General features: G+C 42.5%; 1 protein-coding gene and 1 long non-coding RNA gene across 2 annotated transcripts; both read right to left on the bottom strand.

Moving 5' to 3' along the window:
* Positions 1–27,230: 27,230 nt before the first annotated feature.
* Positions 27,231–32,159, bottom strand: LOC132081662 (uncharacterized). Its single transcript, XR_009419706.1, has 3 exons — positions 32,109–32,159; positions 29,773–29,876; positions 27,231–27,347 (listed from the first exon to the last, which is right to left on the bottom strand). It is a non-coding gene; the product is annotated as an uncharacterized LOC132081662 (long non-coding RNA).
* Positions 32,160–93,314: 61,155 nt separating this feature from the next.
* MED13L (mediator complex subunit 13L) lies at positions 93,315–259,765 on the bottom strand. Its single transcript, XM_059485067.1, has 31 exons — positions 259,465–259,765; positions 240,444–240,681; positions 179,532–179,616; positions 175,169–175,252; positions 138,548–138,693; positions 137,187–137,381; positions 136,616–136,807; positions 132,580–132,742; positions 131,648–131,752; positions 128,673–129,401; positions 127,790–128,012; positions 127,263–127,368; positions 126,632–126,756; positions 125,373–125,472; positions 121,601–121,821; positions 118,335–118,540; positions 115,131–116,077; positions 114,299–114,478; positions 112,447–112,670; positions 111,689–111,881; positions 110,833–111,280; positions 109,339–109,558; positions 106,840–107,028; positions 105,233–105,456; positions 104,644–104,786; positions 103,313–103,471; positions 101,914–102,090; positions 99,657–99,811; positions 97,597–97,758; positions 97,181–97,293; positions 93,315–96,162 (listed from the first exon to the last, which is right to left on the bottom strand). Exons 1-31 carry the CDS (start codon positions 259,534–259,536, stop codon positions 96,030–96,032), a joined length of 6,657 nt encoding a protein of 2,218 aa, XP_059341050.1. The 5' UTR covers positions 259,537–259,765; the 3' UTR covers positions 93,315–96,029.
* Positions 259,766–288,358: the final 28,593 nt, after the last annotated feature.

The raw sequence follows: 288,358 nt of genomic DNA, 5'->3' as shown, positions 1-288,358 counted from the left end.
TGAGAAGGGACTTGAAAGGAAAAGAATGTACCCAGTGGCTGCTGGCATGAGGAGCAAGCCCTGGGGGTGGTTTTCTAGCTGAGGATATGGGAAAGGGACACACACCGACACAAAGGAGTTGTTTTCCTTCCCTCTGAAGACCCTGCAGCCAACATGAATGGCAGCTGTCATTCAGCCCCTGTCTGCTGTGCTCTCTTTCACTCAGACGATCTGGCTGGCATGGAAAAGAGCAGGATGTGTAGGGAAGCCACTGCAGGCAGCTGCCTCGGCCGCTCAGCTCTCAGCCCCCAAGCAGGCGGGACACGCCCGCAGCACCCCGAGCTGTCGGGGTCGCTGTGCTGTCACCGGACAGTCACGGCTCCGCACGGGGCTGTCACATCACCATGGCCCCAGAGGGGCAGCAAGGACGTGCCTTCCCTCCTCCCTGCCCTGTCTGCTTCTGACTGTGCTGTAGGCCAAGGGAGCTTTGGGGCTTCTCTGCCCACACTGTTCCCCCTCACAGACACTCCTTAGGGGAGGAGACCAACCTAAATCTTACCCACATTCATTCCTGTTTAAAGCAAGCTCTTGTCACCTCTTCCCCGCACGATGGAATATTCTGTGCAACATGATCGTGGATCATTGTCATGTTTTAATTCCTCAGCAGCCCTATCAGGAGAAAGGATTTTCCAGACTAGGCAAGGATCTGTTGCAACAGTTCTCTAGCAATCAGATCTAAGATAGCCATGCCACAGGGGTAGGACAAAGAATGGAATTTTTACAACTGAACATGAAGAATATGTGTCAAAAATCTTGCTTTCTTCCCCCCTTTTGCCAGGCAGAAGAGCAAATGCATTCTCTTGTTAACATCCTTTCAGAACGGCAGAAAAGCCTTCAGGGCCAGCAGTGACTGTGATGGCAACAACAATGAGGGAAAAGAAATTCAGTGGTTTGGCTGCTTGCATGACCTGCAGTGGTGGTGCTGGTGCTTTCCCTGCTGCACAGTGAATCCAACCATCATCTGATGGTATAAAAAGATCCTCAGTAGCACAGACCTGGAGCTTCTTACAGAGCTTTAAAGGCATGAGGCACATTCTCCCTTATCCTCAGAGCCTTCAATTACAAGTAAAAACAAGGAGTATCTTGCACAAATTACTTCAGCTACTCTGGCACAGAAGTCCATTTGGGCCAGATGTTTACCCATTTTTCCTTTCCCTTACTCCATTAACTGATGCTCCCTTTTCTCTTTCACCCCAAACACCATGTTTGTATTGCTTTTCCTCATTTTTCTATGTTGAACATCTTGTCCTCACTGCTAAATACCCCACACTCCAAAGGATAATGCTGGAATCTCATTTTCCTCTGCCACATTTGGTTTTGTTATTGCATGACAAAAGCTAAGCATACCTAGAGCACAGTGGATGTCAAGCTGGGCAATAGTTTCACTGCAGCAACCCCTTCTGTTTACTTAATTTTGGCAGGGCAGCGTTTTCAGAAATACCCACAACACCTCTGACCTTCAATGAGACTGAGCTGGGCTTCAAGGTAAGATGTGCTCTCCTAAATCATCTCCACAAAGCCATACAGGCAGCTTGAGACTCAGATCTTGGACCAACCTTCTTATCTCTACCAGTCTGTCACTTTGAAGTCAAGAGGAGACAGGTCTAACTCATTTGGTGCTTTTGTAAAGATCACCAGGCATTTCAGATATCCACACAGCTCTGTAAATCTGGCCCCGAGGCTCAGACCCTCCAAAAAGGCATTTAAAGCTTCCAGCCTTCACTGCCTTCAGTGGAAGATCGGCACCTTAATACGTTTGTAAATCCAGTGCTCACGCCTAAATCACCTTTAAAAATGGTACACGGTGAAAGTCAATACCGCAGCGTGGCTCCCAGGGCAGAGGTTCCTAAGCTGCCAAATCCCACCCAACCTGGCCCTGCCTGCGTGCGGGGATCCCGTAGAGCCCGGCCACATTAGCATTCCCCCTAAGAAGCCCCACCTGCTGAAGACTTGCCCTGAGGCTACAGCGTCACTTAGGTGCTTTTAAAATGTTGCCCTTCAACTAAATCCAGCTCCCAAATCAGTCTAATGACAATTCTGCCCCCTTGGCTTTACTTCTCAAGCATTTGTGTGGCTGGAATTCACTCGCACAAACATTGGACTTGTTTTTCTCCTGCATGTCCATGCATAAATCAAGGCATTTGCCCATGAAACTCTTCCTCAAGCAACTTGTTTGTAAAATCACAATTACTTGGGGGAGTCCCAACAAGCAAAAAATTCAATGCAAGCTTGCTAGAAGGCTAATAAATTTGACTCATTTCAGTCTTTCTCCCTCAGCCAGGAAGGAACCCAGCTATTTTTAAATCTGGATTCGTGTATGTAGCCAAATATAATGTTCTTTCTTCTGTGAGAGAGAACAGGAAAAGATTTTAAATGTCCTAACATTTCCTAGGCCGGCTTATCTCTCTGTCACTCTCCTCAAGAAAAACCCACTGTCTGCCTTGTCTGTTTAGACTGTAATTTTTTCTTTTTAGGCCAGAGTTGTCTTTTATTATGTGTTTGCACAAAGCCTGGTACAATGAGACCAGCCCCCTCTGGATACTGCTGTTGTTCAAATAATAAGCCTATGCTGGGGATGTATATAGCAACAAGATCCCTGTTTCCCAAAGGAATGAGCATGCACATCTAGGTCCAGAAAGTAAATTAAAATATCAAAAATAAAAAAAAACAAAATTGAGAAGAAGGTTTTTCAGAGATGGAGAGGTTAGGTGCCCACACATCTGATTTCCTTGGCTCCCAGCATAGTAGCTGTCTTTACTCTGTGGCCTTGTTCCCATTCTTAGGGGTAAACAAGTAGTTTTGTACTTTTTTGGATTGTGGCCCACAGTCTGGCAGAGTGATAACCACCAAAGCTGATGCATGAAGAGCAAATGCCGAGACATTAAGGCAGCCAGACACAAGCTTTTCAAAACACATCATTATTAAACAGAGGTGTGGGTGGGAGGAGATTTCAGATCAGAAAGACACACCCAAGGTTACCACATTGTTTTCTAATTTTAACACTTCTTATGACCCAGCAGCAGTACCTCTCTGGCTTCAGCTCATAATATCTCCAAATCCAGGAAGCCATTATGATTCTCCAGGGTCAAAGGTTGCTTGCATTGTAATTCGCTTCCTCCTTTGGAGGTTTAATTTTGGAAATATTTCTAATTGCCATTGTATGTGACATCGTCTTTCAGATAACCATGGAATGAGTTTTCTATTTGTTGGCTATGACTCAAGTATCCAAAACAAAAAGAAAAAGCAACCCTGTACTTTCTTTGGAACAATGATTTAAGAGTGATACAGACTTCACAGAGACTGTTCCACAGTCCCAGTTCTCAGCTCTAGGACTGGGAGGGTGGTGCCTCCCATACCCAGGGAGCGATGACTACACAATGGACACACTGTCAGTGTGTTGGAACAGCCTTCCCAGGCTTCCAAGACCTCTGGTGTAATTAGTGAATGTTCCCTTCTCAGCAGCTCTGAGAGGCACTCATGGCTGTCTGCTTAGTTCTCCTTCTGGCCCTTAATGACTGTATGTACATAATGACTGTATCTGCCACATCTACCTAGGTTCCTCTCGCCAAACAAATCCCCTGATTTTGCTTTGGCACTACCTCCTCCCCATCTTACTTTCCATGGCCTCCTTCTCTGAACTCTTACCTCTTCTCAATATCAGTCTGATCGCAAATCCCCCTTCCATTTCATTCCTACCTGTAAAGACCTCCAGCAGCACCTGCTCACACTGTCACAATCCCTAGAGGTGATTGATGCTGCTCAAGTGGAAAATGGAAGAGAGAGTATATGTTATCCAAGCAAAATGCACCAGAAATTTAACAGGTTTTGTCTAAGCCCACACTGGTGTTTAATTTCTTATTTCCCTCTGATTTCCTGCACCAGCAACTTGACAGTTTTGCTACTGGTCTTTATTGTTCAGTGGCAGCACAAAAGTTTGAGCGCACCATACAGTGAGCACTGTGCAAACACCTACAACACACTGGGACCAGTGGGTGCTATTACAATTGTTACATGTAAAGACAAGTCAGGATATAATAGATTTGAGCAAGAGTAAGGAAATAAAAAGTGGATTATTACAAGGTAATTTTTTGTTCCACCCCTAGTCAAAAATTAATGGTTTGGTCAGAGAAAATGCTTCAGGATCTGCAAGTGTTCAAGTGCAATGGACTAAATCCTTCCAGACAAAAAAAAGTAAATCGCCTTTTTGGATTAACAGCTCCCAGCATGCCAACCCCAGCAGTCCATCCAGTCATGCAGTTGGTGTGGAGGAGGACTGTCTGTAAAGGAATTAAAACACTTCCAGCCCTGTTGACACCGTGAACCAAAGGCTGGGGGTGGGGTGTGGAGGAAGTGTTAGAAGTCAGAGTCTGCTGGACAAAGTGTGAACAAGCCAATTAAACCCCAACACTTCTGGACAAAGAGGTCTCTTAGGAAAAAGGAGATTAGCACCTCCTATTCATCAAGAGCAGCAGCTTTCTGCGGGCTGTAGAACTGCCTGGCCGATCTCAAGGAGCCACCAGGGGACCAAGAGCCCTGCTGTCATCTGGGGTGGGTGTGCTCACCCTCTCGCAGCAGAACAGGGCCCTCTCATATACGTTGCCTTTTGCTTGAGAGTGTATAAAGAAACACGGCTATTAAAATCACTGCCACACTGTCACTGTGGCTTTGTCAGGTACCCCCAAGTTTGGATTAACAATGCCTGGTACCTTCACCAACAGTGCAGCCACCTTCATCCACCTTTCTTCAAGCCTAGGACCAATACAATAAAACAGACAGCCACAAGCACCTCCAGTATTCAAACTAACATGGACCTGGGCATCGGTCCTGGCCCATTGTGGATCCAGAGAAAGTTTGAAGCTTGGTCAAAAATCACTATGATTTGTGCATTAAGACTCTGCTGGATCTAAAACTCCAGAAAGATCCTGTGGACCTGCAAGTTGGGCATTTAAAGGTTCCAGTTTAAAAACAAAATCATGGGTCATGGCACTGGGTGTAGTATTCCTGGACAACAAATCTTGCAAACGAAACCATGTAAAATTCCTCTGTTGGGGCATTGTAAATGAGGCACCCAAAGCACTGGGAACTGCTGAGCTCTTGTACATACTTCACTTCCAGTTACACTTTATTCCAAGAGGTCAATTCCCAGTATTATACACCTGACTGAACCCTGTTGTTCACCAGTCTTATAAGTTGGCACTTTCCACTTGTTTACATAATGGCGCTTGCAAATGTAGCCACAGGTTTGAAGAGGTTCAGTAAAACCAGAGCTCTAAGAGGAACAATTCCATGTTTACCCAACCAAAGAAAGCCAACAGAACATGAAGACATGATGGTGTTATAACAAAAGAAAATACATAATTTTTGTAACTAGAGAGTGGGGTGAAAAACATGGCCTTTTGAAACTTCCTACTCCTCCCTTCTTTGCCTTTTGATTTCACAGCAGTCTTGGGCTGCCTAATGCCACCAATATGGAAAACATTTTTAAGGACTTTTTCCTTTCATTCACTATTTGCCACTGAGTGTACATATGCCCTAAACAGTCATTACCCAGATGAGATTGTATAAATGAGAATCCAAAATTCACACATAGGTAAACTGATGCACTTTAAAAACAAGTGGACTTTTATTTGGCTCAGCTCAACAACCAGAAACTGTAAATTATCTCCAAGTGCTTCAGATCAGATGCTATATAGTCCTTGTTGTGACAGGAGAAGTGAGTTCATTTTTTGATTTAGATCTCAAGGGAATTTTCTACACCTTGAATTAAAAGGCATGTACCATTTGACTGTTTCCTTAAACCCCTCCACACCTCATTCCCCTGCTCTTGACATAATGCCAGAGAAAGCACAAGAATGGAGAGCTGGGTTATTAATTTGAGTAGTCAGGAGGAAGCAAGAAGCCCGAGCTAATGAGAGCTGAGTGAATGCTCGACATTCTCTCTGGCTCTCCAACCCATGAACTCATTTTGCCTGTGCTCATGGTTCCTTTGGGGTTCACTTTCCATGAGCACTCCAGCCGACCAGTTTCTTGGCAGGAAAAATCTCAGAAGCAGCCAAGTTCTAAAGAAACATTTAGAGAATACTCGTGGAAAAGGAATTTTCACGTTGTCAAACTCCACTTTCATCCCAGCAAACAGGTCCTCGGTGCTGCTGTGTTCATCTGATCAGGGTGCAGAGAAGATCCCAAACAATCAACCTGCCCAACAAAGCTTAGACCAACTCGTTCACTTCTGAACATTGAGAATTCACACCTAGATGCTCATAAACTGCCAACATATTCCAGCCAATAGTTTAAAATACCACATTCTGGAGGACCTGAAGCTATTTACAAAGACGAGACCTTTTTATTAGAAAAAATCTCATCATTAACCAGAGCTCCATTCACAAATACAAAATCCTTTCACTTCCTTCCTGACTGTGATGTTTTCCACCTGGAATCATACATTGCTCAGTGGTAACCTAGACCTAAAATACTGACATTTTTTGGTCTGTAATGTAGGCTCAGACCTAGTTTTCACTTTTAATCTGCTGTGTAATCTCTAAATTCTATGTATTTGGTGACAAAGAACAGAAGATCTTTTCTCTAGAACCACAGAGACTTTCTGAAGTAGTTGGGATGATGTTGAAGGAACTTAGAGTAAGAGCAATCTTGCTTCCCAATAAAGCTGTTATTTGGTTCACTATGAGACGTACCTCAACTGTAGACAACTTCAGTGACTTTAAGCAATGAAGCAAATACATTTTTCACAGCCAAGCTGAGAAGTTCTTTCAACACCTATTTGGAAGTTCTCTGAAGTTAAAAAATATTCTTCCATTAAATCCATAGACAGTGGATTAGTTGAAAGCAAAGAAAGGGAGGAAGGTGTCCTTCAGTATGTACACAACTCCCATGAAGTCACTCCTTGTCTTTCAGTTGAACCAATGGCCTCGGATCAGAGATCATTAAGGAAAAATGGGTCAGTTTAGTTCAGTATTTTGATTTAAAACCTTCAAAGTCTTTCTCTTTAGGGCGTGTGTTCACTGGTCAAATAGTATTTAGGTCCTTTCCCTTCTCTTCCCACATTTAATCACAATATTACTAATGAAAACAAAAAAAGAAACTCTAGCTGGGCCTTACATGATTTAGGTACCAAGTAAACAGTACTTAACAGTTCTAATTGAAGGTCAGTAAATCCCCAAGAGATTAAATGAATCCTGCAGTGAGATGTGTAAATCTCACTGCCTTTTACGGCGTCCCAGCCAAGACCCTGTGCTGGGTTGTGCAAGACTTAATAAATGTGGTATGCACTTAATCAAAACCATTTTGCCACCAAAGGGGCAGCGGGTGTAAATCACAATTACTCTTGGCACTAAACCACTGGCACAAAGAGGCCCAGCAATGCCAAACATCACCGGGCTGACTCCCCGCGCCTTCTCAGCTGTCTGGCACCGCGTGCGCATCTGAGCGCCCGCTTGCTGCTCAGCAGGGGAAATCCAGATGGGGAAAATAAAACACAGCAAAGGATACTGAATGCATAAGGGTTGTGCTTCTCTCAAGCTCACTCTCAACTTGCCCTCTGCCAGCTCTCACCCCAATTTAGTAACTATTAATAAGCTAAAGCATAGAGCTTTGGCAACAGCCTGGCTCTTTGCAGCTAAACCTTGTAGATTTAATAATCCCATCATAGTTTATGTTCCAAATTGTATTTCAAGGTTTAATAACTGGTGCACCAAGATACTTTGGAAAGTTTTTAAGAAGTTAGTTTCTTTTAGCCAGTCAGGAATTTGGAATGGGCAAAGAAAGGGTGAACCAGTGATACTGATGATCTTAAAAGTTTTTCCAATCTAAACAATTCCATTATTCTATTGCTCATGATGGTCATCATCCAGGAACTTTTACCCATTCCTAGATGACTAGATGAGCTACCAAAGTAGGATTATGGGACAAGGACACTGAATTCCTCAAGGGAGTAATAATGTATTTAAAAATAGGTGAAGATAAAAAATCAATGCTCAGCTCCTATTATTTCAAAACAGATACAAAATAGAAGATCTCAGATAATAAGAGTTACTAGAAAAGAGAAAGTCACGATGATGCCAAGCAGCAGGGAACAAGCAAGGGAACCTGAAAGTCAGAGACTGAACAGCTGGAAGAGATGGAAACCTCTTTGTATTCAAACAATAAAATTGAAAAGATAGAAAAGATCCAGTAATTTTATTATGAAAACATTTGGGGTTCATAAAGAACAGTCAGCTCCTAATTCAGCTGTAATCTCGAAATCTTTCAGTACTTTCATTTCCCAAGGGGCTGATCCTTGTATCTCTTCCAGTAACAGACCATTTTCATGGCACAGAAGGTGAGATACAAATTGCTTAGCTTGCTGTTTCAATTTTAAGCATTAATTCTGAGCACTGTCAAATTGGAGTTTTGGATGCATCTGATGAGTTGTTTTCAAAAGTAATTCAGTGGTTCTCCCCACTGACAGACAACTGTAAAACAGCAGCTGATTTACACTGGTAGCTCACTGTAAGTCAGTAATAAAGGGATTCTCCTGCACCACAGCTGGTGGACTGGGACAATGGGCTTCTTTGCCATCAGCAGCAAGTAGCTAAAAGCACTCAAGTTGCCCTCATCTCCCCACTTTCATGGTTTTCCTTGCCACTTGTCTCGTTCTGCCACTTCCTCTTTCTTTCACCTCGCAAAGCCACATGTTCACTCCTTTATTTCCTTCCTGTTCCCCCTCTCTTTATTATTCCCTCTTCTAAGATATTTCCATATTTTGTTCCTCATATTTTGTCCCGTGCTGCTCTTATTTCCCATTCTTCCACACTGAAGTTTTCCTTTCTTACCCCTCTAGAGAAGTAAAGACTTCTCTTCCCACTTTCCCCACTATCTTACTTTTCCCTTTTATCTTCTTTTCCTCTTGTCTCCTCCCCCAGTGTGCCTGGAGCTTGAGCAGAGAGTCGGCTGGAGCCTTAATTGCTGCGCCTCTGCCTGACATCCATCGGAGATGACATCTCCTGAGCACAGAGCTGCAGCCGTCCTTTTGCATATTCCCTCTGTCTGAGCACATCAGGAGAGATGTCACAAGCAGAAAGCTGGAAGCCTTCGCAGAAGCAGGGAGCCACGGAGAGCCATGCAGATCACTGAAGCCAGCATGAAACATTGGAGAGGTCGGTAAACCTCGCTTCCACAACGGGTTCTTCCAACGCTTTCTGCACTGTTGGTCTCAGGCTCAGAGCATTTACAGGAACTGACATATTCAAAATTGCACAGCAATGTTACACCAGGGTTTTTAAACAAAACAAATGTTTGTGTTCAACTCCACTACAGCTTCATGGCTCCCTGTGGGGAGGGTGACTTTCCAGTAATTGAGCAAAGATGGTGTTTCATAGCATAAGGGACACAAAATACTTGCATCATTTTAGACCTGGTCTTTGACTGAAAGAAAGAGCTGCTCACAACACAGGGAAAGAAACAGCACAGGCAGCTGTGTCCATGCACTCAATCCCAAAACCTGACACTGGAACTTCCATACATTCCTTCCCCAGAAGATGCAGGCATGTGCACTTCAGCTCCTGTTTCCACATGGCCTTTCCCCAATTATTTAACTAAAATAGCAATTACAGTATCAGCCCCTTCCCCATCAATTGATTCCCCTCTAGTCTCTCAGCTATTTAGCTGAATTAGCTATTCAACTCCTTAACCCCACTTGAATTTTGCAAATACACTTCTCCCCAGATCTGCAGATGAAATCCATGAACTACAGAAATGCCATCATGTTGGTTTGGTTCAGATCAGCAGAGAGGGAAGTTCCAGCAGTGGCTGGAAGGACTGAAACTCACCCTGTAGTTCATGCAAAATGGCTTGAACTTTGATCCTAGGAAAATTTGGTTTAGCACTCTAAATTGTGGAGGAGAGTACAAGAAATAACGATACTCTGTTGTCCAAGTCCTGTGCAGTATTTCTTTAATATCATCCTTGCCTCACATACATAATCAGGCACAGCAGTAATTGCTTTTGGTTTGCTAAAGTAGCACCTTAAAATGCTTGCAGAAAACAGCATTTTCACCAAACAAGCAAATACTCTGCAGCAATTACAGGTTCTATATTCTGTTTCATGATTTTATCTTAATTCAAAATGTCTTCATTTGAATCTTCCTTCAGTTTAAGGAGTTGCTCTCCTAGAAGATCACTCATCCACCAAAATGGGTGAGTTGAAAAGCAGGAAACTGTGGTTCAAATCTTCAATCTTGCCTGCATGGCTTACTTCAGAACATGAGTTCAATGCCATAAAAGCCCATCCTTTTCACATAAGCTCAGCATTCTTCATGTGTAATTTTAAAATACACCACCTCAAAACTCATACAGGAGAACACAATGTGAACTCACATACACATCAGCAACTGCAAGTGGTTCACATTATATGAGAATCAAGAGTGGAGTTTAGAGCAAGAAAATTTGGTGCCTCTGAGGCATTTATTTTAAGATTTTAGCTGAAATGGATCACAATTGTCACACTTTCATAAAACAAAACAGTAAGAAATGGATAGTTTCAGTGTCTTGTTAAAACTATCAAGTGCCAAAATGTCTATGTTTCAGTTAACCACCACACAGCAAGACTTTATTTCAGGATTTTCAATGTCTTCACATTTCAAACCTTTTACTCTTGTTTTCTGTGTTACCACACAGAGACAATGCAGTTAAGAACAGATCATGCTGTGCAGGTGTAACACTGCTAAACATGTACAGATCAGGAAGGGCTTCCCAGAGCAAGTTAAGTGTCCTCAGCACCATATTCCATATGAAACCACTGAGACACCAAGAAGGGAAATCAATGTGCTGTATGACCACAGGCAAGCTAAGAACTCATGTTTCCTGGCTGACAAGTCACTCTTAGTTCTCATCACACAGGCACTGAAACTGCTCCGTCACACAGAGAGTTGGGACTGGTGCTGCTGTTCTGAACACTAAGTTTTTAGTGTCTGCCCACCACTACAGTTCCCTTGATATTAAAAATTACCCAAATGCAGTTAAAATACCTGCAAAGTACTTGAAGTGTATTTACCTTACCTAGCTACCAACCACCTATTGAATACCTATTCATCTCTACTCCTCTGATCAGTTTCTGATGGATTTCACTAACCACAATAAAAATCGGCACCAGATTTACACAGTTCCATTACTAACAGACTTAGATGCTGTAAATTCTCCAAATAAAGAACAATGAACAATGAAACTCACCACCTGGAACCCCGAAATCTCAGCCAAGCAGGAACCTATCAGAGGCAGTCAGTGAAGTTTTCTACTACATGTAGGCTCCACAGAGCTCCTCAAGGCTCTCCAAGTCAAAGTACAATGTGTTGGTAACACATTCAGTGTGAGTCCTACAGAGAGTTAAGTTCCACATCTACTTCTGTGTATTCTGTGATTCTGTGATACTTGGGGTAGAGATGGTGGGAGTCACTTGGCAGCCTCAATCACTGCCTGAGAACTGCCTGTGAGTGAACCAGAGCTGAAGCCACCTAAAGACTCTTCCACATTCTCTTCATACTAACCTGTTCTGGGAAATTACACCGAGCAGTGCTAGGTGTAATACCACCACAATATTCACTGCCTCTTACAGGGGAACTGCTGCTCTGAAAAATAGGTCCTCAGACACTGCAGGCTCAAATCACAGATTTACATTGTGCTAAAGAAAAATGCTATGACTGGTACATAACCCTTACTCTTTGGTCAATAAAAACTTGACCTTGCAAGATGCAGCCACTGTTTCAGGCTCCCTAAATCCTCCACTGATCTCACTGGCTCCCAGAGTTCCAGATCTGTAGTGCAATTTAAAATGGCACATGGATAAGAAATACAAACCTGCTTTCCCCATTTAAAACTGTTACATGGGACAAGGGACTTTGATTTCAGCAAAAGTGCTTGTTAACAACCTATCAGACAGAGAAGGAGTTCTGTAACTTGCTTAAATCACTGGAATAAAAGCAGACAGGATAACCAGGAAAAGGGCTCCTGAATGAATTACTGTGAATTACCAGGTTGGCCCAGGAAAAGCAGTTCCAGGTTTTAGAGATAAGGCAGCTGTGTACAAATAAAATGGGGGAAAAATGTTAATAAAGAAAAGAAACCAGGGAATTATGGAGTTGCTATGCCAAATTCGAAGGACAGCCATACTGGATGGGCACAAGTGAGCACAGAGAGTGGTTTCAAAGTAAAACTCAAAGTTGTGTATGTGCTTGTATGTTGTGCATTACTACACAGAGATCAGAGCACACCATCCCAACTCAGTATTTGCCCTCCCTTCTGTGATGCTGTGACACATTACCTGAGCACACTCACAGCCTTTTCAGGGTATATGAACCCAAACAGACAGCTAAGGAAGCTCTGATTTGACTTACTGAGGGTAACAAAAGAGAGGACAGTAAACTGTTTGTCCTACTGGGAATAATTGGCAGGGGTTTTATTCCACCCATCTTAATGAAAAAGTCACTTGGTGCTAAAGGAAGGGCCAAGCAAGCACCAAAACATGGGTTTGCTGATCAGCTAAAGCTAAGTACAAGATCACAGACAAAGAATGAGTTTTAACAATTTTCCCTTCTTTAAAACTTCTTCCCTTCAATCAGAAGACTTGCAATTTTTCAACAAGGATTGTTTCATTAGAAATATTGCAATCACCTTTCATGGCTTTGCTTTATTAAGTTCTACGATCAGAAGTCATAAGGAAATTTGATTTTTCCATCTTCTCTAAGATCTGTATTAAAATGAGTAATTCATTCCCTGTAAGTTCCCTCTAAAGTAGCCAAGGTAGGAAGCTTGCCTAGCTGCACACAGAATGGGATGAAACCCCTGTTATTTATCTGGAAGTTAGCACAGATCCTTCCTGTCACAATTTGTTGTTCCTAATCACAACACCACATTTTAAACACTGCATGCAATCATCTGTTTGAAATCTCAACCATGCAAAACTGGTGCTGTATTTCTGACAGGGAAGAATCATCCTCATTTACCTCTATTGTTTTTAATCCTGGAGCCCCAAAAGGACAATTTAAATGCCAGTTATTGAATTGTTTCACTGCTAATTATTATTCAAGTATTTTTACTGAAATTTGTGTCCCACAGCAGGAGTGTCTACAGGCTGGTATGGAAATTATATGCAAATTCCAAAAAGGAATGGCTCCACCCTTCCTTCCTTCCGCCCCTCCCTCCCTCCCTCCCTCCCTCCCTCCCTCCCTCCCTCCCTCCCTTCCTTTCCCTTTCCCTTTCCCTTTCCCTTTCCCTTTCCCTTTCCCTTTCCCTTTCCCTTTCCCTTTCCCTTTCCCTTTCCCTTTCCTTCTAGCTGTAGTCTGTATCAATCCTTCCATCTAAATCAATACAGATCTTCACAAACAGGAGAGCCAAGATGATGAGAAAGGAGGGATCTTTCCCTGGCACTGTTGGCTCAAGAGGCTCAACTCCTGGGAGGGGAGTGTGTGCATACACACACACTCCCCACACACTGTCTCAGCTGCAGAGCTCCCACAGCTCCAGCTGAAGCTTCTCAACAGAAACTTCTGTTTTCATACTCATGATGTAGATTTTTGTTTTGACAGCAGTAACCAAAAAAGGAAAGTGTGAAGACAGCTCAAGAGAAAGAATATTCAGTTTCACAATCAGTAAGAAGGGACAGACTGTGTGGTGTATTTTTACATTGCCCCCATAAAATTCTCTAATTTCAGTAGAAGGGCTACAGAACTCCCCACCTTCTATTCCACAACAGGATTTCCTTTCCCGTGGTTTGATCTGCAGGTCAGGAAGGACAGACATGAACATGAGGTACTGAAGAACTTGGCTGCCTGCAGCTTGTGCTGATGCAGGCCAGAACCTGGGTGGAAGGTGCCATTGCCAGTACCAATCCCTCAGCCTTTTTCTTCACCAGTATCAGTTTGCCTATGGAAACTGAACACCAGTGATAGCAATAAGTCAGAGACACTCCAAGCATCTTGAAATCTCCTTATTGTCTTAATCATGTGCAGAATCCAACTGCCTTTCCCTCTTACACCCATTCTAAACCTTAAATACTTGCTAATCTAGTGCATGAGAAAAAAACCCCAAACACTGATCACTCTTGCTGGCCATATTTTCTATGGTTTAGGATTTGAGCAGTCAGTAATCCTCAACTTCAGCTGTGTGCGAGTATCTAACAGGATCCAGGTTGCTCCAACAACCAGGCACACTGATTTGTGGAGACTCAATTGAAAACTGATCACCAGAGATGCTCATGAACATCGTCTTCTACAGGGAAAATGAGCTACAGCAATGACACCCGATTTTTTTCTGGGGGGAAGTATTTTTTGTTGTTGCTTCTTGGTTGTTAATTTTAAAATCGTAACCTATTCACAGACAAAAAGGGTAGCTTTGGTCCCATGCAAATGCAGTATTACAGAACCACTATTATGGAGTACAAATATCCTCAGGTGGCATAAGGAAAGGAAGGGATTCTTGAAATAAGCCATTTCCACAGCACTGACAATACACTTGAAAGGCTTTGAAGACCTTTGTATTCAGGAAAGGGCTGTAGGCAGATACACACAATAAAACCTAAGAATTTCTCAGAAATACATTGAGGTGATTAGTTCAGTCAACTCAGTCAAACTGGACCACACAGGGTTGTTTGTCTGGGACTCAAGCTTCAAAATCCCTGCTTAGAGTAATGACAAAAGACAATATGTTAGTTTAAGGAGGATCCTCATTCTCCACTGCAGTGAAACTCTCCAATCAGCACTGACATCATAGCACAGGTAGCACTTGCATCCTGAAGGCAGGCAAAAGTTGTTTCTCAAACTCTAAAAAGGACGAAGAGAAAATTAAAGAATCATCCAGAAAGAGAAAACATATCTGAAAGCCATATTCAAGTTAGCCTAATTTTACTTTGTATTTTACTGATCTTTTACAGGGCATTAGGGGGAATCCTGTGCAAACACTAAACAGTGTTTCTTCAACAACAAGAAAAGGCCCATTACAGTGGACTGCCTCATTTGCTGTACTAGCTCCAACCTATACCCTGCCTTCAGCAGCACCAAAGACCTAAGTGAAACAGAGAAAAGCAAAACTAATTAAGTAAAATTTCCAGGCTTAAAATTATTCAGAAATGCAAATGCTAAGGTAGTGCTAATCCATTCCTACAGTAAAGCTCCATCTTATAGTATGGGGATCTTCACTACTACTGCACAGAATGCTCTCAGCTCTGGAGGAACAGGGATGTATCAGCAGTTACAAGGGCCACTAAATATCCAGTCCTTGTGGAATTAAGACAGGTTGTGCCATTATAAATTTTAGCACATGGTTAAACTCATGATTCTTCCCTTCAGCTTCTGTGTTTTTATTACACTAGAAAACTTCAACCAATCATTGGCATGCACCATGCTTGTCTCAAGTTTCTATTCCTGCTCTCAAGCTCCTCATACATCTCTGAACACAGGCAGATACAGTTCTGCTAGAGGACAGGACTGCAACCCAGACACCAAGGCTGTCCTTGCCCCTTAGAACATGTTTCCCAAAGAAGCACAGCAACCTCGTCTCCCTTTGTGCCAGGCAGCTATCTGCACCTGACTCAGACAGAAACTAAAAATATGTTTCAGAGCAGTGTGCTAGGATAAGCAAAGATGCACATCCATGAATTCATGGCTGATAGAAATTTATGAGATAGCATTTTATGTATAGACTCATGCATGCCTACATGCAAACTATCCTTAGCTTATTCTCTGGAATAGATCTCTAAAATCCCATTGATCTCCAGCAAAAGCAACACTTCATACACAAAATATTCTTGCACTCCTATCTTCTTGAGTAGATAAAAGGAAATTTTCACTAAATTTATAATCTCATTGCAAAATACTGACTTGTTAAAAAAATTCAGCTGATGTGAAATAAAGGTTTATTAAGTCACCATCCATGGGGATGATATGAAATGTCAACCTCCCATCCATCCCTCTCTTCTTGCTCTCCCTGCCCCCCTCCTTTTCTTTCACTCCCTTCTTAACCCCTCCCTGGCTCCTCTGAGCTCCCCCTGTCCCAGCCAGAGCAGCTAAAGACATTACTGACAGACACAAAAGGCGGCAGAAATCAAATAAAAGGCAAACGCAGCAGCCGCAGGTCAGCCTTGTATAAATATTTATGCTGGAGGAAGGCTCAGTGCCTGAGTAATGACCTTGTGGCTGGTATTAATAGAGATAATGTGAGTCTGTAAAGACATGCTGCCAGAGTGAGGGAGAATTTGGAGGGTTATAAATCTCTGTGTCGGGCTGCAGTGCTGGCTGACCTTTACACTGCTCTCTCTCCTGCCTTCCATCTTTCTTCTTCTTTCTTTGAATAAGAGAGAGATTGGTAGAGCACATTAGCAAGGGGAGGAGTCCCCAAATCCAAACCATTTGCTCAAGAGGATTTTATGCAAGTCAGAATTCCTACAGCAACAAAAATCAGAGGGAGGAATCCGAAATAAGCAGTGTTTACTTCCACGACACAGGCAGAGCTCCACAAACTCCCCTGTGCACACACCTCTGTGCTGATCAAAAACCATGGATAGAAACATGCACTTATACTTTCCATGACTTGTCTGAATGCATGTAAATGCATATATGCATCTATATATATGTACATCTATGTAAATATACATATATACAGAAACTCTCTGTATCACATATATGGATGCTCCCAAAAGTAATCTGCACTCTCTAGTACCTATATAACAATCATGGCAGAAGGAGAGCTGCAAAGAGTGGTTTTAATGAAAATTTAAGGCCTCACTGATAGGGATTGAAGTATCTTCTGAATTTCTGCCACATACAGCCCTGCAACAAGAGGTTTCAGTAGCAGATGAAGGAGACGTAGGAGCAAGGTTTTGATCCAAGGTACAAGGCATCAACCTCAAGCACTGCTGTCTCTTATTAAAAGCTGCTCCTACTGCCACCTAAGTTCCAGTGGAAATCTCCAAATTATTATAAAGTGACTAAGACTGAGATATGAAACAGCCACAACAATTCCCTCTTGGGTGAGCATTACTGGGCCATTAGTCTTGAGTCCCTAGAAGATTAACCCTTTGGCTTTCATCATGTATCATGTCATCTCTGCATCAGGCAGACTCTCAGAAATGCATGCTAGAGAAAACAGCAGCATTCAAATTACAATTTTGTGTCTAAAAGATGGAAGAGAGAAAATAACAATTTTGTGGGGTTTGCTGACTTTCCTCTGTTACACTTGAGTAAAAAGAAAGTGAGAAACCACAGCAAATGTGCATAAAGTTCCATTTGAGAGGAACTTAGGCTTTAATATAGATTTATGTCTCTTGGATTTTTCTTCTGAAAGAAACCCCCAACCAGCCAAGCTTATTAATATTTGATAGGAAAGTAATTTAGTAGAAACAGGCTCCACAATCTTTTTAATTCAAATATCTAAATAACAACTTTGTTATTTTACTGTACAGTGACTCACAGTTGGAGCTGGGTTTTGCTGGGTCATGTACAAAGACACAGAAAGTCCATAGTGAGACAGACCATACAACACTGTTGGTGGAGAGCTGGACAGTAGAAACCTTAGAGCCTCAGGAGCACTACTGGACCTACAGACAGGGTTTTATAATGCTATTTTGAGGCCCATCAAGTATCAGCTGAGAACATGTTTCAGGAGGGGAGCAGACAGAAGAGGTGCTGCTGAGCTCTTGGAGAGACAGCACAAGGCAGACAGAACCAGCCAGGCTCACTATGGCCAGGCAACAGCACCTCAATTAGTCTGACACACCGCTCACTTAAGAACACCAGAGAATGACTGTTGATGCTACTGAACACTTCTGGCATCAGCATCACCTACTCCTGGTTCTGTGGTATTTGCCTCAATCTCTATGTTGACCACCTCCAGGACTCCTTGAGTTTCTGTTCATTTCTCCTCTGCACTGATGATTTTCATCATCACTGCACTAACAGAAATTTTAACCTACCGTGGCAGAATAATATCAACAGGTACCCAGAATATAAAGAACACAAGCTGTTACAAAGTGTCTCTGTCTCTGTTCTAATAAAGTATAGAATATATTTACAGTATTAGAACTCACAAAATAATCTCACAGGACATGGATAGTTTTTCTATTTCCATTTCATTCTACGTGAGCTTCATTCAAAGTGTTCATACATGTAAACTAAAAATCAGTTCCAATAATATTGTCTTCTCAGAAAGGATAAGTTGTTATCAAATTCCTGATCCATATTTCACCATTTGAGATCCTGACCTTTTTTCCTACAAGGCACTTGTTCCATGTATGACTTGTTCTGATTTTGAGCTATGTTGTAACTACCCTGTAGGCCAGGATTTGCAAGCACTTCCCTAATACATGCAGACATCCCTAGCCCAGGAATATTCTAAGTTACTAAGTACATAGATGTCTGTGAAAGTTCCGATTCTTTGGGTGGTGCATAATATATGGTTAATGCCTAATTAGCCCATTCATGGGTAATTCATGGTTAGATATTAACAAATGTAAGAACAAACAAGAGCTATATGTTGAAGCTTTTAAATAATGGAGCTAAACATGTCATACAAAAAGGAGAATGCATGATTTATTCAGGAAGACAAACATGAAGCCAGGTGACCACTGGGCAGCACAGAGCATCCTCACTCCAAGAAACTAAGCTTCTTAATCACCTGAGAGAAGAACCAAATGCTTGATTGCCAGGCTAGAAGACACAGCAATGTAAGAAGATAAAGGTTTGTGGCTTAATTCTGTCTCTTTTGAATAGGTTCTTCACAGAAGAGAACAGGGCTATGTAACAAAAAGACAGACTGGTCCTCAAGACATTTTGACTTGAGAGTCCAACACACCAGAACATCTCACTGGATAGAGGACTGGACACTCCCAAGTACCCCCATTTTTTTTGGTCTGTGAGGGAGCTGGATGTCACCAATAGAGCCTGTGACACACTAGTACGTGCACAGCCAGATGGAGACAAACACACCACGCAAGGACGAGGAGCATCTGAGAGTGCACAAAGTCATTTCCAAACATTAGACCCCTCTCAGCAACATTGTTTCCCTGTATAAATCCAAATGAATGATAGCATACAGGAAAGATGTCCCACAACAGAGGATCATCCCTTTTATTATACAAGTACTTTATGCAAACTGGAAGAGCACCAAGAGGGATTTTATGAGCTCAACCCCACACCACCTCAATGCCTTAAATAAAACTGTCACTCAACAAATGTTTGAATTATTCTACACTTAAGTCAAGATCTAAGCAGTGGAATGAAGCTTTCCTGATCATGCTTCATTATTTCTGAACCACATTTTCATTTGGACACACAAATTTTATTCATTTTAGGGGATGGATGTTTGAGCAAGTCTTGCCCTACTGCTGAGCTATTTACAGAAGGACTGTTCATCAAGCAAAAAACCCATCTCTGAAGATCAAAAAGGGTTTGCCTTCAAATTTAGGTAATTGCTACATATCCCAGTACAATTAACGTGTTTTTCTATAAGATTCCAGGAAGTAGAAACACCATAGAATTTCACTGAGCCACTGCAGAGCACAAATATATACACAAAGCCCCCCAAGCAAAGAGAAACCAGATGCAAACTGTATAAGCCTACTCATATTGGCAGAAATCTCTCCATATAAAGTGGTTGCTGAGCAATTGAAAACAATGAATACATTCCTAAAATATGCCTACTTGTGCATAATTCATGAACAGAAACAAGCACTAAATCCATTGGATAAATTGTGGACTATGAATCGTTTGCCCTGCTCTAATTATAATTCCATTTCAGTCTACTAATGGCACCATAAACCATTTGAGTTTCACCCTTGTGGTTTATTGCCTCATTAGCTCTCCTTTGAAGTAATTAATGCTTTGTCAATTTACCTGACTAGAGCTCCCATGGTGGCTATGGGTGAGATCCAATGAACTCCATGCACCCAGCAGACCTGGAACTTCTGCTTCAGTGGGAGACTTCAAGCTCTTTGGGACTGAGGCTTTCTGTGCTCTTGTCTATACAACACCTCCCATAACAGCCCACACCTACACACATACCTGACTACCATTTTTGAAGGCTACTATAAAATGGACTTAAATCTAGGTATGGATTACTGCATTTCCAGGACAATGGCATCAGGTAGAATTGTTGAAGGGAGGTGTGTATTATCTGAGCCAGCACTTTGCAGTGATATTGTTTTCTCTCATAAACCCTCTCATGTAAATAATCAGTAGATCTTGGGTTGATTTGTCTAATGTTAATACCTTGAGCCCAGCTTCACTGAAAAAACCGCTTGTTTTCACACATTCCTCTCTTTTCCTCAGCTAGCCAGAGATCTCCTTAGTCCAACAGAGGGCAATCCCAAGCTTGGGCACAAAATATACTTTAAAAAACATAGCAAGCCCCACTGTTGGATTCAAACTGGACCACACGTGAGAAATTCAATAAACATCATTTGTCAGAAGCCTTTGTTGGCTCACAGCTGTATTTATTTATAGGCTCCCTTGTTATTTATTGGTCCTTACGCACAATATAAAAGCTGTGCAAAGGAACAGTGGTCCTGATGCAGGGGGAAGGGAAGGCCAAGTGTTCTGCTGATTATACCAACACCAGTGTCTTTCCTAAGAACAAACAGGTGAGCATCTACTTCATCTCCTATCCCCTTCCCATGGTCATTGAAACCAGTAACTGTCAAAGCCTAATTCAAGTTTCTTTCAACTTAGTTACAAATATCATTTGAAGAACTCCACCAAGGAGGTCTCCAAACTTGGAGTGCTGTTGACTCTTCCTAAATGTAGATACCCTGTGTAGATGCTAAAAACTACAGGATCTTGTCCTCCAACATACAGAAACTTCTATACCACAACCTTCTCCTGCCATTCAGTTTATCACATCTTCCACTGGGCAATATAAAAGATGCAAAGCTCAGCCAAGGTCACTGTACTGAAAAGAATAAAGTAGCACAGTTCTGTGCCCTCTGCTTCTCTGCTTATTACCTGTTTTGTATTAGATCCTTGAATTCAAGTTTTCAAACTGTAGATGCAGACTGCTTAACATTACTCTGAAGCCCAGGAACATTATGGCCAAGGGGGCTGAACATCTTTGTTACTAAATCTGCCTGTTCTCTCTGATGGTTGAAATAAAACCTTGACAATGAGAAACCTAAAGTGATATTTTTTGAACCATTTGGGGGGCGGGGGGGGGGGGGGGGGAAGAAAAGGAAAAAAATAAAGACACAAACCTGGTCAGTTTGTTCCCAGCACAATATAATATAAACCTCAGAAAGAAGTGCTGAGTATTTTAGAGGTGGGGTAAGAAGGGAATCTCCCAGACCTTTTCTTTATAACATATCAAAAAGAAAGTTAGGGCCCAAAAACATAAATTCTAACATATGCATGAACACACACCCTATGGACAATATTTAATTCTGCACACCCACAGAGAATACTCAGTACTTCATAGTTCTTTGCTTCAAAGAGTTGGATCCACGGTACAAATCAACATAGCCTTATTAGAGCTCCATTAACAGTAAGTCATACCTGCTAAGGAAGCAACCCATTAATTAATCAAACAAATTTATTTGGCGTTTCCACTAAGGATTATGTAGTAGTTTGAAAAATGAGTAGGACACAATAAAACAACCACATAGTTATCATTCCCTCACCAAGTGTTTTAAATCTTGGGTGTTCTTCTCCTTGTGCCCATTTACTCAATATAGAAGCTGTAACAGAAACAATATTCATAAACTGAAAAAAGCTCAAGCTCAAGAGACATTCCACAATCTATACTCTGCGGGAACAAAGAGAAAGTAACAATTATATTGGATGTTATTTCTACCCAGAGAATCCTGAGCAGTGAAGAAATTCCCAAGTCACAGAACAAGAAAATCTTTTAAACTCTTCAACAGATGTTCATTTCTTATAAGATATTGTTGCCTTGCCAGTGGACTGTTCACATTTGAAGAGTCATTAAATACCCTTAAAGCAGATGCTGATTGCCTTCAAAACAGAGAGTTTGGAAAAGACACTGTGGTTGGAAATATGCTATCTGAAAATCTAGACATGCTCCCAATGATGTACACAGCAACCTCAGCTACCAGTGGATCAGGTCAGATGAGCTGCTCCCGTGGGCCAGATGCTGGTGTGTCTCATGAAAACCCACTGCAACTCCACTGCAGAAATGGACAACATTCCAGAGGTATCCTAATGGGACTAAGATCATATACCTGCCGTCTGCTAAGAAACTGTTTTGGCTTACTTTATATACATCCCATTGAATATGAATTACATCTCACTGCCATTCCATTCCCATTAAACTGATGTCCATGAAATGCAATCCTTGTTTCTTAAGGATTATGGATTTCTTTTTGGCCAAAATATACCAAGTCCTGTTTTTCTGGAGACTTAGTGACAGTTCCTGCATTCCCCACTGCTTGTATCCAGTGGCAGAAATTGGCAGCAACACACAAGTATTCTTTGGCTAGGGTGGAAGGGCAAGAGCACTGTTTGAAGAAACACTGGCTGGTAAAGCTTCATGTTGTCCTTGGCAGGTGTGCATTTTGCTGAAACAAAAGGCTTAGGCAGGCTCTGCCAGAGCAGTGTGGCCTGTGATGTTACTTGGAAAGGGAGACAGCAGAAGGCCCTGGTGTGTTTGCTCAACAGGAGAAAGGATTCATTTTACAAAGCTTGATTCTGGGCTTGTAAACACTGTAGCACAGACAGCAATGACAGGCTTTTCTTCCATGAATTACCAAATCCAAGGCATTCCCAGTGTTGCCTAGCAGAAAGGGAACACCTGCAGTGATGCAATCTTACAGGCATGGCTATCCTGGTTCACACACACTACCTCAAATGCCAAGTAATGTCTACATTCTCCATAGCACAAATCTGCTTCCAGAATGAACCTCTGAGTCAATGTGGCACTTCCCATCACTCAGTCAGGAGCTCCCCAGCATGAATCCACTACAAAGAATTTAGAACTGCCCCTTCCCATATCTGCAAAACTGATGTGTAAATTCACAATTGCATGATTTTGAAAGACAGTCACAGGATTTTAAAAACAAAGAGAAAAATAAATTAAGAGCAAGCAGTACTTTTGGATTCCAAAAGAACAAAGTGGGAACTATTTTCACCAACTTTCTCTTTTTTTCAACCATTACCATACTTAGGGAACACACTTTCAGGCTATTCTCTACCATGATCAAGACCAGCAATATGACCCTTTAGTTAATGATAAGGTTTTAATGAAATCCCAAAGTATGACACACCCAAAGTACTGAAAGATTTAATAACACTAAGGCAGATGCAAAACTAACATCACCTTTTCTTGTCAAGCCAAAAGAGATGACAGTAGCTCACGTGGACTTAATTTTATTCGGTTTGCATACCCTGCAGGGCAATTAAATCATTCAGTTTGCAGGCTGAACACTGCATGAAACTATACACAAGACAGATTCTTGACTGAAATTACATTGAAGTTATACACTGAAAGATCTGAGCTTGGGGCTTCAGGTGCAATCTTGTAACCTAACTTTGTCTTCTTCTAGTAGTAGGAAAAGATTTCAGAAAACAGCGCAAGAGGAGCTGGCAATAAATGCATTAAGGTGGATAATATCACTGTACTACTTTTTCCACCAGGAGCTGTTGTCTGTGCTTTACCCACCAGGGAATTAAACGTCTTAGATTAGACAGTGAATAATTCTCCACTGGAAATTACAAGGGCAAAAGATTGCAGAATACAAGAGCAAAAGCTCAAGCTGTCAATTTAATCTGCATGCAGTTGCCAGTAGATTTTTAATGATCTTGCAAAGAAGTGGCCACTGTTTGAAGTCTTTTTTTAATAACAGCAATTGCCAGTCATCAGTGTGTTTACTTGTCAAATAAACAACATTGTTTGGTTTAGGGTTTTTTGGTACAGAGGGAGGGATGGAGACCTGGAGACTACTATCATCCCTGTTATTAAGAATATCAGGTGCTGTCACAAAGTATGCAGACATTAACATTGGTTTTCTGGACCTCTTGTAGCGAACAGCACAAAGGATTCTAATATATTTTAGTGCCAGCCACTACCAGTAATGCTATTAAAAATAAGTGTACTAACATAGCACTTATTTTTTCCTTTTCAGCACCCTCCTTTTAAGCTATCACTTGTTGCTGGAAGAAAGCAGATGAAAGAGTTCATTACCACCACGTTAAGCCAGCCTCAAATACAATTTTTGGCAAAGGTTTCTTAACAAGATGTTTAAGGAAGCAGATCCAGCAGCAGAATGAACTTGCAAGCAGTTAGTGTCATAATGCCTTGAGTGAGTCAGAGATCTCTTTGTCTGAAGGCTTAAGTTCCCTTTGTCTGAAGGAAAGACTTACGCACACATTTCAAAAGCAGCAAAGTAATTAAAAGACAAATTCCTTTTGAATTCATCAGCCCACACCACACAAGCCACTTCTTACCTATCTCCTCCCTGCAGTTACTTACATTATTGATTACCATTAGCTAAATGAAGTCTTTTTGGATATAGGTTTGCAAACAACCCACCTCTCCCCATGCCTGTATCTTGACTTTACTGCTTACAAGCAGCTGAGAGAAGATAGTAAACAAACATATGTTTCCTGGGGTAAGAAGAGAGCAGAGTGGGATGATCCCAAGGTTAATGCTTTCCCAGGAAAATGTTAACCAAACCCTGTAAACAGAAGTTCCACGGTGCATTTCAGTCTCCGTAAGAGAAGAGCTGGTGGCCAAGATAAGAGACATAGAGTGCAAATAGCAAGGAAAATTTGGTCTGAGGGAATGATTAAAACCTCACTAACTATTAATTCAGACATGCCATAGTCCAATATATTAAACATATTTATACATCCATCTCTACTGAAATCAGTAAGAGGTACCTGATTATATTCAAAGAACTGGGCTTCTATCTACTGATTTCTAGTAAGACTCAAACTCATATGTGTTGCTCAAGGGAACCTGGAGCCTGGGGAAAATTACCTGGGTGCCCTTGAAAAGGTAGCTCTGCTCAGTCTTTAGCAAAAAAAGGGTCAGTTTCCAGATGAGAGGTAGCAAGGAACCATGGTGTTCAACAGGAGCTGTGTAGAACAAAGCCTACAGGTGAATGCACTGGAAGCTGTTTTTTATTCAGAGGATCCAACTTAAGGCATTCTTTTGGTATGAGAATACTGCTACTGAGAATACACCTCCTCACTGGGCAGCATGTGGAGAGAGAACCAGTCCTTGCCTGGAACACCTAGCCTTGCAACGCTTTCCTTCACTCACAGAGATTGGATCCCTCAGAAACTGAAGCTGAGTGCTACAAAACTCCCAGGCACCATGTCAGCTCCTATGGGGATGCTGAGCTCCTAGCAGCCAGTGTGAGGAACAAGGAAGTTTGCATGACACAGGTCCCACAAAAAAATTCCCCACTTTTCTTTGTCTCAGTCACAGCTTCTGCTGACTCTGCATCCAGGTGCCCCTCCTGCAGCACAGAGAAATTCTAACATTCCTTAAGCCTTCTTCCAAATGATTTTGTAAGGCATGGAGTCTGCTATTAATTGCACATTTTGAAATTCTACAAAGTACAGGAATTGCCCTTCACGTCTAACAAATGCCTGAGTAAAACAAACCTTTTGTAGTCAGCTGTGAAATATCTCAACCATCACAAAATATTAATAATAATCCTTTATTGTCCCAAACAGAACAGCACATCTGTTGATAAGGATCAGGTGTGTGGAATGGTGCAGAGAAAGTACATCTCTTGGGGCACTAAGAGGTAGTTCTGCAACTGTGAAGAGAAATGAGAAAGGAAAAACACAGCCAGCAGTTCTCTTGGCAAACCTTAACTTTTAACTAGAGTGTTTGCTGTGCCAGAGGCAAGGTGGCAATCACACCATTTCCTTACCTCGCAGGGGTGTGAGGTGAGGTAGTTAATGTCTGCAGAGTACAAAGTCAAAGCTGACTATTATTGCTGGGGTATTATGTCCCACCAAGTTTCTCTGCGCAGTAGGACAGGGAACACTGAGTGGAAAATTGCAAATGTAATAGCTGAAGTTATTCATTTTACAAGTTACCTCAATGTTTTTCTTTTCAGCTGTCAAAGTGCTTTATAAAAAGCAGCTCAGCTAAGCAACTCTCACCCTCTACAATTTGGTTTTGTTTGCTTCCTAACCTGGAAATGGGCATCTCTTGTCTTTATTTCATTTCCAAGTCAAGCCTGAAAAGAAAAATGCTTGTAGAAAAATCCTGTGATTATGGATATGATTTTCATTTGAACTTTTGCTTCATTTGTATGGTACCAACAACTTCTGAAATTCAATGAAACCAATGTAATTACAATTTATATGGAAGAATGACTGGGAAAGTCCTAAAGTGGGCACATATATGATAGACTGTATGTCCATAAGAGAAAAGAAGTACTTACAGGATTAATACAGAGTCATAGGAACAGTAATATATGAACCGGCTTTCCTGAAGAATCCAGCCTCCATTTGGGCATTAAAATAAGTGGCTAGATTTTCAAAACTCCCTAGCTTCCACCATGCTGAGCAATTTTGATTATCTGGCCATAAAAATGTCTCAGTGAGAACTGCTGGGTGCCAAGCACTTTTGGAAATCTGGGCTCAATTGTGGGCTCTAAGCATTTGAGAAACCACTAGCTCCAAATGTAAATAGTGGTTGTATGAAGCAATGGGTGAAAGTCATGTAAGAAGCATATATGTGTCTGGAAGTATGTGCATTTTCTTAGCTTCCCTTAAACATCTAACCTGCATACTACTCCGGCATGTTACCATGCAAAAAGACACAATCATGTAGCAAGTCTTTCTTCTGAAATGAAAACAAACCTCAGAATTCAACTGTGTCCTAAATAAGTTCTGCTTCAAAGCATAATCTCACAGGAAAACTGAGGATGCTCCTTAATTTTGTGTATTCATCCAAATGATGCAGGATGGTGCCAGTAGAGGATAAACTTACTTACCATTGCAGGAGGAGTCATAAATACATTAAGAGCTAGACTATGATGGACAAGTTCATCACACATCTGAAAGACACTTTCTTTCCAGTCCTACCAGAAAAAAAACAAATACACAAAAGAAATAATATGATTGGAAACAACAAACACTGAAGTCTATCACACCAGTGAGTGCATGTTTATGAGCCAAGCAAGGCCTGCACCAGTGCTCTTTTTAGCCACCATGAGCCTGTGTGGATTTGCTTTGCAGTTACCTGGTTGCCTCAGACACCAGCTCATCACAGCCCAACTTCTCTGGACAGGTCTGGTAAAGCCAACTCTTTCAGCAGTGACACTTAAAACTTGCCAGTCATCCTGCCTTTGTTCTGAGCTATTTAACAAAAATGGAACAGAAAGAGTATCATGTGATCTAGATAGCCAGTGGGATAAAAATTTTAAATACATAAGGAAAAAAGTCTCTGAAAACTATTTGTAAACAACTTACAGCTTGAAGCATATTCATCTGCAATATTTGTTAGTGTTTTCCAGTGATAGGTATAATTATGTAAATAGTTATGGAATATTGATAGATGAGATTTGACAAAATTTTCATTATTTTTCTTAAAAATAGTTTTCCCAGCTCAATTTGCAGCTGTATTACAATAATGTTGTACTTAACTCCATCAGCTTTAATAATCTACAAGAAAGTGAGTAAATATCAGCTGATGCAGAAAGCTGCAAAGCATTTGCAGTCACTTTATGAAGAGATACTTTCTACTAACCCTACATGCCAGTCACTTTGATTTTGTGAAAAAAAAGTGTTGCTCAGTGCCCCAAGAGACTCTGCAGCTTTGTACAGATGCTGCTAATCTCAATGGTCAGGCCAGAATCACAAAAAGAAATCAAACTCCCCACACAGACAGAGCATCATTAGACATTAAATTAAGCTGGCATTAATTAGCAAAGCATTGGTTAGTAATTTAATGAGAAAGATGGAAAAAGAGAAAAGGAGGTAAAACAGGAAAACAAAAGTTGAGTGATAAAAGAAAGAGCGGCATGAAACATTTTCTTCAATTGCTTTTGATGCTTTTAGAAGAGAATACACAATTCAATGAAGTAACGTGAACAAAGAGTATATTTTTGTTCCAATAAATGCTTCATTTCCCTCAAATCTGGATAGCAATGCTTCCTCTTTCAAAAGTGCTTCTTATTGACTGGTAATAGTTAATCCCCTCATTTTTAGGTGACTTTGCTGAAGGGGGTGGAGGGGAATCAAGGAAAAGTGTTTTGTTACTTATTTTACTTCCCTCGCTGTTCTCCAAGAGCTTATGAGAAGTGTATTTTTACCTGTACCAAGCTTTCCAACAACTGTGATTTAAATGTGCTAATGGAAACGCTGGGGAAAAAATTGGCAACTTTTAAGTGTGTGACTATTTCTAAATTAAAACAATGAAACTTCTGTGGTGAAAGCTTTGGCCAGGGTTTGTTTGCTCCCCTCTCCTCCACTCTCCAGCCCTTGCCTCTCCTCCTCTTCAGGTGCTTAAGAAATCAAGTGGCTGTTTTGTGCTTCAATGTAGCAGCTCATAAGGCAAATGGATCAGATAGTGCAGATTATACCCTTTAGCCCTTTACAACCCTAACCAATTTTTCTTTTTTAACTGTATAAGGCAAACATTTTTTCAAAGTACGACTGTTAAGCTACACCAAACCCCTCTCATCTGTATCAGTCAGAGAGTCAGAATCATATGCCAGAAGAGGATTGGTGCACTTCCAGTCACCAGCTTTAATGAGGATGAGAAACTGTCTGAAGTTCAAGTGTGCAAAGCATTTGGAAATTTTCTCTTACTACTGCTGTAAACCATTCTGAGTATGGACTGTTGGACAGAAAGGGCTTCTAGACAGCAGCAAGACCTCATGTGTGGAGTGACTCAGCAAGCAATCCAAGTGTTCTCCACAATCCAAGACAAGCTGGGCTCATGGTGCCTGCTCAGATCTCTGTGCAGTGTGAGACAACCTACATGGATGTTCACAGCAGCTGCTTCTCCCATATCAGTGAATATTCAGCAACTGCAGCAAAACTACAATTCCAGAAAGGCTGTTGAATGTCAGGAAATCCTGGGTAAACAGGCAGAGCACAAAGTTCCTTTTCATTTATAAACAACATTTCAAGACAATTCAGATATATGGTAGCCCACACTGACAGTTATAGGGCACAGATTACAAATGATCACCACTTGAAAAAAGGAGCCCTTGGCAGTCCAGCATGGACGGTCCTCATGTGCATTTTTGGCACAAATAAACACACTCACGCTGTGCTCCATTCTGCACAAATGGCCAGATTATCAGAACAGCTAAGCTGCCTTTTAGGGTGACTAGACATATTATTGGAATGAGTTAAACCCATGTGATGTGCCCTGGATGGAGAAGATATTTTGAACCCTTATTTATTTGCCCAGGTGAGAAGTGAAGCCTTCAGAAAATGTGCTCCCCCCTAACACCAGATCACAGTCAGAAACATACTTTGTTTTTGGCATCAGACAAGCCAAAACTTAAAATCAGGCCTTGCTAGTACAGTTTAGTTTTCAACTTCTACTGGACCAGAATGTTAAAGGTAAACCATCAGGTTTTTTTTTGCACTTCATTGCTACTTTTTGCACTGAATTGCCTTGCAAGTGCCATAGAAGAGAAAGGGTCAAGATGCAGGTTATTCTTGCGGTTCAGAGCTAGTCTGGCTGTTTTATTTTAGAAGGAGCCGTGTTTTAGTAGTGACTGATAGAATGTATCGTATCTAATTCTATTCACAGTGGCTACAGTACCTTCTCAGCAGGGAACTCTGAGGAAGCAGCGACTCCCACGATGGCTGAGCAGAAGCTGTGGGCAGAAGCTGCAGAGTTTCACACCCCTTTCATTCGGTGAAGACCTACAGAGACACAAAAATTCAGACAGTTGCTCCCAGCATTGCACACCACAGACTTCCAGCAAGGAAAAGAGAACAGATCTCTTCCCTCTTCCCTGTCTGTGCTTTTATCATGAACTTTTCCCACACAGACCTCACCAGATTCCGTGGGGTTAAACTTGCAAGTACTTTCTATCTAAAGTATCTGTGAATATATGCAGATATCCATTTTTCTTAAAACCTGGTCACATACTCACAAAAGTGAGCAAATTTACTGGCAAGTATTTTTTACATGTCAGGATAATCATGCCTATGTCACTAAACAAAAAATCACATGCACAGAAAAGTGATCTGCCTATTACAGCAGCCTGGTGACAATTTGTTTCATTTCATTTAGCTTTGTTTCGTCTTTATCTCAAGAAAACAAAAAATGCATTTATCATCTCTGTACATTCTTTCATCCCAGACATGCTAGGTCAGAGTCATAATGCTGAGAATGGCTCTATTTTTTAAAATTGTTTTAATACTTATTAATAATTAATGCTATGGAATTATATGTAGAATTAATTAGAGGCTCATTGTGGGTGCAAAAGAAATTTTATGAGATGTGCTATATTTATGTGTGGATGCTGCTGACAAGCAACGATAAAGGCAAAGCTATTTTCAGTGTTTGCAGAAGATAAAATTTGTCTTTGTACATAAATAGATGTGCCTGTAAACATTATGCAGAGGGAATTGGTGCCTTTGGTTGCTCATCAGCATGAGCACCAAGAGACCTTTCAGAACATGTCTGGACTCCTTTAGAGCATCTGAGTTCCACCATCCAAAAGTAAAAATTACATCAAACTACTAACTGCCTTCCAAAATTTAATCAGCTATGCATTCATCCAATTTCAGTGTACAAGACTCTATTTTATTCTGAATTTCAATTCTGTATCTCAGAGTCCACTACTCTTCCCATTTTTCATAAAGTACACAACTATTAAAAGTCTATTTTTGAAAATTCTCCATCCAAATGGCTTACAAAAATATGAAAATATAAGTAAAATCACCAAGATTTCAATTTCAGCAAAAATAAAAAAAAACATAAGGAAAAATATTTCTTAAACTCTTCCATCTTTTACTGTAATTGTTCTCCCAAACTATACTGATTTCTTTGTTGTTCATTATCACACAATGTTCCTAAGCAGGGTTTGTAAAGCTCTGCATAAGATTTGAAAGGAAAAAGAGAATGTGAAGTGTGGATTTAAGTCAGCCAAAAGAGATATCTAAATAAATGCCTGCAAATTTTGTTCAGAAAATAAAAAATATCTCAAACCTGCCCCAAATATCTATGCATTTTACACAACATTTATGCACATAGGATCCTATTTCAATGGTTTTCAGAGGCAGCAACATCATCTACATTTAGCAGTTAGCTGCCAGCAAAGAGCCATGATGGATTTGCAGTGTATATTTCTTTCCTATCTATTTCTGAACACTGCAAACATTGACGGTACCTTTGAATTTGATTTCCTCTGTCACTGGCTTTTAACCTGAGAGAAAAAGGAATATGAGCCCTTCTCTCTTGTGTACTTTCATGATTTGAGATATATGGAGGCAGAGGGTCTGTTTAATGGGAAATTATTTCCTAGTATTTTCTGCCTTGCTTGGATTTCCTTTCTTTCTAGTATTTTTAGATCCCAAGATAAAAAACCCCTTGGTTTATTTGTGTTGTAAGACAATCCACCAAATAAAGCACGGATCACTGGGAGACTTTCTTCAATGAAAGGTCCAGTTTAACTGGTTCACTTTTAATTTAATGAATGGCTCTTTCCCTCAGACAAGGAGAAACCGCCACAGACATTTACAAAGACACAAAGCCAACACTGGGCTGTTTTATGTTAGTGTCTTTTCTTAAAACATTTGTTTTTAACTTGAAATGTTCAAGGCAGAACTCGCAGATACAAATCCTTCCTCTAATAGAAACAAAAGTGTTTATATAGCCCACAGTAAATAAACCCTAATTAAATATATGCGTCAAGTAAATTCTTTTATATAATTTATTATTTGTTTCCAGAATGTAAGATAATGTTTGATGGAGACCTATAATGAAATCTTTATCATATAGCAAGTGCCATTTTTCTTTTGAATATTACATAGGCTTTTCTTCTTTAGAAGGCTATCATGTCTGATAGATGCAGCTTCTTAACACCAAATCCAGTACTTTTTGTCCTGTTTGGATGAATTTTGACATAAAATATAACCATTTCATACCATCAGTTGCTGTCTCTTGTAGTCCAATTGGTATTTACTGCGTATTTCTACAAAACATTATTTCCTCTTTTCCTCCTCCTGCAAAGTTAAAATGCAAACAGTTCAGTGAGTATAACAGAAAGCGAGAAGGAAACGGGGGGAAAAAAAAAGAGAAAAATAAAAAAATAAAAAGAAGAAACAAGAAACAGGCCATCTAATATAGTCCAGAATTTTTTTCATTGTTTTTACAGAGGTTTACAGTGAAAAAGGAAGGAAAAATTCATATTTTGTTTTCTGCCTTTCTAGTGGTTTGTGCTTGTTGTAGAAATAAAGTATTACAAATAGAAACCAGAGAGAGAGAAAGGGGGGGGCGGGGGAAAGCTCGTTTAGTTTCCCTTTTTCATTTCCTTTGCTGGAATCCTGGTCTGGAACATCTGAAGACAAAAAAGATTTCAAAGTTGGATGTTTTGTTGTTGTTTAAAGAAGCCCTCAAAGCAGCCACGGTCCGGGGTTCGTGGTGTCACAGCGGCCCCTGGAGGCCGCGGGCCCGGGCACGGCGGTGTCTCGGCCCGGAGCTCCCAAATGATCGCAAATCGCTCACAAACGCTCTTCCCCTTTTCCCCTTCAGCCTCCTTTAGCTGGGTCTGACCTCGGCCGCTTCCCAAAGATTTTAATCTGCTACCTGTGGAACTAGCGAAGGTGGGAGCATGTATGGAGAACTGCCCGGAGTGAGTTAAAGTCTTCATGACCAAACTGCTTTGGCTCTGTCCTTCTAGCTTAACCCCTACCTATAATTATAGACTTCACATATGTTTTTTTAAACTCTTAACAGCGCCATACTAAAGCAGAAAAAGTGCTCGCCATATACAGCAAAGTCCATCATATTTGTATATGACCAGTTTTTAAAATACACTGAATACAAACCTGGGAATCATAGACAGATCTAAATCCCTGTATTACATGATTTCCAATTCCAGTTTGGGTTCGAAGTTGTGAAATTGAGTTACTTTTCTGAGAAATAAATATATCTAAAGTGGGGTAGACTATCAGAATCCAGTTTATTGCTTCATCAAGACACAATTCACTATGCAAAATATCTTGGAGGGTGCAGACCAGAAAATGAATCATTCTGGTTTTGAGACAAGAGGATCCATTGATCCCAAGGCATTTGTTTATCTGATAAAAATTGCTATAGAGGCAGAGAGACTTCATTATAATGTTTTAACATTTAAACATGTGTAATCAATCACAAAATTGGGCCAATATATGCAAAATTTTTATTGGTATAAAATTTCAGTTATTACCATCACTGTTCTTCTTAATATTGTACAAACACTTCCTCCCCAAACCATTCTTTCAGGAAAAATGGATAGAAGCTCACTGCAGCAGGAAATCTGACTGTTTAAGTTTTAGATTACTAGCACACATATTTGTTTTCAATGGTAAAAAAAATATTGAGCTCAAGAATTCTTAATTGGACATTTCATGTTCATATTCATAATTTAGATATTTAATGTGATTTTGATATTTCTGATAACTTTTTTCCTCCTCTGTATACATTTAAAGAAAATTTAAATACATATTAAATAAATCTAATCTTTTAGTATTTCAAAATATTTACTTAAAGTGAATAATAATAATAATGATGATGTCTCCCAGTGGGAACCTGTACAAATATTGTACATCCTCGATATGATCCTGTTATATAGGACTACTAAGTGTAAAGACATCTAGTTGTGCTTACAGTGATGCTTTTAAAGAACCTGTAGAATTTAAACAAGGTTTAATATCGAATCAGTGGAGGTGGTCTGCCTCATATATTGTCCAAGGAGTTACAAATGTAACAAGATGTGCACATGTAAGTATTTAAAACTCTGTTAACAAAATCATGAAGTAGAAAAAATTCCAGCTATGTCAGATAAAAATGACCATAACTTGTCACTCATGCAGTTATGAATATACACCACCTCCATTTTCCTTTCACACCACAGAACAAGAATCTCATACTTCAGTTCTGACACAACCAAGAGCTGCATTTCTTACTGCAGCAGCTCCTGGATCCAACCTAAGCGTTGTTCTGGGAAGGACACAACAGATCTCACTCCTTCCATCTGACCTCCCAGCTCCAAGCAAGTTCTGTACTTCCTAAACCGCCAGGAGAAAAGAAACTGACTCAGTGGCTCTAAATCAAATAAAAGCAGACCACCACTGAACTTTAGAAATCATTTGTAAAAACACCTTTAGTAGGTGTTTAATGAAAGGTACTGCTCCACTGGGAGGAGGAATTTTTTGGTCTCCAACAGCCATTTGAATATCAGATGGAAATCACAAACGAAAGTAACTGTACTTAAACACAGCTAGAAAATACAGGAGAGATTTTACTGAGAAAATCGTGGCAAATTCTGATTCTACTCCCCCAACAGCCAATGTTCTGCCTGGACAGATAAATTACATTTGTATATAATACACCACTCTGGAAAATATATTTGCCCCCTTTTTGAGGAAATTAAAGACAATTTTTTAGGGCTGTGACACAAATAAACAAAAGCCAGGAAATGCAGTGTTAGGACTGACGTTGTGTTCTTACCTCTCTCATCATTGTGTTTTTTCCTCACAATAGCATGAGGCAAGTGGGGAATATCAGTCTTAACTTACATTTCCTGGCTTCTTCCAGCTGCTGTCCAAAACTTTACAGTTGTTTAGACAGAACTGAGTTCTTTTGTATTTCAAGTTTGTGTTGTGCATGCAGGAACACAAAATTCATCCAATTATGAAGTCAGCTAAGACTGAATACACAACTTTTTGCTGTGCTAAGAAAAAAAGATAAATCACAGTTCTATTTCTATGTCAGAAATTGGAAATAACTAATAGAAATAGCTACCAATGAGAAACAAACCCTTTTCTGTCATTAATGCCACAACGCTGTACTATTTAACATCACAGAGCATTTTAAACTACATTATTTACCAAGGACACCAATGTGATATGAAAAGAAGGCCTCAACCTCTAAAGATTTTTGTTTAAGAGTACAGTCGGTGAAACATCCAGGTATATTTGAAGCAAGTTGTCCGAAGGAAGATAAGCTACAAAGGAGGAAAAAGCAAGAAAAAAAAAAAGAGAAAGACGGTTTGAATGCTAACACTATTACTTAGTGCTTAATACTTCAATAATACTGAGTGATGAAAGACTGAACATACAGGTTTTCTCCATGTTGATTCTCTGCAAGTTCTTTTGCATATCTTCTTCTGCAAAATGTTTAAACTTTAACTACATTTAAGCATTTGAAGCATGATATATGTGCATGTAAAACTTCCAGTGTGTACACAGTTATTCATTAAAACAAGCTTTATGACACTCTCAGTTAATTTTTGCATTTTTAAGGTGCATGCAGAAAGTTGTGGAGCTTTTTTTAACGCATTTCGGTTGGATTTCATTGAATGCGTTGTACACCTTGACATTTTAGGTACTTTAATGGGGGTTTTCTTAGCTACAAAAACGAAGTTCTTGAAAGAGAGGTTGAGAAGGGGGGAAATCCTTTTGGGAAAAAAGAGGGGGGCAGTATGGGTAAAAGGACTTTATTTTCTAAAGCTCAAATTCCAAAGGAGGAAGACAGGGAGAAATAGGAACTGAAACTAATTTACCTGCATTCCTTTGTCACTGCTTGGCCCTTGACTAGTAAATGATTCCTTTCACTAGCCAATAAAACCAAATCAAAAGCAGGCTTAGGGAGCAGAGGGGGAAGGGGGGCAAGAGAGTAGATGAGAGAATCAACTTAAACTTTGACAAAAAAAAAAAGAAAAAAGGAAAGAAAGCAAACTCACTCCTCTTGCTTTCCAGAAGCTCTCAGGAGCTGTATACCTGATTTCTTGTGCTGACTTCCCAGCATTAGCATAGCACAAAGACATTCCCTATCTGCTTTCTTGCAGCACTAGCTAAGGTTGTTCCATTGTTCCCCAGGACAGCTAGAGCTGCTTTTGTCTCCGTGCCATGCTGGTCCCAGCCCAGCCAATTTAAGTACAGTGGGAGGCCTCTACAGCGGCTCCAGAGGTGAGTGGTATCCCAGAACGGGTTTGCTCAGCGCTAACCTGATGCCTCGGCAGCGGATCTGCAAGACCTGGGAAATGTTCACTTCAAAGGAGACACGTTGAGTAACATGACAGCAGCACTAAGAGCTCTGAGGATGAGAGCCTGGGATCACGGATGCTGTGCAAACATGTACCCTGGTACCTTCTCCCCTAGAGCACTTCACATTCTAGAGAAGCAAGACAGGGGTTCAGAGAAGGACACAGACTGTACTGACAGGGTCAAATTTTCCAAAGTGCCCACATGCTTAAGGTATATTGAAGTCAGCTGAAGGATACTTTGAATTCTGATTTTAATTTTTACCCTATTAATTATTTTAAAAAAATGATTGGTGGGAAAATAGGCAAGATAAGCTCCTCAAAACCAGACAACAGAAGGTACGATAGGGACATTCTTTGTTCTTGAAACCATTACATCACATTTTTAGCATCAAAGGGGTTTCCTCAGAGCTCAGTATATAGCTTTTTTCAGAACTGGATTTTGTTTTCTTCTTTCATGCCTCTCTTGACTAAAAAGAAGAGTTGATTAGAATGACAAGGAGGCAGTAAAGAGCATAATGAACAGAAAAGCCAAATAGATCTCTCAGTAACACGCACATATTCAAGTGGTTGTAGTGCTGCCAAATACAAGTCAGGACGTACAAGCAAAGTGGAAATAACTGCTTTAGGTCCTGTCAAGGTCAGGACCATTTAAAACTTTGTATTTTAATATTAAGGCATTATATTTTAATTTTAAGGTGTTACAAGTCTGTGGAGAGAGGGTGCAGGGACTGGATCAGACAGAAGCAGAGCCTACCAGCTGCTCCAGCACTCTACATGTGTTTCTTCACCAACACTCACAAGAAGTCTTAAGGAGTGCAAACCCCACAAAGACGTGGATCAGCAGCAGAGCAGAAATTGGACCAGATCTTACCAGGACATCAGCCCTAAACATTGTCCATGACCCTGGGGTGCCTCTACAGTAGAGGTTAAAGATACAGTCACAGACAAACACTTACCTCTTTTCTTGCTGCCTAAATTAGTGGGTTGTGCCCAAATGATCTGTATTCATCTCCATGGCAGAGGAAAACATCATCAGGGTATGCACAGCCATGCAGTATTATTGTCTATATCTGTAAAAGATATAGGCTTACCTTGGGGAACTTGGATGAACTTCCTTCCCAGGGGAGAGGGAGAGCTGCCTCAGGAGACCATGACAGTTCTAGCTGGGGTCAATCAGCAAAATTTTTTTAAACTTTCCACTTTAGGGAAAAGCTTCCTCAATAAATTCAGTCAGCATTGAAATAGCAGGTGAAGCAAGCATACTTTCCCTTTCAACTTTCAGGGGTAGGGAACAGTCAAGATTCCCATTGAGCAGTGTTTGGAATTTCATGCAGAGTGCAAGGTATTTATTCTAATTAGCAGTAAATATAACACACACAATAAAGAATTCTAAGAATTCAAAATTTCCCTTTCTATAGTACATATATATATACACACACCAGGTTTTACAGTCCTGCTTTCCCAGATACTCAAGCAATCACAAATAGAGGTGTAGCCTTGAGGAACTTGTTAAGATGTTTAATATGGGAAAAAGAGTACAGTAAGTGTCAGTGTAACAGAAAATTTCAGGAGCTCTGGGTAAGATAAAATGAGAGCACTGTACCTGCAAAGGACCAGTGCTCTGTAATAAAGAGTTCCATTTATAGTGATGAAGAAATAGAAAACTAAAATTCCTTGGTGTAGCTTGAAGCTGCACCTAGGCAGATGTACACACTTTGTGGTGTGAATAATGAATGAGCTGCAGCAACAAAGCACCCAAATATCAGACAGGATAAAGGTTAGTGATATGAGTCACAATTACCAGAGGGTGTAAGATCTAACAGAGGCATAAAGCCCCAGAACCAGTACAGTGACACCTATGTGCAGATTTATTCTGGAAATGACAGAGACATGTGCCAGCTCATACATCTGAATTCACTGGGTTTTCAAATGTGGACAGCAGAAACTGTGGACTGGTGACTACCTCAGTGAAATCCCATGGAAAAAGAAGGCTGCAAAAGAAAGTTATCACAGAAGAAAACCCATAGAACATGGGGTCACACTTCTTGCTGGTATCTCAGAAAAATACATCACAGAAGTTTCATCTTTTCAGTGCAGATGTTAATAAATAATTTTTCCTTCTGTCAGAAGACCTTGACCAGATTTATGCATATGTCAGATATTCAGACTCATACGGAAGAATGGTAATGGGCAACAAAAATTACTATTAAAAGCAAATTAAATCAGTAGGAATCTGTGATGTCTGTAGCCTACCTGAGAGAAGGTGTTAGGAGCTTGGTTCAAATGAAAGTCACTAAGCCCATGGCAGAGCTGTCTAATATAAATATGAACAGCTGAAGGAACTGCAGTCATGAAAATCCAATTGGAATGCTGGGAAAATCTTAGACATTTGCTCTAACAAAAAAATTGTGAAAAGATGGCGTACATAAGAAACAGGTAAAAAAAAAAAATCTCTTTTGAAAATAAATTACTATACACAGGAAAAGCATTGCCTAGACAACCAAATTCACTCCAGACTGAGACACTGTTCTATTAAAGCATGGTAGGAACATATAAGAAATCCTGGCCCCGTCTTGAAGTATTTGCATTTAAGATGATGAAAGGAATTCATAAATGCTGAATAGTTGGGATGTTCTATGGTCTGTTTGCAGACAAACCATGAACAAAAACAGGGATGGAAAAAATTAAATTAATCAGGAGAAAATATGCACTATTACTTATCCTAGCAGACCTCAACAAAGCCAAGGATTCAGTTTTTTTTCAAAACACACAACTGATCAATGACAAATATTTTTAACATTATCAGTGTACAAACATGTATTTCTTTGTGCCTTCTTGGACACTAACTTGCAAGGTGGAGTGAGTCAGTCATCCAGTGTAGCTGTAGGAACTTCAGCATATTTAAGGCCTCTAATTTTTCCCACTGAATTCTGCTAAGTTTTTAAGACCAGCAAATTACAATAATATTATGCTTTGTGAAATAATCTTCCTTGGTCTCCCTAATCTCTTTGTCTCCACAAAGTCTATAATTTAATGGAGCAGGATGCTTCAAAATATTGCCAAGGCCATTATCTCCAGTGGTATTAATAAACTTGCCTCCAAGACACGCCCATACTCACATTCCCACATGCACCCACTTCACATGGAAGGCACAGAGAATGCCTCAGCCCCTGCGGGCAATATTTCCAAGTACTGTGAAAGAAACAGTGCTAAAGCAAAAATAGGTAGGGCATGGCAAACACATGAAAAGCCACTCTCATATCCACGAGAAATCAGGCTGAGCAGCCCATTTGCCAAGCTCTAAGTTTCCTGGAGCAAACAAGTTGCAGGAAACTCCTCAAACAAGCCAGAGCTGGCCAAACAAAAAGTGTAACCCCTCCCTTTGGTTGTTATGTTGATAATGGGGCAATCCCCGGCCAGAAGGCTTGAGGAATAGGAAGGCAGGAATAGGAAATTTCAAGATCCAGTTCATGGAATACCATAGTGAAGCACTGGCTACCAGAGCACAGAAAAATACATATCCCCACCAACTTCCCCTGATCTAAAAGCATAAAATAAATGGTTCAGGGAGATAAAGTCTTCTCAAAAATGTATAGAACTGCTTTGTCAGTCACCCATAATTTGTTTAATAAATACATCAATGCACAGCAGGCTAATACAGGCACAGACACAGGGAGGCAAGCGGTGAGCACCTCCATCTACACAGATAGCCAGTTGGCTTTCTTGGTTCCACAGAAACAGATGATGAGGCTGGTCAGCTACAATCATACCTGCAGGAGGAAAACACCACTGATTTCTGCCACACAGTTCTGCTCCAAGCTGCAGTGCAAGTTCTTTTTCACTGAAAACAATACAGACACAACACATCTCTTAGAACCAATCTAGTACCTGTCATACCCTACTCTCTTCTAGATGCTTTAGGACAGCTTCGGCTTTAGCTAAGAGAAGGATGATTTACAAACACTCAAGATCTTGCAGCTTTTTCCTCCTCTTTCTGCTGATCAGGATTGTTCCCTTTGCTGGCTCTTAAAATATCTGCTATCTCACATCAGGACACCACCTCCTCTCCACACTTTCTACAGTGTCTGGTCTCCTGGAACAATGCAAGAAGTGTTAATCTTTATCCCCAGCTTCTCCATGCTCCCCTCACAGACCCTCTTTGCCACTGGGCAGAGCCCTGTGATACAGTGCAACACACACAGAGCACTGAATTTATTGGTGACAATGACCTCTCTGCCATTTCACACCTCTCTGTTTCCTACCTTCTTCCCCTGCATCCTTTAACACCCCTATACCCATTCCACCTTTGGCTTCCCCACAAACAATATCCAAGATGGTACAATCAGTCCTTAAACCACCTGCCTGCTAAAAACTACAGAAGAGTTGCAGATACTTTATTTTCTCTCAGGAGAAAATCTCTCTGCACAGGCACTAGAGAGCTGGGCCAAAACACCATGTTAAAAGAACCAAGCTTTGGCTTTTAGTTTTCACCAAGAGAAGGAAGTACGTACCATGCTTTGCCATTTCCAGGCCTTTCTTTGAAAATGCTTTCTTTTCTTTAAATAACAAGGGGTAGCAGTCAAGTGAAAGCAAGGGCTACTTGATCCATTGTTTGGCCCCCAGCCAGGTTCTGCTGGACCCGCTTTCCCTCTCAACCACCCGTTTTTCTATCGGTCCTGTAATTTGGGGAGATTAAGATGTATAGCCTGTAAATTGGCTAAACTTTTCCAGGCTGCTTTAATGAGACTTCATATAATAGGGTTGGCTTTTTTTTTTTTTAATATTTTCCTTAACGTGACCCATATGGAAATAAAAAGATATATTTTTTAATGTATGCTAGATTACGGCCGACATTTTCCTCAAATTAAAATCCATGCTTCAGCAGCAGCATACATTTTCAATGATGTCAAATATATTTTTTCAGCCAACTGGCTGGGGTCACCCTTATAACTCAAAGTTTAAGTGTGCTGGATAATCAGTAGAACATGTGAGACTCTGTAGGGCACTGTGGCTGCCTCGGTGCCTGCTCGGGAGCACACAGGGCCTATTCTCCTCCAAGGCACTCGAGGCAGGAGATATGGAATAAGACAGGGATAAAGCTCTGCCTCAGAATGGGCTGACAGCACATGGCTCACAGCAGGAACCATGTGGCTCCAGCCCAGGCTGGCATCAAGCTGTCCCAGCAGAGATCCCCAGGACACGATCACCACACTCAGCTATAGGCTAGGACTAAATGTACAGGCTGAGCTAAAACCACCAGCACTTCTCCACTGACAGATGGGGTGTCCTTTGTTCAGAGATGCCATTCCAGCCTTGTCAACCATTCCTGTTATCATTTTGTTGGGAATGACGCCCAGTGGGAGCAGCCACAACCTAAACAAGGGCTGCTCATAGCTTTGTTCATAACATTTACATTACAGAAGTACTTATTTACCTGATCTTCCCACCTTAAGAATAAACAAATTATTAAACAGAATATTACCTATAGCATAGCAAGTGTTTGGGCCCATTGACACTATGTTTTTAAACTTTGTTTTAAAGCAACTTGCACAGATTCCAACTAAGGCTGAAACAGAATTTAAATAAATTTCACATCTGTAGAGGCTAAATTCAAACAACTTGGAGAAACATTTTCCAAATGCTAAAGCAAAAGAGAGAACTCTAACAATTTCCATGCAGAAGTTCAGTTTTCTAACAACTCTTTTAACTCACAAGTAGATGATGATGAATCCACAATTGTGTGGAGAACCACAAGAAACACTGGGTTTTCAGCTTTAAATGGGTTTTCCTTTTTTTTTTTTTTTTTTTTTTTTTACAGTTTGTGGTTAGAAATTGCATTGTCATACAATTCAGTCCAAAATTCCCATTTCCATCAAAAGGATGTCCATTCACCTTTACAGAAAAATGTGCTTTAAGTCATTTCACAGCTAGCACAGGTAGCAATAGCTTAGAATGGAAAACTGAAACCTGGCCTATACTTTAAAGTTGCATAAGAATACTGGTATTGACTGGGTGTAGAGAATTACTCCTGTAACCCTAATATGAATTAATTCAAAAATGGGCAAAAAACCCAAAAGCAAACAACTAAAGTCAATTTTCTTCCAGGGCTTGCCTCGGGCATGAGGAAATCCTTGTAAACTATGTAGATAAATGGTTCTTTTAAAGCCGTGGCTCCACTCAGAAGATTCAGTGATACAATTGTATCAGGGAATTTATGGCAGCAAATACTTTGTAGTTAATACATAAAAACCCACCAAAACCTCATTTACAGTGGAAATGACAGGGTAATTAAGATACAAGGGATTATGTTACTTCAAATAAGATTCAAAAAGGTTTTGGGATAGAAGTATCAGGCTTCCCCCATAAATAAATTTGTTCAGTCACACCTGGGTTGCCCAACCCCTCCGTCTTCCCATCACTACTCTACTTCTTTTCTGTTTAAAGATTCATCCTGTGAAATATTCATTTTTAGCCCAGGGCTCACAGATATTAAGTGCCCTGAGGCCTTGCTCTATCACTGTACAATTCTAATGGGGTTTTACTAAACAACAACAAAGTTATTTAGAAATAACTGTACTAAGAACATATTTGTGACTGCTTATATTCAGATTTCCTGCAGAAACCAGTCCTGCCTTACTGAATGGAGCCCAGATGAGCCACCAAAGGCTCTGCAGCAATTTTATCCCAGGATGCAGAGGACACAATGGGAACTAAGGAGAAAATCATGTGACCCTAAAAGTATGGATCTGCTGAACAAGAACAAAAGAGTTTTGATATAAACTCTCTATAGTCATAAGCAGAAACAAGCATGATATTGGAAATACAAACTAGGACACAAGCAAACCTGCAGGGAGGTTGTCATTGAAATTAACGTGAAATTGACTATTGATACTGAAACAGACAACCAAGAGCTTCAAAGTCATTTGTAGCATTTCACAAACAATACCTACACGAAATGCCGTAAACTACAACACAAAAAGTTCTACCTCAGCATGAGGAAGAACTTCTTTCCGTGGCGGGTGGCAGAGCTGGAACACCTGACGTCTCCCTCTCTGAGGACATTCCAAACCCACTAGGACATGTTCCTTTGTCACTTGCAGCAGGTGACCCTACCTTGCAGGGGAGTGTGACTGGGTGATCTCCAGAGAAAGCCGCGTTCACTGTACTTGAGGTCACTTTCCTTATCCTCAACCTCCTCCCGCTGCCAGCGCTCCCTCAGGGCCGCATCACCATCACCACGCGCTTCGTGTCCCTCCGCGCCTCACGGCGTCGCGCGCTCGAGACTCAACGCTCCATCTCCGCGCCTCGTGTCCCTCCGCGCCTCCGAGCGCGAGCGCATCTCTGCGTTGCTCGCGTACCCCTCCGCGCCTCATGCTGTGGGCGCTCGAGCCGCAGGGTCGCGTCAGCGCGCCCCGTGTCCCTCCGCGGCTCGGGCCGCCCTCGCTCTGCCCTCCCTGTCCCGCCGCCACCGCAGCAGGTGGCTCGTCACCCGTGTCCTGCCCGGAGCACATTCCAGCACCAGGGACATCCCAGGTAGGCTTGAGGAAGAGATCCTTTCGGGGATTAGAGAGTCACAGAATGGTTTGGGTTGGAAGGGATTTGTAAATTTCATCTCGTCCCAAGCCCTGCCATGGGCAGAGACACCTTTCACCATCTCAGGTTGCTCCAAGCCCCTTCCAGCCTGACTTTGGGCACTTCCATGGATGAGGGAGCCACAGCTTCTCTGGGCATCCTGTGCCAGGGCTTCACCTCACAGAATATTGGGACAGTGTAAAAGGAGAATGTGGGCTACCTTCAGGTAGGAGATGAGGGTGACAATTATTTTCCAAACTCAGCTTTGTGGCATTCTGTTAAACTCACTCATGGCATTGAGTCAAATAAAATAAATTTAATTAATTAAATAAATTTGTCACCAGAAAATAGATAGAAAAGGCCTTGGTTTCTTCTCTCATTGTGAGAGCTTGAGTGGCCTTTCCCCGTCTCCTGGTCCACATTGGCACTAGCAAGGTTTTAGCATTCAGATAATACTGAAGGCTAAAACTGAGGCAAGTAACAAGAATCTAGGTGATTCCCAATAAAATTAGTTAACTCTTTCCCAATAAAATTAGTTAACTCTTGGTTACAGCTTGGTGCTAGTAAGATCAAGGCTGTAGGTTCTAGTTCTGTACGGGCCATATATATTTAAGAGTTGCACTTAATGATCCGTGTGGGTACCTTCCAACTCAAAATATTCTATGACTCAAAATCAGTGTTTACTCTGTACTGTCATGTTAGTTGAAATGAAGCAAAAATACAGAAGGTAATTGAGGCAGGTTCCTGAAAATCAGAAAATTCTCCCTGGGGTCCTCATTGTTCTGAAGTTTGTTCTCCTGTGTTTCTTTCTAAACTCTGGAGTTAATCAACTTATTGTCATTGATCAGCCATACTAAAGCAAGACTGCAGTTCTGATTGGATATTGCTGCATTTAGCTGAGCACCAGAAACGTTTCTTGGTGATAAGACCTGTTTTAGACAGCTGAACTCTCTTTCAATGAAACTCACAGAGGCCCTGTTATTACAGCCAGTGGTAATTTCATTGTACAAAATACTCAGTAGGCAGCAGTTTCAGGACAAAACTAAACTGATATTCTCTCTTCATGATTTTGGGGAGTTGCTCTATGAACCATGGGAGCTGTGAAAAAGCTGGGGTTTCCCAGCTGCCTTGCCTAGATTGCTTACACCTGTGAATAGTTAAGAGTTCAGTTCTATAAGCTCTTCTTTCTGGAAGGTCATAAGTAGTATTGACTCACCAGATCACTGAAACTGTTCAGTTTTCAGTTGCAGAGAAGAGTTATATCAGCAGAATCAGGTCCCTAATAAAATTCAGGAATGGGCAAGAGCAGCCTTGATTCAAAATTTGAATATAGCATTGATAAATTTATTTCTTTTGATCGTGAACATTTTCACACTCTAGAGTAGTAACAAAAGCATTAAATTTGCATTTAAATCTACTTATTCCATAGTTAACACACTGAACTGTTAAAAATATTCCAGACTATTTTTCTCAGATCATTTCTAGGTGTCCTGTATCTGCTGGTTTCATTTAGGAACTGAAGGATGAAATGGAACTAAAAACTAAAAGCCAGAGTGGTATCTTGAAGTTAAAGTATTATGTATTAGGGTTCCATAAAATTTTCTCAATCAAACAGGTCTATGGAAATATATCTATCAAAGTAGTGTACAGAAAAGGTTAAAGAGAAGGAAGGATGTAGATTTTTAGAGAACTTTGGGAATGCTGAACAGAATAAATCTCCAGCAGGAAACAGGGGGAAGAAATCAAGTAATTGTTTTTGCCTCAGCACTGAGTATTACAGAAATACCTACTTTGGCTGATGAGAGGAGAAGAGGGAAACAGAAGATGTTTTGAATGTTCAGTGCCCACGCAGTGGAGTGGTTTGAAATGTGCTCTGGTACAGCTGTGTTCTGTCACTCAGCCATGTGCAGGCAGCCTTTGGTCCACCTGCCAGGACACTCAGGTAAGAGTGAGCAGTGTCAGCTCCTGCCACCTCCCAGCCCTGGCTGTGCACAGCAGGTGCTGCAGGCTCGCTGCCAGCTGAAAGCCACCTTGTTTTCCCAGTTAGGCATTCCACAGGGTTACTGGAAACCTGCTTCAAGTGGCCATCCAGTACTAGGGAGTGTTTTTCACAACATGAACTGATTCTAATGGACCCTAGAGGGCAACTGGTATTTTCTAGTATTTGCTATGGCACTTCAGGAATGAAAATAACTCTTGCCAGACTAAACAAGGCTAAATTAAATGAAAAAAGATCCTGTCTCTAGGACAAGTGCAATAACTTGTAGTTACAGGGCAGTGGAGGAACTGACAGAATAGTTTCTTTTGGGTATGATGATGTCACAGTGCACAGCTTTGGTCTATTGACTGAGGTGGATTTTGTATTCCCATGTATCTTATCATCAACACTCTCAAATCAGTTTTACCCTTTTGAGGAAGGGAAGTGAGAGTTGGAGGTTGGATTTTTATTAGGCACAGCTGGTCCAAGGGACGTCATTTATTCCTAGAGCCAGGGCTGTCTTTCATATGAAACCGTGGGGTGGATGGTGGGCAGGGGGAATCACTCGAAGTAGTTTCAACAGCTGGGGGTCAAATTATAGGGAAAAGTGGAGAGAAGTGAAATTTATAATCTATAATTTGAAACCAAAATAAGAATGAGACAAGCTTATTTGAAGGACTGGAAGGAAAAGGATGTGATATATGGCCTGATACAGCCAAGCAAAATGAACACTGCCACTGCACTATTACTTTGCAGACAATCCAAAAAAACCAAAAAGGCCGATTAAGGCTGTCTCTGTGGAGATCTAATTAGGTCATACAAACAATCTCTTGTTAATAGGACCCTTTAACTGTACATAGACACCTTAAGAAGTCTGTAGCAGATATAGGAAACATTCTGATCCATGATGGGAATAAGAAGTGAACAAAAGCAAAGAAATAACAGATGAGAAATTGGCATAGGAATAAAAAAAGGTCTATAAATAGAATTATTGAAGTAGGAGAGGAACATGAGAGCCTTATTCTTCCCTAGAGGTGACATTGTCCTATTCTGTGAGACACAATCTGCTTTGCTTGAAGTTAAGGGAATGGAGAAGAGGAATTGTTAGGAAACAATGCATTTTGAAGGGGAAGAAAAAGCTTCCATGGGAGAAAGATCATGTTAAAAGAATGTGTTTGCTTAGAGTGACTGATAGCAGTGACCCCGTGCCTCCTCCTAGTGAAAGAGACCTAGAGGTGTTGGGTGTAAATTACAAACAAGTGCAGTGGGACCACTCCTGGCTTCAGGACATGATGCAAGAAAGGTGTCCAAGGTGTGTGGGTCCTCACTTAGTGTAGACTGGACTTCTTGAGACAGCAACAGCGCCAAGTGACCCACTCACACTAGAGGTGTGGTCCTTCTTTACACTTATCTTCTGTCCTTCCCAAGTTTCCAGGTAGAAAATAACAGTTTCACACCTGTTACTCCCATTATGTCCCAGTAACACTCTGACCACTTCTCTAGCACAGAACCCCACCCCTGTACTTGTTATAGCTAAGGGGTGAGTAATGTTTTTATGAACTTATCTTATAATCTTCAAAGAGTTATGGACTTAATCATAGCAGGGTATTTTGTGGGCCAGCAAATGTTCATTGTATATAGAAGTGTACTTAGTTAAGGGAGAATTTAACATCTGAATATCTGCAGAAAGCACACACTGAATGAGCAGTTGTTCATGGCATACTTGGAATGTGCTGTTCAGTCACCAGTGGGTGTACAGTATTTCTGTCACCTGAGCCCTGTAACTGGCTCACTTGGGGTGAATTTGCAGGTGGGATATTCACAGTGGCCTGGTTCTGAGCTATTTGCAACAAGCAATATTGTACACTAACACTTACAGGTAGTAAAGCATCTGAAATTTCAGAATGTCACAATCCACTTACCAGTGGCTCAGTACTATAAAGAGCCTAATTCAGTACTCAGAATCTTCCCTTAAGTCCCACTGAATCAGATGCTAAGAGAGTCAAAACCATGACAAAAAACCACTTTGGACACCTTTATATGCATTTCAATCCAGCAGTGCATGGCCCTTTAGCATTTTATCAGCAGTATTTAAGCTCAATACCCATATGAAAACCAGAGAGGTCATATGGCTTTGCTTATGCTGTGCTGAATCATTTCCTAAAGATTGTGTAGGTTAACTGTACCTCAGCTGGTAAAAAGCATCCCATCCCATCCCATCCCCATCCTTCACTCCTCACTGAGGAAGACTGCAAGTATAGCTGTCCCAGGGAAGGGATTGCTTAGGAGATTTGTTAGGCTTCCTTTCTGGCCTGTTTTCTATAAATCTCAGCTGTGTTCTATAAAGTAAGTCTGACACTCCACTGCTTGGATTTTGGAGCACCCAAGTTATAACTAGTTGAAAAACCCCAGTGAAGGGACTGTGTCTACTCATCACCCTGGACAGTTTTTACCAGTATGTGTTATCTAGAACCAAGGGCAAAGTGGGAATACTGCTAGTCTCAGGAGGAGGCCAGGAATTTTAGAAGCAGCACTGAAAATAAGATGAGCTACCTGTAGCAGAATTTCTGCAAACTCAACTACATCTGCATAGTAGTCTACAGAAAAGTATCCTCATTGTAGATGACTTTATTCACAAATCTGTCATCTCTTGTTGTAGATGCAAAGGAAGCAGTCAAAGAGCTGCCTGGGAATTCACCCTGCCATGACTGAGCTGCATTGCACTTTAGATTGGGATGGAACTTCTTTACAATGGATTTTTTTCTACTGCAAAAACTTGCGATCGGGGGTTTCAAGAAGGCAAAAAATAAGAGTCCAAAAGCTAATTTTAAGTATTTATAACAAAATAAGTAATCTATATGCCAGTTATATACAGGCACCCCGTATATCAGCAGGTGCCACCATGTATAAGAAACTCAAGGCAGTGATTTGGTAGCAAACCAACTGAGCTGATACCATGTTTTGTTGGTGACATCATCACTGCTGGATGGCTCTTTGGAATAAATAACCTCTTCCACATGTCCCTAAGCACACAGCTCCCAAAATAAATTTCAATTGCTGTAAGGCTCAAGGACGTCCTAAATCACCTTGGGTTAATAAGCAGCAGAAATGGAGAAGGAAGGAGTCCAGGATTTGTTTTTATTTCACTAGAAATACTTCAGATGAAGCAATTGTTAAATGCATTAAATACTATGCAGGGCAAGCAGGAAATAAAAGCATGAAGGTGGGAGAGATGTTTATATCAGATTAACATACTGAAAACCTGGCAGGAAATACTGCTCTAACTTGTGTATTGCCAGACTGGAAACCATTCAAGATAAGTTGAGGTTCTGTAACTGTTTATATGAGCACTAGTTTTTTTAGGAGTCTTTGCAAAGGTTTATGTTAAATCTTTCAGAATATAGACAAAATTTTATGTGAAACTTCCCTGTGGAAAGAAAACCCCACAAGAATACTTGCATTCTCACAAACACCAAAATTAATTCCCAAATAGATGATCACTGAAGGGTGAGCAAATATAACTTCCACTTAGACCTAATCTGTAATTCTGGAGTGTAAATGGTACCTTTATCTCTTGCTCTGTACAGGAAGAACTTAAGGAAGTAAGAATAGATATGTTATGGGTGAGTAATGCCAGTTTATTTAGAAGTGTCCAGAGCAGTTGATCTTCCAGGAACTAACAGGTGAAAATGAGTCCTTAGCCAGTTTATGCTGGTTCTCTTTTTAAAGAAGTTGGATTTAATTTTTCTGATGTGGTCTTTGCTTATCAGTCTGTAATACTGTCTAGAAACACTTTTGCATTTAACATGCCCTGTCATTGCAGCAAAAGGTAAACCCTGTTTTAATACTCAGCTTGTGTTTCTCTGAGTTTCTGAGAATTTTGGCTGCTGCTTCAAGCCTTGCACATCTGTGTGATGCACCACAGAGAATAGCACATTTGCATTCCTTGAGACTTTGTGAAGCTGGAATTTTATTTGAATAATAATTGGAATGTCATTATTATTAATATTGATTACGTTCCAGTTTCTAAAAATATACAAAGCATAAGGAATAGAGATGTAAATAAATTATGACTGCACAATATACAAAAGATTTTGTCTCTACAGCTAGAGAAGAGATGAGGGATTTCTCTCTGAATGTAGTGGATGCCTTCTAAGCATCAGGTTTGCCTTCTCCCTCTGCCCTGTTAGGGGTTTTTTCTTCTTACAACAGGAAATAACAAAGCATGAAAACACAAGAACCTGCCCTGAGTAGTGCTTTACCCTCAAGACCTGTAGGGAAACCATTTACAGGAGTTGCTACCTCTGTACAAAACTAAGAAGGAAATAAAAAGCTCATGAAGTTGGAACCATCTTTCTGCTTTTTGTGAGAAAAACCAGGTTTAGCTTACAAGTGCAATGGGAGAAATGACCAGTGCCCAACACAGATTCCCTTTTTCTTTTTTACATGTTGCACTATGGAGCACAACACCACTTTGGTTCATGACAGAAAAATAAAAAGGAAAGACAACAAGTGTAAAAAAGCCACTTGCTAGCCTAAATGATAGATGGTTTTTTGGTTGGTATCATTTGGATTGTCCAGTGGTGTGAGCAGCTGTGACAGGCAGGCTTTCAGAGAAGTGGTACATTCAGAAGTCCCATTACACCACTCATCTCTGCTGATTTTTTCCTCACAATGCAGTATTTTCTCTTGTTCTTTGTTCAGTGCTGTCTTAAAACAATTTGAACATCATAGTTTAACAAGACCCTTGCAGACTGCACTTACCATTCTGCATTTCATCCCATCCTACTTGTTCTACTCCCCAGAGAAGCTGAGGCAATCCCTTCCACTGCCTGGTGTGTTCCCCTTGCCCACCACGGCTGGGGCAGCTGCCAGAGGTGGAGGTGAGCAGGAAGCAGGGATGGAGAGAGCAGAAGGGAGCATCTGGCACTGTGAGATCACACTAGTAAGAGCTGGTTTAAAATTTCTGTCGATGACAGCCAGTTCAGAGACACTTGGCAGTTTTATCACAGCAGAGCACACTGTAATTTCACTGTTTACATGGTGCATGTGCTTGCATTTTACTGGTGTTTGTCCACCTCCCCACCACAGTTACCTGAATGCAGTGACTTGAGTCACAAAGTTACTTTGCTCTCATCCTCTCTGTCCTATACCACATTGCACTGAAAATCCAGCAGGGAAGAATGCCATCTATTTATCCCATCTCCCAGGAAATACTGGCAAAGATTGGATGTTTTAAAAACTCTGAATAGCACAGGAGTTTGAGTGTTCCACTAGGTGGAATTTTCATGACAGTTGAATTTTTTTTAGAGACTTGTGCCTTTATTTGCGTTTCACCACGTATTTGCTGTGTAGAAATGGTTCTCCCTGTCCCAAATCTATCTCCATATCCTCTGTCCCACCTCTCATGTTTACAGAGAATGCCATAATCATATAGTGCTATTATTGTGCCTGTCACAAAATAGATATGTCTAAATGGCAGCATTTCTGGATTTTAGCTCCCTCTTCCAGAAAACTGCAGTTGCAATTGTTTTCAGCTGCATATCCTCAGCTCAAATCAACTGAGATAGAGACCTTGGCAATCATTTCTCAGAAGCAGAAGTGCCAAAGATGCCTGTATTGAGGCAGATTTTTGTAAGCCTTTAGCTGTTCCACAATCCTTCCACAGACAGTGAGAGACTTTTGTGGCAAACTGTAAGTGTGAGTAAAGATTATTAGCATATGACTCCAGCACCGTGCTTTTCCATGGCAGCAGGGCACAGTGCCTGGGACACTGAGGGAGCAGAGCTGGGGGTGACCGGGGTGTGCTCCCTGACCTCCCAAGAAGAGAACCCAAGTAGTCTCTGACAAGCCTCGTCCTTCACACCCCGAGACCTTGCTGTAAGCACTGCTCCTCCAGACCAGTCAGGGCAGCAAGAGGAGGGCTGGGACAGAGGACAGCAAGCCCAGGGAAGTTTAGTTTAGCAGGCTATAAATCCCCCTTCCCCTCCTCCCTTCTTTATTGCCTGTCTTTGGAAAACACAATCCGATATAAACCAGAGAGAGTGGAAGCAGGGCAATAAAACTGTACGGCAGGAGCACGAGTGTCACAGGGGTGTTATATTACTGGCATTCCAAGTGGCTGATGTCAGGCAGTGAGCCGCAGGGCCCACAAACCCACCAGGGCAAAGAAATGTCCCAACTGTCCTTTTTGGCCCTGTGACATCCCTTTCTTTCTGATCCATTCTCAACTCTTCTACTATTCATCTCTTCTGCCCTTTGCTACTCCCGAGTCCTTGTGTTATGATTTCAGGGGTTCTGGATTCCAGGCCGTTCAAGTTGAGCACTCAGGCCTTTTGACCACTAGTCTTGAAACACATGATGTGTTGTCTGATCCTCGTGTAACAGGATCAGCAGTGCTGCACATACAAAAATTATTTCTTGATGTGCACATGGTTGGATTAAAATATATATGTATGGATTTATTTTAAAGCTAATTTATGCAAACTCAGCTCTTTTTAGATAGGGCCAAGAGCCTCAAAACTGGTTAGCAGTTCTGAATGCCCTACATGAGTGATGGTTTTCACAGGACTGGCTCCCAGCATTTTCTGAAAACCAGGCCCCTTTGAGGTACTATTAATTCTGCACTTAAAAGAGTTTTCAACTGTCCTTTCAATATTTGCTGTGAAAAATTGAAGGAAAGACACTTAACCACAAGTTCCAAGGTATAAATATTGCTCAGAAACTCAGATGTACTTCCATTCATAGGAGTTGGCACAAGTACGATTTCTTGGGGCTAAGTTTCTTTCTCCTCAGTTGTCTTTGGTTAGGTGTTTGCTATAAATTAACTTGCAAAGCTCATATAATTGGTAGACTGAAAGAAATATCTCTGGAAAATAATTCGTCTTGCTTTTTTCGGATACGGTCGCACAATCAAAATTAAGCCAGCTTAAGTCAAGATGCATAACTCATGTTTCTCTCTCTCTTCTCGTTGTTGGTATTGTTCAGAGTTGGTTTGGGTTGGATCAGTTTCCTGACTTGATTTGTTCCGCGGCTGTATGAATGCTTGCTGGCACATGAAACGTGGGGAAACATGCAGCTAAGGACAAGGGAATATGAGGTGAACTTTTGGGGACAACCTCCCCTTATGTGGATCCACAGCAACCGTGTAACAGCAGCCTCAGAGATGCCTACCACAATGACTTTGTCATCCTCTAGGTTTGCACATGTCTCTGTGGAGTTAGGACACGTAACAAACCTAGAGACCTCACTTTGGACAACCAAAGTTTGGTAAGGTGAATCTCACCATTTATCATTTAAGTATATTCCAGTTCTGAGGGCTACTCTGCAGTGCCAATATGCTTATTGAAATGGTAAATTCTGAATGTAGATTCACAGAGCCCTGTGCTTGAATTTCTCTGCCATTTTATAAATATGACACATGTACTCTGGGGTAGCTTTGGAGCATGTTGGGAAAAAATACCCAAATTAACTTTTGAAGTGGACCAATTAAAGCATAGTAAATCCCTGTGTAGACACTCTTCCTGAGTATCAAAGAGGCCTTAATTCAGGTCAACCTAATTTATTTTGTATTGAAGTAAAACAAATCAAATAAAGGTCCCTTTAATCCTAAATGAGAGTGCCTGTGCAGGCGGGTGGAGGGGGCTTAAAGCTATTCAGAATTTAATGGCATTTGATAGCAATTACTTAGAATAATCTCCTTTATGAGGGTTTTTGGATACTCCTCTCAAATTCAGTGGCACTGTTTGTTTAATTATATGGAATAAAGTTGACATTGAAGAGTCAACATTAGAAATTAAATTCCAAAGGGTTTTCTGTATGTGAAATGTTGAGATTTTTGAATGACCAAGGAAGCACGAGAAGGACATATGATTATCTCACAATAATAGATATGCATTGCTCTCCATCTCATTTATTTCTACACATTTTCTCAAGTCTGCATAGCACTGATTTTTAGATCTGAGTTAACTTTTTAGTTCAACACAGCACTCTGAAGAGAAAACTTAGATTAATGATTGAGTTTCCTGGTCAACATATGAAGAGAGGTTCTCTTCATTGTCTTCTCCATCCAGATGGAAATTTAATGTACAGAGTACCATACTATTTTGCATGAAAATATCATATAACACCTTTAATCCTGTGATCCTAAAGGGCCTTCCAAATTTCAGTGAAAAAAACCTGCCCCTGAGAAAATCAGAGAAGTTCCATTATCCCAGATTTACAGATAGGAAAGACACGATCCTAAGAAGTGAATTGTCTTGCCTAAGGTCACACACAAGGAGAGAATGACTGCACGGAATAAAACCAATTCTTTTAAATCCCTGTCTTGTGACTCAGTCACAAGACTCCCTTCTCTATTGTTTTATAACAATAAACACAAGCCTTATTTCCACTATCTCCCTTTCCAGAAATTCTGCTGTCAATACAGTCCTTTCTGTGGTAGCCACATTGTCTGGCAGTATCTATTAGGAAAGATGGAGAAGTTACTGGTGGTATGCTTTAGGGCTGCCATGGCACTTGAGTGTGGTGGGGTCTTTCTGCTCCTAATCCATTGTATCAGCTCCTGGCAATTCAAGCCCTGTCTACTGAATTGCTGGGGGTGAAAGGTCAATGCATTAAGCATAGCAGATTAATACACTGCAGTAAATCCCAGAACCAGCACTTTAAGGAGCCAGTAATATTTCACACGTGATTGTTCTACCAATTGATTGCACCATCTTGTGAGTGCGTTGTGTGTGTGTATTTCTTTGACTCCATTTACGAGCTTTCCCAAGCTCCCCTGTTTAGTGGAGATTGCTGTGTCCCACACTGGTTGCACTTTGATCAGAGAAATTCAATACCTGAGGTCTGGGCTTTATAGGAAAGCAAGGTCCAGATTAAGGGAATTAGCCACAGTATATCACAACTAATAAAAGAGTGATTGAGCCCCACCACAGTGCTGCCCCAGGGGACGGGAGGAAAAAGGAGGGGGGCAGTTAGTGGAGGGGGAGGAAGACTTGCAGATAAAGCCATGTCCATAATTAAAAATGAATAAACCTGCTATCACATCATGCCTCTTACTGTGCTAGCAACCAAAGCAACATCTTTGCACAAAATGCTGCAGCTATAGCCTTTTCTTTACTTTTTTCCTTTCCCATTTCTTCCTGTTAACCTTGTCCATTCCCACATTTTCAGTGCAACTAAATTACAAGTCTTTTTAGGAATTTTGTGGAGAAATTATTTGCATATTTGACTGATTCTTATGTCTATTTCATGGCAGTGATTAAATGATTCAGGTCAGTAGGGGCTAAAATTTCAGACACTTGACAAAAGCAGGAGTAGGAGCACCAACTATTGTGTGGATGCTGGGATTTCTCTCAAGATAAGCCTTGAGAGTTTTGTAAAGGGCGAGCTGTTGTTATTATGAAGCCAATCAGAATCATTAATCTTTCTTTGTACATACTGCTTTAAAGGAAAGAATTAAAAAATCAAACCAGATCTGAGCATGTAGTTTGCTCTTGGACTAAGGAAATTCCTGCAATAATTTTCTTGGAAGGTTTTCCTAGTAATAGGCCAAGACACAGTGTAACATCTGAATATCTAAATCAAGAGAAAGTAGGTTTTATTATTTTACAGACAGCAACTGAGGAAAGATTACTGATCATTCTATCAGAGGGAATCAGACTGCTGCAAAATCCAAATCATTCAGTTACAAAAAGATTTTGCATCAACTGTCTTCACTAAGGTTATGAGGCTCACTTTGTTCTAATTTCCTTGCCTATTTTTTTTCTGAGTTCTTAATCCAGACCAAACTTCCCTTGAGTTTTTCTTATTCTTTTTAAATATATTTGCTTGAACTAGGAGTGGCAGAAAGACTAGAAAAAGACCCAGCACATAATGCCCGTGTCTGGCATCTCCTTTGTCGTGCACACAGCTGGGGCTGGGTACGCTGTTAGAGGTGCAGTTGTACACAAACAGCCTTGATTTGTTTCCCTAACTGAGTATTTGATTTTTCCTGTTCTTTGTCCATGATATTTGTTTGGAAAACAAATATAGAAAAAGACCTAATTTAATAGTATCTCTTTGCATTTAGAAGTCTGATCATGTAATGAATTTGGAGCTTTCTAATTTGAATCTCCAAAAGCATTTTAGCATATACCTAATCTGGCCTGTTGGTTTTTTTTAGGAGTTTTCCTACAGTCAAACACAGGGCTAAGTGCTTCAGTGAGTCAGAGCCACAGCAATTTAAACTAGACACATCCATGAAAGGAAGAGTGCATTGACCATACTTAGTGCCTTGCAGAGTTTTAGGATTTCTGTGTGTTGGATAAATGTCAACATCCTCTCCAATGACAAATTCCTATCCTTTTTACTAAATCTTTTTGTTTCAGTACTCTTCAGCATTCCAGTATGAACAATGGTCCAAGCCAATGAAGCCAATGGAAAGAGCATGTTCAGCTAAATGCATATTTGGTCAGGTTCTTAGAATCCATTTTCACCTATTATTTATTATTACTGTTTATTATTATGGTATAAAGTAGATGGCTACATAAATACATATCCTGTCTAATTAGGCTGCTCTGCCTGAAATCATCATTCATTTGCCAAATAATGCATTTTCATGCAGGTGGCACAATATTATTGATTAATCACAGTAACTCTTGACAGTGTTTTTAGAACACCTGACCATGCACCGTACTTTGAAAGCATACGCAATTTTTTTGTCTCCTTGTGCCAGCTAAATAAATTTGCCCCAAGTTTTCAGAAGTACATAAAGTAGTTTTCTTCCAGGATCAAGATTTCCTGCTTTCTAACACTTCTGTTTTCCTTAAGACCAGGAATCTTTGTGCCAAAGCACACATTTGTTCTTGTCACATTCTCTCTAAGCAAGCCAGGTTTCCAGCCTCCTCAGTTTTATCATTACAAAAGGAGATACAAAAAGTGAACAGAAAAGAATATTCAATTCAAGTTTGCTATGTTGTGAAAAGCTATCAATAATTCAAGACAAATGGTTGGTTGACTTAAGCAGAAAATTTTGGTTAAGTATCAGATCCTAGAAAGATTTTTTTTCCTGACACAATTGAGCCATCTCTTTGAATTGTCTGTCAAAAGTGGGCTAAACTCAAAAGCAAAATTATATGTATTAGTTGAGACAGTGACAGTGCTGAAATGTATTAAACTTGTTCAAGTACAAGCAAACCCATTTTACTGTGGTACAGAAGTTAAGCACTCAGGAACATACTATTTTATTTGAAAGTAAAATGGAAATAAGGTGGAGAATTTCAGTTTTGAAGTCACTTGCTGTTGAAAACTTAAACCTAAACTTTATGTCCTATAAAATCTTATTAGATCATGTGCTCTTATGCAGTCTGTTACCTCACAGGAATTAAAGATCAGCTCAATCAACTTTGTGATGGCACAGCAACTCTTACTGAGGATGGTCAGTGCTGAGCAGTTTTTCTCTCTCTAATCCCCCACTGTTGTCTGTAATTCTGCTGGTTTAGGTTATCTGCTTTCATTCTTCACCTGCCAAATAACAGAGAAAAAAAACATAAACCCCACTTTGTCTAAAAAACCCTCTAGCTGTCACACCAGAAGATGCCTTTAATCCAGTGTCCTGTGCATGAATGGGTTGTGGATCTGGATATCAGTGAGACAAAGTTGCTTAGGGAAATCATGTCAATAAACAAACAGTGAAGCTTGTTTGATAAACCCGTTTTGAATTAAATGAGCAATCAATGTACCTAATGCAGTTCAGCTTTCCGTAGCATCCCCAGTCCAGTCCCTGATACCTCTCCAACCTACAACTAGTATAAGTTTACTTCACAGTCCTGAAAATTTAACGTTTTAATGAGGAAAAGTTTTGTCCCATAGAAGCTAAACTCTACCAGAAATGCCTAAGTAAGAGCCAAATACTGAATTTTTTTTATGTACACAGTAATCCTTTTTCATACAATACTGCCATACAGCTAAGAAATTTATTTCTTTCAGAAGAAAACAAGAGAGCAGCACCCATTAGTTCTTAGTTAAATATTAGATGAAATTACTTAAATGCAAAATTTATGGCATTCATTCAGTACAGGATTCAGACTAGTGTTTTAACTGCTTTGTTACTTTTTCCAATCCATGAACAATTTACATGGTGAGGGATTAGCTACCACTTATTTAGGCATTTATTCCTGCTTCTATTCAAGTGAATGGTAAAATTTTGATGGGTTTGAACAGTGAAGAGTCAAGGCTGATATGAAGATTCCCATCAATCCCCATAGTCTTTGCAGCAGGATCCCACATGAGTGTCAACTTGAAGCAGCTCAGTGGAGTTATTTAGAATAACCCAAAACAAGTCTGTTACTGTAACTTGAGCCTGTTTTATGAAGTGGCAGGAAATGAAGACACTGTTGATGGGCAGAACTCAGGAAATTGATTAAACCCCTCAAAACCTCTCTTTTGAGATCCATCTCCACAAGCAGCGGATGAATGCTACAAGCGATGATGAAATGCCAGAGAGCAGGGCCAGCCCACATCAACTGTTTCATGACTGCTTGCCAGACAAACAGATTGGTTGTCAGAGCAGCAGGAGAAATAACTTGGACTGCCAATAACCAGAAGTTGAAAATCTGGCAAGGTCAGTCTCTCCCTCTGATCCCAACACTGAGATACTGACTTCTGATCCTCCCTGACAATGTGATAAAATTCGTATAAACTGAAACTGCTTTTAAAGTAATTAGATAGGTAGCAGCTAGGCATTAAAATATTTGTATGAAGATATCCTAAGCTCTGCCAAACAGGATGCACATTGCTGTATAAAAGCCATCCAGACAGGACATTAAAGTTATGATGTTGTCATCTCCACATAGTCACAAAAGATACTTTTATGAGACTTCCACATCCAGCTCAGAATATCCCCAGTTCCAACTAGACTGTACCTTCCAGTAATGCTCTAAGTCCAGTCTCAGCTATCCAATAACATTTATCTTTCATTTGAACACTTTTTATCCATTTATGTCAATATATGTCTTATAAAGAAAGCCCATTTGTCCTTATCATTTCATAGGTAGGGACAAAATTATTCACTCAAAGCACTCCAGTGAGTGGCAGAGCCAGCAGTTAATGCAGTTTCCTGACTCAGTGCCCTTTTGCTGAACCACACTGTGCAAGTCTAACATTCCCTAATATCTGCAATCACATACAGTAGCTTGGTTATCAACCCCCATTATCTGTAACAACATGTACTGTAGTGTTTGTCTCTTCTAAAAAATGAGAGACTAGCAAATATTAGGTACAATTTTCTGATTTTGATTACTATTGCCCTAAATGGGTAGTATCATAGTTACCACCTTCCCATCCCTCTGTTCCTACTCAATCATATATTTTGAAACATTTTGCTAAATAAAACTTCACTCTACCAAGGGGTCTGGAGAGATTTTGACCTATACAGTGCTACTATTCTTTTGTTGTTGTTGTTTAAAATGGACCCTTATTAAAATGGGAACATCTTCTTCAGTCTAGATTATCAGTATGGTTTCTGTGTTCCTTTTACCTGCACTCCAGGTATCTCTTCTCTGTATTTACAGAAAACTGTAAGCAGTTGTCACTGGGACTGCTCAATGCAGACCTTCTGTCCATACAACAGGTGGATTTGTTCATCCTTTACTTGAGCTGGTACCACTTATCCTCCCACTGTCACCATCTACCACAGCACAGGAGGTACTAATGTTCTATAGGAACAGGTTCTGACTAAGCCCTCAGGCCTCCAGTTTTTCCTAGGGGACAAAGAACAAAACTTTCAGGTCTGTGGTTAGTAGAAGGTGAGCAAAATGCTTCTCCTTTGCAGCTTGAAATCAAATGTATTGAGGAATATTTTCTTTGAATGTGTTCACACAAGATACTCAGAATATTTTCAGTGCTTCCTTACATAATGATGGCAGTGTGCAAGGAGCTTCCTTGGCAAACACAGAATAGAAATCTTTGGTTTGGGAAGCTGACAGATCTTAAACCTTAGAGATGACTATCATTTTACCCTGGCAGCTTGTAGTTCTAGGCTGCCACACTTGGCATGCTTTCTCATCAGCATTATACTCTGGTAGACAAAATACATAACATTTTTTAGTCAGGCTGCTGTGATGAAAAACCTTTTCTACACAGTGATTCTGGCTGATCTCCTCTTGCCTGCGGTAATCCTAACAAGTGCTGCAGTCAGGAGTGAATGTCAGTATACACATGTTCAGAAAGGGCAGGTTTATTGCTAAAGATAGCATGGAATTAGCACAGTGAAGTCAGTATCTAAGTGTGGTGATGCCCCCAGTATGGACTCCTGTAACTGCAGGCTCAGGCACACAGAGCCTGCTAGAACTTTCTATTAATTTGTTTTCATCTGGTTTTGCAGCCATTTGGCCCATGAGAACACATGTATAGCCACAGATAGGTATAAGATCTGATTTTCCTATGATTCTGATGACGTGGAGGGTTGTGGAGTTCAGAAGATCACAGAAGAACCATCACAAAGGGGTGAAGGTTGTTTGACCTGAGCATCTTTGATCTTCTGGATAAGAGGCTAGTTTGAACTGGAAACAGAAGTATAGGTGACTGTAAAAGGCAGTGGTAGAGAGAGAAAAAAAATCTGCTGTTAGGGATTAATGTACTTGGATTTGCCATGGTGCTGTGTAAACAACTAGAGAAATCCAGACTTCCACTGTATGAAGATAGCTTTTCCTGGGAAATCTGGCCTGGCCTTCCATAGGCATGGAATGCCTTCAAGCAGCAATAGGAAGATGATAGAAAAGTCCAGTGAATACAAAATTTAGATAGATACTTAGCACCCCGAGAATTTCTGTGAATGCACATGGGACATCAGAGGATCTGGGCAAGCTCCAAAACTGGGAAACCATGGGACAGCTTATAAATTGCCCTTTTGTCCTCCCAAGTGGCACTGCATCCTCTGTCCCTACTCTGCTGTTTACTGATGGCATTTCCACACAGTTTCCACAGAAGTTGGTTGCCCAAGGAAGACTCTCACAGAAGTGAGTCCTCAAGGCCATACTGAGATAAACTGAATACTTCATTGTGATTCTGTGAAATTTTCCAACAGGTACTGAGAAAAATATTTCACTGCCCTAAAGGCAGGTTCTTAATTTACTTCCTGCCCTGCACGGTATCTCACTCTTGCTTGTGTTTTTATTTTGAGAGTAGGGGACTGGGGTTTTATGGTGGCCATGTTAATCGTATCCCTGGTGGTCACAAAGGAGTTTAATAAAAGGGGTGGGTGGCTGGGTTAATTATTTTTTCCATCTGTCTTAGGAGAAGAGTGTTTTAAATAAATACAGCTCTGTTGGAGCAGAGGGGTTGCAAGGGTAACGTTTTTGTTTCCCTTCCTTTGTCACCCCACCACCCTCCTTCCCACCCCCCACTTTATTTCCTGCTGTGGAGACAAGTGACTTAATAAACTATTATTTATTTGTTAAAGATGTCTCTTTGCAGCACTAGCTTTCCTGCTGGGGAGATGAGTGTCTATAAAATATTTCCAAAGGTGTACCTCCTTTAAAGATTTAGTGGGTTTCCCAATAGCTCTGCTGCTGTAAAAGTTGCTGGCTGTTTATTTTTCAAATGTTTAAGAGCCCAAGTGATGGAACAAGAGGAAAGTTTTGTTCTTCCACCATTTTTTAAATCTGCTTCTACTTTGAGTCTCAGTTCTGTACAGCATGAGCAAACTGCCAAGCCACCACTGAGCCCTATTTTGTTTAACAAGGCTCTGGTTTAGCTCAACTTTATACCATGCAGATTTGCTAAGCAGGATTGAGACCTTCATTTTAAACAACTTTGTGAACAGTTGCTGAGCAGGGAGGCTTGAAGTTAAACTCTGGGCTGGAAGGCTCTGGGCCACAGATCTCAGTATCACAGTGGCCAACTCAGTTTCTTCAATGTTTCAAGACAAGTTATATTTTTCCTATACCAGCATCTATGGAGGAGACTAAATACAATACATTCCTGCTGGGAAAAAAGTCAGCATGGGCTTTTTTTTTGTCACTGACACATCGATTCATTTTTTAAAAACAGAGTTTAATTTCTAGATTTTGCTCAAAAATTCAGTCTGTCGTGCTTAGTGCTCTGTCCAGCACCTTTCCGCTTTCCTCAGAAAGAAAGAAAGTAGAATATACTAGAATATACTACATAAATATTGCATCATAAGAGTACATATCCTCACAAATGGTATACAGTTTCTTCTACAGTTCTATAGAATTAGGAATTACTACTGTAGGAATCATGCAATGTGCGTAACACATAGAGCATTACAGTCTGGTGGCCCAGACAAGCTTAACCTGCCAACTTCAGGAGCTATGATTCTGTACAATATCATGTCATTTGCTGTTTATAGCCTCCCTGTATTGCATCAGTCCCAAAGCTACAGGTGAAACCTCACATTTGGGTCCAATTTTTCCTTGGGAGAAACCCTCAAACTGATAGATTGGAGGTATGAGGATGCCGACCAACCCAGTGTTTCTTTTGAGTGAAAGCTCCTTCCCATGTGTGGTTTTGGTCCAAGTTCTGGTTGTTTAGTGCTGGTGTTGGACCTGGCACAAATTTTAAGCCTGATGTTTGGCATATTTAGGAACTACCTGAAGCAGGAGAGTACTTGTGCACCTTCCAAAAGTAAGGAGCTCAGTGTGGTTCTCTGCTTCCCCCAGGTGGAGGTATCTGTGCTGGCATGGTTCTGAGATGGGCACAGCCTCTGCTGAGAGCTTTCGTCAGAGAGGGGAGAATAAATCACATGGGGATCCCTGAGACAAACTGGGTGGGAGGAGGAGGCTGCTGAACAGAAGTCTACTGGAGACATGAAGAAGGATGAATTCCCAGCTTGGGAAGTAGGTAGAACTGATGCCCAAGGTATTACTGCTCACTCTCTGTCCACTGGTCTGGGTGAGTTTTTCTGCCTGACATCTTCATTGAGCAAAAATGCCATCTTGCCATCATAGGATGGGCTCAGCATTCTCTGTTTGTGCATTACTGCTGAAGATGTTCCAAAAATATTTGTGTTCACCACGTAGATGAGCTAAGAGGGAGAGAGCTATGCAGGGAGAAGATAGGGGGAGCACTAAGAAGATTTAAGAGAAGAGTGGAAACATCACTAGAAAGAGGCAGACACTGACTTTAGTTCTCTTAAGCCTGCCCTTACATTGTTTGAGATAACACATAGGACTCCTGCATCATCTCACATTGTAAGACAGGCCAACTGGATTGCCTTGAGCCACAGGTTCACACCAGGCGGGTCACTCTGAATGTAGCTCCTTGGGACATTAATTCCTTTCAGTATGTGAAAAGTTGCAGAGAGGTTGCTTCTCCACTAGGTACAAGGAGAAGGAAGGAGCCTCAGAGGGAGCAGAAGATAGTTCAGGAGTGTAACTACTGAAAAGATGCAGTGGAATTTGCTAGGGGAGTGCAGGGCTCAGTCCCCTGTGTAGATGACCTTGTGTTGAACAGAAAGAATGCAGGAAAAGTAGAGAAGTCTTGGAAAATGGTTCTTTTTTGACAACTCGATTGTCTAATCTCAGGAGGGCCCTGAAGAGAGATGAACCAGTGCTTGATAAGAAACCAAGAGAGTGGGTGTTGGAAGCAGACTGTTAGCCAGCAACGACTGACAGCTGTATAAAATTCTGGAGACAGATAATTGTAATCAAGATTCAGTCCCACAGAGACAATTAGTTATGTGAATACAAACCAGAGCACAGATCACTGAATGGAAAAGAAATATTTCATTCCTGTATAAGACTGAAAAAAAGCTAGGAAAAATACGTGAAGAGACGCCCTATGTACCATGAGTGAAATTATTATATTATTTGAAACTTCTAAATGTCAGGCATTATTCAACACCCTAACTATGTATACATCTACTCAGAATGGCCTTATCTGCAAGGGCCACTTAGAGTTTATGGTTTTACCCTTGTTCCAGATTTGGGGTTTTTTGCTTACACAAAACACCAATGTGAAATTGGAGAATTCTGAAACATCCCTGGATTTAAAGCAGTGGAATCTGAAGTCAGGACCTTCCCTTAGCTTTGGCATCACCTTTCTCATTTTGTCCTCATTGATTTCAACAGTATTGCATGTGTAATAAAGTAAACACGTCAAGATTTGGCCCATAGCAGGAGTCATAAATTCTTTGTTCTTGAAGGCCTGATCCTTCATCCACTGATGTTAATAGAGGAATTCTTATTTGACATCATTTGGGAGGAACAGATCCCAAGGCATTTGTTCTCAGGCATATCAAAGCAACTATTTTGTATTGAAAGTAAATTAAAATGCAATATTCCTACATTTGCCAGGAGTGTAAATCTGAGCACCACAAATCAAATTAATTGTATATCTATGTCCAATATTTCAAATGAAACCTGTGACAGTCAGACAAGTTGTTCGATAACTGATCTTTTAAAAACATCAGAGCAAGATTATTCAAAGGATTACTTCAAACCACTTTTTAGTGGCTGAAGCACAAAACAGTCTCAATTTAAAGTTTAAGTATAGCAATTTAATTTGAAGTTTCTCTGTATTTTCTCAAGGATGCTTGAGGACAGAATGTCACCTGAATGAGCTACTCCCTACACTAACCAGAAGGTGACTGGACAGTTTACAGCTGTGTACTTATTGAAAAGAAGGCTGAAGAATCATTTTAGTTTGATGAGTCTTGCAACAATGTTATTATGTGGGAAAACAAGCTCTTAAGAGAAAACGAGGAAAACAAAATTCTAAATGGTCTCTGATCATATCCAGCTTCAGAACAATACAAGGATATCCAGGGTAATTCTTGATGAATCATTTTTAAATCATGCCCTATTTAGTTTAGCAACACACCCCTACCTCACTTTTGTTAATTTTTTTACAGAACATTTCTGACACTATGAATTCACTATGTAGGGTTACATCCTTACTTTAGGAAGGAATAATTCCTTTGCTTGTCTTGCTAATACTTGGCTGTTTTACATGATTTATGGGTTTTACTTGTGGAAGTCTTAGTGTATTTGTGTGTATACACATACTACATATATATATATATATATATACAAGTAAATGAGTTTCTTTTCTGTTTTTCTGTAAAGTTTCTTTCTAGGGAAGGCTACTCTTTCTAGGTTTTTATAAGCTGATGGAACAGGCTTGTCAAATAGTCTTTATGAGAGAAGAAACAGGAAGATGGCTTGGTTTGCAGACAGAGGGTTATTGGGCAATTATGTTTTTTATAGAGCTGTTGTAGGACAAATCACGGGCCTGCTTTTGCCTTTGATGCTACGAGGCAGACGGCCCAATAAAGATCAGAACAAGGGAGGGCAAAGGGGGTCAGGGACAGAGCCTTCCCTTGGGGTCCCGCTTCTGCCGCTCGCCTCAGAAACCAGACATCCCTTCCAGATGCACCATAGCTCCACTGTGACCCTCCTGATGGGCTGTGCTGGGAAACTGGGAGTGCTCCAGGAAGTGTTCACCCTGCACAACCAGCTCCAGGGATACATGGATGCTGGGGAGAAAGCTGCCCTGTGTGGTGTCCTGGCACAACCACAGAGATTGTTCACTCCCATGATTATAAAAAACCAACATGCAAGAAACTTTGTGTGGAAAAAAACAGCTTAGCTTATGCAAGGTTGTATAACTGGCAAGACTCTCCCTGCATTTGTCCCTTTCTTGATGTCTATTTCCTTTTGTACTTCTGAACTCAACTTTCAGCCATTCTCTAACTTCTCACAATTAAGAAGAATTCTCCTTGGGGTGAGTTGTCCTATCAATTTTTATTTTGTTCCACCTTCAGCAGTAGCAGTTGGGCCTGTAAGAGAATCTTGGCTTACATAAACTACAAGTTATTTGTCTATGCCAATTATTTTATATATAAACAGTTTTTAGTAGAAAGGAGTGTTTATTTTGATAATGGAGAGTCATCATATGCCCATGTAGGGACACTGGGGAAATCTCATCTCTGGAGTGTTCCTAATCTCCAAACATTTCTGCTGCCATTTAGAGATATTTCAGTTGGGTAGTTCATTCCAAATACAAAATAAATAAATAAATTTGGGGAAAAAAAAGTGGTTGCACATTTTACGTCATCTTTTCCTCATTATTCAGAGCAGCACATTATATGAACCTGAGCTATTTCTGTTCTGCTTTATTCTCCTTTGAGATACTTTGATGGCATTAGTTAGGTAAAGACCATATCCACATAAATGCTGTTAGTGGTGTACTGGAGGGACCTTTGGGAAAACCCTGCTCAGCTCTCAGGAAGTTGGTGACTGGGATAAGTGTCAGAGCCCAGAACTGCATGGAAAGGAGCCCTGTACCTCCAGTGCTTGACTGGCCAAAGCTATAAAATAAATACATACACAACCTAGGAAAGCTTGGGGCAGTAGATCTGTTAGAACCAAATTATTTCATAGGATTGAAGTTGTGGCTCAGTTACTTGAGACAGTTCCTGCAGTGACACCTGCCACAGGCTTCCAAATGATCTATTTTGATCACTTTCACTACTTTTTTCCTCACAAGGAAAGTGTGTTGTGTCATGGATATTGGAGAGACCAGAAAGAGGAGACTAAGGGTGCTGGAATCACACAAGTAGATTCAGTGTACATTATGTCAGGAAAGATGGAAGTATTTAGTGTGCACATATCAGATTTTGACCCCTGACTTTCCCTGCAAAAAGTATTGACCCCCCTGCATCCTCAGGCTATCACAAAATTAGCTGTTTGGAATGAACTGAACTTAGGAAAAGGTAGGATTTATTAAATACAAAATGGACTGTCAGAGTGGAAGCTCTCTCGCCTTCCAGCATGGCGCTGATCAACTTGAATACCAATGGGAAAGGGAAGAAAATTTATTGTTTAATGAAACTCACCAGTGTGGGCTTTTTATTTGCTAAATGCTTGACCAGTTCCAGAGAAAGTAGAGCATTGTCAAATTCTTATTGGAATACCAGCAAGATTAGCTAGGAATACCTAAGAGAGATAAAGATGGATCAGTTCTGCCTGCTACACTTCCTTTTACTGTGACCAGTTTTCCTGTTTGATAAACCTGTAAGCTTTCCCTTTCCTCCACTACCAGTCACAGTTAGGCTTTTCCAAAGACATCTGCTCCTTGTTTTTTGAGGAGTTCTTCAAATGATTGTTGGTCTGTGGCTGTTTTCAAGTGTCTGCTATAAAACCACAACATGACTAGCTGATGTTCATTGTTGTTATTCACAACTCAACATCAAAAATTAAGTCTCATTCTGCACTCTGACAGAGAGAGAGCTTTGAGCCACAGCATTGGAATTGCCACCAGATTCAGAGCCCTATATCAGGACTTTCTGCAGGATATACAGGATTCTAATTTCCGTGTTTATAAGAAACCTAACTGCTTTAAAATGTAAGACTTTATGGATGACCAATTAACATGTAGTGTATAAGAAAATAAAAGTTTAGGGCTCAGAAGGGCCTCCTTAATGTGAACATTAGAAGTCTGTAAGTCTAGAATATGGCTCGGTACAGGGCTTACATCTTTCCCTCCTAGAGCTGAGGAATCCATATGTAGCCCATTGGCTGAGCAGCTGGTCCCTGACAATCAGGAGAATTCCAAGAACAGTCCCTTAGGCCTCTTCCAGTAGAATCACAGGCAAGAGCCAGGCAGAAGCACCAAGCTCTGTGCCCGAGACATCTTGAAGACTTAAATAACTGCAGATTCCGTGGCCTCCTATCTGCCTCTGCCCCCCAGTCATATTTCACCTACCTTGGGAAATCTGCAAAATTTCACCTGTGACAGCTCTGCTGACAAACAGGGGAGATCAGAGCTTTCATCTGGGTGATGAACTGCCAGGCTGTCAGAAGAGCAGAGTATCTGTGCCGTGGTGAGACAGGTCAGGGCTGCCGCAGGGGCTCTGCATCCTGACCTTGGCAAGGCTCAGGGAGGACTGGGCTCTACCTGCTCCTGCCTCTCAGGGTCTGCAGGAGAGTCGTGGCATGTGTTCCCTTACAAGGACACAGAGACAAACCAGAGGCATCCCTGAGCACACACATGGCTTTGGGAATTGTCTAGGATTACACTCCATTCCTCAAATGAGGGCCTCCCACACTGGGGAATTAATTGGCAGGGAGGTTATAGAAACTGATAGTGAGGTAATTCTATGTAAAATCAGGTATTTTCATTTGAATACCTGACTGTGAAGCCATAACATTATATTTCCCCAGCTGTTATACAGCCCTATTTAATCCACCTGAATTCTGTACATTTATAAAGCACAGAGTGTAGCAACTTGTTTCTCTGCATGACACCATATACAGAAGAGGACTGTGTGAGTATTTAAGGAATTTCTCAATATGTCCTCTTCCAGCTTCACTGGATCTGGTTTTTGAAAAGAGAAGGATTTTGTCTGGACATTTTGCTGTCTACTCACATACATGTGATCTGGGTTGGGAAAACTCTGCATGGTTGTAACTTCCTGGATCAGCCCAGAAAATTGGAACAGAATAAGAATTTAGAAACCACAATTTCATGCCCCCTTTCTGTTTGAAGTAAGATGAACCCACATCTAATTCTCTGACTGGCCTGAACAGTATACTTAAATCTTTCTTGTGCCTAGGCTAAATATTTTATTTTAAAAAATGGAATAGAACTAAACCTGAGCATCAAGAATATTTTTATGTTCTCAAATATCCATCAGCCTTGTGTCAGTGCTTTAAGGAACATGCAAGATCCAGGGTTTAGTCAAAAATCAAATGAGGGCTTTTAAGCCAGCTTATTAGTTCCAAGGATGAAGATTTTGTCAAGCCCTCAACTTTGTTTTAACTCCTCCCTACAGGTGAAGTCTTCTGTCATCTCAACATTAATTTCTGTCAACACTTGGGGAATTTTGCTGAGAAATTTTCCAATCTTAACATATTACATATGCATTTTTCTGCAAACATCTTGACTGCAGGGTGGCAGTTTCAAAGCAGAGACAAGAAGGTAGGAGAGGTGGGTCTCACTGCAGTGAAAGCCTGTTATGAGAACATTAGTCACCTAATCCCTAATTCCTGGGGGGACTGGGTTGGTACAAGATCACTTTATACTTGCCTTGTTTCTTACAAGCTTTCCATTTGCATCTGCTAATGGCCATTGTAACAGACAGGATGCTGGGATAGATTTAGCTGTGATCTAATCCGATCTGACTCCTCTTGTGTGATTTGATAGTGGCTCCAAGACACTGTCTCTCCAGTGAGAAGAATTTACAAGGTTTACCCAATTAGAGTAGCCCCCATCAGTGGAGTTCGGGAGCTGTGGTGCCTCTAAGTGCTTGACAGAAGGACAGTGACTTTGTTCATCTGAAGTGGGACTGAGAGGCCTCTCGAGGCAAGTGCCTTAGCGGAGAGCAAGTGCTATCATCGTTCCCTTCTTGCTCCCTAAATTTAAGACACTGAACTGTTAAGATCAGTTGCCTGAGGTGAGAATGTTTCTCGGTGCTATAACAGGATTCTCTTCTCCTGGGGAAAGTACCGTGTCAGACTAGTTAGTACCTCCTTGCTGCTGGCAATTTATTTCTAATGGCAGGAGCCGGAATTCCCCTTTTTCCACAGGAGACAAGGAAGACAGGAGGCTCTGGCTGTTTGTTCGGTCTTCTTGCCTTTTCAAAATTTCTTTCAAAATTTTTCAAAATTTCAATTCATTTAATACTTTCTAGATGTAGTTTTGCTCGTTCATAGCACAGTGTAGTGCTTCTACGCCTATGTATGTTTTCTCCCCCCCATTCCCTCAACTGTATCAAGAAAGTTCACAAGTGAATTGCAGTTAGAGTGTGAATGCCAGGTTAGCTGTACCAGTAGTAAAATACAAAAAAAAAAAAAAGGAAAGATGCAGCAAGCTGTTGACTGCAGAGAGAATCTATGGCCAGTAGAAAGTAAATAGAGAGGGGAGGAAACCACAGCATTGCTGATTTGTGTCTTTAGATATCACAGAATAGCCTCATTGAACTCTTAACTGCTTAAAATTTTAGAAATAGATTCTTCAATGTGTTTGAACCTCTCTGCTTCTCTGTTGGCACATAATACCCTTGCAGGACTGGCATTAAGGGCTCAGGGGCAGATTACTGCATGGGGAGCTCTCTCTCAACACCCAGTCTTGTGTGGAGCTCTCTGAAACTTAAGAGCAATGGTAACACAAGAGGAACACTGGAACATAAGAGTAATACAAGTGTTTGTATGGTTCTACACTAATGCTGTGGAGCAGTCCCTGGAAAGGTGGTATAGTTAAAATGGGATAATGTGCAGGTCAGTGTCAAGGGCAAAGTGTAGTCTTCTGCATCTGTCCTTGCATTGGCAAAGGAACAAGAAAATCTGCTGAACATAATTAAACCTTTGGTTTTTTATTTTCTTTTCTAGTCACTTCTTGAATTTAGATCTTTCAGATTTCAAATATGTCCCAGAAGTACTGCAGAATAGTGAAAAATCATACTTAGAGTGTTTGAGGAATCAAGAGGAAAGTGCTTAAACTCTTCAATTATCTGTTTTTTCTCTAATCTCCCTCCTTCTTTGTCAATGTAAATTACAACATATTAAACTCCCTCTTGCTGTGGGGACAAAACTAAGTGCACAAGGGGAAGAGTGGGAGGGGAAAAGGAAGGGAAAGAACGTGATATTCGTGCACTACAAAGTAAACAGGTCCAAAACAGTCTTAAGTTTTACAGGAAATGCACAGCATGCCAAGTCACCCATCCCCTGCCACCTGCCTGCCCAGAGCACAAAGGGGAGTCTCTGGACACACTCAGTTTCATTTTCAGTTTTGTCACTAGACCCAGGAACTGATGAGAAGAAGACAGGTAAAAGAACCTTATTCTTAAGGCAGCCCTCTTTATTCCCATCTAAAAGCATCAGAGAGGGGCTTTCCTCTCCTCTTTGTAGAAAGAGCAGAAATCCCATTTCACCCTCCTGTTCAGAACTGCCTGCCTGTACCTGCTCCTCCTGCCTCTGCTGGTCTGGTGTGTGTGTGTTTGGAATGAAAGATTTTCCCTGCAAGCCCTGAACCTCTTCCCTGGCCTGTCGGGCTCTTATCAGCACAGGTTCCTCAGTGGGCCATAATGATTTACTGTCCAAATAGTGCTGTTCTTTGTCAGAGATTGTGATCGAAAAGCCTTACTTTGCAGCTAATAAGCAACTCTTCCCTTTCCCTCATGTTTTTTTTTACCTTTCTTCAAATATTGTTTTACGAGCCCATTGCTTGCTATTTGCCTGACACAGAAGCTGTGCCTCAGGGCATCATTTTCTCACCTCTAAGCCAGAGGGTTGTTGCTTTGATGCTGGGTTTGAAGAGCTTGGAACAGCTCCATGAAGGGTATCTACCCTGTCTCCCCAGGGCAATCTGCTCAGGTGAGGAAAGTTCCCTTCGTGGTTCACACTGGCATTCTGCACATTGCTGGTTTGTTTTGTTTTTCCCTGATACAAAAGTAAAACGTTTTATAAAGGGAGAGGGCTTGACATTTATCAGATGTTTGAAAATGGCAACATGAACAGGAAAATGCTTGTTGTTCACTGCATGTTTCTAAGGCTAAACTTCAAATGCTTGAGCACTTTGTCCTTAAGAGGTCAAAGTAGCAGTCAGGGAAGGGGATTCTGGGCTGCAGTATACTTCCAAAAAAATAGGAAAGGACAATTATCCTTTCACTAGTCCGCAACTTTAGTTGCTACTTGTCAACTTTCTTCCCATATAAGAAAGGTGATGCTTTCTTGTTGATATCAAGCAAACCAGACATTCTACTTCTTCATTTTCATTCGAAGCTTCCTATTAATCATACTATTTTCCAAAAAGATCCCATTTCTATTTCTGCCTAGAAATTCACATACTGAAAGTATGCCCATAACTTTTAAACTAAGTCCTGTCCTGAGATGCCTTCAACCATGCAGGAAGATTTGATAGCATGGACACTGCAAATGCTTTTTATCTGTAACTCAAGCACAAATACAAGAAGACACACTCAGTTGAGATGATATTTCAAGCACAAGGCAATAGAGATGTCCAGACTACTCACAATTCCACTCTGAATTGATTTTTTTCTTTTTTTCTCCTTACTTTACATAGAGGCATGCAAGTGTGTATTTCACTATTTATCTTCATACTGTAGAAATGTGTATTTTACCTTATCATTTTTCTCAAATGCATGTTATTATCTCGGTGTACACCTGAATGGTGACTTGACAGCCTATCATTTTCACATGTTAGAACACATTTTAAAGTGTCTATCAAAGGAGCCTGTTCTTAGCACCAGCTCTGTCACCCTTCAGCAGGGCTGCTTATTAATCATCATTCACATAAAAAGCTGTTTCCTTTGTGCAACAAACATGAGAAAAATAAAAGTGCAAAAAGGTAAAGATGCATAGATTCTTTGAGATTTGGTGAAGTGCAGATGAAGCTTGCGTGCCACCTCAAGATATCTTGTCAGATTCCATGCATTTTAAAAAGAATTCCAGAGCAAAAAACAATAAGAGCTCCCAAGTTAATGCAGCACTGCAGGTAGTGATGTAGATGAGCAGGGTTTCTAAACATGCTGCAGCAGTCTTTGCAAGTACAGAGGTGCTAAACCTGACAACCCCTCCAAAATCCAGCTGTAATTGTTTTCTCTCCATTAATGTCTCATTGCATTTTCAATGGAGACATCATTCCTTTCTTTGTCCTGAGCTCATGTGTAACATTCCTCCATCACATTAAACTGCTGCCAATTTCTGCCCTGAAGGGGGCTGCAATTAAGTGGAGGATTAATGCTACTCCTTCTTTGACCCAAAACAAGCTTGGGTCCTTGCTGAAGCAGAAACTTGCTCCAACTATTCTATTGGATTTCTTGTTTCTTGAAAGAAAAAGCAAACATGGACTTCACACCTGGCTCGGAGCGTGCTGATACAAGAAAGTCAAGGGTAGCTGTGAGTACTCTTTGCTGTTTAACTGGAGGCACAGAGCCTTCCTATGGTCCAAAATGGGCAAATTACCGATACAGTGTCAAACTTAACAAAACAGATTAGATTAATACCTTGCCATTTAGTTTCTTCTTCAAAGGGGTACTAAAACAGTATCTAGTGCAAGAAGAGCTCCTTCTTATACTTTTCATATAGCTGTTAAGTTGAATTAAGAGCTTTTGGTGGTGGTGGAGTTTTGTTCCTTCGAGTCAGATTTGAATTTGGTTTGTGTATGCCAAGGGTTTGTGTGATCTACCTGGAAGTGCTCAGCATCAGTGATTTTGGTTGAGAGACAGTTCTGGTTTTGTGGCTCTCAGAGGTGGTATTTCTCACCCTTTTCTGAATCTGAGCAGCACTTGAGAACCAAGACTTTAATTAATGATGGCATCTCAGGCAGCTGCTGGTGGCTGCCCTCTTAGAGCTGAGTACATCTCAGGTCACACTGACAGCAGAGGGGGCAGGGGAAGAGAAAACGAGGAGACCCATGTGCACAGAATTGGAAACCTATCTTCTGCTTGATTGTGTTTTAGCAGTTAGAACTAAACTGTTTAGGACTGCTTAATTTTTTTTAGTTTCTTAATTGTTGAACAAGCAGTTCAGCATTTCAGTCTCCTCTGCAGTTTTCACGTTGCTTGTGTCAGAAGGGATGTCTCTCATCAGCCAAGTGCCCACTGGCACAGGCACTGAGAGTGTCCAAAATGCCAGCTGCAATTAAGCATTTCTGTTGTGAAGCCCCACAGTTTGTGCATGGTGAGAACAACTTCCCTCCCTGAGCATGAACTGGAGCTACCAACCTCAGCAGCAAGGAAACCACGGGTCCTTTCTCAGGTACTCACAGGCACACAATACAGAGGCTCACATGTAAATTGAGCAATGTATGGCCATTCTGTGCATCCATCCACTGCTTACAGAGAGCAGAGGTAGAATTAACCTCAGTGCTGTCCTTAGATTTCTCCCTAAAATAATGGTCTGCTATGTGACTGCTTACTTGGCAGCCAGTCATATTCAAATTCAGGGACAGATTTTTTTTTTTTTTTTTGTTAATTTTAAACACCCCTGTTACCCCTGAAGAACAAGTATAGTCAAGGAAATAGTGCATTTTTATCACTGAATCTTTTGCTGATAATAGTGCATTTTTATCACTGAATCTTTTGCTGAGGTCACAGACCTGACACAGGTTTAACTTTTGTCCATAACTATGTACACAGACAATATGTGATGGTGTAGTTTAGCACCAGGCTTGGCCTATAAAGCTGAGCTGAGGGAGGCTGAGGCAGCTCCCCCTCCCATTTCAGTGTGAAGTCCTGCTCATCTGCATTTAGCCTGGGTTTGCAGAGCCAGCAGTTCAAGTTGCCATCACTTCACTTGCAGAGACAGCACATTTGAACTGAGGTCTATGGAATGCAATACAGAACAATGCTCCCTTCTCACTGGGGAATGGCCCAAAAGGCTCTTGCTCAATCCTCAGGGTGGCTTGACCCACCTGGGTGTGACCTCCAGCTAACACAGTTCTTCATCCTACGCAAACAGAGGGTTTTTCTCCTTGCTACAGAGCAAACAGTTTTAAATAGTGCAGATTTGCTTCCTTCAGGGCTGAAGGAGACAGAAGGCTGGAGCAATAAAATCCATTATATATATAATTTTGTATCTCCTTATCATGAACTCCTAAGAAAGGGAACTAAGAGGATCACTACTGAGAAAAGCACCATAATTGTAGCTCCTGAGCACCACATGGAGAAAATTGCCAAGGCAACCAATCATTCCACAGCAAGGGCAGAGGTAGTTGAGTTAAGATGAGGTTGTTACAAACCCCTGCTGTGCATAATCATATAGTAAGCAACATTTTTAAAAGGCTCTTGTAAAAAATAGGACAGAGTGGAAAGGAACGAGAGAAATTAATTTAGTCCTATTTTTCTGCTTGTTCACTGATTGAGGTATAAGAGCAAATTATATGTGTGTCCTGCACCTGAGGACACTGGGGGCTGGCAGGGAACAGCTGCTTCCTTCAAAACAATGCAGAGTGTCAGACACATAGGGCACTGGGCTAGTTTTACCTGAAAAAAACATACTTTTGTTTCTAATGTATTTTTAAATATGAAGTCGGAACAAAAGTGCTCTTCTGATGCAAAGTCTTGGCTCTTTGTTACAAATTGTGTTCTTGGGGGATTGATTGAAGCCAACAAGACTTTGTGAATTGGATTTATTCCTGAAGTATGAGATTTGCAGATCAAATCTTTGAAAATTAAAAGGGAATATCCACAGCATCCTTCCACCATCAGCAAACTCTTCTGAAGCAGATCTTTCCCTGGATTCCTCCATTTCATTACTCCAAGCTATTTATCTGAGCTGCTAGAAATCAGCTGTATAGCAGTACAAGCAGTACAGCAATTCACATGGCTGGATCATCAGCTGAAGCAGGTAATTTTAATTTTTGTTCAAATTGACCTTTCCAGGTAGCTGTATCAGTGATTCAGCCTGTACTGCTGCCCCACAGACAGTTAACCAGCAGAACAAAACCATGGCCAAAGCTAGGTACCCCAAGTACAAACAGCTGCCAAAAAATTCTGCCACAATACTTCAGTGAACAGCACTTGTCACTTTTCCAATTCTAGACACTGCTTTCCTCCAGTGACCTTCTACTTAAACAAGGAATAATTACTGCTTCACAAATGCCTGTTTCTGTTAGGTTTGCTTCTTTTTTGTTTTGACCCATACTGGCTCCTGATAAATAGTTTGCAGACCAGACTGGAAGCATTCTAGACCCACTTGTGCAGATTCCAATTTCCCCAAGTTGAACTGACCCCTAGTTTCTGTAGCTAGAACTGTCTCCATCATACATGTGAGCACTAGAAGTGGGATTCACCTGGGATTGTCCCACAGTGATGCTCTTGTTGCATAGCTCAGCAGTAACCATATAGCAGGGAACAAACCAAAAACATAACCTACAAAACAAAACCCCTGCTAATCTGTCTTTATTTATATGACCCGAAACCAGACAAGTACAATTAGTACACTCTGAAAAACTGAGCATAAAACCTTTTGGAAGAGCAGATGCCAGCTGAAAAGACGAAGCACCGCAGTAGACTGTGCTTTTGTGTGAAATTTTGCCTTAGAAAAGTCACATGTAATAAATATGATACCGATCTTTGCTTTATTGGCAATTAGCAGAGGTGATTTTTATTCAGACTGGTATCTTGGCAGACTAACTACAGAGCTCTCCTGCAGTGTGGTCTGATTTAGTGATGTTACAGCTAAAAACCAAATAACACTTGCCCAGACCTTTCTTTTACTAAAATTAAACTCCAGCTCATTCCTAAACAAGTCTGAGCTCTGTATGTTTGCCCTTCAGTTCCCTCCAAATGGAAACTGATATTCAAGGAACTGAAAATCAAATTATTTTGTTAGCACAGGACCCTTGAAGAAAGTGGTTTTTCCATACACATGAGGTGACCAGAGAGGTGGATGACTCTCTTCTGTAATATTCTGAACCTATGGAAAGATGTTTGCTTGTCCTGCCATTCAGGATTCACTTCAATATTGATGTTTCAAGCCTCCACCCTTTAAGGGTCCTCAAAGTCATCTGCATATCTTTTTATTGACAGATTCAGCTCTTTCCTAACCTTCATTTTAGTAGATGAGTCCCAAATTCACTGTTTCACTCTTGCTTTTAAAATATCTTTCCTGTTTTATACATCACCTTCAGCCTGCAATACCACATCTTTCCATAAAGAATTTAGGTGTGGGGTTTGTTTGGTTTGCTGAGGAAGGATGCTTTTATGTCAAGGCAGACAACTGCAGTTGAGGGTATTTAGGTTGTGCCCACGGGGCTTCTCATAGAGTGAGCAGTGTGTAGCAAGTTATTACTTGACTTCTGTAGCATTGCTAAAAAAGATGGGGATAACACTTCACTATTTCAAGGTGATACAAAACTAGAATAGTGCTTGAAATCATGCTGAAACAGCCTCTTTTCCCTCAAATAGAAGCTGTAATGGAGGCAGCAGTTTGTTATTATTATGTATTTACCCAATCTCATCTAGATTTTACATGTTTTTGCCCTGTGGTTATGTCAAATAGGGAAGAATATGGGAAATATGATTATAGGCTGTGAAGTAAATTGCTCTTATTTGCTGTTTTGTCCATAAAAGCTTCTTGGGGGAGCTAGGAGCTCAAGGTAATTTTAGCTATGTCAGAGTGGGGTTTATGTACCAGTGAAAGCATTATCCTCTTCCCTGTCCTCTTAGCAACCAGAAAGTGATTTGGGCTCCCCCTCTCCTTCTCCACCAGGTTAGGAAGGAGCCCATCTGGGGTGGCAGGGCTAACTGAGCTACTCAGAGCTAATTTCATTACAAGCTGCACTTGCAAATTCATCTGTGGAAACACAAGCTCAGAGCTTGGCATGGCCCATCTTTGAGACACAATGGCCCTCCCTTCACTCAAAGCTGACCACAGCCAAGTTCCCTTCTGGTATCACTTTGAATTACTGTGTTTGACAGAAATTATATAAACAGTATTTGTACAAAACAGCTCTGTGCCCACCTGGTCTTTTCTGCAGCCTTAGGAAAAGAATTGGAGAGCACTACAGTCATTGAGCTGGTGCTGCTTGGGCTCTTCTGGAACTGAGCCATGGATCAGTGGGCTCCTTTCTGGCAGCCTTTTGCCACCCCTGCTTAGTTACTATGCTTTGCTTTACTTCAATTTCCACACAAATTGTGCCCAAGTGTGCAGGAGAAGTCTTAAACAAAGCTGGAGAAGTCTTGCCTGGTTTTCCTGGCTTTACAGTCCAAGTCCTACACTTGTGCTCCTGGAAGCCTGTACATCCCAGTGGCTTGGACTGAGAGCAAGACTCTCCTGGAGGCCTGGTGTTACAGCTTTGGCTTGGCTCAGAGAAGTCAGGAGCTTGTCAGTGCTCCTCTTGAGGCTGAAAACAGCATTTCCAGTCCAGGGAGCAAAGAGCGAGAGACAAACCAAGGTGTTCTACACATCAACACAAGGCACTTTGTCCAGATAGTTCCAGACAAAGAGCCTTCTGTTTATGCCTGTGAAGTTTTGCCATGAAATGAGAACCTCTTTCACTTCCCTTAGATTTGAAACAATGCAGATGCAGCTCCAGGTCATGAGGCCTGAGATGTGCAAACCTGTCTTTTTTATCAGTTCAAAGTACATTCTGATGTCTCTCAGGTCAACCTTTATCTCCTGAAATATATTGTTGGACCAAAAGAAGTTATTAAACTCTGGAGAGAAACTGGTTCCTTTCCTGTGAGACTTTGCTCACTCTCCCATTCCCTCTGAATGTCATTGTATCTGCTGTTTGCTGAGCAGGAAATGCATTATTAAAGCGGTTTCTCCTCCATAAACTGCTTTGCATCTGACTGTTCCATTGTAAATCCATAGCCACAAAGTCAGGCCACCTTGGAATAACCCAACGTGAAATCTGACCTGATGAAAATGGTTCATGCCTCCCAGCCTGCATTGCAACCTGTGAGAAGGGCTTTTATTATTTATTCAAAACCTGTTTAAATCCCCCTCTTTCTGAAACAACCATTTTAAAAATATTAAAACACCACCGCTAAGCTGGGAGATTAAACAAGTTTAAACCTTATCATCGCAGGTGGGATATTAGTCCAATAAAATGAGGAGGGATGGCAGGCTGCATGGTAACTGGAGCCCCTTCTACTCAGTAACTAATCACTGAGAAAGCATTTGGGGAAGGAGGGGGAGAGGGGATGAGGGACTGACACAAACAATGCATCCAGGCTCCTGGCAACCCTCTCTGTTTACCATGGTGATGCACAAAAGGAAGAATGCCACGCAGAGTAGCAGACCTGGATCTGTCCCCATAACACTTGCCCTAGATTCAAGTGCTCTGGGAGGCTGATAATGTGACCTTCAGATATTTTTTCTGATGGGTGATGCGGTAGCTGGACAACACTGTTCCAAAGCTGTCAAAAGTCTGCACAGTATTTGCCTACATTTTTTCTATTACACATATTTCTTTTACATCTTTAGCTATCAATGCCTCTCTTCCACATTTCTGCTCTTGTACTGAGGCTTTTTAAAGAGAGCCACAGTCTTTCTATGGGCCTTCTTCACTCAGAAGTGTAACTTCATTTAAAGTATTTGAATTAAAACTCATCATAGTCTGAAGTTTTCAGGTGAGGGATGACTATTTAAAATAATACTCTCCTCTCTTGTAAGTAGTGTTTTCTAATAGGCCATTCATGTTCTAAGGTACTCTAACTTCTGTTTTCCAGCAGGAGTATTTATGGGAACAACTTCAATGTCCTACAGCTGGATCAGCCCTTCCCTTCTGTCCCCAGACTTCAGTCCAGGAGGACCACAAGTGCAGGTACAGCCTGGGGAGCCCCAGCAAGAGATGAGGCACTTCTAACCCTGAGGCAGATGTGCCAAACAGGAGAGCCCTGCACTGCCCAACAGCATGGTAAGGAAGGGGTTTATCAGTACAGGTACTTGGCCATCTAAGTGGTGAGACAATCATTTCATGCTAAGAGAAATTACATTGGTTGCTTACAAGTTTAAGCTCTTTTGTCACCAGCATTGAGACCTATGAAGCTGGTCCCTTTCTGGGGTATCTTTACACAGACACAGACTTACAGACACAGACTTACAGTGGAGAGGACCAATGTAAAAAAAAACAAACAAAACAAGCAGTGCAAGCAAGATTTTCAGGGCTACATAATTGTCCTGCGTAAGGGGCAGTAATCACTCAGTGATATTTCAGTAATTCAGGTTCTCCAGCCTTGAGAAGTTTTAGGAGGTAAATTCAACATGTACAAAAATCCACTATGATCTTAAGTAGATGAAGACAAAAGGGCTAGAAATCAGACCACTACTCCTGTCCCTCACTGTTGATTCTGATAAAACTTTTAACCAGAAACTAACACTCCACACTCTCTACAAAGGAGAAGGAAAGTTTTGAGAGCTGGAAGCTGCCTTATTTGAGCTGGACAGGTTTCATCTGGCTGTTGTTGAGGGAAACTTTGAGTTCACATTCGTTTCTTTTAAACACAAACCTGTTTCTAACAGAAGTATTTGTGCTTTTACCATGTATCACAGGTACTTAGGCAGGCAGTGTGCAGTGTATAAACCCAAATCATTAAATAGCTCTTGGCCACTGCTTAAAGTGAGACAAGTATCTGCCTGAGCTATATACTTCAATGCTTAAGAGAGGAAAAAAGGGGGGACAGAGTTAATAGAAATCTCAGACCACAAATAATGCAAGTGTAACTCCTAGAAGGAGAACTACTGAATGGTGCATCCAGAAATACTTAGGAGGAATCTGAAAATAGTAAATGAGGTGCTTTGAAGGGGTCACCAGTGGGTGTGAAGGACAAACACAGTGTTACAGACTGATGGGGGAAACCCTCTAACCTCGCTGGGTTGCCTGAGAGCAGAGCCAGGGGGAGAATAGATCCAGAGCAGGTGTGAGATGGTCCCGATTTCAGGTATTTTTGAACACACATGTAAGCCTGCTGCCCATGCTCCCAGCCCTTGATGATTGCATCTGCCTCTCCTTGTCACTAACACACCTTTTTTGGTGGGAACTGTAAAGAAACATTTAGTTGTGACTGAAGGAACACTGCACCAGGCAGTGTGAGAAGGCTGATTTCGTTGAATTGGAGATTTCCATGAGATTCTAAGGAGTAGCACAGAAATGAATATACAGGGAGGATCCATGTGAGCCACAGAACATCTGATTACTTTTGGAGGGTAAACTTTCTATTCATGACATAGTTCAGGTATGTTTCCAGCTCTCAACTCCAAAGGATTAGAGTGATTCCCCAGAGGCTTGCGGTTGTGTTAGCATTCTTGGATTCTTAGCGGTTTATTTAACCTCTCTTCCACTAAGTATGGCCTCTGCAGTCCAAGATGTTTCCTTTTTCTGAGAGTGACACAGGCAGTTCATCCCCATTCAGTATTCCTATCTCCAGTTAAATTTTATGTCAGGGATAATCATCATTATAATAATAATATATAATAATAATCATCTTCCTATCTCAGCTACATTAGCCTCTTCCTGTATACCAATTTATAATCAATGTGAGTTTGGGATATAATACAATTTTAAAGCTTGCTGCTAAAATATTCTTGCATCAGAGGTGTACAGAAAACATCTCAGTGTGATGTATGTGGCTACATGTCCCCACACTACATTGTCCATTGGTGCCCAGTTTGTACTTTGCAAACAGCACCAGACCAGCCAGTGCTGAGCTTCTGTTCCACTGGCTGCTGTATTTTCAAGTACAACAAAGGGGTACCTTTGATGACCACAAACACAAGTGCTTGCAGTCATGTCTCATTCAAGTCTAATGGCACTCAAGATGCCCAAAAATCAAGTTAATTATATGGTGCACAAGATGCTCAATACTGCCTTCCACTCTCAGGACACAGTCCCAGTATTCTACACTAACCATGTCTTCAGTGAAAGCCTCTTTAAATATGTCTTCTTTAATACAAGTAAAGCAGCTCTTTATCACATCTATCCATATGCATAATCTCAATTTTTTTTTTTTTTTTTTTTTTTTTTTTTTTTTTTTTTTTTTTTTTTTTTGTCAGACCAAATCCAAAATCCCTCTGGTTTTGAACATTTATGAAGCTTTAGCACAAAGGTCACCCACAGAACACAACCAGCCAGCAGCAGGGAGAGCCGGCAGGGAGAGCCCCTTGCCCTCAGCCCTGCTGCAGGTGAAGCCCCAGGTGTGCACAGGGAGCGCTGACAACGGGGGATGTGGGAATGAGATCGGCAAGGGGAGCCTCAGCTTGCTGCTGCCCCAGCATCACACAGGAGGTGCCGCTGGAGTGTGGTTCTGCCACCTGAGGCTGAGGTGTCCCCCAGCCGGTGTCCCGGTGCAGTGCGGACGCAGCATGTGAGGATGCAGCCAGTGTGTCCTGGCGGCTCGAGCCTTGGGCTGCGGCGACACCTCCCGGGAGCTGGAGGCACAGGAGCAGCCCCCACTCCCCTTCTCCACTGCCCCGGCTCTTGTCCGAGCCACCATTTAGAGACAGACTTTTGATTGTTAACATGGGGTCCAGAAACTTTCCCTATTTGATATTTGTTATGTTCATTCCTCAGAGAAGTAGCCCTTTGTTTTTCTACCAGGAAAACTTCTGATCTTGCACACAAAGCCAGTATTAAGCTTGTAGGAGACAGGATTCTAAGCTCTTTTCTATAGAAGGTACTTGGAATTTAACTGCTAACTGGGTGAAAAATGCTTGAACAGTGGTAGCTAAGAGCCCTTTTTGCTTCTTAACCCAGTCGAAGGCCCAAAACATTTGCCTGTATGGACAAACGCTGGTGCTGGAATTGGATCATAGGGATCAATAAGTACCTGCACACAGCAGGAAAGTTTCTATGCCCCAGTTCAGCCCAAAGACTCCCAAATTATACAAAGCCTTTGTTCTGTTTATGACCTTTGAAAGGTGATGTGTGAGAATGGAGGACTCTGTTGGGGAATCCTTTGGTAAGTCAGCTGTGGTGTGACTGGGTAGGTCATTCCCACATCAGCCCCTGTGCAGGTTCCTGTCAGTGGTGTCTGTCACACTCCAGAGAGTACTGAGAATGTAAAACCCCTGTCAAAGGCAGAAGCTTCCAAAATCTGAGCAGCAAGGAAGAACACAAAATATCCTTTTCTGTTTCCTGCTGATGACTTGGGCTCACTTAGTAAAACCAAATGCCCTCTGTAGTTCCTCACCCCAATAGGATGCCAGTCCTTTATCAGGAGAGCAGCCTGGTCACTCCAGGACAGAAGCCTCACAGTCCTAGCTGGCTCTTTGTGGGAATTCCAGTGTTTGTACACTAACATAGATCTAAGGATGCACAAGTATCCTGCTAAGCTCCTTTTGTAAGCAAAACCTGGGATTTCACACACTCTCCAGTTGTGGGGAAACTGGCTACTGAGAACAAGAAACGGGACCGACTTCATGTCATTGCAGTGACCCCTCCTGTCAGCACAGCCACATCCTGTCTCCTGAGTACATTTCATTCAGAAAAGAATGGTTCTTGCTACACTTCAGAAACAAATACGTAGCAGTATCATTACATTCAGACATTAAAAAGCAGACTAAATCATCTGAGTTCAAGTTGAAGTGGGTACTTTAAAGTGTTCTGCCAACTTGGACCCTTGTTGTCAGTTGCTGTGCAGTGGGCAGTGGGACAGGACAGTATCTAAGCACTCTCACTACCTTTCCCCCAGAAATGAGTGCTAGAGTTGTAACAGCAAGAGTGTTCCTAGATGCTTGTTTTTCAGTCTCAGCTCTTGGCCATAAGGGTTTTTTTTCCCCTCCTTAACAGAATGGCACAGTCTTCAGCCTCCTCCCCTGGTTCCCATCTTCTTTGGAAAATAAACAGCTCTGATTGTTGTGCACTTGAGATTATGAAAACATCAAGTCCATTAGTATTTGGCAAAGTGCTCTCTCATTTCCTTCTGATGTAATAATTGAGAGAGAGGGAGCGGAGACGGCAAAGATAGCACAAGGCACAAGTTAATGACCTTCTCGCATGTATGTGTGGGCTCTTTGAGAGGGAGCCTTTTCCAAGCCCCATCTCGCCTCCACTCATACTGTTTCAGCTGAAACACTGCTTCAATGTGGCTTTTATTATTTGATCTGATGTCCCTTGGCCAGCCTTCAGAGGCAGCTAAATGGCAGGCAGGTGTGGGGGGCTAAGAGACAAAAAGCAAATGGAGCTAATGCTTCAGCAGGCCTGCTGCACACAGGCCCTCGGCTCCAGCTCTGCAGGAAAATGCCACTGGTGCCCAATTCCTCTTGCCTGCTTTGGTTTCACTCACACATTTAAGTCTGGGGGGGAATGCATGCTGCTTCACTCTCTGAGGGAGATTCTTTGGAAGACTGAAGGTCTGATAAAAATCAGGACGTGGGTGGAATGACTGAGTATAGAAAGGGATCAGCTGTAGAAAGAAAATTAACTGAGGTCAGTGGTTGCTACTCTATAAGTGTTGGACTGGCCACCCACTTATTTGATTGCCAAATTTGTGGCTTCACTTTGGGTGCCTAGAGCCAAATTAAAGTGGGATAGATTCCACAGAAGTGTAGTGGAATTTATCCATGTCCATAGTGTTTCCTGCTGGCTTTCTCAAGACTTTACTTTAGTCTTTTGAAGTGCTTCTAGAAGCCTCCAGAGATGTGTAGCTTTCCACATTAGCTTAACTGGAAACTAAGCCAAAAATCTCATCTCATTTAAAAAAATAATCCAAATTTGACAGCTGAAGTTTTAGATTAATACAAGAAAATAAAGATTAGCCTTTGCCAAGTGGTCCCCTTTGAGGGCTCCACCTTGAAGTGACAAGTCCCTGGGCTACCTGAGCCAAAGGGTGATAAAATGGATACTCTTTGAAGCTCAATTCTTTCCTGTACCAGGTGTCCCTGCTCCCACTGGGTTCACACACTCAGCACCCTGGAAAGAGAGGAAGCATGTGAAGGATCACAAGTGGATTTCAGTGGGGTACTCCCTCCTGCAGCCAAGGGTTTCTGTCAAGGAATGAGTGGAGCTCTGAACAACCTGGTCTAATGGAAGGTTCCCTGCCCATGGCAGGGGGATCGAACTGGAGGATCTTTAAGGTCCCTTCCAGCCTGGGCCGTTCTGTGGTAAAGGATTACTGATTTCTGTGAAGGATTGACAGCAGTGCCAGAAGGCAGCTCCACACTTCCTGGTGCCTAGAGAAGGAGCCCTTCCCTTTTTCCCCCAAGTAAGGGTATCCACCTCTTCCTTCTGTACCTGGAAGTGTTGCAGTGGGAGAGTTAAGCAAGTTAGTTTGATGTAATCCAAGTCTCAGCAGGTTTGAGCTGGCCCTTGTTTGCCACCACAGCACCCTGGACTTACATGTTCAAAACCAAGCTATGTTCTTTGTGCAGCAGCATTGGAAGACTGCTGGGGGGGGGGGTATAAGTTTTACCATCTTTTCACCTCCCATTCAAAAAGGACAAATGGATTATAGGATTGATCTGTACCAGAAGACACATTATTTTTAAAAGCCCCTTTAGAAGGTCCCCCAGTTGGTTTCAGGGTTGTGTAACAGTCCTTTGCCAATATAATGTACCTTTATATTTGATCATGAAAAATTTCATATCAGAAAAATGCTCTTTTCCAGACCTAGCTGCAAGGATATCTATTTCCTTCCTCCCTGTACATTTCCTCCCCTCATATTTTATACATGCAAAGGCATATACATTCTTACTCCTTTCTGCCATCCTTACATGGCTGCAGTTCTGATTTCATTGATTGCACACACCAGTGTCTGCAGAGCTACCTTAAGTAAGTCGAAGCCGTTGGGAATTCAAGGTGAATATATTTTTCTCCTTCAGATACGTTGTTTTAGTTAAAAGCCATTGCGGCTGCTCCATAACAAAACCAGACACAGTGGGCCCCCTTTGTCCGGCTCTTGTCCAAGGTAGCATATATGGATTAAGTGATGAATTGCAAAAAGGGCCTAAAAGCCAAGCTGTAACTTCACAAAAAGGCCATTAAAGGTGAGCACTGTCAGTGAAGTGCCCATTCAGAAGGGCTTTTATGACCCTCGGTGTTCCAAAGACAGGAGCTACAAATGGTTCAGGCTCCCAGACTTGCTGCCCAAGTGACACATCCTCAGCTGAACCTGGCTGGGAGAGCTGCTCCTTGCAGGGATGGGAGTGGGACACTGGCACTATCTACACCCAGCAGGTGAGGAAAAGCAACACCTTAGTCCTGCTCAGACATAAGAAGTCATGAATTTAACCTCAAGGTGAAAAAAACTGGGGAGAAAAAAAATGAACATAATATGAAAGCACACACTTTTTGGGCTACTTTTACCTCCTAAAATTCATCCTCATCAATTCTGCATAAAATGTAATTTTGTCTCTTCTTATATATTCCTTCATATGGGTTTCAGTGCATCTATAAAGCATCATAATTTCAATTACTGACACTTCTTTAGGCATGTCTTAGAATTTTGTACAGAGTGGAGGGATTTACATAGCTTAGGTGACAGAAAATAACTCACCTGTGACTGTGATGTGCACATCCTTTAGTGGCATAAAGCTGCTAGAGGTAAATTGTGCCTGAGTTCCCTTACACTCCATATTAATCTCTAAAATATGAAGGAGAATGAATTAAACCTGAGCCTGATTGTTTCTATCAAGCTTTAAAAACACAGTTCATAGAGCAATAGATTCATTACAAATATTTTGATTGCTCCCTGAAAGAAAAACACGCAACTTTCTTCTTCGTAGGGGAACTGAAAGGAGTGGTTTGTTGACTTCTTCGTGATGCTTTGAAATCTGTAATTCAGTGCACTTGTGAAATGTTGGATGATGGTTTGAAATAATTTCAACTCAAAGCAAGTAAATCTACCCAGGCTGGAGCATTTGCTACCCCATACAGCCGAAGTGAGCAGTCATTTCTCACCTGGAATCCACAGCTGAGAGGTGTTTTGGGGCAACTGCAGTTTAGCTTGAACTGTGTTCAGCTCTTGGCTGAGTTTTGTGTTTCAGACAAGACATGTTGAGGGCATTTCTTTCTCCACAGCAGCAGCTGCTTTTCTAGTACTGCTTTTCTGAGATCTGAGCTGTCTTTGCTGAGATCCCCTCACTTGGACCTGCACTGGCCCTTCAACCCCAAGTTCCTGCTTTGGTCCAGTTGTAATGCTGAGCTGAGATCAGCCCTTTCTCTCTTTCTTTGGCTGGAAGCAGCTGGGTGAACTTTTACCAGTTTGGTTACAGTTGTTTGCTGTGATGCTGCTGCTCCTCCATCAGCAGCTCCCTCCCCAGCACCCAGCCAGACACAGGCTCTGCTCAGCCCTGAGGAAACAGCTCCCCTGGCAGCGTGCCTGTGTTTGGGGCTTCACTCTGACATGTCATAGCCTCACACATTGCTGGGGAGGTGTTGGAAAGGCACCGCAGCCTCTCTCTGAGCGGTGCTCTTTAAACTTTCTACTGATTAGGGGCCTTTTAGCACTCAGCTGGCTTTTCCTAATGGATTTTGCCTTTTCATTGAGACTATTTTTTTTGCAGGCGTTTCCAAAGTAAACAGTCACGGATGGCTATTTGGAAAGCAGGGGAGAGAAGAAAGGGACAGAGAGTCAGGACTGGTCCAAATGTGTCCAGACAAGCACTATACATCAGCTGATATGTGTTGGGGGCCAAGTGCTGCCAGAGTTAAAATTTCTGGGAAAAGGAGTCCATTTGTTGAGAGACAGGCACAACAGATACAATTGCAATGTCTTCTCTTGGATCAAAGATGCTATGCCTGAATTCTTGAGCCTTTAGGGGGAGCAGGGTGTGAGCTTGGCATTAATCAGCCCCCTTCTGATTTATTTCCAAAGTTTTGAAGTCAGAGGAGGTGTTTGAGTAATTCCAAGCTTGCAGAGTTCAAGCATATCAATCCTTCACTGCTCTGAAGCAGATAATTTAGCCTTCAGCCAGATCACTGTGTGGGAACCTATCAGGCGCTGTCCTAAATGAAACTCCCTTCCTCTGCACTGTTCTGGTCAGTGGATATCACACTTCTCTGCAGAAGTTCAGAATTTGGTCCAGGCCAACAAAGAAAACTGGGTACAGTGGCTCTGTCCCCAGCTGGATCAGTGTGCTGGTAACTTTTGTGTAGGCCCTGGAGGCACTGCAGAAGTGTTTTAGGGATGTAATATATTTATGGCTTGCATTTTTTATCAGGCTCTGAAAAGAGTTCTAGATTTTACAGTTCCTTCTCTGCTGCCTTGACACAAAGGACAAGAGGAACAAAGCAGACCTTTTGTGTAGGAATATCTTCTTTCCCTGTCCCATCTCCACACTGATTTGCTCCTTAGTTCAGCTGGCTGCTGAATGTCTGCTCTTCTTCCTCCTCAGATTAACTACAAGAGTTCAGACTTCTCGCCTTCAGCTGGGAGTTGTTCCTTGCTGGAAGCTTCAGCATTGTTTCATCTTACAAAGCAGTGAGGGTTCACCTGGCTCCTTCTGGTCAGATGAGCATAATTCATGGACGGAGCTTGGGCTAGTGACAGCTAGACCCGATCAGTTGTCTCAAATGCTTAGGACTCCTGCAGCCTGCTCTCCCCACAGCAGAGTCACCAAAATGTCCAGGGGCAGGCTCTCATGTGACTTTGATCCATGCCAGGGATGGATTCCAGATGGATACTTCCCCAGAGTTGGCCTACAGGCATGTTTCACACAGCATTGATGGGGTGTTAACGATGCTAAAATTTCAGCCAAGCTCCTCAGACATGCTGGGTTGGGAATGAGGAGAGGAGTTCTTTAATAGAAACCTGATGTAGACCGGGCACTTCTACCTGTAGCACAGCCAGAGGAGCCATCAGAGCACCTGGAAGAGGGAAGTGAAGGTGCAGCCCCTGGCTGTTACCAACCTACTGAAGCACCAGTGGATCTTGGCATTTCCCAAGCCTCTGGGCCTGGGATGAAGCCATTTTATGGAAGGTGCAGGGTAGTGTGCAAGTGGTGGCTTGATCCTGTGGGGTCTGGAGGGGATTTGTCACCAGGGGCTGTGAGGTGGCCCAGGGCAAAGGGAGCTGAGGGAAGGATCAGGCACATCTCCACGGAGCTGTGGCTGCAGTCCTGCCTCCAGCTCCCTGCAGTGCTCTGGGACACACACAGAACTCAGGACAGTCCTGGGAAGGGGCTCAGGGTCTTCTCCCTTGCCCTCAAGTCCTGCCTGATTCCTGGGGTGGGGACATGACACAGGCAGAATAGAGCTGAGCTATTGGGCTGGGCTTGGGCTGCCTGAGTGGCATTACCACACACCTGCTGGGGTCATTTTTGGCTCAGACATCCCACTTCTTTTTTCCTGAAGTGAATTATCCTCATCTGTATCCTAGTTTAGAGGCCATTCCACATCTGTGTGTTTTGTGTATGTGTGTCTTACTATTAATTACTTCCAGTTCCTCCACATTCTGGGATCTTTCTGTAAGTCTTTGCAGAAGGCTGTAGTTTTTGTTGTCCTAATTAATTTTATGTGATCTTGACTAGAGTTTGCAAACTAATGCTCTGCACTCTGCTGCCTGAGAGCTCAAATGAGCCAGTGGCATTGATTGTTACACAGGCAAGGAGTAGCAAAGCCAACAGTTTGCCCAAAATCCCACATTGGTTTGGGCAGCTTTAGAGTTTTGATCTTTCCTCTCAATCCCTTTAGCATGCCTTCCTTACTTGCTTATTAAATCTGGAGCTGTTCTTCTGATTAACTGCACCCTTAATAGCTGCAAAGCCATTGCTCAGGAGGCTGAAGGGGTGGGCAGTAGTTGCACAGAAACCTGGAACAGCAGTTCCATTCCATGAGTGCTGGCCTCAGGCACTCTGGGGTTATGCATTAACACTGAGTGCCAGTGCCCCTCACCTGCACAGGCACCTTGGGCTGCCATCTCCAAGTCTCCAAAGGAACAGGGAACTGGAGTGGAGGAGCCCACACCAGGGTGCTGCACATGGAACAGAGGTCACCCCAAATACTCCTCCCTGATTAGGAATCTGTAAACTATAGCAAAGGATTTGTGCTTCCTGAATGGACAGGGGACTCATCCAAGTCACCTAAATAACAGAAGCAGAGAGATTCTGGGAAAATGAGAAAAACATTCTTTCAACTTCTGACTGAATTTGTTTAGGGAGGGAAGGTTATGTTTTGTGGAAAGGGATGTGGGATAAAATAAAAGTAACATTTCACTAGTGAAAGTGCCCAACATCAAAAAAAAAAAAAAAAAAGGCAACATAAAGTGCAAAGAGAAGGGCAAACCAGTGATGATGAGGGCAATGTCCAAGCCAAGGAGGGGTGTCCTCTATCCCTGTTGCCATAAAAGCAACAGAGCCCTTGGTGGTACAAGTTGTTTTCCACTTGGACTCTCCCTGTTGTTTACAGCTCAAGTCACCCTGAGACCAGGCTTGGGCTCATGCAGGTCCCTTTTCTGTCCCCTGCCTGTCCCTGGACACTGAGGCGGTGCAGCAGTGTGTGCCATTGCAGCATGGGGCACTGCAGTGTGTGCCATTGCTGCAGAACCTTCCCCACACACCACAGCCTAACAGGGAGAAAGAAATCCAAGGGCAATTACTTGGAACTGAAACGTTGCTGAAGCCAGGAGCCCAGAGAGCTGCTCACAGCACCGTTCTTTTAGCACTTCCATGGGCCATTACCCTGCTGGGATTAAGAACCCCCTGCCCTGCCATGCGCACCCTGCCCCATCACCTGCCTCTCCTGGCCTGGCTTTTCCCCAGGCACTAATGAAATTACCACCGAGACTGATTACAAGTGGGGTGGAGCACTTTGACCAATGAACCCACACCTGCTCGCGTGGTTGACCTTTAATGATCCAGCTCTGTAGCTCTGCAGTTTAATTTGGTTTTTTAAAGCCTGGTTTAGGGAGAAGCTGGAGTTTCATTTGCCATCAAAACATGACCCCTGCTGGAGGACCAAGGATGTGACTTTCAGTTATTCCTATGGACAACCCCACACAGAGAACGGCACAAATGTGATTAATGTGATATGATACAGCTGTCACTGGCTGCAGGAAATCACAGTCAACTAAAAAAACGTTGGCTAAAGAAGACTTCTTATTCACCCAACTCTAAAGGTAAAAAAGTTTTTCTGGATATTGTTTTTTGGTAGGTTGATTGTGATTTGGGTTTTATTTTTGGGGTTTTTTTCCACGCATGTGATTGTGTTTTACAGAATTGCAGGAACCAGTGAGCTCTGTGTGTGTGTGTAATTTTTTTTTTTAATGGGGGTTCTGGATATCAAATATTCTGGCAGAAAGTTCTCCAAACACTCATAGTAGCAGCAGTGCATTTGAGGATGTAGTTTGTTCCTAGATTTATACCAGCCTGACATTTTCCCAATGGCAAAATATTTAAATAAAAACAAAGAGAGTGTCAGGCTGGTAGGAGTTTTTTAAACATATGTCTAATTTAGTGTGTAAGGAAAATAAATTCCACTTGTGAGGGCCCTAGGCCTGCCCTGGTTGCCACGTGGGCTGCAGCAGTTTCCTGCTGGCCTGGCTGTGTCTTTTAAAAGGGCCCAGCTGGAGTGAGCATCGCTGCCTGGGGAGCAGTTGGTGTTGCTGGGTGGATGACAGAGGTCCTGCAGGGGCAGGTATTGCTGAAATGAAACATCTGTCCAACAGGAAAAGGTGTGTGTGCTGTGGGAAGGAACCCACATTCCTGCAATGTGAAGGTGGAGGAGGTGGCTGGGTACCCGGGGCTGGTTAAGAGCTGAAAACTTTGGGGAACAGAGGAGGTGTCAACAGCAGAGGCTGCTGTAGTATCCTCAGAGCCACATCAGGGTGGCTGTGGAATGGGACCAGACCCTGTGGGGAGCCACATCAGAGTGGCTGTGGAATGAGACCAGACCCTGTGGGGACACCAGAGGGAGCAGTGAATTCCAGTGGGTGTTGCAGGACCACAAAACCTGTTCCTGTAGAGAGAGTCCCCAGCAGTGCCATGTCCTGCTGGTTTGCTGCAAAGGGTCCCTTGTGCTAAGCTGGTTTTTAACCATGATTCTGAGAGGTTACAATAAGCTCTTCCAGGGAAAAGCTGATGTTTATCAGATAAAGGAGCATGTGCTGTATGGTTTTGGCTTCTATCAGCTGTACTGGAGATGTGTGTCCATGGCTGCAGGGACTGACAGGGCCTGGCCTGTAGCAGAGGAGGAGCTGCTCATACAGAATGCCTCAGACTGGAGCCTGCCCTGCCTGGAGATCCCAGCACTGACAGCTCAGGGCAGCCTGAATTCCCAGCTGGCCTCACACAGACACTGGGGCCATCTTCTTCCAGGCCTCTGCAGAGTATTTCAGGCTGCAGACAGCCCTGAGGTTTCCATAGCCCTTGGGATGTGCTGTGGGATTGCTCCTTTGATACCTGGTAGGGGAACAGCCAGTGAAGCACAAACCAGCAGTGCCACATCAACTTTTGTCCAAGGGTTAAGGTTCAGGGTCAAATAGGGAAGTAGAAGCTGCATAATTTTATAAATCCTGTTTTGTTGTCGAAGACTAAAGCCTTCCTGTTTGGGGATGCAGGGCTGTTCCATTTCCACTCTAAATGGTGACACTGCCCATAAACCTCATGTTTACTTCACTATTTCTGATGCTTTCTACATGTGCTGAAACAGCTTTCAAGTGGCCATGACATTTTGTCAAAAATAGAGATGGCAGTTGGGAAAGGAAAAGTAGTTTAATATCAGCCTAATCTTAAAAAGCATTTTCTTTACTCGAGTTAAAGAGCTGAGTCCATCACCACAGTGTTGCACACACTTGTAGATATTCCATTATTGTTACAAATCAACTGAGATTTCAGTTTTTCATTCAGGTCTTCCTTACAGTCCTCATGGAATGGAATATTTAATTGGTAATTTTGTCTGTGAAGCCAGTGAATTAGACACAAAGTAATCTCCATGCAACAAATACTGCTCTGCAGTAATTCCAGGTACTTGCAGCTCTCACAGTAAAAGACCAAAATGTAACTGTTCTGTACAACCTTGGATAGGGTAATTGAGAGTGTCATTTAGTACCATAATTTACAGTAGTGCAGTGAACTAAAAGATACAAGCTTGAAAGTTAAAAAAAAAAAAGTAAAATCTTAGGGACTATTTTTGTAAGTATTTGAATTCAGAAGTAAGAAGCACCAAAATTCAAGTGGACAAGAAATAACATCTACTGAGGAAATCCCAAATGGCCATTGAAGAGCCATGGAAAGGAGTGGCAGCTCCTCCATCCAGTCACTGGAGATGGCATGGGATGCTATGTGGGCTCCAGCTATTATGGAAAATGAGTTCTTTCAGGATAATTTTTAAGGGAGTGAGCCACAAAGATCACCTGTGAGACACTTGGAGTCTGCAGAAACTCCCCCATTCCCTTTTGCCAGCCAGCACTGCTGTAACAGGGGCTGTCCCTGCAGCTGGCTCCAGCCACCCCACACATCCCAGGATGGTACAGCTGGATCCCTCCCCCTTGTCCCAGGATGGCACAGCTGGCTCCAATCCCCACCCCCCACACCCTGGGATGTCACAGCTGTTCATTAAATGTCATTTTTGGCACTTCTATATTTGGGAATGACTGCTAATCCCTGAGTGTCTCGCTCTGAAGAGACTCCTGGGGTGCAACAGTCCCTGCACCCAGCAGTTACACCTAGCACAGAATCCACAATTAGCACAGAATCTCAGAGTATCCTGAGCTGGGAGGGACCCACAAGGATCATGAAGTCCATCCAGCTCCTGTGGGCTGGGGATTCTGCAGCTGCTCTGGGAAGCCTGAGGCTGTGGCTCTGGTCCCTCATCCAGGGCTGCCCTGCAGCCACCATGGCCCTGTCCCCATCCCTGTGCAGGGAGAGGGGCCAGGCCTGACCTGCCCCTGACAGCTCCTGTTGGAGACTCACCTGCTGCGCATGGAGAAGTTCATCCATCAGTGATGGACCCCTGGGTTTGGATTTGCCCATGGAAAGCAGCCACTGCTCCTGTGGCACTGGATTATCCCAGGCTGCTCCCACCCACCCCTCTGGCAGGATTGTCCATCCTTGGCATCACTGACATCCCTGTCCCCTCACAACAGCCATGGTTTGAAACATTTCATTCCAGTTCCATTCACAGCCCTGGATCTACACCTTGCAATTCCTTCCCTGGGAATGTCAAAACTCAGAGCTCAATACAAGAATAAAACTGCACCAACAGTTTCAGTAATTCAATAATTTATTCATCTAAAAAAGTGTGTAAAAGTATATAGCTCTCATCCACAAGGTATATATGAATGACATTTAAAATGGAGGTCTTTTATTATTATTGTTTCTTTTTATCAAAGTCTTTTTTAGTGTATTGTACCAGCGATATACTGTAGATTTAAAATGAACTTCACATTTTTTTTTGTTTTCTTTCAAATTGTCGGCTATATATAAAAGAAGCTCACTGCAAAATGCTCAGAGGAAAAAAAAAAAGAAAACAAAAAGAAATTCAGAACTCCCCAGAAATGTACAGCTTTTACATTTAAAAAAGGTTCTGAAATATACATACAAGCATGCTGGACATTCCCCACCCTCCCGCTCCCTTTAGCTCAAACAACTGTAATAATAATTCTGATTTAGGCATGATTTTCCAAAGTTAGAAATAAAAAAAAAATAATAATAACTTTCTTCACTCTGTAGGAAAGCCAGGGCTTGTACATTTCAGATTAATTCAGTAAAAAACTCACAAGTAAAATAATGCATATTTAAGAGAAATATTATACAGAACTTCTCACACTGAAGTACATAAGATTTTTCTTTAAAATCTATTGCCATTCATTTATTTTGCACAAAAACGTATAAATATGTCACCAGCTTCTCTTAACTTAAAAAAATTAAATAAAAGACACCAGATGAAAACTACTCCTTGCTGCCCTTTTTTTAATTTCTAATTTTTGCTTAGAACCAGGTTTGTGGGGAAGAAACGCCCCTGGATAAAAACGGCCCATTTAAAAACAATAAGCAAAATAATAATCCAAAGTTCAGATGAATCCTGGGAACAAATAACCCCCAAATGGTAAAAGATTACAAATGTCTACTTTACATTGTTTTCCTCCCCAAGTTAAATTTTTTTATACAAGTTTACAATCTTCATCTTTTTATGCTCTTCAAAAGGCCTTGAGAATTTTCTTTTCTGATTAAGAAAAAATAGTACTGCAATATTTTTAAAGTCAATTTTACACTGTACACATTAGATACAAATGGTTTGATATCAGATTTTTTTAACCTATACATTGCAAAGAGGACACCCACATGGAGGGGTGGAGCAGGGAAGGAAAGAATCCATTTACAGGTTCCTCTCCTGCCTTCACCTTCTCATTACACAAGCAATTATTTTTTTTTTCTTTTATTATTTTATATAATTTGTTTTAAATGTTACATTATCTCAAGAAAAATACTTTTTAAAATCATAGAATTTCATTTTTTTTAACCAGAACATGAAAGTCTTTTGGAAGAACTCTAAACTTGGTAGTTTTTCTTCACAGCCAGGGGAGGGGTCACCCAGCCTGATCCAAGTGCCTGACCCTGGCCCCCTCCTGCTGCCCAGTGCACCCCCAGAAATGAGGGAATGGGGCTGGAATAGGAACCTCTGGGAGCCTGGAATGAAGGAGTCATAAAAATACTTCAATTAGCCATTAACCTTCCCAATGGCGATCATTTCACTAAACAAAGTAACTTTGCCACCACAGTGGTGTAACTTCAAGTACTAATTTAATGATATAATTTTTAAAAATTATTTCTTTGAAATAATATTCCTATAGTCAGAAAAAATACACCAGATTTGTGACTGATTTAGTGTAAACAAAAACCGTATTTTTGGATATGTACATGGACGAGTCTGCCCAGAATTCAAGGGCGACTTGGCTTTCAGTAAATACTTTTCTAGCATCACTAAATTTACTGGAAATATATTTCAATCATAGCTCTACAATAGAATAATTTGCCACTTTCCACTTGCCCTGAACTGGGCTTTAAAGTATTTTTTTCCTCCCTACCTCCCTCTCACTCTTCTCCCTTAGGTAGTGTTATCCTTCATTAAACACTGGCCATTCCTTGCTTTAACCAGGCTAAACACAGGGGAGAATTCCTTAAAATACAAGATATCCTTACCAGAACACATTTCCCTTCCCAGACTTTGATTGTTATGAGCTTCTTTTGATTTCCAGGTCAGAAGAGTGAGAGGTCTGTAGATAAATAACCCTACAGTGGAACGGAGCTGGATTTGTAAGGTATTTCTACTGTTCCTGGTCCTTTATAATTTAATCCCTCCCCTCCCCAAACCTAAAAATAAATAAAGTATCTCCAGACCATTCATATCTACATGGACAGGTAACAAATGCATGCATTCATCCCAATCCACTCTGACAGGAACTCCAGGTAGACAGAAAACTCCAATATTTATACGAGACTACAACTGTGTGGTTTTGTGTTTGTGGTTTTTTCTTCCTGCAAAGTCCCAGTTTACGACGATCAAACAACAAAACACCCAAACTGGTCACTACAAGGTGGTTTTTACTTGGAGGGCTGACACTGCTTGTGGGTCTTTATCAGTTCCTAATGCAAAAAGATCCTGTAGTCTTCCTTAAAAAAATAAAATATTAAAAAAAATAATCACGCTGACCAGTAGTTACTGAGCCACCAAACTAACACTGGCTTGAGGTTACTCTGTGTTCACTGTTCTTGGATGTTCCCAGATTTTGGACTGAAGCTGCCAGAGATGTTAATGGGTAGTTTAGTTTTGAACACTGCAGAATTCACATGTGCTTTTGGAGGAACAGAAGCACAGCACAGGACTGGTCTGAAGAGAAGCAAACGGAGCTCTTTGCAGGTCGTGGCACGTTCCCGGGCGGAGGGGAGAAGCAGCCAGAAGAACAAGTGCTTGTGTGTCCTACAGGATGTTCATGATGGCGTTGTAGAGCTGGGTGAGCACCACGAAGTGCACGGGCAGGCAGGAGCTGCGGTCCTGCGTGGCCGGGTTACACGTGAGCCAGGACAGGGCGTTGTACTGCTCCAGCACAAACCTGCACAGGAGGCACACACATCACAGCCTGCTCTGGGGGTGTTATGGGCTCTCCTGGACCTGCACCCTGACAGGGCTGCCAGTGTGTTGGCAAAGGAGGAACCTCACTGAAAAGCAGGAGGGTTCAGCTTTGCTATGTCTGAACCATTTGCACGAAAGCCCTCCCAAACACACACAGACTCTAGACTCACAGTGGTTCAAATGCCACTGCTGTCCAAGCCTTGGGGATTGAACATCTCTGCCTCTCTGGGCACCCTGTGTTTGCTCACACTGTTCCTGTGATCCTCTATCTTATTGCAATTTCTCATCTTGTAACTTGTGTCTGTTGCATCTCTTCCTTTCTCTGTCCAGTGCATTCTCATTTTACTCAATACCTGGGACATCTGTGAGAACTCAGTCCTCCAACAGGATGCAAATTAATATCTTCTAGAATAGTACACCCCCAATTTACTTAGATAGGACATTCCTGTTCCCTGCTGATGTTTGTTTGTTCACTCGGATGTCCCACACTGTGTGCTCTCATCACACAGATCTGTGTCCAGTCCCCAGAGGTGGACAGACCCCACACCATCCTGAACAATAAAATACACACCCTACCTGCATTCAGGAACAGTGTCTCCTTTGTACCCCAATGCCTGCACAGTAGCATCAGGGAGTGCTTTTATCTCCTCCTACAAATCCATTGGGTTTGGTAAGATAATGGAATGGCACAGCTCAGATTAGATGCCAGGGGAACAGAGCAATCTGGGTGGGGGGCAAACCATGATGTCCCCCTGGCAAGGTTGAGGTGTTCTGAGTTTGCTTGGCATCATTGTGCACAACAGAGGGAAACCCACAGAATTCCCCCTCAAAGTCCTGCTCTGGCATCTTGGAGGAGGAAATGCCCCAAGACACATAGGGCATGGCAGGGCTAAAATATGCAGATAAGTAATTGTGATAAGATTGGAAAGGTTACTCTGAAACCACTGAGCTCAGGCCCCTAATGTTTAGGGCAGAAATGAAAACCTAAAAGGTGTTACCTCAAGACATCTGATGTAGTTTTAGAGTCGAGGGGGTGAGGAACTCGCTGAGAATTTCTGGCAGGTAGAAGCTCGTCTGTCTGCGCTACAGAGATGTGGTGATGGAGAGAGGCCTGCGCAGAGGGAAAGAGCAAAAATTAACTTCTCATACAGCAGGTACTGCTAAAGATTCCCAAGAAACATCCATTGTGAATCACTTCAGGACAGCGTGGGAAGTTGGCAGTTCTGTGTTGAACCACCCATGACCATGTGTATTTCCAAATTAATGGTAACAATTTTGAATAAACAGACTGGAGTTCTGCAGTTCTGGAGTGAGAGGTCTCAGGTTCACTCTGACACCACAGACTCCAACTTAGGCTTTTACAGGCATGGAAACAGCAATGCATAATGAGTGCTCCATGTGGAGTATGACAGACCTTCAGGAAGAGGGGACACTGGTTCTGTGCCTGAGGACAGGAGGACCAGAACCACTGTGGGAGGTTCTCCGCTTTGGCAGTCGACACAAAGTAGCCCAGAGCCAGGGGCTGCTGCTTCAGCTCCTCGGGGGCTTCTCTGGAGAGGAGACGTTCACCTTGGCTCTGCAAGACAGGGAAAAGGCAGCTCTGGGGTGCTGTCAATACAGCCCACTCCTGGAACAGTGACTTCATTTACTAAATACTGTCCTGTGACAAATGAGCCTCCTTTAGTCAGTCAGGAATCTCAGTCAAAGTTACCCAGGCCCTGCCTTATTCCCCTGTGGTTGGGTTCTCCAGGCTTATGTTTCAGAAAGACTGTAGATTCCTAAACAGCTGGGAGAGCAATTCACTTCATCCAAAAATGTCAATAGGTTAAGAAAAAAAGGCAAAGATTCCACAGCACAGAAAGCAGCTCAATTACAAATCCCTCCCTGCCAATCCCTTCCAGTGGGTCTGCACAGGAATCTAAGGCAGGAAAAAAGCCTGGAGCAGGGGCACAGGGAGCCCAGCACACGGGGCTGGTGCCCAGCCATCAATTATTGCCCTGACCCCAGGCCCACGGGGGGATGATCACACACTGCTGCTCTGCTAAAGCCAAACATTACACTGCAATTACCAGGCCTGGCTTAATGGTTAATGGGAATTACTCGGCTTCAGCTGGAAGGGGCTTGTCCAGGGCCCTGGGCTCAGGCCATGAACCTCCCAGGGCTGTTCCCAATGGATGCAGCTCCACTGAAGGCAAGCTCTGCAGAGCAGTGGGCCAGAATGGATTGCTGAGGGAACTGGGGAGGGAGAAAGTGAGGAGTTTTGATTTATGGCTGCAGGGTTTGGCAGCAGAATTTAGAAGTTTTCATTTGCCCACACACCAGTCTGGAATAACTGGGACAGCAATGTGCTGTTATCAAGCCTTTGATGGGAGAGTTACACAATCCACACAAGGTGGTTGTGGACTGAGCTCACAAAATACAGGATTAGTATTTCTGTGGCTGAGGCAGGAGGCATTTCTCCCTCACTGACTGTATTAAAGCTCCACTGAGGCATCTTGGCAGAGTTTGCAAGGGAAACTTGCAAACTTCTTTCTACTTCCAGGGGTGAAACTACCACCATTTAGTCAGTTGTGTTCAGGAGTTAGAATTCTGATCTGGAGATCTCTCATTGATGTGTCAAAAATGATATAAAAGTTACCCTGTTTCTCTCATGAAATACTCTATTATTTAGTAAAGAAGTAATATGCTACTACTTCCAAGTTAATACTTCTAGAACAAAACTTCACAGAAACTTGCAAATCACAGAACTTCGACCTAATTGTGATGGAAACCATTTTAAGAGATCAGCTCAGTCTTACGTGATTAAATGTAGGAGTGAAAGAGTTCCATCAAACCTGATCCAAGCTAAGCCAATTCAAAAAAACCCCCATGAATTACTGAAAATAATTTGCATTTTAAGTAATCACTGATGTTGGAACTGACTTTATAAAAGCCACTTCAAACAAAAATAACTCCCAAATGCTGTGTGCTCTGGGCTAAATATTCCTAAGAAAACAACATCTGCATAACCATCAAGCACCTGCGGAGTTTCCATGGGCAGAGTTTCATCACTGGGAGAATTCTCTCCCTCCTGCCTCCCCTGAAATGCATGGGAACAGGGCTGTCACAGCTTCCCTTCTCTCAAAGACTTGGCACTTCATGCCAGAGACATTCCATAGGATTTTCCAGGAGGGAATGGATGAGTACAGATTAAATCTATGCAGGGTCATCAGCTATGGCTGTGCCACACCAAAATAAAGCTGCTCTCCTACTGCTCTCTCCCCCTCAATCATCAACCAACAATTAACTTGGAGGGTGCAAACAGCCACGGCAGAGACACCTCCAGCAGTATTTAACCTTCAATTGTAAACTAAGTTTTGCTTGCTGTTGAGCTAATTATGTGTCAGGATCTAAAGGAAAAGATTTTGTTGGAGGATTTGGGTCTTTCTTTGTATTTTATTTTAAGCGCTGCTCCCTGTGGTGCTGCAGCCTTACCCTGCTGTGATGGTAGTGAGATCCCACTCCAGTGCCAGATGGTGATCCAGGGGAAGGAACTGGGGAGGAATTTGGTGAAGAGTGAAGGTTCCCTGTTATCAAAATTCTAATGTCATTGTCCATGTCATCTGGGAATGGGAGGTCAAACATGTCATCTGAAAAGGAAAAGAAAGGAAAATAATTTCCAATGTGCTATACTCTTTTCTCCAAGAAATTTTTATAATTTATTACCTTTCCCTTTAATTTATTGACTTTCCCTTTTTTCTTTTACATGCTCCCAAGATAGATGAAAGCAGAGATAAAAAATTTAATGTTTAATCCCCCTTAGAACCTTTGACTGCAACCACACATACATAAAAGAGAGAGTTGGCAGGCAGCTATTGGGATAATGAGTTTTAGCAGTGGCCACAGAGTGAACAGAATTCCCATTGTAGCAACTCCATAAAATCCAGACTGAATTTTGTAACAGAATAACTGACACCTCTGTGCAGTTGGTCACAGAGACCCCTAAACACTAAACCCCTAAAACTTGGAATCATCACACACAGCTCCAGGTGCTGCTCCTCAGGCTCCCAGAGCTGCACGCCAGCTCCAACCTCTGGGAACAGCCCTGGCAGCTCCAGGGAAACTTCCCCTGGAATCTGTGAGGACAGCAAGGCCTTCCTCACAGCAAGGGACTCGTGATTCTTTCAGACACTGCACCAGGATGCCCCACAAAGCAGCCTTCATATCCCACTTTCACCTCAGGAGTTCCACACAGCTCGTTAGTATAATCGGCTGGATTAATTTGGTTTATGTTAATATAGGGGGAGGGCTAAAGATACAGGGAAGATATGTTTGCCTTATGCATTCCATTACTCATCATCTGCACACAGGTTACAATACTCTGAGTAAGTTATGGGAGAGAAGGATATGGCACCATCAACACAGCCAAAAATTACAGCACCACAATATGGTTTACAGGGTTTTTCTTATCCAGATTTCTCAGCAGGTGAAGAAATCCAAGTGTATGCTGCCATTTAAAGTACATTTTAGTGGGCAGACACGTACAGTGGGAGTTGTCTGAATTACCTGCATTAATTAGAATTGTAACCAAATTTATACTAAAACACAAAGCTCTAAATAGAAGTAATGCATCCTACATATAATAAACAATACATAACAATTTCTCTTGAAAAATATTAATTTACTCAATTTAAAATGGAAAATTATGTGTGTCCTGAACTAATTTCACCTAAAACCTCAGTATTGAAACAGGCAGGTGGTTGTTTTCCTTCATCTCCCAAAGAGAACCTCTGGATTGCTGGAGCAATGTTATGACTGAAGTTTATTAACTTGTGTCCTACAGCCTCAGTAAACAAACCAGAGCTAATATCATGCTCTGTTTGGCCCCTAGAGCAGAAATGAGCTGGCTAATGGCAGCAGGAAGCAGCTTAATCATTAAGTAGAGCAGAGTTAAGAAAATTAAATTTAACACCATTTTGGAAAAGGCCATTCTTGTACCTGACTCTAATTAACATCTGCAGCACCAACGGGCAGGTTAATGCAGGTTAATGTCTGTCATGCTTGGGAGGGATCCCAGTGCCTCCTGGGACAGGGATTGAGAGGGACAACTTCCCTTCAGAGGCCCTGGGACATTCCAGGAGGGACAGATCAAAGCCTTAAAAGCAGTTGCCTGCCTTTGTCTCCAGCCCAACTGCCCTCCTCATTAATACAGCCACTGTACATGTTTGTAGCTACTCTTGGTTTAAATTGCTTTGCACTCATTTAAAGGATCTGGAACAAAGCAGGAAAATGCTTATTTGGATATAAAGCATTAACCAGAGTCTTGCTGACTCAAACTGCAGGTTCAGTGTAAAAGCACTCTGGGGGCATCAGGAAATCTCAGGTTGGGATATTTTCCCTACTCAACCACAAGTGCCTCCTTTGTGTCAGCTCTGCACACAACAGGGCACGATGTGAAGCACGATTGGAAATCAGTGGCTGGCCTGAGCAAGTTACAACAAGACAAAGCACATTCTGGTCTGTGCCACTTGGTACACTGGCTGGTCCTTGTCCCTTCTGGAATAAACCAGTGTGACTCCAAAATACACTTAGGGAGAGCACAGAGTCTCCCCCTGTAGCTAAACCCCTGCATGGTTCCTTGTTGGGGTGCTGTGGGGTCTGTGCAGAACCCCAGCTCCCCTGGGGTTCATTCCTGCCCAGCTCAGCTCTGCTGATGCCCTGGAAAGGCCCCAGGGGATCTCCCCTCACTCACCGTTGGTGGGGCTGAAGCCATCCTCGTTGGGGTAATTTGCAGGTGCCACCTGGATGGTGGCAGAGGTGGGGAACACCAGGATGTGTGTGCAGGAGGCGTCCTGGGGGGTGTTGAGCTGGGACGACTGCAGGTTCAGCGCCGTGCTGCGCCCAAACACCGAGCCCATCGTCACCGCGTCTGTGGGGACAGACACAAGGGCACAGGTGTCACTGCATCACCTCCCAAACACGTGTCCAGGGACACCTCTGCCATCCCACCCGCTCTGCAAATGCACAGACACAGCTGAAGGGCCTTATCTTCAAAAGATTACATTGCTGCATAAGCTTGACATTAAGATCACCAGCCCCGCCTCTCCTGTCATTCTGCTGGCCTTTAATCAAATATTTACTTGTTAAATGAGCAAGTTAAATTGATTTTTCGCACACATCTCTGTAGAATTATGAAATACACCCCACTTTGGTCAATATGAACACAAACACAAAAATAAAGCTGCGCAACAATAAAATTTCTCTCTCCTCCTGCTCTATTCTTCTCAATTACCCACCTACAATTAACTTGGAAGGTGCAAATACTCAATGCAGAGACACATTCTTTGGCAGTATTTAGTCAGCACCTTCAATTTTAACCTAATTTTTGCTTGCTGTTGACCTCATTATGTGTCAGGATCTAAAGGAAAAAAAATCTGTTGAAGGATTTGGGTCTTTCTTTGTGTTTTACTGTGATATGAAAAAAGCCTCATTTGCCATCTGTTTTCTCACATTACAAAATCTCTGCTTTGAAAATATTCAACGTGATAAGTAATTTTCAAGCTCAATTAATTCTGCTCTGTATTAGTCTTTTCTTTCTAAACTTAAAAAACCCCAGAGTGGTTTGTAAGGATATGTTAAGGATGTGTCACCACATACATTAAAAAGTACATGCTTGGGTAAAACAACAAAGAGAACCTCAGCATTAAATTTCACTTTAACTTAAGCCCATGGACTGCTGCTAGTAAGTGAACTCTCTAAATAACTTCAGCATGTGAGAAGGCTAATGGGCTTATTCTAATTCCCATTTCCACAGGCTCCTACTCATTCCCACTGCAGCTCCTCCAGGCTCGAGGCTGTCTGTGACACCACCTGCAGCCCATGGGAACTGGGCTGCCTGAGCCCATGGGCTCCTCAGGGAACAGATCAGCACTTTGGCAGCGGCCTACAGTCACCTTCCCTCAGGAGACTGCTCTCCTCACATAACATGTCTCCATGGTATTTTGGGGAATTCTGCTGGCTCAACCTATTTTCTGCCACACGTAGCCATCATAGTCAAGTTCTTCACAGAAATCCCAAGATGAATGTGCCTAAGTGGGAAATGTGATAAAAGAACAGTTTTTCTGGCATTGCCAGAGTTGGCTAAAACATACCTGGCATCACCACAAATGATCCCTGTGGCTCCATGGCAACGAGGCAGGCACTGAGGATGGAGGGGGAATCTGCTGCAGAGATGCCACACATGCGGCAAACCTCCTTCAGCTGTTTGCTGATTGTCTGCAGGGAGCACTCCCCGAGCAGGATACTCCAGTCTGCAAGGGAAAACATCATGGGAGCACAGAGCTGATGCAGAGCAAGCACCCACCTGGAAACAGCAAAACTTTCCCAACACTTGGCATCTCCCTAATCCCAAACTCTCCAGGACTGACTCCTGTGCACACGAGGGGCCTGGCCCTGCAAACTGAGTGAGTTCCTGGGTCATGTTGTTATTCCATGGCAGTCTGCTGGCTTTCCTTTGTTCAATACATTTATTCCAAAGACATTTTTGTTTGCTTAGTGATGTTTAAGTTGAGGAACCACAGCTGAATCCTGTCCCTATTTCTGTGTCAGGATAACTTCATTCACAACTTTCTCTAACCTCTGATAAGGCCCCCAACATCCCTTGGAAGGACAGTGTGCAAATCCTGCACAACACGAGGGAGTAGCATCAGACCCAGGGCACAAGCAAGGGAAGGTTTATGGAAACCAATACAGGAATTCAGTGCCAGGGCAGGACTGCAGCCAGCTCTCCTGTAATCCATGCTGTCATGGCCCAGGAAATTCCAGTTTGGAGGATCCTGATGATTTCTCTGCCAGGTACTTTACACTCAGATCCACTTGCTCAAGTGGGCATCACTATCAAGACAACAATGGGGACAAAGGGAGAGAAAGGGCTTCAGCAGCTCTGGTGTTGATTATAAACTCCTAAGGAGCCCTGCCTGAGAAGCCTGGATATGTGGCTTCCCATCCATGTTTGCCCTCACTCAACTCTGGCAAAATAAACAACAGTCTACCCTGTCTGTGATAGAATTTGGCACACCTTGTTTACCTTTTGTAAGATCATGGTTCTAGGACCAGAGACAGGACTTGGAAAGGTTAAGCCAAATTCACCCCATCTAACGCCACTGTGTGATGGCAGAGTCTCAGCAAGTCTGCAGGTGATGCAAAACTAAGAGCAATGGCTGAGTCCCCACCCCTGGAAGTGTTCAAAAGCTGTGTGGATGTGGCACTTGGGGACATGGATCAGTGATGGCTCCAGCAGTACTGTGGGACAGTTGGACTTGATGAGCTGAGAGGGCTTTTCCAACTTAAATAATTCTGTGGTTAGGTGATTATCACTCTCAATTTTGACAGGTTTGTCATCAGGTCAGAGCCACCCTGCCTTGTACCCTGGGTCCCTGTCCCACTGCACACCCTGGGAGTGGCAGCCCTGACAACTGCACACCTTTCAGCTCCCCGTGGCCCAGGCGGCCCAGGCGGCCGATGACGACTCTCCAGGGCAGGGATGTCATCTGGACAATGCCAATGCACCACTCCCAGAGCTTCTGCAGCCCGATCTTCCGGGCAGACAGCTTGCTCCTCCTTGACCTGCAGGGGAAGGAATTAAACACAAGAGTGAGAGGACAATCAAGGACAATATTCAGATTTCTGTTCTCTCTAATTATGTCACAGTTTACCACCTACAGAGTTCTGGGCAGTCCCTAACTTACCTTTTACTACTACTAACAAGAAAAACTATGTGTCTGCTTTCAACACTGTTACTGCAGTGCCATCAAACTGCTGAGCAACACACCAGGTGTTCCTCAAGGTAAGAATTGTAAGCAAAAATATTTTAAAACAAATTGGCAAACAAATGTAAGTCAGTCACTTTTCCCTGTGCAGATCTGAAAATCTGGAAGTGCCAACTGAAATGTTCTCACTGTAACACCAGCATGATTTCCTGAGCAGGAAAGGGGATGGAAGGGATGTGCAAGGAGCTGGTGAGGGATGACTCCAGCCATGGATCCATGGCAGAAGGCAGGGGCAGGGGGTACCTGCTGGGCAGGTCGATGTTGACAATGCAGGTCTCCAGCAGCTCCCCGTGCAGGTCGGTGCAGGACGCCAGGAGCCAGCGCTGGTCGTGGGACAGGCAGTACCCCACAAAGAGCACGTTGTATTTCTGACTGGCCTCTCCAAATGTCTCTCCCAGCTCTGTCTGCTTGTCTTTGATGGGGGCCAGGATGAAAGGAGGTGAGTACAGCTGGATTGGGCTGGGCCTCTGCAAAAGAGTCAGCACAACCATCAGGGGATACATCAGAAACTACTGAACACAAGGAACACACACACACACACTGGCAGCGAGTACAGAGACAGGCAAGTGTGAAACAATGAGTAAATTCAAAGCATTCCTAGTCAGGAGGGAGATTGGGAAAAGGGGGGCTATAGACAATTCACTGCTGCCAGTTAAAGCTGATGTGTTCAAACCTTATCTAAAGATTTCTTTTTATGTACAGGTAACCCAGGATATGAAAGCAGTCTTTGGACCAGTCCCTGACACAGGCAGGAGTTTAAACCCCCTCAGCTGTCAGATCCCCCTGTCCCTTAATCATCTTTAGACCCTTGGCTAGATTTGCCCCAGTGTACCCAGATTTCTTGTTCTGAGGAGCCCAGAAGGGAGGAGGACAAGCACCTCCCTGGCTGGGCTGCAGCACCTTCCCAAGGCAGCCCAACTGCTGCTCCTTGGGTCATCCATCAATTCCAACAGCACCTCCAGGTCATCTTCTGCAGAGCTGCTTCCCACATGGGCACCCCAAACCCATCTTTGCCTTGGAACTCCTCTCTGGAGAACACATAGGAAGGGCCTCACCAGACATTTCATAATTAAAAAACAGTCAGGGTATTTTCTTAATTCTTCAGCAAAGTTTGGGAGTCTGCAGTGCAGACTGAGAGAAAATGTATAAAATGCAATAAACAGGGATTAATTAAATGCAATAAGTAAATGCCAATAGGTTTGGCTTTACAAGTAGGTTTTTAAACTCTCCCAAGTAGCTCTTTATGCCAAGGTAAATGTTTAAGTGTTTTGCTGGTCCATTAGATCTAAATAAAATATTCATAGTTATCTTTCAAAGAATGCAAAACATTCATAGAAAGTAGGATGGATTATTCTTCCTTTGAAATCCCTGAGATTTCAGAAACAGGGCTTTAATATTTAGTTTAAAATAGATAAAAGATAAGCCCATTGAAGAGGGGGATTTCTCCATTACCTCAGGGAATTAATATAACATCTGCAATTAGGCACAGGAACTTATTTCATATATATGCATATAGATGTGAATAGAAATAAAGGTTGGGTTTAAACTCTGGTTGGAGCACTATAGACTGAAACCACAAAATGACTCAGAATCCCAACTAACTATGTTCATTTTCTCTTCTTTCACACTTTAACCTTTTACTTTATGAAGCTTAAAATGTTGCAAGTTAGCCTAATGTTTTTGTTACTATTTTCTATTCCATATTAGCTTGCCTTTTCCCTTTGCATCATCATTGTCTTCTATATCTTGAAAAAAAATCCCCCAACAAGTATTTTCTCTACTCTTTGATATTAGAGGAAAGTGGTTACAGTTCATTAACAGACTTTGATTTTCTTGCCACCAATACCAACCTCAGGGTTTTTGAGGGTCATCTCAATGCTGGCAGCTGGCCCAAAGCCTGTGAGGGACTTGATGTGGATCTGTGTGGGCAGGGGCCTCCTGCACTGGCAGTACACAGAGAATGCCAGAGACTTCAAGTGCTGAATGTAGAAAACCTGTTCATCCTTCATTGTCTGCAGCATGTACTGGCAAGGCACAATCTGTGGAATTCAGACACACAATAAAACAGGGCTGAGAGGCTTCCAGGAGCTGCTCATTAATATCCAACCAGATCCACACAGTCATTAGTCACCAAACACCCAGCACACTTTGGGATGCTCCACAATTTGCATGACAGGTCCCTTGGCAGGAGTGGCTGCAGCAGACAGGGGCTGCATTCTCTGGGACAAAACTGCTTCCATCACAATGAGAGTGAATTTTAATCCATAAAACCAAAACACTTGTATTCAAACACCCTGAATTTTTTACAAGTGTTTTTCTGGGCAACATCTTCCCTTGCAGGTGGTCAGAACCACACAGTCCCTGAACATTGTGTTCAGGCAGGTTTGGCTGCCTGGCTCATGGTCAGGAATTGTTTGCTGTCCTTGTGGGAATTGGCTCTATGGTATCATCTTTACACAGGGGTGTAGAGGGCACAATTAAGATTCTGTTACAATGATTTGTGTGGTTGTTTCCCCTTTTCAATTTAGTTCCCAGTGGAAGCTCAGCAACCTCAGCTGCTGCTCTGTTTCATTTGTTTCAGAAAGTCAAGGGAAGCAGCCCACAAGGTTTCAACCAACAAGAACCAGAGCTACAGGGAGATTTGCCTGGGAGATGAGTTTGGGGGTTAAGACCCAACTACACAACAAGAGCAGGAATGAGAAATGGCACAACACTCCTTCAGAAGGAAACAAAGCATGACAAAATCCCAGTTTTCAGATCAAACCTATTTTAAAATTAGAATTAAATCCCTGTAACCTTACTGTTTTCATCTACTGTTTTTATTGTACAAGTCCTACTTGTGGCTGTTAAAGTCTTTCCTTTTACAGTGAGATTTTTGGAGCAGAAGCTGTCAATATAAAACATTTACATGTTGCCAGCACTATGAGACCCAAACCGATTCTTTTCAACAAATATTTTCAGTAGTAATAAAACTTAAGTGTCACAAAACTTTAACTACTTTATGGTTCTCGCTTGAACCTTCAGAACCCTGGCAGCACATTTTGCTTACTAAATGTGCCTGTGTGTTTTTAAAAGCCAGCTTTACCCAAGGATTTCAGGAGCTGGGCTTTCCCCCTCTGTAGAGGAGTGGTAATAAAGCTGCAAACATTTGGGTTTGATTTATTTTGAAGTAACTGCATGTTGTGTGTGCTGTGGTACAGCTGTGAGGATACAGTGCTGGAACTGGATCATGTTTCCCTTGACTTAGAGAAAATTGCTGTTTTGACTTCAACTGGCAAAATGTATTTTGGGGAACAAACAGTGAATGTGGAAACAAACAGCACTGAGAAAAAGGGTCAGTGTGCCACAGCCTCAGCTCCAATGGCAGTGCAGAGGTTACACAGTTCTTGTGTGCCAGACACTGTGGTGTCAGTGGCTGCTTTGGTTTTAGTGTCTCCAGGTCTGGATCAATCAGTTGCCTGCAGCCTAACAAGATGAAGTTGTGGATCTGATTTTCATCTCATTCCCAAGCCTAAAATATTTTGGTGACAGTTTCCCCCATCCTTTGAGGGACAATGAGGTCAAAACTATCATAAACAACAGTTTTCCATGGCCAGCTTGAGACACCACAAGAACTTTCCACTTTTATTTTTTTTTAAACTAATTTGAAATACCTTTAAACCAAGGTGAGCAAATGTGGATAAGGTGCACAGAAATCCTTCCCACACTGTTCCTGCCTGTGGCCTCTGGGCTCCCAATCCCCCCACATTTATTGAGGCTCAGCCTCTGTGACAGGAGGCCTGGCAAAACGCAGCCAGTCTGGGCAAGAGGCCAAGAGCTGCCTCTGGCTGCACAAATTAAATTCTTCAGCAATTCCATAGTAAGTAACTGTTTTTATATGCCAAGTTACATGGTAAATTATTTTTAAGAAGCAGATAATAACAATACAATAGTTATATTATACATTAAATGTCTGGTTTCACGTACTTCTTTTGGATTAAATAGTATAAATCAAGGGAATATAAACAGCAAACAACTCAACATGTAAAGTAATCAAAGGAGCAACTGGCCAGTTTTGGCAATGGCAACTCAAGTTACAACTTAAATAATTGAAACCCCTCTCCAGGAAGCATCGAGCAGCCAGGATTGCTGGGACCACGGGACAGAGTCGATGCAGGGATACTGCGGCTGCTCTAATTAATTTCCTCATCAACACAAACACAAGGGGGTTGTTTTAATGTACAGCCTTGCACTGTCAACAAAATAATTTGTAAATGCCACCTACATTTCATGCATTATCTCTCATTTATCTCTTTCAGCACAGTGTCCATATCATGGGTGTGCTGTGACACAGAGGAAGGCAGAATTACCTGGAGAATGAAAGAATTCCTCATATTCTCAGGCAAGTTGTCCAACATTTCTGTGTAGCATCTCATGAGGCTCAGGAGCCAGAAGTTGGTGGAGGCAGACTCCTCGTCGGCAGTGTAGGTGAAGGGGTCCACCATGTAGATGACCACAGCAGGGGGGTAGGCGTTGCTGTCGGCAGCGTCCGGCTCCGTGGGGATCCCGATCCGCTCCCGCTCCGACGTGCTGGGGACAGAGCCACACGTCAGTACTGCTTGTGTTGGGGCCAGGGGGAAGGAAAGCACAAGCAATTCTGACATCCAAAAGCAAAACTAAAACCCATGAGGACAGGCATTGAGATGAGTTGTACTCACAGCAGCTCCTAACCCGAAATACCTGGGGCTAATCAGGCACTAAAGGTACCCTACAGTCTGACAGCATCTCACTGAATTAAATCAGACCACATTATACCTGAAGAATATGGAAAAGTTGACTCCTCAGCTGTGTGTCTGGGTTTTGGTGCAGTTCAGAGTTTGCTTTTGGGAGAGGTGGAAGGGGAAGAGTAGGAGTTTAGAAGTATCAAAGCAATTCATGGAGCCTGGGGTCGTGCTCAGGTCCAGGGAATGCTCCAACGGCAACAGAACGAGCAATTGAGAATTTCTTACTTGGTAAAATGCTCCTCCCATGCCTCAGCCAGGAGAGCAAGGCTCAACATCTGTAAGCGATCAAAGCAGCTCAGCCTCTGTCAGAAGCCCCTGCAGCTGCTCAAAGGGTGTTTTGCACAGATCAGGGAACAGATGTCTCAAGGACAAGCCCAGCTACAGCAGGATGTGGGCATTTCCCTCTCTGTAATACACACCAGGACCATCAGCAATGTGCATTATTGTAAGAGTAATGAAAAACATGCTGCCTCAGGAAGTTACTTACATACAATGCTAAAAAACCCTTTTCTTAATTTTTATGTGATGGATGGCTATTCATAATGAAGTCTTTAAAAAAGTTGTGCTGCCCAAATGTATTTTAAAGTAACAGGGCTACAGTTGTATCTCCTGACCTTACAGTGTGCCTGCTTGCAAAACAACACCTGCAATGCAAAAAAATTAGGAAAAAAATAAATCCATGGCTTGCATTTTGCATCTGTTAATGTTGCATGTGTGATGGAGCAAGAGGCCCTCAGCTCCATGGGGTACCTGCAAGTGCCAAGCCACAGGTGAAGCACACCCCATGTGCTCCTGATGATGCAAGGACAGGGCAGGTGGAGGGTCCTAAGGCAGCTCCACATCCATGCAGCTCAATCAGGCTGGGATTCTTGTGATGGAAAAGGGGAGGGTGTTTTTTCCAGCTTGCCTTTGTCAGTGACTGCTTCACACAGGAACAGGCCCTGCTCTGCTCCACCTGCTCGGCTGTGCTGCACCTGTCAGAGGGGCCTCTCCTTTGAAGGGTTTCCCTAAGGCTTAGAGGCTGTGTGAGCACAGGACAGGGGATTAGTGAGCAGCACTCTGGCCCATGTGAGCGCTTACCCCTCCTGTCCCTCTTGCTGCTGCTGTGGCAGGTTGGGGCCCGGCTCGGTGTCCGCCCCAGGGCCCGCGCTGCCCTGCGAGCGCTCGGCGGAGCCTCCGGCGGCGCTGCTGCTCTGCCCCGAGCCGGCATTGCCGCTGAAGCCCGGCGTGGAGGAGGCGCCCATCTGGCTGGCGCCGGGCGTGGCAGAGGACGCTGACAGCTGTGGCACCGAGGAGCCCGAGGAGGACGCGCTGCCCGCCGGAAGGCTCGTGGTGCCCGCGCTGGGCGTGGAGCTGAAGGAGCTGCCCGTGGCAGGGGCCCCAGCGGCGGCCGAGAGACACGAGGAGGAGCTGGAGGGAGCGGGCCCCGAGCTCCCGGGAGCTGCCTGCGGCTGGCTCGGAGCCGGCGTTTGGTACTTGGGGGGCAGCAGAAGGCTGCTGTCCAGCTGCAGGGTGGCCAAGTAAGGTGCTGGAATGGCATGGAAAGAGGGATTAATGACAGTCAGATCAAAGGAACCTGCATCAGCCTGCAAATCGGATGACGTTCCCTGCACTTTTACAACATTCTAAGTGTACACAAATGCCGAGAGAATTGAATCTCTATGACCAATGTTTGCTTTGGAATCCATTTCTCAGGGTGTCAGTTCAAAGTCATATGAATCAATTGTCTTTAAAACCAGGACTGACTTTGCAGGGCTTTGTGACTTTAAACTGGTACTGACACCTTCTGCTCTCTGGCCAAACTGTGTAAATACAAATACAAAGCCTTGTAACATCTTTTTAATTTTTAAACAGACCATAATCTGCACCTTTAGCAAACTCTCCCTGGGTTTGCAGATGCCCCTGGCAGTGCCCAGAGCCGTGGGGTGTCACTCACCGAGGTGATGGCGGCAGACCTGCGCGTAGAGCTTGAGCCTGGAATGATTGTCACAGTCCTCGGAGCCCCAGGGCTGGCTGAACCACTCGCTCACCAGCTCGTCCGTCAGCTTCTGCGCCACGCTCTTGCCCACCCGCATGATCCCGTCCCGCAGCACTTTGCAGATGGGCTTGTGCTGCCCAAGTCTGCACATCTGCCAGGGGAGGGAAGCACAAATGCCTGTAAGGAAATGCCAGCCACCCCAGGATGTTACAGAGACTGGTTTGGGGCTTAAGCCCCTCATTCTCAACACACAGCTAGGGGCTTCCTAATAAATATCTAAAAAAATAAGGTTATATTTATCTCTTGGCTTGAACTGCACTCACAGCAAAACTAAGGAATCTGACATATTGGGGAGTACATGCTAAAGAAATAAATGCTTTTATCCCCAGCCTAGCAACTGTGAGAAACCAACAGCTTCTTTAATGTGCTCCTTGCTCTTTAGGCTTGGTTGGGCCATCACTGGGAAGGTGCAGCTCTATTAATGCTGCTAGGAAGAGCAGACAGCAACAAACACTCCAAAATGCCCAGAGAATCCCAGTGTCACTCAGAAAGCATTTGTGGACTCTGAAAGTGCAGAAATCCCTCAAAATGAAAAAAACCAAACCCTTATTCTAATAGTTGTTACTTTAAAGCCCATAGATTTCTCCCAGTGGACATGCACTGGAACAGCAATGACACTTAAGAAGCAATAATTCAGTGTGGTCCCTCTTTCCAACCTCGTATACAGCACTCAAGTCCCTGAAGAAAGTTTTGGCTCCGTCGAGCAAGGCCTCATTTTCCGGACACACCACGATGTAGGCGACATCCCGGTGGCCCCCGTAGGGGTCCAGCAGGAGCCTCTCCCAGAAGGGCAGGGAGAAGGGAGAGATTGTCAGGAAGTCCTTGTCATAGCCCACCAGCAGCGTCGGGATCGGGAGAGGCTCAGGAGATTCCTCAGAGCCTTCAGAGGAGAAAAAACAAACAAAGAAAAAATGTTAAAATATCTGGGTTAACTGCAGTGGGTCTCTGATGGCCCAGGAAGTGGGTTCTTTTACAGGAATACTGGAAATCACTCATCCCTTGCTGTTCTGAGTGTCCTGCATGTTTATCTACAAGGAGTAGAAATGGTTATCAAGGGTGTGCCATGCCTGATAAACCACATGCTCCCAGCCTTTCTTCTTGGAAAAGATATTTAATAAAGGAGAGGAAAGATTTATATCATACTTAAGAAATGTCATATAATCAAAGTTGTTGGCCGAAGCAGAGGGAGCTGATCCAAGCACCACTTAAACTTTCCTAGAAAGCTGCAATAAAACATCTCCCAGTGCACTCTAAGCTCATGTACTGCCCTTCCCAAGGCTTCATCTCCTGGTTTTCCTTTGTCATATCTATAACCATAGCCATGGAGTTCCTGTTCAGTCACAAGTAATAACAGGAACACACAAAATGTGACCTTACAGCTCTTCATCCACCTCCACCTGGTTGTGCAAAATTACTGAGGCTTACAGAAATTCATTCCCAGGTATATAATACTACACAAAGTTATAATTCTAAAAATTGCCTCCTGCTCTTCTCCATAGGATGTGCTCCAAGCACTGCTGTCCCCACAGAGAGGATTATTACCCTGTGTAACAGGGTGTCTCCCAGATACTGCCTCAGTAGAAGAAATATTGCTGAAAATGTCAAGCTAAAATATACCCAGTAGTTCTTGCAGAATATAATTCAACTTTATTAAAAAGTCAGCATCCAGTAAAATTCACTGACTTTCCATCAAAGGTTCTGCTCTGCACTCTATGGGAATTTTGGTGCTATTCTCTGGTAACAATTGGCAAATCCTAACTCTTCAAATTACAAATGCTGGGAAAACTATTAGAAGTGCTGCTGGTGGGGCACAGCAGCTTTAGACAGGAACTGGAGTTACCCCCAGTTGTCCCAGCCCCAAGGAAAGGAGCAATATATCAAATACCAATAGGGAGCAAAGTGTGGTGGAGCTAGTAGGAAAAACCTTAAACCAGACTGCACTGGTTAAGCTGAAATAAACTGCAGGCAAGAAATGTCAGTCGTTATTCTGTAAACCTACACACACAAAGTCTGGTTTGTTATTTTGCATTTTACAGAAGTGCCACTAACAGCCAGAAGATACTGAAAGCTTCTCATTAAGGCTACAGGAACCTGCATGGAGAAAGCACTCCCAGTTTTTCAAGATTTGCAGAGCTCACACAGAGCTCTGTTCCCATTATGATGTGGCTGATTTTGGCAGCTCCCTCTGCTCCCATTTTGTCTACACCAGGTTGCTTTGGTCTGACCTAACCCTGGTCTAACCCTGCTTTGGTCTGAGCCAGCCTCCCTTCAGGTGGGGAGCTGAGCCTCACCCTCAGTTTCTGCTCCCTGTACATGTGCATCACCTGGAGGGGTAAAATCTTCACCAGGGTGTCACAAAGGCCTTTTGAGGCACTTTAAATCTCTGTGAAGAAGCCCCCACCCCACAACACCAAGCTGTATGAACAGCCCCTTCCTATCATTTCCAGGACAAAGTGCCCATTTCTAGGAAGCTGCACTCTAGCTTGGCACAGAGCCCAGTGTAGGTACCATAGGTCCCCCGTCCTGCCATCTTATGGAATTGCTGCCAGGTGAGTGGTCCCTGCACGTGCTGGATGTTCTCCCAGGTCCTTCCTGTCCTCTTCTTCTGGATGGCATCCTGGAGAAAGGGCTGCAGGGAGAGCAGCATGCGCACCACGTCCTGGGAGGAGAGCATGCTGATGTCCAGCACTGCAAGGGACAAGGAGCAGCAATCACTTCAGGGAGGGACAGCAATCCCTCAGACACAGCAACAGCTTTTGTAGATTGTTCCTTGAATTGCTCTGCACACTGCCCATGGAATTTGGACACTTCTAATTAGGTGGATAGTACTCAATGTGCCATTTCATGGCATTTTCAAAAACACTGCTGTCACCACAGGCCTTTACACACACATTTCAGTATCAATGGTGTCCAGCTCAGGTCATAAGATGTCAGAGCTATATATCTTCAGTATGCAAACAAGTAATATTTAATTATGTTTTCCTCCCCCTTGGTACTTTTCCCCCCTTTCCCCCCCTTATTCAAACAGAGCAATTCTTTTCTGCTGACTGTTTATACCCTTCTCCAAAATCAAGAAGGACCCCTAATTTTCCCTCCCCCCAAATACCTGAATCTGCTTCAGATTTGTGAACTTCCACAGACTCATTTCCAATTTAGGCCACAAAGTCTGAAGACAACTAGATTATTGATACTTTAGATGTAATTTACAAGCTTTCAGATATCTACTTTATCTCTAGCATATTTTTAGTCCTGTCATTTCCCACATAAAGATGATGTGGGTCACAACTAAACAAATTTACAGAGGCCACAACGCATTCAAAAGGCTGAGCTGTGCATGTACCGTTGCTGTGAGGCCAGGAATGGACAGTGGCACTTCGGACAAGGGCTTCATCCACCTTGCCCCCCGTGGGGTTGTCCACGTACTGCCTGCCCTGCTCCAGGGCATTGAAACATTCCACCCAGGAGTCGTTGCTGTCAGCCTGCAGCCGGTCATAGCTCAGGTTGACACAGGGCAGCGTCTGGCGGTTGTTGGAGGCCATGTAATCCAGGCAGCTCAGCGAGGTGAAGGGCTGCGTGTGCTGGTTCTGCAGCAGCAGCAGGAGGCTCATGGGAGGCTCCTGGCTCCTCCTTGCTCCCTCTCCCATCTGCGAGATCAAGTTGCTCTGGCAGATCATCAGTCGCCTTTCTGCAGCCTGGCCGATGTCCGAGGTCTTGCCGAAAATATCCAGCTCGTCCTCGATGAAGAGCCCGGAGTTGTAGCCGAGCTTGCGGTTCATGATGGCGCTGAAGCCGCAGGTGCAGCGGTACTGATCCTCGTTGGAGGAGTCGGGGATGTAGAGCCCCACATCGGCGCCCTTGATGTTCATGTTGCAGGCGCAGATGCAGCAGCTGTCGAAGTTCCTGTCCTTGAAGATGTTGAGCACGGAGTCGGAGAGGATGAGGGTCACGTACAGGCTGTGCGCCTCCGGGATGGGCTGCACCGTGCCCGGCTCCACCGAGTTGAGCGGCCGCGTGGTGGAGGGGGTGGAGGCGGGGGAGCCCTGGTCCGTGCTGTCATACTTGACGGAGCCCTGGCCGCTGGCGGTGCCCCCGCCCCGGGGAGTCCTGGGCGTGCGCGGCGTGCGCGGCGTGGGCACCGAGAAGCGCGGCGTGGCCGGCGACGGCAGCACCCCCGCGCCGCTGTTGCTGGCGGGGGCCGCGCTGTTGAGCGTCACCGGCGTGCTCATCTGGGGCGTGCTCATCTGCAGGTAGTCCTGGTCCGCCAGGCTGCCCACGCTGGGCACGTTGCTGCAGGGGAGGGATGGGAACAGAGACCCGTTCTGTCAAAGCTCATTTTTAAATACATGGAGATAGTGGAACCTGGAGGGATTCACAGAAACTGCAGTAAAGAATACTCTGGCCATAACCTTGAGCCATGGCTCTCAGCAGAACTCAGAATTCTCACCACTGTTTCTTATCACTGTGATAAAATGTATTACTTCACTCTCTTAAAGATCATTCTTATGGCTTAAAACTCAAATGGTCTTGAGAACATTTTCTAGATAAATGATCAAGTTAAGATTTAGAATGTCTGCAACTTTTTTAGAGAAAAAAGAAAGAATAGTAGCTTTTATTTTAAACACTACTATCTGTAAAGAGATACAGATTAGTAGGAATGAAAGTACTTCAGAGAGATAGAAGTCTATTTTAGAAATGATCACTTGAAATGGCTGTCAAAAGTCATATGTGAGGCTTTGATACATGGTGTCACCTCACGGACACACTCTGTAGGTCTGATTCTATAAATTCAAATCCTCATTTTGGATTACACAGTCTATGGCACAATGGGATATGTTCCATTACAAACTCTCAGTCCAGTAAAGCTAAGAATTGTATTTTTGGGTTATCCCCATTCATGACTGAGTTTTATTACTCTGTTTTTGTCATTTCCTGCCAAATTCAAGTGACCACAGAACCATTTGTACATTCCCATGAGATCTGTCTTCTATCTGCAAGGACTCATTTCAATAAACAGGTAAAAAGGGACAAATCAAAGAAAAAGATCTTACTTTTTCTCTTTCCACATCACTTGTGACCTGCTTACTTTTCTTGTAATGTGTTAATTACATATGAGAACAAGGAAAGAGTGTAAGATCTTGATGGGTCTCTGGATAAGGAAGGGGAAACAGGATTTTTCCATATTTGTCCTCACAGTGTATTTTGTGTGTCATTGGAAAGAACTAGCATTTGAATGCCCACATATCATTAATGACTTGAAAAGGAAAACACTGAAGACCTCTTTCCTTACAGCCACTTTATTACCTTGAACTGATGTGTGTCCAACTCAGAACAGGAGAGGGGAAAATAATGAAGCAGGGTCTGAAGGAGTTGTGGAGCTGCAGCAGAGTGTGTGCCTCAGACTAATAAGAAAAGGTGACCTAGAAACCCTGATTGGCAATCACCACTCTGTCAGAAGCCTGCAGTAATAATCCTCACTCTAATTGGATTAGATTGAAAATGAAAGGGTTTTTTCCCCCAACAAATACCTGAAATTAATAACCAGCTCAAGCCTGGTGCATCAGTTACTATTATGAAAAAACCTGAGAATTAAATTGCTCCCTAGGCACTATATCAAGGGTTTACAATTTCTTCTTTGCAATTCTTTTGAGAACACTGAAGGACCCTTTGGGGCTGCAAAAGGACTGATTTAAAGGATTTACAGACTGATTTAAAGATACACACTGCTTCCTCTAGAAGTAAAGTAGTGCAGCAGGAGACCTTTGTACTGTTACTATGCTTTTTAAGAGGTTTTATTAATTTAATGGTGCAATTCTTGCTAGCTTTCAAAACCTCCAGCAATGAATTTCGTCCATAAACATTGCTAATTTCTGAGAACTGAGTGAGGAATCCAAGCTTTGAAAATGAATCAGTGGTTCCCTGTAGGTCACAGCACTCCCCTCTTTTGGTATCAGGAAGGGTGGGACAGGACAGGAATGGACCAACATCTGTCTGATCAGCAGCTCCCCACAGCCCCACTCAGGGACACCACAGGAGCTCAGAGGAGCTCCCATGAGAGCACAGACTGGGGAGCTCTCACAGGCCCACTCAACATTTCCAGAGCCTTCAGAATGGCAAATGGAATCACCAGGACCAGAGATCACCAGCTGGAGCTCAAAGTGACAGAAGGGAGCCTAGCTCGAGGCTGGACATGGAAATGGGACAGCAAAGATGTGATGGGTTCAGTGCATTCATTTTGTTCCCCAACACTTGTGGTTTCAGCTGAATTACAATTATTTCCCTGTATCAGAAATTACCATTAACTCAGGCACTGCATGTTCCTGTTCTTTTAAAAGCTCTGAGTGGACACACACTGTAACACCCCTGACTGCCAAAGCCAGGGTTAAATGTTCCTGCTCTCAGAACTGTTTTGATCTCAGTCAGTGACAAACCTAAAAGGTTTAAAATACATTTGCAGGCTAAAGCACTGTCAATACAAACAACCATTTTAGTTACCCAGCTTTAGGCATGGGCTTGACAGCCCCATTTCCTCCAAGGCTGTACTTACTTGTAGCCATCTCTGATGAAAGTGGCTGCAGGTGGCAATGGAAGTTGTTCAATTTTTGGAGGGACAGCCCAAGAAGGCCTGAAGATGCAGGCATCTGGAATCTTCAGAGGTAGGAGGCACTGGCTGGGCAGAATCTTCAGTGGAGCAAACAGTGAAGAGCCCACGAAAGGTTGAAATGATGGAACTTTGTGCACATACGAAAAATCCTGTAACACCAAGTGACCTTGGTTACAACAATGTGGTCAGGCTGCTCTTTAGATATTTCTTAAAATTAAAATCTATTGTACTGTTTGAACCCTCTACAATTACCTCTTTCCCCCAAAATGAACTATATTTATTCCTTCTACAAGGTATTCAAGAGTAGTTCCTTCAAGGAAACTCAGCTGAGGCTCCCTGTTATCCTGAGATGCTGCACAGCTTTATGGCAGGAGATTTCACAATTTCATCAGGCTCATTTCAGACAAGCTGTGCCTGAAACATGAGTAGTGCACTATGAAAATTTCACACTACCTAACTTTTAGCACCTCATTTAGGCACTTAAAAGGTTGATCTTTGCAAGTCTTCTGTACTGACAGTGAGGAGAGGCTGTCTCAGTGTGAGGAACCCTGAGGTGCCTTAAGGCAGCCTCTAAATAACCCCCACTGTGGGGGTTCACATCACTTTGGCAATAACTTTGTCAATCATTCCATGGAGTGTTAAATCCAAATATCTAAACAATCCAGCAAACACAGTATCAACTATCAATGAAGTTCAGCCCAGCTGGGCTTGCAGTGACTGTCACATTTGCTTGCAGAGAGTGATGACAAGAACTTCAGCCAGAGTTTCTAGAGCTATTCCAGCTCTTTCAGGAGAACAGAATTAGTCCTCTTGAGGCACTACTGCAAAGTAAAAATCAGCATGAAAACAGTAACAGCAGTCTCAGTATTTAACATCTCATTAGAGCTTTGCATTTTTTCCCTTGCACCTTGTCAAGCATTGAGGGATGAGGAATGTGTGGATTTCTATCTCCAGCTGCTGAATGCTCAGCACAAGGAATCTGCTTCCATGTTCTCAGGATGATCAGCAATGGGTTTAGTGCTTGTTTCCCCCACTGGTGTGTATGAGCAGGTGTGACACACACAGAAGCAAGTCAATTGTGCTGTTGGAAATGTTCTCAGGCAAAACTGAAGTATTTTAATACTCCTGTAATGGCTGTGAGGGAGATTAAAATATCTTTGGTATCAGTGACGCCCTGAAATCTGCTCCCACTCCAAAACCTTCAGCTCAACAAATTCCAAGACAGAATTTTCTTTTTCCCAGGCCCAAGTTTTCCTATTCTTGAATAAACAATTTACTGCACAAGCAGAAGAGAAAAACCAGCAAGGTCTGTGGCAAGGCAAAGTCTTACAAACCTTATAAAAAACCCTTATTTCAAACCCTTGTAGTGGCATAACAACTTGTGGATGCACCAGCTTAAGATGGGCAATGGAGACTGTCCTGCAGCACACACTGAGAAGGTGCCTCTTCCCAGTGTGCCTCCAAGTGAGAGCTCAGGGAGGGAGGGAGGAAGGAAGGAGAGATCTGGCAGTACCAAAGCAGACTTGCACCATGTCCTGATGTCCAGCTGGCTTCTGCCATCAGGAGGGACACTGGGAATTCCCTCCCACATCTGCAAAGTCCCTTTCTCCACAGAAGTGCTGGGACAAGCTCCCCAAAGCTCAGCCCTTGGCAGGGGAATGAGCTGGGAATTCTGGGGTCTGACTGGACACCCTGGACTGGCACCAAAACATGGCAGCACAACCCTGGAGTGCTGTCCCACACACTGTGCTGCTCCCTGGCAGGGACAGGGACTCCCTTCTCTCCCAGGGACAAAACTGAAAGCTCCTGTGGAAGAAGTCACCCTGTGGGACTTGCCACAGCCTCCCTTGCAGTCTGCCTGAGGGATGCTATTCCTGCTGGCAGGAAAATGTCCTGGCTGGCAGCTGAGCACATCATTGACACTGAACAGAGGCATCCATCAGTACCCTCACACCAACACACAGCCACTTCTTGTCCATGCAGCTGCAAGTGTGTCCCTGGCTCAGCAATGCAGACCCCTAAAAACCAGCCCTCAATCAATTCCAACTGGGCAAAAAGGAGAGGGAAGGAGGTGGTGCTGGGGACAGAGACAGCTGCTGAAATAGAAGGAAGGCTGTGGCACAGGAGGGACAAGTGGGTCTGAAGGAGAAGAATTAGGCTATACAATCAAAGGCTGGGGACAACCAAGAAACCAGAGTTAAAGTGGGCATCTCCCTTTTTATTCCCTGTGTAGAGAGCAGCTTGCTGCAAAACAACATGCTGTGCATTTCCTCACAAAAAGTGCATTTTTTTACTTAAAAAAAAACCCTCAGGCTGTATGCATGGAAATATGGCAACAGTACCTTCTGACAAAGGTGGCAAAAGGCAGCCCCAGAAGTTCAGTAATGCAGGACACACAGGCAGAATGATTTGTGCCCTGCTCTTACCCTGTGATGGAACAATGACACAACCAATGCATATCAGTGCTGATGCTGGGTCCCTCCATGGGATGCTATGGAGAAATGGCCACACTGGGATGTCACAGGAACCCAGAGTCCCCAGCTACAAACAGCTCTTTACTGAGACACTACAGGACTCGAGAGAGGAGGAACTAGGTGACATTACCTGACCTGTGTTATACAGAAAGTCAGATAAGAATGGTCCCATCTGGCCTTAAAACTTGTGAAGTAACATCAGCTGAAGAAGAAACAGAGCAAGTTCAACCCCTGGGCTTTCTCAGAGAGTTTCAACCCTAACCAAAAAAGGAACATTTCAGAGAGATAAAGGCAGCCTTTCTACATGCACCACTTTATCCCACAGTGTGCCAACCTGGCAGCAGGGAGGGGGGCACAGCAAAGGTGCCACAGAAAAATTATTTAAAGAAATACATCATTTAACAGCTACTTAGCCACAAGTGTGGGGTTTTCCACACATGGACATTCTTTCTGTTAGGCACAGGGCTCATTTCACAGACAATACTGTTTGTTTCCTGAGAACACCCAGAACCACTACAAACATAAAATTACAAAATGTCTACAGTTAAAATCAGAGAAACAACTAAAAAGCTCTTCTACTAGAAAAGAATATTTTTCCAGCTCCAGGCTAACAGGTTCTTTACACAGGTCCAGCTCACATTTGTTAGTTGCTACACACACTACATGGGACTTGTTTATAAAACTCAAAGTGTGCATAGAGGACTTTGTAAAAATCCCACATTTCTGGCATGTTACCTTAATTTCTTCAGGTTTAGGGCTACCTAATCCATCCTCCACCTCCATTTTAAACTCAGCCAGCTGTGTTGGAACCATGTTGACCATAGGACTCTCCATCATTCCCAAGGCAGTCACAGTCTCTGAACTTATTCCATCTTTGTAATTCATCACTGGGGAGAAGGCAGGGTGCTGTTCTAAAGAGGGTGGTGTTGGGAACATCCTTTGGAGATCTGCCACAGCTGAAGAGGATGAAATAACACAGTTAATCATTCAAATACAAATTCTCAAGGAAATTCAATAAAACAGAAGAGACAATTCAATGCTAGCTTTTATTTCATTAGTTAAAAACTAGCAAAGCTTCTCCAGACTTACTGAGGTTCTGACAGCAGTGTAAAGTGTAGGCCAAAAGTTAACTCCTAGGGATAAATTCCCCAAATTCCTGGGGATACTCTGCAAGGTTATTGTTCAGCAGAATCAACAACCTGGTAGATGGACAAACAAATGCAGAGTTTACCAGCAACTAATAAATCCTTCATAACTGGAGAGCTGAATTGGCATTAACACCAAGCTCACCCCAGGGACTGTTTCTAAGAAGCCACAGAGGAGTTTCCTCCCTTTGCCAGAGCTGACCTAGCCCTAAACCAGGAGGCCTTTGGAATTCATGTGTCCTGAGCTAGATTTCTCCACTCAGTCACTGTAGCCTTGTCTGGTCCATGGCAACACAAATCCTGCCACAAACACAGGCAGCTCTGCCCAGGGGCAGACTTCCAGGCATCCCCAAGTTCCAGTGCAAGAGAAGCCACAAAATTATCATTTTCCATCACAAAACATTAAGCCAGGAAGATCCCTAAATGACTTCTCAGGAAATGAACACAATGTAATAATACACTGTCTATTTTTCTTCTTTAAGCAGAACCAACCCCAACAGAGATACTCTATACAGTGTAATGCAATCAAACACAAATCATAGCAAAGTCTTGCATGTTCTCCTCCCAACTACAGCTTCCATATTTATTTTGTGTCACATTCAGCATAAATGGTCTCTTTTCCTGACTTAAATTAGGATAGATCCTCTCTGGACAAAACCATAAGTGGTTAACCACTGTAATTAGAGGAGGGTGAATTCCCACAAGTGTCTCCTCTTAGATACTTTTTTGGACAGATTTAACGCCCAATCTCATTTCCATACCCAAGCTGATGGGACACAAGGACACTCTTAGTAGCATCTGCAGCCTAAAGATTATGGAAAATTCATAAATTAATACACATGGGTTTCTGACTAGTCAACACTGTGTTGTAGAAATCCAAACAGGTAAGGAGAAGTACTGTTCTCAAAAACGAACAGAAAAAGGCAGAAATAAGAGATAGGATTAGAATTATCTATGGACTGTGAATACCTGCACTAACAGTACATTTGTGTAGGATGCTGCAGCCTCAGGATGTGTCTCCACTCTACCTTAACAGAGCCAGCCCTGCATGGGATGCTTTTGTGCTCAGAGATGACACAGCCAGGCTACTGAACTCTTTAGACAAAGGGATACCACTCAAATAGGGGCAGTTCTCTCAAAATGCAGTTCTGTTGGTGATAGCTGTCCCAGCTGAACCCAGTCCTTCACAATCTGGAGCAGCAGAGTAAACAATGGGCTATGAATTATTCCCACTCTGTCCATATTCTTTTTCCCCCACTCTTTCAGAATCTGAATTTAAAAGACCTTAGTCTTGTCCTGATACAGGATAAATTAAAGCTGAAAAAAAGTTCAGCAGAACAGAAGAAACTCTTTTCCACCAATATTAGTATGGAATACAAAGTTCAGGCTGGCAGCTGGATTGGCTCCCTCTGTTTCTCAGCAGAGAGAGGTGCTTTAGGCACTGGAAGGGGACAGGGAGGAAGGTGAAAATGGGAAGGTGAAAATGAAGGGTGGCCAGTAGGGATTTATGATGCTGTACAAGGCACTTCAGATCCCCACAGACACTGCTGTGCCTCCACAGCTGGTGGCAAGGCCACAGCTACAAGTGGAGTGTATCTGTTTAACTTCACACTACATCATTTTCTCACCTCCAGCTCACTCCACTTAGCAAAATTCTGCAGTGCAGATTCATAAAAAAGTTTAATTATAAAAAATCCCCCAACCCTACAGCAACAGGCAACTATCATCATTCATTTTCATGTGTGTCATGCTTGAAAAAGCTTTGCATATTTTAAAAAGCTATGGATCAACTAAACCTGTCAAAATCCAATCTCTGTATACTTCAGACTTCTACATTTGAGTAAATCAGCACAGCTTTTATGGGTCCATAAAACTCTGACTCATCTCCTTCAGACTGGTTTTTTTCTTTACCTCAATTTGTTCTCATTACCAGCTGAAGTTAATGAGAAGGTATTAAAGAATGATTTGCAGAGAGATTGGATTTCTGCTTATCGTGGCCACAGAAATCAAACACTCTTTCCTTCTCACCACAAAGTAATTTGTAATTTGATTTGTTACTATTGTACCAAAAATTCTCACCTTCCTCCTGTCCCACAAACACAGACACACTTCCCCTTCATCTCAAGAGAAATGCCACGTACACCAATAGAATCAGAGACCTGTTCAGGTCAGAAAAGCCCTCTGAGATCATCGACTCCAACCACTCCCAGCACTGCCAAGGCCCCACTGACCCATGTCCCCAAGTGCCACATCCACAGGGCTGGTAAATCCCTCCACAGATGGGGACTGCAGCACTGCCCTGGGCAGCTGTGCCAGGGCTTTACAACCCTTTCAGTGAAGGAATTTTCCCAATATCCAACCTGAGCCTCCCCTGGCACACCTGAGGTCATTCCCTCTCCTCCTGTCCCTGTTCCCTGGGAGCAGAGCCCGAGCCCCCCAGCTGCCCTCTCCTGTCGGGTGCGAGAAATGCAGCAAAGCCCTCAAACCTCAGAGCACAAGTTACTATTCCCAACAGCGGTTGGCACAGTCCTTAGAAAAAAACCAATCTTATTTCATACAATTTCAGAAGTTTCCTGCACTCCCATAACCTCCCTTGTCCATGTGCAGAGCCTGCACAAGCATCACTAGCACAATCACCTATAAAAGGTCTACACCACACCTCCAATTAGAACCCAGCACTTTGATTTTAATCATGCACTTCCAGATCCAGATTAAACCCTGAAGGTGATTTTAGTTTTAATTTGTCAAATGTTCAATGCAATTTTCTTCCAAGACAGGTTGCACCATCATGGCCATGGTTTTAAATTCTTCGATTTTGTTAAGTAGAAGGATTTATACTTAAAGAGGGATTTGGTAATGGTTGAAGTGCCCAACAGTGAGCAGAGAAGAGAGGGAAAAGCTTCCAAAGGAAGATTTGTAACAAATCCCTCCCATAGTTCCAGACTAAGACAACAATGTCAACAGAAGAGTACTTCACATATCAGTAGGCTTATTCAAAATCCATGTCTGTATTACCACTGCCTCATAAAAAAATGGCAATTGCAGCACAGGAGCACTCTCAGTGAGCTCAGAGCCCCTGCAGGGCTTTGCAGTGACCCAGTGTCCCCACAGGGCTGTGCAGTGGCCCAGAGCTCCTGCAGGGCTTTGCAGTGACCCAGTGTCCCCACAGGGCTGTGCAGTGGCCCAGTGTCCCCACAGGGCTGTGCAATGACCCAGTGTCCCCACAGGGCTGTGCAGTGACCCAGTGTCCCCACAGGGCTGTGCAGTGACCCAGTGTCCCCACAGGGCTGTGCAGTGGCCCAGAGCCCCTGCAGGGCTGTGCACTGAGCCAGGGGGTGTGAGCAGAGGAGCTCGGTACTCACTGGGAGGATAAGGAACCGCGGTCCGGCCGTCCTTGCCCAGCGGCCGCTCCTCGGAGCCCGCTGCCGGCAGCTTGGAGGAGCGCAGGGCTGGGGACACGGCCTGCAACAGCAAACACTGCAGTCAGCACAGCCTGACACCTCTCGCTGGCACTGCACAGCAAACACCATGGCTGCTTTTCTACTGCCCCACCCGCTGCCCACAAGGAGTCTGGATTTTTTCTCCTCTTTCAACACTAAAAACAAAAAGAAATATTTGCCTGTCTATATATCCCCCCATAAACTGATGCATTCATATAACTATGCATTTTTATAGTTCTAAACACATACAAATTATTTTCAAAATGTTATCACAAGCCCTGGGCTTGAAATGCATGTGGCTGCTCTATTTAATTCCATGTTTGGATTACTTCAAGGTAGTAATGGGAATATGACACAGAGTGAGCCCAACAGAGGCAAATGTTAAGATAGGAAAAACATTAGAGCTGTCCAGGTCAACTTCAGAGAAGAAAGTAATTTTTTATTTTGACAGAACAGCCCTCTGGTAGATTTGCATATTAACTGTGGCATCTGAAGTGCAGTTTGTGTGGAACCATAGTAAGGAAATTAGTGCACTTCTAAAGTCCTGTCAAGAACAAGGCATAAGACTTTTAAACATTGTTATGTACTAACAGTCACTTTAAGACCACCTTCTGTATCATTATGGTTTTATTAGATTATGCTTAAAGATAGTGACTATCCAAATCTTTGCCTTCCCAGGCAATTTACTGCCCCTCGTAACTGATATAAATCTGCACTTCCCTCTGTATTTCCTAACATGCAGCAACTATTTCTCTTTGCACTGAAATGAAGTGCTTGGAGGAACATGAGGTAACATGACTCAGAGAATTACTGGAATCCTGTGAAGTTGAATTTTTTTTTTTTTGGGCAGATTCTCAGACAAGGTAAAAGAACCCAACACCAATTAATAAAACTTGGATCTTTTCCACCATAATTCTCAAACAAAAATTCTGATGAAAGCCTAGGACACAGAACTAGATATTTACAAAGCAGCTACATGGCTTTCCCTGTGGAAGCTCCTTACAGCCTGTCCATGGAGGATGGATCTCCTGAGGGATCTCTCTCTTTGCCAGCAATGCTTCCTAGCTAAAATCCAAGCCCGCCTACCTGGAAACTCTCTCTTTCCCATCTCTTAGGGATAATCATTCCCACTAGGAATCTGTTTCTTGGCCTACAGAACACTCATCCCCACAAGGACTCACCCCAAGCTCATCCTCGTCGGAGTTGTCGAAGATGTTGTCGAGGTCGTGCAGGGACGGGGCCAGGTCGGTGACCTGGGTGAGGCTGCCGGAGCCGGCCCTGCCGGCAGCGCCCTCCTGCCGCGGGTCTGCCAGTGCAGGGAGGAACGGGAACAGTCAGGGAAACTGAGCACGGGCAGGGAAACTGAGCACGGGCAGGGAAACACAGCACGGGCAGGGAAACACAGCACGGGCAGGGAAACACAGCACGGGCAGGGAAACACAGCAGGGCCAGGGAAACACAGCAGGGCCAGGGAAACACAGCACGGGCAGGGAAACACAGCACGGGCAGCAGCACAACAGCACTTCTGCCCCCCAGCACTGAGCCCTCTGCTCTGCTGGAGCCCTGCAGGCTGAGCAGCAACCAGCCAGGGTCAGCCAAGAAACAAGGAAGGAGCTGTTGCTGCTCATTTAATATTCTAAAATAGATATAATTGTTTTTATAAAAAGGACAAGGAAAATCAAGTTTTTTCCAGCTTGGGGACTGTCTGTAGCTCTGATGTTACAGACAAAAGTTCAGATGTGATTTTTCCCTCCACATGTTATTTCATATAGGTATTTTTGCTTTGCAGACCAAATTAGAGCTGTAACTCACCAGTCTTAGGAGCAGAACTGAAAATGGACATGGCATCTTTTCCATCAGGAACTGGTGTGGAATGGCCCGCTGGGGGGATTTCCTTGGAACCAATCCCATCTTCTGACTATACAAAAAATCAAAGAGATTTCATGGCTATGAATTTAAGCTATGTAAGAATAAATGTTTTCCTATGTCCAGGCAGACTCAGGGGTCAGAGTTAAATATAAGATTTACAAAAGATTCCATGGACATCATTGACCTCTGACAGCCAGTCCAGGTAATTAACCACCTCAAATTCTCCAGGAAAAAACATCTTTTAGAATGTTTGCTTGCACAGCCAAACACCAAAACAGCTCCATAAAGGATAAGATACATAAGGAGCATCATGCAGGTAATAATATAAAATAATTTTTTTTTTTTAAATATATGTCTGATCTTGTTTTGTGGAACAGACTTGTGTCTTCCAGAGAGTTGTAGAGCAAACACTGTGCTACAGGATAAATCCCACAAGAACATTAATGCCAAAGACTGGATTTGCACCTTACCTTGTTCTTTTTCAAAGGATCTTTCTCAGCCCCAAGTTTGCATTTTTTATTGACAGTGAAACTGTACTTGATGTCTCCATCTTCGAAGGTGTAAGGATCACTGGTGTCCCCCCAGCCTTCTCCAGGGGGTTGTAGTAGAGGCAAGGGGTCAAGATAGTTCAAGGTCTGCACTGGTTTCTGCTCTTCCAAAATTTTAAACCGTTTATTAGGTTGTGCTAAGAGCCTGAAGTGAAAATAAACAAGTAAGGCCAACATGAAACAAAACCAGCATGATCTGCAGCTGTCACACAAACACAGCTCACTCCATTCCCCTTGATCAAGTAGAAATGTTACAAGCACTACCCTCTCAAATAAAGGATGTATTGGATACATTTAAACATTAAATACCTTACTGTATTAAGGCCTACTTTGGGACAATGAAAGAAGAATCAATTTTGTCACTGTATAAATGAAAACACTTTGAAGTCAAGCCTTCCTATGTTTTTCAGGCTGAAACTCTTTTCAGCCTAGCAAACTCCATTGTAATTATTAAACCCAATAGTCTTTTAACTCAATAACTCTTCCTCAATTAATTTTTCCTATACATTTTCATTAACTACTCTCTCTGGTGCATTTTTTAAAATGCATTATCAGAATGCTACAGTCATTTTTAGGTTAGCAAAAAATACAAAAATAGGTTACACAGAGATTGATCAGTTCTTTTAGTGTCGAACAGAAAGCCAGATATGGAAAAGGCAAGCATCCTGCACTAGAGTGTTTCTATTTAACTATTTGGTGCTCTCTGTGATGGTGAAGGCTTAGCCTTTCTCAGTTGAAAAGCAGAAATTAAGAGTTTGGTGATGATTAGAACTGCCCAGCTCCCCTGCTCAGAGTGCTCTCTCACCTTTTCAGTGCAGTGCTGTCGGGGTTGATCTCCATCCTGCCATCATACCTCTCACACGGCAGCTCCGGCGGCCGGAACTCGGGGTCGTCACTCGAAGGGACACTATAGGTCCTCCACACGTCCACGGCCTCGTTGCTCTGAGTTATGCCACAGTACAAGGCTGTCTCACTGACCTCTGCCATCAGAGGTAACCTCTGTCCCACCACGACTGTCCTGTCATCTAAGCTGGGCAGTGGCTGCAGCTCCAGCCCGCTGCCGTAGAGTGCTGGGTTCACAGGAACGGAAGGGGGGTCCAGGTTCTCTGCCTCCTGACCTCTGGGCTGGGGGCTCAGGGTGGGAGGCAGAGGGGAAGTGGGGGAATGGGGTGAATCCATAGGATTCATATTTATTTGCTTGCTTGCATTTCTAGTAGGTAGCGAGAGCGGCTTCTCGTATTTCCTGGAACTGGGGACTTCCAGGGCGGCCTCCATCCCGGCCAGGCCCAGCTTCTGCCCGGCCGCCTCCTGCTCCATGCAGAGCTCTTCAGTCACCGAGGGCCGATGGTGGAACGGCATCAGGGGCCTTTTCTGCAGTTTCTCTCCCTTGTCCTGCCGCTCGGTGGTTTTGTGCTTTGAGGAGGCAGGAGGGGGCAGTGCCGAGGCCGCCGCCGTCCCCACAGGGAAGCCGGGCTGGGGCAGCGTGGGGGGCCGGCCCGAGGCAGCGGCGCAGCGCTGCTTGAACACCTTGTGCCTGCAGGAGAGGAGAAAGCACTCACTGCACGCTCCGGGCCACCCACCGCAGGGGAAAGGCAAAGCCAAAGAACAGCCCTGAGAAACCCCCTGTCTGCTCCTGACCTGTTAACAGGCTTCTAATTTCTGCCTGATGCAGGAAGTTTGAATAAATATTTTTAAATATTCAAAACAAAATAAAGCAGTAACATACAATCTTTTTACTGGCTTCTTGTGGCTTTTTTCACTTTGCATTCAGTATCTTTGAGACTGAGAAGCACAAGATTGAATTTCAGTGTTTCAGGTCCTGCTAAAAAGTATTTTCATCATACTGATGATGATTCCCAATGATGTGACAACAGGGATATAACTCTGCCCATACTTTTACTGGTCTTTTTTGTTGTTCAGGGCTTTTTGTTTAGCTGTTTATTTGATTTTATTAAGCTAAACAGAAATTGAAAGATGTGTTTGCACTTAACATTGAAACCTGTTTAAAAATAAACACCATTTCAAAATGAATCACTCCATTCCTATTTTATGAACAACAGGACAACAAAAACCCATTTCAAAACATGTAATGTGCTTTTTACTTAAAAAGATAACCTACATGATCACAAGTGAAGTGGGCTACATTGGAGACACCCAAGCCTGTATATGGGTGCAGACACAACATTTTGTGCTTGCTGTCCCTATTCCCTGGAAGCATCCAGGCTGTGTGGGGTTATCCCAGCTTTCTGCAGGGCTTTGCTGTTCCCAGGACACGCTGCAGATTCCCTGCAGCAGCAGATGGTCTGTGCCTGCAATCACCCTAATGTGCAGCTAATGCCCTGGTAACTGGAGATTTGCCTTAAGCATGTTCTTGTAACATTTCATTGCCTTAATTCTCCATCATTCACCATATTTTAAGTGACTGCAGAGAATTATTTCAGACATTTTGCTCCTCACACACCAAGCTGGGTCTGCAGGAGACTGAATTTGATGCTGAGTACCAGACAGCCCTTTGAGACTCCAGATCTAAGATATCATGACATTTATCCAGTACATGGAATGGGCACAGAAATTACTAAAACCATTTTTATATGCCAGTAGCTGCTCAGGTTCTGCAGCTACACACAAAAAACTTATTGCTGTTTGAAACCAGGTACTGCCTTCATTTTAAGGATAATGTTTCCATTTCTCAGCTGCTGTGTTTACCAATTCCAGCATGATGCAGTTATCACTGAAGGGATGAACAGACAGCGTGAAATTCCAAGTGCAGCTGAACCTATCCATAGAACCAGGCTCCCACTGCCCACTGGTGATCCCCACATTTTCCAGGCAAAGCTGAACCTCAGTTTTCCACAGGAAACACTTGGCATTCTGACAAAACACTTATCTGTTCCAAATTCTTGAGTATATAAATACAAACAATGTGTATAATAGGGGGAAGAGCTACAGAAAGCATCTTCTAAGGTTGAACATCCACCTCTTCATCCCTTCCTCTGACTACACAAAGAACTGCATCCTTGAGAAATAACTTCTCTTGGTCAAGGTGCTTTTATCACCTATCTTACAAGTAGATGGTGACCTTGGGAATTAAGAATTTCAGTAGAAGTGTTTCACAGGACTATTTACTGCAAACTGGGGGCTTTTCTAGCCCTGTAACATCTCTCTGATAGTTTTAAGAATGGTTAAGCATATTGGTGATGATGGTTTGCCTTTCCTGAGTGAGGAGTTCTGGAATTCTAACCACCCAAAGATGACAGATAACTTTAATAACCTCCTAAAGTGTTTGTGAGTGAGCTGTAAATTCTTTCTGATCCAGTGGCAGAGGGTGACCAGGCTCCCAATGTTTCATATTCTCTTGTGTGGGTTTGGTGCCATGGCAATCAACCAGAGGCACATGAAGTGTTTTGCAGGGATGTTTTCCCTTTTCCTCCAAATATCAGGATGATCACAAACTTAGGAAGACCCTGCCCTCTTCACCACAGGCCTTAACCACTTAACCAAAGGTTACAGCTCTGAAAAACTGCAGGATGAGTTCCTTATGAATGGGAACTGTTGGAGTGATCCTGGCCACAATACCATAATTTTCCCATTTGGATTGGCTCCTGCAAGTGACAGTGGGCTGAGATGCAGATTCATCCCCCAAATGTGATCACAGGTTTGATATTACAATTTCCTTGTGTCTCAGCTGAAGCTGAGATAACTCCCTTCTGTAATGTATCTCTGCCTGAATTAAGCAGGGGCCTCACAATATGACAAATGTTTATTCTCTTCAAAGCTCACCTGGAACAAGAACAACTGACTCTTTGGACTGGATCCACAAAATCCCATGAAACACTATTGTTAGGAACTTCCTCCTCCAAATTTGCAGCTGTAATTTGATTCCTCCTGAAGAAGAGAAAATTATTTTAGTAATCACCACCTTTTGAAGAACAAAATTTTTAAAATGTACATAATTCATTGTTCCCCTCAGATAAATTACTTCCTTCTACCTGACCTTTGAAATTGACAGCAGATCCCTGCACTACTCCTTAAATTTACAGTTTGATTTATGTAGGAGGAAGGTCTCAGCTCTGTGTCACATAACTCTGTCTGGAGTCCAAGTGCAAGAAACAAGGGGAAAGCCATTTAAACTGTTTCTGGAAATTAGTCTGACATACCAAATGAGGAAATTGCATAGATATAGGAAAGAATAAATATTTCAGGGCTCACCATGCCATGATACACTTTAAATCTCCAGTACTAAAGGTCTATGATACTAACATCAATTTATACACACTTGTCAATTGAAATTTTAGTCCAACTCATGTAAGGCTTCACAAATACTCCCCTTAGAGCCCTAAATATCAAATATATACAATGTGTTCTGCAGTCACCCAGCTTTCAGTATAGTAACTACAACAGGAGATGGGAGCTGCCATCTCTAAATCTGAGAGCACTTGGCTGAAGGCACAACCTATGGATGTGTGACCTCAAGGACTGTCACAATTAGGGTACACAACTGCAAATTCAATGGGAACTGTCAGGAGTTCTCAGCTGAACAGAGGGATAAATTTTCTTTAATAATACATTTTCTTTGATAATGATGTTTGGCATCATTAGCTCTGATTGGTGGCAAAGGAACCCTGTAAAGAATAACATTAAGGCAAACGATGACAATTTTAGCTGTATATTATGTGTTATAAATAAGCAAAGCATGAGGACTGCTGCCATACTTGGACTGTGCCCTGTTGAGGATGCATTCCTTCCACACACGGTGAACAATACGGTTGTGAAATTTGGGAGTGATCTTGCTTGATTTCTTTGGACTGTGGACACTGACTGTCCCCTCCTGCACAGCTGGGTGGCTGATGCTGCTCTGAGAGCAGCCACTTTCTCCTGCAAGAGAAATAAAGCATTAATGTCAGAACTGTTCTTCATATTGTCACTTGCTATTTTTTCCTGGAAGTCTCTTAGCAGGCTGCTGACTACACCAATGTTCACATTCACTGGGAATGCTCAGAGCATCCTTACAAACACATTTAAAGCAACACTTCCTTTGAGGTAACAGAGATGGCACTGGGTTGTACCACAGGCATGGGCAATAGAATTGTGCAAGTACTGCACCTCATGTGATGTGATACATTCTGTATATTCTATATCTCTGTGTATCTATAAAAAATACACTCCCTAATAAATGGAGGTACTTTAGATAGCCCCTTCAGCTCTGGACCGAAACACTAAGAAATAGTGAAGATAGAGCTTTTTCATTATTATCCTGTATGTTAAACTTGAATTTATATAGTCTTTGGTGAGTTGCTTTAAAGACAAAATTTATTGTAATATGGATGGTCCTAAAAGCATCTATTAAGAAAACTAATAATAATTTATGTAGAATATTTCAAAGCAAGGATCAGTTCTTTTTACTCAGTATTAAACCTCACTAAGGAAATGAATGGATCACTGATGCTTTCCTACAGACACAAGCTAGGAGAGCTGGGGGTGCTCAGTCTGGGGAAGAAAAGGCTCCAGGGAGAGCTCAGAGCCCCTTGCAGTGCCTAAAGGGGCTCCAGGAGAGAGGGGGACAAGGGACAGGACACAGGGAATGGCTTCCCACTGCCAGAGGGCAGGGACAGATTGGTAAGGAATTGTTCCCTGGGAGCGTGGGCAGGCCCTGGCACAGAGGCTGTGGCTGCCCCTGCATCCCTGGCAGTGTCCAAGGCCAGGCTGGACAGGGCTTGGAGCAGTCTGGGATAGTGGAAGATGTCCCTGCCCATGGCAGGGGGTGGATTGAGGCTGAGGTCCTTTCCAACCCAAACCAGTCTGGGATTCTGTGCCATTTCTTTACAATATGCTTGAACTGAAATACTAAAATCAAAACTGGCTTTGTTGAGATTTTCCACTTGAGATCTACACTACTACAGAAATTTCCAACAGCTTATCACCAGTAGATACACTATTAACACAGCATACAATATTCTCAGTATGTATTTTCTGTGTGGTTATCAAAGAGATAACAAATGAAGATATTACTTCAACATGTTTGAGAGCCTGAAAACTCTCTCCACTCCATTTCTTCCTGTGATGCAGCAGCTTTTCCCAGCTATTGTACAAGCAGATGCAAGTTCCTGCCCTGCAATGTGTTTCTGTTTAGCTGAACTCCAGCACATCCATCCTGCCAAGGCCGAGCTGCAGCAGCAGAGGGAGCTTTGGGTCTGCTGGCCCGGGCAGGAGTCGCTGCTCTGGGCTGGAACAGCCAGGAGGGATCTGCTGCATTTTCACAAGGTCACACCAGGGTACAGAACACTTCGTCCTCCCGCTGACGCAATCCAAGCAGCCTCAAGTGTGAAGTGCTGAGGGGACTCAGAGCTGCACAGCACTGCAGCTAACAGGGAATCCTGCTGCTGGCTGCCAGGTGATTTGCAAAACACAACTTCTGAAATGGTGCACAAGCTGCCTAACCCTGCATCTTTGATTATTCACGTTATGTATTTCTTTCTCCAGTTAGATCTTCCCTGTTTATCTTTCCGTAAAGTCAAACATGGAAACCCCTGGCCAGACTGAGGCTTGTGCCTCTAACCATGAACTTCACTGGCTTTCAAATGTTCTCCAGCAAGTGGGAACTTGACAGATAATCAAAAAACAAACAGGTCAGAACTTCAGAATTGGCAAATGTGCCCTCCTTTGGAGAAGGGGAGAAGGAATGTGTATATAGACAAACATCACATGGACACAGAGGCATCACGTGTCAACAGCAGGAGGAAAACAAGGATAAGTCTGATGGGAAGGGAAGGACAGGAGGCACGAGAGGATAACCAACGAACTACCAGGGCTTTCAAGTTACATTGGAATGCATTAATTATTGCTTTCTATAATTATGTAATATTTTTATAGCATACAGTACAGCAATATACAGCATAACAGGAGACAGAACTGCACAGCAGGTAAAACCACTTTGTTCTCACACACTAACATTAATTTTTGTCCATGAACATCCCTGGCACAGTCCTGGAACACACAGAGATACCTCTGGCAGGTAATGGTGCAGTGAATGGAGGACACAGCAGCCCCCACCAGAGGCCACCACACAACCCCTGCAGTCCAGACTGGTTCCACTGGTGAAAAATGCCACTCACCAGTTCCAGTAACAACTTGTTTTGTTACATACTTTAGACACAACCATGGAAAATGTGATTAAAAGAGAACTGAAGAGATCATCTAGTCCAGTCCTTGCTTTAAAGCTGGATCAACAAATTTAACTAATCTGTTTCTTAAAAACAACCTTACAAAATGCCCCCACCAAACCTCCCAAAACCCATCACCCATCTGCTAATGGAACTTCTGTAGCTTCCCAATAGCCAACTTATTCCAACACTCAGAGCAAGTTATTCCTCCTGTTTAACCTAGTTTTGCTTCACTCCAGTTTAGATTCATTACATACTGGTTGCAGATAAAAGCCTATTCTTTTTCTCCTTGAAATTCCACTTCTCTAGACTAAACCACCTCAATTCTGTCCATCCTTTCCTGGAGGTCCTGTTTGCAAAATCCAGGCTCACTCTCACTGTACTTTCTTGAACTCCAGTCACTTTGTCCACATCTTTAGTTGCTCCATACTGGACATGGCACTAAACCCACATTTTAAACAGTATTGGGCAGAACTGAAGTATTATTCCTGTGCCTCACACTAATCCAGTTTCTGGGTCCCATTAGTGATTCTGGACTGCATGACATGCTTTTCCAATCTATTTCTCCAGTTTTTCAAGGTCTTTTAAAATGGTTTTTGATAAAAAAAGAATTCTTTCATTGTTTGCTGGAGAGGCATCCCTCTGATACAAATTCATGCTGCCCTCAAACAACAGCAGAGATCAAACAGAAGCTGTGACTGCCAGATTGGACAACATGAACACTTTTATAGAAAATACAGTTTATGAATATTTAAAAATAGAATCCTCCTTGTAATACTGTACAAGTTTAAAGGGTTTTGAAAATCTTAAAAACACAATAGCACATTAAAATATGCATCAATACTTGAACAGAGATTGTTATTTAAATGGTGATTGTCTTGCTTCAGTCATTAATTGGCTTCTGGCTTATTTTAGCTCTCAGTTCCTTTGAAAAACACCATTCCAAGTGAATTTACATCTCATATTCTGACTTATTAGCAGTAAATACTAAATACTTTGATTGTCTTCCTCCATAGGCTCTAATCATGGACAAATAATCCAGACATGTTTTCTTTGCCTTTGCATCAAGGTTCAAAGGTTAGACTTGATGATCTTAGAGCTCCAACCTCAATGGCTCTGTTATGCCAGGACTGACCCTGTTGATGTGACAGAAGTGTCTCATAAAGGCTAAGCTTGGGAGCTCCTCAATGAGGGCATAACAAGGATTCTTTAGCCCCACCTGGCTGCACAGTCTCACAAAAACTTTGTGTCTTTGACACTTCTATTGCTCTGTGAATTTTAGCAAGTGCTGCCCAACAGGTTAAAAAAATCTCCAAGTTCAAGCAGAAGGTTGCCCAGCGGTGAGAGGTTTGTGTTGCTTTGCAGCACTGCACACAGATGTACCTACAGGAAATGGAGCTGAACTGAATTCACCCTGTTTTGTGTAAAGGGGTGTTCACAGCACTGGCTTCCCTTTACTACAGACCTACAAAGTCCCCCCCAGCCCTCCTCCCCTGCCTGCCTTTACCCTGCCCCTGCTCACACATGCACTCCCCAGGAGCTAAGCAAAACCCAGAGTGTGAGCCCATCTCCCCAGCCCACTGCTTACCCATAACAGCCTGCTCTGGAGAGGTGGGGGGAGTCAGGGGCATCCCACAGGTACTGACAGGATCCTTCACGCTTCCAAGCCCCTGCTGTCCCACATTTATATGGCCTGCAGCACTGGCAGAGCTCTGTGACACTGGGATGTCACTCTGGGAGATGAGAACAAAGGCTGAAGGATACACCATCCTCACACCCCCTGCAGAGAGATGGAAAACCACAAGTCTTAGACACACCTGATAATATCCAGCAACCACAGCTACTTCCACTTGTTTTCAATGTCAATTTGACAAAACTTATTATCTGAAATACAAAGAGCTAAGAATTTCCATGCTAATATACATCCAGCCCTCTGTAACCAGCACAGAGCTGAAACAAGCAGCTCAATCCAGTGAATAATGGCATCAGGGATACAGGGAGCTTGAGGCGACAGAACTACTCAGATGTTCTGGTGTCAAGAGAGCTACAAGAGAATATAGGAAAATTATAATGGCTCTTTCTGATTAATTAGATGACTTTTTTTTTTTTTCAAATCAGGAGGAGGAAAATAATCCTTCAGGCAGAATATTGAAACTTACCAACAATGACTTCAACTGCCACAGGGAAATCGTTGTCATATCCCAGCTCTTCCTCCTCTTTCATGCCTTCCTTTTTCTTCAGCACCATGGGGTAGAAGTACTGCCACTCCTCCATCAGCTTCCGAGTGGCAGGGTCTGACATCTTGTACGACTGGCCCGTCAGGGTCCCGTTCAGGCCGTAAGGGCTCACCAGCACTGCAACACAACAAAGAGCAGCCCTGAAGGGCTCACCAGCACTGCAACACAACAAAGAGCAGCCCTGAAGGACTCAGCAGCACTGCAGGAGAACAAGCAACACTCCCACAGCAGGGCTGCTCCAGCTCTGCCTGAGCCACTCCTCCACTGCCTGAGGACTGAAGGGTCCAGGGAAAGCCACTGCAAAACCCAGTGCAGGTGTGAATCCAAAGCCACAGAGCACTGAGCCCTCCTGAGCTGACACAGGACTCTGTGGCAGTTTGGGTTCATCATTTCCACTGTGAATGAAATTCCAGCAACCCCAGTGTAGTGAAATAGCATTCAGGGATGAGCACGCATGGAAAGAAGAGAGGACGGCGACATTTGAAACTTCTCAGCTTTAAAAAGGATAGATAATACATAAACAAGAGTCACAACAAACAAGGAAAATGACTTGCTTAACAACAGGTATTTCCATTCTGACTCAATTTCGTTTTTAGTTGTATTTGAGTCATGAATTCAGCTCACTGAAATAAAATGTATGACTGAAGTGCCTCAGCCTCTGTCAAAGCTTTTTATGTAGACACAAAATGTTTTCAATAAAGCTTCTATAAATTAACATCTCTATAAATGATCATTTCATGTGTCTCTGGGTGTTTTTTTTTTACTTTGTGTTGAACTTTACTAAGATTTCTTGCTTTAATTGCTTTGAAATTATAATTTCAGACTGTAGTAAAGACAGCATAATGCAATGACTCAAAATTCTTAATGTTTTTCTTTTTTTTTTTTAGAGCATCACATGAAAACTGCATTATGAATTTACTAAGCCATCAACTTAATTCTGTAAAATTTTAATTTCTTACACTGGCAATTAAATAGTCACAGATACTTGAAGTTTTTCAATGTTTCTGCTACATTTCCACACACCCACCCCGTGTTTTTAAAATAAACCAGTAAATAGTTGCCAATGTATGAATGAAAATCAGTCCTGAACCAGATAAGCTCAGTATTTGGATCCTCATAGGATTCACAGAGAGACCATGTCAGAAAACCACATGTGTGCACTGACTTTCTTAAATACTGAGACTTTTTAAACTGAAATGATGGATTGGTTTGGCATGGAAGGTTACCAACAATGAGAACAGACAGCAAGCTCTGGAGAACCATCCCCCAGGGCAGCTCGGTACCTTGGAAGGGCGAGGGGGAGTTCTGGGCCATCTGGATGTGCTCCTCGGTGATCAGGTAGATGGGCTGGTGCTGGGCGATCTCCACGCTCGTGCACACGTTGCTCTCCCCGTGCAGGAAGAACGTGAAGGCACACGACAAGTGCTCACTGCAGGACACAGGAGACAAAAGGAAACATTTATCGGGGTTAATGGGCTCCGGCAGGGAAATTCTGAGCTCTGAGAGCAAGCACACACCCTCCCGTCCTGTCCTGTGGCTCATTGCCTGGCTGGGAATCATATAAACAGAGGGATCTGTCACCACACAAATAACTGACAGTGTTTTCTTACTTGTTTCATTACAAGTAAATGGGATTTTAACCAGAATTCAAGAGGAAAAATTATGGGTCTTTAGAAATTCTTCAAAGTTCGCCCTGTGAGAAATAGCCACTCACTTTTCATAATTTAGATAGGTTTATTAAACCTTATCAAAAATACAACAGAAGACTGAATAGAGAAAAGGTTACAGCACCAGGAGGAAAGGATTTTCCCCACCATGTGCTTCCCCACAAAATGGAGGTTTTGCCTTTTAATCCCTCCCAAAAACTCTGTCCATCGACTCCTTCTTCACCATCCAGTGGTGGAGTTTACTTTCTCAAACCTTGACTGGAGGTCAGATGTCACACAGTGACATGCCCATCCTCCCAAATATCCCAATCCCAGCTGTCCCTTGAAAACAACTCAGGGGTAAAAAAATCCCTTTTCTTAACCTATATCCATGATATTTGTCTGTTAATTGTGAGAGTCAATCATTGCATTACTCATCTGTCACAACCCCACAATGAGGTCCAGCTGAAAAGAAACAAAGGAATAGGAAAGATGTTTGCCTAACAGCTAATGAGAATCTTGATTAAAAATATAAAAGCACATGAATATTACAGAAAGTTGTCAACAACCTAAGGTGAACCATGGATTTGCCACTGCTGACCCAATTTAACTTGAAATGAACTGTATTGAAAATGTTTTCACTTCATTCTACCCACAAAGTGACTCACATCACAGCAAAGTATTTGCTTAAATATTCCTTGCTGCAAAGCCACAAGAAAAAAGAAAACAAAGCACACTTCATGTTTTTAATCCTCATTTTAATCAACTAAAAATGTACAGAGCTGCAGTAAGTGTGCAGAGATTTTCCTGTCCAGTTCAAGAGCTGTGCAGTTTTATGGGTGTTGGCTTTGGCACAGGGCCAGCCCTAACAGGACCCGTTTTACACACAGCTCTCACGACCTGCACCAAGAGGAAAAACCAAAGGCAATTACAACCATCTCAGTTCAGTGTTCAAGTCAACCAACTGCTCTGCTACTGCTGCCAGGTGCTTTTAAACAAAGGCACTGATGGTCTAGAACTGGGAGCTGCTCTAATCTCTCTAAATCTCTGAATGATTCCACAGAGTAACTTCTCATCCTGTAGCCCAAGTTACTCTTCTGTGAAGCTCAAATCCTACCACAAAAAGAAAAAGTTCAGCTGAGAAAAGGTTACTGAAATGCCAGGCAACAGCCACACTTCCCTGGGGTTGCCATCCACAATTCTGAAGTACTTTGTAACAATAATTCAGTAAATAAAAGGTTTCATTATGTTTCAGTTTTCACAAAGGAAAGAAATTTCACTGTCCTCAGTGATGAAGTGGGAAATGGATTGTTATGTTACATGAGGAAGGGAGGGAACAGGACATGGCACAAAATGGGTCAGACTCCAGGTATTTCTGTCCTGCCCCAAGAAGAGAAGCAAATCAATTAATGTAATAAAACCCTCTGAACAGTGGATTTCTGCACATACAAGAAATACAAAATTATAGCAAACCAATCATTTAAACAAAGCCCATTAGTTTCCTTACACAGCGTGAACACTTTTAATATAAAGAAGGTTTTAATAAATAAAAACTCCATGAGAAATCTGGTGTAAGATCAAGTGGGGATAATGTCTGCAGAGAGTTCACATGCAGCAGGTCAGCATTTCCAAAGCAGAGAGCAAAGCTATTTTTTTTAGCTCCTGTCTTTAGGATATACACAGAAACACTCTGGATTCTGCAAGCTTCCTACAGGATTTAACTGTGGGTCTTGCTTGGCTGCTATTGAACTGAAGGGAAAAAATTGAGACCATCCAGGGAGACTCTCGAGTGTCTTGCAAAGTGCTCTGGCATGAACAAATCATGTGAAATCTTATGCAACACTCACAGCTAGCCATAAACCCTGTGAGGATAAGGAATACACCAAATCAGAGCTTGAAAGTCAAAGATTCATTTGGTTTTGGAGGGCAGGCACCAACTTTCAAGTGAGAATCACCTAACAGCAGAATTAGTAACTGAAATTACAGAATTAGACAGCTCCAGACTAAGAGTACAGACAACTAATTATGGGGGGAAGAGGGGTACAACAAAGCTCACTCAGTCCAGCAGTGCCCTCCTCCTTCAGGCCAGAGCTGCTGGCACAAGCCCCCCTTGCCCAGCAGGGCAGCTCCAGCCAGGCCCTGTGTCCTGTGCCCTCCCCACAGCTCTGCCAGAGCAGAGGCACTGACACACAAGTGAAGCTCCCTCTGGTGCCAGTCAGAGCTCAGCTTTCAAGACCAAAAATAATCAAGATCAAGGCCTGAGGACTTCCTGCAGTCCCCAGGTGTAAGTTTCCTTTAGTAACAAATCAGAATTTGATTTGGGCTGTGTCCCACTCTGACATGTGCTCCCAGCCCCCTGACACTCCTGCATGCAGCACAGCTCACACCATTCCTGAAATACCAGCCCAAAGAAATCACTCTGGCTACAAATGTGAGCCAGATCTTGGAATAAAATCCAAGTGGAGAAACCTCACCCAGCTCCAAGTAGCCAGCCCTTCACACAGCCCCAGCACAAGGCTTCACCTGATCCACTGAGCTCCACTGTACCTATAAAGTTCCAAAACTCACAAATTGCTCAGACCCTCACCAGAATTTTCCAAGATTACCAATATCCAGTTTTCCTACAAGATCCACTTCTCTTTGCACCAACAAAAAACTGAACACAATATGCAGATCAGACCAGGATTCCAAAAAACATTCAACACGATGTTCAGACTGATTTTTTGTTTTATTTACATTTATTTCAACCCAGTTCAAAAAGTGAAGTTGACAGGCTTTTGAGAAGTCCCTCTCTGCAGGTTTTTAATCAGTCTCATTTCTGTATTCTTTTCTGATCAGATGATATAACTATCAGAAACCACCAGGAAGGTACATGAAATGGCTTCCAAATGATCTCCCTACTCCTCAGAGTCTATTGGGCACCTCGAGCTGCCAGCTCAGGACAAGAACAATAATGCAAATGTTGCTAATCTTGCACAGCTGTGCTGTACATTCACTTTGCACACACTAAGGAATTACACCAGGAACAAAGGGCAGTCAGAGGCACAGTTTGACTCCTCTGACTCTGTTAATAATAAATTTACTTTATACCTTTAAATTTGAGCCTGTTTTGCCCTTAAAGTGTTTTCTCCCAGCCTTTATCTCAATTCATGAACCTGTTTTTCCCCCTCCTCTGCCCAGCTGCAGCAGAGAACAGTGAGTGAACAGTTTTTGTGGGTACCTGGCATTTCAGCCAGGGCCAAACCACAACAGAGCAAATGTGTGCCATACTCTGGTCACACCATGCAGGAACTCGTTTTTACAGGTATTTCAGAATCCTTTCTTTGCTTTCTCAGTGCCTTACAGCTGCCTTGGTTAGAATGTCATCTCCCTCAGTGGAATGTACAGAACATATACAGAATATATGTTATTTTCTACTCTGGCTGCATGAAAGGTGAGGTGGGAGAAATGTTGAGCACTGGTCTGCAGCCAGCAGAACACTTTGGCACACACCTTCAACAATACTTCCACTACCTTCACTGAGACTTGTGTGCTAAAATTAAAACAACTGATTAAATAAAAGGCATCTATTAACAGAAATGCAAAGAAATAGCAATGTCAAATAACCTTCTGTAACAAAAGATCTGTGCCCTTTTACAGGTACTTTGTAACACAGAAAAATCAAGCCTTCACTTTGGCACCTAATCACCTGCAGCTGACATAAGCTGTCTTTCAGGTGCTTCCTCTGGGACCTTAATTACCTCAAATAACTTTTGAGATGTCTAAAAATGTAGCTGAATACCTTGGCAATGTAATATTTAGGCCTTCCCATAAACTTTATGAATGCCAATTTCTCAGTTACTATAAATGACTTAAAGAAAACATTACATTTACTTACATATAAAAAATCAGATGAGGATTATGAAAACTCAACTACATTTAAACTCCACAACATTGGCAGAGAAAGGGAACAACTGATGGATTCAGGTGTTGTTTCCATTTTTTGGGAGGTTTGGATAAATACCCAGTGGAACCTGTTCTGCTTTCAAACTGCACATGAAAACAATGCCAAGATATTGCAACTCCTAACAGAGTTTGGAATGTATGTACTAATGTACATCTTGTTTAAAGTTAAACTGCCCCCTACAGACTTCAAAATATACCCCAAATGTAAAAATCAAACTGGAAATCAAACTGCCAGTAACAATCACTTTGGGATTTGGGGAAGAAGATACTACAAAAAAACTAATTGAACACAACGGATTCTTTTTCTTATTAGAGGGATATTAAAACAATAGTTTTATGGTATGAATTTTGTCCTTATTATTTTAAGGACTTGAAACCATTCCCTGAAAACCCCTTTCTGCCTTGCAGTGCACAGTGTCTAAGCTTGCTTTATCCCAAACATTGCAACCTCCTGACACACCTGGAAAGTGCAGTTGGGAGCCAGATGCCTGGACTGACACTAAAAGTTCCTTAGAAAAACACAGTGAAAATTTAAGAATCCTATATTTGTACATATCCATCCTTTTTTCAGGGCTGAGAATTTAAAAAATACTTATTTATCCACAGAGGAGCTAGAGCTGCCATGCTCTGCCCTCCAGGCTGCAGACAACTTCTTCTTTCTCCTTTACTTTGCAAGCAATTGTCCACAAAGCCACTGACTGTGTATGATTAATTGCATGTTCTGATCAATAAATTGTACAGCTGCTTTAATTCTCCTCAAAGTTAAGACTGGGATCTGAAAGCCCTCAAATCACAGTTACCCCAAAATAGCTTCATCAAGTCTGATGTCAGAAAAGAGGCAGCAGCAAGGCACAGGCATTAGGAAAACTGTCAAATCACTTGTTTGATGTGGATTACAAAAAAGAGGGCATCAAAAGGTAAATTTGAAACAGAAGAGTAAGTGAGAGCAAAATCAAATACTTTCCTTTAAAGTTGCTAAAGCAAGAGGACAGGAGCAGGTCACAGTGGGGTTTGGGCAGGAGATGGCAGCACCTGGACACCCCTACAGCCAATAACACTCCAACACCACAGTAAAGTAACAGTCCAGGATGTAAATCACCTCTTCTTAAATCTTCTGGAAATAAACATCCCCAGAGAAGCCTGAACTTGAAGAAGCTCCCACTAAGGGAGGAGAAGGAAGGCTGCCTGCTTTGGTTTGAGAGAAGGCAGAGCCTCTGTGCCAGTGGCCAGTCAGGCACCCCCCTTAGCTGAGGGCAGGGATGCACTCCCAGAGCCTCCAGGGCACACCACGGTCCAGGCAGGGGCTGCAGGGCCCTGCCAGACCACTGTGGCAGCAGAGAAAGCTTCCCCACACACACCAAGAGAGCAGAGGAGCACCTGGAACAGCAAACAAAAAAGGCCAGGCCATTTTCTGGCCCTTAGGGGAAATCACACATTGAAAACCAAAAGGAAAAGCTAAAAGGAAAGCACTGCCAGGCATGAGACAATTCCAGAGTGTTCTGGACACCACAGCCTCCCAAGAGCACCCAGCCCCCTCTTCTGTACCAGAATGGGACCCCCACAGCCAGGTTCTTTCTGCTGTGGCCCCAGATCCACACTGAAACATGGAAACACCAACCTGGAGCCTGTTTGGGGCTCCATCACTCCACACATCAACCCCTGGGAAGCAAGGACTCCCTGCCCCACTGGTTCCAGAATTCTCTGTGTGCTGGAGCCAGAACAGGGCTGAGGGCTGACACTGCCCAGCAGCTGGAGCTTGTCCCAAGGCTAATGAACACCCAGCTGAAACCAATTGGGCATTATTTCACTGTATCACAGCACCTGAAACAACTTGCTTCAGGTGAACACACTGCTGGCTCATGAACAAGGGAAACTGATGTCTGGTTATACATCTCTGCCCAAAGTTACTGGTTTTTATATGGCACACAATAAGAATACAGGAGGCCAAGCTGCAGATTAAATCATATTGCTTTGGCAATGATTCCTTGTCTCTCGATTTTGTTATCTCTTTCTCTTCTCCAGCTCAAAGAAATAAAAGAGCAGGGAACAGAACATCAGTTCCCAGAACTACCAGATCTTTAATAATGGTATCTCTAAGTCCATTAGTTGTCTCACATATTTGGTTGGATTTTTTAAAAATTATGAGATGCACAGACAGAAACTTTGTGTACATATGAATTGCCTTTAATGTTTTTCCAGCAGTGAAGTAAAGCACTAAGATAGATAACAGTTTCACAATGCAGAAAGCATTTAGATAACATTATCTAAACACTTGCTGTGTTACAGACTTATTGTCTCAACACTGCCTCGGTTGTCACCAGCAAAGCCCTTGCCAAGGCCAACACACACCTCCCTAACAGGATTCCCCCCCTGATCCCATCTCCAGCAGGGAGATGTATAAATGTATGCACAGGGTGAGCCCCCAGCCTGGGCACACAGGGGGTTATTCCTGCAGCGCATCCATCAGTCTGCAGCGTGACAGGGTAAGAACAGCAGCACCTGCACGAGTCCTGGGGAAATGCTGCACATCCCATCAGCCCATTCTGAGCAGTAATTGCACTGCAGGATCACTTGGAACAAGACCCACACCAAGTCTGTGCTGGAGGCAAGGTCACATCGAGCGTCCGTAACCTCGATGGGAACACGGCACAAACTGCTCCCCTTCCCTGCCCTGCCTTATCCCCATGTCTCAGGCTGGGAGAGCTCCGGGTCTGGGTTTTTTGGAGATGCAGAACAGCAGAACAGGTTTGGCTGTGGGTAAATACCACAGTGCCAGTGCTCCTGCTGAGGAGACAGCGCCTCAGGGCAGCAGAGCTTTGCCCCACAGCTCCTGCAGGGAGGAGCAGGTTCTGCAGCAACAGCCACCCCATGCTTGCCCTGGAAATACACACAGAAATAAGCATGTTTTAATGTACTGAAGCAGTGTTCAATACCTGAAATAAAATTCCTGCAGTGAAATCCCAGTGAACGTTCCTCCCCTGGCACAGGGATGCAGTCAGGACTGTACCACACCATGTAGCTCGAGGCACTGAGGATTACTGAGTCCATTATTTGTTAATTTGTGCCACACTTCAGACTTGTGCTGATTTAGAACTGCAACTATTTTGAATTATTTAAGATGTCAGTACCAAAAAGTGATTCTGCAAGTTTATTATATTCATTATGAATTAAAATTCATTGTGATGAGACTCTGGCTCCTGCCCTATTTAGAAAACACAGAAGTTGCTGTGACCATATTTCTACTGTACTACAGGATATAGACTTTAAAATACTATATGAATGCATACAAAAAAAGAAACATGGAAGTTATTAAAGTTATTTTCAGGTTAATGCCAAAACAAACATATTTTTCACTGGAAATTCTGAGCTTTTTAAGACATATGTCCTTAGAATTCAGGAACTTGCTTATATCTGTACCAGCATTACCAGGTATTATAAAAACAATAGTACCAGCTGGTAAAAACTACAAAATGGATTATAATTAACTAGAAGATTGTGAGGATGGATGCAATATTTCTTGCTTTAGCATACTCAAAATATCAACACATCAGGAAAAATTGCATATAAAGCTTCTAAAATCCCTGCTGTTATCACCCTCCTGCCATCTCTCTCTCTGTCTGAAGCACTGTGTTTCCACACAGGGTGTGAAATGGGTCCTTTGGAAAATTAATTTCCATGAGAGATCTGATACCCTTTCAAACAAGAATGCAGGCAGATAAGCTCATATATTCAATGTGCCCCATAAGTTATTCATGGCACATGAATAAGTTACATGTTAGTTTTATGTGGAATCTCCCCAAAAGCCCTCTTTTTGCGCTGTTAGTCTCAGCATTTCTTAAATACCATCCAGCCCCCAGGACCGTCATGAGCAGTTGTGCTCTGGAGATCAGGACTGAAAAAATCCTTTTGAATATTAATAACCCCAAACTCCAGCACGAGCCTGATGAGTGCTGATGGAGGTTGGCCAACCAACTATTGCCTTTTATTTCAGCCCAAGGCATAAACTGACCTTTCCTTAACAGCTCAGCCCTGCAAAGTTTAAATGCTGGCTTCCCTTAAATTGAAGCTTTCCGTGGCAGTTTTATCTCAGATAACACAGCTATCAGTTACTCTGGCTCACAACTCCAGCTGGATGGTTGACTGGCACAGTCAAAATGATTTGTCTGTGGGTCACAGGCCCAAAGAGAGTGAAGCTTTGGGAAAAGGCTTCCCTCTACTCATAAAGGGGTAAAAATGTTATCCTTTCTACTAAGGTTTGTGTTGCACACTGGCCATCAGTGAGCAGTTAACTTTACCCAATTAAGTCAGCCCAGTTCTCAGTCTCACACCTGAATTGCAGGAGTTGTGTGTGAAGTCAGTGATGAAATCATGTTCAGCAGAGAAACAAAAAGAGTATTTAGCACTCAGGTATGGGGGAGTATCAAACCACAATTATGTTGGGAGCTTCATTTTCATAAATTAATGTTGCTCTAGGAGTAAAGCATAAGTCATCAGTGATCCCTTAGTAATTGCTTCAGACAATTCCTTACTTTAATATGTCCTTGTAGCACAGATTCACTCAAAGCCACAGCTGAGTTTGTCACCAATATTTGCTCTGTGCTCTACTGTATTTAAAACTGCACATTTAAGAAGAGCATCAACATGGAATACCACAGAAATTTATCTGTGACAAATTATCAAAAATTACCTAAATTCTGTCTTGATTTATATCTCAATTAGCTCTGAAAGCCAGAAATTGAATGCATCTGATAGTCTGATTTGACTTGAAATGGCTTTGATCTCCACAGCCATTTGTCAGAAATGACTGCTGTGAAAGCCCTGTAACCTGAGTGAACGCTGTGATGTGGATAAGCACTGCTGGGCGTTTTACAGGGCTACTCTGTTATTATGGAGGCAGAGTCTGAAAGGTCACGTTATTTGTTTATGTAACACACGTGGTGTTCTCACAAATAACAGCTCTGAGTTCCTCAGAAACCAAACATTCCCTCACCTGGGAACACCGAGCTGCAACAACCAGCCGGTACTCTGCAGACCAGGCTAGGGAGACCTAAAAAAATATTAAAATATGGGAACAAAACTAGCTGTCAATGCTCTACAAGAACCCTGACTAGCAGGTATGAGGTAGAAGGGGAAATAATATGTGAACATCACATCATTCTCAGACTGCTCCCAGCATGGGGAAGGAAGTGAAGCAGCCACTGACACTTATTTCTGCTTGCACCACATGTTTAAATTAGGGAGGAGTTGTGTGAAGCTTTAAAATTATTTTATCCAAATTCTTTCAAGATAATCAGGTCTACACAAATCCTAAAAATGAAGCTCAAAAATAATTAGAACTAAAATCCCATAAAAGAAAAGATACATGTTTCTTACAAGCAAAGAGCCAATTTTCTCCCATCAGCCAGTCTTCTCTCCCTGCTTTGTAAGTTAAGCATCACTGGCCTGGTAACAGTGCCCAGTAATTCACAAGTTAACAGACACCAGAATTCATTTGCTCTGTCCCAAGTTAAATTCCTGCAGTCTCAGGCACAGGGATGCTCTCCAGACGTGCACACAGGCTCCGTCACCACAGCCAGAGCACAGCCAGGGCGCGTCCTGCCCACGGCTGAGCTACAGAAATAAAGCCCGGCCCAGCCGAGGCTCCTCCTCTGCTCCGCAGGGCAGCACTGCCTTGTTTTTCCTGCCTGCTAATGTAGGTTAATGCACCCTTCTCCCCTTCACCCCATGGAGGCTGAGCTGTTTTCCAAAGCAGCATTATATTAGATTAAGGCCGTTCAGAAAAGAGATTCCTGGAAAAAACACAGCAAACTGAAGGGGGAAAAGGGCCACACGAGCATTTCTTGTTTTCATTAAGTTCACTCCATATGAAATTAAATTTATTGGTTTCATTCACAAAGCAAGTACATCAACAGGGAGAACTGTGGTTACCCAGGTTGCTCAACACAGAAATAATAAGAAGAATATTGTTCTCAAAATCTCAAAACTATTAATGCAGTTTTGATTTGTGCTGCTTACTGTGGGCTCCCCAAGGGAAAAGGAGGTGAGTTTTATGTCATAGATTCACATAACCATTAAAAAGAAACTCAGACTCTCCAGGCATTAAACCCCTGTATCCCCTCTCCAGTGTGAGCAAAGTTTAGTTTTTCTGGCAGGGGAACACCAGCACTGGCAGCTCCCCAGTGAGGAAGCAGCCCTGCTCCCAGAACGTGGGAGCTGGGGACCTTCTGACCACCTCACATTCACTGAGAACTGAAACAGGACTTGTAAGTGCTGCAAGACTTGATCCCCCTCTAAATTAATTTCTTCCCACAAACCAAATCCTCTGATATCTTTACATGATTATAAATCTGTAATAGTAACTCAGATATTTTCAATTACAGAATACAGAGAGAGATGAATCCTGATGGAGAGCTTTAATATTCCCAGGACTCACAGCTGAACCCTTAAATGTGACAGGACAACAGCACTGCTGCAAAATGGAAGGAAATAATGCTCAACTATACCCTGATAAAATTAAACAAAGAACCAAACCCCCTCACCCCCAAATGACAAACAAAGCCAAGAGCCTAAATCTCTCCAGATTACCTCACACAGCACACCTTGCTCAAGCACCAAGGGCTAAGCATAAAATGCCCTTCACACTTCTGTGGAAGAGCACAAGGTTTAATGAGCTACACAGAACCAAGACAAAGTTTTAAGAGCTCTGAACCTCATTTTACAGCATGGTCTCAGAGAAAATTTGCTCTCCTTTGCTGTATGGCGTGTAAAAGAGCCTGCAAAGGCTGTAAACACCTCCTAATGCACACTGAAATTTGTGCTGTAAGCCTGCTGCCAGCTGTCCTTTAGGAGGATGGCTGCATAAAATTATTTCACATGCGTCCATTATGCAGCATGATCACAATTAATGGAATAAATTTTATGATTCAAAACAAATTAAGCAACATGTAGAAAATTCTAAAACCATGAAAAATGCATTAATTTATTCATTGCCATGCATTTGTGATCTTTCCACTTTTGGAGTACGGTTTAATTGACTAGTTTAGAGACCAATTAATCCCTTTACATTTAAGTCAATCACTGAATCCTCTCCAAATAATTTAGCTCCTACATGCTGCCTCCCATTTGATGTCCCTGGAGAGTGACTGCAGTTGAAACAGGTGGCACACAAATCACATTTAGGAATGGAGAAAGAACTGCACTAGCAGGGATCCAAGGCATTAAAGATGCACAATTCAGTGATCCATGTTCACTCCCTGATCTCCACTACTCCAGCTCCCAGTCACGTCCTGAATGTTTGGGGGGCTTTAAATGACAACTGCAGGTCACACATAATTATTTTAATTTTTGTGACTTTCTAGTCCTCACCTACCTACTTCTCCTCTCTTCAGTTTTTTTACAAGGCACATGGAAATAATGCAGTGTCAAGGATGGGGAGAGATGGATTTGCCACCAAGGGAATCATTCCTCAGGAGGGGAACAGAGGTATTGGACACCAAACCAGTAACCTCCAGCATCACAATTTTAAGAGGAGAGAAAAATCCCAACATATTGAGGGTTTTTTGCCTATTAAAACCATTCACAATCTCATCAATATTGAAATGGGACAGGACATTTTATTGTCTCACAAAATAACACCTTAAAAAGTGTCAGAATGAAGGTAGAATTTCTCTATTTAAAAAAATAAATCTGAAAATGAAGCAGGGACTTCATCCCTTCTATAAGGTGCTCAACCAAGAAAAAAAGCTTGAAAAGAAAAATTATTTCAAGTAAGCTAAAACCAGCTCCTGAAACCACATTAAGCTCAAGTAGAAATGAAAGTATTATTTTTGCACATAAATCCAAAGCTTATTGCATTTTAAATATTTACATAGACACATAATAAACAAATTATCTGAAACCTAAAGAAAGTATGTTCCAACAACAAAATTCATGAAAAATCAAGAGAAGGAAAAATAATTATTCTCGTATCAAATGTAAGATTTTGTGTTTTCAGTTCCACCAAGTAATCTTATAATATAAATTATTTTCTGCCTCATTTTCTTCTTGAATTAAGAACAAGTTTCTGTCAGAAAATGAAAAGAAAAAACCCCAACCCCATCAGTGCAGAAAACACTTCTGCAGTGAAAAGTATTTTACAGAAATACCTGAAATACCAATTCTGTGTCTTGGCAGGACTGAAACTCCACCCAAGTGAGCGAAGCAGACACAGCCCTGGTGGCCAGCACCCACCCACCGTGGGCACAGACACAGAGTGAGCCCAGAGAAAGGGAAACCAGGACCTTTGTCCATGCCCCACCTCCAGCAGTTCCTGATTTCTCCCTTCTGAGACCTGGGGGAGCTTTGAGCAGCCTCAGTGGGCTCAGCCCCTGCAAGCCCAGGTCTGTGCCCTGGCCTGTGCTGACTCAGGATCTCTGCCAGGCCAAACAATTCCTGAGGCAGGAATGTGCTGCAGCCCTGCTTAGTGCTCAGTTCTCACCCACAGACACAACTCAATGCTTCAGACTTTCAGGCTTCTTCTGTGGTGCTGCCCGTGCTGGTGGCACAGGTTTGTTTGATATTCAGAACGCCTTTGACCCAAACATGGAGATAAAATTAAAGAAATTGCTCTAAAAGCTGGATTAACCTATTAATTGCCAGGCAGAAATGACACTGCTCTGCCATGGGTAATGCTGAGCATCAGTGCACAGTGCAAACCCACAGACAGCATGCAGGGGAAAAACCACACAGCTTGCCCTGATCTCCCAACCAGACCTCTCTCAGCAGACAGCACTAGAAGGGAATGTACCCACAAGGAAAAGCTGAGCTCCATGAACTCAGCTGTGAAAAGGTAAAGCAGCCATGCTTACATGGACTCCACAGTGTTCAAACTGTTCACAAAACTTAGCTCTGACAACCCCTAAAACATCATTATTTCTAACAGGTCACCAAGATTTGGCAGGATTTTCCTCAAGGTCAGACATTCTCTTCAGGCTTTCAATTAAATACTGTTAATTTTTGACTGAAGTATAGGGTGAAGGGAAAGCAAATAACCTCTTCCCAATTCTGGTTCTTCCACCCTCAACCTGGTCACTTGACAGGCTGCCAAAATTTCTGGACATTCAAACTCCAGTGTGTGCTACAGCTATGACAGCTACCATCCTATTCCTGAAGGTTCCAGGAACAGAGAAAACAGGATTTAGAGTGAAGATGGGAGAAGGGAAATGAGTTAGACTGAAATCACAGTGATACCCCTCAGTGTAGTCTGCACCTTCAGGATCCAAATTTTTCCTGTGTAGCCCAGAGAAACTGTCTCACACTACAATTAATAAATGGAACCACAAGAAAAGGAATTTTATATCCATTTCCTCTCCTCTTCTTTAACATCAACAAGAGTCTCTGGTAGCTCTTCAAATGTTGTCTCTGTGTTGGCTCATCCTCCTCTCTGCTGTGGACAACTGTTCTGTGCCACGTGCAGCTTTACCCCATCCTCAATCTGCTCTCCAGGGAGATCTACCAGCCCTGAGCTGCACCCACCTCTGCTCCAAAGGGAAGACAGCTGAGAGCAGAAAACAGAAATTCTCTGGTAACACTGAATAGCTCTCTTTCACCTCAGGCACCTGAAGACAGGCAGAGTCTTCACAATATTGTGTTTAGCTGACCTGTGAAAGAGGAGGTGGCTTCCTTTTGAAAATATTCTGGTAAATGGTGGGACTGGTCACCAGCCTGATCCCTATCAGGAAACACGAGCGGGTTTTGAGGGTGGGAGCACAATAGGCTGCAAAATCTCAGCACTGTTCCCACAGAGACGTCAGGCCTCTGCACACAGGCCTGGCTCAGGCTCCCTTGTTTCAGCACAATCAGCTGCTGCAGGGGATGCATTGACAATTCCAGAAAAAAGGACCCGTAAATGCAGGTGAGCAGGAGAGCAGAGAGGAAAGCCAGAGTGAAGGTTATTCATAGTGCATGGTCTTTTGTGTGGAATTGGTTGCAAATGCTAAGATTGAAGATGAATGAAGTAAAAAACATGCAAATTATTCCCCTCTTTCCCCAGTAGCCAGGCTGCCCACCCAACCTACCCATCAGCAAAACAAAAGCCTTCTTTGTTGATGCTCAGTGACTTATTCAAAACTCCCAGTGTAAAATGAGATGTTTCAGGTGCTGCAGAAGGTCTTGAGAAGCAGAGATACCATTATTTACTGGTGGCAGTGGTTACATCACACAAAAAGGTACCACTGAGGTCCTTTATTCTGTCTCAAAAAGTTCCCTGACCTCACTGCCCTGGAAACAGCAGAACAGGCCTAGGGACATGTCCTCACCAAGAGAATGGCAGCAAGGGCAAGGCCACACTTGCATTTCATTCCAGAATTGAAGTCTAACATGTAAGAGGAAATTGTTCCCCCAAAAATCAACAGGTTTAATAAAAAATGGCCAAAATACAATGAGAATGCTTAAAAGTGCCACCAACATCACCCTAAAAGAGTCTTTTCTCAGCCCTGATTTTCTTTTAAATTATTTTAAAGCAATTAATCAGCAAGAGAAGATTCTCTTAGTAGACCCACTGAGAAAAAAATTCTGAATGGATCTGACATTTTCTGGGCAGGCAGAAAACATGATCTGTAAAGCAGGCTACCAAGTTAAGGAGACACAGAGCAAAGGAAAATACTAAGCTTGTAAAAGATGTTTCTTTTTAGAGTGGGGAAAATCAAGATCCTTATTCTGGAAAGTGGAGTACAGCAGTTTTGTTTGTGGGGGTTTGCTGTGTTTGGGTTTTTTGAGGTATAGGTACTGTGAATGTAGATTCAGAGGAAGTCAAGTGTTTGCTAGAAAGAAAATCACAGGAGTGCTTTACATCCAAGAGCAGGGAACGTGTCATGAGCTATAAAGGATCTGCTGCACTCCTGCTGGGAACTCTGCTTGTTCCACACCATTCCTACAGTTACATCTTAATTTGTTACTCCCTCAAAGAACAGACTGCAGAAAGCACATCCCTGCAACTGCACCTTCCTCTTTGGCAGGGAAGACAAAATAAACAATCCCACTGTAGCACTTCTCGTGTCACTGATGGAATTGCCTGTTTGTATTTTTAACAGCACTGGCAAAACAGAAATTACAACTGCTTTTAAATAACAATGTAGTCAGTAAGCCCAACAATAGTGTAAACAAAAGGGTTTGAATGTCTTAATTCAATATTTAGCAATGAAAAACTTACCACATACCTACACAGAGTAGAGAAATGCCACATCCAACTATAAGTACTTTGCAACTTCCTATATACAGCAATAAATCAACATAATGGAAACATGAGGAAAAATACTACTGCTCCTGGATGAGAGAAGCTAGAGACAAATCAGTTTAAAGAAAGCACCTGAACAACCGGCTTAAGAAATGTTTTCTAAGAAACAACACATCCTGCTTCAGCAAAATAAAAAAAGAAGGTTCTGCCATTATTCTACATTCAACAAAATGCCTGCAAATTAGGAGTCAAAAAGGTAAAACAAAAACAAGACTCTAAAATTTCTCATTAAGCTGCTACAGTAAGCGATCAAGCAAAATGCCCAAATGGAAGAAAATTGTTTTTTGTGCCCTCTCATCCTGTTTCAAGAACAAAATCCAAACGCAGATGCAGGAAATCACTCTTTAGATCCATCCATGAAGTTACATTCATGCTGTCTGACTGCAGCAAGGCAGAGATAATGGCCCTGGGGCAGGAATCTCTTTAGGACGTGGCCAGTACTGCAGACAACACAGACAAGCAATGAGCAGCTTCCCACAGGGTTTTGCTTCAGCTTGGTTCCCTCTGCAGCACTGGCTGGCAACGCTGAGCAGCTGACAAGGCAGGGGTGTCACCTCTCAGGTGTCTGTGTTCTTGGCACTTACAGGAGACTTAAACATTTACCCAACCCAATAGATACATAAAAATCTGGTCCTTCATTAGTTCTCACTGGAGCAGGACTCCACGAGAATCGAATTCCTACCCATGGAAGAGAAAAGGCTGAGTACATGAATGAATGAACTCAAAGAATTTCTGCAAAAACAGAGGATTGGCACTTTAATGAGAGAAATGAGAGCCTTGAAGGGCAGGCTGGATGATTAAAACACTGGAGCTGGGAAAGGAAATTTATTTTATTCTCATCTCATCAATGTAACTTCTGGTCAAACATAAGCACTTAGACTTAAATACACAACTCCATCTACATTTGTCAGTGAAATGAAGTTTATTAGGCAACTTCATAAAGTCCACAGAGAAGTCAAATGAAGCAAAAACAAACCAAGGAGCAGCACATTTATGATCTGGAGGAAGCAAAAGATCCCACACCATGTCCCAAGTGCAAACGAGCAGAAGCAGCAGTGCAGCAGCTTGAAGTTGTTAAATGTTATTGTGCCTCAATCCTCAGCAACAGGATTCAACAGGAATCACTCAAACTTCACAAAGAAGGGAAAGCCCCTATGCCCAACACAACCCCCCAGCTACATTAACCAGAGGCATGAGGGATTTCACAGCCTCTTGGTACTCCAGTGGCCTCAAGATCCAAGCACCTACATTTCTTATGCATGCTGTGAACTGCATCTTCCCTCTTTCACACACTAAGACATTTTTAAGACAGGCTTTCAGAGGAAAAAAAATTCCCTGAGAGTACCAAAGAACACAGTCCTTATGTAAAAATTAAGTGTAAAGTTATCATTCATTAACATTAAAACCCATCAAGTGAGAGGTTTTGTCACACTGGCCAATAATCCCAAAGTGACAGAAGCTGTGAACATTTTCTATTCAGCCAGCCAGCAATTTGCAGCAAGTACCAGCAAGGAGACAATTTATTTCTGTCGGTGCATCTGAATCACACAGAAATTGCTAACATCACATAAAAAGCTACACTTTTATATTTTACAGAAATGGAACTTTCAACAGGTACCTGCTGGAGGAAGACACATTTCCATGATGGAAATGGAATGATGTGTTTGTGAAATTACTTTTGTCACACCACCAGCTTCAAAGGGAGATCTGCATCCAAAATCCAGCAGGAATCTCCTGTTGTTTTACCCCAGCAGGAGTAGGGCATAAGTTCTGTAATGGCTGGAAACTGTCAGCTAAATGTGCCATGGATCCTTCTACAAGGAAGTTTGAGTGCATAGTGATGGAACATGATATTCTTATTTCAATCACACAAGCAGTCCTGCACCAAGCTTCCAGGGAAGCTGTTCTTTCTGGGGCTCCTAATAATATCCAGAGTGACTTCAGAGATTCACAAGCAGCTCCTCTCATTCTTGTCACTTCTGACTCATTTCACTGATTTCTTCTTGGGAAAAAAGCCCCACAAAAACATCAAGAGAACAAATACAATGGCCCAGCTTAAGCTGAGATGAGCATGGAACACTTTGAGAGGCTTTTTAAGTGTAAAAATCTTACCAAAGCACAGCCAGCCCTTGAGAGCATTTGCTGATGTAAGGAGCAGAGCTCCAACCTGTCTTCTCCTCACTGAGATAATGATGCTGGCAAAAGTTCCACTGGAAATTAATCTCTATAACCCAAAAGTTCTCTTCTTCTGTTAATACAGCTTCTCAAGACCTGCTTTAAACTGTTAGAATACAATATTTTTTTGCAAATTTAAGCTACACCAATATGAGGCAGGTTTGGTGGTTTTCATCTCTTCATAAACCCCAAGTAGAGAGAGATTTTTCAGTAGTCCTACTTGTTGGGTCACTACAGTCACCATCTGAGGTGGGAAGGGTGAAATGCTGCTGAAAACAAGACATCTGTCTCAGGGTTTTTAACACCTTGTCAGTAAAAACATACAGCCACTGATCCCACAGAGTACAGGTGAGCTGTAAGGGTAAGTTCAGCCAAGTGAGAAAATACATTTTCTGGATTCCATACAGCTTCATTTTTTCTTAACCAAACAATACCAAGATTTTCAAAGTACCTAAAAACAAGTGTCTCATGAGAACTTTGCAGTTAACTGTGTTTTTCCTCACAATTTTTCCTTCTATAGCATAAAGGCTGATGATAAGTAGTGCAATAGCAATCTAAGCTAGCCCTGAAATTTCCATTTCTAAACTCTCTCCATAAAGCGGAAAGGATTTCAATTTTCCAGCAGCCATGGGAATTCAGAGGAGCAGGAAGGGGGGGAAATAATTTCAGATAGATGCCAAATTTTATCACACGTGGAAGTCTGAATGAAATCTAAATCTAGGAAAATTATTTAGAAAGAAGACACAGTATGGTTTTGTATAAAACTACATAGATTTAATACCAAGGTAAGACACTGCCAGCAAATGGCTTTAGCAGGTTCTGTTTGTCTTGTGTTGGGATCAATTCATGAGCTGAGCACAAGGGAAGACTTCCTTCAGGGTTGAAAGGGTAATTTAGTTTCTATGGTCCATTAATTTCTTGGCTTCTTTCCCCAGCCTGCTCATTAGTGTGAAGTGTGGTGACGAGGTTTAGAATATGGAAGTCGAAACAGCACCTACACAATTTCTTCACACAATGATTGCAAAACATCTATCAGAATCAGCAGAGCTTTGAGATGTTTTGACCTAGAATCCAGACTGGTGCCCTGCATCAATAACCATTCCTACCTTTAAAGATGGCACCAAGTCAGTTAATGACATTATTAATGGCTCCTCACGATTATCCATCAGCGTTTGCTCCAACAGCCTCCAAACAGACAAACTAGTTTTACTTTAGCTGAATTAGTAACAGATGGAGGAGATGCATTACCCTCAATCACAAGGTTAAACAGATAATTATGAAAAAACAGCCACAAGTCTCTGATATTATCTGATCCTATTAATGGTGCAGGCAACGGAGTAACACGGAGCCCAGCAGAGGAAGCAGGAGAATTATTTAGGTCACTTGAAGAAACAGATTTCTCTCTGATTTCTTTCTTTCCAGAAGCACAGACTGCAAGTGAAGCAGCCAAATTTGGCAGCATGGAGGCAGATAGAAATCTGGGTGTGAGTTCTAGACTCTAAGGGAAAGCTCCCACTCTGCAGCAGCACTTCCCTGGATTAAACACTAACAGGATTTGACCCTTCCATTCCAGAGGGCAGATGAAAAGGTTTATGTTTCATTCTGCTGGCCTGTGTAAGCCAACCCTGCCTTACACCTTTATATTCTCCATTTGTAACACACAAACAAGTGCCATCCCTTTCCACGTGGAATTAAGTGGTTAAAAAAGTATAGCAACATTAAAGCATAACCAGAAAAAAAAATTAGGATTGCTCCTGATGCTATTGCTACCCTGTACTTCAGGGTGAAGGGTTACCCTTCAGGGTAAGGTTGCTCAATTTCTTTTTGAAACCTGCAGTAATAAAGGTAAAACTCACAAACTAATAATTCTTTTATTAGAGCCCACCTTAAATCTCAATATTTAAAGTAGATTCTCAGCAGAATAAAGGAAAAGTTTGAGTAAAACCAGACATACATTAAAAAAAGTTGAATTTAACCACTTCCTAGGACTTGGCTGTTTCATAGACAGCACTTGATGCAAGAATATAAACTTCACTTATTCCTGCAACCCAAGGTGTCCTGCAGGATGCAGCATTCCTGAGTGCAGGCACTGGGGTGGGGGCAGAGCCCACCCCACTCCTGGAGGAAGTGTCTGTTCCCTGCTCTGCAGCAGAGCCCAGCCTTGCTCTCCTCAGGGGAGGTTTCTGTCACTGCCTGGAGGCCAATCCTGTGTCACTGCTCCTACAACACTTCAGTACACCTGACTGTGCAGAGGCAGATATTAAATAAGAACTCTGCACAGGGATAATTTATTTCTTTGGAAAAGAATCAGGCTAGGTAGTTCCTTTCTTACTTTCAATAACAAACACTCTCCCAATATTGAAATAGCTGGGGTAGAACAGCTCAGCTCACATTTTTGAACCATTAGAGAATGTTTTCCTAATGCCCCTGTTGAAAGACAAAATTTTCATAAAATCTGTTAAGATTCTTCAGATGCTGCTATCTTTTAAGAAGACTAGGTCAGAGCAAGTAGCAGACAAGAAAAATCTAAATATTGACTTAAAACTATGCTACCTGGCCATAAAATTGACACATAATATTAAGCTTCTAAAAATACAATTAAATATTTGAAGTGCTCCTTGAAATGCAAGCTCTATTGTGTGCACTCTGCCAGCAAAGGAATCCCATGGAATCAATCAGAAAAAAGAAATACAACTGTAAGGAGACCATGGCATTTATAAATATACATCCAGAGCTACATACACAGCCATTTCTCAGCAATCTCAACTAATCACCAGGACAAAATCTAGAGGTCACCAGGGGAGTAGGGAGGAAGCAGCAAACTCTCTTCATCCTGTGAGGAAACCCAGCCAAGGTTTTCCGTACACACTGTGTACTTTGGAACTCATGTCATGGTGGGAAGTGTCAAGTTTGCAGAGGTGCATGATAGCAGATAAATTATCTGGCAGCAGATAAATTAATCCCCAAAATATGTGAATATAAGCATTTAGCACAAGACAGAAGGACAGGAATACACAGTTCCTGTTTCTAAATGTGTTGGTACAGCAGGAGGGGTTTTATTAATACCCATTCAGGATTGCTGAAGGGCTTTGCAAGTGGAAAGTCCAGCAGTGAATTAGGCAGCTTAGACGCTGGCTGAGCCCTCCCATCGCACAATCTTCTATCCCAAACACAGCTAACACCTCCCTGAGGATGCAGGCCAAAAGTTGCCCAATTTTAAACAGAGCCATGGTTCCACACTCAGATCAGAAAGCTGGAGGATCCCTGGCAGCAGACTGGGCTGGGAAAATAATCTCTTTGAAGTTGCTCATGAGTTTGGAATGTACAAATGAAGACTGTACCCTAATTCAGGCAGACAGGGAAGGCAGGACATAGCTTTAAACAATCATGTGGTTACAACGGCTTCACTGGAATGTGATAGTCTGAAATTATGTGCAGCTCAAGTGTTTTTTAAATAAGAACTTGAAGGAATCCAACCACGGGGAAGGAGGCAGAGCACTCTTCAACCAGCAGGCATCACACACAACCCTCAGTACCTGATGGTGCAGCTGAGGCTGCCAGTGCAGCTCCCAGCCCTTGCCCTCCCCAGGGCAGAACTCCCTGCACTGCTGCTGCTGCTCCCTGGAGGAGCTCAGCCCAAGCCTGGCTCTGAGCACTGCCCTCCCCACCTCACTTCACTCACAAGGCTTCCCTCAAACCTACAGCTACATTCTTCTATTTCCAAGAAACTCACTTGAAAGACAAAAACTTAAACAGTGGTTACGTATTCCTTTGCTCTACAACTATTAATATTTTAGGACAAGTCTTCTGTTGTATTTGGGGTTTGTTTATAGTTGAAAATACCAAGTTTTAGGGTGTACTGGTACAGTAGATCTGTGGTTGGGGTTTTCCAGCCCCAGTCTACGCAAGCATAATTTAATTTTTCAAACATACCTTAATAAGGTTTTATAAGTAACCCCAATGGAACTGTTGTCATGCAAAATGAACTAAGAGTGAAGTGTTCACCATATATTGATCTTAAAGTGATTCCATTAGGCTTAGGAAATTTAAATTAATTCTAATTACTGTTATTCCGGTTTTTTATAAAAAAAAATCTACAGAAAAAATATTCATATATTCAGCTACAAAACAGAAAAGAGTCTCTGTATAAGCATTTCGGTTTTTAACTAAAAATATCTGAAAACTATTCTCCTTAACAAAAAAATCTAGTTAAAAACAAGAGCAGCAACACATATCTATCTATAGCAATGATGTAATGTGTGTGAATATGCAGCAAGGATCTACAGGCACAGTCCAGCATCCGTAGGCATCACATTTTTGGACTGCTTTTACAGTTTATTTCAGTATAATGGGCCTCTCAACTAATAAACAAAGCAAAAAAACAAGGGGCTGTTAAAAAGATAATCACATGCAGATATGCCATTTGTATTAAGGCAGAACTTGAATCTCATTTGATCAGAGCCATTCTTTGGAGCATGGAAGGAGCCATCTCCTAGCTAGAAAAGCCATTATCACAGGAAATCCTTTGACTTCACTGACAACACAGATAAAAGCACCTCGTCGAGGGTCAGGTTTGCATGGTCAGCAAAAAAGAAAGTAAAACCAGCTTTCCACTCCCCCTTCTCCTGGGAAGGCTGAATATTAGGCTATTAGGTAGTCAGATACATTATTTTATAGCTTGCAAAGCCCTTGGGTAATAAAGAATGAGTGCAACTGCCACAGGCAGCTTTACAGGAAATTGTGTGAAACAATGACAGATGCTCCAGAATTGTTTCGAAACAAGAAAGCCAGGAAGAGCAGTGTGGCAGCTCAGGGGTTTTGCCCACAGACCATATTCTCTAACATGCTGACAGAAACTGTGTGCATAAAATTTGTGCTTGGGATTATGTGCACATGCACACAAACAGCCCCATGACTGCAGAGCTAAATAATTCTATCCATAATTAAACATTTCAACAAAATGTATTCCTATTTCCATTCTCAGAAACAGGTGGATTAGCCTCACTCATTTAACAAGAATGACTTGAGAAGATACAAAGGAAAGTAAACAGAAGTGACAAAATTAAAGCTTTCATATTGAACTCCAGTTGGATTTAATATCCTTTACTCACTGAATATAGGACTTACATCACAAACCAACTTCAGAGCTAGATTTTCAAAGCAATTGGTTGCTGTTAGAGGGAAAAAGACACCAAGCAGGATCTTGAAGAAACAAATAATGCCCAATTCCCACTGACAGAAACATGAAGTGCCTAATGGTGCCAGCACACCCTACAAGCAGCTACCTGCACATTAAATCACAGATATGCTCTTACAAACCCAAGATTTTCAACTGCAACATAAAAATCTCTTACAGATTTTGGAACAGTAGCACAGAGATGATTCTTTCACCCAGCCGAGGTGGCAATCTGCTGCTTTTGGCACAATGACACTGATATTATTTTGCAGTGCCATCTGACTGTTTAATAAATAGGGCTGCTTCTCTGTGATCTCCTGGTTGGTTTGTGTGTGTAACCAACCACATCTTTGTCTTGCTTAATCCATGTTTACATTTCCAGTGTGCTTTTTACTATCAACTGCTTTAACTATTTATTTGGTTTAACACACTACCAGCACAGTATGTAAAAATTCACTTGACTGGCTTTTATAGAGACTTTTAGAAAAAGTAATAATATTTAAAAGCTTAACAGTAAAATCACATCAATAAAGTCAGCTCAGTACTTTTTCAAACAAAGCAGTGGAATTCCAGTGCAGGATGCATCTGATGAAATCACTGCAGCATTGCCACCTGCCTAAGTACTGGACTTCAGGTGTGATTCTCATTGTTTATTAACATTTACAGAAAATGTTATTTTTAAAAGACGTTGGTCCATATTATTTCTTCAAATAATCAGTGTCTTCATTTAGAGAATATTGCTGAACCTTCTCAAAAGATCTCAGAAACTCTTGAAGTGTGAACCAACTGTATCCCCAGAGCTCTTGTGACCCAGCACAGTGAGGACAGAACACGCCCTGGCTCCAGAGGTGGTGGAAGTCACTTCTTCCTTGTTTAATCTCTACAGTTTTACAGCAAGGAAATTGTGTGCTCAGCTTTATTAGAGCAGTTCAGACCAAAACAGAGAGCAAATTGCTAAAATCCTCCTCCAAGCAGCAGACAGGTCACACGAGCACGTCAGTGACACAAAGCACACTGCCAGAAAAGCAGAGAGGCATCAGGACAGCCTAAAATAAAGCACTGCTATTTTTAGTTCTTTGTTGCTGTTCATTCACTGTACCAGAAATAGATTCTAAAATAAGTATGGAGGTTTGGTGGAGACTTTATTGGTCCATCTGTTCTCCAGGAGACTTCGATTTTTCTGTAATACTACACAAATGACAAAGCTGCAGTACGTGAAGATGTCCTTAAATATAAATATGTAATCAAAAGAATTTCCAGGAAAACATGCAATAAACCATAGTCCAGCCTCAAAACAGTGGTTTGCTGTTCGCAACTTGAGCAAAACAAAACCCCACCAAACTAACACTGTTATTTCAAGATCTCTATTGTGACAGTGTATTGTAAAAGGATTGACTGGTTTATTTTTTAACTGAAAGTAAATCATCTCCACTCATGCAAAACCGTCATTCAAAATTGGAACATTAAATAGATTTCTCTTTTTATACTCTTGAACTGGTAATTTACATCCAAAATGAATCTTCAAAGATCATAAATGCTACATAAAGGGAAATGGAAATGCAGTTGAAATTACCAGAATGTGTGTATGTGTGTGTGACACAAATGGGAACAATCATGGATTTGTGACAAGAGTGGCCTTAAGAATAATGCAGTGCAAGAGCAAATCCTGCTGCACTGCACCCTTTATTACAGAGAACAGCCACTATAAGAGAAGAGGAGAGATTTTGTGTCACTGACAGTGCTAGCTCCTGTAAATAATGCACAGGGTGGGGGAATGGACAGTTAAATTGACTGGCCAGTAGAATTTCCCTATCAACTGGTTCACAAGATTTAATTCCTTCATTTAGAACAGCCTTCTCTGTGCTAACTTCCACCAGTGAGATTTTTTTTTTCTCTGTAATTTTTACCATCAATACAAGTGCTTCAAGTTTGGACTGAACTGTATTAAACAGGTCTGTGTGGGCCGTTCATAAAGTGCTCCAGCTTACTTTAATTAGTTCTTTTAATTCTCTCACTTATACAAACACTACAGCTACTTAAGTGCCTCTCCTGAGATCACTTGGCCCTCTTTGATTTCTTCCAGCATTGAGACACAGTCCTTGACTTAACTTTGCATTTAAAAGAGACATCACAATTATTAAGGCTAAATAATGAGAATTAAAAGAAGAAGGCAAACAGCACAAAAACAAATTCTGCTCTGATTATGATACTGGAAAAACTAGAATTTAAGGCAAAGAACTGTAGTACAACCTCAGATAAATCAGAGACTGGATGAGGGGAAAGGAAAAAAACCAACAGGGGGAAAAAACCCTAGCAAAACCCACCAAAATTAAATTCAATAGAAATAAACATAAAGAAAATGAACAGGAGGCAAAAATAATAATTCCATACAAAGAACATAAGGAGTTTTCATTGTGAATGAGATGAACTGGACAGAGAGAGCAGATGTGTACTAAAATCAAAAGGCTTGAGACAAAGAAGGATATAGAGTTACATTCTCTCATCCACACAGGAAGTAGAAGCCCTAAAGTACACTAATGAATGAAAAAATTAAACCAAAAATCCCAAACTTTTTTTCCAACATTGCATAGATGAGCTATGGTATTAATTACCAACAAGTATTTATGCAGGCTGAAATTCTGTGTGGGTTCAAACTCAATTAAATGCACAAAAGAAAAATTCATCAACAGTTGTTAAACATAAAAATATGTCAAGTTGTATTGTCAAACCCAGCAGGAACCTGACCAAGTGTACAGAAAAACAACTGAATTCCTGACATGATCTGAAGACTCTTCCCTGAGCTGTCCCACTTCTGACCACTGCTGGAGACAATTTTTATGGTAAGGGATTATTTAGGATCTGGGTATATTCCTTTTAAAGAAATTAGAAGCACATAATCATAGGCAGCTTCCTGAAATGCCCAGAGTAACTATTACACTGATTTTTATCTGACTTGGCCAAATGCTACATCTGTCTCATGGCTGGGGCCAAAGCAGGCAGAATCTGATACTCTTCAGGCAACATTTCCACTCCTTCCTAAATTAAATCTTTTTCTAGGAATTGGGCAGGGCAGTAAATAATTTTTCTGTATGTGTCTGTCCTAGGGAACTGCTCTCCAAAATGTCAGATCTAAACATGGTTTCAGCAACACTGTGTGCAAACACAGCCATTCCTAGTTTTCAGATTATGTAGAAAAGAGAGAATTCTGTACATTAGACATCCAGTCCCATGTTTTAGACTGTTGGATCCTTCAACAAGGAAAACAAAGGAAGATATTTTAATGTTCTTCCTTCAGCTCTTCTCCATCAGCTTTCCAGTCAGCAGATGGAAATTATATAATTAGATGTACTGACATCATCATCCAAAAAACACTTGCAGTTCCCCATGTCTTTAACAGCTGGCAACATGAAGAGATTAAAAAGAGATGAGATCCCTCCAAGTAATTTTTGCAGCTTGCTTTCCTCAGGAGACAGAAAATCCCCTTGGCTGGTGGAAAATTCAATTTACCTCTGTATTACCACTTTGTCCTTCAAGATTTCTCTCCCCACAGTCCATGCCTGCAGACATCCTGGCCATCAGCATTAGTCTCTTACTCAGCCATGTCACATCATCAATCGTGGGACCATAGTTTGGAAATCCTTGGATCCTTTACATCGGCACCCACAACTCCCACTTCTCTGGAATGCCTTTCCCCTCCCACTCCTTCAGGGAGGAACCTCCAAAAATTGTCACCATGACATTCAGACTGACAGAAATCAGGGGAAGGCAACAGCCCTCCATGCAAGTTTCCATTTATCCAAATATTCCAGTGTCTAGCAGCGCATTGCTGCACTTAAAGATGGCCAGCATTACACAATGCACAGCCAGAAAACTGTTTTTCAGTCTAAAACTGGAGTGGTTCTCAGAAATCCAGACAAAACTTGAACGACAAGGCAAGAAGAAAGGGTGGGGGGAAAAGGGAGAAGTTCACTCCTGCAGGAAGAAAGTATCTTGCAAGTCTCACACAGGTGAGTTGCACACAGGCATTGCTAAACCCAGTGATGCATGAGGAATTCCTGTCGGGTTTTTCCTCAGGGATCACCAAGGATTTAAAGGCACACAGGACCTGGGACCACAGGACACTTCATCTGCAATTCACTGACCAAAATACTGAGGCATCTCTGCACACACTGTGTAAGGACTTAGAGCCTTTTCCCTGTGTAATGCAAACTCTCTGTAATTCACATAAACTACCCCAGAAGTAGTATTTCTCAGCCTTAGAACAGCAAATCTCAGAGATGTCATCACAGCAAAGATGTCAGGACCACACGTGTTGCCACAGAGAAAATCCATGCTCTGATCCCTGCTGCATCCCCAGGCCTGATGGCAGTAGATGGCAGCATCAAGCACAGTATTGGCAGAGATTACTTTGGCAATGCTGGAACCTCCACTGCTAGAACCTCTCCCTGCCTCCCGCTCCTGCCCCACTCTTTTCAATAAAAAAGCTATTTTTAACCACATGAGATTTCTCAAAGAGGAGAAGTAAATGCCCTGTCACCAGTCAGTACCTCTTGCTACAACTCAGAGAGCATCCAAGAATAACAACCAGTGGCTTCTTAATGCACTTTACTACTCCAACTCTACCCAGTTTGTCCCACCAAATATCATTGCTCCAACTGCAGCTCCTCCCATTCTTAACAGGTTTAAAAGTAAATATTGCTGAGCTCAGAACAGTTTGGTTAGAGTGATTATGCAGGAGAAGAGAATGAGCCATTGGAAGCAAAGAGAAGGGAGAAGCAGTGAGCATTACCTCTGTCCTCTCACCAACATACTGCAGCCAGAAATCTGAGTTCACAAATGGTGATGCATTTTAAGATGAATCTGCTGAGTAATTGTTTGTATCAGCAGATTGGTCCTCTGCAATGTTCACTTCAGCCTTGGAAGGGCAGGCCTACAGCCCCCTGTTCACTGTTCAGATGGGGCTTTGTTTGTGCTAGAGGCCCACCCAGAGAAACTGCTTTATACAGCCTTGTTTAGATTATACAGGATATAGCAAGTGTCCATTCAAGTTTGCTGTCTCCTAAACCAGCAGTAACTTTCTACCAAAGCTACTTTAAAGCTGTGTCACTATCCTCAATCTGACCATTTATTAAGTTAAAACACTACAGGCATTCAGAAGATGAATACAGTTTTTGCTCAACTTTATAAATGGTTCCAGAAAATTAGTGTTTAAAAATAAGCATTTCCATAACATTTTCTGCTGCACAGCAGTCACAAAATAGCCCATTTATATTCCTATCATTTGAGGATTTCTTAAACAAGGGACCTGGTTGCACAACACCTAATGCATCATGTAGTATTGCACAAAAATCCCATTATTTTGCAGTATTTAAAGGAAATACTGCACGGACACCTTCCACTATCCCAGGCTGCTCCAAGCCCTGTCCAGCCTGGCCTTGGACACTGCCAGAGATCCAGGGGCAGCCACAGCTTCTCTGGACAATCTCTGCCAGGGTCTCCCCACTCTCATATTTCATTCACATTCCTAACATTTAATTTAAACCTACTCTCTTTCAGTTAAAACCATTCCCCTGTCACCACCATTTTAGTCTGAGTCTTCAGAAATTCAGGGTTTGCAAAAATTTTTAAGGGAAGTCTCAGAAAACAGACTTTGAGAATAAAGAACCTACATAACTGTTATGAAACAAAGGTTTAAATTCAAGATTAAGTTATTTAAAAGAGATATAAAAGCATCAGAAAAATAAATGAAAAAGGTATTATTGATGACAGAAATAATTCAGTGGAATTGCTTTCAATTGGAGTTTTCTTTCCTGTTTTTGGAGAGAGTGAAGATTTTTTCTGGCTTTGGACACAGATTTTATTTGTGAATATGAGAAACTGTATTTAGTGAATTGGACTGAAAACAAACCCCACAGTGATACTGTTTTTGCAGAACTCACAAGACTATATATGAGCATTTAAATCAGTCTAAGGCCCAAATGCAGCTTAATTTTCAGACAAGGCAAGCCATTCTCTCCTGTTCCTGAGGTTCCTGCAGCACAGGGAGCAGAGCTGCACTGCACCTACAATAAGAGTTGCAACAGATTTAAATATTCCAAACTTAGGCCCTCTAAATATCTACAGAAGCCCTTAAGTCAATTCATTACTGATACAGTAAGTGACAACACTTGTGTTTGGCAGACAGTGCAACTGGGAGCCCTGACAAATCTCATTAACAGCACATCAGGGGCACTTAGATTATCCTTTACACACGGTGCCAGTACTGAGTGTATAATGAGAAAAGGAGCTTAAACTTTAGTGGGACTGCACTAATTGGTCACCAAGTCCTGATTAAGCCAGGCTTCATATATAATTACTGAAGTTCAAGTATCTGACACAAATGTATCCAAAAACACTTAATGAAGATAGTCACTTCCAAACTATACAAATAAAAAATAAGGCGTGAAAAAGGAAAGAAACAGAGAAATAGGCAACTTATTTACCTGAACTACCCGCCTTTTGTACACTCCTTGTGCAAAATATTTCAATCATTTAAATAACTGTATTTTTTTAAATTAAGTGTAAAGACAATCTCTCAATTACATTAAATAATGCAAATATTTAGAAAATATAGAGGCATTCCAGTAACCTTATATATATAAATATTGCATATATAAATAACATTGCCCAGAAAAAAATAACTACAAAATAATGTTTTACAGAATCCAGAAGTTAAAGATTATCGGATGTACTTTATTTATTTGTTCATTTACATTAATTAAATCAGTAAAGAAGATCCTTAACTTCAAAACTGCAGAGACAACTCTTCTGCCTTATAAACTGGAATCCATAAAAGCATGTGCCAGCACATCCCCCTCAGATGGTAAAAGAGGAAACACATGGAAACATACCCTAACACACATATCCTGGATATCCTGGCTTCCTCAAAATCCTATAAGGAGGTGGTACTTACCAACATACACTCAGAATAGATGGATTCCAAGTATTTCAGAGGGGGAAAGGCAATCCAAAGTCTTGGGTAACTCACGAAGATCAGACTGTGACACTCTGTGACAGCGCCCTGAATGTCATGTCTGTCCTGGCTCAAACACAGCTCAGGAATGAGGGTGCCTTTGGAAGCAGCAGGCACGATGGAATTCTTCTTTCTCAGGACAGAAAGGGATGAGAACTCTGCTACCAATTCATTTCAGACTGGGGGATGTTGGTCAGGATGTTGGTTCTATCTAACTCCTGTGCTGGAAGCTCATGAGGAGCCAAACACCTGAGTTTACACAGATCCTTCTACAAGACTCTGCCCCACCGGATTATTCTGTGAGCACCAACCCTGCTGCCTCCCGCTGGGAATTCCTGTGTGCCAGGAGGGACTCTGAGCTCCTGCTGGCTGCCAGAGACACACAGGCACTGCAGACACACGGGCCAAGTGCCCCCTCAGCTGCAGCAGCAGCACTGGGATAATCCAGACAAGGAGCTCACTCCAGCCACAGAACCTCTCTTACCAAGGGTGCACTTGTGAAGAAACAACTTCTACCTCACTTCCATCACCAAAACACAAGCTATGACATGACTGAACAGCCCTCACACATCTTCCAACATCCCTGCTGCTTTATCTGAGCTGGCTGGCTCAGGTCCACGCCCTCAGCAAGCAGCAGGGTCAGACACTGCACAGCATCACCTGAATTGGCTGGAGCAGGGACATGCAGCAAACTGGAAGCACAGCTCCAGTGACATCTCACCAACCACCCCATGCCAGGAGCCCTTCCATTGTTCCCAGGACGTTATCCTGATTGGCAAGGGGCAAGGAATCTGAAGAATCGGTGCCTGGGGTTGCTTTGCTGCTGTGTTTTCAATGGTTTTAGCCAGGGAAGGAGATGAAAAGGCCGGGCCCTGGGGCTCCGTTCCTGAAGGACAGCGCACAAAGGCCGCCCCACGCCCCATGCACAGCTGGGCTCAGCCTCTGCAAACTGGGTCACACTCTTCAAACAGCAAGGGGAATTTTACAGCACGCCCCAGCACGGTTCTTAGCAGCTTTTAGAAAATACTGGTTTATTATCTCCCTTATTAAATAAAAAAAAAAAAATAAAAAGACAACTGAATACCAAATATCCCTTAATTTATAGCTTATCTGGAAGGTTACTTTGGTGATGAAGCACATGAACATTGAGATGTTCAGTCCAAAATGCTTTTTCCCTGCACAGTGTGCTAACATTTTCGATCAAGAATTTTTCATACAAGTTTCCAGAAATACAAACACACAAAATAATCCAAGACTACCAGTAGCATATATAAGAATAGATAAGTTATTAAAATGGTAATGCTTGAATAGCCTTTTCCCAAAACATCATAATAGTATCCTTAAGTAACCCTAAGCTGCTAATAATATTTTGTTGTTTTGCCTATAAAACATAACAATATGTTATATTTATTAGTGGTATTAGATTAATACACTTGAATAAAATGATATCAAATTGCTTGGAAAACTCTATAAACATAAGCATGTTTATATCAATAACACCTTGATCTCACCTTCATATATGTGCAGCTTTTGCCTGAAAAATGCATGTGGAAGCACTTATTTTAAAATCTCTATTTTAGAACTATTTCTTCTGCTAAAATACAAATGCAGACTATATCACATTGGGTACACTACACAATTTTTCAGAGTAAGTAAGAGTTAATTCAGCTTTAGCACACACAAGATTACCAATTAAAATAACACCAGCCACAGATATAACACACCAACTTGGTGTAGGGTTTTACTGAAACCATAAGTAATCCTCAGAAGAAACTCAACAAAGATGTGCATAACATTTCAGAACTTAAACCTTGAAAATATGAAAATATTTCTCTGGGAACTAAGCCTCTTAAACTGAAATAGAAAAGCCTATTTTTACAGAAGTACGAAGAATTATTGGAAAATACACAGTATTTCTTATTACTCCATATTTCTATCACATTTATTTCCACAAGTCAGGAATAAGAACACATTACTTAAAATTAAGTCAGATTGATTTTTATTATTTTGCTGCCTAGTCTCTCCTCATTTATACTGGTGTTGGCAATACTGTACATATATACATTACCATAGCATCCTAGACACCATTTCCAAGGCACATATATGATCACATTGCTGAATTTTTTAAGATGGCTAAAATACAAGAACACAAATGTGCAGCATTAAAATAACCTATAAGACTTCTTTTTCTCAGAGTCAAGGAAATAAAACCCTCCTCACTGCATCAAAGAAAACTGCACATGCACAGTCAGTTACTTTTTCTCTGCTGAGGAATTCAAATCTTCATAAAAATTTAAATAGAGCACTTCAACTTATTTTACTGTGCTTTTACTGCACTATGTCACCATGTAATGAAACACCTGAGTGCCATTTGCCAGAAGACATTTTCTGTGCCAGGAGCAAAGCTCTGTGTGGGATTCAGCCAAGGTGCTCTGGTGCTTCCACTGTTCCTGGCACAGCAGCTCCTCTCCAGGCTCCCCAAGCCTGATGTTTCCATGTGAAGACACTGACCTGACTGGCAGGAGTTCCTGGCATGGCACAAAGCAAATGCAGCTTGCAGCAATGCTGTGTCAACTCTGGAATCACTGATTTAGGTATTCCCTGGATGAGTCCTATAGCTACTCCCAGGAAATTGAAGGCAATGATGATTTCAAGGATCTGAGAGAGGCAGCAGTGCTTTAAGTGTCTGCAGCCTTCAGCTTTTGATGGCACTGATTAATGCCCAATTTTCATGCTCACATAGAAGTGAACACAGCTATTGACCAAAACTGGCTGTGGATGCACTGACTGAGCTTTTACAGAGGGAAGAGTTCCTGGATTAGGTCTACAGGATGAGAGCTGACATGGAATGCTCTGGATATTTACTAAGGTACCCATGCACTCACAACTCGAGATCTCTGAGTTCCAGCACATCACATGAGGTTGACAATGGGACAGTGACAGCTAGAAACCTGTTTGGGAATGGCAGTCCAAGAGCTGCAAGTCCCTGCAGCCTGACTGCAGTGCCACTGCCCCATCCATGCTGATTCACAGAGGGCACAGGAGCTGCCTAAACCCCGTTCCTACCTGTCAGCCTTCTCACTGAGTAACAAGGAGAGGAACAAACTCTAATTCTAAATATTTTACTGATGGAGTAGTTTTCTTCTTAAGGCTAAAAATACCCAGCACACTTTTGGAAGAGGGGATGACCCATAAATTATTTAAGCTACAAAAAGCAACAATTATTTTTTTAATGTGTTCTTTACATGGAATTTCATTAAAAACAGCTTAACAACTTAAGCTGCTCGTACAGTTCAAAATAAACTGATTTCCTCCTGAATTTCCTTCACACTAAGAAAACAATCACTAAAACAATCAGCAAAGATTCTTACATAAGATGGTCATCATTTTTTCTTTTCAGTAAGCTGTTTAACATTTCATTGTGATGCTTTCCAAAACAAAAAAAAAAATCCCATATAGACGGTGAGAATGAATTTTCATCATACAGTGAAAGGCACTACCAATGCCTCAGATCAGACAAGTTCTGTGAACTCCAAACACACAGATCTCCTTTAGAAAGCTGTGTGAAAAAATAATCAAGTTTGCCATTTCCCTTCAGTAGCGTGAAACCTATTTTAGACACTGCTGTAGGATGACAATAAAATGTGTAGAATTATTTAGGAAGTGACACATAATACTGAAGATACTTAGGAAAGGAAACCCACAAGTTCTGCACTAAATTTCCTGTCAAAAGCATCTGGTGTGCACTGAAAGCAAAACAAAACACAAGCATACAGGGATCTGTCTGGAACTCCCTCTGCTGTTCCCTCAGTCCTCCTGGAAGAGCAGCAAAGCTCATCCTGCACTCAGTTCCCAGCACTGCCTGGGAAGGCAGGCCAGGCCCTCTGTTGTTCTTAGGCCTCCCTCTCACATCTCAGCATAAGTAGGTCACGGCCACTGCCATGCTCCACTTCATCTTTGACTTCATTCTGAAATCACAGCCCTCCCATCCCTCTCCTTTAATGCCATTCACAAAAACCACAGGCCCTGAAGGACTTTACTCCTTGAAAGCCAGCCCTGACTTTTAACTCCTTCCCTGTTCACTTACACCCAGCCCAGACCTCAGTGTATTCCTGACATGGCATCACTAACTCTGGACATTGGAAACTTGAGATGAGCAACTCTGCCACAAGCAAAAAAGTAGAAAAGCAGACTTCAGAGATGGCTCTGTTTATTTAGCAGAAAGACACCTGCTGGTTTCCACCATTCAGGGGGGAGAGATCCATACAGATCTCTTTCCACACTCAAGGAGAACAGAGCAGGTGTTTTCAACAGGGATTGCCAGTTCTCAGACTCCAATCTGACCACTGTACACACATGCAACTTATTTCTATTGCTTTATATAATTATATGGCTTTAAGTAATATTTTATAAAATGTCTTTTTTTGGCTATTAAGGTTTAATGTTAAAATACCTAAACACCCTCAGTTGGCTTCTTTCCTGCAATGATTCCTTATTGCTTTATCTAGAACAAGCTGCTGCTTAGACCAAGAGCTTCACAAAGAATTTATCTGGAATTAACATGAATCAATTTGTGAAGAGAGCTTTTTGTGCTATGCTGAGAAAGCTTAAAAGATTAAATAAAAGGTGTCTGGACAGATTAGTCCCCAAAGCCTCCTTCTACTTGTTGCTACTGTCCACAATTGACTTTACTGTCCATTTTTGCAGTCTTTACTGCAATCTTTCAGGAAGATTAGTTAATTTAAAGTTATATATATAGCAAAAAAAAAGTAACCTGAAATGACACAAAAGCTATTTCAAATTAGGCATAATTATTATTGCTACATAAACACTTTTGAAATGGTGCATATCCAAAGGATCTATAGTGACAAGAACTTTATAAAAATAAAGAGAGAAACAAACACCTCCCCTCAACCAACAACAAACATTATCTTCTTCAAATCAAGAGTGCACCCTCCAACCCTTAAATCCTCAGTGTCAGATTTATATATGGAATACTTTAAACACAAACTGAGTTTAACATGAACTCAGGTTTTGTGACATCCTCCAGGCCAGATTTCTTTATGTGCAGACTGCACTTCTGTTTACAAATGCAATTATCCCCTAGAGAACCCTCACTGTGCAGGTTGATTTGGTGTTACACACACGTAAATCAGACACAGGATTTACTAATCTGGCAGAATTCTAAGGTGACATTACCTCCCATGCCAGTGCTGCTGCTGTTTTTGACAGACATCATCTACTGTATCAGATGCTTAATTTATTAAATTGATACACACCAGGAACAGGCAGGAGACTCACAAGCACATTTAATCTGAGCACTCAGGCTGCAATGACGTGGATAAAACAAACAGCTTTTGCTGAAAGGAGCTGCCTCTCTTTTCCACAAACTGAAACTGACCCCTACTTACGTCACTTAAGGGAATTAATCTTGCAGAAAATTAAGCTGATGTTGGTATGATCAGAAAAGCAGCAGGGAAAACACGAGGGAGAAAGGTGGTTACGCACAGCCAGGACAGGGGAAGCTATGGAAAAACCTGGACCTTTCCATGGCTCCTTGCCATCAGATCAATGTGAAATCAAAGGTTACACACACACAGTGTCAGCCACAAAGTAAACAGTAACAAAGCAGGTAACTCCAAGCTATGTTAACGCTTTCAGGTTTTAGAAAGGAGACAAATCCACGGTCAATTCCTGAATTCTCTCAAAACCAAATGCAGTTTATAAGCAGCTGGTTGCTACTGAAGGAAGCCAACCGCTTGTAGCATTGCACTGTAACATTTCTGCAGCTAAACCTAGCAGTGAGATCACAATGAGAGGGAAAAGACAGGTCTGATGTGCACGATGATTTCCACCTGTCCCCCTCCTGCCATCAGACGCTGTGTGACTGCAGCTGTGCTGGATGGATGAAGAAGTTGCCACCCCACTTCATCTCCACTGCTCATTACCTTCAAATCTCCCAGCATAACTGCGTGTTTAGTCACTTCCTAACCCAGTTCTGTCAAAATGATTCCCGTTAGAAAATCTGTGTTTCAGCTTAACTCAGATTATTTTTGACAGAACTTGTTTAGCGGATGACTATAAATGCAAGTACCAGAAGATCTGAGAACATTGTAACCTTTAGAGCTTGAGAGGAAATAGCAAGCAGTGGAGCCAGCTACCCCTGTTCCATGGCTGTGTTGCTGTGGGAGAAGCACATTAATCACTCCTATAGGTCTGATCTGTCAGCCTGCCTGAGCAGGGAAAGCCATGTATCGAGGGTGGCATCTTTAAGGAAAATAAATCAGGAAATCTATAGATAACTTATTTTACAGCTTAAAATGTCAGGCTGGGGTTTAGTGTCCAGAAATTAAAATAATTTGTTATAACTGCCTGCAATTCTGTTGTATAATGAGAGGAAAAGGCAGATGCTGCTCAAAAGATATTAATAAATGTGACATTTCTGTGGAGCTAATGGATAAATACCAACCTCGCCTTCTTATCTTAAATTATCATAACAAGGCCTGAAAACTTACTTAATTGCTTTCTATGTATTACTGATGTGAACACGGTGTCTATGCTTTTACTTGTTACATGGCAAAAGAAGCAGGAAAACTACCACCAAAATTCAGCATCCAATTACCACCCCATAATCCACAACACTGACAGGAGCAGGACTTGATGCAGAGATCTCCTTACCTTTTATTAACTGGCTTCTCATCCTTGTCATAGGGCCGTATGAACCATTTCCCAATTCTTACGAAGTTTTTATCCATCAGGCATCTAGAAAACAATTACAGCAACAATTACTAGTTACATCAAACAGTGTAATTAAAGGGAGCCTTTGAACACAGTGACTCTGAGGGATTAAGCAGCTGAATTTCAATCAGACTGAAATATAAGTTTGTAGGTTTTGGGTTCCACTTTTTGTTTTCCCACATCAGTCATAGAAAATCCCTGCCCCATGTCATGATGTTGTCACTAATGCTGAACTTCCTACATGCATTTTCCCCTCACCTTTGCCACAATCTTTTCCACTCTGTGCTACTCTTTCTGCTGACTGATCCCTCATTCTACTTTTCACACTCCTCTTCTTGAACAAAGGCCATTCATTAGTACTGATTCTTTTCCATCCAGTCGTTCAGATTTCAGATGATAAAGAATATGCATTCCCTTATTTTGGCACATAAATAGTACAGTATAGGAATGACAGAAAATTGCATTAAGGGAATATTAACAAGGATTCAATTTTCCCTTCACATGATCCCCAGCATGATTTCAGGTGCTGAAACTCCCACAATTACTGCTCCCTCTGTCAGAAACCTCACTTCATCAAATATACTCCCACATCACCAAAATTAGAGCAATAACTTCCATTTTCTGTGGTCCCTTTGAGAGTCCACAGTTTCTTTTTAGAAACTGCATATTCTTCTTAAAAAAAACTCCAACAGTGAGGACTCAGTGATCAATACCCAATTTAAATGGACAAGTTAGGGAGTGCCTGGTGCCTTTCTAAGTCCACCTGTGCAGATGAATCACAGGAGCAATTTGCCAAACCTGAGTATGCCTCATACATTAAACATGTACACTCGAACATGCTGCCCAAGGGATCACACACAGAAATTCATAATTAAGGCATATTTTTCAGTAAGAGAAATAATATGCTTCAAAAATTCTGTAAAACTGGTTATTTGTTGTTAGTGGTTTATACACCATTACAAGTAATATGCAAACCTTGCCCATACATTTCACATCTATTCAGTATTTTTATTCAGATGAAAGAATTGGATTTTTCCCCTCTTCTAAGTTTTCCAATAGTTTATTTCTATAGCAGCTGCTAGAGATTAGCCAAAACAAAGGGGGAAAAAACCTAAAAATCACATGAAACTTTCTGGGCAAGTACATTCTGCAAGGTTCAAAAAGCTGTGTGATCTACACTTCAAAAGCATACCTAGAAGACACAGGAAATGGATGACTGACAACGTAAATACTAATATGCTCCTAATTTTTCTGTATAAACTTGGCAGAACTTTCTAAAGTTAAAGCTGAAGAAAATTCTACCAGCACTTTCTCAATTAAAGCAAAAATAATCTACTTCAGCTGAATAACTAATATCTTAAACTGACTACGAAAGCTAAGGCAGCAGAGATCTAAAGACATTAGTAGAGGTGGGGAAAAAAAAGCTTCAGCAACTATTTCCCTAGGAAATATTTGCTATCAGAGAGTCTGTCAGTGCCAGCATGTTTTATACAAACAAAAGGAAGTCTGTGAAGTTTACATCAGATCCCTAAAGAAAATAATCTGTAGTAGCAAAAAAATGTAATAAACTCTTCCCATCACACACACTTCAATGCCACATCGCTGTGTCTCACCACAGCAGGTTTAACTGCCTCAAGCTAATGCTGCTTTCCTAGAAAAAAAATCTTCATGGGAAGATTTGTCCTTAAAAACCAGTCAACCCTCCATGGTAAACTAAATAATGGGTTATTTAAGGAATAATCCCATATAAAATCAGAGCCATGCCTGTAGCAGCATGGATCTCAGATGCAGCCGGGTGGCAGTTCACGATAGTATGGTTATTTTTGCTGTATAAGCACTAAAGGTAACTAGTGGTTCACAGTGAGCTGCAACAATGGACTTGTGACAAAAAAAACCTCCCTAATACATGGTCATAAAAAGCAGTTAGTTAATGATATAAGGACATGAAACACCCTGCAGGTCCTGGCTCCTCTCCCCCCTCAGGGCTGGGCGATCCCTCCCTCAGCAGCTCAGCTGTTCCAGCTCTTCACTGGCGCCTGACCTCCTGTATTTCTGATTTTTCCATGAAAAAATGACCTGCCAAGGGCACACCAATCGTTACGAAACAACACCGTAATATTTTGAGTACTCATCCCTCAAATCTTGTAATATTTTCTATACTGCCAATTAACATAATCTGAGCATTAGTGTGCGGGGGGGGGGGGGGGGAGGGAAAAAATCTAAAAAAAATAAAACACAATCAGTTGTGTAAAGGCCATTTTTCTTGCCTTTGCCAGAGTTAGGTCAAAGTTGTGCCCACACATCCCTCGGGCTCCTCCATGAGGGGCCGCTCCACCCTCATGGCTCCTCCTCCCGCCATTTCCTTCCCGCCACGGCCGATCCCCCTCACCCTCCACAAAATAAACACGAAATGAACCCCAAACCCTGCAAAACCGCAACCGCCGGCACCACCCGGCACTGATGGGCCAGAACCGGATCCGAGCCTTCTGCTGTATTAATGGGGCTTTTCCTGAACACCGGGTAAAACAGGACTTTAAAGGTTAAAGTGCTATTTAATAAAGCCTGCACACATGTTGCTATTACTTTAAATGAAGTAATTATTACGTTAAGTTCAGATTGGCTACAGCAGGCCATTTAAAAATAATAAATAAAAAGTGAATAACTTGAATTAAATTCAACTAATAAAGTGTAAAAATTGTAGTCAGGAGAGCAGCGAGAAGATGCTCATGTCCAAGGCTGGGACTGCAGCAGGAGTTGTATCAGCTTATCATGACATGAATCATATCAGCTTATCACAACATTAATCTTATCATAACATTAATCATATCATCTTATCACAACATTAATCATATAATCTTATCGTGACATGAATTGTTTCAGTTTATCGAGGCCGTCAGCAAACACCTGAGGTGTGTTCACCAGCTACTGCTGGAAGAAAAAGATTCCAGTCACAGCTGGACAGAACAGTTCTGCTGACTCTGCCAACTTCAATTTCAATTTCAATTAAGTTATATATTAAAAAGAAATTAAATTTATTTCACAAGTTTAAAGAGGTCCAAAGAATAAAATTAACCACTTTACACTTAAAAGTCAGCTGGCTGGGTACTACAGATTAATAAACACATATCAAATTAATTTTCCCTTTTATATTATACAGCTGCAAAAGAACTAATGAACATTCTAAACTTGGAATTTAATTTTTATACTTTCATTCATTCTAAGTACCCTACAAGTTTTATAAAAATCCCCTGAAGAGACTGATGGGATAGAAAACAGGGAATACAACAACTAATCCTTGTACCGGGGGATATGCACACAGGTAACTCAGTCACCCCATGGAAACACAGCCTTGGTTACCTAATGCAAACCTCATTACCAGTAAATCTACATCAAAGCAAACAGAACACTAAATGAGACAAGATGAAAGTGTTCTCCATTTGCTTATTTTCTGAAAGAAAAAATATCCAAGGCTGCATTCTACAAAATTACTGCAACACAAAGGTGCATTCTATTTTGTTGTTGTTGTTATTATTATTATTAGAACCTCAGAGAAAGTGGGAATAGTCTAATAACATTTAATTGTAAGAAGATATCCAAATTTGTAAGAACTAGGATGTAATACAGGAAGGTGATGATGACCTGAAGAACTACAGAAACAGAAAGAATAAAATTATATAGCCCAAGATGCCATGTCCCACTCAATGGGCCTAGAAAACAAGGTAACCTTAAAAGGTGATAGCTGGATTAAGAAGAAAAAGGGCATAAGTGTATTAACTAATCACAGGACAACTCTGCACTCAGCCATATATAAAAAAATATATATGGCTCATCAGAGCAAGGAACTGTTAAGCTTCACTCTGAATATTGTGCACAAATGTAGTCAAATTTTAACATTCACATAACCAGGATAATTGAGAGAAGAGAGTTAAGAGCTTTTAAGATATGTATCATTTAACCTCATCAAGGCAGTGAAGGTCAGATACAATTACACTCACTAAGCACTTACAGAAGGTGAAAACTCCCCCTTCTTTGCTTTTAAAACAACTCCTTAGCAAAAATCTGAGCAGAAATATGTATCAACATTATTGTTTATATGAGTGTTGAATTTCTTTGCACAGCATTTTATGATAAATTACCAGAGTCAATGACTTAAGAGACTCATCTCTATCCTGTTCTCTTGGATTCAAAGTCTAACTCTAAAAAATGTATTTTAAGATCCATAATAATATAATTGCTCTGTAGGTATCCTGTATGATTTTAAGTATCCAAATGAAATATTTGAGAGCACTAGAGTTTTTCTTACCTTTCCAGAAGATTATGAATTGCTTTGAAGAGCAGGGTCCTACACTCATAGGAAAGTCCATTCTCCCAGAATCCTTCTTCCACCACTACAAAAACACAAAATGTCAATATGCTCAGAACAGGGAAATACAAACATTTATCCAAAACATATCTTCAACAGGTTTAATTTTCAAAGTAGCATGTTTCATTAAACTATTTCAACTATTACCTATAGCACCCGAGCAGCTTTAATCTTTACTTGCCGAAGACGCAGCCTTTGAATTAAAAAAAAAAAAAAAAAAAAAAAAAAAAAAAAAAAAAAGAAGCAAATACAAAAGCATAAAAGCAAAGCCATTTGTTTGTAGCATTCCGTATTCAAGTACAGGGGTGAAGAATGCACGATCATTCTTTGCCACCACTACTGAGAGATCCTTTAAAACTTAACCACAGATGCCGACAATCAAGAAACAAAGTGAATCATTAAAGGTGTAAAATCAATTTACATAACTGAAACAACTCCCCTGAACCTCTCGCTGTCACACTCAAGTGCAATTCCTCCATTGTACTGACTTCAACTATTGCAATTTTAGCAATACACAGCAGATTTTACACCAAAATAAAAACTATACACTCAGTACTGAACTGCAGAGATTTCCGAGTTTAAAAAAGTAAGTCTAATTATCTCTCGGAGTAGAATGCAGCCTGAATTAGTCACCTGAAGGACAGACAACCCTCAGAAATATCTGCTGTCCTTACTCACGGCTTTTGGGTGCTAAAACTGCCAGGAGTAGCACTATTTCTGGTATGCCTGTACCAGATTCTAAATCTTACTCAGCCAGAAAACGCAGAGTGAAAACAGATTATAAAACAACTTTTTCAAGGAGTAAGAATTCGTTAATTGTCTGAGTTCTGTCATTTCAATTTCACAAGAGTAGTCGGCAAATCTTTAAAAGTGCAAACATAAAATTCTACTGCACCTTAAAGGCGCTGAATACTTCACACCCCTCCCTGGCCAATTTGCAGGACGAGACCTCCCAGCAGCGCGTCTATCGCTCAGAGATGATTATCTCAGCATAGTTTACAACCATGTTTAAAGGCAAGCTTCTAAGGAGTTAGTGCTCCATGGAAAATACTAATATTGTCAGCAGCCTTCAAAGCCTCGAGCCGCTGTTCTGCTGCTTCTGCAGGAGCTGTAACTCACACACTCAGACAAGAAAAGGAATATTTTTTGCATGTGCAATGTTGTGATATGTTAATGTCGGTAACAGAGCCTCTCTCTTCGTGCAGAATGGAAAAGGCCGGGTTTTAGAACCTAAAATCACCTTATCTGACAGCACAGGACTTGCTGGGAGAATGGAGACACAGACCTGTGCCCCTGGGCACAAGCAGCAGCCAAGGAGCTTTTCCTTAGAAACCACTGCAGGCCCTTTAATGCTTGCCAGCCTCGCTGACACCGAGGATGTAATGGGCCACGGCTATTTACTGCACAGAACTCTGCTTTCATGGGTAAAACACTGTGCTTAAGGGACTCAGAACCCCCGTGCACAGTCAGAGCTATGGATGTATAAATTCTCAACAGCCCAGAACTACTGAAGCCCCAGAAGCTGCGAGGCAGGTCGAGTCTTGCACTTAAAAAATTCATAATCCTCAAATATATGAAAAGCTACAGATTAGTTACACTATGAGAGATCACATCTGCATGGAAATTCAGTATTTAAATTAAAAAATCAAAATTTTGGACAACATCATGAAATTGACAGAACCTGTAAAAGTCAAAATAAATTCACTAGGCTGTACTGCCAGTACTGCCCCTGCTTTAGGAACTTCATGCAAAATAGGGGAGACAAGAACCAAGTCTGATTTTACAGGAAAGTTCCCACCACCAGTTCTGAAGTTCTCAATCCTAACTCCCTACGTACTCCTAGGTATACACAACAGACTAACAGGACCCTGTCTCAGTTTATATAATCTCTCAGAACTATTTTCTGCAAGTATAATTTTGCCATTTCAGAAGAATTCAGATCAGATCACACTGCTTCACACCACTAAATGTAATATTCCGTAGAGTTGGGATAATTTTAATCCAGAACTCTTTTGTGTCTGGACATCACCTGTATTCTTTTTCCCTGCTCAGTTTCCCTGGGCTACCCCAGCCTGTTATTCCTCCACAATCCCAGACATGAAAGCACCACACATCCCAGCAGGAGGGACTGGGTGAGGGAATGCAAACTGGCAGCACTCCCCCTCCCTACCCACCACCACAGCTGCATCCATGGCTGTCCTGCACTCAGCAGAGGAAATGCTTGAGAGGAAGGTGTCCAAAATCCAAGGAAAAGCAGGGAAAAGCAATGCTAACCTTGCAGCCAAGTCCCAAGGGTCAAGTGTGCCATGAGGTCAGACTGGATGAGGAGCAGCAGTGGAGTGGGACAGGGAAAAGGGGAAAATCTGGAGTGGTATCAACCCTCAATATTGTAATTTTCCAAACTGCCTTTCATAGTACACAGAACTCACATAAATTATATATTAAATGGAAATAAAATTACTTCCCTATTAAACTCTAAGTGTATCACAAGACATTGCCATAACCATTTTCCTATAATAAATAATGCCTTTAATTCCCAGATATATTAAAGCACTATACTTACTGTAATTATCTCTAATGCTTCTTTATCCTACTAAAAAAGTAGATCTTACAATTAAGAGCATGTACATATGTGTGATGCCATAAAAATGAGGAGGAAAAATTAGAAGTGCAGCATTTCACTTTCTCTCTGCTCTTTGGCTCCCTGATCCAGACTCCACAAGAAAAGTGTTGAAATGACTGGAGCAAGTTACAACATCAGGATGCATATGGTGACCAATAAAAAAGCTTGGCAAAACACTAGAGGTTAGACTATCCCTGTAAATTCCAAAGTTCTTGACACTTATTATTTAACTAGACTTTAGATTTTGAAGAGTATTTTAAATTCCTTATAGCAAATTGAAGCCTAGGAAATAGTCTCTGTCTCTCTACATGATGATTTCTAATGCTTTTAACACTCAAAACATTCAGCTCCAGCCCCCCTCAGCTTTCCCATGCTCCTGATAGCATTCCCAGGCACAGCCAGCAGAACACAGATGCTGTGCAGGTTCAAAACTTGGGAACACCTCTGGCCTGTCCTGGAGGCATTTCTGTTACTTCAGTTGAAATACTTCTCTTTAGACCCAACAAATGCAACACTGAACAACAGGTGTGAAAGACATCTTCCAAAACAGAGAACTTCTAGGAGAACAATCAAGGACAGATGGAATGTTTTAGTGAGGGAAAGCACAACAGAGCACAATTTTCCTCCATGGAAGTCAGAGCAGAGGATGAGTTTGGAGAGGCAGCAAAGCCCCCAAAGAGGGGACAAACTGTGGGTCACTGCTTGCCAGGCCATGGGGAGACGAAGCCATGGCTGATGCAACCCCATCCTGGGCAGGGGTCAGCCTGGGTGACCTCCAGGAGCCCAAGCTCCTTCTCACCAGGGTGATCTGTCAGGTGACTGCTCCTCCACTGGGACAGGTTTGTGCACACATGTAGCTGTAGCTCTGTGTATAAATCCGTATATTTCTGTGTATGTTAACTACCCTATGCAAGCTTCTGTACACTCTGGAGAAGGATAACACCTGGGAGAAGCTTTTACTTTAACAGGCAGCTCATCCCCTTCTCGCTGCTCTGCAGGAGAGGGAGAACTTCACCACGTCATTTCTCAGCAAAAGAAGCAACTGCTTTCCTTAGTTATGTTTTGTTTTTTTTTTTTAATTAAATTAGCTCCCAAAATAAACCACTAAGTACAGCAATATTCTGTCTCTAAAAATCTGGATTCTCAGAAAAAAAACTATCAAGAATAGCAGAAAATCCAGGACAAGAAAAACGTGTATCTGACACTTATAATGGATAACAGTGGAAGTGTTAATCTCACTGCTGGTGTTCAAACAGAATGGGAATTAATCAACAGCCTTAATATATAAAGTTTTTAGGCATTTGTTATGATTTTGTTTTCATAGGTTCAAAAAATGAATAAAATACTTGTGCTGATTTTTATGTTTATTCTTGCAGATCAAATGTTAAAAGAATGAAAGGCAACTACAATAATTTAGACTTACACGGGAAATTTATAATTTAAACATACATTAATGAGCATATTAGTTGGCTTGGGATCTTTTTTATTTTCAAGTCAGAGATATTAAGGTCTTCAAAGTGTCCAACAATTTTTATGAAGCCATGTTCTCAAAAAAAAAAAAAAAAAAAAAGATCCATTATAAAAATTTCAAGGAGAGAAGTCACAGCAAAATATCAAAGCAAATACTTCAATAATTTTAGGTCTCCCAGCAGAGATACTGGAAAGATAATAAGATCTCTGTTCTGCTTCAGTGGCCAAACTGACATATTTTACTTAAAAGAAATATAGGAAGGAAGGAGAGGAGGCAAGTCGAGGCTGTGTCGGTGCTGCAGAGACAGTTATACCTTTAAGAAATCCAGCCACCCACATTTTAATAATTCAGGTCACACTGCCTTGTGCAGTTTAAAAGCAGAATTAGTTTCAAAGAATACATATTTCCTCAGAGCTATGTTACATATTTCCTTTTAATGTATCATATTGCAGCAACAGCTGAAATGAACGTCTAGACATCAAAAACAAGGCTTTATTCCCACCTACTGCTTTTTTACCTCAGGCATCAGAGCTAATGAAACCCATTATCCAGAACACTGCCCTCAGTTACCACATTGGCCACTGCAAATATGAAAAAACACTCTGGGACAGCACCAGTTATTCAGCCATTAAAATTACTGAAAATCAATTTCTTGCTGCACATTGCAGAAATACTGATAGATTAAAGCAGGACACATGGGACAAGGAGATTACTTCCAGGGAAGATTACTATGTCAAACTGCTGAGGACAGGGACTTACTCAGCTCCTCAAGATTCACATTCAGAGCAGCACATGCTCCTTCCTAGCCTTTGATATTTTGCCTCCTTGTTACCATGAAATATGAGGGATGTGAGGTTTTTCCAATGTTTTAAAAACACATGGCTGAACAACTCCAACAAAATCACACATAAAATTACTAAAAGCAAGCATTTAATTTTTCATCTGTATTTTTATTAGCGTACCCTTAAAACAATATTTCAAAAACCAACGAGCATTTTGAAGCATCATTTCTCCTAAAAAATTGAGTTAAGAGAGTAACAACACAATGCAATGGTACATTAATTCTGAAAAACTATATTATACCCATAAAAATCCAATTAAAGACAACGCCATTGATCAATCATTGCTATACTGCCATTGATCACCTTGTAAAATCTGTGTTTGAAGTCATTAGTGATTAAATTGACTTATTACTAAATCAGATTCAACCCACTTAGAGATCTAATTTCCTTGTGCTGGTTATGATCGTAGGGAAATTGTGCTGCTCACTCGCACAGGCCAGAGAATCCATCTTGGCTCTCTTCCCCAAGTCAGCTCAGCACAAAATGAACCAAAACAGTGCAAATGCTCCCCAGAATGATTCATTTGTGTTGCTCTATTTCCAAACACAGGGAATATTCACTGGACACGCACAGAAGCGTTTCCAATCCATATCCTCCCAAGGTATCCTTAACAGCTTCCAGGAAAATCAGAATATTAATGGAGACCATGGCTGGAGATTGCTGCTCAGGCACAGCCCGAGTTTGCATCTCAATGCACCGCAATTTTCGATATAAAAACCAACACTTGCAAGCAGAGTTGACTATGAAACTAAAATTGTTGCACTTCAGAAGGATAAATAAAACCTTCAAAGGCAACAGCTGTTGAATATCACAGGAATACTCCGAGACTTTAATTGTTGCGCATTGAAACAGAAATTAGCATAATAGCTATTTATTGAAAAACAGATGGTAGGTAACTATCTGCACTTAGATTGTGTTAGCACTACTTAAAGGAATACTTTTATCGCTTCCCCAATCCCGGTAGGTACGGAGTTGTTTTTTATAAAATATACATTAAATTACATCCTCTCCCTGGCCCACACACTCACATTCCTGAGCTCCCGCACGGCCTCTCCTGCCTTTCACCAGCACACACCACAGCCAGATCTTCACAGGGAAGGTTTCTCAGCAGCTTGGTTAACCAAAATTATTATCTATGAAATCAGAACGAGCATTTTTGTGCAATTACAGCTCAAGTCTGCTCTCTCTGTAGGAATGCAGACGAGCTGTGCAGAGAGCTGAGCTGCTCGCTCCCGAGACAGGACAGATTCCAAACCAAACCATGGATTTGCCGTGTGGTTTTTGTTTTGAATGCTTTCTACAATCACCAGAAACAGTAAAAGGAACAGAAATAAGGCACAATTTTATGTGGTTTACACAGTTTCCCAAAGCAAAGCAGGAAGTTGTATGCAATGGGAAACCTGCTCTCGCATGCCAGAAAATCCCTCCAATCCCTGATTTACGCTGTTTCATTTGTCCCACCATGTGTTTGTGTTAAGCAGGCTTATTTCCAAGGCACTTTATATTTCTTTGCAGAGGTATTTCCCATAAATGAAAAGCATAACCTGACCACAGTGAAAAGGAACTAAAGGTCTGGGGAGATTTTCACCATAATTTCCTAAAATGTACCAGGCTAAGGATACCAGTAGAAAAGAAGTATTCTCTTAACTTTACTCCTTGGAGTTTCTACAATTTCCTCTCACATTTCTGAACTTTTCATTTTCCATCATGTGTTCAACTCTTTATTCCAAAGACATTAAAGGTAGTTTGTCAGAAGAAAATAAAAGCAACCCAAAAAACTTTGAAGGAAAATACAATTTTCAAAAGTATACTATGCTTTCTTAATCCCAGAAACAATCTGTACTCTCCAAACTTGATTTGCTCTCTTCTTTCCCCTTCCAAATCACCCAAGTTTTCTTTATTCCCATTTCCAGTGACCACCTGGGCCTTGCAGCCAGTGTGACCCTCAATTCCACACATCAGCTGCAACCCCCACTTCTGCCTTTTGATCTCCCCAGGTTCAAGGTATGGAGTTCCTGCAGTGCCTGTGCAGCAGGGAAACCTTCCTCAGCACCATCAATGCGATGAGGAGGACTCGTATTTTTCCTCTCTAAACACAACTGGTGCTTACTAGCACTGACGGGACACTGACTGCATTCCCTGCTCCCAGGGCTCTGCTGGAGGTTACGGAATGTACTAGGGCAGCGAGTCTCTCCGGAGAAATCAGAGCGAGTCCAGCCATCCCCGTTTCCTCAGAACAAGCCCGAGTTCAGGGCTTGTTCTGAGGAAAAATGCCGTCCCTACTTGGAAAGCGAAAGGAACCCGGAGTCTTCCCTCACTTCCCAGGCATGCAGGACGTCACTGCTGGAGCACAGCTCAGTTCTGAGCGCGGCACCGGGCTGAGCCCTCCCTGCCCTTCCACACGGCCTCGCCTCAGAAACGCCCGCACGGCTCCAGACAGGCGATTCCGCTCAGACTCTGCAGCCCCGGCCCGCCTCGCTCCCATTCCCATTCCCACTCCCAATCCCACCCCGCCCTCTGGCCGTGCCTCCCGGTCATCCACCCCCACAGCCACAGGGAGCTGCGGCGGCACGCCAGGGCGATCCCGGGAGCTCCCCCGGCCAAGGGGACACGAGTCACTGCCGTGCCCAAGGGGACCGGGGCCACACGAGTCACCGCAGTGCCCGCCATCGGGCCGCTTCCCGCCGCCGTCCCGGGAGGGCAGCGCGGCCCCGGCCCCGCAATGAGTCTCCATCCTGATCCCGCAGCAAGGCAGCCCGGGCTGCATTCCTCGCTGCTTCACGGCTGCTGCGTGCCACAGCCTTTAATCGATATGTTAGGACGACAGCTGGAGGAAAGACGAGATCTCCAACACATCCAAGGAGACATTTATGGAGAAATCCCGGGTGTAACGTGCCCAATCTCCCCAGGCCCCCGGAGCTCTGCTTCCACCCAGCTGGGCTCTGCTCTGCGGAACAAGAACTGGTGGTACTTCCACCTCAGCTGTACGCCGACTTAACCAAGTCAACATTTGGGTTTCCATCAATTCAAATTTAAGTTTACCCTTCTGCATAAAAATTAAGAATTGTGCTTATTTTTCCTCAGTTCACATTTGCTTTTGTTCCTGTATCGCTACTTGCAGCCCCCAGGCTCCTATTTTCTTCCTTTTTTATTATTTCTCCAACCTAATGGTTATAGAAATAACAATTTTCATTAGAAAATCTTGTTTTCCTTAACTTACTTGTAATGCTATATTGTGAGAAAACAAGATCTGGGTTTAAGAAAGGGATACAGGAAGTATTTTTAGAGCAGTTTCCGGTGTTAAATACACATCATGTTCCCCACACAAAATAGCCAAAGGTTGTACGTGTGAACTACAACACTAATTCCATTATACATGGAACATATTAGATAAGTCCTCATGTTACTATTTGAAAATAGGAAAATATGTGAATAAATATATTCTTTTTCTAGGTTGTACATACTTTCAAAGTAATGTTTTAAAGCTTGTTTTACTACTTCTTTTCCTACCTCCCTGCTGGAATTCATTATATTTTACGCAGAAATAAACGACAAAATTGACTTTTCAATTTGTGTACTTAAAACCTTGCTGCAGCAAAAGCTGAAGGACGCAAAAAACCTAAACCCCAACCAACAATGTCCAAAAACACAAAAGTAAGAGTTAGCAGCAGGCAACCCCAAATTTAATATTGCTGGCAGGTTTTTAGAGTAGCAAAGTTAAGCAAAGGTCCCTTCCAATCCAAACCATAACATGATCCTGTAGGTCTTTCCAAACGTGACTTTCAGCTTGGGATTTTTATCAATTAGGGAATAAATTTCAGCTTACAAGGTTTATATTCTTCAGAAACAGAGGGTGAGGCTTGAGCAGTAACCAACATCAGCACAAAAATGGTTATGGTCAGATCTGATGCTTGCAAATAAAATACTTGGAAAATATCTTTTCAAAAGAAAATATTCTCAGTTTTGCAACCATTTTTGGAAATAAAAAAAACAAATGAAAATGCATCTTAAGTTGAGGTAAGAAGAACAGTGTAAATGAAATATCTTTTTATAAATGTGCCAGTGAGAACCTTTTCCCTCATATCCATGTCTTTTTGGAGAGGCCAGGAGCCTTCCAAAACCACAGGCACAGAATAAAAACGCAGAACAGACTTCAAAGACAAAACAAGCATATTTTTGTCATTTTGTTTGTTCTTTACTCCCCATAAAACATGCCAAAATACTTTGTGCTCTTCTGTAAGCAAATGTTTACTGGAGTTTGCTGCTACTTGAACAGAAGCAAAAGCAAAATAACAGTTCTGTGTTGAGCTCTGCCAGTGAAGGGCCTGAACTGGAGGAAGCAGAATGTCAAGCAGGTTTTTAAGCAGGTTTTTAAATCTATTTTTGTCCTTTGAGGAAGCCAGCAGAGGGAGCTGGCTGGGACTCGGTCTGGGCTTTTCACCCAGGGGCTGCTTTTTCAATTAAGAAAAGGATCCAAGATCACACAAGCTAAAAATAAAACTTCAGAGGAAAAAAAAAATTGACCACATGCAATAATAAACATATTAGGAGACAGCAGGTTTGGAGTGGGGACAGTGTAAGTGCTCCTTTTAAAATAAAACCCTCCATATGAAACAGCTTTGACAGCAGAGAAACTTCCTTGAAAAATAATCTGATCAAATGTGGGAAAGGCTCTGGAAGATCTCTGAAATCCTGAGGTCCATTACTTCTGCTGGCTGAACAGATGCTTGCCCCAAACAGGTACCAAAAGCTCAGTGTAGGAAAACAACCCCTCCTCCTCCCCATCCCTGCCTTTCCAAGCAGGGACTACTGCAGATGCTCTTTCAGATGGGGACAGAAAAACAATTTCTTCAGCAGCACATTCTTATTTATAATAGCATGTTTATTTACTCCTGTTTATAAACAGAAGGTATTACAGGGGGAAAATAATGAGGAAGACACAACATGGCATTGGGAATGGAAGAAACAAATTACTGAGGTCTGGAAAGCTCCTCTGAAATAGAGGAGTCCTTGGAATTCCACACAGTAATAAATTAAACTACAAGATTTTACAGACTGAGACTACCAAGTACTCAGCTTTTCTCATGATCTTTAAGGCTGAACATATATACAGCAATTATTAATTTAAAGCCAGACCTGTTCTGTAAGATCTCTCCTGTGAGAATTACTGCAAACAAGAACCCAATTGAGCAGGATCCCTTGGGGATGAGCAGGCTCCCAGAGGAACACCCAGGAATAGAAAGTTGTGATTTAACTTTCTATTCAGTCAAAAAAAGCACTGCAACTTCTGACTCCTCTACACTTGGGACTCCTAAAGATCACTTTTATAAAATTTGAGCCAACTGACCACATTTGACCACTACAAAAGAATTCCCCTTCCCAGGCATCCCCTGTGCTCACTGCTGGAGTTCTTTCCCATATCCATATTTCAGCAGGAGCCATCTCCCTCACTGCTGGTTCTGCAATGCAAATGCAATATGTTGTTCACTTTACAGGCTGTTGCCATGGATATTAATGTGATGTCATAAATTGTTACATCTTCATTGCAGAAACAAAATGAAAGAGCTTGGAAGCAGGAGAAGAATAAGAACTCATCTAACCAAGCATATTTAAGAATAAGCAACTCTTGTACAAATCACAAAGAAAAAGAGGCACATAAATGTGTATTTTAATTTAGTGCTGTTGAATGCTTCTCTAGGTAAGTGCTTCCTAAAAGATTCTAAATTCCCTATTGAATTTTTTTATTGGACTGTTACCTGCACAGTGGGACCTCCTCAGCAACAGATGGAACAGCACTTCTGAAATTCAGCTTTTCACCACGGTTGGAAATGTATTTTTCTGTTGGAAACATCAGTTTCTCAACTCCACTTTAAATTATCAGGCAGTGGCCAACCATCCCAGTAATGCCAACATGTCTTGTCCCTGCTTTTCCTTTCATTCTAGAGAGTTTTTGACTGATCAATTCCATTCATGGCATATGGGCCATAGCAAGTACTTAATTTTCTATAAATCAGGGTTGTGGCTTGCCCTTCAAAATTATTACTGACAAGTATTCCTGAAGTTTTTCCTCTCCAAGGACTTCTGGAATCAACAGTAACAAAATGTTCCTTTGCCTTATTAAACAGTAGCTAAGATTACAACAAGTTAATCTACTTTATCTGTAGATATACACACAGAGAAAAGAATGATTTAGCTTAGAGAAAAGCAGAATACAGTACAAAGCACACCCAGTGTTCCCAGTCACAGAGGATTTCTCTCATTTTCAATTAGTCAAGCTGTCTGGTTTAATCTTTTTCCCAAACAGTTTAGCTTTGCTGAGAGTGGATTTAACTAAGTCAAAAGACACACAGCAAGTGGGGAATGAATGGGCACCTCTGCTGACCTGCCAAGGAGTAACTGCCTGGGAATAGGGACAAACACATCCCCAGTCCCTTCCACTGCCACCAAATGGACACCCAGAGGTGGAGCAGCGCTTGGCCAAGGAGAATCCTGTTGCTTTCTGACTCTCTCCAGACCATGGTGCCAGGAAACCCAAGCACTCCTCAGCTCCTGAGCATTTATTTCCTTTGGCCTCACACCTGGCCTTCATTTCTGGGCTCTTGTGGCACTTCTGAATCTACCCATTCAAAGGTGAGGAAGCCATCCTCTTACAGTGGTGAGGTGTTCCATTTCCAAACCCCCTTGAATTGCATATGGAATGGGATAGATGCACAGCCTTCCATTGAAATAGAGCATCCCACACCCCCACAGTTCAGATCTCATCTTCAACAACCCAAGAGTATCTTCCCTGGTCTTGTCTGTGGCTTCCACTTCCTCATTCCATCTAATCAGGAGTTTTAACCTGTTCCTCCAAGTCTCTCACCCTTGACTCTCCATCAAAATTCATTAAATACCTTTTGTTCCTATGACTCCACCCATTTAGGGGAGGAGGAATACTCATCAAAAGATGTGTCCACCATTCCAATATCTCCAAGACTTAAAAGGCTACTGAACAGCTGAACAAATAGAAAACAAAAATAAGTTTCTTGACATCTTTTTAAAAAAGGTGTTCTGTAATTGCAGCTTTACTAGTTTGGGAGATGTTCAACTTTCTTGGCTAAACCTGTTTAATTCACTTGCTCATGAGAGCTCCTGCTGCCAGTAAAACCCAGTGAATAGTCCCCTTCCCAGTTTAGCCCAGTCTCTCTCACCAGCTGCATTTCTTGGTGATGGCACCACTCCCAGTGACTCCATGGCAGCTGCACTGGTGCATCAGGTGTTTTGGGACAATCTGAACAACTCAGGCAACACAGGGGTCACCTGTTCAAATCCTATTTTTAATTCAGGAGCTTAAAGGGCAAAACATCCCTCAGCCACCCATCTATCCCTGCCCACCAGGAGAAGCCATTCCCAATGAGCTCTCCCTCCATCCCTTGTCCTAAGGCCCCCTCCAGCTCTCCTGAAGCCCCTTTAGGCCCTGGAAGGCTGTTACAAGGTTTTCAGAGAAGCCAAGGCAGCAGATCCCCATTAACTGCTGACTTCTGAAATACTTCTTCATTGGCATATTAAATGGTACCATTTAATTCAATTCCCACACCCAGTGGGTCCCTATTCTGGGGAAGCCACCCAACACAGAAACTCTGCCATGGCCCCTGCTCTGAACAGTTAAGCAATAGCTGCTGTGTGAGCAGTAATATTGAGAATTTATTGCCCTGGAAGGATTTGTCTCCTACAGCCCTACAGACTGAAATCCAGGGTCAAAGGGCAATAAAAGGTCAACGAGCCCTGCAGGGCAGCCTGAACACACCATAGCACCATGCTGGAACACCAGACAGTGGGATCAGACAGGAGCAGGGGCAGCACAGGTGTTGGCAAAACACCTCTGGGATGCAACATGAAGGGCTTTCATCAAATTCCCCTCCCAGAGCACGTTCCTGAGCTGCATCCCACAGCTATTCAGGCAAAGGCACCCAAGAACAGCACTCTGCACACAGCCCTCTGCAGCTTCTCTCTAAATCACAAGGGTTCTGTGCATGTAGCCCAGGGGTTCACTGCACAGGAGAACACAAAATGATATTTCTAAAATAAAAATAATTATAAATGGAGCTTTTATTAAAAAAACCTAATTCTGTTTAAAAACACAGCTATAAGAAGATTATGGCTCAGCCTACTTAATTTCCCCTAATATTTCAGTAAATGACAACCATCCATTTCTGCATCTCCACAAAAGCCCTTGGCTGACATGCAAAAAGAGCCACCCAGAAAAGTGAACTGGACTGAGACTGAGCTGGACTGTGGAGTGACCCTGTGAGCCCCACAGGGTCTCAGTGTGCCCTGGGCACAGCCTGGCCTGGGCATAGCCTGTCTTGGGCACAGCTTCTCCTGGGCACAGCCCACTCTGGTCACAGCCCACCCTGAGCACAGCTCGCCCTGGGCACAGCCTGCCCAGAACATTGGCACGGCCCCTGGACACCCCGGCAAGGAGCCAGCCCTTGCAGGACCCTGAGCCAGTGTGACAGGGAACCCACAGCATCGTTCCTGGTGGGGCAGGGGAAGGATCTGCTGCCAGGCCGTGCCAGCTGCCATTTGGAGCCTGCAATGGACATCGGCATTTTGCCTCTCTGTCAACAATTTTAGTGTCAAAAAGCAAGCACACACATAGCTCCATCCCCACAGAGTGCCTGCAACAACCACGGTTGTCCCTCGTGGAACAAAAATAAGCTGTTTTTCCATCGCTGATACATCTTGCACTTCAGAACGCCTACAACCAAACCCAAATTCTCACCTACTTACCCCAGAAGCAGCAAAGCCAGACTTAATTGACTTTGTCACGCTGGGGATGTAAAAAACAACTCCTAACTACTGCAAACCATGGCTAAATACAAATCACAGCACTTGAGTTTCACCACAAATTAACAGGGAAAAATCCCCCTGCCCCTGTGAAATCTCCCAGCGCCCTGGCAGCCCCACCCAGCTCCATCTCTCTGGGCCAAAGAATTGCACTCACTTGTAACATTTAAACATAATCCAACAGCAAATGAAGCTTCATCTGGAGATTACTAAAACTCTGGGTTTGCTTACTTGTCCCCTCTCAAGTAGAATATAAAACAGCTGGAAAGATTTCCTCTTAGAAATGTACTCCACTATATGTTCTTCATCCTGATAAAAGTTATCAAATACAACCAACAGATCGATGACTGATGCTACTGACAATTTATCTTCTTTTATGCTTCCCTTCTTGTTTATGTGATACCCCATGGCCTGTAAGAGGCCTTTGCCTTCAAGCACAAAGCAACACAATAACTCCAGACATTATTTTGCTGGCATAAAACCCCAGCTACAATGCATTTAAATTTCCACAAAACACGTCTGGGTTGTTTAAAGAGGGTAGCAACAGGGAGATAATCCCAGTTTAATAACTCTGCATGTAATTGCTCTGAGCTACCATCTTAAGCTGTTTTACATAAAACCCATGCCCTGGGTCACTCCTTGTGCCCCTTACCTTGGGAGCACAGTTTGTGTCCAGCTGCACCTCCCAACCCAGCTGGGCTCCATCCCCACCACCAGTGTCCCATACTTCCTGAGCTTTCCACATAACCATGGCAGAAATGGGCTCCCCCTAAATTAATTCTCAGGATTTCATAGAAAGTATCACATGAGAAACAAAATAAATCTTGATTTTTTCACATTTAATACCTAATATCTGTGTTCTGTGGTGCTTTATTTTTATTTCATTGCAGTATTAGCACACCAAAATTATCAACATGCAGCTTCTTTCTACTAAAATTGCTAGAGAGGATTTAATGTCTAAAGTAACTACACCACCTCTGTTTCAGTTAAAAATACAAAAATAAAGGCGTCTACTGTTGGTATTTAACCTTTATCTCCAAAACAACTTTCAGCAATAACAGTGGTGAGTTCCACCTGGGCTATAAGAAAGGAATAAAAGTCAGACCAGTGGGAGTAATTCTGGAAAATTATTGATATTTTTCATTTATGCCAAATAAAATCAATCAGGTCATGAAAACCTACAAGAACCTTAGTAGAAAATCCCTAAAGTTTGTATGTTCAGGGAAGTGAAATAATTTCACCATGCATGGGAATCTTTTCCAAGACAGACCAGTAGGAGACAGACACATTATTTAACCAGTCCTTCACTTCTACTGGGGTGTGTTTTGGCAAGTGATTCATACTGCAGTGGGGAAACGTGCCTGATGAGCAGTGTTTTACACCTAAAATTCTCCTCATTCCCAACAATTTCCCTATGAATTGTCAGCATATCTGTAAAGCAATAGATCCCTGTTCTCACTGCTGTCACTTTTGCATTTCACAGCAGTGGTCTGAATGCCTTTTCCTTGCCAAGACATCACCATTAGAATGCTGCATTTATTCTGCAGTTAAAATAAAATACACCCTACTCAACTTCCTTCTGGTCTCTCTATATTTAAATGCATTTTCACATGACATCAGGCACAAATTAGTCCAGAAGACTTCAAAGTTCCTGCATGGTGTCCCTTGCTCAGATTCCAGCAGTACTGGGCAGCTTCTCCTTGGCCCATCCACCCCAAACCCTGAAGTGCTCATTTCCAAGAGCTGAGCAGCCCAGGTGCCAGGGACTCCCTCCTGCAGCATCCCAGCCCCATGTTTATTTGTAAATAAGCTAATTTTGGTGAAAGTTACACAATCAAATACACACAAGATTAGCTAAGAGGAAAAAACAAATTAACTTCTCATTTGGCTCATTTTCAAACTCCAATTTAAGAAAGAAGTGGAAGTAACTGGCTTCATCCCACTGCTGTTTAATAAGCTCTTATTTTGGTGTATCAAAGGAACATAAGACTCTTGTATATACATATACAAATATATACTGAAGAGTCTTATACTCTACACCACCCTTTATAAACATTACATAAATCCATTATTCTAGAAAACATAATGGACAGCACCACAGATGCTTTTAAACACAATTTTAAAGAAAGTACTTAATCTGTCAAGTACTTCTAATGCTAAAGAATCATCCAAACTCAGATATTCACATAAAACCAGTGCACACTAGAACCTTGTCACTGGAAGATGTTCATTTATTCCTGGCTGGCTCCCCAGCAGATACCAGGATACATCTGAATCCAAGCAAGAGAATGGGAGGGAGGAAGCTCAGAAGCAATTTCAGATCTATGAAAATTGAAATATTACCGCAATACAACATTTTCACTCTGGGAGCTCCCTGCAGTAACTGTTGCTCTTTGGTGTGGTGTTTGTATCCAAGAATCATCTTCCATGATGCTGCTGCTGAGCAACCACTGAAATCTCCACACTTGGACATGCCTTAAAATCAAACCCATGGATACAGCAACTGGGCAGCAGGAGCCAAACAGGGAATTGGACAGGGATGGTCAATGGGCAAAATAATGCAGGAAGGCAAGAGAACCAAGGCTGGTGTCCCTCTGCTCCTGAGGCACCACAGGTTGGGGACATCACACCAGGCACCAGCACAAAGTGGTGTCACACAAAGTGGGAACAGCAAAACAAACAGAAAAGATTAATGGAAGAACAAAACAAAAGGCACTTGTGATTCTATCTGCAAGGTACAGCTCTCATCAGCATCTTCCAGTTTAACCCAGTTTAACTGGGGGCCATTTTGACAGCAAAATTACTCAGCAGAAAAAGCCCAAATGTGAGAGGAAGGGCTCAGGGTGAGCACGCTGTCGGAGGGGCACATTTATCTCCTCATGACTGTTCAAGAGGGTTTGCTGTTCATGGATAAGTTATTTATAGCTCATCTGGGCAGCATCCACATCTTTAATTCTGCAGCAGCTTCCCTTGCCTTTTGAATTAAAAATTGAACTTTACTCTAACGGATTCTCAAGGGGAAAGCATTAAATGTGCCACATCCTGTTCTTTGTTTCAAAGCAGCAGTGTGAAATAATGTAAAGAGCTCACACAGCCCTGATGATTACTGCATATTTCATTACCACTCCAACACTCTTTGTCCCACTTAGAGCTGCCTACATGCCTTGGGCCATATGGAGCTGGTTAAGCAGGGCCTGTGATTACTACTTGGAAAAATCTACAACAATCATTCTCAGACAATTCTCAGCATTGTGATTATTTAACTTCCATTTTTTTAAACCAAAAAAAGTAATCAACCGTGTCTGGAATATAAGTGAGCCACAATTTTTCAAAATTTATTAAAAGATACAACTGATTATATAAATATGACACACAACAAGTGAGCAGAGGTGCAATGGGCTGTACTTATTTTTGCCCATCATTTTGGGTAAGTTTGGGGAAATGTACAACTTCGAAGTCAGAAATGAGTGATCTTTTATAGCCAACACACATGGCTGGCAGGTGACACACATTATTTTATTGTCTGTGCTGCCTAAAACTTCCAGACAGCTCAGTTTCACTGAATCACTTTTGGGTCTGTAACACAGCCAATGTGAAATCCCTGGATGAATTTGTGGCTAAAACAATTTCACCTGGAGCCTTACAGAGAAGTGCCCAGTCACTCCATCCCAGTGCCATCCCTGTGACTCTGCAGGCCCCAGACACAGCATCTGCTCCTGCTCTCCAGACAAGCCCCTCTGCCAGATCCTCTATTCCCACTGTCCAGATATATTTAATTAATTACATCATGGCTGTGCAGCATCCAGGAAAGGGAGATGCTGTTGATAATGTAACCCCAGCTGACAATTCTATTTCAGTTTCCATGGACCTCTAGAGGCAATCACTCCATGGTGCTCATCCCCTGCAGGCTTGGAAAAGATTTCCAGGGCAGGTTTCCAAAGGAGAGGCTTCCATGCTGCTCACACACACCTTGGCCAGAGAAAAGGACACATTTAGGGGCACCTGTCAGCAGAAGGAGGGTGGGCTGATCTTTCTGAGGGCTGGCTAATTCCATAAATGAATCCTGATCAATTCTCAGGATACACTGAAAGCACTCATCTTCCCTCTTCAGGGAGAGCCCTGCCAGGGAGGTTTAGGCTGGATACTGGGAAAAGGCTCTTCCCTCCAAAATCATCCAAAACCATTGAATTATTCATGAATTACATTGACATGTCCAGTGGTTAAATACCATCTAACTTCTACGTGCACCTACTCTGCTTCACAGCAGGTCCCTCACAGGCCTTCAGTGACATTCTGTTACTTCATGGCTTATTCTACTCCCAGGATTATACTGGATACTGAAAAGCAAAAGTAAAGCATTTTATGCAGAAAAACAACACTTGCAGCATATGCAAAAGCTGCTTGCAGAGCAAGCCCAGAATTAGCTATACAGATATTTTTCCAAGTTTGACAGTTGAGCCTTCTGTGCTTGTCATGCATATGCCACATTAGAAAAATAATGTTCTTATGTAGTAGTGAACACATGTTTATTTAATGGCATCTGCCCAGAGGGATGAGATATTTGCTGGGAGCACTCACAGAACTGTTTCTCTCAACCCAAATCACGTTTGAAATATCTAGGTTAAAACCAATCTGGAATGGGTTGATTTCTGAAAAACAAGACCTTTTTAACTTTCAAGAATTCAAACCCAGGGTTTTTCTACACGTAGCTGAATTTACTATGCAGGAAAATATCCCCATCTGAAAAGAGGGAGAGGAAATAAAATAAAAATATTTTAAATATTATAACATTTATAAACAGAAAATATGGTTTCAAAGAAAATACTAGGAAATTTTATTCTCTCTGTTCCCCACAAAACCACATTGTCTGTCCTGATCTATGTCTTTGGGCTACAGCCACAGAGAAACAGAAACTAATCCTTCAAATAAAAACAGATTTGCTTGGGTTTGCCTTGCATTTGTGGGAGGGTTTTGTGTGGGTTTGGGTTTTTTCCTTTGGGTGGGGTTTGGTTTTTTTAATAAAGCAACGGAATATTTATGACTTACAGTATTTGTTAAAGGAAATCATCAAAATGCAGGGGAAAAAAAGCTTTTTGTACAAGACTTACTACCTTAAAAGATAAAAAAAATACAGGAAACAACGGGTAAGGCTCTAAAAATAAATAAAAATGAAAAAGCCTGTGTTCTATTCCTTCTCTTCTTCCCAAAGCAATGACTTCAGCTGAGTAACTCAGTATTTGTGCTTTGGCACCACCATCCATAAAGACTAAACAGAGTGAGTTCATTCATCTTAAAAAGACACAAAAGAACTCCATCCTTTCCCATCCATGACTAACACACACATGTAAGAGACTGCAGACACTCAAAATGTGATGGCATCACTCAAAAAATTAGGAACTACAGGGATTTTGGTGTCAAACCCAGACTGAGATCTGACTGAAACACGAGCCAGGGGTGCAGCAGTTATGGGGACCTGTGGGAAGGGACAAAACACCAGCAATTGTTTCAACCTTTGCATGCAATGGAGATTAAAGTAAACCTTGAAAAGGAAAATTAGAAGATTTAGGTCTTCTTCCCTTTCTAATGTTTTTTAATCTGTTTATGTCAGAGATCCCTGTGGGGCAGCCTGGCCTGGCAGGACACAGGGGAGTTGCTGAGGCACATTTGGGCACAGCATTCAGGGATGCAAAGTTCTGTCTGAACTTTGGAGAAGCACTTGAGCCTGCACTCTGAGTTTAATGCACCTCAATGCTGCTGCACTGAGGCCCTCAGGGTATTCCAAGGTCTGCAATTTCCCAGGTTCCATCCATGCCAGGGCTGGACACGGCTCCCTCACAGAGGGTGACATTTGCTCCCAGCTCCCACAGCCTGACCCCTCTCAGCATCACCTTCCTCCCCCTATTTCTCTCCCATTCTTGCATCCCCAATTTTCCCTCAAACTTATTCTGCCAGCACCTTTGGAGAGGTGCAGCCACCAACAGTTACAAAGATCAGGGCAGAAAAGCCCAGCTGGGAGGAATTGGTCCCTTTTTTGGAAGCAGATCAGATTGAAATTCAGATGATCCTGCAAACACTGCTGGAAGCATCTTCTCCTAGAGGCAAAAGCACCCAAGCCTTCCAATAGCACTCAGAATGTGAGCTGAGGGGGAAATAATCTAGAAATAGATAATAAATTGCCTGATCAATTGGTGTTTAATCAGAATTTCTGCTGTATACATGAGTGTTCTTCAGGGCTCACATGCTGTAAGCAACATGTCCCTGTCCAGCACATAGAAACAAGCTGCACATGGAACATACACAGCAATTACAAATAGATGTTGTGTTTCTGTGGTGCCTAAAGGGCTTAAAAACAGCTCCCAGAATATCTAAAATATTGAAATTGTGCTTCAGTGGCAAAAAGCTGCAACACAAATAACTGTTCTGCAGAGCATCCAGGCAGGCCTAAAAAGGACATTCTATGTTATGTCATTTTTAGTGCTTTGTAAGAACAAACTTTGGATTTCTGCTGTTACAACGAGGACAAAAGTCAGGAGCCACATCCCCCCCCCTTGCCTGTTTGCTCTGCTTCCTCCTGGGAACATGGCCAGAACTTCTGGAGAGCAGAAAGATCTCCATTGGTACAGGAATTTAGGAGCAATTCTTTGTCCTTTTATCAGGATTAGGGTGAGGATTTGGGACTTTCTGTCCATTTTGCACTACTTCCTATCATTTTACTGCTAAGCTAATAATAAATTGATGATGAGCTCCAAGATCCATCATGTATTTCAGCTGAATAGCTGAAGCAGAGATGTTTGTCATCCATTAATTAATCTTTCGGAGGGTTTCAGGGATGAGAGAGAGAAACAATAAACCACTGAATAAATGGGATTTAATTCCCTTCCCCTCTCATCTTCCATTACTCAGAACACACTCAGTAGGAGTAAGTCTATTTGACAAGAAGTATCAACATATTAAACACACACAAAAGCCATCCATCCTGCCAGTGCTTCCTGCAGCAGCAGCCACTAACTGTGATTAATTTACACTAATTTGGAGTTTAAAGAAAGACACTGATAAAATAATGTTTCTCCCGCTATTAAAAATATGGAGAAAAATACACAGAAGGCAGCCAGCAATTCAGCAGTGTGCAAGTCAAAAGTAAATTTACAAAATCTAAACTCTGTTTTATCATTGCCACGCTGCACCTGAGGACTGTCAGCATTCCAGGCACTGGCAAGGACATTTCACCAAGGCAAGTCCATCCCACACCTGGGTCTCACCTCCCTCGGAGGCTTTTTGCTTTCTGAACCTTAAGAAAACAGATGAAAAGGAAGGAGGACACTGAACCTCCCCTCTGTGCAGGCAAACACAACTATTTATGAAAACTGCACATTTCTGGTTTTAATTTTTTACCTGCACTCAATAGATGCTGATTAGTTTTTGTAGCTGTTCACGTTTTTTCATGTAATGAGAAAAAAGATCTTGAATGTTTTATTAGGTTAGTGTTTGTCTGGTTACTTATGAATGTCTCATTTGCCAAAAAACAAAAACTAACTTCTAATTATTCATTTTCTTTCTGTATCATTCTTCCATCCGTAGGGCCAACCTGGTTTTGATAAGAGAGATCATTCAGCAGCACTGCCCACACCCAGAGGCTTGGAGGAGCTGACACCATTAGCTGGGGTATGATCTCTTTCCTGGAGAGCAAAACGAGATGTTTTTATTTAATTGTGGCTTCCTTCCAGCTTGCAATAAGAAAAATTGCATTTCTAGTAAGATCTGAAGTTGTAATCCACACTGCACCACTAAAGCACTGCAATCCTTATCAGCTCAGAAGTAAATCAGAACTTCCAGATAACTCTTGAACTCCATCATGACTTAGATGTGTCTTATCCTTCCACCTACACAATAATTTTAATTATTCAATTATTTCCCAGTATTACACTGATTTGGGTGGTTGTCAGGTAGCAATTCCACCTGCAATGACATAAAATTCTGCTGTCCTCTCACAGCCAGCTGTGCACCCAATGAGCAGTGTCAAACCCCTCCCAGGTGATGGTAAATCACAGTGAGAAAACAATAGCTAAAGTTTTATATCCTTACCCTTCCCCTGGGGCCACAACTCCAACCTATCTTTTATAAAGGTACATGCTATTGAAATTAGTTAAAATCCATAGATTATCTTTGTGTTAATTTGAGGGCTTGAGATCATAATTTACTTTGTTTTTTCTCCTCTATCTCAACTCATTAAATTTTTTACAGCCATTAATCAGTGCAACAAGTCTCTGGAGCTATAAGAGAAATATTCCCTGTGGATCTTATCTGAAGCTTACCTATGGAAAAGAGATAAATCAACAAGCAGGAAATCACCACTGTCTTGTGCCAGCGCACCTGGAATTCCTGTAAGTCTGAGGCATCCTTGCCCAAATGTAAGTTATTGACTTCCCTGAGGTTCCAAAACCCAGGCCCACTTTATTCCAGCAGAGTTTCACAATGTGACATCGGAGCTACAATGAAAATCTGGGCCCAGGAGACAAAGTTGGCATGGAAAACTGAAGCAGAGGGAAAGGAGGAGTGATCTGAGCCCTGGTGTAAATGTAAATACTGCAGGTGCAATGGGAACTGCACTTCAGACACTGCCCACAGTGAGACTGTTCTGGGAAGACAATCCACACAGTAAGAAAAGGGACTTCTTTTTTTTTTAATTAGCATCTAATAATTCTGCAGGTTTCAGAACTGTTTGGAGCTGCTCTGACGGTCACTCCAAAGTGAATTTCTTACCCTGACCTCATTCTACAGTAATTTGAAGTCCAATGCACTGTGCTGTATAAAGTATAACGAGTTTCTAACCTTTCTTTTAATAATGTATATCCATGTTATCAATAATAATATTTTCAAACACAGCTCCAACAGCTTTAGGATAACACAAAACATTGGAAACACAGTCCTCTCTCTATGGGAGTTCCCAGAGGAGCTGAGTAACAACCAAATCCAACATTTCTTCAGTTATAAATCCCATGCTTTACCCCACAAACCATTCCAGCTTCCCCAAAGGCACAGAGGGATATCCAAGTAACAAAGGATTTAACAAAAGCTCTCCTAAGCTGTTTTATCTATTTATCAGAGCAAGAGGGATCCAGGCCTGAGTCTGGCTGGCTGGGGACATTCTACCCCTTGGAATCAGCCCTGGCACCACCTGCAGATGGTTTTATTCCCAGAGCAGGAGACCATGACTGGATGCTGAGCTGAAATCAAACAGCACTTCAGGTCACAGCTCCAAGTTTCCTTCCACACAACAACTGATCCTAAGAAGTTCTGAGGTTTTCTTACGGCTCCACTCCAAAGGTAATGCAGATCACGGCTCCAGCTTGCCTGACCCTCTGATACTTTCTCTGCCTCCCAAAAACCATCAGGGGCATTCCAGCTGTGTTACCTCCAGGAAACCTTTCTTTCACCTTGCCTGGTGCATCTCTTGCTCAGCCTTTCCAAAATCCTTATGTATTGACAGAACTGGATCTACAGCCACCCCACACATAAATATGGTTCTATTTAACCCTGACCTCCCTTAAGCTTGGGGACTGCACTACATAAACCCAGCCCCACTTCTTACCTTAATTTCTCTTTAAGGACAAATTAATTGCTCCTTAATTTCAGTAACTTTTCCCCCCACAGATGTGTGCCAAGCAATCCCACTGGAGCTACCAAACCACTTTTCTTTGGACACTCAACATTCTGTCTGCAAGCAAGGAACAACCAGTTCTGCCCCACAGAAATTGGTGAAAATATCCAACACATGAAAAGCCAGGACTTGGTTGTGCATTAAAAAGATTTATGGTTGTGCTCTCACAACTGAACGTAGACTTGACAGGATGAATTGGCCTTTAAAGATAAGACAGGTTAAAATCCCATTTCTGCCTAATTAGCAACTTCCCCAAGAGCAGGAGCTGGTTTGAGAGTAGAAAATCCCATGAAGGACCTTTACATGATGATAGTTCAGAGGAAATATTTTCCTGAAAGAGGAAGCAGATAACATGCTAAAAAAACAGCTTGATTGTATCTCACAAATTATTTGCTCCCTCTTACCAACTTCCTGTAATTTTCTGACATGTAATTCCGAGGTGGAAAACAAAAGGAGCCCAGGATCTCACACTAACTGGTCACCACCACCAAAACACCACATTAAGCCTTGCTAACAATAAGGGCCCCTCAAAGTATCTTTCTTATTTAAAAAGTTGATTAGAAATCACAGAACATCCTGATATTTAAATTCCAGTAGGGAGGAGGAAGGCAGCAGGCAATAAAGGCACCAACAGCATCCATTCTCCAGGGAGAAAAGGAGATCTGGCACAGCACACACATCCCTGCCAGGCAGTGACCAGGTAACATCCCCCAGACTGGCTCAGGCATTCATAGTTCCAAGGTCTGGCTTGGAATTTTGATGTCTTTTGTATAACCCAGCAGAAAAACCTCTTTTTGTTCAATTTACATCATCCTGAGTCCTGCGTGCTGTACTGCAGGGAATTACAATTCTAAATTCCACCAGAAAGCCCATTAAAAAGGAAGAAAACAAGAGTGAAAGGACAGAGGGATGGTAAATGCTTTACTCCTCCTTCCAGGCTGTATTGTGGAATGGGAACAATGCTTTTTGGGGTATAAGAAGGGTCAGAGCACAATGTATCACCACCTGTGAATGTTCCAAGAGCTCTAAATAGCAAACTGGGTGTCTCAGCTCAGAGAATTTTCATTTCTTCAAGATTCAAATACTCCAGGAAAAATGCTCCTGCCTCAGAAAACAAGTGAAATAAAAGGGGGAAAATCCACACTGTGGCACAGAGGGCACCTGGCAGGGAAATTCTATTCCTAATATTCATTTGCTCCTTGTGTCTAATCTCTTGACAGCAATCTTGTGCCAAATCAACTGAGGTGGTGGCTTCCAAAAAGCAAAGGAATCACAGTAAAATTTGGCCCAGAACCCTCCTGAGGCCATGGCCTGTAACCAAATCAAAAGTTAGCTAAGACTGTTCACACAAGTCTGCAGCATCTCTAGGGATGAAGATTCCATCATCTCCCTGGACAACTTGTTCCAGTGTTTGAACATCCTCCTTGGAAACAAATGTTCTGATCCAAAATGGAAATTTTTGCCCATTGAGGTAACTTTTTATGTTGTTTTTCATTTTCCTTGAGCAGGAACCTGCTACCCCTGCCTGCTGCCCCCCCAGCCTGCCCACCTGAGGGGTCCCCATGGAACCCAGGGCTCCAGGTGGTCCCACCAGTGCCCAAGAGAGAGGAATAAGCCATTCCCAGAGCAGCAGGGAATTATCCACAGGGGAACTGCTACTGATCCATATGCAGGTCCTTGTCCACCAGGAGCCCAGATCCTTCCCTACAAAAGCTGCTTTGCTGTCCCCAGGCTATAAGTGGTTGTTAGTGCAGGATTTTACTCCATCTCAGGTGTAACCTTTGGCATCAAACCCAGGTCTGACTCTGGAGAAGGGTGTTGCTAACCCAGAATGCCAACTGGACCCTGAACCATTTCCCCTGAGCCCAGCAGCTCCATGTGCTCCATGCCAGAGACCAAAACCACCCCAAAAGCCCTCTTTGTCCAAAGTCAAGTCCAGAAGACAGCACTGAAATCAGAAAATTCCAAGATCTCCATGTCCTGTTGTCCCTTTGAAGACTTTCCAGCTTTTCAAACCTGCCCAGGCCAAAATTGTCCAGTAAGAACAAAATATCTGTTTAAAAGATGCAAACATATTTGGTACCATGCTCCTGCACTGAACAGATCTCCTTCCACCATACAGCAAGTTGTGTATGCTAATATATGCTAATTAGGCAAGCTAATCCTCTGAGCTGAAAACCTGTTTCAAGAGGAGGTAAACTTCAAAACATTTCTCAAAAAAGCTTCCACTGAAATCCATATTCATTACCTTGCAGGCATGGATGTACCACAGCTTGGTACATTTGCAATTGGGCTTGACAGAAACCTGAACCAAGTGCATCCATTTGTCCAGAACTGATGGAGAAGATGGACTTGTGGGGGAAAAATCCTTTTGTCTTTAAAGAAGAAATGAAACCACTCTAAAAATATTAAACATTGCCAGTCTCCCTCCTTGTACAAAGCAGGGAAGCTGTGCATGGTGATTCTCCCAAAGATTATTTTCCAAACCAACACTTCATAAATGTAAGGAATTGGTACCATGACTTCATTAATAGGTGGCACATACAAATGATGTTCTGCTCTGAGTGACACAATATTTACTGGGTCACTGCAGAAGCTGCTCCCTAAGGAAGCAGCCATAGGAAATCCATCTCCATGAGCAGTGTCAGCATTCTGTGCTCCAGGAAAAGCAAAGGGAATGCTGTGGCAGTGTCCAGTGGTTGACCATGCACGTGTGTGTGTGTGCCCAACCCCTGACTTCCATGGACACACAGGGAGCTGCACAGGCACATGGCAGAGGAGGCCCTGGAATCACACAGGTTGTGCAGAAATGAGGAACTGTCACATAAAATCTGGAATCTGTTACCGATCCAACTGTTCCACTTAATCAAAAGCAAAGAGACTTCTAAGAGCTCTCTTGCTACTTCTGACAGCCAATTTCCCAAAGAAAGAGCAACTGTGCTAACAGATCTTAATAATTCACAGGGCCTGGAGAGCTTTTGCTTAAAAAAAAACAGGAGGGAGGGAGGGAGGAGGCTTTTCTTTTTGACAAAAACCAGCAAATGGCCTCTTGAAAACAGCAAGAAAAGAGTCAGCCCTGCCTACACGGAGTCTGCAGAGGAGAGGGAGCCAGAGCAGCGCCACATTCCTCATTCATTCCCTGGATTTAATGGCTTTTTCATGCCTGGAATGATGAACAACATGGCTGTCTCCAGTGGATTACCTGTCACACAAAGTGCTTACCTCCAGGACTACACCCTCTCTGCTGCTGCAGCCTTTTATGGATGGTATTGTTCAGTGTATGACCTTGTTAGAAATGATTAAAAGAACAACTCCTACCACAGCTGATTAATCTGAATTTAAGCAAAAAAAAAATCCCAACTCTGGTAAGAGATTTATTTTCTCTCAGCAGCAGGAATAGTACATGCTATAACTTCGGTAGATTATGGTAAAGCCCTCCCAGAACAAGTAATAACCATTGCCTAATTCTTGAAAGAATAACCAATAAAAATGGCTGAAATAGAAAATGATTGAATATCACCCCTGTCAGATAAAACTTCCCGGCTCTGATAAAATGAAATTTTCTATAAAACAAACTAAATTTTATTACCAAACAGTAGAAAATTTCTGAAGATATTTGCAATATAGTATACAGCTCTGAAGAAGTGTTCAACTTTATTCCTCCTTATATCAAAACCAGATGTTGCTGCAGAGGGAAAGGAAAGCCTAACTTGGGAGAGAAAAAAATCCACAGGATCCATAAAAAACCCATAGGTATGGAAGTGGTGTTTGACAGCGAAGGTAACGCAGCTGTGCACAGCCACTGCACTGAGAATTCCCCAGGCACTTTGATAATTTCATTGGAAAGGGATTTTTCTATTCCAGACACTTTTCAAAAGGCACAAGTGCCAGTGCTGGCTGAGCTGTGGCCCTGCAGCCAGGACAAGTGGCAGAGGTCTCTGTCCTCAGGTGCCTCCCAGCCCCTCTCGGTGTGGAAGGAGCTCCCGGATCCGGCCTCCCGACAGGAAACAGTTCCAGGCAGCAGATGCTGGCTGGGACAAAGCCCATTCCCTGCCAGGAATAACTCTGAAACACTTCAAACAATAACATTTTTACTTTTTTGAGCACTGCCCAAAGAAAAATAAGTACAAAGAGGCCTGGAAATGCTGGTGTGTTTATAGCAGAGAATAAACTACAACACAACCAAACCAACAGTGGTCACCAAAGTCTCCTTTCTCACAAAAAGGAGTTGTAAAGTTTTGGAAAGAAAAGCAAAATAATAGGGTAAAAGAGCTTCATTTAAAAATCCACATAGAGAAAATTATTTTCTTGGCTGTTTTATTAAGGAATAATAAGAGCAAAATAATAAGAACAGGAGAACAATAAATGAGGAATCTAAGACTGGCTGAAAGTCTGTTTTATAGATCAGTGGTAAATGTTTTGTTTGCTTGGTTTCTCCCTTGATTTAAAAGCAGAAACATGCCACTGTTCATTTTCTGGCATTTCTGTTCATTTTGCTTTCTTTCACTTCTGGAGAAAGATAAGACCTTTGTTGCCAAGCCCATAAATCATGAATGACTACATGAATGCCTTCAGGGTCTCCTGTTGTCCACAGGCACTCCAGACATCTCCTCTGTAAGGACATAGGCAGAAAAGGTGGAAGGGAGATTACACAAGGGAAGGAATCAGGACTATACCCCAAACCTGCCTGCTACGGCTCCCCCAACAAAGAGCAGCACAGCACCACAGCTAAAATACCAGAAATAATTGTCATCAGTCCTATAGGACAGTTGAGGCAAATTAGTTTGATGTCCATATTAAAACCTCATCAGTCAAGCTCAGGATCTGCAGAATTCAATGGAATTCATGTAGGGCAGTTCAGAATGGCAAAGCCTCCCAAGCTGCATGAGCATTGTGACATTAGAGTCAGAATTTCACAGATGTCACATTGCTGAACATGGAGTTTGAAGCTTTCAAGGAGGAAATATTTAAGCCAAGATTTCCATGGAGAGCATGGGGTGCAGAGTATGTGTTACACTGCACACTCTCTGCTGCTAGGGGAATTCAGGACTGAAATTCTGGGGCTCCCTGCAGTAGAAACTCAGCCACTGGCACCCAGAACTGTCAGGCATTGCCCAAAAGAGGTGGCTGAACTTTGATGCCCCAGCTCTGTGGAGCTGCCAACCTTGCCAAGGCTCTGTAAGGAACACAGGGTGCCCTTTCCATGAGTTCAGACCTGGCATCCCAGAACAGGCAGCAGCAAACAGCAAAGGACTCAGCAGTTCAACTCCTTGACAGCTCTGCTGCAGGCACAGGGAAGGGAAAAAAATTGTGAACAGAATCCCAAAGCCAGGCTGACATCTCCATCCTGTACAACAAATCAATTAATTCATCTGCCATTTTCATGTCATGGATGGAAGCTGTACACAAACCATCCCTGGCAGGACACACACTTTCATATCCTTCTACTCCATCTTTCCTGCAAACAAAGGAGGTATTTAATATTTTCATACTCATTTTGAGGTTCCTATTTTGTCAGTAACAAAACTACTTCTGAAAGTTGAAAAGTTGAAAGTGTGAGCTAAAGCAGAAATGAAACATCTTCCAAAAGAAAGATATTCCTGTGGGAACGGCAGGACTACCAATGCCTGCCCATTCCCACTCAGTCAATTCACAGCAGTGAGTGAATCCAGTCTCTAAGTCAACAGAATCCAAGAGCAAAGGGTTTTGTTGTTGCACCCACAGAAAGGGTCTTCATCAGGCTTTTCTTTATCAGAAAATTATTACTACTCAGAAATTCATCTTGTGCACTAAGCAACACTAACTATACAGAATTTACATTAAAAGTGAAATAATTATACAGTACATTATTATTAGTAGTAGCTAAAACAATGTTTTAGGTAATTTCTCAAAACAATTAATGGAATTCAGATATTCACTGCAATGCACAGGCGACTGCTTGCTCTGGACACCATTAATAATTCAACTTGAACATATTTGCAACTGATTCTCATGGAGCTCTGTCAAAAACCTGCTGCACAATGCAATAAAGGTGTTTCTGCAACACACACCATTATTTCCCAACACACCTTCCACTAGTCCAGGCTGTTGTGACTATGCTACTAAAGTGTATTTTTCAAAGAACCAAGTAAAGAGTCAGTAAACAGAGGCTCATAAATAGTAGCAGCAGCACAGGTGATCACTGACTTCTGACATCACAGAAATTATCACTCTTCTCCACAAAAAAAGTAGTAATGCTCACAATAACAAAAGGCCACAAATTAAAGCTCATTCTCACCACTCAAGTAAAAGCATTAAAAAGATGTACAGAGGGTTCAAGAGACTTGAATATCTTCTAGCCCTGAGTATTCCTGACCCAGCCAGCCCCAGTGTCTGAAACTCCCCAGAGCACTGGGGTTTATCCTCAGCTTCACCTCAGCCCCCTCTCTCAACTACTGTGAGAGCAGCAAAATTGATTTAACAGCACCAACTGACCTGTAATGCCATTAATGACAACAGTCAGTCTAATAAAACACTTAATGCCTCTAAACTCACATTTTGAGCCCATAAAGGCAGGAGAAAGGCAGATAATTAAACAGCTTTCCTATAAAACCCAGCCCCATCTGGCTGCAGCTCATTTTCCCAACTGCAGGATCATCAAGCGCAAGACTTGACTTTTCATAAGGATAAAGGGAACGGAAAACTGGTTTTGTTGCCTTGCAAAAAGGCACTGCCATCCATATGGATACCTGTGCTGGATTCCAGCTCAGCCTGAGCTACAGGTGTGCAATATCCCGAGCTGCAGGAGGGACAGCTTAGAGGAGCAGTTATTACTTTTTTGGGGCTTATCAAAAACCATCCATAAAGGAGGATTTTTTGCTTTTTATGTTTCCCAAATCCCTGCCTGCATTATTTGATCACAAACAAATCCAACAAAACCTACTCACAGTATGCTTTTAACAGCTCATTTTAGCCTGATCTACATTTTAAAGAGTCCACCTACACATGACCATCTCTGCTAACTCTGAAAGACGATCCAACTTTTTCCATCAAGTCTGTGCCTGTTCAAACTCTTATTTTCAATTTTAACACCAAACAACCCTTAAAAATTCCTAGTAAATTATATCATTGTGTTTGTTCCAGGTGAACCAGTTCAATTTTTTCAACAGACAAGAGGGAAAGAGCTTGAGAATTTCAATCTGAGAGCAGGTTTAAGTGGGATATTGGTAAGGAATTGTTCCCTGGGACGGTGGGGATGCCCTGGCATAGGGTGCCCAGGGAAGCTGGGGCTGCCCCTGGAAGCCTGGAAGTGTCCAAGGCCAAGCTGGACAGGGCTTGGAGCAGCCTGGGACACTGGAAGGTGCCCTTTGCAAGAACATATTGAAATGTGATTAGGGGTTAGAAGCACAAAGCATTCCAGTTATGGAAGTTAAGAGAGGGTGAAATTCAACAGTCAGGTTACACTTTTGCACTTGTTTACCAAACATGAGTGTGCAAAGTAGAAATAATGTAATAATTGAGTACATGGCCTCTCCTGCAAACTCAGACTGAAAGTAACACTGTGCTCATCTTCATCTCCAGGATTTGTTTGGGGGTTTTTTGCAGCAAAATAGCAGCAAAACCTCAAGTTTCAAGAAATGATGACAGGGATCTCAGTACCTACAGACACTGCTCTCAGGGCCAGAAAAGCAATTGGCTCTGCTTAAAATTCTTAAGAAATGCTTATCAAACAGCATGAATTGCAATAAATACAAGAACACAGCTCGCAGGGGACAATATTGCCAAGGCTGCACTAGAAGGGTTATTCCATGTAACTCCAAGGGCAGTTTGCCTAATGAATCCACACCTCAGCCAGCAGGCCTTAATCTTGTCAGTCTTCCTGGGTTGCCATCCCAATAAAATTGGATTTGTTCCACAGGAAAAGCCTCCTTTTTGTTCTTAAAATGCAGCTCTGGGGCAGCAAGAAATTAAGAAGGCAAAGTCTACTGCAGAAGGGCCTGGTAGGGGAGAGCAGGATGGATCCACCTTTCTGGAAGTTGCAGGAATTCTAGAGGCTGCCTTGGAGCAGCTGAAACAAAACCAACCCCAAAACAAGCAAAAAATCTGTTTTATCAACACCTTTTCTGCTTCCACACAGACTAATGTTTGACTTCAGAAAGTCTCTAGGAATGCTTCATTGTGAATAAGAATGAAATTACCCCATCCCTTCAGAAAAGGCCAATTCTGTCAACAATTTCTAGATAAATAATCCTGCCTCTTTCATGAGTTTTGCTAAACTATACATTTATGGAGCAGTATATTATGTGTCATGCTGAGCCTCAGGCCTGGGTGGAAATATAGGCTGCACCATTAAACTGCAAGAAAAACGCAAGGTTTGCAGTGATCAACACCAACTCAGCTCCATGGACTTGCTCAAGTGATCTAAAACTGCTCCACACAACTCTGATGGCTCCAGAAAATCGAAAATCAGTGTAGCTAAACCCACATATGGGCCAGGATAAAAAAGAAAAAAGAGAAGAAAAAAGCAGTAAAAGCCAAGTCCCAGCACTGCAATGCAAGGATTCAAACCCTCACACAGCTCATTATGTACCCAAATAAAGCTGGCATGGCATGGCCTGGCCAGGGAATCTGTTCCATATGTTTGTGTGTACCCTCCTCTCTTCTCCTAAAGAGACCCCAGGAAATGGAACAACTCCTGTCTGCAAGGTGAGCCCTTGGACAGGTGTGGTGACCAAATCCTGTGCTCACCTTTAGTGCCCTTGGACAAAAACCCCACATTTCAGGAATTTCATTCACAATTCTGAGCTGAAGATGGCATTGCTTGGTCTCAGCTAACAAAGGGAGCCCCTGAAGACATTTCAGCCATGATTTTTTCTGCACCTTTTTTCTGTAATAACTGGAATGCAATAACACTGAGAATAACCATTGAAAAGCAGGTAATAAATAACTATCCAATAAATACAGTCTCATAAAAACAGCCATATAACATTTCCCTGATTATTTTAGCAACACCCTTCACACCCAGGGCAGCCTTGAAAGTGGATTCCCAACAAGTGTGTTGATGTCAAGGAGCAGTTCACTCTGTCAATGGTTTTATCCCTTGGCTGAGATTCAGACCTCACAGTTCACAGCACCAGCCAACCTCAGACCTGTGTTTCCCCAGAGGAAAGGCACCCAAAATGCAGCTCCTGCTCTCCTGCCTCACAGGGGCTGCTCTGCAGCCACACAGGGCAGGGCAAAGCAGAAATAAAGCTCTGAGCTGCACTTTTATGCAGCAAATTAATTTTAAAAAAGGATGTGGCTTCAGAGCATTTCCCCCTCTTTCCTCCTCCTTTCTTACGTGTCTTAAATGCTTCTATTTCTGGCAGTGCTGAGGACACCTGCAAATCACAGTTAGTGCTTCCCACTCACCACTGCTACCAGGTATCTCTTATAGTGAGGGAATCCCTTTGAACCACTTCCATTAATTCTTAAAAAAAGAATTGTTAGATTTAATGAGAGAATTATGTAATTACAAAAGTAAGAGCTACTATTCAGCAGAAAGGTTTTTAGCAGAGTGCCTTACACCATCCACGAGGCCTTATTGCAAATGTTATTAAAACATAAGTAACAACATATTTTTTCCCATTTTAAGCAGCAAGTTCTCCTACATTACACAACACATCTGGATTAATACCTGTGAGATGCAACAAGGGGATCTCTAACACCCAATACATTCAGGGGTTTAATCACTTGCCTGAAGCCATCAAGTAGCAGATAAATATTGAAAACTGAGAGCAATTATGACAAATACAGTGCCTATGCAACTGAGGTTACTAAAAATGCAAACAAAGGCTGCCATTTCGGATTTGGCTCACTCCAGGGAGTGCCAATTCCTCCCTGGAAAACATGACAGGGGATGTGGATCCTCCCTCCCCAGAACAGATCCACACTGCTTCAGTGAAGTAAGGAATGGCAGCAGTTTGGTGAGTCTGGATTAAACAAAGACAAATTATGCACAAAAATAAATCCCAGTGCCCCCACCCCGAAATCCCTGAGCACCCCCTGACTCTCCAGCGGTCCTGTAACTCCCCCAGTTCAGCCCAGACACTAAAATACTGCATTTACAAACCAAAACAAGTCTTGTCATAGGATCTACAAACATCTCAAGAGGAGTAATTTAAAATTTTGTTTACCCTTGACACAAATAAAGCCCCCAATGTGACTCAGCACCACAATATATCACTCGTGCTCATCTTCCACTCAGCCTTTTTCTAGAGACAGTATTTCTTTGTTTGAACAAATAAACATAGTCTAAAGTATAGTAAAATATTTTTACAGCTGACAAGATTCTTCCTTCATTTGAAATGAGAGTCAGAAGAGGAGAAACAATTAAGCAAGTGGTTAAAAAAAACAAAAAAAGCATCAGCTGTTCTGTGAATTGGGGCACCAACAACCATCAGATCCCAAGAAAGACTAAAAATTAACCTACACAAATCTCCAAAAGCCATTTGTATTTAAGCATTACATGCTCAACTTTCTGAAATAATATAAATTTAGCTTTGGGGTGTATCTCCTCTGACTGATGGGAAAACCTGCTAATTCTAGTTAAGGCAAACAAAAACCAGTCACCAGAGCTGGTGTTCTCACTCTAGCCCAGCCTCCCCACGGCTGGAAAACAAAGACCAATCCAAGTGGAACGTTGGAGCTGGGAAGGGATGGACTGTGCAGGACCCTGCCCTCAGAAGGAAAGCAAAGAGGGAACAATGGCCCGACAAAATCCACATTTAACAAACAGAAATTCAAAGCAATAAAATGACTTGGTGGATTCTTTCTAAAGAAGCTTACAGGGCTTGGTAGAATTTATTGAAGGAAGAGAATGCTCAGAAGATGGGGAACAGTGCCAGCACATTCCCTGAGACCACTGCACCAGCACAGAGCAGGAGCTGGTATTTACTGCCCCCTCAGATGCAAACAGCACATCTGGGTGATGGACAAGGACACAGTGGCTACAGAAAAGGATGCAGAATTCCTCACATGCCAGGATACCCACTGCAAGAGCTGGATGAACTGGAAAACCAACTTATGTGAGAGGTAAATACTGCTGCTGCCCCAGGAATTTCTTTTCATTTGAGAAGCATCAAGAAAGGCCAAGAGTGTTGAAACACACAAGACCCTGGGGGAGGCATCAGGGTATTTATTGTAGCAGCTTCTCCCTGTAAATAACCCCCTGCCAGGCCCAACTTGACAGAAATTCTCAAATAATATCCAACCATCAGCTTCTTTTTGGGTGGGATGAGGAACACCCATCAGCCCACTACAGCACTGGAAATATTTCAATGCACTGAAGAAGCAGTGCCTGCAGGGGAGAGGCTCTTTGGCCCTGGGCTCTCTCCAGCACTTTCTGCTGCAGGGCCATTCCCCTCTGGAGCCCACCCACAGCAGCCACACACTGCCCACAGGGGCTGGGGGGCAGAGGCACAGCCCGGGGGTGCTCCCCTCTGGCCAGCCCTGCTGGAGGTGGGCATGGGCAAGGGCAAGAGCCAGCCAGGTGCTGCTTCTGGAGGCACTGGGAGCAGGGAGGCAGCACCAAACAGACAGATCTGAAGGTCTCTTCTGGCCTGGATGGATCCAGGATTCAGGAATTGTCCCAGGCCGGGTGCAGCACCTGGCACTTGGCCTTGTGGGACCTCGTGAGGTTGTCAGATGATGTTGTCTCCCACTTCTCAAGCTTGTCCAGATTCCTGTGCATGCCCAAATCTTGCCATGGTGCCCCTGCCCTGCTCAGCTCCCCCATCCCCTGCAAACATGCTGAGGGGGAGATTGAACCACTGCCTGTATCATTGGGGAAGCCACAAAAGAGCCCCAGGGCCAACGCAGAGCCCTGAGAGAGACACTCCCCATGCCCAGTCTGATGCTGCACACGGAGCCACTGCCCACAAGTCCCTGGCTGTGTCCACCTGGCCAAGGGCTCATGCCCACAGCAGCCCACTCTGCCAAGGCAAGGCTCTGCAGGGTGCAGGTAAAGTAGCACCATGACACAGTGGGTGCACTGTGGGACTGCAGGAAGGGCCGGGGCTCCATGCAGCTTCCAGTGGGCTCAGCTGCTGAAGGGGCACTGGGTGTGGCCCTTGATGATGCAGGACATGGTGGTGCCCAGAGACCACTGTGACATCAGAGAGCCCCACCGTGGCTGAGGGTGTATAGAAGGGGCGCGGAGCCCTGGGGTGCCCAGTCCCGTGAGAGCTACTCTCATAGAAGGAAGCAGCTCCCGGGATCTGTCTCTGCTACAGGAGCTCCCTGTAGAGCAAGAAGACAACAAGACAAATCTCAACTCCTTCCAGTCACCCAGCCCCCTGCCCAGCTGGGGTCAAGACCAGGCCCTCAGCGGGCACTTGGTGGGGGCACTGGGTGCCTCAGCCTGGCCACAGCCAGACACTGAGGAGGAGGAGAGACCCATCACAGAAGAGAAGAAACCTGACATGGCTGACAAGTGGGAAGATGTTGGAGCCCGAGAGCTTCATCTGAGCGAAGACATGAGAAGCTGTGAATTCTACCCACTGGTACCAGCAATGACAGCAAAGGAAGCGGCTGTGAGGGTGCTCTGGGGAGATGGGGCAGAGCAACAACCCTACCAGGTGACTGACCCAGAGCTGACCCAGCAAGGGGAAGGAAGCATGAGCAGCCAGGAAAAGCAGGCACATTCTCCTGCCCCCAGTGAAGAGGTGCCATCAGCAGGGACACAGAGCCCAGTCTTTGCTCCAGACAGCCCCTGCTGCCCCCCCAGCCCCTCACACAGCCCACTGGGAGCCCAAACCCCCAGGGAGCAGCTGGAAGAGGCAGAGCAGGGGTCGCTGCTGGCAGAGGAGGAGAATGAGGACGGGAGCTCAGACTGGGAATACTGCAGCCAGACTGAGCTTTCCGAAGAGCGCCAAGGTGAGGCCGAGCCAGAACCATCCCAAGGAGAGTTCAGCAGCTCCCAAGACCTCTCCAGCTGGGATGACTGCAGTGAACCGGAGCTCAGAGAACTCCGAGACTCCGTGGAGGAAGACAGCACCAGCACAGACCTCCCACAGGACTGCAGTGACCATCTAAGCATCTTCAGCTTCGGGCCCACTCCCTTGCTGTGGGAGGAGGAGGATGAGGCCGACTGGGATGAAGTCAGCGTCCTCGAGATGTATGAAGCAGAAGGCAGGGCCCAAAGGCTGTCAGATCCTGCAGCAGATGAGCTGCCCGCGCCTCAGGAGGTCTGGGTTGAGAGGCAGGCACCGGAGTTCCTGTATGGCTCGTTTCCCTCCCTGTACAGCGAAGCCTCCGTGGGCCAGCAGGGGCCCGAGGCAGGGCCACGGAGCCCTCGCGGCGCCCCAGCTCCGCAGCCGGGAGCGCAGGCCCGCAGGCAGCAACCGCCTGCCCCGAGCAAACGGCCCGGCCGCCTGAGGCGGGCGCTGCGGGCACTGCGGGCGCTGCTCTGCTGGCCCCGCCTGGCGCGGCAGCCGCAGGAGTAGCGCCCATGGCCCTGCCCAGCCCGCACAGCTCCCTTGGCCGGCACGGCAGGAGCAGCGCCCTGGCAGCCTCAGCAATTGCCCTCTGGCATCTCTGGCACACACTGCCGTGGGCTGCAATTCCAGCTGCCAGCAAGGGAAATACGTTCCTGCCCTTCAAGGCAAAATTCTGAAGGGACCAAGACACAAGTGGAGCAAGATCATACAAAGACATTTCACTGCCAGCCTTCATAATTTCATCCAGGGCTGTTTTAGCACCTGGATTGGGAAGAAAAAAAAATAAATCAGGAGAGGGTCTTTGGCTGGGAGCTGCCACAGGTAAAAAGAGACCCTAGAAGGGAAAATGACCAGACAAAGGAAGGCAGGAGAGAAAGCAGGACACAAATGGCAACCAGCTGAGAAGGTGGCACTCTGAAAACCAAACCTGAACTTAGGGGACAGAAATGAAGAATTCTGAAACTTTATTTACTACGCTTCTCTGAGCAACCTGTGCAGCCAGGACTTCACCACCCTCACAGGGAAGAAGTATTTTCTGTATCAAACCTGAATTTCATCCCTTTTACTCTGAGCCCAGTAAATCACGAACTCATTTGTGGTCATTTTCATCAAGGGCCCAAGCTCTTTGTTCCAGGCAGGACAGCATGGGAACCCAACTCACAGCTGAGGGACTCAGAAAATCTAAACACCAGCAGGGCACATTTCTCATTTTTGCTACAATAGACAGCACTGAAAATGATAGGTAATGACAGCCTCCTAATCACCCCAATCCCTTCTCCCTTTTAAACTTTCTCTGAAATAACCAAAACAGCTCTTAAAATTCCTTTGTCAATCACAGATCTTTTGAGAGCAGACTCAGGAAGAGAGCACAACATTAATATGTTAACATGTTATTCAGACATGGCTTGTTGTCCATCTTTCCCTACTAAATGACAGCAGTAGATATTGAGAATAACCAAGTATCCTGAGGAATTTTTCCTGCAGCAAGTTATTTTGCTATCACGGTCCATCTGTAATTTTATTACTTATTAAAAGACCTCTATAAATACAGTACAGCATCTTGCAATTACTCCCCCTTATATTTGTAAACCTCAAAGTCTTCCAGGTCTTAACAACAGGGAAAACCCTGTGTCACCCTTTCGGGATATTAACATATTTAGGGTTTGGACACATCCTCTGCAGGACTAAGCAGAAAAGCAGCTGAAGCTCCAGCAGATCCTTAATAAACTTTCGCCTTCTGGGTAACAGGAATAAAACTGTGTTATTTCAGTCTCTTGATTTTTTATGAATTTAGTTATTATCTATTAATTTCTTTTCTCTTTCTGATTTTTCAAAAGCTGATGTTACACAAAAATATAAGCTGTGGAAATCTGAAGCAAGCTGGGCAATTAGGGCTGAACTGCTCCATCTGCTTCACAGAGAATTTTTATTTGACCCCAGGAATGCTGGTTACTCAAGCAGACTAAACAACTTTGATTCATTTCAGCATGTGAGGAGTGGGGTGTGCAGCTCCAGGCCAGGCTGGCAGGGTTGAACAGGAATTCCCAAACAGCACTGGAGTCATGATTCCCTGAGCATCCCCTGCTCCACCTGACCCCAGCCTGCTGGGAACCAGACTCAGCAGTAAAAGCACGAATTCTGAATATCTCAGGATTGCTGTACAAGGCAGAATGATCAAGCTCTGTGATTCCAAAATCCCATCTCAGGTTCTGATCTGGGCTAAAGGCTGTATTTTGGGTCAGGAACAGGCTGCCTGACCTGGTCCCAGCTATCTTTGATAGTTATCAGCACCTGGCTGCTCTCGGGGTCTACAGGAGCACAGAGCCACAGATAAACCCTGCACCAATCTGTTTGCCTAGAGACAAAACTTATTTTCTTCTGCACACCGAAGTTCCTTTCATGCCACCTGGTTTAGATAAGCTGCTCAAGTTTTGCCTGGTTGGATTTGAACAGCTGCTCCCTGAAGATGAAGGGACAAGGCCAGGAATAGTTAATAACTTTCTTAACTGGAAACGCTGTTGAATCATTTGTTTCCCTCCCCACAGATTGCGTAAAGCCTCCTCAGTGTTTGAGTCTAACCAACCTTTTAACTGGAAATAGCAACCCTTTGTGGGATCTTCCTGTCCTGGCACCAGTTTCTCTCAGTGTCCACCTGGCTTCTAGCCAGGGGTATAAATTGCATTTATTAAAGCCAAATTTTTAGATAGGGGAAGGTGTGGGTGGAAAATTCAAGACAACAACTGAACTCTGAGTAGGTTTAGACCTACAAAGCACCAGGGTCATCTCTGTTCCCTAATTCACATTATTTCCTATCCTGCCTTTGACTTTAACACTCATTCTCTATACCAAAAATATTTGTTCTCTGTTGGCTTTTATAGCTGCAACTGTTCTGGTGTCTTTGTAGCTCACCAAAGCCTTCAGTCTCCAACAGGACACCTGATTTCTAAAATTCCACCCCATGTATTCATATACACTCAGCACCCCAGCCCTTCTCCACAGAGCTGATTCCCACAGGTCACCCCAGCCTCTGCTGGTGCAGGACCTGCATTTGCCATTGTGGCATTTCCTAAGGTTCCTCCCAGCTGTCCTGGTCCCTCTGAAGGGCTGCACAGCCCTCAGGGGATCAGCCACTCCTCCAAACCTTTTATCACCAGGGACCTCTCTGAGGAGCCATCAACCTCACAGGCTCGGCCTGTCCTGCTCCAGCTCCCAGCTCCCATCATCTCTCCTATGTTTTTCACCATTCCAGTTGTTCTGTCTTTTCTCACAGAGCAATAAAATAAGAAAAAAATCCAGGTGGATTCATGCCAAATTATGCTGGCATATTACAGAGAGCATGCAAGACAACAAAACTGACGATTTTCTAAAGCAAAAGCACTATTACAGTCACAATAACACCTATCAAGGAAAAATCTGTTCCCTAAAGTAAGGAATAAATTTTAATATAAAGTCCCATCAGCTCAAGGTGGTACCAATTAATCAAAACAATTCACTTGCAGATTCTTCACAGTCACTGTTTTTTAAATGGTAATTCTTTTCTTACTTGCTATTCCAGTGTTGGCACAAAGGAGGTTTAAGCTGATTTCCATCCAATCTTAAAAAAACAAATCATAACTGTAATTTAAAATAGTTGGGATTGTTTACTCCACTCAGTTCTACATGCCAATTCAAATACTGAAAAAATGATCAGAAAACAGCACTACTGCCAAAATGAACACCTGAGAAATGCCAAAGTCACAATGCACAGTGCAGAGCAATACTAAAATCTGATTTTTAATACAGTATCAGTAGTGTACAATTAGCAAACTCCAAGTATTTTCTGGATTCACATGCCCACACACACCCCAAGTGTGCACCTTAATAAAATTAAATACTCATTAACTGTGAACAGTGCTGGGTATTTTTATGAAGATGTTGAGTTGCTAATAGAATTTGAAGCACAACAGATGCTTAGTACTCCAACCAAATGCTGCTTTTCTTATATATTAAATATATATATTTGTGTGGATACATAAAACACTCCTCAGCTACTAAAGTAATTTTAAAAATATCAGCCAAAGAGTTTCTGCTTCCCCATGGCTTAAGAACTCAAGCCATGAGCTGAAACCTCAGCAATTCCAGAGAGGAAGCACTGCAGTGATGCCATGGTAAACACCAATTCTGATTAAAACACCTGAATTTATAACAAATGGTTTTTTTAAAGTTGAAAAATATTTTTTGGCATGACTTCTGAACAAAAATCCTTTTCCACAAGTCTGCCAACTACTACAGAGCCAGTCAGGGTTTAGAGTGTTACTCCAGGTTGTGCCTGGGCCAACAGGGCAGAGGTCAGAGCTCTGCAGTAAATTCCTGCCATCAGGCAGCTGGGAGATAAGGGTTGGGAAAAGAAAAAAGAAAACAAACACAACAAACCCCAAAGCCCCACTGGCCACATCTCCTTAGAGTCAGAGACCTTGTAAAATATCACCTTTGTCTCCCCTGATGCCAAACTCCTGATGGCAGGTTCAGAACAAGCACAGGGGGTGTGGAAAAAAGAACTGAACAAACCTAAGCCACAAAACTTGTCTTGGACTTTGTTTTTTTAGTGCTTTGCAATTTTGCTCTCAGAAAGTCATGCAAGTTTCATGAAACTTCCATGGAATTTAAATCAAAGATTTAAGCTGTAATTTTTAGCCCTCTGCCTGAACACTGGTACCTGCACTTGTGTGCACACACTAAAATAGATCATTTCTGTCAAACTCTGCTCCACAACACCAGGAACAGGAACAAAGCACATCCATGTGCATCTGGCAGTGACAAAATGCACAGACCCACCTGGGGATGCTGCTGTCAGCCCTTGTGCTCTGCAAAACCTCTTCTACCCATTTCAGGCTTCAATATTAAACACCAAGCAAAATAAAATGTTGCAGATACTGCAAAGGCCATCTCTTGCAATTTCTCCTTGGCAGACATTTGTGCAGATCCTTCATCCTGGTGGAGGAGAGGCTGTTGCTGAGTATTCTTCCTCCTGAGCCCCTCAAGTGACAGGAATTTCAGTTGGGTTCACAGCTATTCACAGCTACCAAATCGGCTGTCACAGACCTGACAAAGCATTAGGGCAGGACACACCAAGTTTCACACAAAAGCCATTACGATCTCACAACATAAGAAGCCACATATGGACAAGGAGAAAGGTTTGCTTTATGCAATTCACAATAAAAATTCAGATGTAAGCACTGTAAAATGAGCTTTAAAATAACAAGGCTGCAGCAGATGCTCATTTAATGAAACAACAGCAAACTTTCACATTTTCCATGTCTATTTAATCATAACACAGCTTCATCCTCATCATCATCTACTAGATGACCACAGACATACTGCAGCTTCCTGAAAATGTCATCTAATCACTTCCTCTGCAATCCCAATTAATTTCCCATAGCACAGCCCCAGCTGGGCACAAGGAAGCTGTGGCTGCTCTTTTTTTCCTGAAGTTCAAGTGTACCCAACTCTGCCCATGGTTACAGGTGTTGGTCACTGAATTACAGAACCATGGACTGGGTTGGGGGGACCTTAAAGCCCCTCCAGTGCCACCCCCTGCCACGGCAGGGACACCTTCCACTTCCCCAGGCTGCTCCAAGCCCCATCCAGCCTGGCCTTGGACACTTCCAGGGATCCAGGGGCACCCACAGCTCCTCTGGACAAGGCATAAGGAAAGTGGCTGTGCTCCTCCACAGATGGGAGTCAACCACAGTGGCAATAAAACCCTGGGCATAAGGATGTACTTAAAAACATCAGAGATGGTCCTTGTGCTTTTATAGGTAAAAGAGATCAAATGTTATATGAAAACAGTCAGGACTTCAATGCGCTCAGAAGGGCCTTTTATGAATGTTAGGCAAGAGGACAGAAATTAGAAAATACCTTCAGCCAAGTAAAACTGGCTCCATTCACTGAAACTATAGTAACCATCTGCTTTTTGTTGCCTCTGTGCTCTTACAATACTGTCCAGAATGACCATGTTCAGAGAAAGTGAACACGGGGGGGGGAGAATTATTTACAGCAGTTCTCCAGCCCTCCTTTTACTTCGATGCTCTGTTTAAATATTCTGGCTGTTTCAAGGGCTTGGTGAAACTGGCTTTTGTAGACTGAACACAAAAAACAAACAGGAAAAAATGCAGCATTTTCCCCCTCAGCCAGAATACAGTGAGAGCACAGTGGTTAAGCAAAGGCAGAGTAAGCTAATTACCAAGTACACAGCTGCTCCTACCTGGCAGAAAGCAAAGGAAAAAAAATCCTATGAGTCACCAAATGCAGTTCCTAAATCTGGAAAAGCCTTACAAAAATAAACTTCCACGAAGAAGGGACCAGCTTCAGAGGAAAAAAAAGTGATGCAGATAATAAAGATCATTATTTCAGAACAAAAAACTATTTCCAGTTTGAAAGGAAAAAGTTTTTTTGGCAAGGCAACTACTAAATATGTCATCTAGTTAAAAACAGCTTCTCTTCTTGTGGTTTGTTGGGGCAGAATGAGCGAAGAGATCTTCTATCAGATTCTTTTTTTATATCAAACACCGAAAGGGGGTGGGAGGGAATCATTTCTAACCCAGTTTAGAACAACTTTATTCCTCCCCATAATCATGAGCATTTCTTACATCACCTTCAACACACACAGAGTTCCAGATATTCACTAAAACTTCAGGGTGAGTTTTACATCCCACTTGAAACAGGAAGGATGATCCTGACTTCCCAGTTTTGCAGACACACAGGGATACAAACACACAACTGTTTATGCTTTGGCAGAACTTCTGTTTTGCCAAGCCCTTACTTGTGTAGTTTCTCATGTATTTTAGAAAACAGCAAACGAGTCTCTAAATTACTAGTAGCAAAACAAGAGAATTTGTAGCAAGCATTGCTTGAAGTTTTTATTTTTCAGTTTTGTTGCTAACTTTAAAGTTTGCCTGAGTTCTTTTGGGACTCTTTTCTTGCACTTTTCTGCTGAAATAATATTACACTGGCCAATAAATTTCAAGATATTTAAATTTTAAAATTAAATTTTAAAAGAGAGGAGCTGAAAACTTCAAATCAGGTGTGAGCTGTTGGGGGGATAAGGGTGTTGTGAGCTTTCTGTGTGTTGGGTTTTTACCTGGGTGTCAGAGGAGGTGAGTTCTGACCCACCTGTACTCCCACACTAAATGAGCACTGATTGACACAAGAGCTACTGCTGCCCACACATCCCCCAGTCAAACACAGGAAGCCAAAACTGCATTTCCTTCAGTTTTCCAAATAAATTTTTTGATCTAAAATTCGAACAGTTTAATTAAAACTATTTCTGAGGAGAAATGCATCAGCTTCACAGCCTGATCCCATGAACTGTTCCTTTATAAGCTACAAAATATCCTGATCTCAAAAGTCATTTTCAACCTAAATGATTGTGTGACTCCATGGAACTCAGTTAAAATAAAGCTATGGAGTATTCTGAAACAAAATCTCCCTTTCAATTATCCTCCAAAATGTCTTAGAAATTGCAGTGGAAAGTCTCCTTTCGGCCCAAATCACCAGATCCCTTTTCAACTACCCCAAGTTTCAGATACTTTATACTCCCACCTCTCTTTCCTCCGAATAACAGTTACTAGAAATTTGCTTCAGGTTCATTTTAGAAGGAAATAATTAGATTTACAATTAACATTCCAAAGTATTTCTTGTGTAACATTTTCCCATTGCTAATCATTTACCCAGTGGCAAGGCACAGGAATCCACACAGGGTGAGTGTGCAAGGACAAACAGCCAGGGGCTCTCAAAATGCACATTTCAAGTGGAAAAGGCCATGTTTTACAGGGAGAACGACAGCTTTCCAGCTTCCTCTCAGACTGGTCTGTAATTTCCAAATCTTTCATTTCCAAACAAAATTGGCTGACTACTAATAAGTTTCCTTTTGATATTTTCTTCCCTTGATGTCTGGCTGGATTATCAGCAATAAACAAGTTCCTTTTTTCCTTACTCAAAAAGTATTTGACTGCACAGCATCTCCCCCGAACAGACAGCAGGAGACTGACACTTACAGAAGTAAAAACACAAACCTCAACAAAACAAGCAAAGAAGAAAAGAAATATAATCACACACATCATTACTGAGCAATGCTATTTGATAAAAATAATTATTTACGCTCAATTGCGGTGTAATTCTTCCTTCACCTCTCCTGCGTTTCACAAGGTTTTCTTAGCAGGTTTAATCAAATTTTCCAGAATCTTGTGGGATATTTAAATAATGACATGCCCACTTAATTTGCACAAAAGAAAAGGCATGGATTAAGGTTTGCTTTGATTCATTGGTTAAGCATTAAGTAATTAGATTTGCCTTGTTGTTAAGGAGAGGATAAACACGTTGCTCAGTTATGATCTAAACCCAAAGCTGCCTCTCTGTGCTTTTTTACCCTCCACAAAGTTTCTTCCAAGTGGACACTCAGAAATGGCCTAAATGAAACAAGGGCCTGGAGAGACAGGGCACAGGGAGCCACTTCCCACTGCCAGAGGGCAAGGATGGATGGGATATTGGGGAGGAATGTTAAAGAGATAAGTTAAATTAATGTGTTGTGCTCTTCCTCCAACACAGCCACAAATCTTCACACAGATAGAAATTATCATCCCTGACTCTAAACCAGCTCTCATAACTAAAAAAAAAATGGAACTTGGCTCCAAAATTATCTTTTTTTTCCATCTTGTTCTTACTGTGTACTACCACACAAAACAAAGAAAAGAAAGAAGAAGGATGGCATCACCTTCTTGATTGCATATACAGAGACAGCTGGGAAAAAGTAATTTATACACTGCAGGATCAAGTGAGGAATGGTGACACAGCCTAGAATTGAGAATACAGCAATCACCCTGTACACTAAAAAGAAAATTTGATGCTTATTATAAGTTAATACCCACCAGATTGTTCACAAAATACAGTGTCTAGAGACATCTTGTTCACAGCATTTACTATTGAAAAAAGCCACAGAAAATAAATCTAAAAGCCTCATATCTCCCTCCTATAAATCTACTCCCAGGGCAGAGCTGTAGAAAACATTTGTACAGACTTTGAGCTGGGGAAGGTTTCCACACTCACCCTGCTTTATACTTCCTGAAAATGTTTATTTAAGTTGCTATTTTCCATTGCTGTTGTGACTCCTGTCATTTGAAACACCACAGAAACAGCCACAAAGTGTCAGTACAAAGCCAGAAAAACAACAAGACAAAGCTCAGAAAGAACAAAGCCTGTTTTGAAATCTGAAGACACCTGTACAAATACTTTTTTTTTTGAAGAAAAATAACCCAAAACTTTTTCAAGTGAAAAATAACCTCTCCAAAAACATATAAATTCAAGTGAAACAGTCAAGATAAAAACAAGGAAGTTCAAATGCACTTATACTGGATAATAAAAGAATTGGTTTGTTTGCTATCTACAGTGATTTTTCCTAAGAAAACATTCACCAGAAGACAAATATTTAATATTACTCAAAAGCAACAGTCCCTGTTTAAAGCTGTTCTGTAAGACCAACAACTCTGTTGAGCAGGCAGTGTTTATAACAAAAACGTGCTTTTTATATCAGACAGTTTGTGCTAACTCGGCAACATTTCCAGCTCAGTACACTCTGTACCGCCGGGGCTTGCCAGAAACTCGGCTCTCCACGAGCATTTTCCTATTTGTTAACTATTTCTTCCAAAAGAAAGGAACTAATCCCAGTGTTTCGAAATCCTCTTCCCAGCCATTTAACAAGGAATTCATTTGCCTAACAAATACACAAGGAAATAGTAATGTAAATAGAATAATAGCTAAATAATTTCTGCTATGTAAATCAGGGAATCCGGTGGTTTAGTTTTAAACCAGAACAACACAAAGCCAAGCATGACCACGTTTCCTACAAGGCTAAATCAGGGAGGAATCCAAGAGGCACTAAAGGCTACTTATCTTTTCCCAACTCTATTCCAGATAACAGCCAAAAAAGCCCCTTTACACTTGGATTCCATAGTGCTAGTCGTTTTTTATTTAATAAATATTGATGAAATGTTAAAATATTTATTAACTCAGAGAGAGAAGGGTGGTTGATGGTCTAGCTTAATGGATGGGCCAGGAGCACAGGCAGCCCTTCACAGAACCACTGCTGTTCAGAGTAGAAAATCCATGGAATCCAAGGAAATGTGCATCCGCAGTGAGAACCTACACACCTCCAGTGGCCACATCTCTTCAAACCTCAAAGCCATGAAAACCTCAAAGCTGAAACCCGGGGACTGTCAGCATTTAGGGGTGATTTGCAGCCATTTGGCAGCTGCCCCCAGCCCTGCAGAGGAGGAACTCGGCTACAACCAGCTCAGCTCAGCCACACGTGCTGAACACGTTTGCTGTGCTTGCACACCAGGGTCAGGGTGCAACACATCCCTCACACACCCAAAGCAGGGCATGTGACACAAATACCTGTTGTCACAACAAATGGTGCCTCCTGAGGGGAATAAGCACCAGGGCCTAATGCCACCCATGCAATGCACCCCAGCAGGTGAGTGACAAACCCAACTATCACACTGGTATTGAGGAGCAATAAATGCTGGGCAATCACCAATTCTCATTGCTCTGCCCCTTCTGGGATGTACAAAATGGGTTCTTTTGGCAGCAATGAAATATTGACCTCTGAAAAGCTCAATCCACTTCCACAAAAGTCTGATGATGGGATTTCAGGTTATGATGGCTGTGCCTGCCACTTCCTTTATGTCTCACCCTCTTGGACACTGCACAGCACAGTCAATTCTTTGCAAAGCTCCCATTAAATAAACTATCATTACATAAACAGCCCCATTTTCACAGCACATATGGTTTTCAAAATTCCCTTTATCCACTGGGCAGCTGTGATGCTGAACAGAAGCTATGGCCAGAGTGATGGTACATGGCAGAAAGTTCTGTGAGTCCCAAGTTTCTGTGTGTTTTTATTTGATTGCAAAATGTCATATTTCTGACATATTATGGAGATTTACATCTGCAAATGCTCAACATGTCACAGTGACAGACTGGGGCCATGCTGACTGTGTTTTGTTAACACTGACAACAACCACAGCCAATAAAACTCTGGGAGTCTTTGTACTCCAAATGCATTCTGTATTCTTTTCTAATATATTTGTCCAAAATATCTTCTTCCATTTTCCTCAAGCACTGTATATTCAAAGGCTTTAAAAAGTTACAGTTCATGGGATTTCAGGGTTGTGTTTTCTTTTGTTCTTTTTCCTTTTCATTTATTTATTTATAATCTCATCCCAGATGTGGCATCAAATGCACACAGCGGGATATCCTTAAGCATTACTTGGTAGAGTTCTTTGTGTCACCATCCAACATTCTTAATCACATGAAGATTAGCAGAAAGACTAAGCTGGGAGTAGTGTGAGCAAGGGGAGGGGAAACTGGGTATCTGGTGGTTTAAAACAGTTCCACACCAGCTCTGTCTCCTTTTCCCAATTTCCCCAGCTCCCAGAACACAGAGACAAGGTGGAGCAATAACCAACCTTCCCTTCCATTCACATTTGCATTGCCTGCTTGTTCAGCACAGCACTGACACCAGGGCTCCCTCCTCCTCCTCCTCCATCCCACATCCTGCACACACATCCTGGATAACTTCACACCTTAGGGCGGATGGCCAGGGGGGAAAAGCTGAACACAAAAGCTTTGGCTGAGGCAGCTCCCGGTTCCTGCTTCCAGTCAGATCTGCAGCTCCAGATCCCAAAGCAAGAGCAGCCACTGGTGTGGTTTGCAAACCACTGCAAACAGCCAGGGAAGGAGGGTGTAAGGATCTGAGAGTTCAGCATTCCCGCAGAACTTGTCCACTGCAGGAGGAAGCCAGGACACCAACAGTTCCATGTGTAAGACAGGCAAACAAGGGGGCTGGACTGATTATTGGCCCCACAGGCATTGGGAAGTTGTGGATTTCCATCACAAGTCACTGTTCTTAAACCAAGACCACTTAACATGTGCAAAGTAACCACAGAAAGCTTTTAACAAACTGTATAAGTGACAAGAAAAGTAATTTTTAGGATGCAGTAAATAATTCCTCATCCTAACATGTTAATTTAAATTGATACCTGGGATTAAGTGGCCACAAGCCCAAAAATGCAGAAACTGCATTGTTAAGTGTAATAGGGAAACTCCAGAAAAGAAGTGGATCTGCTGACAGCACAACTTCAGGCCAGAAGAGGAATGACAAATTTTGCCTCTGACACATATGGACTAACAAGAAAACAAATTAACAGCAGCCTGTTCTCACATGAAATTATGAGACAGCACAATAGTGTAAAAGTCATCTTATATGCAGAGCTTTTAAAAGTGAATTAATAGAGGACTATTGCATAGTTACTGCTGGTTATAATTTGGAATACATTAAAACCTTTACTTCCCCAGACCAATATTTAAAATAAACAAGAAGCAGTGAGCAGGCACAGCCACTTCATTAAAGTGATTACATAAACTCTCAAACCAAGACTTAATTTGAATTAATAGTAAAGATAAAATTGAATGCATAAACATGCCATGCAGAAAGAATGAAGTTCTGAAAAGAATTAAGTGGTTTGATGATATCACATAGCAAACACCTGATGAATTCATTAAACACAAAGGGTTGCAGATGCCACAATACAGTGAGCAGTTCCTACGTGAAAAATCAGATGGATGTCAAACTTACAAAAAACTACTGAGTCCTAACAGCTGCAGGACACAGGCAGAGGTTTTGCAGAGCAGCACCAAAATTTGAACCCAAGGCTGATACAGCCAAAATATCAATACCAGACATTATTACTTCCAATGAAGTTTATCCAGTGTTTGGAAGAACAGCTTCTATTTATGCTTGGAAGGGCCAGGGATTTCTCCTTTGGAACTGCCCTGTAGCTGAGATCCACTTTCCCCCAGGCACGTTCCCCAGGGGAGACCCTCAGCTCATCGATTACATAAACTGCTCTCTAGTCTCACTCACCTTAGCAGGGCAGCTAAATATATGCACCAAGACATAAAATCTGCAGAGCCATCAAAGCACTTCTGCTGGAACAGAAGAGCTGACAATTTATGGGCTCTTCAGTTGTGCCTGCTTTTATCAGGCTGGTTAGTTGAAAGAAAATGCACACATAATTACTTAATCCCATTAAAACAAAGACAAATGACAGCAGAGAACTCCCAAGATCAGCAGTTTGAGCACAGGAAGATTCTGAACTCACACAGAAATGAATCACAGAGCCTCCTCTGTGGGCAGCTCCTTCCACAGCCCCTCTTATTTTGGCTACATCAGCATCACAGCTCTGATATCCAGCCAGCTCCAGAAAATGGCATCTTGGACAATGAACAGCTTCCAGATTTCCCAATGTACCAGTAATCCAAGGTCTCCACTTTTTCAGTGAAGTGACTGCATGTCAATTAAAGCAAGTAAATTCACGAGAAGCTACTAAAAAAATTAATTTGCTTCTTCCAACATTTGGGGAGGACAAGCAGGAATCCTAAAGAGGCAGCAAGTGGCAGTTTGGGGTTGGTGCTTAATTTTAACATTTTGACTTTCAGAAAGTTACAGGAACTCCTGTTCAGCGCATTAATGACAAAATGTAAACTGTAGTCAGTACCTGAAGAGGGAAAATGAAGCAAATTAACATTTCACTAGGGGATTTATAACACAGGTTTGCTGGCATGTTTACTATGCAGGAATAAATAAATGTGTAAAATAATTGGAAGGACTCATTGAAGAACTGAAAACTGAACTTAAGTAAATTCACATTAAACTCAAAAGTCACTTATTTTTAAGGCAGCAATGATTTTTTTTATTTAATAAAAAAATATATTTAGCGTACCTCTAAGCACCAGGATCTTTTGTCTCTGCTGTTCCTACACAATAATCTGAGCCCTTGGATGTGAGCAGTGTCTCACCTCCAGGCTCAGCCATCCTACAGCAGCTGTCTGGGACAGGACAAGCAAACAGTGCTGAGTGTAATGTTTGCCCACCAATTACCCTTTTGTGGGCTCACTGAGAACCTCCCAGGACAAGGCCAGGCAGGAACCCCTATCCCAAAAAGGGAGGGATTAGGAATTTCAGTACTAGAGTGCATTTCTTTTGAGACTAAGCAGTAACCGTCTTGCAGGAAAAACATTTTTCTTCACACTTTCCAGGCCTTAACTGTGGTTTACAGCAAAAGAAATAGTAATAAAATAATGCTTCCTGCAGTCTGGTTTAGTTTAGGAAAAAGGCAGAGAGGGACTGAGCCATAATTCCACATACACCTGGGACAGGGGATATCTGTCTGGAAGTTTTCCACTTCCAAGGACAGCCTGTCCAGGTACAAAGGCTCTCTGGGGAGATCTCTCAAGCACACTGCTGTTTATTACTCTCAGCTTTACCTCACCTGCTTATTAGTTCCTGAATACACTATTTCCCAAAGAACAGGAATAAACAAGTGGGAACTCCTCCATTTGGACTGCAAAACCCTGCTGGGTATAAATTCCATGGGTTTGTGCAGAGGACCAGAGAGCCTTGCTGAGGCTGGAAGCACCAACACCAGCAGAGAAGCAGCAGCAACGATAGTGGCACCACTTCAGGACACCCCAGTTTTAGTGAAGTATTTAATTTATTTTACTATGGTGCAGCAATGGAAATCTTACTTTGCTCTGTGTAGAAAATCCAAATTAGACTCCCAACTCAGGGCTGTTAGGGATGACAAGAGAATCCTTAAGTTACTTGTAAGTTATTAAACTATAATGTTAGTACAAAATAAAAATAAAATGTTATCTTTCAATAAGCCAACTACTCATTAAAGAAAACCCATAAAGCTTTTGTCAGGAACACAGACTCCTCTTGACCAGCAGCCAGTTAAAGTGGTAGAACTCTCAGGAATATCTCTGGAAAGGGCAGGATTGTCAGTCAGGTCCTTCACCATTCTATCCCGGCACAGTCCTACATCACCTCCATCCCTTAATAAGGGCAGAGGACATCACTCAGATACAGAAGCCAAACTTGCTTTCCAGTCACACTGCTCATTACCATAATATCAGAAATCACATCCTTTCCATATAGAAGAGACAAAATAATGACAGGGCAGACAAACACCACACACTTCCCCTTCAGCTCCCTTAGAGAAAACATTCCAGGGAATTTTGTTGACATATGTCGCCAAGTATTGCATAGAATAAATTTTGTCAAACTCCAAAGGGAACAAGAAATTTTCCTTCCAGCTCCCCAGAACCATAAACCCATCAGACTCCAAGCCCTGCTGCTCCTGTTGACGCAATAACACTGTCCATACTTCCCATCTCTTTTGAGAGCTTTAAAGAATAAGTACTTTAAATTGTTAAAGCCATTCCAGTGAAAAAAAATCCTATACAAAAACCCTTTCATCACCTATAACTGGAAGTTTCCCTGGTGGGAAAGGTGTTCTATTACTTGTGTTTCAGAAGCAACCAGAATGTCATGGAACAACTACGAAATAGAAATCTTTTATTGCAAATCCGAGATTTATCTCCTGCTTAGAAACTGCCACACCTGTCACCTTCTGCTCCACCTTCTAAAACCAAGTTTATCAACATAAGCACTTTAATATAGTAAATTCACATTTCAATTTCTCCATGAATTTGAGGGGCTACTTTTGCCTGGTTATTTGTATGATCCGCCCATCAATTTGTTATAAAAATTCTAAGCATTTCAGTTTGACTCCTCTGGGTGACTGACTGTTCCTAAGCAATAAATGTTCCAGGATTTGGTGCAGACACTGTCCAGGAGGAGCAGAGAGATCAGGGCTGTGAAGGTAGAGCAGGAATGGCTGTCAGGACAGCCAGGGAACACTGGAGGTGCCTGTGCCAGGGCCCAGCCCAGCACTGGGCATGTGCCAAGGCAGAGGCAGGGCTGGGAAGAGGCAGAGGCAGCTCAGGGAGCTCCCAGCCCTCAGCAGGGAACAGAAACTGAAACTGTGCTGGGCTCCCAGCAGCCCTGAGCTGAGGGAGCACAGGGACAGCTGCAGGGCACTGCTGGCACCAAAGCAGCACTGCAGCCTTTGCTGCTCTGAGCCAGGCTCAGCACCCAGACCTGTGCTGCAGCCCCTTCTCAGCTCCAAGGACACATTTAAGCATGATTTACATCAACAAAGAGGCAAAAGCATTTCAGCTGTGCCCACTCTGCAGTGTGCCTTTCCTCTGGTTTGTACCTTCACTTCAAACTACTGAGCATTTCAGCCTTGGAAAATCAATTTTACACTGTTCCTCTCAAAGCTCTACTTATCATTATATGAGTGACTGCAACACACGGGTGCTTGGTTGGTTTGTTTGGGTTTTTTTTAACCAAAAGACTAATATTAAACTAACAGCACAACCCCAGCCTTTTCCTTCTGAAACTCCCACTTCCCATGGGCAAAGAGCAAAGGTAAGAACCCTCATTCTTAGGCTATCCCATGTACTCAGTTGTTTTCCACTTGCTCCTCTCTTCATTCCACGCAGAAATATGGTTTTGTTTGCTTCTTTGGAAAGGCCATATTCCAGTTTCAGGGCCCTGAGGTTTCAATGAACATCAGGAACAAACTTCACATTTCCAAAGCTGCCTCCCCCTCATTTTCCTGGCTGATCACTGACACCCCAAGCCATGGATCACATCTGGGAATTGCCACATGGACACACTGCCAGCTATCCAAGGCGCTTGTCCTACAGATTACAGTCAAATCCCAGGATAAGTAAGTGCAGGTGTATAATGAAGCCCACTTAAAATGAAACCAGTCTCAGGCTTGGGGTACAAGAATTCTGTAGTAAGATTTATGACCTTTAACAGGAACTTCATTATAAAGAAAGTGACTTTTATATAATGAAAACCATGTCTCTCTTAAGAGGAATGATGTGTTAACATCAGCAGAGCTGTGTTTCAGTGTTTTCTGTTTGCAATCCAGCACCATCATTGTCACTTAAAGTTCATTAATTATTCTAAAAATGCCATTACCAAAATACAATTGTATGCAGTTTTTTAATACAATTGTATGCAGTTTTTGAATCATTTTCTTCAGAAGGTGGCATTTATCCATTTTTAAAGTCTAAATTTTCCAGTAGAGCTTACCCTGTGTTCTTAGAATTACTCAATACATCCAAATACAAACATTAGTAATGAGCCCTATTAATGCAGATTTCACTTCAAGCTAACATAGATTTACTTCACACAGTTAAGTGAGTTCATTTCACTGGAAAAAGAGATTCCCTAAAGGAAAAAACATCAACTACTGAGGCTGATATTGCCCAATACATTGCTGGAAAATAAATTCTACTGATTGGATTTTTTTCATTTCCCCCCTCCCCAAGCAGCACTTTAAAAAATACAGTCTTTTAATGATTGTTTAATTTTCATATAACTAGAATATAAATCCTTTACATACTGCTTTGCTGCAGCTGCAGCATAATGTCTCATTTTTCATGGAAAAAACCTAATTACGTGGTTCACCAAATTGCCTGTGGTAACACATCAATTTTATTTACATTCAAAATTTGGACTTGAGTTTGTTCTCAGCACTCCAGTTAATTCCAAGCCCATTTTACACAATAGTTCTCCTGGATTCATTAGTAACACCTCACTCTGCTGTTATTGGGAGGGATTCCCAGCTATTGGAGCCTTGCTTGGAATTCCAGTGCTTTCCAGGCAGTTCTATTTACACAGTTCTATCCCACTTTAAATATCCTGGATTTGCTCTCAGTCTGGCTTTGCTGAAACAGTTCTGCCAAAGAACCATCAAATTTCCCTCCAGAAGGCAGCTGTTAATATTCCTCTGGAATACCAATTCCTTTTCTCACAAAAACACCCGAAAAAAACAAGAAGTATTGTGTGGCAAATAAAACCTAAAGGTTAATGACACAAAATTTCAACTATTTCAGTCAAACTGAGCTTATATTTAGAAAGCAGAAAGATTATGAGGAAGCACATGGATTCAGTAGAGAATTTCTTGGCTTTGCCTTCCATCAGTGTCTTTCCTCTAAACTCTTTCCAGAAGGTAATTTGTTGTAATCAACAGGAAAACCTCCAAATTCCCAGCCATGAACAAAATTAAGATGTTAATCCTTGAGGGATACAAATAAAATAAAACAACAAAAAGCATTAGGCTTTTTTACATATGGCCCTTTGGTAGATTTCAGACTTTTAAATAACTTTTTAGCCTTAGATTTTGCCAGCTGTAAGAAGAGGGAAAACACACTATGTGAGAATGATCCATGAAATATCCTGAGCTGGAAGGGACCCACAAGGATCAGTAAGGTCCATTTCTTGACTAGAATTGGTAATGAATTCACAAATGCCACATGTACTCATTGGATCCTGCTCTGAACACTGAGATTCCCTGTTCATGGAGACAAAATCACTGAAGGGAAGAGGAATTAAGGCAGAGGTAAGTGCAATCAGAATTCCAAACAGGACACTCAGTTTTAATTTTTTTTAACACTCCCACAAACCAACTTTCAAGAAAAAGGAGTAGAAGTGGTGGGAAGAACATTTATTTTTAAAAGAAAGCAAAACAAAATGAAGACATCTCGCCCAGACACAATAAGGCTCTTGTCAACTTCATGTGTATAAAAGGAGTTGGCATTTTCCCATGAAGCAATTCCTTAATCCCAAATGATGGCATAATAACCTCATTTAATATGCCTGCTTAAAAGAAAAAGTTTATTTTGTCTAAGCTGAACTTCAACTGGCAATCACTGGACACCAATTACCAGTGTCAGATATAAGGGTCACAGAACAATTCTGCGGGCTGAGAAAGTAGGAATTCACTTTTCAATCCCATCTTCTTGCCAAAAGAATGGAAAAGTTGAACTTTGTTTTCATGTCTTTGGGAATAATCTATGCTAGGCAATTAAGAAAATGCAAATTACTTATCTTATTGAAAATAATCAAGCCAGAAACAGACTTTTCAGTAACTTAATATTCCAATAAAGTCTTCTGTCACAGGAACCTACTTGTTAATTCCACTCTGCGCTCAAGAACCGGCAATTAACCATTTTCAGATTTCACTTCAAATTATTAATAAGTGGTACTCAGCTGCTTGATATTCATTGCTGCTTTTTAAATGGAAAGCCTTCCAAAAGCCTTGCATTTCAGATCCTTTATTCCTTGTTCATGAACTGCTTTTCCATGCCCTGGCTGCTCTCCTTCCTGGTACCTCTGGGCATGACAAGAGTTCTGGGGTTTATGGAGTTACTCAGAGTGCAGAAAATTGTTGTAATACACATCCCATGGTTTCACCAAAGCCCAGGGATCCCAGGAATAACCTTTGGGCAAATCCAAGGAACTCTCCAAGTCAGCTGTAATGCAATTCCAGCAGCAACTCCCTCCCTTCCTGCCCACTGCCATAATCTCATGGTAGAATGAAAAGACTGAGGAGCACTCTCATTTGAACACCCATTGCACAGCAAGGGGGCTCAGCCTTCATTTCACGCATTGCTTCCCACACCTCAAATGTGTTTGAATAGACAGGAACATCTTCTCATTCAATAATTAACCTATCTCACTACACACAGCTCGAAGATACTCTAATTCCTGACAGAGCTCCCAATTCCTCACAATTGCAGAAATAATATAGCACCCTGAAAGAACCTTAAATAGGCTCAAATTGAGATGGAAAGTAGATTTTTCACTGCTTTATTCTCTTTTACATTAGTGGAACCAAAAAATACAATTTTTTCCAAATTTTCCATTATTTTTCTTTTAATCCCTACTAAATGCTGACAAGCACCAACTACTAAACATTTACAGGTTAAACATTGACTTGACTGCTAAATGAAACTTTGAAATCTGGCAGTTCATAAGGGAGCATCAAGAACCCTTCCTAGCAGGAATAAAAACAACTAAATTGAGTTCTGGGGCAAGTTGTTCTCCTCAGGAGAAAACCCTTAAAAACAGAGCTGACATGTTCTGCTTTCCTGTAGGTAAAAATCAGCAAATTTCAAGTAGAGAAACAATAAGAAAACTAATTTTGGGGCACAACCATGTGGGTTAATGTGGGTGCCCTGCACACAGCTCTTCCTACAGGCAGCATTTTTCCCTGCTCACTTTTATCAGCACCAGGGGATTACGGCTGCACCAGCCTGATATGCCAAGAATTCATAAACAGGAACGAGCTGAAGCTCCAGGTTTTTCCTGTCATAGCTCAAATTTCAGCTACGTTTTTAAACTTACCAAGCTGCAAAGATCGTGTACAATAATCCTTCAGGAAAGACTTGCCTAATTCATTCAAGATCATCTATTCTTCATAAGCATTTCCATCCCAATTCTTATATTCTACACAGCAGAAAGTGAAATAGTATCATTTTTCTGGGGAAGCAGCTCCAGAAATTAATGGATCAAGTGCAATATATAGATGGAAATCCCAAATACCTACCAGAATCAGTGAGTTCAGGCACACAAGCTACTAAGTGGATAGAAAGATGCAGTTTTACCTAAAGAACTACCAAAACCCCAGAATTTATTACTTTTCAAGCTCCTGTCTCACATCCTGCCGGCATTCCAGAGTCCACCTCCAGTGTTGTGCTCACAGTCACCAACCTGTATTCTCAGTAGTGGTACAGATCATAATCCCTGCATTAAACCTGAGAATTCCAATATTCCGTACCACAAATGCAGCAGACAAAGTGGAATGTATCCATACATCCAGGTCAGAGATTATAAATTGATAGACAAAACTGTCAGAGAATTACAGAATATTCTGAATTGAAAGAGAGCCACAAGATCATCAAGTCTAACTCTTGAAGTGGTGTAAAGTGTCAGGGCAAAGTGCTCTTTGCAAAAGCCAGGAAGGGAACTGAGGAACAGATCTCCCTTCCCTATAATCTCTGTGGAACCCACAGGGTATAGGGCAGGGGTGGGAGAAGAAAGAAAACCCAAGAGTTGAGTCTAAATTCTCTGTGATGCTCCAGATGGTATTTGGTCACCAAATGCAAATGAGAGCTCTGCAAGTTGCAAATCCACAACGTTCCTGTCAAAAACGCTGCCAACAGTCAGACACTCCCTCCTCTCCTTCCACTTCTTCTGTGTGATGTACAAAAAAATGGATTTGTGGGGAAAGGTACCAGAGCTGGAACAGTTGCCAAACCTCTCCAGGCAATATCATTAAATAGCATTTATCCTTCAGAAAACCAAACTGCAACAAACTTAAGCGTGCTCAACTTTTTCAGACTTACAGAATCACTCCAGTTTTTCCTCACTCACTGACCCCACCCCAATCAGCTTTTTCCACCCAGGATTGAATAAAGGTCTTCAACTTCTCATCCAGTTTTAAATGCCAGCACAATAAAAACCAGAATACCACAGTCAAGGCTGGCAGGAAGAAGAAATGTAGGAGAATGTGCAAGAGACAGTTCGGAAGTTCCCAGCTGCCTGGTTAATCCAACCACTCCACTGATCTACAACTGCCCTGCAAATAATTGTTTTTACTTAATCTCCCATGACGGCATTTAATTATCCACAGTTTTGGAAAGCTACTACATAAACAACTCTCCTCATACCTCCTGTTTACAACCACTAAGTTGTTTTCTTAAGACTATTTGAAATTCTTTTATTAATGGCAGATTTGTTGTTTACCAAATCTTCAATGTTATAAAGATAAAGAATTCATGAGCGAAAGTTTTTGAAGTGCTTCTGAAAGCAAAGCCTCAGTTTGGACTTTTCCTCTGTTTACTGAGAGCAGTAAATATCATGCAGCACTATTGCAGTGACTCTCTTATCCAAAAAAAAAAAAAATCAAAAATTATAATTTAGACTTGAATTAATAAAACATAATATTTAAAAATTAAATTCTTTAAAATTTAGCTATCAATATTTCACTTTCAACACACAAGTCCGAGGCATCCAAAACTTTATTCTTGATAAGAATTCATGATCTTACTAACAGGCATTATTCTCTATAGTCCCTATATCTCAGATGTCAATGTTTTGGGGAGACTCTTGTCTTCCTCTTGGATTTGCAGCATCACATTCCTGGGACTTGTGCTCCTGAAGATGTGACAGCAAAACAACAAAGTTCTGGCCATGGAACTCTAAGTCACAGTGACAATCCAACCTGCAGGAACAGCATTTTAAGCCAAAGCAGCTCATTTCCTGAGCAGGCTGTACCAGAAAAAGGCATCAGGTTACCCTGGCCCAGCTGACAGGCAAGGAAAACTCTGCTTCAGTAACTTTCCTGTTTTCTGTTTGTATGCCCACATGGAAAAGCCCTTTATATCTTCAGGAAGCTAATTGCAACTATCAAATAGTTCAGTATTGTGGCCTGTTTATACCATAAAAAGCAGAATAAACTTGTTAAGTTTGCCTTCTGGCTGCATGAAGCAGGAACACAAACTGTGTCCTTTGTCTTATCTCAAGGAATCAATGGACATAAATGCCTTGTTCTGGCTGAATTTGAGGCTCAATATTTTGTCAATACTGATGTTTGAACTCTAAAATGTACTGAACAGAGCCCAACAGCTCTATCAGCAGAAAATGTACAACACTTACACAATTTACATCAGTTTGAACTATATCTGATAAGTCACTACAAGTGTTTCAATGTGCTTTTAATATAGACCAAGGAAATCTATCCTTGTAGGATTTACACACATGACAACAAACGAGTTTCAGATTGAATTCCACTCAGAAGTTACTGCTCTGAAGGCTCCAGCCTGGATGTGGGGACACCTCAAGTGCTGTGTCCAGTTCTGAGCCCCTCAGCTCAGGAGGGACCTTGAGGGGTTGGAGCAGGTCCAGGGAAGGGAATGGATCTGGGAAGGGGCTGCAGCCCCAGGAGGGGCTGGGGGAGCTGGGAAAGGGGCTCAGCCTGGAGAAAAAGAGGTGTCCAAGGAACACCTGGATGTGGCACTCAGTGCTCCAGCTGGGGGATCAGACACAGGTTGGACTCAATGACCTTGAAGTCTTTTCCGAACTAAATAATTCTGTGATTCCAGACAATTTAGAACCAGGCAGACAATGTGTGACAGTGCTGCTTTGCTTTATTCTGGCCCGCAGTGCACCCAGCAGAAGCAGGTTCAGCTGTCCAGACATTGAAGTGGATTTCCAGACCACCACCACTGGAAGCAGTAATGTTGTTGTAACCAAGATGTCAGATATAAACAAGCTCCATCAATTTACAGAAGCATCACCTGCAACTCTCCTCAAATAAAAAGACACTTAAGTCCCATCTACTGCATTTGAAATATTTAATAAACTATATTTCACTAAGAGAAAAGCATATATTATTAAAGCTTTGCTGGGTAAGTAGAAATATTACCCATTCCCTCATTCAAAACAGGTGCCTCATAAAAAATGAATGTCAGTGGAATGGCTCAGCACAGCACTTGTGAGCCATCTCTTTAATTATACATGATCACAGGGCTACCTGTGTGGAACACGCCCCACGGTACTCAGGCCTCCATATCTGTGATTTCACAGGCTCTGGTGACAAATAAACAATCTGGCAGCCATCAAAGGAGGAAGTTTGGAACTGTGCTTAGAACAGAATGAAAATAAATGAATATACCATAACCCAGGACTAAACAGTGCAGGGTACAGGTGGGAGATAAGGGACAACTCAAGCACACTTGATAAACAAAATATTCTGTGTACTTGAAACAAATTTTATCACCAAGTCACCAGAAGGTCTAAAGGCCACAAGGATAAAAAATTATTGCAAGAAACCGGAACTTGATCCTTATGATTGTCTTGGGTTTTTTTAACTACTGTTATTATTCCAGAACTGGTGAACTTCAGTTGTTTTCTTGCAGGACACAAGGTGAAAATGGAGGTGAAATTCATCAGCCTAATAAAGCACCTTGTAGCTCAGGCAAACTAAGACTTGTCATAGCAACAATACATCACTGAAAAGTAAACAATACACAGTGGATATAGTCAACCCAAACAGGATCACAGCAGATATAGTAGAAGTAACTTAATCATGTTAAGGCTCCACATTCTGGTGACTCTGAAGACAATCCCAGTTGCACAAAGCCTATAATCACCAAATTATCACTGTCACCTCTGACCTACCTGCCTCTTCCTGCCTCCTATTCCACTCACTTGTTGCAACTCGCCTTGGATCATGCTCAAATCCTGCAGCACGAGCAAGGAGCAAGTCCTGACCTCACAGATTTACCTGGGGTGCCATGGAGTTCCCCTGACTGTACAGGAGAGGTGATTTATTCCATCAGCTACTACCTTATGTCAGAGCTGAGGTATTGTTATTATGATTATTATTATCATCACCCCTTGGAACTAGAATTTACTCTACTTTCAGAGGCTCAACAAAAATCCAAGTCATGATATTGACTACAGGTCTCCTGAGTTCAACTTTCACTTTGTGTTTAATCATGCAGCAAGAAAAGTCAAATTTACAGATTTTTGTTTTCCTGTAGGTCTTAAAACATGAACTATGACAAAATCCCATAAGGTAGCAAGTTAAAGCATTTAAAAAAAAAAAAATCCTTTTTCACTGGAAAGAATGGAGGTGATTGAGAAGCAAAGAGTGGCTTACTGTGCAGCTCGCGGTGGATGACATCGACCAGGTTGGGCTCGTCCCCCCACCAGAATATCCAGAGTTCCTTGCAGTCGGGTTTGACGTCCCGGCGCCACACGCACAGCAGGTTGGCCTGCAGGCAGCGGATGAAGCTGAGCAGGATGGGATCATCCTGGGCTGGAGCTGAAATGATGGGCCCACAGTCCCCATGGCCTTCAAAGTTGTACCTACGCCATTTGATGCCCGTGAGTTCGGCCTATGGGAAACAAAAAGGAAGAAAAGTCATTGGATCGCTTCATAATTTAGTTATTGTCATAGTTTGTTTCATTTTCATTGGTTAATTCCTCAATTCAAGTTCAAAAATCCTCCTATTCATATATTCCCCTTCAAGGAAAAGAATTTAGAAACAGCATTGAATAAACCTGGCTTACCCCTGCATTTAGGTTTTCACCACAACCTGACTCACTTCTATTCATTTCTATTCTATTCATTTCCAACAGCTTCATTACATTTCTAGCCTTATTGTTATCTTATTGTCATCTTACAAGTTAGAAAGGAAAAAAAACAAACAGGGAGAGGGAATAAGGTTCATTTCCTACAGGCTGCTTGATGGCCACGTGAGCTCAGTGTCAGCCCAAAAGTTGGCCACTGGAAAGTCACAAAGCACCACAGTACTTAAGAAAACCAGTGACTTACTGGAAAAGCTGAAACAGTTTCACATTGAGCCATTACTAGTTTAACAAATGAGGGTTTTATTTTTATTTTGTCCAAATGAACAAAAGCAGAATATGGAAAGTTGCCATTTACTGCCTCTCAACCAGATAGAATTCTCTTATTAACCATCAAGGAAAAATGAAAAGAACAGATTTGCTACCCAGATGTTTGGGAAAGGTTTTCTCTGGGCACTGCACAGCTTCCCCAGGGAATGGGCATGGCCCCAAGGCTGCCAGAGCTCTAGGAGTGTTTGGACAATGCTCTCAAGGATGTACAGGGTGGGATTGTTGGGGTATCCTGGGCAGGGCCAGGAGTTGGATTCCATTATCTTGATGGGTCACTTCCAACAAAGGCTGTTCTGCTTTTCTGAGATTTTCCTCCACTCCCAGTTTGCCCCATCCCTGTTGTAGCCTCCCCCTTTCTCTCCACTTTCCAGTACAGGACAGGGAATACTCCCAGGACAGTCTGGTTGTTATCAAACACAACTGGTGTGTGTATACCCTGCTCACAGTGGGCTTGTACTCTGCTCTCTACCTGTTACCACATTCCTGCTGCTGCTACTCCCTCCACTGCTTCATTTCCAGTGTTCACACCTTCCCTTGGCTGCCCAGAAGCAGCTGGTGCTCAGCTCCCAAGTGCTCCTGCAGGAACAGCCAGCTGCTCTGCCACAAGGACTGCAAACACTCCAGGGCAGCAGCTACACCTCTGACAAGAGGGGGAATTGCCAGGGACAAGGGAGAGACCCCCACTGGAAACACTGACTGCAGGAATGAGTTTTTACTCCTAAAGAAAACTGAAGACTTGCAGATCATGTATTCCTCCCATTGTCATCACCTGTGTGAGGACATTCAACTTCTCCTCCAAAACCCAAACTCCCCATCACACACAGGATTTCCTTTTTCAAGTCCACAAACTTTGTCCATTTACAAGTTTAAACTCTAAAATTTACTTCTGCCCTCCACAGTAGGTGGAAGGAGCCAGCCTGGTTCAAGAGGTGGTTGGTGAACTGCTGAGGAGCTGAAGGTGATGCTCATCATACCAACAACAGAGCAAAAACCACAAGTATTTCTTGGATCTTGTAAATACATTCTCTGAAAAAGTTTCACCTCATTCCTGTATACTGCCTGGCACTGCAGGACTCTGGCCCATGGCTGCAGTCCCTGGGACTCTGCCTCAAGGACTATTTCCCCAAACACTGATTATCCAGACTGCCCATTTAACTCTGAAGAGGCCTCACCAGGCACATGGCCACTCAGTACTGCACTGGGAAGGGCAAAAACCTATGGAACACTGAACAGCAAGGAAATTGGGTTTATTGTCTGCAGGCCCCTAAACCAGCAGACATGTTTAGCTCCACAGGGCAGAAGGGACCCTGCCATCCTATATCCTGCCAGCAGGACACCAGTCCTGGCTTGTCCCAGCTGGAGGCTCCCTACAGCCAGCACTCAGCTCCTGCACTCACACAGAAATGCTGATCAGCCATCCAAAGGGTTGGGAACTATGGAAAAGGAAATGGGAAAAGATAGTCCAGAGTGGCTGAGATACACAGCCATGTGCCACCTTCCTAGCATGATAGGGGCAGGGGAATGCAGGAGGAAGAGACAAAATGGGAGGAGTAAAGTTATTTTTTCCATAGTAGGGTGCTAGAACACCTCAGACACTAAATAACAGTCTAAGAAAAAGCACTCCTCCAGAACAGCTACATCTGCTCTAGATGCATCCCCAGCTATAGCTTGGAAAAGGAATGGGCAGAGCTTCTGGAACAGGACAATGAAAGTAACTACAGACCACAAAACACCAAGAATTACTGCCAGCATAGGCAACCTGTGAAAAAAGGTTAAATGTTTGTGCCATAACCAGCTAAGAACATATGCTAAGTCACAAAGACCTTGGAACAGGAAGATGATGAAAACCAAAACACTCAACTGAACAAAGGACGTTACCCAAGAGCAGCACTCGCTTAATCCACACAGCAAAAGCCAGAGCTCAGCTGTTTCAAAGAGCAAAGAGGCTCCTGTGGCTTCCTGCCAGCTCAGAGCTATCACCCCAACATCCCCTCCAAGGAGGGATGAAACAGAGTCAAGGAAAGCACAGTGAAATCAGCAGAGCTGCACCCAATTTAATTCTGTGCTAACTCCTGGAGTCTGTAATTCTGTGGACTGTGAGGAATGATAAACTACTAACCTGGATCACACCACTGCCCACCCACACACAGAATCTCAAAAAAAAAAAAAAGGGAGAGAAGTCCTGGGGCTTTGGACTCAGCAGCAGCATTAAATGAGCTCTCACACATCGTTTCCCAGTTTGAGCTGCAGAGATGTGGTTCAGCACATGTATTGGGATATGTCTGTTTCTGTTTAAATTTTTAATAGGTAAGCATCAGTACTAATCCCTCAGAACTTCTGGATTGTGTCCTCATGTTAATTAAAAGAATTCAAATAGAAATTTGAATCCAGAAGGGATACACAAGAGCAGACTACACCCAAAACACTTACACACATTCTACGCCTCTACTGATGTTCTGTGTAAAGCATTTAACACACTATAGGGAGAAGATCTGCATCCACATGGGGATTTATTTACATTAATTTCTTTAAACAAACCAACAGTTTGGTTTGAAGAGGCCTCCATCTGTAGCAGGGTTTGCACAGACAAGACAAGCAGCGGGCTGTGGTTCTGGGAACAGTTCTGAAGAGCCAAATGTGGTTTCATTTGTGCTTCAGTGGCAGTGAGCTCAGGCTGACCCAACACAGCCTCATCCTCCTCAGCCCCAGCCATGCATTTCCATGTCCCAGTCTGACACTGGATCTACTGGTCATGGAATCACTCCATGAATGGGATCACTTCACCAATTTAAACAAGAGAAAGCCAAACATTTCCAGGCTTAGCACCCTGACAGCTCATCCTGCAGCCAAGGAATCACTGAGCAGCCCCAGGAGAGGAGGGAGAGCAGAGTGGGATCTCCCCTGTCAGGAACAGCTCCAATCAGGTAAAACACAACCTTCAGTGCACCCAGACTGCTGTTCTGGTCTGGAACACCTCAACCAACACAAGCAAGCACTGCTGCCAGGACAGGCTTGGCCTGGGTGCCTTCCCTGCAGCACTCAGACATTCACACTGAGCTGGGCTGACTCAAACCCAGAAGGGTTGGATTAAACGACATTTTCCTTTACTCAGATCAGTCCCCACACCTGATTCATTAAACAGCCACAGAGATGCTTGTACTGGGAAGTCTGAGGACAGCAAAGCAGGTCAGGGAGGGCAGAGATGCTCTGATTAGTAGAACTGCTGGTTTGAAAGCAGCCTGAAACACTGAGACAGAAACCAAAATTGCCAACCTGAGGACAAAACTGTGAACATGCTGTTTAACTCACAACTGGCTAGAGATGAATGCAGAACAAAGCAGAACTCTTGCCAGGTGATGTAACTGACTGTGTTTCTTGCATCTCTTCCCATATGCATAGTTTTGGCTTATTGCAGTTGCTACAATGTTTTTAAAACTAAAAAGCTTGACAAAAAAAAAACAAAGAATTTACAAATACTTATTATCCAACACTGTAAGCAAATCATGCATTAAATGAGATTTTTGCTTTGGTTTATAAAGGAACGTGTTATGGAGGACTGTGCTGTGAAGGGTTTAACTGCTCAGATAAGTGGGGCTGTTTTGAAATGGAGTTTTTTTCTAAGTTCAGCAACTGCACTTGGACACAAAATATTTGTGAGACGCCAGTTCTAAATGCACTGGGCCAAGCATGTAAAGAAACAGAGAAATTGGATCTCTAACAGTAATACCCAAACCCTTCACTAACATCCAACTTCTTACAGAGTAATTCCCAAGACACAAAAAGATCTGTTTCTGATGTTTTCAAAAGCAGCTGTCAGGGTAGAAGAGTGTGTTCAAATTCCACACAGGCATCCAAAACTGCCCAAAACATCCCCAAGAAAGAGGCATTAATGAAAACAGTGCATTGCCAATGTCTTTATTCAGATGCATGGCCTTAGAGCGATCACACAGAGTCCCTTGGAAAGGAACACAAACTCAGGTTTCAGTAACCATCATCACACCCTGCAGAGTGAAACAGCCTCAAAAGAGATGAGCTGAGAGTGTTCAACCCTCTGATCCCCCCTGCACACACAGACAAGCAGAGAGACACAGAAAGCAAATTAGCACTTTCTTTCACACCCTGCTGCCCTAAATACAGACACCTCCACATGTACCTGCCACAGCTCAGGGCTCCAGGACACCATCCACACTGTGAATTCCTAGGAGACAGAAAACCTAAGCTCTCATTCTTTTCCCCCTTCAGGCTTAAATCACAATAATAGGCAGGCTGGGAGGGTCTTTGCTGATCTCATCGTGCTCCACTCAGATTGGTAGAGTTTAGGCTGCTAAAAATCACAATTCCCCAGTAACATTTCACAGTGCACAACTTGGTGCTGGCATGCTCCCAGCAACCCTGAAGATATAATTAGTGCTGGGTAGCCACTGTGACTGCTTTCCTCTTCTGCAGCCCTTACAGATGGAACACAAACAAACCCATCTTCCACCTCCTCTTTTATTTCTTATCTCCACCAAATGCTTTTTGGCCTCAGTTTTATGGGAAATGGACAGGCCAACTCTAAATTAACTTCTCCAGATCACTTGAGTAATTCCACACATTTTAATACACAAAGTTCCCTTGTAGAGATTATACAATACTATAGACACAACAGAAGGAGAAAGAGGGAGAGCATCAAAAGTTTGAGAAATTCTTGTATTTAGCCATCCTAAGCATAAAGCAGAGCTATTTTTTAACTACTTTGTGCTTCTCTACATCAAAAACAATGACTAAAACTATATAAATGTGCTATTTTCCCTGCTTCATATCATACAGAAAAGTAAGAAAAGCTAAGACAGAGTCAGGCTGCAGAGAGCAGAAAATCATCTGGTACTTTCAAACCAGGAAGGATACATTGGAAAGGAGGTAAGATCATATAATGAATAAAAGAACCAGATATCAATCACACAGGCCCTCAAAAGACTTTCTAAAAGACTTTCAACATGGCAAATTTCAGGTCATTTTATTTTTCACCCTTCTCCAATTTGAAACAAAACAAAAACCAAGCATAAAAATACTTCCCAGTTGCCTGCCTAAAAGTTGCCACTCAGACAAATTCAGGTCTTCCCAGTGCTTCAAACATAACTTTCTTTAATGGTCTCAAAAAACCAATGCAAGCAATGTAAAAAGCAAACCACACCTCATCACTTCTACAAACACATTTCAGTTAAACAAAGGAATATAAAATGTCCTTCCAACCTAGGAGAAGATGTTAAGCTGCCCAGGGTACCTTAAAACATTGTATTTACCAGCCTCTGAAGTTAGGCTCAGTCTAAACAATTCCTCTAATCTAGAATTTTGTTTGCTTCTACGTAGGAAAGTAGTTGCTAAGTATCTTTAGTCTACAATTTATGCTTCAAATTGGAACATAAAACATGTAAATGCCATATATATGTTTGCCAGTTTTATTAGTGTCTCATCTTGAGAGCTTCATTCAAGTAAGTAGCTATTCTGAAGCCACCAGAGACTCATACTAAGGACTACTCACATGAGTGAAAATCTGCATAAGAAAGCCCTTAGTTCATAGTCCAAGAATTTAAACTGTAGTTAAAGGTGTCATGGGAATTACACCACCATTTTAATTAAATGCTGTAAGATCTTGCAGACAGACTCAAGATTAGCACCATCTGTTTTGGTTACAGTGTCTCCTTTCACTGCATCATCCTCACACAGCAACGAAATATCATTGCACACTCCACTCCAGCCATTTAAATACCAGATAAAAGTTATGTCATGTTGATACACTTCACTAGGAAGGAAGGACAAAAGGATGAGGACAGGAGGACTGTAAACTACTCTGTAACAATGTGTTGCTTGTGGAAGAGGCAAACATCATCCCCTCTCACACTGAATTAAAGTGTTTAGTAACATCTGCCTAAGTCCCTGTCAAGTGAATTGAAGGAATAGAGGAGATTGCTTAACTAAAAAATTCGTTTTCTTCACAGCTTTACAGACTGTTTGTACACCCTGAGAGAGGCTCCTATTCCCACAGCACAACTGAGCAGTGCCAGCACCTGTCCACAGACATTCCCCATTTGTCTGCTGGGTCTGAAGATCTCTGGGGTTTGAAAACCCACAGCAGACTGACCAGCTTAGCCCTGCAGAGTCTCCTGAAATCAGATCGTTCCCTGAACTACATATTAACATTCTCCTCTTCATGCTTTCCATTTTAAAAAAGCAAGGAATGGTTTGTGTTCCCTTCCCTCAGGGCTTATCCCTTCTGCCCCTGTAGGAGGGAGGGATCACATGGCAGTGCAGAGGCCTTGCATGCACTGAATGAGCTTCAAAAGGACATTGCTGTGAGGCCAAGCATTGCCATAACTGCACTAAGTCCTCCAAACTTGCTCTGAAATCAAGAATAGACAAAAAATAGCACAACAAAAAATAGCTAATTCTGAAGTGGGTGTCCCATGGCAGAAAAAACACCCTGCCATGGTTTGTGCTTTGGAGCCCAGTGCTCAGCCTCAGCCCTCTTAGTATGCAACTGAGCAGCAGCAGAATGACATGTTTGACTTTAATCCTCTCCCTGCATAAGCACACAGTCAAGTGGCTGGAAAAAAAGGGATAAAGGGCAGCCACTAACAAGCTTTTAAAAATGAAGGATGAAAAAATTACCTTTTTTTTTTGTTGTTATTCCTTGGCTCTTAAAACCAACATGAAAGTGAGCATGCCAGTGCATGCAGCACATGTGCCTGGAACAGCTTTCTGCTGGATAAATCCCTGCAATCCATGATGCCTCCTTCCCTCATGCCCCCTGGAACAGATTATCTAAATGCTCCTACTCCAGAGCTGTTTGTGACAAGCAACAGTGTCAGGGCATTTGTGTGTCATCTTTTACCTTTGCAAGTCTCAGAGAAGGATTTAGCTGTAACCAAAATCCTATTATCAGATATCCCCTGATGGACTTCTGTACCTGGGGACATCTGAGATCCCGTATCACAGTATCCAAGACCAGCAAACCAAGGCATTTCCAAAATAATAGGTTTCACATTATTAAAAGGCACAAACTAACAGCATGAGCTCTTATGCCTAAAAAGTAAACAGGACTGACAGAAATGAGGTATTTTTTCCTCTTTCTCCCCAGTGTGAGGGTGACTTTGCCCATGTAGGAGAGGAGACAGCCAAAAAGATTAATTGCTTCTTTCAAAGAAACAAAAATCAGACTCATCTCAAAAAGAATTTGAGGTGGCAACCAAGTACCATCTTTCCCAGTGGAAAATATAAAAGGACTCCAATACTAATGCTCAAATTTCAGCAGCTCTGGCAGATGCAGGAGGTACCAACAAAGGTTTTTTGAGTGGAAAGCATAAAAGAAAGAGCAATCTGGTAAAAGCACCCAAATTACTGATATGGATCCAAACCCTCACAGAAATTCAAGGTTAAATACTAAAGTAGATGACTACAATCAAGCACAGCAGAAGGAAAATGAGCACACACCAACACACTGAAAGAGAAAGTATCTTCTTCCAGTCCACTGCAAAAACAGGTTGACAAAACAAAACCAAATGTGAGAAATTCTTATAAAAGAAACAGAAGGTGACACAGAAATTGAGGCCATTACAATTCATCTGCAGCTCTGCACATTCATCACAAACTGCAGCTCTTGTTTCACAACATCAAAACCAGAAGAATTACAGGAATGGCCAAAAAATATATATTCCATATAGTTAAAAAATCATCCATGGATTAAGTCTGGTTGGTTTACAAGAGGGAAACTGAGGTTCTCTAGAAAACGGCTGCTGTTTTTCTTCCAGATAACAAATTAAATTAGCAGAACACAGACTCAAACCAAAATGAGGTGGCTGAAATTTTTGTATCAGGATAAAAACTTATATACTAGTTTAGAATTTGTCTACAAAACATCTACCTGGTTCAAGAAACCTCTCAACCAAATACACAGAGAGCCTGGGAGATAATTCAAGGGAAGTGCAACTACATCCACTTCAGCAAATCCAGCAGGCCAAACAAACACTAGCCACCACTGAGACAGGACCCTTTGTTGAAATTGTGATTCCACAACACTGTTCCGTGCCCCTTCATTTAGCCAGGTACCAATAGGTACCTTGAAAATCTCATCAGCACACTGAGCACTCAATGGTCATCCTCAGAGCTGCCACCCCTCAGCCAGGACCCAATGTCCACCTAAAAAGCACTTATAGTCATTCAGGACTAACTGCAAAAACTCTTTAAGAATTATTTAAAAACAAAGAATTAAAGAGGAATTTTTTGATTAAAGACCTTTGAGTTACATCAACATATTTCACCTTCAGTGAAGGCTTTGGTTAGCAAATCTGCAGCCCTTAACCAATCCAGCAAATTCAGAACGTGGTCCCACCCTGGTGCCTGGCTCGGCAGCTTCCCCCACTGTAACCCAGTCCAGCAGAGATGGGAAAGGATAATGTGATAGGCATGGCTGGAAGCCAAAGGGCTGAGACTCAGCCATCACTTGAAAAGATACTTTCAAGCCTAAAATATTCAAGACATGAACATAAGGAAACAAAGATGGCAGCAGCACTGTCCCAGGTCAGCGTGGCACTGAGACTCACACAGGCACTTCCACACCCGTGTCCTGCTGGCTCTTGCACCAACACAGCCACACAACAGGGAAGCTGCTGTGCCAGAATCCCATCACCAGGAGTGAGACAGGGAAACAGGAAAGCCAATCTGCACAACAAAACTGAACAGGCAGAAATTTGGGGCTCAGAGGATGCACAAATGCACACCTCACCCATGTCCAAACACCTACCCACGGCAGCCAAAAGTAACAAGGCATGACTGGGTTTGCTTTGGTTTAGGTGTTATTACTGGGAAAAGGGGATGAAGAGGACTTGATCTTAGAGCTCTTTCCCAACCTTAATAATTCTACATGGAATGAAGTTTACCCAGGGCAGAGCTGAACATTTACCCCTGCAGGCTGTATGGAAGCACACACAATGCCTGGAAGCAAAATGCCATCTCCAAGACAAAAGACAGAAGCAATTGACAAAATTCTTTTCATATTACCAAACCCTGGGTTAAGGTAGTGACCCACCCCACAGCTCAAGTCACAGACTATTTTACAGAAAGGCATCTCTGAGTTCTCCATCACTTCAGACAGTTTCTTCACAAAAGGGAATCAATCATATTTTAACTTCTGAGTAGATGGTTGAGAACAGATAATAAAATGGAAACTACCACCGCAAACTTCAATAGCACACAAAAAAAAGCAAATAAAGATGCAACTTGCCAGCAGCCAGAGTATCCCTCCCTTGTTTTCAGACAGGGTGAATGATGAGGGTTCACTTCTTTCTTCAGAAAGAATCAGAACTTACTGCCTATTTTCCAAATTTTAAAAAGTCCTCTCTTGGAGAAAGCTGGACTACAGAAAAGCAGTCCAACACGTGAAAAAAAATTACAAATCAAATCTACAAGAAAACAAAAGAATCCTCTCAATTCTTCCCAAATTTAACTTTCTTTTCTAGATTTTTTTAACTGAAAGAGGAAGGAAATGTCAAACATCAGAGTCATACAATGGACTATCAGCTGTTTCCCAAACCAAGTAATTTGACATATGGGTAGAAAAAAGCAGGGGGGAGGGCGGGCTGGAGGAAGTAACAACCCGAGCAGAGTAAACTTTGGCACAGTGAGGTAAAGACTGTGGTTCCCCTTCTTCCATTACACAAAAAGCTGCACGGAGGACTCAGAACATTCCTGTGCCCCACATCTGAGCAGCACAGCAGCTCCCACGGGTTTACAGCTGTGTCCATCCCAGCCCTGCCCAGCAAAGCTCAGTTTTAACCCATGTCCATCCCTGCCTGCCCAGCAAAGCTCAGTTTTAACCCATGTCCATCCCTGCCTGCCCAGCAAAGCTCAGTTTTAACCCACGTCCATCCCTGCCCCGCACACCTCTCTCCCTTCCCAAAGGAGCCCAATCCAGGCTCCTGCTGTGGGACAGAGGGGCAGGAACAGCACAGGCATCCCATCCCCCAGCCCTGGTTCTTCACCCCTGTCCTCATCACTGACACCCAGCAATGCCCAGCTTGTCAGGAGCCATCAAAATCCCTCAGCCCTTCGAAACCCACACCTGGAGAATCCTGGTGTATGAATCTCCTGTAATATGGAAAGTAGTAAATAAAGCCACTGCATGACTGGTCATGTAGATTCACTTTGCCAGCTCTCTCACTGTCATTCCTGCAAAGACAAGAATCCAGCACCTCCTGCCAGAAGGGAATTATGGAAATTCACAGAGAGCTCCAGTCAAAATTTTATTAAAATACACATGGAAAATTAAATAAGTAGAAACACTGGGCTAAAACTGAAAGCAGCTTTTTCAGAATAAAGTAATTTAACCAATTCACATTTTCTCTCAGCAAAGATAATACTTTTTTTTATAAAAATACTTGACATGGCCACTACAAAACATTCCTGGAATTAATTTTGTGTCATCAGAGCCGCCTACAAATCCAGTAACATTGTAGACATACATGAAGTGAGACTCATAAAAGTCCAACACTGAGAGACTGCAGATATATTAAACTAGGTTTGAAAACTTCTTAGTAAATCAGAGACTCCTATAAGTAAAAAATCAGAAGTCTATAATGTACCTCTCATAGCTGTCAGCTATGAATGCATTGTTATCAAAAACTGGAAGTCTGCCAACACCTGATCAATGGGTAAAGAAGAGTTTTCCTTTATATTTTGCTTTCAATCCTCTGTTCTCACAAAATATTGTATTTTATGGGCAAATATGGAGTCATAAGAACAGGCAACCACAAGGCCCTGACCACAGCATAGCTCTTTTAAAGCTAAAAGATGAATGAAATAAAGTTTTACTGAACAAGCTTTAAATTTCTTTCTCTAAGACAGGGATTGTGGTTACAAAGCCACTTTGATCTCCGTTCAATCCACGCCACTGCCAAAACGTGGTGGGGAGAGAGGAACGAGGGGAACAGAGCTGCCTTGGGAGAGAGAAGGGGGAAAAGATTTTCACTAGGTCAGCTCCACACTCCAGGCTTAAATATGAATTTATGGACCTTTCTGGAGCCACCAAGGCATGGAAGAAGAGTAAAGGGGGAGGAACAAAAATGTAAGGGAGGGGGCAACCCAAATTTTTTCCTCTGTAATTATAATTTTCACAAACAAGAATACACTAAGCTGCAACACTGATTAAAGAAAGCTGAGGTAACTGACTCACAAGAAGTGATACAGAAATACATGTGTCATAGCTAATTACTTTTGTAATAGAAGCCTGGCCATTTTTCTCTATTTTCATAAGCTGATTAAATACATTCCTTAATATAGGGACAAGGCCATTGTGTATGTTTGAGCTCATCTGTGTTAGTCACATAAATGTAAATATTGCCTCAGGGCACCTTATACAACAGCACCACACAATAAAATTCCCCATCTCAAAGAAACAAAAGTGAGGATGCCACTAAAAGCTCCAGCCACATGTCCACATGCACTACAGCAATTCTGCTCATGGATTAAGCCACACATGACTCAATGAGAAATAATGTATTTTTACAGATTAAGGTAGAAAGTGAGAGCCAGAATTCATCCAAATCAATGAATATTCAGAGCACAAGCCAAAGGAAAGACTGCTTAAATGTTTTACAACACTTGTGAGTAAGGCAGCTCCTTACTACAGGAGGAAATGCTGAGAACCCTTCCAATGTGAAAAGCTAAACTTCTTCCCTGGTATCAGAGCAGGTTCTGCTCAGCCCTCATTACCATTTCACAGTGCTGGGATCCCACTATTGCACAGCTCTGTGACGAGCTGGGCCACAGCAGGAAACAACACAGGCTGTCATTGCCAGTGTCCCAGTCCCCTTATCCTGCCCCATGTGCTCACTCCACTGCTGTGTGCACAGGGAGCCCAACACCAGCTTTTAGCCAGATTTTGAGGTCTGCAGAACAGAGTATTTTTATTAGCTGGTTTCTCTTTAAAACGATCAGTTGATGTCAGGGAACTCAAGAAAAGAGGATCTATTTTTAAAGCAATACTTTGAGCTCAAAATGAAAGCAGTGGAACAGCCTGGTCTGAGGAACAAAGATGCCCCCATGTAAACACACACTCCTTATAAGCAAATCTTCTGGATTTGGGTTGGGATCTTCTGTTGGAAACACTTGTGCACTTTTAAAACTGGCAAGTTAATACTAAAACAAGCATGTTTTTCAGTCAGAGCAGTATTTTTGCTTATTATTTGTGTTACTATGGCACCAACAAGATGCAAATGCCACTGTGACAGACTCTACACAACGAAGTACACGACTCACCCACAGATCAGTAAATGAACACGGACAGACTCCAAAGTTTTGTATAAACTACACTTGTCAGCCTTAACAACAGTGGGAACAGCCCAACCAGCTACCCAGTGTTACTGGGTTGTCCAGAGGATCCCACATAAACTCAGGAAAAGGGGTTTTGTTGGTCTGTGGACATCTACTGTCACCTTCCACAGCTACCACAGAACAACTAGAAAAAACCAAAGGACATAAATCTATATTGAGGGGATCCTGGCATACACTGGGGCCAGCACTCAAGGAAAAATAAAAGCCAGAGGGAGCAGGTGTAACATCAGGGAGACAATGAAGGAATGCAGCAAGGTGCCAACCATTCCAGCCACGGGATGCAAGACAAAATTTCTAAGTTCCTGCTCCGATCAGAGCAAAACCCAAACCCTGATAAAAGTGTGCTGCCACAACTATGATGCAAAAAAAGTGGACTGGGGCAGGTGGGGAGGTGGGAGTAATTCCATAGAGAGATCAAGGAAAGGGGAGACAACAGGTGCATTCTCACTCAGTGAACAGGAAGCTTCAAACCAGCCCAGGTGTTCACCCCACCATAAAGTGCAACAGCCCCCTAACACTGCTGGGCTTTGGTATTTAAAAGCAATGCATCTGCATACACACATATCCTTTCATGTAATGCTTCTGAGAACTAGAGATGAAAAAATTAAAACAAAATCCATAAAGATTCCTTCTTCATCTAATGACCAAAGTTACTCAAGTTAACACATTCAGCAAATATATCTCATATGCACCACACTTATTTTTTTCCACCAAAGATCAAAACTTTCAGTTTCTTTAGATTTTCTTCAAAAGAACTGCATTGTCCATAAGGAAAATAATAGAAGAAAGGATTTAAAAGTTCTATCTGTAGATCTTTCTTTATTCTTTCATATGAGGAAGCGCTCTCAGAAGAAGGCAAAAAAATCCAAGATCAAATGAGCCGGGGGGGGGGGGGGGGGGGTGTTTGAGAACTGGGGTTATGATGTCAATTCTGTATTAAAAATGTAGAAAAATAGAAAAATCTATTTCCAGATAGTGTTACACCAAATTAAAATTCTTGTTCCTAAGGTGTAGTTACCTAGGATATTTTTTGATGCTTCACCCTGATATTTGGGTATTAATTTTTTTGTGCTGATGTTCCCAACAGCAGTCACACAACTGGACTCACAGTGCCACCAGAATCAGGACAGAACCTCTGGGGAAGGATTTCCAGCCCCAGGACATGTGCACATTCACAAGATACTCAGGATTTCAAGGAAACCTCACTCAAATATTTCTTCGTGATTAGCTTGGGCACACTTATTCTGAGCTGCAAATGTCACTCCTGCACCCCCCCCCCCATTTTTTTGGGAATATTCCCAAAAGGTTGGTTATCCAACAGATCCCTCAATTCCCCTCCTGGAGCAGGGCACACTGGCTGAACGTCACTGTCCCAATCTCTTTGCAAATCTGGGTCTGTTCACTTCAAACCCTCTCCCTGGCATGTCCCATTAAACTGTCAAATACTCTGACAGGACATAATAAAAACCTACCACTGAAGTGATTTAAAACCTGAAATAATCTTTTATTAGCAAGAAGTGAACAAGCTTTCTAATGTCATCCCTCTACTTCTGTCTTGTTACCTAATAAAACTCAGGACAAAGATAACTAGAGAATCAAATACTTTTGCACAACTTGAGAGGTTAATCCATTTCTTAATTATTTATGCATGTAAATTCACACCTACATAAAATTCCAAACAAGCAAGATAGACACTGTGCAGTGCTGAACATTCAGCATGCCAAAATCCCAGCCCACTGCTCAGAGCACCGCATTTATGAAAACACAACAAGCAAGGACTACTGGTTAATTCACTACTACTGAAGGCATTGAGCAATCAACATTTACTATGAAGTCCTTTACTGACAATTATGCAACACCAAGGAATAGCTCACAGCAGCCTCTGCAACCTTCACTTTCTGATGCCATGAAGAACCTTTAGGAGAATAAGCCAAATGCCACCTCTGATTGCTTTAATTCCTTTCATTTTATGCTGGAAACATCAACAAAACTCACTGATCAAAGGGGACAACTTCTGTTCCTGGATGTGAACTGCAAAAAGCAACAGTAGTGACAGCCTTCACTGTTTTTAACTTTGCCTTTTAAACAAGAACAAACACAATTCCCACTGCCTGGACCCTTCTGGCAGTGGGCTTCTATAGGAATGCACTTCTACAAGAACATGGGACATCTTCCATAGCAGCTTCTCTAACCTGGTCTCACTTCCCCAGAACACAACCGTATCTTTTCCAGCATGAAGATTCCTACAGTACCAAACCTTTCTGCCCCATGAAAGCTCCTCCCAATTTCAGATCATTCCTGACACCCTTGGCCGTACTCTCCAGCTCCAGTATATCCAACATTATGCAACTTCACCCCAATTTCCCAAGACTGAGTTGTACCTTTGGATCCACCATGGCACCAGAGCCTAGATAGTTGAAGAAACATCTTCATGAAAGCCCTCACTGTCATATGAGTAACCCTTACTCACAGGAAAAGTCAAATTAATTTCAGTAAGACTACTTTTATGATTAAGGATTATTCACAGGAAGACTGCTGCCAGCTGAGGCTGAAGTTTTAATACAAAGCATATTACCTCAGAACATTTTGTCTCTAAATAGTTATTAGACAGCTCTTAATTAGTATTTAAATAAACTGGCCCATACAATGGCTTATTAAATACTGTTTATCAAAACAGACATTCTTTTCAGAAGCAGCAGCAGCAGACATTTTGACTACAGCAAAAACAGAGTGAGGATAAATATCATTTGTCCTACTGCTGTGCTAGGAACAGCAATTTCAGACAGAAAGTGTATTTTTAATGAGCAAGGCTTTATACTGAGCAGATTAAACAAGTTATTATTTGAGGAGTACTCTGATAACAAAGATGCAAACCAACCCTTCCATCACCTTACTGGGAAAGGCTCCACGCTCAGAGCAGGATGGGGATGTGTGTGCAGGCTGGCTGGGGGCTCTGCCTCCCACATTAACCCGTGTTCCACAGCACACCAGCATGAACCCATCTTCCAGGGCGGCGCTGGATCCCCGCGCTGCCGGAGAACACCACACACACTCAGTGCTGCCAAGTGCTGCAATCCAGAGGGACATTTAATGGAATGCCAGCCCAGCACCACCCCCAGTACCTGCACAGCCAAAGGTAACTTTGAAACCTTCACTTCAGACCCTCAGGTGACACATTCTGAGCCCACACCACTGAGGGCCTCCACAGTGTCGGGACATCACTGATAAAAGAGAATCAGTTACTAAAAGCTTTAAGAAGACACTTCCCATCAAAAGATTCAGAAGCAGCAAAGGTTCCTAACCTCTCTAGCACGTCTACAGCTGACAGAAAATAGAAATCATGAATTGTTAAATCAACCCAAATCCACCACAGCAACCAGAGCTGACACAGAGCTCTGGCTTCTCCAGGGCAGGGAGACAGCGTTCCTGCTTCCACAAAACAAATGTCTGTGGCAAGGAATATTATTTAACCATGAACAAACAGTATCATGATAGACTATAATTATTTCAGAACTGTAATTCTCCAGTCACGAACGTTTATTTGTGATTCACTCACAAAACAAAGCCTGCAGTTGAAAAACCCCCAACTTCTAATAGCAGAATCAATATTCAAAATATTTGTAATCTACTGCGCTGTTAAAGAATGAATGGATTCCCATCAGCTAGTGGTTTAGATTTTGTTCTGTTACACTGAAAAAGTAAATGATTAACAAAAGTTTCCCTAACTACTAATCCAGACTACTGTAGCTTAAACACTTCATAAATTTTGAAATGAATATGACAATCTGAGGTTAAAGGGTCAGTGGTGCTGGCCACATATTTTCAGTCAGTGTTTCCATTTTCAATACCTTTCTCTGCTACATAAATCCTAAAAAAACCTAACACAATATAAAATAAATCTTCTGAACAGTTTTCACATCGGCTGTATTTTAAAAATACTTCTACTTGATCCCCTTTTTTATTTTTGTGGAGCCAGAATACAATAAAAACAGAGTTTCATACACAGCACCACATTAAGGCACAGATACCTCCCACAAAATTACAAGGGAGATTAAAGGGTTGCACATTAAACTCATTATTATTAAAGCCACTTGCAAAAGAATTTCGTTTAACTTATTTCAGTGATATTACACACCCATTTAAAATTGAACATTTCCCTAGCCTAGTCAGGTGGGAGAAAAAAGCAACCAAACTACAATAACTATGAAATAGCTTCACTTTATAATTTATGCTAATTGCATGCCAACAATTATTTTTACCAGTGACAGATTTGCAGATTGCAACTGCAGGAGAAGTTCCGCCTCTCCAAACACACACTCCAGTCTGCATTAATGAACGGGGACTTCACAACTCTGTGAGGAGCAAACCCTCCACTGCCTCCCTTCTACAATCAGATACGATTGTTCCCTTCATGCTTCCCGATTTATTTTCCTCCCCGGCTAAGAGCAGCCGTAGTCAAAATCACCATAACAATCCCCCAAATCACCCCTCCTGCATCTCGATACACAGAGCACTGCTACATATTTATAAATATTACTACATGCCTTCAAACAGAAGCACCGATACAAACTTACATAACGTAACAATTCGATAAAAAGCCAAAGTTAGAAATGTATCATTCTCACAGAACAAGCTCTTGAGGCAGTTTCTAGCAGTGGAAGACTACAGGTCTTGTTCCAGATTCTTAAAAGGTACGAGCAAAATACACTCCAAATAAAAAAATAAAAAAAAACAACAAACCAACAAACAAACCTGAGACAAAATAACAAATACACTACAATAACGTTAAAAAGCATAAAACAAAAAGCTTGATCATTTGCATTTTTAAGCAGTTTCCTTTTTTTCCCTCTCCTTATTTTCATAAGGGAGCTAAAAACAATCTCTTCCGTTCTATCAGAAGAAGAACATATGCACCCACCTCCAATTCTGGCAGAGCTCTGCTGCGGGGAGGGGGCACCCACCACAATCCTTTCGCACATGCTACCCCCCAAAGTTGCATCACAAGGTTTTAACTCCACCACACCACGCACTGAACAAGTCCCTCCTCCCCTCCGACATTATCCCTGTAGCACGGGAAGGCTCCCGACGATCCAGCAGCCCTCTCGCTCACTCAGCTGTTGCCCAGCCAGAAGGGATAATGTTCCTGTGCGTGCCAGGTAAAATAAAGCAAAGTATTTCCAAATTACTTTGCCGTTACACACAAATTGTTGGCGTATTTTAAATTTAAATTGCCGGTCTATAGCCAGCCAAAATTGATATAATGATTTCTGCAACATTAAATCACGCCATCCACGTCGGAAGTTCCCAGTGAGATGGGCAGACGGCATCTATGCAAACAATCCGGCACACTACTGTCAGACGATGTTGTTGTTCAGAGAAGAAAAAATTAAAAGGTTTGGGGTTTTTTTAACCTCTTGCCCCCGAGCACGATGTGTGCAAAGAGGAGAGCAGGCTGTAACAGCAGCTGACACGCCGTCACAGGAGCCCAGAGCTAAGTCCGACAGTCGATCACACTACATGAGCGTTCGTTGCTGCTGAAATGGCGTTTGTCATTGTGAGAGGAGAGAAAACCCCCCGGTTCGGTGGCACAAAGCGCACAGGGCACGGAGTGCCAAGGGAGGCGGGGAGAGGAGCCTGTTTACCCAGGGAAGATGGTCGTGCAGGGGACACAGAGCCGTCCCCTCCCCGCTCTCCAGCTGCGAGCGCGATACACAGACCCGCAGCAAACCACGCTAAGGAGCAAAATAAACACGGGGACCGGGCCGGGGGAGGGGCCAGCGCAGGAGCAGCCCCGGGCCCTGCCTATAAACCCCCGGCAGCTGCTCCCGACCGGCAAACCCGGCGCGGAGCCACCCGCGGGCGCCCACCCGCCCACCGCCCGCTCGCTCACTCACCAGCGAGAACAGGTTGGAGTGACAGTCCTCCAGGCTGGCCCCGTTCGCCACCCAGTTCGCTGCCGCAGTCATGATCCTCGGCGAGCCGGGCCGCCACGGCGGGGCATGTCTGGGGGGACGGCCGGGGGGCGAGGGGCAAGGCGGGCGACCCCCGGGGCGACCCCCGTCACTGCCCGGGGCGGGCGCCGCGCTCCGGCCCCTCGGCCCCGCGGGGCCCCGCGGCCGGGAGGGGACGCGCCGAGGCCGGGGCGGGCGCGCTGCTCCTCGCTACCCGCCCCCGCGCCGATAATCCTCGAGCCGGGAGGCCCTTCTCCGGTGCAAGCGGGGGGGACGCGTCCCCCGCTCCTCCAGGCCGGGAGAAGAAGAGGAGGAAGGGGGGGCCCGGGGCCGCTCTTCCGCGTCCAGGTGCGGCCCCCCCCGGTCGGGGGTCGCGCGGAGGGCGGCGGGTCCGTGCGGGACGCGGGGCGGGCGAGACGAGGGGGGGTCCCGGTCCCGGCCCCGTGCGGAGGCGTCGGCGGGCGGGGGGCGCTGTGTCCCCTCCCCGCCCCGCCCGGCCGCCCCTCGCTGCTGCCGCCGCTGGCTGTGCGTGGACGGTGTTTTCCTCCTCCTCCCGCTCCTGCTGCCGGCGCCGCCGCCTCGTCGGCGCTGCCCGCGAGGTGACGGCGGTGCGGGCGCGGCCCGGCCCGGGCAGGGAGCGCTGTCCGCCCGCGCTGTGCCGGCCGTGCCCGCAGCGGCCGCAGCTCCGCGCCCGCTCTGCCTCCTGCGCTCTGACAGCAATGGCGCCCGGGCCCGCACCGCGCCGCCCCATTGGTCGCCGCCGCACCACGTGATACGGACCCGGGGGCGGGGCCCCGGCGCCGGGGCGCCTCCCGCCGCCGCTGCGCTGCGCCCGCCTCCCGCCGGGGGCGCTCGGGAGCGGCGGGGCCGGGGGGTCCCGGGTCGGGTCCCGACCCTCGGCCTGGGATCGCTGCCAGCGCCCGGAACGGCCCGGGCCGGGCAGGAGGCGGGACAGCAGCGCCAGGTTCTCCCCCAGGAGGATGCTCGGGCACTGAACGGGCTCCCCCGGGACCACTCGAAAGTCGCAAAGTGCCACAGGACATAAGAAAACCAATGTCTTACTGGAAAAGGTGAAACAGTTTCACATTGTGATGTTACAAGTTTACCAAAGGAGCTTCTTTTTTTTTCTTTTCCCAAATACCTAAAGAACCGGATAAGGAAAGTTACTATTTACTGTCTCTGAACCAGACAGAATTCTCTTATTACCCATCAAGGAAAAGCAAAAAGAGCAAACGGGCTACACAGACACTTGGGCAAGGTTTTCTTCGGGCACTGCCCAGGGTCCCCAGGCTGCCAGAGCTCCCGGCGCACGGAGAACGTTCAGGAATACGCAGGGGGGATTTTTGGGGTGGCCCTGGCAGGGCCAGGAGCTGCACTGGGTGCTCCTGGTGGGTCCCTTCCATCTCGGGATGTTCTGTGGCACGGGGACCGTGTCCCGCCCGCCGAAGGGAAGTCACTCAGGGTGCCCGTCACGGGGGAATCCTGATCCCGGCCATTCCGCGGTTCACCGGAGGGTTTCCCCAGCACCCGAGAGTGCTCAAAGTAATTTTTAAAAGGCCTCAAAACTCATCCGTGGTCACTGCGGTATCAAGGCACGCCGAGCTCCCCTTCACAGCCGAGTTTAACCCCACATTCTGCACAGCCCTGGAGCCAGCCCGTGCTCACCTGAAACAGCTTCCAAGACATTGGGTGGCTATAGCTTTTTATAAAGGGAGTTCGGGAACACCTGAGTTAGATAAACAAATAAAATTCATTCCCAAAATAATTATGGTCTGGAGAAGAGCCACAGATTATTCTGAGTTGCCAGGGGCCCACAAGGATTGTGGAGTCCAACTCTTAAGTCAGCACCTTGCAAGAAGAAGATACTCAGTTTAAAAGAGATAATTCATCACAAATAACGTTTTTACTGTTTGTAATGACCCGTTGATTTGAACCAGTGGGAGCAGATTTAGGCTCACCTGCCTGAGTTTCTCCTGACTGGAGAATTCCACAGGTGGCAGAAAGCAAATATTGTGTTTAACAGGTGAAGATATGGAGCATTTCAGATCAAGCTTTAATACAGAAATGCAGCACATTTTCAATGATGTGACTCAGTGGAAAAAGTTCTCACTCTGTGCTCAATGGCAGCTTTCCTTATTGTGATTTTAATCTCATTTAAGTGTCTTTTTTGCAATTTACTTTTCTTGGCAATAAATTAAGATTAGCATCTCTTGCAATGGCTGACTGGAGTTTGTTTGGATTTACCTCATGGTAACAAATCTCTCCCACAAACAGGCATCACATTTACCTGAATTACGTACACAGACTAAGACACAGAATTTAAGCCAAAAGAAAAGTTCCACACAGCTCGGAGTTCTTACTGTGTGTGTGTTTCCTCTGACAAATCCATCATCCATCCAATCCCTTCCTTGCCACACAGAGCAGGAATTCTGTCTTGCAAAGACTGGGCCTGTACTGTGAGGAAAAAATATTTTCAAATACAAATTTTTTATGTTCAGTTACAATTGTAATTTATCCAGTCCAAGTGTCACAGCCTTGTAAACTGCTTGTTACATCCTGGCACCCTCAATCAGGGAAGTACTTTGGCCCATGTTACTCCCCTTCCTTTTGGCACAAGTCTTATAAACAGAGAACACAATCTGACACTTGTAAATATGTCAAGCAATGTGTATTAACCAACCCCAAACCACATCCTTCCGCATTAAAATAGTACAGCTTTTGTAACTCCGCTGCAGCACCACGCACCCATCCTATCACTACAGGAGGCCCAGGGACAACAAACTATTTGATGAAGTATCTAGCCTATTTCTGGTATAAAAGAACACCCATTACCATGAAAAAAAATTTTCTTATTATAGAAAATATTTTGGAATTGCGAATCGTTTTATTACTTATCCAGATAAATACTGTGCAGGATTGAACACTGCAAAATTCCTGGTTTTTCCATTTGCTACTTAGCCTTCAAATGGTGTTTCCAGTCAGCACCATTCCTCTTATCTGCATCTGTCAAGTAGTGGTGACTTATTATGCTTTATTTTGTCAGGAAAATGTGGGGTCTAACAGATGATTCAGGTCCATTTTCGTGAGGAGAAATGTTAACATACTCACACTGTGCTGCTTTGGCCACCTTCCAGTACTCTTATGAATGTTAAATACTTTATACATTAAAAATTGTGAAATCACAGAATGGCCTGGGTTGGGAGGGGCCTTAAAGACCATATAGTGCCACGCTCTGCCATGGGCAGGGGCACCTTCCACTACCCCAGGCTGCTCCCAGCCCCATCCAACCTGGCCTTGGACACTTCCAGGGATGGGACAGACACTGCTTTTCTGGGCACGCTGTGCCAGGGCCTCACCACCCTCACTATAAGCAATTTCCTCCTACCATCTAATCTAAATCTCCCCTCCTTTAGTTTTACTAAAAATCATGTAATGTAATTCAATTACCTGTTTTGTGGTAATGTTCTGAGGTTGAGTGGCTAGTTCTTGCATTTTGGAATTGGTACTGGTCACACATTTTGACCACGGCCCTGCGCTGCCAAGTCAATTTTGGCTTTAAACTGAAAGAAAGGTAAAATTTCTTTTCAAGTACCCTTTGTCAGGTACTTGACTTTATATTGCATTCAGTTATCACAGAGAAGGGAAATCATTACAGTCTAATCCTTCTCTTCCCAGTACCAAACTAGGGAATTTCCCTTGTTGTCTCTGACAGCAGCATTATTTCAAACAGACACTGCTTCACTTACAGATATCACACACAAGTGACACTTCCTCCTGCATAATTACCTGAGATGGTATGTGGTGAAACGTGTTCCTCAACTCAGGGCATTCCAGTTTTATTCCCTGTTTTCTTTTACCTCTTTTCAAAAATCAATTCACATGAACAATAACATTGGGGTTTCTACTATACAAAATAACCATTTTTCTAGTGGGAAGATACAGTCCTAACTAATTCTGTCAACGGATTTATCTGCAAGTCCAAAGTCTAGCCACTGAAAGTTCCCAAACTCGTGGAGATCAGTTGGGTCACACTCAGCCTTCAGAGCTGGGAATGAGCCAGCCCTCACCTTGACAAAATTACTCCAAACAGTGATAGCCCAGCTTATTCCATTCTAGAACAGCTTACCCAGAGCTCAGAGTAATGATGAAACCTGTTCTTCCAGGAGGATGGCTCAGCACTTCCATGGCCTTTGTTTTCACCAGCAGGTGCTGCTTAAACTTCAAACTAGACATGGGGGAAGATACAGAGGTGTCACAGGAGGCTCCAGCAAAGATGGAATAGTGAACAGGGGCTTGGCTTTGTTTTGTCCCAGAGTCTGGCCCCTTTGCTGTACATCCAATCCATGGGAAGAGCATTTCCTGGAGGAACACAGCTGGCTGGAGCAGCGGGCTCAGACAGGGCTCTCCTGGCTCTGAGTGTAGAATTTGGCCCTTCTCACACCAGGAGCAGAACTGGAGTTCAGCCAAGTTTTGTCCATGTCAAATCTCAGCAGCATTGAATATTCCATGACAAAGACAACTCATCTCCAGGTGTAACATATTTTTCTATGTATTTTAGCTGAACATTATGGTTTCTCACTAGAACAAAATCCAGTGGCTGCAGTGCCGCTAAGGATTGTCTTGTGTCTTATTCAATCAAGAGTTATTTTTACTGTTTTCTGTGTTTTCCTCCCCAGTAATAGAAATAACAGGGAGGGAAGGGTGAGATGATGCCCAAATTATGAAAACTACACAAGCAAGTGATCTCCAACTGTTCTATGTAGCAAAACCCAAAATATAAAACAATTCTGTTTGCCCCCACTCTTGGGTTGCCCTTAAATAAATTGTATTCAAGTGAGCAAGTTCATTGGCAAGGATTAAAGGTCACAGAATTTTAGAAGATTATGACCACGATTTATGTAATTTCGTTTTGAATGTTCTTGTGATACAGCACAGCTGAGCAGCCTCACTCCAGGTATGTCCTCAGTGGTCTCGTTGTCCACTTTTTATGAGATTGCATGAATTTCTTAAGTGTTTTTCAATTTATTCAATACTTATGTATTTTTTTCAAGTGTTTATAAACAACAACTCAAAATTATTTTGTTCTTAAATAAAAAAAAAAATTACTCACACAAATTGGAGACTTAAAAGGGAAAAAATCCAAAACCAAACCAGCCAAAATAATTCACTGGCTTAATTAACAACAACTAATTTTAACATCAAAATAACTTTAAAATTCACAAAACAAACCAATACCCAATAGTTCTTTTTTTAAACACTGATACAGATTGCCTGTAAACTCACATTTTCATTTTAATTTTGTTAAGATACAGGAATAGCTGCATTACCAAGTTTATTTAATCCTGGTAAGAATAAAAAAGTTATCTGAGTTTTAAAACAAGATATTGATTTTCTGAAGGGATGAGTATTTCTAGAAGAAAATTAAAAACATCAGTAAAAGGTTTGTTTGTAGAGCAGTTGTTCATAGATCCATAGTTTATGTCCTGCCAGTGATCAGACTGTGGTCATTGAATCAGCCAACCTTGCCAAGGGTTCCACATCCCCCTGAGAGTCCTAGACATGAAAATTCCCTGAAAATTATTTTATTTGCTTGTCTCAATCCTATACTAACAGTGCCTATTACAGAGCAGTTTGAGGAAAGATTAATGACCTGGAAAGTCAGTTTAGGGAAGTTTTTCCACCTCCAAGATAATGTTGAAAGAAATCTGCAAACAGTTGTAGAGGTCTTCCATTAACCGAAGGTCACATCATTAGGAAAGTGAGAAGAGAAAAAGTTCAAATTAATACTCGAGTTCTAATGACAAGAATGAGACGTCTAAGCTGACTCAGGAGCAGATGTGCTCCCATATTTTTATCAAAAAACAGACAAATTATCTTAGAAGCCGCTTGTTCTCTGGCTTGTAAAAGATAGAAGAGAGGCAGGAAAGGAAGCAGTGGCAGGCAAGGGAAGATAAACAATCTTGTGCTTTCTAGAAAGAGAAAAGATCATCTCTGACTGCTACAGATGGAGGAGCAGGAGGAGCTCAGTGAGAGCAGGGAGGAATGGGATGGACAGAGAAGGAACAATGAAAGAAAGGAAGGTACCAAAGGTGCCCAACTCATTCTGAAGAGCAGTGCTTGTAGCTGGGTGCCTGTACTGGTGATGGAAGTGTGAGGCAGCCAGGGAAAAAGGATGGCTAAATTTGTCTGTGTGAAGTTTAAACTGCCAGCAATGAATCCGAGAAAATCTCTAGAAATGTGGCTGTGGATGAAAGGATAAAAACAGTTCAGGAGCAGAGTAGATTGATTCCTTCCCTACATCACAGTGATATTTAGATGACATTTCAGGTATAACTGGTAGGGATGAAGCAAGTAGTAAATGCAAACTGTTACTTTCAAGCAAGTGTAATGTTAAAAAATAGAAGTTGTTGGAAATAGAGATAAGATTTAAAAATCAAGCTTCAGGCATTCCCATATATGCTGACCCATTTGACAGTCAAAATGTGTCAAAACCTGTGAGCAGGTTTTCACTTGTTTTTTTCTTTTTAAAGAAAGAATGAGAATAGTCTGTGTTTCACAGGGGCTTTGGGAGCTTCAGGTGCAAGTGGGACAGAGAACTGGCCAGAAGACCTTGCAAGGAGGGCAGAGGAAGGAATTTATTTTCAAGTGGAAGTGAGGAGCACTTTTGTGCTCCAGCTTGTCCTGTTGGTTTCTGTGAGACATCATTGCAACTTGACATTTAAATATTCTGTAGAACCAAAGCAAATGAGCTGCTTGGAAAAACAGAGAGAAGCAAATGACAACTGAAACTACTCAGGAGTAAAAGGGAAGTGTGATTTAGGCAGAGCAAAACTGCAAATACTTTTAAATTGTAAATTATTTTTGCACTCAAAAGAGGAAAGAATGGTGATTTGGCAAGGTACCTTGCATTAGGAATAAACATACCTGAGTTTCTGAAGGATTTAATAATCTAACATGAAGCTCCCAGTAGCCCTGCAGGCAGAGGATGGGCCTGTTGGGTCATGGTTTCATACCATCAAAGAGAGAGATTTCATCTTTCAGATGTTGTTGTGCTCGCTTGGTAAGAATTCAGCTTATTAAAAGGTGTTAAATAAGATACAGGATAAAAATACTACAAGAGAAAAAAAAATATTTAAGTCTAAAAGGCAAAGTAAATATGGAAATAACATTTGGCAAACACATTCTGAGAACAAAACTCAGAGTTTATATGTTGGAATAGGTTGTGGGGTAACTCTGGATGGGTGATGCAGCTTGGTGTGCCATGACTCTGGAATCAGCCAGGCAGGCAACACCCCGTGCTGCACAAGTGGAATGTGCAGCTTTTGGCATGGGAGCCCAAATATTCAAATTGCTCCATAAATCTGAGTACAGTTTTCAGGGTTTAAGAATCTTATTTTATCTGGATTAAAGTCCTCTTCCCCTCTGGCATTAGAAGGTGTTTATGACTGTAAAAACAAGAATTGAGAAGTATTGCACTGAAATATCTAAGGACTTCTCCTGCCAAACTTACAAGGTTTACTTTGCAGTTTAAAATTAAAACAAACAAAAAATTAATCTGCCAGTATGGCCTTTGTGGACAAAGTGCAGGAAAAGAATGGGCAAATGCAATTCATCACTCCAAATATTTTTTTGGAATTCTAAAAATAATTTTCCTTTCCTGTGGTGGGAAAAGATAAGGTGAAGTTTTTCTTTTAAGTCCTAAGAAATCTTTGGGGTTTTTGAAAGTCATGCTCAAATAATGTTACAAAAAAGATGAATAAAAACTGTGACTCCTGTCCGTGATCAGTGACCACATCAGAGCCTGGATTAATGCAGCTCTTTGGCTTCTCTTATCTTCCAACAATTCCTCTTTCAAATATCCATAGGTGAAAACAGTTACCACAATCTGGAAAGGTATAAAAAGCACTTTCTAGGCAGCAGCTCTGGAACTTCAGGCCACCATCAACCACTGTGCAGATTCTTTTGTTCAAATTCAGATCCTTATAGGCACTATTTAATAGGAGTTGCCAATTTCTCCTCTTCTTTTCCCTCTAGATTTATTTTTCTTGTCATTAAAACATGTTTTATTGTTGTGCTCTCAAATTTTGTACATCTTGATTTCTGGGAGCACAAGGCTATGTTGAAAACTGAAAAGAGAACAAACCATTCCACAGGTTTGGGATCTGAAGAGGGGAGAGCAGCTGTGCAGTCAGCGAGCATTTATGGGATGGAGAGCAGAGGGTTTGCAGTAGATGTCCCTGCCATGGACTTCATCATTTAAGAGAGATTGAGGTTCAGGTCATCCCCCTGAAGGAGCTCATCCACAGACTAAACCAGCTGCTCAGTGCCAGGCGCACTCACCAAAATGGAAAGGTGATATCACTGTATTTCACTCAGACACACACAATTGTAATAATTTCTGTATTATTCACATTTAGGTCTGTTCTTCCTTCTGTCTTTGCTTCCTCTCACCCCATTCTGAACTGGAGCCTGAACAACCCAGTGGAGGCTCATCAGTAATAATGAGATTGAATAAGAAATGTTCTGTTTTACATTCTGTTACCGCTGTGACCTCATTAAGGCCCTTTTGTTCTGGAACCTCGGTATCAGGACTTCCCTTCGGCCATGGAGCTGTCAAGTTCACTCACAGCTCACTTACAAGAAATGTAAATCAAAGCAAATAGTCAGCTCTGGCTAAATTCTGCCTTCAGAACATATATGAACTGTGTTTTTATGGGAAACAAAACATGCAAAAGACGAAGCTCACTCTGGTAAAGATCCAACCATTAAAATAATTTACTGGATATCTTTGATGTTCATTTTCTTCAGCTGTAAGCATTCAGTGATCCCTCAACTGCAGATAAATGTTGTGCTGAAAGCTTTCTCTAAAATTATGAGAAGGAATAAAGGAATTAGAGCCATAAGACTTCCAGAGATGCCCGTGTTGACATCCCTGTTTCCAAGCCCTATTAAATGAAACAATGCATTTTTCTGAGGTTTTAAGGTTGCACATGCCCTAATTTACAATGGAATTACAGAGCAAATCCTATTTTGCTACCACTCCTACTATCAAAAATTTAAAATATTCACCTTACAAGATAATATACTTGTATACAATGAAATGTTTCAACTGCTTTTAATTTAATCAACTGCTTTCTTGATTACTCAAGAAACTATCCATGCCTTGAAATGTTTGTGTAAAGGGAACCTTTCTTTCAGCTCAGAGATATCTGTTCAGCCTTCTGTTTTCCTGCAGCCCAGTGAATATTGCTTTTTTGGATTTTTCTGACACTTGTTTCAGGAAGAAATGGAAATGTTCGTCTTTCCTTGACATACAAAGAAAGGAATTACACAGGGATATTTATTATTTTCCTGTGTGGAGCCTGCTGCCTTTTGGCCTCGTCACACACAGAACTAATACCTGCATTCCCTCTCAGCCAATCATTTTGGCTGACAACCCTTTGACTGAGATTTTATGCAGAAGAAATATAAAAAATTTGAGTGGGTTTGCAAAGGAGATGGAAAGAGTAACACTGACCCAATCCTGGAAAGTGTTCCCTGCTCCAAACCAAGGAGCTGTCCCTGCCTCCCCAAGGTTCACCTCTTGATCTGACATGGAATGGCTCACATGAGCCCCTGTATTTTCTGAAATCACAGAGGATCCTGGTCCAGTCTAATCAGAGGTGACCTTCAGTTTTCTGGCACATGGACCTAAAATGGACAAAGACCAGCTCTGCTGATTTAAACAAACCCTCCTCCTCATATTCAGAAACAAGTGCTGTTTGCACTTGCTGATCTGGAGCTTGATGGATACAAACTTATTCTGAAATGTGCTTGTTTTTTCCAAAGAGATTTTTTAAAATGATTGACAAAGCTACAAGTCACAGCGCTCTGCAGAGCCTAAATTCTATTCTACACCTTCAAGCTAATACAGTATTTTGACAAAACACAGTTGGTGTTCCAAATCTGTATTTGGAAGAAATGTGTTTGTGTAAAATCTAAACTCACATTAGAGCTGCAGAGTTTGAGTAAAAGGAGAAACTTAGGAGTAGAAATTCTACTGAATTTTTAGGTCTCAATATTAAGCCACTAAGATGGACAGGATGAAGGCACACAAATCATTGCTTTGTTGTTGTTTACATTGTAGCTACACAAAATCTTTGCTAAGATTCAACTAAGTGCAAGCCCCTTGGCTGCAGGAGGAGCACATTCCCAGTCTACATCCTGCACTGGAATTATTTGCAGCTGAAGGTCAGACTCACCCCTTGTGCTCCTGTGGTACCTGCCAGGGAGGACCTCCTCATCCTATCCCTCAGAGTGAACTATTCCAATCACTTATCAGAACACTGAAAACTTGGACCAGGTCAAAATGGAAGGAAGGATTTGGAAGCATGAGAGCAGGGTAACAATTCCAGCACAACCCTCAGCTCACTTTGTGGTTTCAGGCAATACTCCTGGCTGCCTGTCTGTGATACAGGTCAAATATTTTAGGTGCTACTCACAGATGTTACATGAAGGATTACATTATTACTGTAATAAGTTGCTCTAGAATACTATTTTTGAGGTAATTACACCATTTATGAGCCAAAATCCAATTTGTACCCTTAGAGCCAACTTGTCCCTTTGGAGCCAACTGTCATAAATTTTCAGCCCCTGTGTCACAGTGTCACACTTCTGTCCCAAGTTCCTTCTTGAGGTCAAAATCTCCCATCACCAGTGCTGCCTGCTCACTGTGTGTGCTCTGGCTTCAGCCTGGGATTAACCAGCTATCTGTCCACCCAGGACAGTCTGGAAATCACTGCTCTCAGGCAAGAAGGGTACAATCCATGGGAGTTTCTGACCTGTGAGCCCTCAGTGTTCCTTCAGGAGGTACCACACTCAATGGTGCCCCTTTAAATCCACTTTTCATATATAATATGAGCTGTGGTGCTTTGACCTGAACACAAAATTTGCATTGTAGCAGTTGAAAAATCACTCTGGTCCACGTGCCCCTTATAATGGAATCTCCAGAAAATACAGACATAATCCACAGGCTGGAATAAGGGAGGTGATGTTCCACCTCACCTAAAGAGAACCTAAAGAGAACCTTTTAATGAAGCAACGTTTTCACATTTAATTTAAACAAAGCAGCACAGCCCAGAAGTATGTCTGTATTATACCCAGTGCTTGGTGAGCTGCACTCCCTCTCTGGGAGCAGTAGGCAGGGAGCTGGGCAGTGCAGAAATAACTCCCAAACTCTGCTCTCTGGACTGCTCCTGTCTCTTGTAATTACTTCTATTTGGAGATGTCTGCCAAATTCTTCCCAGTGGACATATGGCCTCAGCAGGTAGGAACAGGCCGAAAGTGCTTTTCTTGCACTGACGTCAGTGGGGGAAGCGTGACTGAATGCAGCTCCCATGAAAATTAAATATTACCTGACTCCTGCCCTTTTATCGAGACAGCAGCATGGCCTAGTTATTCCTACAGCTTCTTGAGAAATCTTCAGGCTCCTGCTTTCATATAGAAAGTGTCTTTACACTTAATTAGACGATAATGCCAGTCAGCTTCTGCTAATTATTTGTATTTTTGCTTAACGCTTATAAATCTACTTGTTCAGGTATTATTACAAGCTAATATTTGTCTTGTAACACACATTAGTCATTACAATTAGCAAGTAGAAATAGATTAGTCATGCGTAAACAACCTCATAAATGAAGTATTTATGCCCCCTTTGGGGATGGAAAGGAAGGTAATTTGAGCCCTTTATGATTATCAGGGGAAACCTGACTGCTATCTTCTATTCATACTGTTGTTTCAAGATTTCTTTTGGGGCAAACTCACTGGCTGGGGGCTTCCTTTAAAGTCCAGTAGCACCACAAGAAGTGTTATGGATTTAATGAAAACCATCAAGTGTTACCTTATCCTAAACTGCTGGTCTGCATTGTTCCAAACTCATCACTTTTTTCTTTCAAAAATCTGTTCAGTTAATATTTCAGCTTTTCCTATGGCTGCAGGAAAGCTTCCTTTCCCATCTCTGAATTTAGATGTTTTGTTCAGTGAACAGGAACATTTATCCTCAGATTTAGGGCTTCTGTCACCTCTCTGAGAAAGACAGACTGGAGATAACAAAACTGTCACCCTAATCTGTGTGAGTGTTACCTGTGGCATGGAGAGCTCCCTGCTCAAAGCCAATCCAAGCCATTATCATGAACTTCAAGATAAAGGTTATGTAATGAGTTGATCAAAAATATGAGTTACCAAGTTTACTTTGACCAATTGTAAAAGGAAAGACTCTGCAGAATTCCATACTTTTTATTCCATTTCCCATTGACTTTTCTGTGTCTCCTTTACATAAAATTTCATCCTATTTCTTTCCAGTTTGGTGACCCACTCATAGTCACTCTTTGTGTGTGTATATAAAATCTCCTAAAATGTCACTTTTAAAATAATTGGCCTAAGCCAATCCATAATGCCATTTTAAAGTGAAAATTCCAAGTCATTTGACCTAAGTTAATTTACAGCTGTGGATTTTTCCCACTGGTTCCCTGCACTGTCCACTGGTGAGGGCATTGTCCCTGCTTGTAACAAACCATCCTATTCCCATTCAGACCTTCCTTTTTCCCTTTGCTCTCTTTAATTTCATCTAATATTTCAATGCAAAATCAAGCAGCTCACAGCTCTTCCTCAAGGAAACATTTTTCTCCAACTAAAGAAGTTGTCAAGCTTCCCGAAGGAAGGTGGGAAGAAGGGAATATTTGTTGCTATGTTTAGCACAATTACAGAAATAGGTCACATACTGTTTCTGAAGGAAATGGATCACCAGCATAGAGGCCCCCACAACTCATCCTGGTCTCCCTCCCTCCACCCCCGTACACAGTGCTTGAAGGATTCCAACCTCCTTGCCAAATTCCCTCACAAATACTTTAATTCTTTACGTGCATGTCTCATTCCATCTGTTCCACATGCTCTCTATGCCATTTACATTCACTGGCAGGGGCTGTGAGATGACACCACACAGTGTAAATTTGCCGGGGTTTGAAGCAGTTTTGGGATCGCACAAGGGAAAAGAGGAGCAGCTCCAGGTCTGGGGTTTGCTCCCTGAGCCCAGGGTTCATCCAGCTCAGGGCATAGTTGTGGGAGTGTCACCAGCAGGTTCTCACAGCAGTGCATCCAGGATCAAGAGGAAAAAAACACTTTCCTGCAGAGGATTTGTGATGGGACTGCAGGTGCAGGAGACTTTGTGCCCAAATAAACAACAAAAACAAGGCAAGTGTGATGTAAAGGAGGAATAAAGGAATGCAGCACTCAATGGGGAAGGTGGAATCACAAATGCTCTCCATGTGCTTCTCCACCACAGGAGCAAACCACAGCCTGGGAGCCTTCAGGCTCTGCCTTTGGGAAGTATCCACTGGCTTTGGGGTTTGGCAGTGTCGTCACCCCAGCTCAGAGTCAGCTGTAAAGTCTGGAATGCACAGAGAGACCATTGCAAATGTCTGTGGGACACGGATTTAAGGGTATTTTCCAGGATAAGAATAGGGGAAACCCCCCAGCTCTTCAGGTTTCACTACAGGGACATCCACACCACAAACCCACAGATCAGCTGTGCGTGCTTGGCCGCAGGCCTTCAACTCCTTGAACCAATTATATGACAGCCTCCAGCCCCGAAATTTCAATTATGTCATGACTGCTGAACACCAAACTCAGTCACCAAACTTTTCTTTCACCTCCATAAGAGAACTCAGATGAAAGAAACATTCATTTAAGTGACATGTAGGAGTCCAACAGAGATTCCAGGAAAAAACACCGAAACTGTGAAGTGTGGGCACAGCCTGCCTTGTGGAAGGTTCCTGCAGCAGCCCCCCAGGACCCCCAGTGTACCCAGTACAAGGAGTTTGGTGTCCTGGCAGTGACAGCACAGCTGGAGTGCTGGAATGTGTTACAAGTATCCATTTCTCAGACCATTATGCAATACAACTACTTTACTGCTCTTATTAAGAGGTTGTGAAAGTACATGCTAGATTTCATCAGAGGTCAGTCAACAGTTCTAACCTTCCCTTTTCCCAAAGTGAGACAGCTCAGCTTGCTTACCTGGCAAGACAGATTTCTCAATCTTTACCTCTCCATTTTTCCACATTCCTTTCCTCATCTTAATTTTCCTGCTTAACTTGTGTGCTCTACCCTATACCCTGTTATCTTCTACCCCATCTCTCTCTTTGCTCCCTGCCTTTTATTGCTACACTGTCTTTAATGTTTGCCTGCTCCTTTTTTCTGCCAAGCTCCAGTTTTCAACTGCTATGAAAACGTTTGATTCACACAGTTCATTGTTTCTTCTTCAAAGGAATCGTCCTCCAAAATAACCTGCATGTGCTGGAGTAAAGGCAGGGAAGGAAAGCCTGGCATTCCCTGCTGACTCTCAGTTTGAAGCCTTGTAGGCAACTGCCCAGCAAATGAGGAAAATAAGGAAAATAACAGCCACTGTCCTGGAGAGGAAGGGAATTGAGTCTTTGCAGCACAACATTGGATTTTTGGTCCAGAATTTTCTCAGGCAGAGGAAGAAAAACAGCTAGATTCTCCATTGTCCAAACTCTCTGTCCTTTACACATGTCCCAGATTAACCTGGAATAATACATCTTGGATTCTAGATCAGTTCATACCTGCCTGATAAATTGTAGCAAAGGGTCAAGAGTTTGAGGTGATTGCATGAACCTGATGGTTGGTTAGGTCTGAGGCTGAGGGCTCCCAGAGATGTTAATCTGTCTGGGAAAGAGATGAGGGAGAACTTGCAGTGGGGTCAGGCTTGTGCATCACTCTGCCCAAGGGAAAGCGCGGCCCTCTCAGGATTTCCTTGGCACACACGTTCATGGGGAAAGTTTGTTCCTCAGCAGATGGACACAGAGACAAAATGTCAGTGTAAACACTGAAGCAAGGGAGGTGTTTGAAGTGTCTTCCTCCAGCAAGGTTTAAACCTTGTGATCCTCAGGTACAAAGTGCTGACCTCTGTGGCCACCTGTGCTCAGCTCCCACAGAACTGGAGCTCCATGCAAGATCATTCCCCTCGAGTTTAGGTACCTGAGTCGATCCTTTTGGAAAACAGGCTCTGCAGACACTGGGGCAATGTCCCCTGTCACTGCAGTAGCAGGGAAATGGGAGACATCTCCCTAAGGAGGGTCAAGCCCACATGTCCCATGGAAATGACCTCAGTACTGAATTATAGGGTGTTTGTTCCAGGTGGAGCATTCCCCACCCTTGCTTTGATGATAGCCCAGTGTGCAGCACTGTGAGAGATACATTGGGCAAAAGAGAAGAATTATTAAAGCCTAATGAGTAAAGCACAGACTTATTTTGCCTTCTTTTGCCCCTGACTGTTTTACCTAATGATAGGTAAGGCCTTGTGCAAACACATCTCTTCAAACCACAGAACCACTGAAACCATGGGGAACAGACTCATCCCATGAATTCCACTCACCTGCAAGGATATTTTCATTCTAAGGTTGTTAATGCACCTTCTAGATTTTTCTTCTCTTTTTAGGTATCTATTGTCTTTGCTTATTACTGCATTAACTTTACCTTTGGACATTTCATCCTTAGCATGTGCTGCTTGCAGAATTGTGGAGAGAAAGAAATTCCATTGTCAGCTCATTTAGTGTCCTGTTGGGGGGAAGAAAACCAGGAGAGTGGGATTCAATAAATGTTCAGTGAAACCATCCAGGTAAGTGTGTCCCACTGGCTCCATTTCACCAAATTTAAGTGATTCTACAAGTGATTTCCCTATTTTACCTTTTGTCTTCTTTGCAGACAGATTTGAAATTTTCACTTCTTCTCATTATAAAGTATCACAGAACCATGTGTTATACGCAGTATATATAATTTATGGCTTCTTATACTATTTTTGTGACCTTATAGTTGGAAGCCAGCACCACTTGAGAATGACAACTATGAGAAATATTTCCTATTCTCCATCTGGGTTGCCAAGTACAAAACTAGAAAGATAGGTGAAAAAAGTTCCTAATTCAAAATAGGTGAAAAAATTTCCTAATTCAAACATGTCAATAAAATCATCTGTGTCCATAGCAAAATAATTCTCATTAAGAAATAAGTATGGAATAAAATCACCACCCAAATAATTTACAAGTGAAATATCAGGAACAAGGACACTGGGAACAGCAAGGCCACTTATTGTTTAGGGTAGAATTCTGTGTCTCCTGTGGTTTAGGTACAAAAAAAGTCTTCTGAGTGGAGGGGGGAAACTGTTAAAGTGCAGAAGAAGTAGAGGAGAAACAAGAGTAGCCAGTTAAGGCATGAAGAGAAGCTCCAGCCTTTGGAAAACACAGTGTGTAATCACACCAAGCACCAGGCACAGAGTGAATTGAATAAAATAGTTCTGAGTAGTAATCCCAGTGGGACTTGGGCCAAAGGGTGAAAGGGAACACATTTGAGTTGTGATTCAAGATGTCCTGGAATCCTTCCTGACCCGCTGGGTTGGAATTTCTGACTCGACACCCTGCCTTTACTCAGAATAGGAAACTGGATCCTAACTGCAGGTTTCTTTTTATAGAGCAAACTTTATTGCCAACTTCCTTTGGAGCACAAGTTTATCCCTCCTGGTCTTTAGGCACTACACCACTCACAAGACCCAAGTGCAAGAGAACGTGAGCTCTGTTCCCCAACATGACCCAGCCATTCTCCAGAAGGCAAACAAGAGGCCCAGAGCTTGTCTTTATTCCCCGTGTAGGGAACACAGAATGCACTGAAGGGTTTAAAACCAGCTGGCTCATCTTCAGCCTCCTCCTTCTCCCCCTCTAAACTTGGCCAACATGAAAGGACAGCGACGTGGGCCAAGAAATGCTTGCCAGGATTAGAGGCTAAATTGGAGATTTCTTGTGTAATGCAGTAACAGGCAGGGGATGGGAAATCATGCTCTGGGAGAGACCTTGATCACAGGATTTTCACTGAATTTGTCCCACAGGACAGAGTCTGTCCTGGAGGATCAGACAAGACCTCTCTGAGTTGGTTTGGGACACTGCAGCTGATAAGTTTGCACACCACAGTCTGGGGTGTGTTCTAGTTCTGGTGTTGATTAAAACTTAGAAAGGGAAAGCTTTGAAATAATTGTGGTCTCTTTTGTATTATTTTACAATTTGAAAGGAGAATTTTATCCCTTCATTTTCACTGAATGGCAAAGATTAATACTGCATTTAAAATATATGAATCATGTAAGCAAGACAAAACCTCTCAGAAACATTTTTGATGTTGAGACAGCACCTCCTCTTCTAAAATCATCCACGTAAAACAATATTGATCATTTATTCCTATTGTGTCTCACTTGAAATTTTTGGAGTTAATTAATCCCAGAACTCATTAATTAATCTTGCAATTTCCTTCTTATTGAGGTAACTCCTCAAGTCTGTGATGAAGGCAGACTTAGCAGGCAGGTTCTAGCTCTTGGCACCCAGTTTGGGTTTGAATGAAATGCAGGTATTAAGTGACTTGCCCAAGGTTATGAAAAAAATTATAGAGGAGCAACCTAACACAAAAACCACAGAACCAAGTGAGGCACTTAAACAGAAAGGCCTCTTGTCTCATCCAAGAAATTTAAAAATAACATCTCTATAAAGAACAAAATTCCAGACAAAGGTGTATGCGATACCACATTTTACATTTGCTGTCCTATAAAGGAGATTCATTTTAAGAAGTCAGACATTTTAAGTAGTAAGCCAGTAATAAGATGCAAAGAAAATATTCCTATTCTCCCACATAACCCAAACTCTCTGGATTTATGTTATGTTTTCCAGAGGTAAGATCTTGGTTTTGGAAAACTGGAAGGAACTGCACCAGGACCATTTTCAGCACCAGTTCCCTCAATGGCTTTAGCCCCTTCTGTTCACTGCACAGGAAGAGTTTGAATGTCAGGGATCTGTTTCATGAGCTCCCCTGGACTGACTTCAGTCCTTGCACCAGGAGGAATAACATTTCAAAACTACCAAAACAACAGCTTCTAAAAAAAGTTAATGTGTCCAGGCCCTACTCATTTTTAGTAGGATGGCTCTGATCTCATTTTAACAAAAACTATTTTCCAAAAGTTCCCCCTTCAATTATTTGCCAAATGTGCCACAGAAACCTGGACTAGGTGACTTTCTTTTCCCTCTTTTCCACAAATACAATGATTTAGAGAGAAGAAGGAAATTGATTTCAACATGTCTAAACAAATATTTCTGCTGGAAATTTCTACCAAAATAAATTTTCACTAGTGTCTCTGATTTTTTTGGTTTTTCACACTTTCCCAGACATAGATGTTCATATACAAATTTATTTGTATGACTTTATAGCCAAAAAAACAACAGAAAAAATCAAATTTCATCTAGGTGAGATTTGGGGGGTTATTTCAATTAATATTCACTGTTGCTATTTCATTAGATTTATTCATTCTAATTAGCATTGTTTTAAAGAGAAAATCCTGCTTTCATTGCCTCAAGGCACACAGAGCCAGCAAGTGGGGCTGGCTTTAACACATTCCCCCTCCACAGGGGAAGGGACCTTCCCCGGTACAAATACCAAAAGGATTCAGATCCACGTCATCCCGAGGGGTGCTCCCTGTAGGACTTTTCCATCTTATCTTAGGCATATGACAGATGGGATGTGTTGGAGGGACAGTGGTCAGATGGAAGAAATGGAAGGACAAGGAATTTAAGGGCAACACTGTGGGGAAATTAATTCTTCCTGCACACAACACAGACTGGCAGGATTTGGGTTTGATGGCAAATTTTTACTTGTAGGTTTGCAGAGCTGTCACCTCAATTCAGGAAGGGAAACCACTCACAGACTTGTGCAAAGCCTCACCAAAATCCCAGCTTCTCCACCAGATTCTGCTCAGTTATTCCAAGGAAATCTGATTGCAGAAGAACCAGCTTAAAATGGCTCCTCCCAGCAGGAATTCAGTGCTTGTCCTGATTTGGTTCTGGACATGGGAGGTACATCAGGGAAATATTCTCCCCTGTGGCCCATTCCATGGAGCTCCCATGGAGGTCAGGCAAGTTTTCTGCATGAGTTGAATGCAGGAAGGCGCTGGGAATCTGCTCTGCGGTGACAGCATCTGCATTGCAGATTGGAGAGGGGAATTTTGCCCTAAGTGCCAAATCTCATCTTTTAGAGCAAAACTATTTTTGTTTCATACAAGTGCAGAAAATTATCATCTGGGTAATACAGAACTGAGGAGTTAGAAGTGAAAAAAAAAAAAAAAGTAACTGCCCTGCCATTTAAAAAATACTTTTTTCTAAGTCATTTTTAAAAAATATTTTTGTTCCCACACATTTCTAAGACTAGCAGTGGTGACACAGGGCATATATATTTATTTTGTTGCTAATTTTCAAAACTACTTGGGAAGCTTGACCTTATGTGTAGAGATACCTCTTCACTATTGATATGGTTAAAAGCCAACACCATTCAGGAGCAAACTATAATCAACAAAGTTAGAAGAGATTTTAATCTGATAGGAACAGTGTGCAGTCATATCAGTACAACATTTCCTGTCAGTTTAGAACAAGAAGAGAATGCAGTATAAAATTTAAATGCTGAAATTACAGCAAGAATTAAGTTTGGGTACACACATTCTCCCTCACTCATATTTTGGGGTAAATTTCAGAATTAACACATTTGGTCAAGACTAGCATAAGGACCATGGAACCTTCCATTCCACATTTACGGCAACAGCCAGTGTTTGAGAAATAAAACCCTTCCTTTTTCTTTTTTCCTATTCCAGACAGTGCTTTGTCCTCCTCTCCCCCAGCACCCCCTTAATGATAAACCCAACATGTAATTTTCTGCCATTTCAAAGCCCACTTTAAGTGTAGGTTTAACAAACACTGACAAGGAGTAGGTACATTTACTGATACACCTGATGATCTGAAAAATAGTTACTTCTGCTTTCCCAGGAAGTGTGGTGAAAGCTTTGAGTTGTGTTTCAGCTGGAAATTCATTCCTTCAGTACAAATGTGTTTTGCAGCAATGGCCTGGAGTGAGGAGTGTGGTGGTGGAGCAGTAAGAGGGGCAGCTTTGGTGGTGTCAATGTCCAAAAATACAAAAAGAATTTGCTTTGGCATACAAACTGCCTTTGAAAATTGAGTACAGTGAGTCCATGAAAGAGGCTTCAGCCTCAAGTGCACTATGAAACAATCTGTGGGGAGAGTGGCAAAGGACCGCCTGGACAACACTTGGAGCAGTCCTGCTCCTCCTTTTCCATTGGTTTGAAGATGGTGATTCCTTTAACCTGCACCAGTGATAAATGATATTGTTCATATATTTGTAAAATCCTGTGTGTGAGCAGCCAGCTCTGACCTGCTCCCCCCTGCCTGACCTCAAGAAATCTCAACAAATTTTTATGTGGGCACTTGAGTCTGTGAATTGCAACCTATCCTGGCATCCACTGAGCAAACCAGTGTACCCAGCAAAGAGGTGAATAAGACCACAGACCCAGATAATTCTGCTCAAAGATGCTGGGTTTCACCATTGGGTTTTTCTTTCTCTGTTGGTATATATGCCCTTTAGGCTGACACTCCTCCCAACAACCCCTGTATTAATCCAGACTTTCTGTGGCTTGGATGAAGTAGATAATGACTTAATCTGAGATTTGATGTAACAGCAAATAAAATTTAGTTTTGACATCAAAAGCATTTGAGGGAAGGGACAGTCTTAATAATTGCCTGTAGACAATACATCAATCCACCTGAAAAAAGGCTTTTACACTGTTTTCAGCGCCCAATTTCACAAGATTGCTTTCTGTGATGTGTTCTGTATGAGGTGGCTCTTCCTCATCCCTGTTATACATACCCTGAACTGTCAATTAATGAGCAAAGAAGTAAAATCCACCTACCCACTAGGCACTGCCTGCACTTTCCTATCAGAGAAACAATTACCTCACTCTGCCTCAGAAAATGAAAACAGGGGAAGAAGGAGCTCTTCCTGACATACTTGTTTTGAACACGGTGTGCATTTCTCCTGTCCTGTATCAATACAGTTAGATCATGTTCTGTTTTCATCAGGTTACAGAACATTTCACTCTGTCAGCATGAGATAATTTGCAAGCGAGGTGATAGATCTCCCTTGCTGAAATAAAGGATCTTGTCATGCTACTTAACAAAGCTCTGATTCTAATCACGTCTATCACTATTTGGTTCTGAAATTTGCTGGAGTATTTACATTAAGTAAAACAAAGTGATCTGCACAGACAATCGGAAAGGGAAAAAGAGGCTTTCAAGATTAAAAAAAAATGAGCTACAGACAAACCCTTCAGAAGAGAACCTGATAGGACTTTGAAAGTTCCATTTAAACTCTTGTAGCAATCTCTCTTTCTAAGATTTAGCGAGGAAAAAAGGGTTTTGAAAGAGACAAATCAAAATTTAATTATGCTAAAATGACTTAAGAAATACTACACACTTCTCCTTTCATTTGGTCCAGGAATGATGGATGTCTTGCAAGAGCAGTGAGTCATGAGGCAGGCGATGAATAAGATGTGGGAAACTCTTCTTTCAGTTAATACTGATTAGTTCTGAATGGGCTCACTCTTTGCCTTTCTTACATGCAAATATTCATATTTCAGAGCCAAGAGAATTTTGGGTGTGCATGCTGGGAATTATGCACATGACCAAATTTGCAGTTGATGTCTCTAATTGATACCTGTATTTTGTAAGAAAATCCATTTGTGGATGGGAATGACCAAACTATTCCCAAGTCACCTGTATTCATCCCTGTGAATTAATTTACAAGCAGCCTTTGGAATGTTACAACAACAACTTTTCTGTGTAATAGTCCTTAAATTCTTTACAAGCACCAATTATGGTGTGGAGAGTGTTGCCCTCATTTCACATGCATACAAATGGAAGAGCAAAGCCAGGCTAGGACTCTGCATCAGTGACAAAACCTGGACTAACTCATTATTTTCAGCTCAGAGAAGAGAAAATGAAGACAGAGATGTAAATCCCAAGTGCCATGGATAAAATGGATGAAATATTATTATTTGCTGTTTCTCACATTACAGTGATTAAGGAGCCATGGTGAAGAAATCTGCTAAATCCGTTTTAAACCAGACAAAAGATGGGCTTTTCTTCATAATTGAAACTGTGGGATTCACTGATGCAGGATGTTGTGGAGGCACTAGGATCTGAAAGGACTTAAGCTATTTCATGGAGGAGTGATCCACTGACAGTTATTAAACATGATGGTTTATGTGCATCCCTCCTGTAGGGACACACATAAACCACCACCTGTCAGGAGCCAGGATGATTCAGCAGTAGGATCTTATGCTATGCAGAGCCCTGCCACAGCTTGAGCTTTCCCAGTTACTGGGTTTATGTCATTTGTGTGCCATAGACACCAGGGTCAGAGGAGAGTCCTGGTGTTCTCAGGGAGTTTTTTCAAAGCGTTTCTGCTTTGAAAGGAGTAGAGAAGACATGGAGCTGTTGGAGTGAATCCAGATGGAGCATCTCTCCTACAAGGAAAGGCTGAAACAATTGGAATTCCTCAGCCTGGGAAAGAGAAGCTTTGGGGTGAACTGATTGTGGCCTTTTAGTGCCTGAAGGGATGAAGAAGAAACATGATGACCATTTACAAGGGCTTGGAAAGGCAGGGTACAGGGAATGGCTTCCCATTGCCAGTGGGCAGGGATGGAACCCTTCTCTGTGAGGGTGGTGAGGCCCTGGCACAGGGTGCCCAGGGAAGCTGTGGCTGCCCCTTTCCTGTAAATGTTCAAAGTCAGATTGGACAGGGCTTGGAGCAGCCTGGGATAGTGGAAGGTGTCCCTGCCCATGGCAGGGGGTTTGGAAATAGATGACCTTTAAAAGTCCTTCCAACCCAGCCATTCTGTTATTCTGATTATATAACCAATGATACAAATGCCTGTATCAAAATATCAGAAAGATATCTGAATTTGAATCAAGTCCACAGGATGGATTTGGATTCTATGTCCTTGTCCTGGGGACAAGGGCAGCCAAAATATCACAGGAATATCCCACTTGAAATTCAAAGACAATTTAACTTGTAAGTAAAAAAAAAGAGTTAAAAAAAATTACACCCACAGCTTCTAATCCCAAGTTCATCTTAAACTTGACCTTCATCCAATTTTCTCCTTTCTCCTCATCCTGTGTATAAATTCTTTAACTGGGAATGAGCAAACCATCACAGAGCTGTCCAGAAACCTGGATGTATTTCCAGTATGTAGGACTTGCACATCTGAATATAGAGACCTTACACGTTTTTTCTGCCCACTCTGCTCCAAACAACTTCAGAGAGGAAGGAAGACACCAAGTTCCTGGGAAGAAATGGTTCTGTAAATTTTGCATTTTTTATCAAGCCTGGCTGATGGCTACATCCCACTTAGGAGAAATCATCCTCCCACAGCCCCTCAGAGAGAGCACCTCATGTCCAGCACTCAGGCAGAAGAAACTCTCTTGCATTCCCCAGCTCCCTCTGAACTTTCAATCTCATTGTATACTGGAACCAGCAGGATTATTTCTACGACCTACTTTCCAATGTTTTCCTCTGCAGAGTGACATGGCCCAAGTGCTACTCAATGCTGGGGTTTTAACAGGGCAGGAGCTGCTCAAGTGCCACTGCCCAGGCTCCCCAGGGAATGGGCACAGCCCCAAAGCTGCCAGAGCTCTGGGAGCATTTGGACAATGCTCTCAGGCACAGGATGGGATTGTTGGGGTGTCTGTGCAGGGCAAGGGCTGGACTCAATGATCCTTTGGATCCCTTCAAGCTCAGCATATCATGTGATTCTTTTAAACCTGTATGGCATAGCACAGTGCTCGTGAACTCTGTACAGATGCAAAACTATTATTTCCTACAAAAGAGCCATTAAAAAGTATGTTCTCTGCTGCTGGAAGGTCCCAAGACATTGCAGCAAACAGATTCTGTGTAGTCCTCTGTTCCTCAGTCTCATCAACTCTGAAGTCAGAAAAGCAAGAAAAAAAGCCAGACAGAATTTTCCTCATGGCTTTATTAATTAAGCAGCAGCTCCTGTGGGATTAGCACGTGCACGTCCTCCTCCAGAGGCAAATGTGTGCTCTGCCCTTGAAGCACAGCAAGGTATTGGCTGTACCACATGCAGCTGCCAGAAGAATGACTTGGTAAAGTGTCTTCTGTCCTTCCTCTGGTTCAGGGATGATCTCTGATCCTTCCCATCGTCTATGGATACGCTTTTTCAAGGTAGGCTATACTCAAATTGCCCTGAGCTCTGATGTTCATTGTTCCAGACACCCCAAAAACCTCTAAGGAGTGGTGCCATTTCCTGTGGCCCTGCCTTTGGCCATGCAGAGCAATGGATCAGGTGTGTTGGCCCCTTGGAAGGCTGAACTTTCCCAGGAAGATACACTACTGGAAAGGTGGGAGTTTCACCCTTCTGCAGTGCTTTAATTCTGCCAGCCTCACTCTTGAATCCATTTCACACACCAAGCTGTAGGTAATAGATTGTATCAAAATTCCCAGAGAGAGATTAGAGAAGCCTCTTGTGATTCAGACAGGGCCTAGAGACACCTCACAGCAGATCCCTTTGCCACACACGATGCAGGCAGAGAACAGAGGACCTGTGCTCCTTTACAAGTTTGTGCTGGAGCCAAGAGCATTCCTGCTGAAATGGTGAATTAACAGTGGTGGGATGGAAAGATCAGCCACACACTGCTTTGTCTGAGGGCTGGCTTTGGTTACCTTATGCAGTGAGTGGATTCTCCTGGTCCAGCCATGTCTTTATTGGACATTTTAATAGGTCTGTAAGTCAGGCAGGAGCTGGCCCAGCATTGCTGTTTGACTGACACATTTGAACTGAATTTTCTTCTATTTTGAGTTCCTTTTTGAGATCAGAATAGCTGAGTTTTTCCTTGTAATTGTCAGTACAGCTTTAATTACTGTCTGAACAGCTCCCAGCAGCTTCTCTACACTACTGCTGCTGGACAAGACTGTAAAAGCAGAGATATACCCAAGAGCAGGAGGTCCCTGCCTTTGTGCCCATTGGCCTCAACATTTAACAAGAGGGAAAAGAGGAACAAATCCCAACCACCTGGCCAGGCTGGAGCCTTCCCTGGGCTTCAGTCACACAGTTTCCATCTTGTTTCATGTGATGCCTCTTTGTTCCCCAGACATTGCTCCAGTCTCTAATATTACACAGTCCCTGTATTTCCTGATGGAGTCCTGAGTCCTTCTGCAGCCCCCTGATCCCAGCCTGAATGCAGCCACTGTCCTTTAGCCCATGCTCTTCCCCTGTGCTTTCTTTTGCCACAGTTCAAACAGGTAACACCAGTGACATTCAGTCCCTGCAATTCCCACCCCTCCACTGTCACCACTGCTCTCCATCTCTTTGTCCTCTCAGCACCAAAAAGTCTACACTGCTCTTCATGAGAGAAAGAAGTCATCCTAGCATCTGTAAAAATGGCAAATGTCATGTAGGGATGCCCCCCAAAATAATCAGATGTACATTTTTAAAAAGATTATAAATTATTGAAATACTTGGTTTGTCCACAGGCAGTAACTTTTCATGTTCCTTTATGGTTTATGTTGAATAAACACTCAAGGAACTAAAAGTTATGTAAACTTAAAGGAATAATCTACACAACTTTTTTCAAGAGAAGCCAAAAAGCAAGGACAAGCCATAAAGAAATTCCTGCATAAGGCAAACATCTTGAGGTTGTAACAAAACCAAGAATTGCTACAAAGTGAAATTCATCCCCAAGTTTACACTAAGTTTTTGCATTGTTTAAGCACAAGTACAGGAGATTCATTCACCCCCAGAAGGTACAACGCAACCCCAACACTCCTACTCCAAAGAACAGGTAGGGAAGTTGCCAGGATGAGAATTGTTAGCTTGGAAAACACCTCCAAGGTCATCACATCCAACCTTTGACCCCCATACTCACTAAAACACATCATGAAGAGACCACAAGTCTCCACTTACTTTTTGAATATTTCCAGGGATGCTGACTCCACCCCTGCCCTATAGAGTCTGTTCCAAAGTTTAACCACTCTTCCAGTGAAGAAAGTTTTCCTGATATCCAGCCTGAACAACCCCTAGTGCAACTTGAGACCATTTCCCAATGATGGGGATTTGAGGATGGCTGTGTCCTGAAGAAACATTTCCCAGGCTTTGTCTGAACCAGAGAATGAAATTGCTGGAATAACTCTGAAGCTTAATACTGGTTTACATTCAAAGACTTGTGTGTTTGCAGAGGCTAAAGCATTTCCAAGCCTGGCTCATCTCCACAGTCAGGCCTTTTTGGAGCAAGTTTGGAGCCTTCTGTGCACCCCTGATAGACCCCCTGGCCAAGGCTGAGGAAGACCCCCCCCTTGGAAAACATGGGAATCCAGGGGAGAACAGGTAAGCTGTTTCAGCTATGTCACATCCCCACAAACAGAGCAGGATAAAACAACAGCCAGAAAGTGAAACTATTTTGAAAATTCTGAGGCAATACTGTAAACAGTTCAGAGCACTTCCCTAGAGCACAAGGAAACCCAGTAGCAGGATCTGTTTGTTCTTCCCTGGTAAATTTCTCTCCTGTGGAAATCCATAACAAACACTGTTTAAAGAGTTATAGCCCTGAGTAATCTCGATGGCACCCAGCCAGTATCACTGATTCTGTAGGAGGCCTCGTTGGAGACATATTTGGAGCTAGTCTTGACTGACACTTATCCTTCTCTCTCCTGCTATAAAAAGAGTGCATTTGCTGTGTTGTTTTTAAATGAACTATTCTTGTTCATGTTATGGAGGAAAATCCAACGTACACATCATTAACGAGCCACTGAAAATAAGACAGTGGGACTGGAGTATCTACATTTCAAGTTTTTCATAACCCAAAGGGAAACACTAAAGTGGTTGGTTTATTGACATGTAGAAAACACCAGAATTCATCACCAACTTTTGACTTGTGTTGTTCTTTACAAAAATAGATGAGAAAAAAGAATTCTCACAGATGTTTTCTAGAGGCAGAGCACAGACTGAGCACAGACCCCCACACTACAGGAAAAGCTGCCTTGGCAGGGTGAAGTGTCTGGGGGAGATCTGTACCTCAGGACTAGGCAGTGAATTGCACTTCTTCAAATTCTTACCTCTCTAACCCTGCTTTTCCAAACCTTCCATCACCAAATATACACACAAAGTGTCTTCCTTGTTTGTGAAGCAGAAAAATCAAATCTTTCTTGCAGTATCAGCTTTTTGTACTCCATAACAGGAGCATTTTCAGCACCCAGAAACCGGAAAATCTGTCATGAATTAAATGTGTTTGGAAGACTTAAATTATTTTAAAACACTCATTCCCTATAAAACTATTGTAGTAGCACAATTTTATGGTATGTACAATTAACTCACATTGTAAGTTCCTTGAATGTTTTAATAAACGTGGCATTTTGCTGGGCTTTCTCCTTCTGCTCCAGCTCCAGCCCAGCTCCAAAGTAGCCATTCCTGCGCAAAGGGAAATGAAATGTTCAGAGTCTGGGGTTGCAGGTACATCAGAGAACACTATGGGAATCACAGTGCAGAGAAATTGCTGTTTTGTTCAGAGATCTGTCATGGCTCCAAATTCAATGCTCGGAGGAAGAACTGCCAAGCAGAAGTTGGTAGAGGAGAAGGGTGAGTAGGAGCTCTGAGCTGGAGTAGAAATCCCGGAGTGACATAACCAGGGACGTCAGTCCTTACTGTTTCAGTAAAACAGGCACAAAATTTGTCTTCTTGAAACTCACTTTGTATTGCTGGGCTGTAAATAAATTCTTTTTCCCACAACCTGATTTTGCTTACTGAATGTGAAGGGACAGGGGATTCCCTCTGCTCCCCACTACACTGGGACTTTCTCAGCATTACCTCTACTGGTGCTGGAGAACTCAAGAGCAGGAGATCCAAAATAAGGATGTCAGGGGATAGAGAGTCTCATGCATCTCTCTTGGAGGAGAACTCACTGATAAACCAACAGTCTCAAGGGAATTTGCTTTTCCATCTATGTTGCTACTTTTAGGCCTGAAAATTGTAACTTTATTAGAAGACTGGCCTGCAAAGACTGAGAGATTTAGGAACACCTGCATCAAATTCTTACTCAGAATTCAAACAACAGAAGAAAAGTAATAAAACCCCTAAACAAACATGGCTTTAGTCCACCTTCTTCCATTCCCCTGGGAATAGGAAATCCATCCCTAAGTTTCCCTCTCTAAGCTGCTGATGCCAGGTTTTTCTCCTTTTACTTGATTCTACTGGCATTTCCATCATTCAAGAGCAGTTAATTTATGGCCCTTGAGTTTCCTTTCTTTCAGAGACAGTAATTTCAGCCGGGAAGGTTCAGCACCAGGTACTGCTGCCATCACTGCCATCGGTCTGTGCTGACCTTTGGCAAGTTATTTAACCTCCTGATGTCTCCATTTGCCAGCCTGATGAATGGTGATGAAAACCACCTCACAATAATGTACCTTTTAAAAAAGTTATTAAATACTTGGCAATTACTGGATAAAGATGATTCTTAGCCCTTCAATACAGCTCCATCTCTTCGTAGATATTCAAAGTAGCTTTTGTCCATGCTTGGTGCCCAGCCACTTTTGAAGTGACAAGTTAATTTTCGCAGGAGAACAACACCTTGTGCTCATCTCAGTTGCCTGTCCTCCTTTCCCAAACACACAGCCTCTGCTGCAAGTATTTCTCAAGCACAGTGAAATACACACAGTACTTGTTTCTAGGTCAGCTAACCATGACAGCTGATTTGAAATGGGAATAAAACAAAAGATGGTGGATTTAATCTTTTAATGTATCAGTGTTCCATTCATTCATCTTTTTACTTATCATTCACCTCCAAGAATCATCTTTGACTTCACTTGCTCTTGTGTAATGCTCAAATTACCAACAGCTGGTCAAATAGCAGTTTCT

The sequence above is a fragment of the Ammospiza nelsoni genome, chromosome 18 (assembly GCF_027579445.1).
Source record: "Ammospiza nelsoni isolate bAmmNel1 chromosome 18, bAmmNel1.pri, whole genome shotgun sequence".
NCBI lineage: Eukaryota > Metazoa > Chordata > Aves > Passeriformes > Passerellidae > Ammospiza > Ammospiza nelsoni.
This window is presented reverse-complemented; position numbering and strand designations above follow the sequence as displayed.

Coding starts and splice junctions, on each gene's coding strand:
- MED13L (XM_059485067.1), bottom strand. CDS start 259,536: ATGACTGCGGCAGCGAACTGGGTGGCGAACGGGGCCAGCCTGGAGGAC. Junction 116,078..118,334: donor TTCATCAGAGATGGCTACAA/GTAAGTACAGCC, acceptor CCTCCCCTGCAG/CAACGTGCCCAGCGTGGGCA. Junction 104,787..105,232: donor AACATCGACCTGCCCAGCAG/GTACCCCCTGCC, acceptor CTTCCCCTGCAG/GTCAAGGAGGAGCAAGCTGT.